The sequence below is a fragment of the Carya illinoinensis genome, chromosome 12, assembly GCF_018687715.1.
Source record: "Carya illinoinensis cultivar Pawnee chromosome 12, C.illinoinensisPawnee_v1, whole genome shotgun sequence".
NCBI lineage: Eukaryota > Viridiplantae > Streptophyta > Magnoliopsida > Fagales > Juglandaceae > Carya > Carya illinoinensis.
Genome location: NC_056763.1, coordinates 27,280,034 through 27,564,612, shown reverse-complemented (window position 1 = coordinate 27,564,612; position 284,579 = coordinate 27,280,034). Strand labels below are relative to the sequence as shown.

Below are 284,579 nucleotides of genomic sequence, written 5' to 3'. Positions count from 1 at the left end.
TATATTTTTGGTGAACTAGAGCATTTCACGTGACAAACTAATGTATAATTTTTTTAAGTTTACCTTGTCCACTAGTCCTTTCTTATGTTGTGGGGAGAGGGAGAAGTTCAGAGCATACGTATGAACAATCCTTATCAAAACAAGTGTACGTAAGAACAGTTTTGAGCATAAAATATCTTATGAAAAACCTTATGTTAAGTATGATTGCGTTATGTTGGGTTTTCTTACCGAGTCATCGACTCATTTGAGTTGTTTTATATTTTTAAACCACATCAGGTCAAAATATTTATGAAGGTAGAGCTGCAGGATGAGACTAAGTCTAGGAAGGCGTGACAGTGGCCTAGATCATGTATAGAGATTTTTAGTTATGACTTTTATGACACGAACTTTGAAAAATTTTAATAAATACTTCCTCGCACTCATTTACGATATCAATATTTTTATTAAAAAATGATTTTATTTATTATAATGAATCTTTGTATCTGGCGTAATTATAAGAAAATATTGTTTTAAGTCACAGTTCAGTAGTATCACTTCAGCTTCCGAAATTTTTTAAAAGTGACTTTATTATTAACAGTGAGGAACGGGATGTTTTAGTTGTACTTTATACAAAAGCAAGTCTAATCTGCCCATGTTGCCAAGTGGTACCTTCCTCCAAATTGTAGTGAATTCTTAGATTCCAACCCAAGTAGGGAGGGGGGGAAAAACAAAAAGACTTCTCTCCCTCCCCCACCTTTTCTATTCATCTTGTGCCTTTATCAGTGTACTAACCTTCGCACTGTTTTTTCCATTGGACCCGCACCACTTTTGCTGATGGAACTGCTGCTAGGAACACTATTAGTCCTTAGACATTAAATCTTCCACCTTCATCACCAGCATTCCATTGTCTCCTATAAGCACAACAATTCCACAGTTATTAAGCACTGCACTGAACCTACCTAGTCTTGTTGATTGGTAGTTTTTATACCTAGCCTTGCTTTTTTAATACTGTAGTTTAGAACATGAAAAAATCCAATATTCAATGACCAAGGTGCTAGGGCAATCAGCAATGTTAGGACTCAGGACCCTAAGATTGCCGTTGCCTTTGGCAACACTGTAATTCAGATAAAAAAAAGTCAGCTATTGTTTTGATGTAATTATCTATACATGCCATGCAATTATGTATGGTTTTATATGTTTCGAGATTGCTTTTCACATATGACATATCAATCATGGGGAGACTCCTAGATTAGGATTGTATTTTTTGATTTTGGTGTGTCCAGTTGCTCAAAATGGTACCATTTGCACCCGTAACACTGGCCCAACTCTCATCCCAGTTAGACGTCAAGAACGCTTTCCTTCACAGGTATCGGGCAATGCACCACTCTTTACCATACAAAGGCATCTCTTTGTATTGGACCGTGCCTCCTTGACTTGTTTGGCTCGCTTTGCTATGCAACAACACATGGTCTCTTGTTCCTCCATGACCTAGCTTCAATATCGTTGTATTGACAAAAGATAAGAATAACATAATTGTATATCATTTTTTTCCGTATGGGTCCATCGAATTTTATGAGTATGTAAGGATAAAAAGTTATTATATGTAATGGACATAGTAGAAAATAGGAACTTCCATTTCAAGGTTTCGAGTCCTTAAACCAAGACTATTTAACTTTTTGCTTTCATTTGTGAGATGGCTGCCGCATTCTCTCATGTCTATAAGAATAATTCTTTCATATACTGATATGTGAAAATTTAAACATCACACTACTAGGCTACCGTATCTACCCTACAAAATTCTTTTTCTTGTAGATAGTTCTGCTTTGCCTTGTTTTTTGGAATTTGTGGTTATGTTGCCAATGATCCATATTTTCACAATTCATAATGCCCAAGTGTCTCTGCTTGATTAACCTGTGACTTGTAGGTAATGTTAGGGAGGTCAAGTCATCTTATCTGCTTCTTGGCTTATGGTCTAAAGTAGAATCGCCAGGTCATAAGATGATGGCTAACCTTGACTTTAGTGATGAGAAAGCCTAAGAGCTTAAGCCTAAGTTAGAATCTGGATTTGTAGACTATTGGTAAATACATTTATTAGATTTTGATTACTACCATTGAGTATTGGTGAAATTTTTATTTTTCTGCAGTGCATCAATGATAACAGTCGTGCTTTCCTTTGAAGTTTCAAGTTTTGTTATGGATACATTAATTAGGACTTCACGAACAGCTTCCTTTTCAAGCATGCGTATGTAAGTTGTCCTCCTGATGGACACGATTCTAATTGAATGGTTGTTTCCAATGTCGCAATTGGTAAGATGCTGAGCTATGTGAGATGTTGATTAGACCATGTTGTGGAGCTCATATGCTACTTAGATTAGCATTATGACAGCCACCCATTTTCGTTTGTGATTTTTGCTTCCTTGGTTGCCAGAAGTGTCATTTCTAAATGGGCTTCCTCAAAGGAACTGATGAAACGTATTCATAAAAGAAAAAAGGAACTGATGAAACGTGTACGTGTGGGGTTATATGTTTTAGTCGGATCAATTCAATTAATTCTTTTTTCGTTTGTGTTTGATGGTAGAGGCATTCATATTACAGATATCTTTTCAAGTTATTCTCATACTTTGGCATAACTAACTGGTTCCACATTACTGTGATTTCCATCTACCTTGACGGTGTCTTCTTCACGGGCAAGTAATTGTGCCTTGCCCGCTTCTTCATCCCAGTCAATCCTTGTGACAAAGATCAACAGCAAAATCAAACAGGCAACCATCCCGACCAAGAACCCTATCAACAGCCCATCGAGTCCAAGTGCGGCCTTGAAGGCTAGAACCACACCTAGAGGCAGAGCCAAAAGGTAGAACCCACCAAGATTGGCATACATACCCAAACATGGCCTTGCTGTTCCACGGACAATTCCTCCACAGACTGCTAACGGGAAATTCACCACTTCCACCAAAGCCATTATCAACATCGTTTTCTTTACACCTCTTATGATTCCCTTATCATGGCTAAACAGGGGTCCCCATATTCCTTTGGCTGCGACCATCACTGAGCCACCTATGCAACCCGAGATGATGCTCACTGCCAGAGTCCAATATGCTGACCGATAAGCAGGGCCAGGTCGGTTTGCGCCAAGCTCATTTGACACACGTGTTGATGCACATGTGGCTAGTGATAGCATCATGGAGTAGAGCAGATAGTCGAAGTTCAGCACTATTGCCAACACTCCAACTGCCTGCTTGGCATTTGCTAGCCGTCCTGTGAGCAACATTAAAATCTCATAGCACCACCATTCAAGGCAGGTAGTGAGGCAGCATGGCCCGCAGAGCTTGAGCAACTTGAGGAAATCACTAATGCCTTGGTCCCACCACCCTCCATCCTTCCACCTTATATCCTTACTATTTTCCATCAGAAACACATACAAGGCAAGTAGAATCACCACCATAAGATCGGTGATCCAAAATGCCATTGAAACTCCTTCAAGACCTTTCGCTTTTGCAAGTAATATGTTGATGGGTACGTGAAAAGCTAACGCCAGGGCGGAGCTAAACATTATAGGAACCGTAATACCTTGTGAGCTCAAGTAGGCTTTGAGTGGACATAGGAATGAAGTGACTACCAAATCAGGGAGGAGATAGAGAAGATAGCTCTTTGCGACAATTGAAATGTCTTTTTGTTGGCCAAAATAGATAAGAATCTTGTCAACATTGAGCCACAAGAACGTAATAGGTAGTGTTGCGAGTAGCAACAAGAAGATTGACATGAGAAGGGTCTTGCGAAGCAGTTTAAAGTTTTTGGCTCCGAAAGCTTGACCACACATGGGTTCCATGGCACCACAGAGCCCGTTCAAGACAGAGAAACCGGTGACATTAGCAAATGTGAACCCAAGCGCTCCACCTGCCAATTTGAGCTCCCCAAGCCGGCCTAAAAATGCTGTTGTGAAAGCTTGTTTTGCAAACCATGCTAAATTCATGGCTATCAAGGGAAGAGCAATTCCCCTCTGCACTCGTAGCTCCAAAAGCATAACCTCTGCAAGGTTGGCAGGCCATTTTTTAGTTGGAGGTGGTGGGGATGAAGGTAGCTGAAAGATTTTCTCACTCGGGTACTTATCGTCCAATTTCGGGGATGCAGACATTATTGCTTGGCACGATGACTTGGTGGGTTTGCTACAGATATATATTTTCTTTCTGAAAGATGAGAATTTTGGCCTCTCCTTTTTTTGGGATAAGTTTAATTATATTTGAGTGCATGGGTTTCGTGAGAAGTTAGTTCTTCCAAAAGAGGAACCAGATTGATTGGCTTTTGTAACGGCCAATTAAGGAAGAGAGAGTCGTGGGTGGATTCTCGTAGTGCGTGATGAGAATGCAAGGTCCGGCCTGCCTAGGTCATATCATGCTTAAAATCCCCTCCTGAATCAGATCTTGTTAGATTTTGGGCACTCTGAAAATTCAGATCATGATATGTATCCTCAACGTTTGTAATGGGGTGAATTAAATAGATATTTGAATAAAAAAAAGGCAGCAAAATGTAAAAATATTCAATAGATTAATACCTCTAAGCAATCATATATACACGAACAATAAATATATATATACGAAATTTGGTCACGAGAAAAAAATCTTTTGAAAACTATTTAAAAGAACAATAACTTTAAGTTCTTAATTATTACCTATTAATCCACTCTAGAAAAAAATATTATAATTATCTTAGACACCCACAACACTTTGCATCAACGAGTAGCCCACACGATTTTTGCATCAACGGTAGCTCCAATCTTTTTTGTAGGACTTTCACAAATTAACCTCACAGGGCATTGTTTAATTGGTTAGGTAGTTTAGATGATATGAGATGTTTTGTTGAAAATTAAATAAAATATTATTATAATATTATTTTTATTTTAAAATTTGAAAAAGTTAAATTTTTTATTATATTTTGTATAAGAGTTTAAGAAAGTTGCATGTAATGATTATATGAATTGAGATAAAATGAGATAGTTTAATTTTGTGTAACCAAGCTAACTTATAAGACTCTAGTAGCACCACAAATGAACTTATCACTAGCACACCAATGATTTCCAGTAATTTTTTTAAAAAGAAATATTATATCTTCTATATATAAAAAGTGTGTATCAAACGAAATTTCTTGTTTTAATAGAAAATATTGTTTTACCGTTAATTTTATTCTTTCCGTTAAGGTTATTGTATATATGTATGCATAACACTATAATCAGGAATTTTAAAAAATATAATTACCATAATATCATTCATTAAGGTTATTGTACCATGTGGATAGAGAGAAAAAGTAGTTTGGCTTTAATGCTCAATAACTCTCTAAGAGAAATGATTTGTATAAGTCTAGAATAGACAAGTTTCGAGCAAGTTTTTGTAAAAAAGTTGATCATATCTTAAAAAAGTGTAAAAATTTATTTTTTATTCGTGAGACTCACATTTTTACAAAAGATTTGCACGTGACTTATGTATTTGAGGCTTGTTCTTACTCTTATCACTGTTTTCTTTCATATGAAGCAAGTATGGGTTTCTGAAATAATGCTCAAAGGCACTTAGAAAAACTGGTAGATCATGATTAAATAACCTCATGATGTCATAAAATGAGAGCTGAAATCGAAGTTAAATTGGGATTCAGAATCCCTCATGTTTAAATCAAAATCAGGACAAACTGATCAATATATTTAAAAAAACTTAATATTACTACAAAATTCCATTTTATCGATAAGACACTTGCAAAGAATGAATTCTCCAAAAACATGACATGAGTGGTACTAGATTTCCATACCACTAGTAGTATATGCGCAACTGCAACAGATATTATTTTTTTTCTGCTTTTGGTCCCTTGGACTATGATAGCACTAGCACAAAAATCCACGAAATTGCACAATTAAAATACTAGAAAACGATTCGATCGGTCTCCTACTTGGATCAATCATCATACATATCCATCGTTCTCTTCATTTATAATGATCAGTGCATGCACTTGGGTTTTCCACTTGTTCCCCATTTGTTAAACAATATTGGATCTCTCTCGCTCTCTCTCCTGCCCATATACATCTCTGGAGAGAGAGAGAGAGGGATTTGAGGGGTCAAGGTTGTGACACGTAGCACCTGACGTACTTGGACTTTAGCTTCAACTGATCTTTCGATGCTCAAAAATACAAGTGTTGAAACATATATCAACGTGATCTTTTGAGTGCACCTCTACGCTGATTCTTAGTGAATTCTTAGTCCCTCGTACGTGTTGTTCATGAAGTTACATGATATATATATATATATATATATATATTCTACGATGCGGTCACTTTAAATTTGGAGAGGAGGGAATTTTAGTGTAAATCCAATAGAACGCAATAATTAATATTCTAAATGCAACTTTCTTATGACTTCATAAGGAATGTATGCGAACAGATCATGTTAGAATATATGTGTGTGTGTGTGTGTGTCTATTTTAATGATCAGTTTAGTAACCTTAGTGAAAGTAGCTGGAAGGGCGACAGTACTCTTGGTACCACCAGAAAACTAGGTACAATCTTCGTCAATCATAGGCACTAAATGTCTAAATCAAAAGGAGAGAAGCACTAAGTTTCTTTTTCTTTTTTTTAAACATTCGAGTACTCTCCATCAATAAAAGATCAATGGACCGATCTGGGTAAAGTGGAAGTTGGCACTCGGTGACAAAGGTTGGGTGAGAGCAGATGAGTCCAAATACAGTGGAGGAGCTTTATCTTGTTAATCAATATCGAGTGGTCCACCCACCCAATCAATATCCACTTATGAAGAATTGTTGATTAGTATCATGAACAATTTATCAGTTTAAACTTTTGTCAGCATCATGACGCTTCCATGAAACGTGCATGCTTTGTTTCGCTAATCAAGCTGAAGTTCTAGAAGTGAGCCTGCATAGAACATGCCCCTCCACCATAAATATGCACTCGATCGTACTCCAAGCAGGAAGGCTTTCAGTCGTTTCAATCTTTCTTTCCTAACAAAAGTCATGATCTTCTGATCGGTAAAAGTTTCCTAGCATCGATCCCACCCACAAGTACTTTTCGAGTTTTTTTTTTGGCAAATACTTATTGATATTATAAAATATATTTAGTGGAATATCGTAGTGTTCCTCTTTACTTTGTCCGGCCAATAAAGATGGGTGCTTGCTGATGACAGTTAGACTGGATATCTTTCCATAGCAATCAGGCCAAAGTAAAAAACACTGAAACGTCTTCATTAGAATATTTAACACGACTCTCAAAACGAGGATTGGAACATATAAAAACGACATTTTGTAGTTTGTAATCTCATTTTCCCGCCCCTCTCCTTCCAATAATACGAGTCTAGCTTGCATATAAATCATTCATTGCAGACGACAGACTGGTAAGTTAACCTCCTTAATTGCTTTAAGATCTGCATGACTTTATGATTGGGTTGTTCATCTGCCCACAGATCAACCACTCAATTATGTCCACTCGATAATGCAGCTTGGTTAAACACATTACCAGCCATTCGTTCCAATATGGACTTAACCCACTATGGTTGGCCTAAAGAGTCAAACCGGGTGAAGTGATCCGGGCGTAGGTCCACTATAGACAAGGTAAGGTCAAACAAGCTGTTATTAGAGGCATTTTCCAAAACCAAAAGATACCCTTCTCACTTCCCTTGATACTTACATTCTACCTGTCGTCTGTGCATACCCGAAAGGTAAATTTTTTTAATCATAAAAATATTTTATAAAAATAAATTTGTAAATTGCCTAAGTTTAATTTATATGATACATTAAATTTATTTTTATTATAAAATAGATCGAACGGTATTATATCAAGCCACGTCAATTTATAATTTATTTTTATGGACCTATTTATAGTTATAGCAGTTATCTATCCAAAAAGGCTAATAATACTTGCAATTTAAATGCTTTAAAACTCAATATAAAATCTAATTTCCACTTAATATACATCCAATTGAATTTAGCAATGTAACGCTTTTATAATCCTTATGATCCACACTCCAACCGGGTAAATACCCGAATATGTGGAAACGATGAGGATATTCTTTTTTGTCAATACCAATTGAATAAATTAAGACTAAGATCTTGTTTGGTCGCATAGATAAGATGAAACGAAAAATTTGTAAATAATAATAAGATAATTTATGAATAGTAGTGAAATAGTTTAAGTTAAGATTTTTATAGAGTTTTGAGAAAGAATAGAGAAAAAGTTAAATAGAATGATTATAAAATTAAAAGAACATAAGAGTATAGTTTTTTAATATTAGTTTTGTTTTGTGATTTGAAAATTTGAATTATTTTTTATGTTTTGTTTAGAAATTTGGAAAAGTTATAATGATTAGATGAAAAAAATTAAAAACTTGAAATTAAAAAATGTTTATGTTTGCATAGTGTTTAGATGTTGAAATGAGATGAGATTAGGGGTGTATATCCAGCCCTGATCTTTTTCCAATCTAGTCTGGAACTTGAAAATCCTTGCGAATCTGGACAGTTATCCATCTAAATCTAGTTATTTAATCAGTTATCCGTAACTTTTTTTTAAAATATAATTTTTGTTTCAAAATGACGTTATTTTTGTACATGCAAAACTAACGCCACTTTGCATATACAAAAACTAGAGTTTAAAAAAAATGTAGAGTTAAAACTGGATACCATTACAATCCATACCCTCCCAGGTTGTAACCGATTTTACTCAGATAGGTATTTTGTTTTGTTTTAAAAATTTGGATACGGATTTGGATATTCTCTAAATCTGTATCTAGATGTACAACTCTTAATAAGATGATTTAAAAGGTTTGTAAAACCAAACTTGGCCTAAATATAATACATATGCGAATGAGAATGCCTAGTCGAATTAATATGATACTCGATCCTGGAGGATATTCATTACCATAAGAGACAAACACACGTGGATTGTGGACCTTGTGGCATAGGCACAAATCAAGCTATAAGCTTAATTTATTCTTTTGGGTAGGCACTTCGGGTTGGGCCTGCTTTTTACCATCATTTCCGTGTGCTGGGAGGGAAGTAATGACTCGAATGGGCCTTGGTTCTTTTGGAGCATATATAGTTTAATCCAGGCCCAGAGAGAGATCAAAGAGAGGATATCATGCATGCAGGGTTGGGCTATTTTTTTCCCCTCTTACTATGTCTTTCATTCTTCTCTCTTTTTTTAGAGGCAAATTTCTATATATAAGCTCAATATATGTGACCATATTGCTCATGATCTGATGTTTGTATTGAGTGTTGTAGGATTTATATAACCTATTTATCTCTTTTTAAATCAGACTATAAATATCATTATTTACAGAAGAATGTTTTGTCTTTAAACATGTATTTACCTCATAAAATGTTGGAAAAATTAACACACACTCACTCACACATACACTTAATTGGTACCGGAAGATAATAATTTTTCAATATACAGCGCAGATAACAAAAGGACTATAAAAGTTTCAAAAATTCTATGTGCTTTCACCTATACGTATTCTTTGAATACTCCACTAATATAATTGGTTGCGTCACTTTTTTTAATATAAAACAACTGCTTTGGCAATCACGATATCTAATTCTCTACAAACAAATACATATATTATTGTTTTCATTCTGATCTTAATATTGTTTTTGGTTCCTATGGATTGATCTCTAGTTAAAATATTAACAAATATCAAACCCTAGATGGCATGAATATGATGATCTTTTAAGCTAAATATTCATGTAAATATTATATTTTAAATATCACTAAAATTCCACTTTTAGTTGGGGACAAGGCATAAAAACATAAAAGTTCATTTTGAATACAATATTTATCCATTTTCAGCTTCTTCCCCTCAATAAATTAATCCCTCTAGCTATATAGTAATGATGCATACAAATATTAATGTCCCTAACAGGGAGCAACTTGGATTAAATCAAGTACCATAAATCATAATTAATGAAACATACTTTAGTTCTACAACTTTCAACAATGTTGTTTGTTCTTTATTATAAAATATCATACAAGTACCTACAGTTGTATAAGCTAGGCAACTCATGATCATTGATACATTAATATTGGATTCTAGGAGCTAGATTACCTCAAATTAACACCCATATTTTTTGTATGTATGTTCATTATATAATTAACATGTTGGGTTTTCGCCCAACCATCATTCTCTAGAAAGATCTGTTTACTAGCTAGCTAGCTAGGATGTGTGCAATTTAAATTTATTTTCTAAGGCGCCTAATGTGATCAGTTCCATATTTAGAATTCCACTTCGATGTAGATATCAGAAGGTGCTATGATTTGATCACCATACATCAAGGAGGAAAAAAAAAAAAAAAAAAGATTGATAAATGATATTTATAGTCTTAAAATATGTAAATATCGTGCATATATTCTTTTTGAAAAAAATAGTCAAATCTTGGACGCACATGAAAGATTAATTTTTTTAACGGTAGATCTACTTTTTTCTAAAAGAAATTTGTGTAGATCGACTCATACACATTAAAACTGTATCTAATATTACTAGAACAGATCATATATATGGTCATTATAATAATAACATAATGAGAAACAGCTAGGAGGACCTAGCTATAACGGAGTAAAAAGTAATGAGAAACAGATAATTAAATAATTAATCATATGGTCATTATAATAATAACATAATCCTGGCATGGCATGGCATGCATCTAACCTTCAATGTGAATTGGAAAACTTTCATACATACAATTAATGCATGCTGGAGACTTGATATATGGGATGATGCTTGTATATATATATATATATATATTTCATGCAATGACTTCCTGCAGAAAGATTCCAAATGATAAACTGCCAATTAGCCAGCCAGGCTAGATGGGTCATCTCCCGTTTTTGTCGTATCCTTAGTCTCTGAACAACAATTCAAATTAACTCTGCATTACATGAAATAATTAACTCACATGTGAAAGGATTTGGTCTTCTGATCCCTTTAATTTGGCTGATGCATGCTATGCTATGCGCGCAACTTACTGTACAGTACCGGAAATATAGGGCTGACGAGAAAGCTAGCAGACACATGATGCAACAACATTAACACAATGCCAGATTTAAGGTCCAATGTGCCTGCTTTCACATGGGTACTTGGATTTAATTATATTTTCCCGCCATATAACTTTCTCTGCTCATCATCCCGTCTTATTTTATTTAGCCCTAGTCCATGGACTTGCTAATTCATTCATTATGGATTGTTTATATATATATATATATATATGGAGATGGTGACGATCGAGTACTTGATTTGTTTATTGAAATTACATTAATTAGATTAAGATATGTGTTTTAAACTACTCTGATTAAATCATCAGTGGCTAGCTAGTATTGACGCTTTCCATGCTTTCTTTCATCCTTATCATCATCATTATCTAGAGATGCCTCTTTCAAGTTAAGAATCTGGCCGAGAAGAAGTACTCAACTACTCACGTTAATTTAAACAGTAATGTATTCAGTGAAATTTTAATGAGATGTAAACCAAACTCGTCGTTAATAATATTCAACGCACGCAAGTAATCTGCTCGATCATGTTGATCTTATGATTTCGAGGTCAGCCTTAATTAACCACGACTTTGAATCCAGTAAGGACGGCATAGCAATGCTTACAGGCCTTTTAGGAACCCGTGAACTCCTCGTAGCTAGTAGAATATAATTGGTGCTCGATCGGAAGTAGATCACTCTCATTAACTGATGTAAATGCAAATTCAATGGATCGTTTGGTTAATACAGTCTCAAAATGTATTGTAATCCATGTAAAAATAGATGACTTTTTACTACAGTAAATTAGAGTTGTGGGTCAAATGTAATAGTTACTCATGTAGCTATTCCAACGAGAGTGCACTTAGCTGCTTTAATTTACAACTATTTGAAAGCTAACAATTAGGTACGTTGTTTCTGGGAATTAACTTGAAAGTCTTAATTTATGGTACTGCATGCGATGCAGTTTGAAATAGTAGCAAAACATGACCAAAAGCCTTCATGCCCTAAAATTCAGGTCTTAATTAATTACAGGTCTTATAAATATAAGAGTTTTGTTATATATAAGTACAGTTGTGCATTAATCTGTGTATCAATATTAATTTATTCATATTTAAAATTTAAATTAATATTATTTTCAATAAAATTTACTTTTTGATCAATTATATCATATTAGTGTATAAATTAATATATAATTATACTTGCAATTATATTTTTTTTAAATATATATATTAATTGAAAAAAAGATGCGAATTAATGTTACTTCATAATTTATATATATGCTTAATGATTGCAAAACAATTACTTTGTGACCGGCAGGATATCTTTCCATTAATTTCCTTCTGATCAAAGGTCAATGAATTTTAATAATTTCAATGCTGTCTTGTTCTTTTCGAGACAAGATGATCTTGAAATGTGTGCAGGCTATAGCTTAATTCAAGACCTACGGTTTGACTTACCAATATAAATGTTAAGATTTGTGGCGTCCATATATAAGAAGATGAACAATATTATTAATTAATTGGACTGACAAAATTAAAAAAAAAAACAAAAAAAAAGAGTTATATTAACCGTCACTTTTATACACTTTTTATTCACATAAACTAGCCATACTGCAGCACCTAGGTTTTGATCATTACAGGAGAACAAGTACAGGGTTTTAGCTAGAATATGTAAACACATTACACACACCTTAATTCATTTAATCTAATTAGCCTGCAGGTACGTACACTAAAAATCTCAACATAATGTAAGTATGTATATAAGTACTAGCTAGCAAGCTGCTGAATTCCCTCTCTTTGGCTTGCTCTGTTACCTTAGAAGAGAAACAAGTTTTTACGACTAAAATTTTACAATAAAAATGATTATTTTCGACAAAATTGTGAAAAAAGTTATTTTAATTGCAAAATCTTAGTCACAAAAATTTATTTTTTCTTATAGTCCAATCTCTAACAAATAATAATCAGTACACATGCGCATGTGCACATTCTACAGTGTAATTTTACAAATTAGAAATTTATAAGTTAGTATAGATGATATATTTAATAAAATACATATATGACATAATTTAATTTGATAAAAAAAATTTATAATTTAAAATTTATTATTTAAATAATATAGATAATGTGTATGGTATGCATGCCGATTTGACATCTATAGAATAACACTTACAGATTTGAGATCTTTCAGTTTTTTTGAAAAAAGATATTCCAGTCAAAAGGCCGAGACGTTGAACATTGCGGGAGAAACTTCTGCATGCGTACTCGTGAGGGCGCTGCAATCGCCGAACATATGAACAAGTCACATATCAACATATAATTTTCAAACAATATTGTAGAATTTTATACACCATTTATCTTTATTACTAGATCAGCCTTATGTACTGTTTGTTTTTTTCTCAGTTTATTGATTTTCAGATATCGTAGTGGCTATATATCAATACAAAACACGTAACCACCTAATTCAACAAAGGGGAGTTCACATGATGATGTGATCTGCTGTCTTGTATAACTTAACTTCTCATGATGTTAATCGCGTTTATTTTTGTTAAACAAACGGTACTTAATTCAGTCCCGTTTGGATTTAGAGTTTAAGACATCAATTCAATCTTATTTTATCTAATTATAATTATAAATTTTTAAATAATTATTTTTTTAATTTTAAAATAATAATAATATTTTATTCAATTTTTAAATTTTATTAATGTAATTATTATGTATTTTTTATTAAAATAATAATAAATTTTTTTAAAAAAAAAATCCTATATATGAAGAGGTCACTGTATATATGCCAAGTGCCAACATCATGCGCGTGCGCTGAACCTAATTTTCAAATGTCCCATCATTTTGGAAAAATAACTAGATGGTGTGTCAACTGTCAAGGTAGAGGTTAACATTTTTTGCTTCTTTTAGGCCGAAGTCATGATTGAGTAGGGGATCGAAACAAGAGAAGTACTGTGTATTCTAAATTAATCCTTTGAATCCTAAGCTCATTACCAAAACAACACTCAAATAGAAGTGTGAGAATTTAGTTACGTTGCTTTCACAAAATTATCGATCGAGCATGCTATCGATATTTAGGGAAATTTTTTTTGAGATCAGCTTATAGATCAGAAATTAATTAATAAAAGCTTCTCTACTTTCCGACAGTAATAATTTCCCGACCTTTTCTAAATTCACTTTTATTATTGCAATCAAATCAAATTTATCATTCAGGATAATTAATTTTTTTTTAATTAACAAACATTGTATGAAAAATGTTTATTCACGACCAGTTGTTTACAACGTCAATAAATTAACAATTATGTTAATTAGGGATGAAAATTTGTGTTCGTATGTCGTGATAAGATTGTCAAGTCATGGACATTTGAATATATAAATCAACTCGAATATTGCATATTAAGATAAATGGATTAGACCTTTAAATTCTAATACAATCAATTTAAATAATGGATCATATCGGGTTATCCGTTTTAACTTTCTTAATAATTAATTAGAAATGAGCTAATATGAAACAAATTGAAATTGACACAACTCATTTCAATTTGTTTCATATAAATGACTTAAATTAATCTACATAAACCACTTAACTTGATTTACATAATTTTATATATAAATTAAGAATTAAAATCTATATTTATTAGTAACCACAATATCTAAAAAAATAATAATAAGACTACCTACTAATAAAAAAAAAATCAATATTTTCAGATTTTAACCTATAATAAAACCAATATTACAAATCCAACAATAACAAATATAAACATATATAGTCCAACATATTGAGAAATATCAACATAGTCCAACATTGTCTAGCATGTTGTAATATTAATATTTCAACTCAAAAATAATAAAATTATAATTTTGAAATAAAATTTAAATAGATTTTTATCGATTGATTAATTCAGGTTAAGTGAATTGAGTTATCTATTAGTAGTGTATTAAAGGGTCAACTTGTTTTGACCTGATTAAATTCATTTATTTCAAATTTAAATTCACTAATTTTTTATAAGATTCGTCTTAAATTCACTAGTCGTTTCACATATTTCTACTTACCCCTAAATTATGTTGCATTGAAAAGGGTACCCAAAAAATGGAATGCCTAATTTAACATAGAAGTGGACGTATCGCTTCCACGTCTTATTTGCCTTGATGGATGGGCTGTATATATATATGGGACTGGGTTCTTATGAGTTCTAAGCTGATATTACGAGCTATCTCCTTAAATTTAGGTTGAAGCTTGGGTACTAAGGAGATGTATGATCAGGAGTTGGGGCCCGCCATGGGAGAGACGACTGACAAAGAGCATCTTTTAATGCATGGATTTGCGCCCGGAGGTCATGCGAGAGCTTCTTTCTTTCGGTTTCAGTACTAAACTCTCCCGCGCTCGTGCGTGCAGTGGCTCTTTGTGTGTTTGTGTGTGCGTGTCAGCGCCACTCACGCCTCTTTTACTCTCACTCCCATGCATGCACGCCCCCGACACTCTGGATATATCCAGTCAAACCATGCCCACCACCAACCATACACCTTCCCCTGTATATGTATTTATGCTCTCTCTCTCTCTCTCTCTCTCGTGGTTTGGCTTATGGTTAAATCTGTAAGCTGCATTCAGTGTAATTAACTAATATTGAGAGAGGTTTTACGTACAATATTTGCCGGGCTCGAACTTAAATATTGATCAATCGAACTTTCCGGCTCCTAGTAAGCCTTCAGCTCTCAACTCAAACCATGCACATATTGCTTAAATTTTCTAGGCGTTCTGGAAATAAAATGGCTAGTCATGTTTATAATATGGTACAGAATAAATCTAAAATATGATCCAAGATTATTATTACAATAACTGATGATGGGCTCACCTCTTCATGATCATGAGTTGCACTGCATGGTTCCAGTAAGATCTAGGAAGAAATTAGAAGCTTTCTCAATCAGCAAGCATGTAATTTACAAGGTATGCTAAGATATCTTCACCTTCTTACGATTTGATCAGTTGACACATTAAAAAAAAGTGTCTTTGGTGGAAAAACCTTTAATAAGGACAATACCATACAGCTGATCGAATTAATTTGTTAAAATAAAACTTATTATAAACAATATACATATTTTTTCGCAGCAAACTAATAATAATAATAATAATAATAATAATTAATTAATTCCAATAACGACAGGATCATGGATGCTTTTTTAAATCACTGCCTTAACAACATACATGACTCGGGGCCGGGAACACGATAAATAATTGTGTACGCGTATATAAAGGCAACAGCTTTTAAGCTTACAGTTTTGGTAAACGCTGTTTTTTGGACTAATTCAAAGAATGCAATTTTGGCCTCTTATGACATGACCCATTGATCTGAGCCGTCGTGACCCATATTATATGCGTGTGTGTGTTGAATGTATCAAAATGAAAGGTATAACCGAGTAATTAGCAAAGTTGCCCTAGAGGCCAATGACAAACGAGAGTTTCCTCGTTCATGACTAAACAATAACAAAGGAAAACCATGAAGAATCGTGGAAAGTAAGGCGAATTTCAGTGGAATAGACCCGCAAAGAGCGGAGAAACAGACACGTGTAATGCATAGGAGAGCATTTGTGGACCTTATCTTTATAAAGGTTTAGACTTTAAGAGATAAAGATGGAATGTGTGGACCCAAGTGGTAGTACTGCATGTGGGTCATAGAAAATTGAAGCAAAACCCTCTGTCTCTATCTCTCTCTCTCGTGTTAATACATGGCAGTACTCAAATTTAATGTGTGCCAGTGATTGCTTCGGTTAAATTAACCAACGACCACTATGTTTATCATAGTGTTCTGCTACAGTAGTGCACGAAGACAACCAAGAGGGAAAAAAAAAAAAAAACTACATATTTCGATCCATTGTATTTTGCTTCTTCATTAATAAATCCTTGGTAAACTAAGTGATGACCAAGAACAATATATAAAGATCAGTGGTCCTGAGTTTGCATATAGTCAATGTTTTCACTTCTAAGATTATAAATTGCGAAAATCTCAGTACTGTTACAAACTTTGAAGACAATTACAACGCTTGCTCCAAACATGGTTATATGGTTCGCATATGGGATTTTTACGTAAGTAAATGATCTGAATGAGAAATAAAAAGAAAAGAAAAGAACATGGATACATGAAAAATTAAACAAAATTTGAATGGAAGCTAATTTAAAGTCTAATTCTTTTTATTTATTTTGAGAGAGAGAGAGATTTGATCAATGGGACTTGATGCTCCAAGATTTAGGACTAATTGAGATTAAGGCAAGGTGAAATGGTTTTAGAATTTAAAAAAATTAAATTAATTTAAAAATTTTAAAAAATTAAATTATTTATTATATTTTAATATGAAACACTTTTTAAATACAAACGTAACATAAAGAACCATGCCAAGTTTAGATAGCTTATAGCTAGCGCAGTTTCCACACATGACGCGTCAACGACCCACATACATAAGAGAAGAAAAAGAAAGTACAAAAAATAAAGAAAGAAATTAGAGAGAGAACGTGGAGCGTGGGTGAAACAAAGGGAAGAGGGAGATCAAAGAGAGATGTGGGGACCCATCCACCGCCATAAACAAGCAGTCTTACCGAAACCAAACCCATCTCTGATCTATTTTGTCAATCTAACCCTAACCCAACACCATCCCCTAGATCAAGAAGAGAACCACAAACTATCCTAATTCCCTTCCCTCTTCATCTCTCCCAAACTCTCAACAACAACGCCAGGGAAAGCTAGCTCCCCTAAAAGATGGCAGGTTCAGCTATGAATTCGGTGGATGACAACAAAGATCCACTCATTCTCTCCTTTATGTTAAGGCTCGTACTACTTAGTTCATTAAACTAGATAAAGGAAGAAGAAAGAAGGCAACAAAGCTAGAAAAGGGAAACATCTGAACGTCGTCTTATTATTTATTCCCTCTTCTGCTCCCACTTTCTTTCCTTAATTTCCTCTTGAATTTTAGAACCAATATTACTCCTTTGTCTTTCCATTTTTGTGCTTAGCTTCTGTCTTAGGAAGCTAGTGAGGATCTTCAGATAAGAATTGAAGCTACAAAGTCAAATATCGAATGGATCCAGTTACAGCGCATGGCCATTCTCTTCCCCCTCCTTTCCACACGAGAGATCTTCATCTACATCACCATCAACAGCAGCAATTTCACCACCAACTGCAAAATTCAGAAGATGAGCAAACAGGCAGCAGCGGCCTAAACCGGCCCACAAAACGAGAGCGTGATGAAAACAACAGCAGCAACAACATCAATATTAGTGAAGGCAACGAACTCGTTGTGGGTACCGGATCAGATGGAGAGATCACAAGGAGAGCCCGTGGAAGACCGGCCGGATCCAAGAACAAGCCAAAGCCACCGATCATCATCACCCGCGACAGCGCCAATGCTCTACGCACCCATGTAATGGAAATTAGTGATGGGTGTGATATTGTTGAGAGCGTTGCTACCTTTGCCAGGAGACGCCAGAGAGGTGTCTGCATAATGAGCGGGACTGGCACAGTGACTAATGTGACTCTCAGGCAGCCGGCCTCACCAGGTGCAATCGTGACTTTACACGGTCGGTTCGAGATCTTATCTCTAGCCGGCTCATTCTTACCACCACCAGCACCACCTGCGGCGACAGGCTTGACTATATATTTAGCAGGAGGACAAGGACAGGTGGTAGGAGGTAGTGTTGTCGGGACGCTAATTGCATCCGGACCGGTTGTGATCATGGCAGCCTCGTTTAGCAACGCTGCATATGAAAGGCTTCCTCTAGAGGAGGAGGAGACTCCGCTGCCAATGCAAGGGAATGCTATTGGGTCTCCAGATGCCGTTGCTCATCAGCAGCAGCAGCAACAACAACAGCAACAGCTTTTGGGAGATGCAAATGCCCCTCTTTTTCATGGCTTACCACCTAATCTTCTCAACTCCATTCAATTGCCAAATGAGGCATATTGGGCTACTGGCCGCCCTCCATACTGATCACAATATTATCATTGAAGGGCATACCAGGTTTTTCACTTTCACATTCATCAGCTCTTCTGCTTTCCCAAGACATGATCACCAACATTGTAGCTACGAAAGTTTGTTTGTTGAGCGTTGCAGGCTTTTACTACTGTTTCTTTTATTAATTAGTTTTCTTTTTCTTTTTCTGTCTCGCATTTGATGATCATTAGGTTATGTGTTTACATGTTGACATGAAGGACTGTAAATTCATGAATTCTTGGAGTGAGTTTGATGTTAGTGAAGTCGTAACAAACTGTTTCTTCCGTGTTGTAGTACTACTAGCTAGTACTACTAGAACCTAGAAGCACAAGAACACATGAGCAACCAGACAAAAATGGAAATAGCTAATAAGAATGAGACTTTGTCATTCAAGTGCTTTCTTGCAGCTCGCTTCAGTAATCATTGTTCCTTCACTGATTCAGTAGCCACTCAATTACAGAACTCCTTTCCGCTAGCTACTTAAAAGGTCCTTAAATTATTCACTTGTCGGACCATATATCTATATATATAAACCAATGCTCTAGGACTACTATTTTATGCAGCATTGAGGGAGAAAGGGAAACGTATTATAAGCAGTGGTAGCCTCCTTAAATCTTATTTCTGCTGGCTGTTAAGATGCTGATACGAATAAAGAACTCAAGGAGTGTTGATTGAACCAATTACTGTTTCAACAAAGGGGGCGACGACACAGCGCTCGCGCCAAGCTCATGATCAAGAGAAGGAATATATATTTGAGGTATGGGCTTAGAGCTTTCACATGAAAGTTTAATTTCTATATGTAGAGTTGTGATTAACGAGGGATTTACGATATATGGGGACATGAAAATATTTAGGGTGCTGATCAAGCTCCTTTTCGAGGCAAAATTACAACAGCAGCAACAGTACTTCAGTTAAACGGCAACGATAACCACGACGAGAATGTGCCCTCGAGCGTTATACTCTCTCTCTCTCTCTCTCTCTCTCTCTCTCGGGTTCAGGGAATAGGGGACTGGATAGGTACCCTTCGAAGTTCTAGCCAAGATTACTCGGAACCCAGTTCAGATTCTTTCTATTGAAATTCCTTTGCTTTTTCTCCAAAAGTAGCCTGGCCTACAGCCTTACAATTTTTTTTTTTTTTTTCAAAGATAATTTCATGATTAAAGAAATAAAAATAGGTGGGAAGTGAGTCTGATCGACATTCCAAAATAATGAATACAACTCAAAAACTAGAGCCTTGTAATAAAGAGGAGAATGATAACAAATAATTAATATACTTTAATGATTTATCGTCATGAAATAAGACGGTTATTGGAGCAATTCGTCTATCAAATTGCTTGCCTATCGCTGGAAGATTTTACAATAGAAATTTGTGGATTATAAAAGACTGGCTATGATTTTGAGGTGTTCTTTAAAGGAATTATTTCCACCATTTTTCATTTTTGAATAGGACAGATTGAGAAATACCAGCTAGCTTAATTAATCAATGAAGTGTAAAATTTGAGTTCGAACTTAGAATATCTACTCTGATATCTTGGAAATCATCACTTACCTTAACAGTTTAAATTGATGAGAAAATATATATATTGACAATATTGTCTTATTTATATTTATATGAAGAGTGTAAGCTCTTTTATGAACACAGGCAATATCTATCGCTATCGTCTTTGATCTTTCTCATGTTAAGTGAGAAAACATAACTTGCACGCAATCTAAGTCGCCATTTCTTTTGGGAGGCTTCAATGCATGGCTAGCTAGCTGCATGCATATGATTGACAAATTACAATAACGTTTTAATTATTTGCAGGAAATTAAGTAACTATCATTGTCATGTTTCAACCACATTGATCTAAGAATTATTGGACAAGTTTTAAGAAAGCATCAAGTAACAGGATCGACGAGAAATCATTCGTTCAAAAGCCTGCGAGAACATCATGCATTCTGCTGCATGTATTATTCATCATGTAGACGAAAGATACCAACAACACAACCATCCTTTCGTACGTACAATACAATACGACACGACAGCCCCAATGCCAACAGTACTACTCGCAGCCCTTTGCCTATTGAACGGGACGAGAGACTTTCAATCTTAGCGGTCTTGTGACTCTTGTGCATCAACAACTCAAGAAAGCAAAATGATTGAAAACACAAGAGAGAAGAAAGGGGAAGATCACGACAATTCTTCAATACCAGCAAAGAATATCGTTCTCAGAATTGAACCAGTTCCAGTTTCCCCCCAAGAGAACTGGTGGCTGAAGAATTATACAGTGGCATCTCATAGAAGCTAAAATATCAGATAACCAATGGAACAGTGGTAGATAGAATGTTGATGTTGACAAAAACAAGCATAACAGGAAAAATTAATATGAGCTACATGAATGGGTTTTTTTTTCATATCTTAATAGATACAAAAAGGTCATTTTTCTCTTTTCCCTTTTTAAGTTTTCCTAATTTATTTGATATACAAATCAGGATAGGCCTGCATGGGTGAAGATGCTAAAATGAGTTTATGGGATTAATGCAATGGGGTTGTCGTGTGTAATCAACTTCATAAGACTACAACCCAAGCATGCCCCACTTATAACAAGACTTCGGGAGAGATGGCAGACAGTATCAAACCTGACGCATTCTGCTTGTCTACCTTGAGAAAGATCAATCCTTCAAGCTGGGATCAGTTAATATGTACTTTGCTACATGCACACCTTCAACTGCTTCAATTATTTCAAGATTCTATCAATAATCTATCCTTAAACGTCTCATTTCTGCTAGGAAAGCAGAGCTGGAAGTTAATGTCCGATGTGCAAGAGTCCTTATGTCTTCCCGAGAACAGTCTCGCGAGATACGTACCAGCTCCCACAAGGCACCTCCACTAATCATGTCTTTCGCATTTGCTTCTGTAGTGTACGTAGTAATTCAAACCATCTCAGGAAACACTCTATGGGAACTCAAATCTTGTTAAAAGTCAATAGAAGGCAAACGTACCATGTTGGGCTAGATGACAGAGTGCAAGCTCAATATGACGCCTGATTGGTGAGGCCTCATTGTTAGCATTCTGCACAATCCATGGAAGTGCACCATCCTCAATCAGAAGAGACCTTCCGGTCTTAGTTCCTATACCATAAAGGAACGAGTTAAACCATAGAAAGCGGATGAATTAACTACAAACAGTTTATAAAAATAGCAGGTATTGTTTAAACCTTTTTTTTATTTTTTATAAGTAATTTAAACTTTCTACACAGATGAATTCATAAAAAGAGGAACAAGAAAACTTATGACTAATAAAGATGATCGTTCTTATGTATCACATAACAAGCAGATTGGCTATAAGAACATGAGGGCTCTTTACAAGATTTTCACCTTGCGTAGATGCTCTTGACTCGCATTTAGCAAAATTTGCTATCCCACGAGCAACTTGTGCAAGAACATCAGGATTTCTGCATCTGACCATTCCTAGCAATGCTTTGATACCTCCTTCACCCCTCAGTTTCATCTGTAACTTATCTGGAAGTAGGATATGATTGTTAATGCCAGTAAGTTACAAATGTAAAATGACTAGCCAAAATGAGCTTTTTATTGGATAATTGCTATTATCAAATCCTGAAGGAACAAATGCCCTTGCGTACATTCCACAAACCCATCATATACCTCACAGAAAGATGGCTCTACCATAGTTCGAACATGAAAAACCCAATTTGATTTTCATTCTCTTTTTATGAAAGTAATATAAATTTATTAGACTAGATATCCCAATTCCATCACGTAAGTGGTATACTAGAGAAGAACCTCAGGAGAATACCAAGATAGATGAACTTCATACACGACTATTCTAGTCAGACTGTTTGGCGGCTGCACTAGGCAAATAGACAACAACATAAACGAGATAACTTTTAACGGTTAGGCAAAGCTGACTCTCTAAATATCCAGCCCATCTTTGATGAGCATATTTAAGGGGAAAATACCAATTTTATCCATAACAATGAGAAGAAAGAGGAAACAAAAAAAAATTTGTACGCCCAAATTTGTTACAGAAAGCAGTCATCTTCTATATTTCTACTGATTTTCTTATGAATTTGTCTTTTCATCCAACCTTTTTTTTTTTTTTTGATAGGTAATCTTTTCATCCAACCTTAAGTGGTAAAAAAACTGATAGTACATAGAAGCACCGAAAGGCGCAGCCAGTACATAGAAAGTATACAAAAGGATCAACTAACCAGCAAGAAGAATAAAAGGAACAAAATTCTATGAATCTGTGTCATATTTCACCCACCAAATGTTGGACTAGGGAGTTATAACTTAATTCAATGCAAGTTTGAAGTTGTGAAATCTTGTACATCCTGTGGCACAAACAACTAACAAATTTTTCTAGAAATCAACATTGGAAGAGGTCAGATAGTTTACCATTCCCACAAAGATTTGCAATGGCTCCAGCAACCATCCGAAGGGTTTGAGGATCCTCAGCATTGGCTGCTGTCATTGACAACAAACTAATGCCCCTTTGATCCATGATAAGCTCCTGATTGGTTTCTGACAGGACACAAGGTTGCACATATAAGGAAAATTATAGCCAAAACAAATATTACCAGCCAAGAGTGGAAATATTTTATGATTAAATGTACTTAAAAAATTTACCATTCATTGCAAGATTGGCGATTGCGCCTGCTGCAACTCTATGTATTGTCTCATTTTCTGAGCTCCTAAGAAGCATCAGCAAGGAAGTAAGACCACCAGCTTCTACAATCTTCTCCTGATTTGTTTCTGCACATGAAAGGAATTAGGGAACGTTCGTATCATTGTTGACAAAGAATTGAGTTGAAAATTAGTGCTATTTAAGTCATAACCGTATGTACAGAGAAAGTTTGGTTCAATACAGAACAAAATCATATACAATATCAGACATATATCATGACAAGAAAGAAAAATATTCTACTTCAATTTCAGCGCAGCATCATAAACAAAGTCAAACATTTATCAAAAAAGCACCTTTAATTGTCTGAACTTTTGCCTTCCAAATAGATCCCAGAGAAAAATAAAACCCTAAACCTCCTTGTAACACCCAAGAGTAAGCAAGCTCTCATCCACCCTACACCTCCTATAACACTTGCAAATTCCAATAAGGAACCTGTTCTGAAGAACAGACCCTAAATTCATTAAAGAAGAAAGAAGAACTAGCCTAAATACAAATAAGAACCCAGTCGTCCCTCGCACCTTGGTCACCTATTGTAACACTTGTCTTCATTTTTTTATAGACAATCGAAGTTTTATTACTAAAAACAAAAGGCATATTCCAAGTATAAATACATTGCCTACTTATAAAAAAAACAAAAGTACACCAATATTATCTTCATAAGTGACTTCCATGAACAAATTTTATCTCCTTCTCAGTGAAATTTCTTCAATCTCTATTTTCCAATTTTACTCATAATGATATGCAGTAACATCATACAATATTTTATTACCTTCACTAGTTAAACTAAGTACTTGCATATTCTTTACATCAATTGTGTTATCAACCAGAATTCCACTGATATCCAAATTACACGAGGGCAAAAAAAAATGGCTTAAGCTTGACTCAAGCTCAAATCAACTTTTTAATTGTTACTTTGATTAAACTACCAACTGCACATGTGGCAGTGATATAAGACCATGGTGCAAGCATATTATGCTCCGCAAAATTAAAACAAGCTGGTAATAAAACAGTTAATAGTGCAGAAGGAAATGCAGACACCTTCAGCAGCAAGATTTGCAACCACTTTCACAGCGTGAATTTGCAAGTCAGCATCTTCTGATTCAAGCAATGACAAGATCTTTTGCAATCCCACTATTAAGAACATTGAACTCTATTAGGAAGAAACGCTAAGAAAGTAGACAGGGCGAACAATAAATCATCAGTATCACATAATAATAAATGTCAAAAAAGTCACTGGCTTCACCTTGTTCAAAGAGCTTGGCTATTGAGGCCTTTTCCCCATTTCCTGACTCTTGCTGCTGATGTTTAACTTGAGACAAGAGAGAATCTAGATCTCCAGAAACTTTACCAAATCCACCTCTATCGAGTCTTCTTCCTGTCTACAGATAATATATTAATTTAGAAATCAGATTTTAAATGCTATTCTAGTAGATGCAGAGGCGTACAATCAGATGAGAGAACAAAGAAAGAATTATGGGGACAGAATACCTCATCAGCTTCAAAACTTATTTGCAGCAGTTGACCATGTAGGATTGCTATTTCTGCTTCAAGTTTCTCTTTCTGACGTGCCTCATCTTCCAGCATCTCCCTAAGTTTTAAGATCTTCAAATTTTCTGATGTCTAGCATATTAAAATTATCGTTCTATGTGAGATTAAGATATCATATACTGGGGAAAGAGGGAGGCAGACGGAACATATAAAAATCTGAAAGAAGAATTGCTTAGCGAGACATAAAACATACCTCTGACCTTTTCCACTGAGCTACTTGACTTTTAAGACTATTGACTTCCTCTTCAGCAGCCTTCCGTAAAAGACTTTCTTTTTGAAGCAATTTTTTAAGCTCAGCAACTTCCTTGATTGTAGAGATCATGGGACTCTGTGAGTCAAATTGAAACAATGGAACATGCCAAGAGAAGGTTTCAAATGTGAGCCGCTTATGGTCGGAAGAAAAAATAAATAAAATGAGAGAGGGAGGGAGGAGGGAAAGGAACAAAATATCAAACTTATCATATTTTCCACTAACAGATTTAACACAATTTAAAGAGCACACAAAAATAGAAAAATTTCCATACATAGTCTAGGTTAACTTCCGTGTTTACGATAGGTTAAAAGAGTAAGCAACCTTGATAATACAGATAACATTCCGAAACCTTTGATATTAATGACTCCATTCTCCCAGTCATTACATAAACTGCATAATAATGATTTTTAGTTCTTACTGATGCAATGGATGATATAGCCAAGAAAGGAATCTTTCCCCCCAACACAAGTCGTGTCACACAAAGACACTCCGGCACTTAAGCTACTGCTCCCCTCAACCATTCCATACTGCTACCATACAAATCTTATCATCATATTATTTTATATGATGCTGAACTTGATGGGTCTGCATCACCCGCAAGGAAGTATACTAAAAAGTAAGCACATAATATAGTTGCTTGAGCAAACACTATCAATTTCATTATAGGGCTTTTGTTTCGCTTGATTAACAACTAGATTATACAAAGCACATATATTCAAAATTGTCAAGAGCCATCAGCCATGTAGTGTTTAATATTTGCTGTCAATTCAGATCAAATATCAATTCTGTTATTTTTCAAATTTTTGAACTTGAATTGAAGCCAAAATTATTTTCTTGGTCGTGGGAAAGGAAACTTTGGGTAAATTGCAGCTATTGAAAGGTGGCAACCGTAACGGACACAATAGCACAGTGCAGTCAGAACATCCAGTAAATTCTTTATTTTTTTGAGTATTTAAAAAGATAAAATGATATTTATGACAGAAAAAGATAGCTAAGATGTGTTACAAATGGCCTCTAATATTGGCCTTTGTGAAAATGATATTGAGCATTCAACATGCGTGAGCCATATGATATATGCCATGCATATACCTACAGTAGTACAATAATGATGACAAGATATGCAGTTTATAATAAAATTACCTCTATGTTAGACGTCAAAGCAGAGCCACCATCTTCGAGTCCAACGGGAACTTTTTCAATGCCATTCTTTTGCTGATTATTCACCAATTGCTCTTCAAGTTTCTTTATTGATTCCATATAGTGTTTTTGATATTTTAATCTATCCTTCTTCAGAAACAAAAAAACAAGTTGGATTAGCATGATAGTTTCTAAATGAAGTCTAAGTGGCATTATCCCAATTAATATGACAATGATATTTTATAAAAAAATATTGGTTCATAGTCAGGTGAGGTAGTGATTTTTATAACAGCCTTTTTCAAAGGTGGATTCCAGCTTAAGAAGCTTAAAGTTGCTTAAAATCAATTGTTCATCTTGCTCCAAGCTAAACACTTATATCAATGTCAAACAGCTTTCTTAAGGAGGGGATAGAATACAATGCACATGTAGAACATGGTCAAAACAATGCAACTTTTAAAGACATCAATTTGAGCATTATTGCTTTTTTCCTTTAGACAAACACCCATAGGTATCAATTATGATGCCTACAGTTATTGCACCATGCTTAAGACACAATCCAAGTTCCTATGGCAAGCTTTTGCATCACAAGTATATCGCATGGAGGAAAGAACATCTACTCCAATTTATATCACAAACAATATGTATATATTAGCATCATAAGCTATAATGTTATATAATTCTCTGTTTCTCTCTCTCTCACCCACACACGCTTGTGTATCCACAAACATATGCACGTGCAGATGTAAGCACATACTTGAAGTTATAGATGGATATGTAAACATAAGTGATTACCTCCAGTGCATCCGCATAGCTTCTTTCAACCTCAAAAATACTATTTTTTGCTTCTGTGGTTATTCGTTTGATTTCATCCTCAAATGATTTCTGCTGCCTCTCATGTTCAGCAATAAGCTTGTCTAATTGTACATCCAGCCTTCTAGATAGACCTTTGTAATCAAATTCCTCTTTTAGTTTCAACATATTTTCAACCTTCATCGCCTATGAAATAATGAAACATCAGCACCTTCAAAAACATTAAAAAAATTTAGAAGAAAAAAAACGCAAAATATTATGTAGTTTAAAGTCCCCCATGGCCATGAAAAATATTCATTGCTGCTGGGAATGACAGAGTTGAGATCCCAGCACACAAGAAAGATATTTTGAAGAATACAACCTGTGGGTGCTATAATGATGTCAAAACTGACTCGAAAGAGAAGTGGCAGACCACCAGCATGTGGATTAAAGTAACAAGTCAGAGATATTTCAGAATGTGAGAAAATAAGGCACTGATTTTGGAACCCACCCTCTGTCCAAACATTATGGTACTTGCCGTCTCTCCTCGATGACGTGGGGATGGACCAATAGTAACAACCAGTGAAGTTCTTGCTGTGCCTGTCAAAATCATTCAATGTCAGGTAACATACACAGCAATAACAAAATATGTACTGCAGAGGACTTCAAAGATAAACAAAAAATAAATAAATAAATAAAAATGGGCATTTGCATTGTATGAGGCACTGCCAAAGCCGGAATAATATGCCAAAAGAAAAGGGCTCCCTGAAATTGTATGTGCAATCATAGAAATAAAATCAAATTGTCTTTTGTTTAAAATCTCAGGCACTAAACAAGGTTTCTTAATATAATGATTATATATGAAGCTGGCGAAATAAGTGACTCAGAGGTCTACATCCCAGCATTTCTTACAACATTCTGAACGCCGAGAGTTAAGACACATCTCACCATATGATAAACTCGAGAGAGTAATTGGACTCAAACTCAAAACCCTCACATTCAGCTATTTGATTTATATAACTTAAGGAAACAGGTCCCAAAATCCCTGGGTCAAAATTGAGTTCAATCCAAAACACAAATGACAAAAAGAATTCACACATATGTGAAGCATACCTCCAAATGAATCCCTAAGCAGTCTTGTAAGCTTTGAATCACGAACAGGAACATGTACACTATTCTCTGCCAGTGCATTAATGCACTTTCCCAATGCACTCAAGGAGAGATTAATAGATTTAGCTTCCTCTAGTGTGTGTCCCTCACTTCCTGCCAAAGAAAATACTTTATATTAAAACAAAACTTCAACATGTGATGGATAGTTTAACAGCACTGATGCAAGCTCACAAAATGCTATTCAAATTCAGAAAGTTGGAACAACTCCCATAATAGTAGGGTTATTCTAGTGCTCCCAGTTCACCAATCATCACTACAAGTGAGAAATTTAAAATTCCGTAGTTCGAATAGATCACTAGGCATGTAGATGATTTTTATGAATGAAAAAGTGTAATTTCATTCAAGGTAATCCTCATATAAGATGATTCCATTATCAAGCTTTGGATAAGTACGAAAACTGTTGACAGGGGGTCGGGGCAGCCTCAATGGATATAAATACGGGCATTGCCTGTGTGCCTGTTGCATAGGTCTATTAAAACAGGGGTACGCCCATGCAATGCACAAAGTGCCACCTAAAGCTTCAGCCAAACTAAGAGAGGAAGAATCCAAGTTTGCAAGCCCAGTATCTCAAATGCTGGATTTGCTTAGCTGTCTTTGTTGACACATCAGCCGTTAGTGATTAACACCCCCAGCCTTGCAGCCACTGATTGAGTACACCCTAATGCCTACTGCCTCCATAGTTAGTGTGATTGAGATATAGCTACTACCCCAATGATGGCAGGTAACTTGCTACAGGAGAAACAATTAATTCTATCACGAACTTCTGCAATCATCTTCAGACCTCTGTAACAGAAAGCCCTCTATCTATTCTCCTCCCTCAGTCTATCCTTCTAGCTGGAGACTAGTATCCTTCTTTGACACAGACCTCTACATTATGGGAATCCAATCTTCATATTCAGAACCATCCTCAATAATCCTTGGGACCTCTGGGGCTTAAAACCTGCAATTTGTTCTTCTCCTCCCTCATCTTGTTTCACTTACATGGCTCAACTTCCTTCAAGGCATAGTGAATATTTTGCTCAAGTATTTTTCTAGAACACCTATGCTTATAGAACCACAGTAATAATGTTTGACCTGAACAAATATTTCATGCTCTTACTCTGTCAGCCTTCAAACAAGTCTGATTTTGACTACCAAAACAACACTAGAGGGTATGATAAAAACTATCTTTATTTCAGCGATGAATATTGTAACATAATCTAGAAAAAAAATTGAAATCAGTAAGGAAGATATTAACATGAATAAAGAGTAGGTACATAAACAAACAACAAAAGAAAAAGTACAAAGTCATTATGAGGGAAGAGCACTAATCAAGTCCTATAGTTATGCTCACACACCTGACTTGTCAATGCGCTCTGAACCAGCAAGATCAACCACGACTAACTTGCCCTTCCGAATAATGGCAGGCTTTAATGTCTTAATATGAGCATTGTTACCATTTTCACCTGAAAGAGCTGAATGTTTTCCCTTGACAGACCTCTCCACGTGTACCTGTCCCATTAGGGATATCTGTTAATTCTTTCTTATTGCCATTAATAAGCTCCAAGAAATTTCAAAAGCATAAGCATCACAAAGCAAGAAATATGCATTAATCCACCATCAGTATAGCATGACTACGAGAAGATTCTGCATTCAATTTCGTGTTTGCAGCAAAGCGATGAGATTCCCCTAAGCGTAGTAGTTCCACAAAACTCTGCTGGTTCCTGATTTCCACTATGTTAGCCCCAGGTAATGAAACATCGCCAGTTTTGGGGTCTTCCATGATAGAAATGTTATCATTAGCAGGATCAAGAAGGTCTTGAATACTCTCCATATAAAGCTGCATTTATGCATGGAACTGAACTGTTAAACGTGAACTTGGAACAGCATTGGCTGAAAGTTTAGTGTATGGTTCAGCATATGAGACAAATTTAAAATGATAACAACGTCATGTATCCATAAACCATCTAATAAAAGATTAAACAAACCTGCAGATATGAGACACAGATAGAATCGGTCTCCAAAGAAACATCTGCCAGAATATCCTCCATGGCACGCACCATTATTCCACGAGCAGCTGTATCTTCCTCTCCAAGACATCCAAGAGTATATGTTTTACCAGTACCAGTCTGCCCATATGCCATGATGGTCCCATTGTAACCATCCAGAACACTCTGGAAAAAACAAATTATAAAAAGGCATGTGAGTTGGAGAGAGTTCCATTTAAAAATGAAAGATAAAAAACCAAACATATTCAATTTATATGACAGAGATATAAAACCATTCACAGCTATGAGGCATGTGAAGGTGAAAACAATAAAATAAGCAGCAGTCCTTAACAAGCAGTTGGTGATTATCTGAGCCGGTTTCATATGCATAATTCAAATAAATGAATCATACTTTTAGATGAGATGAATAACAAACATAAAATGTAGGTATCAAAGAAAAGAAAAGAAATTTATTTTAATAAATAAAAATAAAACTCAACTTAAAATAATACCTTCAGGCACTTCTACTTGGACCATTTTACAAATTCAATGAAAATAAACGAGCTATATATTCACATTTTTATTGATGATTTAGAAGCCTACATGATCCAAGTTCTTTTCTTATTGTCTCTACAATATCTTGAATACCAAGTTTTTCAATTTTTTTTTCTCAGCTGGGCTTTTCCAAATTCGTAATATGCAGTATACTTTTCTCACAGGTATTGTAAACTAATTGATAGACCCATGTTTGAATCTTGAACAGCCGAGTGATATGATTAACTCTCCTTATTATACATTCCCAACAGAATACCAAGTAGAATGGCACAATCAAAGATTGATCCATGCATCACCATTTCTTCAATATACAAAACCATAATTGAAATGCATACAGTCCATCACATGTATGTACACCTCAACAACGGGCTTAGCCACGACTTCGTAAACACGCTTTTGTGATGCAAACTCAGTGAGCACTTCGTCAAACTCGTAAGTGTCCGAGTCCCAATTGTTTCGTCGAAGTTTTAACCTTTTCAGCTGAAATGGTTCACAGAAGGTACAAATTACTATGCTTTGAAAGATAATGTAAACAACTACAATTACATATCAGTATCAGTAGAAGAGTACCTCTGGCTGTACTTCTACACAATCAGCAAAATCAGCATCTGCCATCATTTCCTCTGCACTACGTGGTCGCAATCTCACAGCTACACGAACTCTTCCAGGAACTACTCTCAAATAGAAAAGCATAATGCACAAGTAAGATTTCCAATTTAAAGAATCTGTTGTTCCTGAATTTCGTTGGATAAGGAACTTTCTGATTAACAAAAACACGATGTTGCAGAAATTTATTGAAGAAAAAGTCTGCAAAGTCGCTACAGGTAAATAGCATCATAAAAAAGCATCAATCTGCTTTAGTTATCAGAACTAACCTGTCACTCAACTAACTTACTAGCTTTAAGAGGAATCTGAGGGTGTAAATAAGCTATGAAGGAGTCGTAAAATTTATTTTTAAAAAAACACCCAATAAGCTTGATGCCAAATCTTTACAAAATTTTTACGCCAGCCCATAAAAAATTAATTAACAACTTGAAAGAACTTCGGTTCAAAAGGAACATAACGGCTTATAAGTGTTAGGAACAATAAGAGAAAAAGTAACGTAAAAGTGGAATCAAACACACACAGTTCGGCAACATATCTATGCCCACGGAACTGTAGAAGATTTTGTTCAAATGATAATCAAATATACAGTACGGCAATTTAATACAATGTATAGTAAATGTCGGGTCGGATTAAGAGCCACATGACTTTTTCCTGGCTCTAACCCAAACCCCCACAGTGAAAATTCACAAAAAATCCTTATCAGGTCGGGTCGTCAAACCGAACCATCGTGGACACAACCGGGCTCCACACTTAGCAAAGCCCAACGATAAGGTAATCAACCTCCAAAAAAGTAATTACATGAGAATTCAATCACCTATAGTCCCAGTTGCTTGGTATATTGGAAGTACTTCTCTTCCTCGTAAGCACTAACCCGATGCAGTTTCGCTTACAATAGCAAAATTAGCTCAAAATGCAAAACCCGAAACAACAGTACCAACCATCGGAATATGACAAAATTCACATTCCTTAAATAGACAAGTCAACCCATACCAACCCAAAGAAGAAAATGGGTAAAACAAGATCTCATTAACCAAGTACAAGAATTTCAAATTCTGTGAAATTCTTGAACCAGCAAAGACAAAGAAAAACCACACAAGCTCACCTCCAGCATCGTCGCAGGCGGCTCCCGTGGAGGCACCAATAGAGCCGGTGCTGCTCCGGCGGGGCCCGGAAGACGAAAAAGGCTTGGGCTTGACGGAGGTCTTGGGGTTTGAATTCACAGAGAGAGGCCTATCCCCCTTAAGAGAGCCCCTGTATGTCCCATTTCTGTAACTACTACCGCCACCTGATGCGGCCATTATTAACAACAACTAGTGTAGCTTCAATGTGGTTCTTCCTGCTGAAACCGTTGTCAGAATGGCTTCTGCTTGCTTGTACAGGGGGGAAAAATGAAGCGCAAAAAGGCAAAATTTATTGGGAAAATGCAGAAGATGAGAGACACCCAGCAAGACCCGAGTGTGAAACTGAAGTTGGCAAAGGCAGTATTTAGTGCAACTGTGAAGTGGACCTAAATCGTGTAGGATGTGACTCAGAGAAACCCGGGATTTGCTTCGAGTTCTTTTCCTCACCTGAAGAGGAGAGGAAGAGAAACTGAGAAAGAGAGTATTTGACTTTTTTCTCCTTTCCATTTTGAGATGAAAGTACTTAGTGACCCTTGCAGATTTGAAAATCCGTTTACTTTCCTTTAGGGTAGAACTGGAAATTTGAGCCTCTTATGGTTTAAGGTCTACAGTAGCGAATGACGGGGTTTTATAAAGGCGCGTCGTGACACGTGAAGGGGCAAAACGAGAGTTAACATCTATCGATTGACGGATTTGCCCCTGACAACTTCACGACGATTGTAATTTTTTTTTGTTTTTGAATTAAACGATTGTGACTTTATATACTGCATTAGTTGATATAAATTAATATATAAATAATAAAAGAATGTTACACAACCTCCCAATCTCCACATACCATTTTTTTTTTAAATTTTTCAAATTTTAAATTTTTTTTAAATATTTTTTTAAGTTTATTCTTTTTAAATTAATTCAATTATTCTATCCATTATTCATATATTAAATATTTGATATAATAAAAAAATTAAAAAAAATGTGGTGTATAGAGATTGTGTGAATAGTAAGAACTTGAGTATAATTTTTCTAAATAATAATACTCTATGGGTTCTATTGAGATTTATTTGAATGAATGATAATAAGAATCTCGCTTTAAAATCCCGTTTAAGCATTTCTCTCAACTTTTTTTTTTAATTTTTTTCACACTTTTTTTTGTTTTTTTCATATCATTTTTTTAATAGTTTTAAATCTTTTAAAAAAAGAATAAAATTTACAATATTAATAAACAACATTTTCTTAATCACTATATAAAAATAAATAAATAAAAATTGGAGTGGGATAAATGAAGGGGATCCTCTATCATTTTCCCATTTGAATATAAATAAATTAAAAAATTAACTTTTTATAACTAATTTACAAAATAATGAATCTCATATTTGAAATGGATCGAAATTATTTATATTCCAAACACAACTACCTTAGTAACAGGAGGCGGGGCTTCGCTGTTTGCATTCAATTTCCAACTTCCGACCGCTGAATTTGTTGGCTAAACACTTGAACCTGTTCAAGGCATACTAGTGTAAGATTTTAACGGTGAGATCAGATAAAATGAGAGTGTTTTAAATAAAAGTTAAAAGTTAAATAAAATATTATTTATTAATATTATTATTATTTTAAAATTTAAAAAAAAAAGTTAAATTATTTATTATATTTTGTATGAAAATTTGAAATTGAAAACAATATAATTTACAATTTTCCTCCGTGGTAATAGTATCCTCCGGGAAAAGAAAAAAAAAAAAAAGTTTCTAGCTTGTTGAATATTAATTATTAAATCATTCCATGTTTAGGAAAACCGTCCATTGATCTGTATCTCATGATCAAAGCCAAGACATAATACAACGTAGAAGGGCGGCAGCCTTCTTGACTCGTTCAGAAAAGGCATTGAGACATAATACAACGTAGAAGGGCAGCAGCCTTGACTCGTTCAGAGAAGGCATTGAGATTAATTCCGACTGCTCCCTTCTCCACGCCGGCACCCCATGATAAACTATATCTAGAGAGAGAGAGAGAGACCCCTTCTCCACGCCGGCAACCCATGATAAACTATATCTAGAGAGAGAGAGAGAGAGAGAGAGAGAGACAGCTTTTTGCATAAAGAGGAACTTAAAGTGAACAGAGATGGAATCCACTGAATCTACACTATTACGGACAGCCAAATATTTGAATTTAAATATGGAGCGAAGGAGAGGCAGAACCTTTTCCAGCGAATATTTATCAGGTGAAGCCTGGAACATGGATGATGGAACAGGAAATTAGACATGAAAGAGATTATTACGAATTCGTCAAATTATATATATATTTACAGTGTTGAGATGAACAACATTTATATAAAAAAGGTTTACCTTTTAAAAAAAGTGAAAGATCAAAATTTATATATTATAAAATTGTATCTATCATTATTTTTCATTGATTATTAACATAATTCTGCGTCGATGATGACTAATCCATGCAGATATATATGGTTATATATTTCTTATTCGAATCAATCACGTAACAAAAGTATCTATCCAAGGCTTAGGGACAAAAAATACCCACTAAAGAAGAAATTAACTTCTATTTATAAGTATAATTTTCTTAATTAGAATCATGTCTTCTGACTATTAATAATTTTATTATGATAAATATTTCAATCATAAATTTTTTTATAAAAATAAATTTATAAATTTACTTGAATTATAATATTATTTTTGTTATAAAAATATTCTCCCACTCACTGTGCCTAAATATTTGTTAGCCAGCGGTTTAAATCAACTCAAATCCATCATTAATCTAACAAAATGAGAAGACAATACTAATTAACATAAAAGGAAATGTCAAAAGGGTCTTTTGAGAAGGAGATAAAAAGATTGTAGGATTGTTTAGATTTGGAAAGTATTTCATTTCATCATTATAATTTTTTATACAAAATATAATAAACAGTTTAATTTTTTCAAATAACAATTTAATTTTATAATAATAATATTTTATTCTAACTTTTAATTTTTATTTAAAACTATCACATATTATTTTATATAATTTTAATATGCCAACAACCTCGAGGAAAATGAGCCTGAATTTCTGAGTGCATGCATGCTTAATTTATATGGCTACATGGTCCAAACTCCAAAGGATGGGCTGGCATGATGTGAGTACCGATTGAGCGCTCAAATTTTCACATTACGAGACTGCATGCAATGTTCTTTACCTAAAGCATATTCTAGTTGATTATCCTTTTAGCTCTAAAGCCTGGCAGCTAGCCTGAGGCCATGAGAAAAAGGAGAGAGGATTCCTACGGGGGCTGCCTTTATTATCCTCATTATTTCTCCTCCTTTTAACTTTGTTCGACAAAGACCAATCAGTTTTTCAAGTTTCGAGTTCAGATCAGCAAGTTGCCATAGACTCATGGCTACCTACATGCATGCAGTACATGGCAATAGTACCTCAGCAACCACTACAAGAATAAAGCTTTTTTCCAAGCAATTAAAAGTTTGATGGAAATAAAATTGTTGCATTTGCAGCAATTTAAAGATTGATGCAAAGTTTTTTATATCAAAATTCGAAATTAGTCTTTTACAGCAATGTTTCACTTTTTACTACAGTTGCAGTTTGCTGCAATATTTAAAATATTTTTTCCGGCTCATTTTTTATTTGTAGCAACAAAATAATCGCTGCAATAAAAAGAAATACTTTTGCAGCTATGTAAATTTCGATGTAAAAAAAACTTTTTCTTATACAGCCTTTTTCCCACTTTTTTCTCTCCCCTCTCTCTTCCCCCCCCCCCCCCCATGGTGAGTCCGTGACTTTCTTTTTCGTTGATCTGCAAAAATTTCCCTATCTCGGCTTCTCGATCTCCCTCATCTTCTGCTGATTGATCTCGCAAGCATCTCCTCTCTGTATTAAACGCCGCCGTCGACCCACCAATGCCGTCCACCTCCTCAGTCGCTGGTCCCTCTCACGCGGCTTCTCTCTGTCCCAGGTAATCTCCCTCTCTCTTCACCCACAAACCCACAAATCTCTGCCTTCCTCCACGGCGCAGCTCTATCGCCACCCCCATGCTCCACCTCCAGCTACGACAGTTGCAGAGCCCCGATCCAAGCTCTCTGTTTCTATCCCCGTCGATCTACTCTCTCAACGACGAATCTCGCTCAAGCCGTGTGTACATGGCCCTGCGCTGCCTTCCTCCACAGTGCAGCTCCACCGCCTCCCCTTCAATGCCGCCCACAAACCCAGAAACCCATTTTTGCCCACAAACCCAGAAATCCATTTATTCTTAGTCGTTGAGAAAGGACAGAGTTCGCCGAACGAAATATAACTTGTGGTTGACGGGCTGCCGATGTGCAGTAGAACTTATAGCGAAATAAATTTAAAAAGTCGTTAAGAAACCTGATATATTGCAGCGGCTTCCCATCAGTATTGCAACGTTACTAATCGACCCAAGAACGGAACTGCAGCGATTACAAATGGTACTCCTCCACGGCAGTTGCAGCGGACATGCTCTATTTTTTGCATCAGTAGAAAACGATGGAAAACCTCAATTTTTCCAACGATTCACGTCCATAGCTGAGTTCCCTTAGTTGTAACGAAACTAAGGCGTCCAACGTGCGACCAACCCAGAATAGTTGGTACAGTCCGACTGCTGCGTTTTATAGGATGAATTTCGAATGATGCTATTGCTGAAATAGGACAGTTTTGTTATAGTGAACGCCATATAACTTGTCTCCTTCGCATAAACATGAACTGTATGTGAGCAGCGAATGATCATCGGGGTGTATATCTTGTTCACCAGATTGTCAGGACAACTTGAACTGGGGGAGTTGCGATCCAGCAGTAGGCCGTAGACCTTCTTTCTGCAAAGGTAGGTGTTACTCTTTTTCTTGTGTTGCCCACTTGGACATGATGGCAGGGGCCAGTCTCCAGCTACACCAGTACCATGCATGCATAATGCATTCGTGAATAGTGACTCATGGCACTTCGGATTCTTCATCGACCTTATCTTATGCCTATCAACGAAGATGCTTCATCACAGTACTCGAGCTGTAAACGCACGGCAGAAAACCTTTTAAAAAGTGAAGTATTTTGTCAAATACAATGTTTAAAACTTAATTAAGTTGCGTTTAGATGTTGAGTTCAAACTAAGATGAATTGGGTTAAATTCTTTATAAATAGTAATGAGTTGAATTGTGAAGTTATGTAGGGCTTATCTAAGATAAATTTATATATATTGAAATATTAAGATGAGTTTAGAGATATTTATAGAAAGTTAAAAAGAGTTGTGCGTTTTAAGTATAAAAAAGTGTTGAGTTGAAAAAAATTATGTGTCCTACGTGTAAAGAAATTTTGAGTTGATCATATGAGTTTAATAATTTAAGAATTTGATATTTAAATATTAAATATAATTTAAAATTAGATTGAATTGAATTAATCTTAATAACCCAACCTTAATACTGAAGTACAGGATTTACTTATCCAGAAAAAAAAAAAAAAAACATTTTTTTATTGAATAATGATACACTTACCACTATTTTACCACTTTTTTTAATTTTTAATTTTTTTTTAATTTTTCTTTTACTTAATGATTAATTAAGTAAGTGACTATCAATAAAATTATATAATTTTTAAATTTTTTTTAATGATTAGGGATGTTAAATAAAATTTAAAAAATAATAATAATAAAATAAATATATTATAAGTGGTAAAATAATGATAAAAGGGTGGTAAAACATTATCTTTTTTATTTGAATGAAATTTCTACGGAGTAGGTTGAAAGTAGCATTCAGTCCAACGACCTTCTCTCTCTCTCTTTTTTTTTATTTTTTACCCGACGGTACTTGTAAAGTCGGCTTTATGCTTATTTCTCATAGACAACTGCTACAAATTTACTGAACCGGCATTTGATTTCTAACGTAACGCTCGCTTCAACGACTTCGATCCTGAGATAGTTACGGATAATATGTGACCCGAGCCATAAGCTAACGGGAATATGGTATGAAATTAATAGATTTAGTTTTGACATTAACGATTTTGAATTTATATGATTTGTTAAGACATAATTTATAAACAAATTAATAACAAGTCAACACACTTAATATGAAATTAATCCGTGATGACCCGTTTATATTATTAGTCACAGTCACAATTTTCTTATTGTTAGATTTTAATATTAGTATTTTTTAATATGTTTATATTTTTATTATTAAAATTATAACTTTAAACCTATACTCATATTTATTAATATCAATATTGTAATATTAATTTTATTATAAGTTAAAATTTAAAAACTATTGATATTTTTTTGTTAGTGGGTAATCTAATTTTTTTTTTAGATCTTATAACTACATATAAATATAGATTTTAATTTTTTTTTAAGAAAATTATGTAAATGATGTCAAATAGGTTATACATATTAATTTGTTTCATTTATATAAAATGAATTGAAATAAATAATATTATTTAATAAATTAAAATGAATTAGATGGCATAACTCATTATTTAAATAATTCTAACATTAAGATACTTAACGGATGAGCTTGAATTGAGCCATATTGTGTCGATGATTTGATACGGCACAAACACCCTGCAAACAAATTGCCGCCCATAGTTCCTGCGACGAAAATTGCTGATAATAGAACGAAAATTGCCGCCCATGTGCTGTCAATGCTTCTTTCCTATGTACGTACTTCCGTGTAAAGTGGGATGTTCTATAACAAACAGAGCCTTGGAAAAGCAAGATGAAAGAAACAGGCAAAATTACCTGCATCTTTGGGCGCTAATACCCCCCAGTCTCACCTATTCATATACTGTAAAAAAAAATATAGTTGCAAGTATAATTATGTATTAATTTATACATTAATGTAATGTAATTGATCAAAAAGTAGATTTTATTAAAAATAGTGTTAGTTTAAATTTTAAGTATGAATAAATCAATATTGGTACACAGATTAGTATGCGACTGTACTTATATGTAGCAAAACTCATACTGTAAATATATATCGTGAATTCGTTATATCTGATATATTTATTTTACGATAAAAATAATTTTATAATTTAATATATTATATCAAATCAAATCATTTTATAATTTTATATTTATATAATCATTTTATATATAAATTATTTTTCTTTAGCAAATAAACAAGATGATACGAGGCGAAACAAAACTGCAGTTGGAGTACTGTTGCTATTGACTATTGAGAGACGCGTCTGCCACTTCTCACATGCATGATTCGTCCAAAATGATAGGCATATACTATTCTCTTGATTAATGACCACTCCTCATGTGTACCAGCATGCATTCTCTTAATTCTTGAATACAGTAGTGAGTTGAACAGTACAGTGCGTGAGGCTTGGGGAATGAGGAAAATGCTTTTTATGTTTAAGAAGATAGGAATGGACCTACCGTGTTGCCTATCCAATCTTATATCTGTTACTTCTGGGCAGGAGATACTTCCTACACGTAAACAATTAAACGTACTCTGATCTCCTCCAGCATTATACAAATTACATCTAGCTAGGCAACACCCTAGCGGGTAAGGCAAATATCTCACTTGATTAATTTTATTGGGTTACTTCTAATTCAAGCATGCCTGCATGCAGGGCAAGCCCAAAAAGAAACTGGCTAGGAGATGCTCTTTTCTTTTTCATTTTTCTTTTCTTTTTCTTTTTCTTTTTCTTTGTTTTTGAGAAAATAGGAATTGATTAGTGTCGAGTTCATTCATGCTAAAATAATGAGGAGAATTGGACAGGGTGCAATCAAAGAATTACTTCATTGGCTATTGCATGCAGTAGGCATAACATGAGGAGTCAAATAAGGGAGAAGTTATATGACATGACATTTCATAACAAGATGAATGTACATGTGTCTGCATATCAATGTTCAAGAAGTGCACTCCTCGCTGTTTCACCTCTCTATTGGGCGCACCCTGGAATAACTTTAGTTGGGCAATAGACAAGAAAGAAAGAACCAAGATGTCCTATTTCTTGAACAAATTAGACGTGCTGAATGATTTCTAAATGGATATCCTTATCAGTCTCAAAGATCTCCATCGATCCATTGAAAGTGCGATTTTAGTGCTCCATGGGATCAATAGAACGACATGGTAACATTCAAAAGCTTCCAATTAAGTACCAAGACATAAAATTAGAGAAGTGTTACCACCAAACGGAATTTTATAAAAATAAACTTACAAATTTACATGATTTCATATGATCTTTTAAAAATACTTTATGATATAAAGTATCACATCAAATTAAATAAATTTATAAATTTACTTTTATGAAATTTTTTTATCACTAAAATATTTCTCAAAACCAAATCCTGCTATGAAATAATAGAAGTTCATGACAAGCCACACCATCACTCACCATGTACGAAATCATCAATAGTAACAATGGTAGAGCAAGGGCATCCAAGAAAGACACAAAGATCAAAGTTGTATCACTACAACAAATAAGCCTATTACCGCCGAACACAAGTCGCCGCAAATAGTATACTTTTCGCCACAAAAGCTTATTTCCGGCTGAAATTAGCTGCCCCAAAGTGGCCAGAAATTTTGAGCCACTAAAGATTTTTTCCGGCTACAGGAGCGAATGACAGAAATATTTTTCTATTTTCGGCAACATTTAGTCGCCGGAAAAAGTATAAAAATGGCCGCAAAGACATCTGACTGCCTCTAATCATAAATTTTTTTAATACGATTTTTTCACTTTTTTTTTTAAATTATATTAGTTTTTATCCACTCTTATCAAATGATAAAATATGTCTTTTTCTTACAAGCACTCTAGAATTAATTGAAATTTAATGGATTTCATTCCCAACAAGTAAAATTTTTCTTGGCCAACAATAAATTTCTCAACAAAACAAACTCTGAATATCACAATAAAATAATGAGTTTGTTTATTATTTCTTCAACAACTCGAGATCAGTTTGGCATTGTTTCTTAATATCACACTCATTATTTCATTACAAAGAACATATAGATATATATATATATATATATATAAGTATTCAAGGGAAATCCAACTATTCCAAGAGCCAAGTGCCTAAGAAAAACACTCAAAGGAGTATTAAGTTATTTCTTCTTCCACCTCTTTAGAAGGGAGGGAAGGAGGCTCATACATGATAAAAGTCCTATAAGCTGAGATTACAGCGAGAACAATGAGACACCAAAGAGCCAGGTATGGAGAACTAAAGCTAGCTTCATTCTACTGCAAAACCTTCCGTAGGAACTACATGCTTCACTCCATGAGATTTCTGTCACCATTGTAAGCTAAGTACAGTATCTCCAACACTGCTGCCCCGGATGTGGCTATTAAGCAAGCTACAATCTGCACCAGAAAAATAATTGCAAAAGAAAATTGCTATTAGAACCTTTTTTGAAGGAAGATTTCAATGTTTATTTTTTCTTCAATCTGTATGGAATATTTTAAAATGCCAAAATTTATGTTACTCATTATTCACATACTACACACCTAAAGCAAAACAGAACATGTCGACAATGTTTATTATTAGTCCTCACTGCAACTTCAGGTAGTACTCCAACTTGACAATATAATGAATATCTACAATAAAGAAAAACTCCAATGCTATCTACTTTTAAACTTGCATAAAGATATTCTCTTCTGAAGTAAGACAAATTGACTATATATAATTACTGAAAAATTTGAACTTGTTACCAATAAGTTGGAAAGGATGTTTCTGGATCACCCCTCAGACTGAGTGGAGCTAATGGTTCTAACAATGACTGCACAGGATTAGCTTCAGGACAACTACTTGAGCCAATTGGTCATCTCATTGGAACAACTAAATCCCTGCAGCAAATGCAATGACAACTCTTCTGCAAAATAATTTATATTCATCAAGGTCATTATGAAAAAAAAAAAAAAAAAAAAACCAGAAACAAAGAAAACTAAGGTGTCCCAAAGCCTATGCCTCAAACTAAGGTCCAGCCATGTCTTTGAATGGGCCTCCCACACTGCAGGACATGTAAGAAATACCAAAACAAGTTACAAGAATTAAGAGATTATAATGAAAGGAAGCATTAACTAATCCATGTTAAACTAGAAAACAAAAGGTCCACACAAAATTCTGCTGTATTCAAAGTAGATGACTACCTTAATATTATAGAGCCTTGAAATTTAATAAGCAACTTAGGGAAACTGAACTCTTCTTCAGCAAATAATCCAGATACTTCGATTTTCTAATAATATTTTACCAAGCCTGATATCAAGGGTACAAGTCACACAAACATTTGGAGAAATACAACCTAATACAGTACACACTACCATTAAATATGAACTCTTTGATCAGCAATTGAAAAATAAACCCCAATCAAGAGGAAAGGAGAGGGGGCAGGGAGAAAAATTGTGGAAAAATATCATGAAACCGCTGTTTTCACTTCGTGTTAGTGACCTGTGCATATGGGCCAATCAGATTCCATGTCACCCCAATATTCCTAACCTATTGTCTTGTTCTAATGGTACTTGTATTTCTTTTTTCTTAATTATAAACCATGACTAATGAAAAACAAAGGGTAAAATGGTAGAATGAGTTCACAAAAAACCTCCCATTACCATCACTACCACTGCTAGAAATACTATAGGTAAGGCAAAAAATGAAGCGATAAGAACAGCAACAAAAAAGAGGACATCAACAAGACTTACGTTCAGGAGGATTGAAAGTTATCCACTTCCTGATCATCAACACCATTGCATAGATCACTATTGAACTTTTTCAATAATTATTTAATTTCCAATCACTTGAATGCAAATGTTCTTACCTCTTAGCACAGGACTTTAGTACCTGTTCTATTTGTCAGTGTACATGCACTAACAAAATCCCAAGTGAGAAAATGGTTAAAAAAGAGTCAAAGAAAAGGATACAACTTTAGACAGCAGAAAGCTTTAGTGAATTTAAAAGATCAACATATTGATGTAAAATGATCTAAAGATAAAGTCAGCAATGCTGCAGAAAGATGGAGTTTTTTTTATGAAACTCCATTTTTTGGTTGTTTGTTTGGTTGGCCTGTAGGAAAAGTCCAAGCCAGGTTCTAGGAAACTACAAACAGCAGAAAAACCAGGGGGATTGAAAACAGGAGGATTATAAAAAGGTTTATTAGCTAAATTTTTTTGGCATCAAAATTATAAAAAGGTATTTATGGCCAGATCTAGAGAAGTTAAAAACAGGGGGATTGAAATTCAGTATAGATATAAGCTAACCAGGCTTAGAAAAACCAAGTAATGAGTCCTAAAACTCTTTAATTATGATTCATTCTACTACAATATATAGAGCTAGCATTTCTCTCTTAGCATTAGAAGTAATTTCTTGTATTTTCTACAGAACTCAAATCCACCAATGGATCTGGGAGACATCGATCTTTTCCAGCTATTTATGGTCGTTCCTACAAAATTTTGAAGCCCGCAAACAGAGCAATGCTGAAAGTATTTGGTCTAGGTATGTAAGTATACAACAAGGAAAAAATCACAACAAAAGTAACTATTTCTATAGAAAAGTTCACAGAGTTTAATCTCGTGTTCTGCATCTACCCTTGGATTACAAAAAGATTTGTAATCGAACGAAAATCAGACTACTCAAAAACAAAGAAAAAGAATAAACATCTAAGATAAAAACTACACAAATCGGAAAGCTGTAAGCTCACATATAGAGAGAGAGAGAAAGAGAGAGTAACCTTGGCGAATCCGAGTGAGAGTTAGAGAGAGAGAGAGCATGACAGATAAAGTCAGAGAAACTGACCAGCGACGACAAGAAGACGGGCGGCGACGAGACTACGGCGTCGGTGTCAGCGCTTGGAAATCCCGTGAGAATCTTAAATCCCTAGAGAGACAGAGAGAGAGGGAGTGGCGAGAGTGACGGAAAGGGCAAAAATAAGGGTATTTAGAATAGTTACTACGGTGAGTAGAAGTCGCGGTAATAAGTCATTTAAATGCCAATTACGAAATTGTGGCAAACCTTTGTCGCTGTAACAAGTTATTAAAACGATCTACAATTACGGAACAGGTTATTTTTGGCAAAACTATTTCCGGCGACCAAAACTCGCGTGAAAAAGTGTTTAATTCCGGCTACATTTTCCAGTTAGCCAAAAAATCTCGACTGAAATGAAAATGTTATTTTTTTGTGGCGAAATTTGTCTTGTAGAAAATAAAAATAGTCCAATCTATTAATTTTTTTTGTAGTGTATAGGCAAGTGGGGTAATTAATCCCTCCTTCGAGAAGATCTCACGATCAAAAAGAAAAATGAAGAGTCGAACCTACTTCAATAATGGACACGTTAAAACCCTTCGGCTGAAAAAACCTATAAAGTACTTTAACCTATATCCACCTTTATAAAGAACATTTGTTCCGCAAGGTCACACATTTATACCAAAAGGCGTTAGGAGCACCTATCACTTCGTTACACAAAAACAGTATAAACAAGATGAATAATTCTATTGGAAAGACTTTGCTCCTCATATTATCTATGTGACATAATTTGATTTAAAGGATAAATTCTATCTTTAAAATATCAATACTTGGAACAAGATAACTGTTGCACCAATAAGATGTATGCAGAGATATAAATAGCATGAAAGACGGACACAGAAAAGAAGGTGAAGAATCTCAGCCAGTACAAAAGAAGAAAGCCAAACAAAATAAAGCAAAGTGCAAATAAACAATTCAATGATCCAACTTTATTAAGGAATCGTCCAACCCACCCACCCACCCACCACCAAAAGGCAAAAACACTACCGTTCAACCGCAACAAAGCAAACCACCTTCCCCACAAAGTACAAACCTCCTAAACAAATACAACTATCAACCCAATCAACCGAAAAACGAAAATACAATAAGGCGACCCACGATCAGATCAGAACAAGTATATGGATTTCAGATCCTATCCACCTTATCGGCCTTGATTACTGGATTAGCCTTGGCAATGGCGTCACGACCGCAGGTTTTGAAGTCGAACGTACAATCGTGCTTCTCCGGGTACCGGTGGAGCCCACAGAAGGTACTCTCGCACTTGCACCGAAACCCAGTCAAACCCACCTTCTTGTTACAGATAAGACACCGGCTCGCCACCTTTGGCGGCTGCGCTTCACGGTCAGCGGCAGCACTGAACACCGAAGACGACGAAGAGGGTCCCACGCCGAGGCTCTCCGTGGAAGAAGCAGAAGGTAGGACCAGGTGATCATTGTCTGGCCGCGTCGGCTTGGGGTTGAAGGATTTCTCCATAGCGACTTTCGCCGAAGCCTCTTGTTCCTCTTTTATCCGGTTATCTCTGTAGCACTTGGAGCAGAGATTCATGGTGGCCGCGTTGCCGAAGAAGCCGCAGTTGTTCACGCAGAGCTTCGGCTCCGAAGGCTGGTAGCTCGTCCCGTCATTCTGTTCAGAACCCATCTCTCTCTCCCTCGGTTCGACTGCCTTCAGATTAAGAACAAAAATTACACAAGAAAAGAATTAGGCACAAGGGCTCTGAAATTTTCTGAAATTCTGCGTTTGTTCGTCAAAGAGAGACGACGTTGCTGTTGATGTTGTGTGGGGTTCAATGGCTCTTGGGTGTTATATAGAGGTTTCGTTTGTCAAAAGTCCAAGTACCGCCGACTGGAGGTCATTAAACGAATTGACCACTATACCCCGACGAAAAAAGGCATGTGTTAGCTGGATCTTTCGAGAGATTTTCTCTTGCGAGTTTAGGTAATATTTTTGCCCCTCTTCTGTAGGGATTTATTCACAATAGGGTCATAAAAATTAAAAATACCGTGTTCCGTGTCCATTCAAAACTCGTGGGATTTTTGGAAAAGTCCACGTTAAAATCCGAGAAGACATAGTTGTCCTCAAGAGACTTGGTTTTGAAGTCCACGCAGTAGAGGGCAATTTCGGACAAAGCGGAGCGAGTTCACCGAGTGAGACGTGGCAGCAGCCGTAACTTAAGACGACTTGATCTGACTGTCCAAAATCATTCAATTTTGACGGGAGGAATCACGCGGCTACGATGAAGTACGCTACATAATAAATAGTTTCCGACATCGATGAACAACAACCAGAAATTTTGGTCGTCGATGAACACGAAGGAAACCCAAAGGATACATAGAAACAGGGTAAACTTTTAAAGTTCTTTTTATAAAAACAACTGGATCTGGTTCTTAATCGTACACATCGAGAGAGAAGGCGAGAGAGGCACTTCGAAAAATCAATTGAATTCAAAACTCGTACCTTGATTAGCTCCGATGATTTCTTTCTCCAAGTCTATCCCGTGCGCCGTCTCTTCGTATAGCAAGGAAATTGAATTCTGAGCAATACCAGGAACAAGAAGAGCGAGAGTATTCTGAGGAACAAGGAAATTGAAGGAGCCGAACGGCAGAAGGAAACCCCCTCTCTCTGCGGCCTGCGCTCTTTTTGCCTTTGCCTGGGACCGAACACTTTGTTAAACACGCCTGTTCCCGAGGCACAGCCACGGGGGAATGACAAAGCTGGTGGGACCCCATGGACCGGTTCGACTGCCTCGTAAGAGCATCCGCTTTGGCAAATGTTATGGTCCATGGGGCCCCGATTGCATACCAAAACAAGATTGCAAGTAAGAATTTTAGATTCGGTTTGGTAAATAAAAATTTTCATCTCAAATTTAAAATTTTCATATCATTATTATAATTTTTTCAAATCTTCATATAAAATATAATAAATAATTTAACTTTTTTTTAATTTTTTTAAATCTCAAAACAATAATAATATTAAAATATAATATTTTTATATTTTATCTTAAACTCAAAATTTTCATCTCACTTACCAAGTAGAACCTAATTTTAATCTTAAAATTTTATTTCATAATTATAATTTTTAAAATTTTTATATAAAATATAATAAATAATTTAATTTTTTTAATTTTAATATAAAATTAATATTAAAAAATTATATTATAACAATATTTTATTTATTACTATTCAAAATATTTCATCTCATATGAATTATATAACCAAACAGACCTGTACACTTCTATTCAAATTTTTGACTAACATCGCGTTCGACTGACTTAGTATAGCCTCAGTATAAAGTTAATGATCACCTCCTGATTAATCGAAGATGTTCTCTATACGCATTATCTATAACATGTATCAATAAGGTCGAGACTAATTATTGAGCTCATAGTTCAATCCCTAGCGTTTAAAATTTGGGTCCAGCATTGGCAATGGTCCAGTCTAACATTTAGCTAGAATCTTAATTTTTGGCTATAACATTAAGTTTTAGTTATATGAGTCTATATTGGACTAGTCATCTTAAAGTCTAAATAATAATATAATATTATATATTTTAATCATATTTGATAATTTTTTAAATATTTTACAAATACACCTCATATATCAATTAATAACTTTATTAAAAAAAATAAAATTATTATTTTTCAACTATTTTTGCCTTTAATCTAATTATTCAATAAATATATTTTGCCAATTATTCATTCAACAATCACATATACAAACATACCAACATTTATTCTATCCAACATTTACATTTAGAATTGTGGTTGTCTATCCAACATTTACATTTAGAATTGTGGTTGCTAACAAACATCTAATTTTATTGGTGCAGATATTTTACATGATCACCATCTAGTTTTATTTAGAAAATTGTAAAAAATGCCCTGCATTTCACCAATGAATACAAGCAAGCACGTAACATGTATAAAATATGTACATTATCCACATGGGAGCACAAACATGATGTTTGGTTTTAGGCCCAATATTTGCCGAGACCCATATCGATATCTCTCGCACAAAATGTAGCTTTCAAGTATTTGAGGTCTGCTTTTCATTTTTATCCTTGGCATTCCACCGTTCCCCTGCCCCCAAGTCCCCTTCCCCCCAGATTTGAGCTAAGTGAGCTCTCTCCAACGTCGCTGCTAGTTGCCATTGACGACATCTACAACGAGGTTGCTGCCAGCCCACATCTGCGCCGGGTATTTTATTGAACATACCCATATCTTTTCCCTCTCATCTCTCTCTCTAATTTTATTTCTTTCCTAGTCTTTTTCTTTCTCAGATTTTGTTTTGTTTTGTTTTTTATTTTTTTAATAAAAAGAAAGTGATTTTTGGAAGAGGGTGAATTTGCTTTGGATATATGTTTGCAAGTAGATATAGCAGCACGATGGAGAAGATTGAGAGAATGAGACTTGCAGGTTGAAGAAGAGAAGCGAATGATGGAGAATAAGAGAAATATGCTTTCGGGAGAAGAAAGAAACAAAGAGGAAATGTGGTGATTTCAGGCTGAAGGAAGAGAAAAAAACAAGGGAAACGCAAGTGTGAGAGTTGGTAAAATAATAAAATATAGATTTGGTCTCTGCACAGTAGCTATCCAAATATAGTGAGGGGCATGAATTTACTGTAGATGAAGTTTTAAACTTTTCACGTATAACTAGTCTGATACAGAGGAAAATAATCACAACATTCTAAATTTTGGACTTGGGCAATGGCGAGGCCATTATTAATGCTTTTAGCACATGGACTTATTCCTCCGAATTCCTAAATTTCCATTCTAGCTATATTTGTAATGAGCTACAGGTATAGATAATTGGTTAAGAAAAACATTATTGTTAAGTCATATTTTATATCCACCCGCTCCGAACTGCACTGAGTGCTTGTAAAAGGAGAGAAATGGGTGGTTGGATGTGTCCTTGACACTTTAATGCCACAGTCAAAATGCATTTTCACCTTAGAAAATATAGAAAGAACTAAGAGTTTATTCAGAGTGATCAATCCATCTCCTTTGCATGCTCCTCCTTATTTATACCAAAGTCTCCTTTAAGATATCTGGCTTTTTTGTCACTCTAATGATCACCTCATGTTTTGGACGACATGATGTCGTATTTAATGTGGCCATTCCTGTCAGAGGTTCAACCGGATACAAAAACTCCATTTCAATTATTTTCTCCCTATAAAAAATCTTAATGTAGCTCTGGGAAATTAATAAAAATATTTTTAATAAAAATATGCTTTGTTGCTTTGTGTTTTCATGTAAGTCAGATGTATTTTTTATGTTTTATGTAATTTTCAATTCGATTTGATTTGATGTATTTTGATTGTATAGGTTGCTGTTTTTGAAAAGTATAAAAAGGATAATGGAATTGATTCAATGGGTTTAAATATACATTAGAAAAATAGATGATAAATAAATAAAAATACTAATAATAATAATATTTTAATATTATATAAAGAATTATGGCTCCTTTGTATGGTTGATTTTGAATTCATTAGTCCAAAGGTGCTTTAATACATTAATAAGCCGACGAAGGAATATGTCCATAATGTCGTCATACAGTAGTGTAATAAGCCTGTGAGGTTCGAGCCGCCGCGTTATAATTTTTTATTCTAGTTTATTTGTTAAAAAATGTGCTAAGGAACGAAGAAGGGAAGGTCGGCCCGCCATCAAACTTCCTTCAAAATAGAATATTTATTATATTTAATTTTTTAAAATAATATTTACAGTTATAAATTCGCTTACTCATTTAAAAAATATATATAAATAATATAAAAAAATTAATTTATTAATAGTAGACCTCATTTTTTTTAAGAAAATTATACAGTGCTTACAAAATCTATAAATATATGAGTAATGCTATATACAGTTGTGGAGTGTGCAAATACCACGTAATTGCTTTGAAAATGAATGGAGTTCACGATTAAAAAAGTTAATTTTTTTCATGTAGATCTTGTATTAATTTACTTTTTTTAAAAATACTGCGCGATACTTGTACAACCACGACTGTAAATATCATTTGTCTAAATGTATTTATTATTATTATTTTATTTTTAATTTGAGGTTTGGGCTCTTCTCCAGGTTTGTCGTTGGGTCCAAATGAGTGCTTGGAACTGTGGGAGCAATAATAGGGTGTATCGACAAAATATAGATGGGAAAGCCCAAATTAACGGCCCAGACCAAAGGTGCCTAGAACTGAGGATGGGAAACTGATGATACCAACACAGGCCGAGGGCCCAACGTTCTGAGCTGAAGATCCTGATCATCCTATCCACTGAGATGCATCAATTATCCGTGAAATCAAAATATCAAATATTTAGAGTAAATTTAGATATTGTTCCGTGTGTGTTCTTTTTTTTTTTTTTTAAAGATAAATTACTAAAAAACAGTTTTTGATGTAGGTCTAAGATTTACTGATTTTTAAAAATATAAAAGCACGGGACTTACACACTCTAGATTGCATATATCATTTCTCAAATATTTAAATATTCGGTGGACTTCCCTCTAAAGAAAAAATGATTGATTCTGTGCCACCACATGAACATGATGACTATGATGTTGTAAATGTGTGTGCATAATAACGTAAACTCCACAACTACATATAATTATGTACAAGTTGAAAAATACATATACTTGTGATTTCAAAAATCAAAATCGCCATTATGTGGTGAATAGGATACAGCTTGATGATGAAGGAGCATACCAAAATCGATGGAATGCAATTGATTGCAGGCGGGGGCAACTTGCTCGTCGGATGGAGTCGATACGTAAATGCGATGGATGATGCGAACCTGGACCCATAATAATTCACATATGTATATACGCATAGCCATCATGATTGATGCATGTTATGTATGTCATAAGTTCTGTAATTTCGGGCAAAGCAGTTCGGAAACTTGGAGGGAGGAGAAGAATAAAGGGTTTCATTTTTTTTTTTAAAAAATTTATTGTTGGACTTTTTGTGATGATCCGATTTAATGATCCGACTCGATAAGAATTCGATACTATTTTTTTTGTTTAGATTTTCAATAAGACTTGGGTCATAAAACACAGGTTTGGGCTAATATTTGGATCTGATTTAGCATTCAACCGACACGACCCGCTAATGACAGTTTCACTATATATATATATATATATATTGTATTATTTCATCGGTCGTACCATTGCACTATGCATGTATTCAACTTTTATCTATATAAAATTTTTAATGGTTTCATGGATATACGAACATTGCCGAACTGTATAAACCTTGTGGTCATGTATGATTGATTTTGTTTTTGTTTTGCTTTTTCTCCAACTATTCTATTGCATCTAAAGTACGCAACCCCATGTTAAGCAGTCGTAGCAGTAGTAAAAGAAGATATATATGTATAAGCTGTGAAGGTCTGAGTGGTTCGTAGTGCTTCTGAAAATGGCTCTTCGATCGCCATTCAAAATAAATTCATTAAGTTCCAATTGCATGTATACATGACGAGTCCTTACAGTGAGGGAATTGCTTTAATTCTAGAGAAAAATGAAACTAGGTATGGTCTAGTACTGGTGCATGCCTTTCTAGAAACTTTCCCGACGTACCCTTGTTTTTGTTTTGAAAGATAAGAAAATCAAGGAAAGGTCATCAGCTAGATGCTTCTGAACTACGATCATGATGAAGAATTGGACACGGTCACACAATCATCACATTGTCATCATAACCATCTATCTGTAATCAAATGTAGGTGGGGATTATTAAAGGGGATATTGGTGTTTGCAGGTCCTCAATATATCATTTGACTCTTAGATATCTGTGTTCAAACTAAGTATAATGAGAGATATAAAGGGTGGAGCAAAGAAGGGTGGATCGAGCTAAGATGCCAACCTTCCCTTCTAATGGTCCACCAAGTCACAAAGCTTAAAATGAGTGAGGGAGAGAATATGGACATTCTCCTACAGCATTGCAATATGGGGCCCTAAGCTAAGGTGATAGCACTGAGCACATAGGAAAAGCCTACCCATCCATTTTTGCTGACCGTAACCAGGATGCCATTCCAAATGCACCATGACAACGCTAGACACTACAAGACATGCTTGATGCTTGAGTTTGAGAAAACAGAGAGCGATTTCCTAAAAAAAAAAAAAAGAGGGCGATTTGGGAGAGAGTGATAATTGTACCAAATGACGAACAGGAAATCAAAAGGCCTAGTCAAAAATAGCTGCCGCATGTATAGACAGACCTTCCCAAGGCATGCATTTCTACGTGACAGATAATAACTGCGTCGTAATAATACGACCGCGCGGTTTCGACTTTAAACCATCCCAACAAGAGTAGTTTATACGCTATTTCGGACACTCTCTTTGAAACCGTTAAGTCTGTAATCGAATTTTCTACATATCTACTCAGATCCTCTGTTTCATATGGACGTCTAAACCCCTTGCGTAGCCAAAACCTCTCCTGCTTCAAGGGATAGCTTTTTCCTCCTCATTTTTTGATACTGGGTTCTATGCCCTCTACAATCATGAATCCACTTGCTATCATTACCAGCAGAGAAATCTCTCTCTCTCTCTCTCTCTCTCTCTCTCTCTCTACATGCCAACCACACGGTACATACACAAAGGCGAACCCATGCATCTATATTTATATGAGCATGCAAACCATTCTTCTCTCAATTTCCACTCTCACCTCAACACCATAAATCTTATGCTCCTGCCAATTTTAATAGGAAGGCCGACAATAACCCAAGAAGATGTGTACCAACAACACTGAAAAGCTTCCATCTGGTCTGGTCCATTCTTTTGAAAGAAAACAACGATCGAAGCGATCTAAAGTACAAGTTCCCAGGCGAGTCAGGTATGTTGTATGTGTGTTTCATCACATAAAACCCATGTATCTCCTATGAGAAAACCCTTTTCTCTTTAATGTTTTGACGGCTCCCTTCTATTATGATCGTTAATATTTTAGATGGACGTAACGTGTGGATGTCTTTCAGCAGGAAAAAGTGCGAAGAAAAGGCAGAGAAAGATATGGAACTAAAGAACCTGAAGTTATTTTTGGAGAACCAAAGTTTAATTGAAGAGAATGAGAAGCTGAGGAAAAAGGCCAGTGTTCTTCACCAAGAGAACTTAGCCTTAATGTCCGAGTTTCAGAACAAATTCCCCGACTCGGACAGTTTCTTCGATTCTCTACCTTTGTTCTTCTTCACAAACACTAATAACAGAAGATGAGAGACATATTCTCTGTTTTTTAGTACAGAAGGAAATTAGTATTTTCCTGGGTTCATATCTTGTTTAAATTTGGTGAAATATTGTAAGATATGAAAGTTTGGACACTTTATATATGGCTATGTTCATGCGTTTCTACACAGAGAGAATGATAAAGTGGTACGGGTTGTCTCCGTTCAGACCAGACCGGCGACATGAACTTGTGTGAAAATCAACTTTTTGGGAATTCAAAATTTCAAATCATCCTAGTTTATGTGGAGAAAGAATAAAAAGAAAACTTAGTCGATGTAAATGGTATTCGCTTCCTTTCTTAATCATCTCGTTCGCTAATTTAGGTAATTGCACTCTGGGCATCGCATTTGGTGGATAAAAAAAGGATTTGCCTTTGGATTATGTGGCATTTGATCATTTTCGGCAGGTTTTAGCCGTCGAAGTACAGAAAGGGGAGCAACTGGGAACTTTGACTTACACTTTCGACGATGTGAACAAAGGTGGCATTTTCCGCCCACCATCTTGCGTATCTTGCATGTTCTTGTTTCAAGATCCAAGGGTTACAACTGTAAGGAAAGAATTCCAGACCCGCTTAGTCTTAAAGATAAAAATGATGCTTTGAACAATGAAAACTGCATATTGAACGGCGTTAACACGAAGGCATGGTTCCCGACCACAAACTTTTCATGTTATTGATATGTGCACGTCAATATCAACTGATCTGTGTCCACTTTGTTTCTCAAATAAACTGAACTAAGTATAGCTCTGCTTATGTCATATATAGTACCATGGCAGACGAGCGGAGCAAGTATTATTATATTGTATTAGGCAATTACTCCAGTTTAGGTTGCCGGGGTGAGTACTAAAACGAGTAGTAGGTGTTTACCAGATTCCGCTGTCCAGATATCAGATTGACCGACTTTAACCTGAATTGCTCCGGAGGCTCTCGTTGCCCCAGAAATTATTTTTGAGGGTTTTAATCAAGATTTATCGGGAGGAATATGGTGGTGAGGTAGTGCCGGAGCAGAGAATGGGAGCGACGGTAAGACAGTAACTGCGTGCAATTGAGGCCGGGGCCATCCGATCGCGAGATCGAGGAAATTTGTGGGAGTGGGCGAGCCTTCGTCTCCAATGTGAGGAAGAGGGTGCTTGTGGTACGAGAAATCATTAGTATGTTCAGAGTCGTATTAATTAATATTTTTAGTCGTGGTACTGACGCCTTGCACCATACCTCTTGGCTCTTGTAATTAGAAAAATATTAATATACAGTCGTAACTGTGTTTCATTTCTTACTATAATTTGATAAGAAAATATTTCGTCTTATTTTTTTTATCTTATTTATTATTTTAATTATTTTAAATTTTTATATAAAATATATTTTTTAAAATTTTAAAATAATAATAATATTAAAAAATAATATTTTATTTAATTTTCATTTAAAATAATTTTATTCCATCTGATTATTCAAACGTATTTTATAATTTTATTACTGAAAAAAATTAATATTTTACTTCAATCTCATATTTATCTTTTTTTAATAAAAAAGAAAAGGGGTGCGACACTGGTAAAGTACACAGTATCTAATATTATTCTAATATTATTTGTTTTTTATCACTTTGGGCCATAAAGGTGCATTGGGTTGGACTAGAAATGAGGGCCCAAAGGTGCATCAGACTGGATTTGACATCATCATAATCAGAAAAATTATAATGGAGAAAAATAATGGATACAACAGCTGATACAACAGGCGTCTAACTGAGTGTCCATGTCATCTATAATAGCGCAATGTTATATACAGTTATAAAATTATAAATACTGTATAATTACTTTGAAAAAGAGTAAGATCTATAATTAAAAAATTAATTTTTTTCATATGGATCTCATATTAATCTATTTTTTTCAAAACGATTGGACGTCACTTACACAACCACGATTGCAAATATCATTTTTCTCTATAATATATGTTTTTATTTTCCACTTCCTCTCCCTTCCCATTCCATTCCCCTTCTCTATCTTTCCTCCGAAATTTAATTTTTCGCTCTCTCCCACCATCTCCATCTAGCTTGCCGGCTTTGACCAGACAAAGACGAACTCCTCCACCTTACTCCCACACGAAAAGTTATGAGATATTTCAAGCGCAGACAAAGTTGCTTTGAGTGTTTTGGTTTGCCTTTTTTGACTGTGTACGTTTTTTTTTTCTTCTTAAATATATCGGCTGACGTATCTTGTCGGTCCTGTTCTTCATCTTCGTTGTCATCGGTTCATCTCTCTTTTAGATAATTAGAATAGCAACAAGTGGAGGCATGGCTTAAACATCCTGCCTTTGAGGGGAAAAAAGAAGAAGAAAACCCCAATGTATTTATGGGCGTTCTGTATTTTTCATCTGCAGCCTATTCAAGTGTGAAATCTACGATTATTTCTTAACCTGCAAAAGCAAGCAGGTTATACATAGTCACTTGTAAATGTGAAATCTGGCTACTCTAAACCCGAAGAGTAGGGGTTTTTTATTTTTTTATTTTTAATATATTGGTTGATTTATGCCAAGTCGGCCAATTGTATGTAGAAGGACTGTTATCATCAATATGGACCAACCATTTCTCTTTTATGTTTACACCAAAAGATTTAAAGCATATTCACCCGCGACCGGCTTGGATTAATGGTGTGTGTCCAAGAACACTTTTGTTGTGTCCAAGTGACGTGGCTTTTGCCAGCCTGAAATTAAGCAACAGTCCAAGCCCCCCCAAACCCAAGGCCTTTAAGTTGAAGCAAAGCCATGTGCACAAAATTGGCGTGCATAAAACTTTGTTCCAAGTTGTTGTCTCATTGTCTGGCCTCTGCCTCTGCCTCTGCCTCTGCCTCCTAAATCAAAATTGCTGAAATTGAGAAAAACACAGATAATATTGTCTCGTGTCAGAAGTTTTTACATGGAAAGAGGATTCGGATTCAGCGCGCCCTATCATCAAAATTCATGCTTGACATAATGGAACGTGCGGACTCAAAAAAAGAGAGACTTTAGCAGGTGAACAATGACATTCAAGGCGTTTCGTAGACCAGCCAAATTGAGGCAAATATGAACTAGGGCTGAAAGTCGAATGGTCCGGACCGGAAAAATCGACCGAACCGGTCATTTTTGGACCGGACCGAATGAGTCCCATTCGGTCCCGGTCCAATTTTTAAGGGACCGAAGGTATTCGGTCCGGTCCCGGTCTGGGGGTTTTTCACCCCGGACCGGACCGGACCGGACCGAATAGATTAAAAAAAAAATTATTATTTATATAATGGTTGAATTACTAATAGTCTAATACTAATACAATTATATAGTTATACTAATTATAAATTCATAATAACTAAATCATTGTAAGTCTATAACTATATTATATATATATTTAGTATCAATGTATTACTATATTCTTTAATATATAACTATTAACTATAATATATAGTACTAGTATAACCGATCAAAAAAAAATATAGTACTAGTATATATATTAATGTATTAACATATTATAAAAGTTATAGTATAAATTATAATATATCATATATTTGTAAATTTATAATAGTATTAGTATAGTTAACTTAATATGTAATATGTTAGCATTAAATCACTATAACTACATAGAATATTAGTAATAAGAGTATTACTATTATTTAATATAATATTACATATATTATCACTATCATTACATATATTTATTAGTTATAGTATTAGTACTAATAGACTAACAGTATTAGTTATTAATATTACATATAGTTACATATATAATTATCACTATTACTAATAGTAGTAGTGTATTACTAATATATATAATAGTATAGTATATGTATATATATTAAATATGTCACAATATAATTACATAAGTATTAAACAAAATGTCATTGAAAAAAAAAAAAAAACTCATAGGGTGGACCGAACGGACCGAACGGACCGGACCGGACCGAATGGGACCGGACCGGACCGAACCATATGAAGTTCGGTCCGATTCAGGGTAGAAAAACCTGGATCGAATAGGTTCGGTCCGGTCCGTAAAATCTCCTTGGACTGAACCTGAGACCGAATTGACCCCTAATATGAACAAAGGAAAGGAAGAAATTCTGACACGTTTAGACGGGTCAAACTGCTAAAGTATCGAACATCAATCAAATTACGTTACTTTTTGCCGTACTGTTTTTCTACCTAAACTCCAACGTGGTACAGCCGAATTCTGACAGAGAAGAACAATACAGTTTGTAACTTAGTTTAATTTTAAGCTAATTTTAATGTCTAAATATATAATTTTTAAATTATTAAATTTATTTTAATTTAAAATTTTTATATAGACAAGACTCATAATTTTTTTTAACTTAATATTTTTTTATATACAAAATTTACAATTATTTTAATTTTATATAAATATATATAAACTCATTTTAACATCTAAACTAATTTTAAATATATCTTATAAAACTTACTCTACCATCTCAACTTATTACTATTCACAAATAACTAATCTTAGTTCTACATTTAAACAAGACCTAATTATTTGCCATTTCTTAAAAGTATTTACATCTCATGTTATTTATAAATCATAATTTAATTTATAAAATTTAAAATTTATCTTTTAAATTAAATTATACTACCTAAATAACGTATGTACTAAAAGTTTTCAAATAAACTTATTAATATATCAGAAAAAATATTAGAGAATGGTCAAATTTAAACCCAAAATCGAGCTAAAAGTTAAAGATAATAAAAATTCTTCGACAAAGTTGGCTATTAGGGTCCTCTAGCTCAGATGAGCTTTTTGAATGATCTGTGATGGAACTCTATTTGAATACTCTTAACTAATCAATAAGGATTAAGAATAATATTTTAAAAAAATACTTTACTACATAAAAATAAATTTATAAAATAACGTAGCTTAATGTGCTATGTTATATTATAAAATTACTTTTATCATAAAATAGATATAATGAATCACATGAAACTACGTCAATTTATATATTTAGTTTTGAATAATTTATTTATATATGTAGCACTCCTCTTAAAAAAACAACAGATTCAGAATAAGAGAGCAATTATTACATATTTTTTCCTATAATAAAGAGAACTAAAAGTGACATAACAAGAAATAGAAATTGAAATGATGGTATGGATAAAGCTCAGTCAAATGAAAAGAGCATCTATAACTTCAATTAACTTGGGTTTTAATTGGATAGAATTTTTAATTACAATTTCAAACTCAAGATGTTCATGCAATTTGTTAACAAGCTTGCACGCTTACAATAAAAATCAAATGACCAATTACGTTCATTCATTTTCTATGACTAACTTTTATAAGCATACTTTGGAGCTCATGGCTAGGGGAGAGTATCGGTCGGTCCAAACTGGCAAAACCGACCGGATCGGCCATTTCAAATCGAACTGAGGGTAGGTACGGTAGGTCTCGGTTTGGTCTCAGTCCACAGATTTTTTATCCCGGACCGGACGGAATAAATAATATATATTTATATAAAATATATTTTATTATTTATATAATATTTATAATTGTATATAATTAATTATAATTTTTATCTAACCTAATAGGTTAATATTTATAATACTAATATGCTAGTATTACTATATTAGTAATAAGATTATTTAATTTAATATCTAATATGTTAGTATTAGTAATAAGATTATAAGAGATTAAGAGTATTGGTATTAGTTAACTTAATATCTAATATGCTAGTATTAGTAATAAGATTATAAGACTATAAGAGTATTACTCTTATTTAATAAATTAATATAATATTACATAGAGTATTAGTAAATGTGTTGGGTTTGAAAACAATGAAGATATATAGTAAATTAGTAATGCTAGTTATCAGTTTTTATTTTTATTTTTATACAATACTAGTTATTAGTTATTATCTATTAGTACTAGTGTATTATTAATTATAATAAATAAGTTAATAACTATTACTAATTCACTATATACTAATAGACTAATAGTATTAGTATTAATGTATTACTAATATATATAATATATATATTAATATATAATAGTATACCATATATATATTAAATATATCATAATATAATTATATAAATATTAAACAAAATATCATTGAATTAAAAAAGAAAAAAAAAAAAGGAAAGGGTGGACTGACCGGACCGGACCATCCCAATCCTTATAAAATTCGGTTCGGTTTAGAATGAAAAAATTTTAGACCGAATAAATACGATCCGGTTGACATAATCTCCCTGGACCGGACCGGATTCTCCCGCTATGCCATATCCTTGTCTTAGTCAATATTGGGAAGAAAACTTTTTACCATTCCTTCGAGAAAAGGGGGGAAAATGTGACGTATCTTCTGCATGACTAAATATTAAAGAATAATAAAGCAAACAACCAATGCTTCTCAAAGTCACGATCGAAACGGATAGAAAGAAAGTTGAATGCAACCACAGAAAGAAAAAGGCAAAGGTCCTCGTCAAACGGTACCGACAGACAAGAAGGCAAAGGCAATGGCTATTCTCTCTTTTTTTTACTTGTCCGTCTTTGTATCCCTAGTACTAGTAATAGATAGTGATGCTGGTGATTCTTGCAGCGCTGGCGTGGTTGGTGGGAGAGAATAAATGCTGGGTTTCGTAGAACTGAGCTACGAGAAAGAGAGAGAGACACAGAGTAAGACAGAGTTTCATGTTTGGTGCATATCATTGGTAAAAAAGAAGTCCTTGGCGTATGTGTAAGGGAGACAGAGAGAGAGAGAGAGTGAGCGAGAGAGAGAGAGGGATGAGCATGCACGTGGTTCAGCTTTGTTGGTTGCAACCTCTAAATACATGGATTTTTAAAAGCAGTTTGTATTAAATTTGGCTCACCCGTTTCCTTTCCGGCAACGACAGCAGTCACCATTTCCATTGCATTTCACTCCCATGCATGCTTGCCTGCCCTTCATTCCTTCTCTCTCTCTCTCTCTGCAAGCTCAGATTTTGGTGCTTGGATTCAGCCTCAGAAAGGAGAAAGACCAGATCTTTGTTATTCAGCCTTCACCGAAAGAACCCAGATTCCAGAAGCAAAAGGCTATAATATTAAAGGTACTTGAATTTTTTAATTTTTGCTTCAATAAGTGGGTTCAGAAATTGGGTACTGTTTCTCTTAAATTTCAGTGAGAATATTGTTATTTGGTGGTGATCGTGATGTTGTACTCGGTTACTAGAAAACCCTGATCTTATCTCAGCTGGATCACACTACTACAATGCCGACGGATAGACCCTTTTAATTACCTTCCGAGTTTTGGGAGCATGAGAAAACTCTATCAATTCCGTCTCTCACACGCTCTTTTGTGCTTTCTCTCTTGCTTTCTTGGAATCGTTTCAGTTTCACCAGTAACCGAGAAAGAGGTTTTGCTTCAATTCAAGGGGAACATCACCAATGACCCATACAATAGGTTAAGTTCATGGGTTTTGAGTGGGGATCCTTGCCAGGATTACAGGGGGGTGTTCTGTAACTCGGCTGGATTTGTAGAAAGAATTGTATTGTGGAACACTAGTCTTGTTGGGGTATTATCCCCGGCCTTATCGGGTTTAAAATCTTTGAGGATTTTGACATTGTTTGGGAATCAATTTTCGGGCATTATCCCTCAAGAATATGCTGACATTCAGACGTTGTGGAAGATCAACTTGAGTTCCAATGCGTTATTCGGGTCAATCCCGGAGTTTATTGGTGATTTACCAAGCATTCGGTTTCTGGATTTGTCAAGGAATGATTTTGCCGGGGAGGTACCATCAACATTATTCAAATATTGTTACAAAACCAAGTATGTTTCTATGTCCTATAACAAGCTTTCGGGATCGATTCCTGCATCAATATTGAACTGCATGAACCTTGAGGGGTTTGATTTCTCTTTCAATAATCTCAGTGATGGCATTCCTTCGGGAGTTTGTAGTATTCCATTGTTAAAGTACATGATTTTAAGTAGCAATAGGCTATCGGGAAGTGTTCAAGAACAGCTTTCAGCATGCCAGAGCTTGAAAATATTGGACCTTGGTAGCAATATGTTTTCCGGGCAGGCTCCATTTGGTATTCTCGGATCAAAAAATATTTCTTTATTTAATATATCCCATAATGGGTTTTATGGGGAGATTCCTGACATGACAACGTGCAGTGAGAGAATGGAATTTCTGGACGCTTCAGCGAATAATTTGGATGGGCAAATTCCGTTGAGCATTACAAAGTGTAGAAGTCTTAGAGTTTTGGACTTGGCATTTAACAAGCTGAATGGGAGTATCCCAGTAGAAATTGGAGGTATGGAGATGCTTTCTGTGATTAGATTAGGTAACAATTTGATGGGGGGGACCATTCCAAAGGAGTTTGGAAGCATTGAGCTGCTTCAGGTTCTGGATTTGCACAATCTGAACCTTGTTGGCAAAATTCCTGTTGAAATAAGCAAATGCGGGATTCTTCTTGTGCTGTGAGTTCAATTACCTTCTTAAATTATTCTGCATTCACATCAATCTGCTTTAATTTAAACCTGAAAAAATTTGTAATATGTTTATGCAGGGATGTTTCTGGTAATGCTTTAGAGGGAGAAATTCCTGATACCCTTTCCAGCATGACTAACCTAGAATTCCTTGACCTACATCAAAACCAACTCAACGGGAGAATCCCTCTAAGCCTTGGAAACATTACAAAAATCCAAGTTCTGGATCTGTCGCATAATTTACTTTCTGGGTCAATCCCTCCTCTTGGAAATCTGAAAATTTTAACTCATTTTAATGTATCCTACAACAACCTCTCGGGCACCATTCCTTCAGCTCTACGCGGTTTTGGTCCATATGCATTTTTTAACAATCCCCTGCTCTGTGGCCCCCCCCTGAACACATCTTGCTCAGCAAAGGTCAACGGATCAAGTTCTTCACCGAGGAAAACAAAGGTCATAAGTAATTCTGTCATTGTTGCAATTGTTGCTGCTGCATTGATCCTTACTGGGGTTTGTGTGGTATCCATCATGAGCATCAGGGCTCGCGGAAGGAAAAAAGTTGATGAACCAATGGTTGTTGAGAGCACACCGCTGGGTTCAACCGAGTCAAATGTAATAATTGGGAAGCTGGTTCTCTTTAGCAAAAGTTTGCCCTCTAAGTATGAAGATTGGGAGGCTGGCACCAAAGCTTTGCTTGACAAGGAGTGTCTGATTGGTGGTGGGTCAATCGGTACAGTCTACCGGACTAGTTTTGAAGGTGGGATCTCACTTGCGGTGAAGAAGCTTGACACTCTGGGAACGATCAGAAACCAAGACGAATTTGAGCAAGAAATTGGACAACTAGGCAACCTTCGTCACCCAAATCTAGTTGCGTTTCAGGGTTACTACTGGTCCTCGACGATGCAGTTGATTCTAACTGAATTTGTCCCAAACGGGAATCTGTATGATAACCTTCATGGGCTTAACTATGCAGGCACCAGTACTGCTGGGGGCAACACTGCATTGTATTGGTCTAGGAGGTTTCACATTGCTCTTGAAACGGCAAGAGCCCTAGCTTACCTTCACCATGATTGTAGACCTCCAATTCTTCATCTCAACATCAAATCGACTAACATACTCTTAGATGAGGAGTACCATGCTAAGATGTCAGATTATGGATTGGGAAAATTGCTTCCCATTTTGGATAACTATGGTTTAACTAAATTCCACACTGCAGTTGGGTATGTCGCGCCAGAATTGGCTCAATGTTTGAGACTGAGTGAGAAGTGTGATGTTTATAGCTTTGGGGTTATTCTTTTGGAGTTGGTTACAGGCAGAAAACCGGTGGAGAGTCCAAGCGCAAATGAGGTGGTCATTTTGTGTGAATATGTTAGGGGACTGTTGGAAAGTGGCTCGCCTTCAGATTGTTTTGATCGGAGTTTGCGTGGTTTCGCAGAGAATGAGCTTATTCAGGTACTGAAGTTGGGGCTCATCTGTACATCCGAGGTTCCTTCAAGGAGACCAAGCATGGCAGAGTGTGTCCAGGTTCTTGATTCTATCAGAAATGGATTGGGTCATTCTGATTAGGATATATTAAAGGGTTAAAAAATTGAATTAACAATTCATCTTTGGAGCAAAGATCAAAGCAAATACTATAGCTGCCAGCAGACAATAGGCATGGTATAGTTGTGAAGACGGCAGGGGAAGTTGCTCATTTGACAGATATAGGTAGAAAAATTGATTATTTTCTAAGTTGTTTCTGAGTTACCATCATCAATTTGTTTGTGACAGTTCTAATTTTTAGCAATAAAACCATTCGATTATTGTTACTCATTTGTTGATCAATACTGAATGAATCGAAATATTTTTCCCAGCTTATAATGTTCTCTTGAGAGCTGCTGCTAAAAAAGGGCATGGACCTTGTTTCTTGATGAACACAAAAACATTTCCTCATTTTCTTCGTTATTATTTGTATGAATTAATATATTGGCAATGTTCATTAGATCAAGAATATTTCCATGATTTGGTGTATAGACTCTGGTATTTCAAATACAAATAAAAAATAAAAGGAAGTATAGCAATAGCAGACTACTGGTTCAAGTGTTTAAACCTACTACCTGTTCAGGGCTGAAATCAATGAATTGTTGAGAGAAAATGTTCAAAGGTTTTAGGTAAAAGGCCTTATATAGAGCTTGGGCCCCAGAGGGGGGCTTTCTTTGAACTGTCCTAAAATTGAACTTAATTCTGTATCCATTTGTCACACCGTTGGACCATATCCATTTCTCGGCCCAGTGAAGCTTATGGTATTACCTTTCTTTTTACCGTTAATTCGTACATACGGACTTTTTTCCTTGCAATCGAATGGTTATAATCATATTGATTTATAATTATATTTTATCTCATTTTATTATCTAAACAATTTTTAAAAAGGATGAGAGGTGGAGGAGAGAGAATGATTTTTCTTCTTTTATAGTACTCCTGTGGATTTGGATCTTCTATAGTTTTATTTTTTATCCAACTCTTGGGTAAGCAGACTTCTCAATATTTATAAATGAATTTATCTAACAATATTAAAGTTTAATGAATAAAATAATGTTATATATAATTTTTTAGTGTATAAACTGAACTCTCTCTCAAAAATATGAGATCCATCGTTAAAAAAAATAAAATTTTTATATAAATCATAAATTTATCACCTTTTTACAAAAAAGTTTGCAAAATTTAGGCATATTAAAATTAGAAATTTCATTTTTTCTTAAGGGCTGATTTAGTTACACAAAATTAAATTATTTTACCTCATATAATAATTACAAATTTCTTAAACTCTTATACCAAATATTATAAACAATTCAACTTTTTTAAATTTTAAAATAAAAATTATATTATAAAATATTTTATTCAAGTTTCAACAAGATATCTCATCTCATCTTAACCGTTTAACTAAACAAGACACTAAATCTTAAAATTTAGTAAAAAACTCTTAGCGAAGGCTATATTATTAGGGTTGGTTCGGTTACGTGGGTGTGTTTGGGTGTTGAGGTATCCTCAATACTTCTCATTACTATTCATTATTTTATTATTATTTTTTTCCTACTTTTATTACTATTCCTTACTTTTTACCTATTTTTTATTACTATTTATTATTTTATTATTATTTTTCACATACTTTTTACTACTATTTACAACTCTCTTTAACACTTCTCAACACTCAAATACGTCCAAAATCAAACTATATCATCTCATCTCATATAATCGTTATAATTTTTTTAAATTTTCAAGTAAAATATAATAAATAATTCAATTTTTTAAAATTTTAAAACAAAATTAATATTAAAATAAGATATTCAATTTTTAACGAAACACCTAATTTCATCTTTAACATCGTAACTACACAAGCCTTATGTGTTTAGATGTTGAGAATACCTCAACACTTCTTCACATATTTTATTATTATATATTACTTTATTATTATTTATTACTTTTTACCTAATTTTTATTATTATTTAATATTTTATAATTATTTTTTACGTACTTTTTCATTATTATTTATAAGATACATCAAAACCCTAACCCAAGCTCACTAGTGTGCGTCGATGCAGACAACTTTGCTGGACCATATTAGATTATTGTGTCCTGTTTCTTGACTTTCTTCTCGGATTTTAGTAATTTTTCTCATATATATGCAGAGAATTGTTTTATTTTTTCTCTTGATACATGGCTACAAAAACGATGATGAAATTGCTTACGTTGTCAGCTTAATAAGTCAGGTGAGACAGAGAGGAATGCCGGGAATCCTATGTGAATCCAACCCCATTGAATGAACCTATCTGTCACGACAAAAGAATCACCATCCCATAGCCTCCAAAGTCCAAACCACATTTAATGCAAATTTGTCCGTTACCATTTTCTGATATCCCTAACCAAACAAGACAAAGTTTGAGTTTGAAAGCAGAAAGTTTACTCTTGTTCAATTCTGTCATAATTTTGAATATTTAAATTTTAAAAAATACTTATGAGTACTAAACTCCATCATTTACTCATTTAACTCTTTTACTATTTTGTTATTATTATTTAAAAGAATATAGGTGACTCCAAAGATCCAAGGAAAAGAAGATTTCAAGATTGTGCTTGCATTTTAGAATTTTGATGTCTATATTTTGGATCATTAATGAATAACAATAAGACTTTTTTTAAATCTTAATTTTTAATTTTTAATTTTTTTTTAAATAATATGAATAATGTATTCTACGTACTAATTTATAAATAAAAAAACTCTTCAAACATATTATTCAATAATTTTCTCCTTCCGAGTTCAAAAGGGTTGAGAATAATTAAGGGTGAGTTTGAGTGCTGAGAAGTGTTGATGAGAGTTATAAATAATAGTAAAAAATAGGTTAAAAATAATAATAAAGTAATGAATAGTAATAAAATATAGGTAAAAAGTAATTAATAGTAATAAAAATAAGTAAAAAGTAATAATAAAGTAATAAATAATAGTGAAAAGTGTTGAGGATACCTCAACACCTAAATACAGATTTGGCCTCGTTTGGTTACATAGATAAGATGAGATGAGATGAGATGAGATGTTTTAAATAATAATGAATAAAATATTGTTATAATATAATTTTATAATATTAATTTTGTATTTAGATTTGAAAAAGTAAAATTGTTTATTATATTTTTTATAAAAATTTAAAAAAATTATAATGATAAGTTGAGATAAGATGAGATAAATTTTTTTATTTTATGTAATCAATTCGGAAAGTCTCAAATTTCTCTCCCGATCGAGCTGTTCAAATGTAGGTAGGTCATTTGAATTTTAGTGATTGTTGTTAACCACTTATTAATTATTCAAGAATTTTCTGATTAAGAGTTATTTTATTTTTAAATTAATGAGTAGAGTATACTATTTAATTTTATATCATTTAAATAAGATACTAATCTATATTATAAATATAATTTTTACGTCCATAATTATATTCATTAAAAATAGCCATAAAGTACCATTTTAACCCTTTAGAGCTCGCCATTGCCCAATGCAAGTCTAAAATGGAGCACAAATCTGTAGAAAATCGTCTGCAATAACCTAGTTAAAACTTTGAAGTTTGACATAACTGCTACAGTTATTGTATCCCTTCCTTCAAACTTGGCGAGCGACTGTAGCCCAGCCAAATGTTATTTTATTATTTCCGCTCCCCCAAATGTCTCTTTCATCTCCCTCTATCTGCTCCACCTTTTTAATTTCTTTCATTTCTCTCTTTCTTTTATTTATTTCTTCTTCTTCTCTACGCCGAATTCAAATGAGATAGAAGTTGATTTCTAGAATATTATTTCGGCTCCCCCCAATTTATGTTTATTTCTACATTGAGGTAGAAGTCTATTTCCAATGATTCATATGAATATTTACCTATTCCGATAAAATTGAAAATGCTTGAATTTAATTTAATTGGTCAAATTATCTTTGTTTCAATCATGTAGATAAATCTAGAATTTCTATTGCAAGACTGGTGATGTAATTTTTTGTTTTGTACAATAACCTTTCATTTGTTCGAGTGAAAACCTGCCTGTAGCTATAGATCATTAGACCGCTTCTGTAGTTGTAAGACTAAAGTTATGGAACACATCGTTCTGTCATTGACCAATGACCTTTGTTTTTAGGAAAGAAAAACAGAGCATATGTGAGCTCCACATCGCTACACCGGTGCATGTGTGACCTCTATTTTTAAGAAAGAAAAACAGCCCGTTGCACAACTGGAGCCTAGCTACGTCGCTAAACCTCCACATCGCCTCAGAAGATGCCGTCGAGTACTAAACGTCAGCCCCACTAACGGTTGCGTCTCACAGTGAGGTTCTTCCCCTTGACACCATGCCCACTCTCTCATTTCTCTCTCTCCGTTCTTTCTCTCATCACTCTAACTGTCTCAGTTACTTGGCCATGCAGATTGATGGCAATTTCATCTAGCGCAGCTGACCTTCGTCTAGCCACTTGCGAGCCGCCCAGCTCAGTCGCATGTCAGTGTTTTCATTTTCATTTTTAGAGAAGCTCTACCGCTCAAATGGAGTATTATTTCGTGTGTTTGTATATTTAAAATTATTATTTAAATATGTAATATTATATTATTAGTTTTATTTCTAAATAACTAGTTGAACGTAGATTAACTTAGCTAAAAGTTTTGACTCTAACTAAAACTTGAAATTCTAGTTAAAATTTAGACTTGACAATAGCTAGACTATTACTAATAGTCTTATCCTCTTCTCATTTGAATATGCTGACACACGGGCCCTACCCTGGACCCAATCCATTTTATTTTCCTACCTACCTACCCAACGAATAGATCCGTTAGGGTCAGTCTTGCAATTATTTGAAAACCATAAGGGCAAATCCACGAGACGCCGAAATTTCAGACCTCTCGACAGGATGTCGCTACGCACAGAGCCCGACGAGATAACACTGCACTGCAACTGACCAACACAAGATTTAAAAAACCAATTCAAAAAAATAAAATAGAAAACTGAAAATCACAGCAATACCCATCACTCCAGTCCAAAATTCCGAATGCCCCAATATCCTTCCTGCGAAATCCCTGCCATTTCCCCCCAAGAAGACAGGGGTATATTCGACACTAAATTAAATAATATTTTTCCTCCGGATCCATTGATTCAAATTTTGGATGGATCCTATACACATCGGAACAACAAATAAAAAAAACATTAATAATACTCTTAATTTGAAATCTTATTACTTTTAATCACAATATTTATAATAAACAAAATAAATTCAAGATGGACCGGATTATAATTTATTAAAAATTTCATGTATAGTTTTTTCTATTTATTTATTTTATATATTTTATTAATATGATTAGTGATATTATTTTTTAATATAAAATAATTAATTTAACCAATTACATTATTAAAATATATAAAAAATATATAAAAATAACAATATATAACATAACTTATTCACAACATTTAAAATTGATAATTTTTATCAAAATCTATGAATCCAACAAAATTTAAATAAAAAATCAATGAATTAAGATTAAAAATCCAACCCATTTAATCAATACAGCACAACGTGAACGATTTTTTTTTTTTATCAAATGTATAAATTTATTAAAAATTTATGAAAAAATATATAAAATTTTATGTAAATGATTTATGTAGTGGGCTTTTCGTACGACCGTGCCCAAACTTTCACACCTGTATGTTTTTCTTTTTAGTTAAAAAATAGGATCAAAATCCTCAATGTCGCTTCAACAGTCTGAATCAGCTAAAATATCTAAAAAGCCCCTGGAAATTGCCGTTTCTTTGGAACTTTCTTCGGAGCCTTGAGTGCTGCAGCAGACGTAGCGATATCTGCGCCGTTCTCTGCTACTAAGCCCAGCGACGATTTCCAAAGTCGGGGGCGATTCGCCGGATCGGATCCGGACCTACGAAGGGAAGCTTCCTTGGAGAGAGAGAGAGAGAGAGAGAGAGAGAGAGAGTTCAGTGGAGAAGAGCTTTCAATGGTAGTCCCGTGAAAAGCCGAGTGTGGGAGATTCACGGGCTGGCATTGTAGAGAGGGAGAAAGATAAGGTTCTACAGAGAGTGAGATAGAGAAGAGGGCATGGAGGTTGAGCCATTCTTTGAGGTCCATGAAGTCGACCTCGACTACGAGTTTGACGCGGCAATGTGCTTCGATTTCACACGACCGGAGACTCAAGCGGAGACTCTTCAGGCCGAGCTCTGGTTCCAGTCCGCCCAAGAATATCCTCCTTCTCGTCAGTACCTCCAGGCTCCATAATCATCCCTATTTTTCTTTAAATCTTCCAACTTAATATATCATTTTTTTACATGCATTTTATATTTTGCGTGTGTGCGTGTATTCATACTTGCTTAGCTGATTTTCCAGCATCGTTAGCCCCAGTGTTCAATGCTCCTTACTTAAGCTTACTGTTTTAATTTCTTCTTTTATAAAATCAAAACTCTGCAATATGAGTGTTCATTTGGTAATATTTGCAGCCGAGATTTTTTAATTTTTGTTTCTGTTTCTCTTCCTCTTTTTTACTTATAAAAAAATTGTTTCTTTTCCTTTTACATGCTTTTTTTTTCAATATTTATTTGATTATAAAAAAACCTTCCATTTCTGCGAGTCATACGCTCATATACCTTTGTTTTCCTGGTCCAGCTTTTGTTGCAAAGTTAGAAATGAGAGAGGATATCCTAATGGAAAATGTTAATACGTCTCCAAAATCAAAGGACATGGAGAGTATTATGGACGCTGATGTTGGCGTGAGTCGAGATTTTTGTGCATTAGATACGAATAACAAAGGTATTGTTCTTGGCCATTATACTTCGTCGAACTGATTCTTTAATAATTATAATCTAATCCAAGTGCTAAAATTCCTATCAAGAAGACTATCGCCGCTGTTAATCTGGTCAATACTTTCATCATTCCAATATGTTCGCTATTGGCATAGACAGGCCCATTGCCACCTTTCGACCGTTATCAATCACTACCTCCAATGCCGGAGTAATATCCCTAGATACTAACTTCACCAGAAAGCCGCTACCACGTACAGCTGCTGCCTCTGATTCTGTCACTCCTCTGCTTCCACTGCTACTATTGTAGGTTGCACGTATAGGCATTCCGGTGGAATAATAGTTCGAACTTTAGTGGTGTGGTTTAAGTTGATTTAGTGGGATGATGGAAGTGCAAGATTCTATGATTTATAAGGCTTTCGATAAGCTCCTCTTTATCATGAGCTCTTTAGCCCTCACAAATTTTTAGCTATGCTGTTTAGTGTTTTTGGATGGTTCAAGGAAACATGATTCTGAAGACAGTCATCTTAATTGATTCACGTCTAGACTCTTGGCTTTATAATAATATGGTGTCTTACATGGTCCTCCAGATTGTGAAGGAATAGTCAGGGGTATCTTCACCAAATTACAGAGTAGCAATCTACAAAAAGTTACGAGCCAACAATTGGAATTAACCACAGGTGAACAGTTTTCTACCTTGTCAAATGATGCATGTGCATGAATGATCTTTCCAGAGGTTAAAGACTTATCATCACATTACAGTGGTTACTTGAATTCATAGAAACATCTAATTTTTAATGTCATTATTATAATTGAAGTTCTGTTGAGCACTGGGGTTATTTGCGGTCTGGAGCGTGTTTAGTTTCTTGATGTGGATTACTACAGTTAAAACCGAACACCTTTAACATATTAATTCCACATTTTAATTATTTTTCTCATGATTCCGTCTCAATAAAGCTACTCCAGTAAGAATTTGTGCTCGTGATGCTGTTTCTTGGCAGAAATGACATTTTACAATCACACATCCACTGACAAACTCAAAACTAAAATGAAGTCTACCGTCAAGCCTTCTCTCCCTAGGAGCTCAACCTTGATGAAACCTACAGCAAGTCAGTTGGCTAAACAAAATCGGCCTCTCCAAGTTGCTGTTTCCAGGTGATTTTCAGAAGTGCTGTGTCCTTTACTTATGTTGTCACTTGTGCTATTCATTTCATAATGAATAGATTTAGATTGACAGCTATGGACCGTATCCACTTTTAAAGTTGCTGATGATTGTTCATTGTTATAAGATGAATCTATTGCTGGGTTAATCCTGTAAGCACCTTAATATGTTCCCTCTCCCTTTTAACGTGCCTTGTGATTTGAATGCCCCCCAAATCTCTACGTTCCATGCCCTTGATTCCAACGCTGTGCTTTCTGAGAAGACATGGGAGGTCAATCAATTGACTTTTCATATATTAGTCATATTCTTTTTAACATTCCACCACCGTTTCGTTAGATTTCAGACACAACTGGTTCAACAGAGCGAGAGGAGCTTGCATATTTCTTCCGGGGTTGAAAGTCAAGCTTCCAAGAGGCAGAAGCTGGAGGGAGGTCACTTGGGAAAGGTACAGAACTTGTTTCAGTCTATGTCCTTGTCCCTTCGAATTGCTTATATTATCAAGAGCTTGCTGTGGAAGATGTACATGATGAGTTGCTAACCATATTGGAAATTTCAGTAATGTTATTAAGAGCTTCTTTTTTCATCGGTCGAAGTTTCTGTCTCACCATAACCAATATTGCATTAGTGCATGTGAAATACTCTTATATTTATGTTCATGGAAATTGATATATATGAGCCCTTTCAGAACCGTCCAAATGGTTTTTAGTGTTAGGGTGGCTGTGTTTCAGGCAGCTGCCTACATGGCCCAACTCTTTTGGTGGGCTAGGTCGTGCATTCTTGCTTCTAGTTACCGACTGGACTTCCAATTTGGGGCATGTGCCAAATTACTTTCTCATGTAGTTTACCGTCAAAAGGAATATCCCAGGCTCACTGTTTGTTCTGTGTGACAGGTTACTGAGTCAGACCAACAAAGCAGTCTGGTTCACAAGCTGCCTAAGAAGGTATATTACTCACATCTGATACTCGAGTTTGCTACTCGAATTAAACTTTGATTTATCTAGTACATGTTAACTAGCTGTCATTTTATGTAGTGGTTAACACCTGTCAATATTAGAATTTTATCCCAATCCCCAATTCGCAACAGTTTCATAAGTCTCTGTTTGTAATTTGCAATTTTTGGAAAATAAGGCCCTTGCTACTATTGTTTCATTAAACTGAATAAATGTTCCTCCTAAATTAATGGAGCACTTTGACCAATGGGAGCAAAGTTTGTGGGATTTTAGTTTTTTTGGGAAACGCAAATATGTTTTAAAGTTACAAACTCTAGGTGGAAATGTTTTGTTTTTAGATAGTTGTAAAATATTCTCACATTATGGTTGGATTAATAGTAGAAAAAAAAGTGTTGATTATTTGAAAGGTAGACTTGAAATAAAGCTGACGTTCAACTGGAGGATAGTATAATGGCATCTACATAGGGAGAATTTTTTTTTTTTTATCATCAACATGTCTGGGTGGGCTTGCAGGAAGAAACCGTTGATAAGAATTCTGCATATAGCACAATGAGGCTTACCATTCCAAGACAGCCCGAGCTTGAAACAGCACATAGGGCCCAAAGGATAAGGTTATTCCCTTATTGCTATTTTATCAAATCTTCCCCTATACTTTCTGCTGTATGACAGACTGCAGGGTAAAATAACTTTTTAACATTTCAGGCCCAAGGATAATACAAAATTGGAACAAGTGAAATCAGCTGCAAGAATATTCAAAGCACGCCCATTGAACAGAAAAGTTGGTACTTGAAATCTGTAAAGATGGAATTTGGTTTAAATTGCTTCGTTTTGCCTCCCTCCCTTGAAGTTTATGTTTGTGATGTGCAGATTCTTGAGGCCCCTTCATTGCCACTTCCAAAGAAGAGCACTCCAAAGTTACCAGAGTTTCAAGTAAGTGCTTTTATATATGCGTCCTGCTTGTTGCTGGAGTAGAACTACTTTTAGGTGCCAATTGTCATTGCAAACCAACATTTCCGTGCTTGATTTTGTGAACAAGTTTCTTGATTATTTGCAGTCTGATTTGTCTTTCCTATTGCTTCTCAGGAATTTCACCTGAAGACATTGGAGAGGGCTATGCAACACACATCTGCTCTTTCATCATCCTCAGTTAGATGCAATGATTCTGACAAGGTTGTCAGTAAATTTATCTGAAGAATTGACGTAACCTTACCCAAATTAAAATTTTTCATTGGTTCAACCCTTGAGCCCAAGAAATGAGAACTGGAACTATAATTGAGCCAGTGATGTACATGATTAACGTTATGCATTCTCATTTCTAGTTGGTGATTGCCAGTTTAATCATCCCTCTAAGTTTAAAGCTCTTCCTTTCCAGGGGTTGGACAAAGCTGGCACTTCTAGTTTTGCTGAAAACGTAAACAAGGAGTACAAAAGGTAATAGAATTCCACTTAAGAGAAAAATGAAATTCTCAAATTACATCTGACTGTGTATTCAACTGAGAGAAGAGTGATTACTTCAGATTGACTTCTACTTTGTTTAGACCAAGTACCATGGATGCTCCAAAGCAGAATGAATGTAATGTAATGCACCACTTCAAAGCTCGTCCTCTTAATAAGAAGGTAAGTTTTTTCAGTATGGATCATTAGGTTGAATGTTGTGCAAGCGATTTTTAGACTTATATCTTATACCAATGCAGATACTTTCAAGTAAAGGAGATATTGGTGTTTTCCGAAATAGCAAGCGACAAGCAACATTACCCATGGTAGTCTATGGATGTTTTTATATTTCCTAGACCTAGTATCAATTAGATTTCTTGCTGACTGAATTATTGGAGATGGTATGATGTTGTTACTTCCTATACAGGAATTCAATTTTCACACGGAGAAGAGAAGTAATAACAATCCACCAACAGAGCTTTTCAGTAAGGTAAACCTTGAAATAAATAAGTTGCATTCAGTATCCGCCTTTTCTTCATTTCAGAAGTTTGTTGTACACAACATTTGTGCAATGTTTTATTGTAGTGATGGATTCATCTCCTTTTTTCTATTGTCTCCTTTTTAAATGCTAGCTCTCCCTGGCATCTGGACTCCAGCCAAGTAATGGTTCTCAACCTAAATTGCCTCAGCCTAACTCTTTGTTCCTAAAGGTTATCCTCGCTATGGCAACTTTCTATTTTGACATGAATATACCTACTATTGATTTTTGTTTTCATCTATTTAGAACTGTATTGAGTTATTTATTTTTGAATTTTTGGTACAAGGGCTCAAAAGAAAACAGATCAAATCATTTTCAACTAGAACATGAGGTGAGCATGCCACTCTATTATTATTTTTGCTCGTTTATTTTATGTCTATAGGCAAACACCACTCATGCACCCATACAGAATTCTGTTACCGCACCCTCAGGCACTTTCTAATGGAGGAGATGCCATTTGGTCCAAAAGAGCATTTGCTTTTTGTTTTTGTTTCATTTCTTTCCCATTCCAGTGATAATAACCCTGCTGAAAAATGTGCCTGTAGATACTGCAGAAAGAAAAACCTTCAATTTTTGGTGGAAAGCAGTTTCAATGTGGAAGTGATGGGTGTATCTCTGAAGCTGGTGTGATGCGTCTGAGGTATGCCAATTGAATAAAGGACAGATGATGCTAGAATGTACTTCTCTCACTCATTGCCTTGAATTTTTTTAGATTCAGAATTGGATAACCTTGCTTTTAAATTGCCACAGGAGCTTGGGCATTCGCTGAGAGTAAAAAAGGGCAAAGTTTCAACAAGGCGTTCAGCATGGGAAGCAAATTTGAGGTTCTGCTGTTGAGAATGGAAGATTGACATTCATTCATACATAAAAATGTACTACACCTCAAAGATTCAAGCTCGCTTGCTGCATATGGAACCCATCGAAGTCTATAGTGATCTCACCTCTGAAGAAACTGATGACGTTCTCACAAGATTATGTTGAATTAGCCTTTCGCTTTTCATACCCTTCCTAGGTTTCAGTTCATAATCCAATAAATGTTAAAAGCCGGGGTGTTGTGTATAGGTATTAAAGCCACCTCACACCCAGATAGCATCTTCTACCTTTCTATGTAGCATCAACACATGTAATGACTAAAGTCAAGGAATATATGAAATACATTTTATGTTCCAGTGAAACGTATTGCTCATGCAGATGAATTGTTGCAGCTTCTTTTTGTACTTGCCATTTTGATCGATTACTGCAAAAACATGCTTGCATGGTTTGCTGCAACGAGATGTGTATATGTACCATCATGGTTCTGACTCTTGTTAAAGAAGTGCGAGCTCTTGACGACATAACATATGAGATTAGGGTAATCTTGCAAAGAAAAATGTAAATGTATATGAAATTATTACTTGTCGCTTAAAATCTACAGTAGTTCGAACTTAAGACCTGGTCTGGGATCCTGTGCAGCTGATGAGGAAAAGTATATGTTTATTATTTCGTACAGTCTTCCATTTGCTCGAATGTCTCATTCCAACTGTTGCACAGCTTATAAAGAGACAGACAGCAATTATCTTATTCCAAACTAATTTTCTGCATCAGCCCTTCGCTGAATCTACGTATAAGTAGGATGCTTGCTCATTTCGTAGTAAAGCTAAAATTCAAATCCTAGAAACTCCATGCGATGCCGGAATGGCGACTAGAGCTTCTGACCTTACTGTCAGTACTACACTTGAGAATCCTTGTCAGCTGAGTTGTGCTTGGTTAGAGCCTGCTTTGTCCATCGCTTAATATCATAGCCTCTTTTGAAGGGTTTCTTCTCTTTGACAAGTCGTCTCTTTGTGATGGCGATGGCGATGGCGAGATCATTGGGAAACAAAGTGCGCCAAACAAAGGCATGGAGGAGTGTAGAAATGAACAGCACAGACACCATTGCTGATGACATAAAAGAGAGGGTAAGCGCAAGGCCCTTGCTTATAACCGAAGGGACCTGCTCTGCGTACTTGATGGTTGCCACTGATGCAGTTGTCATGGGGAAGGTGTAAGACCACCATGCCACGGAAAACCTGCAAGGATTTAGGGAGACCATTAACAATAAGAGATTAATTTGTATTCTTAACCTAGGCCTAGAGTAGTTAGAGGAAAAAAGTTTCAGTTGTTGTCTAATAAATATTGTACGACCTAATTCACGTGTCTTTTATCTCTTTTATTTGAAGCAGGCAAGAACTTGAGAGAGCTTCAACAGTGAGTGAGTAGGAACTTGTCAAGTGATGAATTTATCAAGAAATAGCTTACCCAAAACCCGTGAAAAAGTTTATTCTTACAACCAGAGAGATATAAAGAAACAATGCAATGAAGTAGCACGTCCTTGACAACCCGTCAAACTCGTCATAGATTGTTTGCCAAGCAAGGCTTGCTGCAGATGGAGCGGCAATAAACATGGAGTAAACAGGGTGTAGTTCCTTGGGCAAGGCTTCACTGGTTGGCAATCTCTGGTACAAAGTCACAAACACCACAAGATAATGTGCAAATCCTACTGCCCACAAGAACTTGGCAGCCTCATTCCACCCAACTTTAGAAGCTAAGATAGCACCCACGAAGTTGCCAACCACTGAGAGATGAGAAGAGGGATTAGCCACCTTACAAAGACGTCTCTTCCCTCCAGAAAGCCACTGGCCATAGATCTTGAGCTCCAGGAAAAAATAGGGAGCCATGAAGGTGCACCATATTGCTGGGTTAAGGATTTTAGGGGCAAGCATAGGAGGTGCACCGATGGCCAGGAACATGCAGACTACCCAGGGGGCAAAGAAGAAGTTAACACGTACAGGGTGGAAGTACTCTCTTTTGACGGCTTCGAAGTAGAAGATGCATTTGAGTATGTACGTGATGGAGACAGAGATTAAGACTGCAACTGATAATAGCCAGAGGCCAAGGTTGATGTATGGGGTAATGTGGAGGAATCTTGTAGCAGGGCTTGTTGCCAGGGCACGCCAAAGGACTGCTTGGCTGCTAAGACCGAGACAGATACCAAAGCATCCGATCGGGAACCGGAGGAGGAATGGCCATTTCTCATTTTTGGGGAGGAGAATGTCCTCATAGTCCTGCACAAACGCAAATGTGAGTGGAAAAAATGAATATAAATGTAATGAAGAGCAGTATTTAAGGAAGAGAATTCCAAGAGATAGTAGAATCTACAGGTTAATCGCGTTCAAATGTGAATACCTTGACTTGATCTAGTTCAGGTCCCCTAAGAGCAGCGAAGTATCTTCCAACGGGAACACTTCTATTGACTGATTCATCAAGCCCAGAAGAGCCATCAGTCCTCTCGTGAGGCTCCATCTCCTTTTGATCTTTTCTTGATGGCAACAGAGAATTCTGCTTACTGAGACTTGCTTTCGTCTTGAACATGCTGAAGTCTCCTTTCCGGCCTTCCAAACCAAGCCTGTTGGCCGAATCAAATCCTCCGAAACTCCTTCCACTTCTTGGAAGAACACTTCTCTCATCTTTTTCCTTAGACTCCCTATTGAGTACTGAAAACCCCGTCTCCAGCGACACTTGCCTGTTTAAACTCCTAGGTGGTCTCCTTGTTTCTCTGACTTTGGTAAGCCTGTTTAGACGCTTGTCTGCTTTATCTGCCTTTCGGGTGGTTTTCTTCTCTTCTTCTTCGTCTTCTTCTTCTTCTGGCAAGTCTTCAGGGATATCTACAAAATGGGTCCCAAGAGAACCAGCGCCAGAAGTTGGCTTTCTATTCATTTTGCTGCTTCTTCCAAGACCTAGCAAATAAAATGCAAAACTGTCCAAAAGCCAGTACTCTTCATGCTTGGTTTCTTATAGACAGGAAATTTTTACAAGTTTTTTGTGTTCTCTATGAGTGGGAATGCTTCACGAGAAGTGGCAAAAGAAAGGGTATAACCTTAAAGGTCGTTGGTTTTTTGGTAGATGAAATGGGAGCCAATGCTTTTTTCCAGAAAAGTTTGAGTCTTTGGAGAGAGATCCCGTGAGAGGGATACACAAATTTTGTGGCTCTGGAGCTTAGTAGTTAGCATCGCATTAAAGCGTCAGACCAACTTGGAGAAAGATCGATCACTGGAAGAACCAAATGTTCCAACTTCCATGCATGCACGCAGCTTCAACGCTTCACGGATTATGCAGCGGAAACAGATGAAAAAAAGGCCAAGTAGACCTTGGAAACGGGGTAACTCCTTGATCAGTCATCGTTGCACAAGTCAAAAGTATCCTAACGACATTCAGCAAAAGAAAAAACAGTACCCTAAACGACCGTCATTCGTTAAGTCAAACATGATTCCACATGCCAAGTGTGATGCGTACGCGCGTACATGAATTTCATTTCTGCCACACGGCAAAATTAAGGAAATTAAATAGCATTCGCACAAAATCTATGTACAAAATTAATAACCAAATATTAATTATGATCAATATAGCCTGTAACTTTGTTGTCAATATTCTTAAAATCTATAATCCTTTAAATCAATTGTTTTTTAATTTTGTGCGTCATTTTCTCATGTATTAAACTACTATAAATTTCAAAACACCAAACCTAGGCGTCGCCATCCCCCTCTCATAAACAACCAAAAGCTCTAAATTTGACTTTCACCATAGGGGAGGAGGCCTCAGCTTTCCCCTTCTCCTTCCCTCTTTCTTCCATTCACTCATTTTGTTTATCAAATTTCTTTTTCTTACTTTTATTTTACTTTTTTTAAGACCAAAAAAGATAGATTTATAGTTTTACAACAACTCTCGAGAGACAAGCACAACACAAGTAGATTCATTAGTCGAAAATCGTTCGGAGGAAAGTGGTAGTTTTGCAAAAATCACTGCGCGTGGTTCTCATGCACCACCCACATCTGTGCATGGTCCTCATGCGCCATCCATTCGGACAACTCTCCTTGATACACGCACCAGATTACCGAACTCGCCACTACCAGATCTTTTAGATTTAACATTTGTAGCTAAAAGAGACAAGTGTGTTGCTTTCACGGACTGTTACAAATTTCAAATCCTACCAGAGTTGGTCCAAACTGTAATCCTTCTTTTTTCGAAACTACTTACTGCTTTACTTTTTGGTTTCCTTATTGTTAATTAAATTTAAAAAAGAAAAGTTTGTCTTTCGAACGTTTATCTATAGACATTGAATCATTTCTTTCTATGAAGGGTGATGTTGAGTCTGTTTAGGTAGAAAGTATTATCTCTTGGATGTTTGTCTGTAGAGAGTATAAGCAATAGTGAAGAAAATCAGTCACAAAATGATATAGTGTATTGGTGGAACTTCAAATGTATTATTTTGGTTTATGATGTCATGTTTGATGTAGTGACATCCCAAAATGTATCATGTCATAAATATAAGTTTATCTGATGAATTAATGATGACAATTTTCCTTTAAAAAAAATCTACCTTAAATTTCATCATTTAAAATACTATTATCATACGGGCTCGAGCGACTAGTTGGATCATAATGATTGATTGTTTTTGCAGAACTATTTACATATAATTTATAAAAAAAAATAATAAGACGATCACCCATTACGAAAAAATGTGTAGAGGAAAAGAATATATACCAAGACGCGTACGTGAACAGGTCACAAAAAATAATGTTTTGTCTTCATGGAACTGGTCACAAAAATGGCCGACGCGAACACTTTCAGATATTTGGAATTTTTTCAAACAAAAAATACGTACAGCTCAACCAATGATATAGAGGACAAAATCATTTTAATTTAATCCTAAAACAAGCAAACTCTTAGTACGTACGTCTCTGTTGGAACATGTTAATGTGCCATTCAGCAGCATTGCCGTCTACAGACGGCCAATACCAGAGATCATTCTGTAGCTTATAAATAGGCACATTTCGCAACGATCTTCAATAGGCAAGCAAGCAAGCACTTGACACTAGCAGTACACAAGTGACAAGGCCAACAAAAGAGATAGAATTATTACTCCATTTGAGAAAAAGAGAGCTTCGATCGGATAATTCTCATCAATGGCTGCTTCCAATTATCTGATGATCTTCATGATCCTCCCCATTGTAGCCATTCTTGTCCCTTCAAGTTTGGCCACGGAATTCGTGGTCGGGGATGACAAGGGTTGGACCATTAACTTTGATTACCAAGTTTGGGCTCAGGGAAAGGAGTTCCACGTCGGTGACAAACTTGGTAAATCTCCCCTAGCTCTATATATATGTATATATCTCAGATATTCTTTTCTATATACATATATATATATATATATATAAAATACGTAAATATTTTCTGTATATATTTTAGTCTCAATTAATATTGGTGATTGAAGAAATCTGACTTGTTGGTGCAGTTTTCAAGTACACAGAGAACTCCCACAATGTGCTTAAAGTTAATGGTACCGGCTTCCAAGATTGCGTTGCACCTGCTGGCACTGAAGCCTTGACAAGTGGAAACGATATTATAACTCTAGCAACCCCAGGAAGAAAATGGTACATCTGTAGTGTTTCCAAGCATTGTGAGGTTAGAAACCAGAATCTTTTCATAACAGTGTTGCCTCAGACATTATCTCCGGCATCTGCACCGTCTCCGACTTCATCTGCTTGGGGATGTTCAGCAACTGCATATCGTGGGTGGATCGTTGCTATTTTTGGCATCTTAATGATGGTCATGTTTTAATTAATGCATGCAATGCCAAATCATTCAACTCACAGTTACTATAGTCCTTAGAACTTTTGAAAGAGAGAAGCTAAACTCATTTCGACAAAAACTTTCTTTTTCAATAGTTCTTGTACGATTAAAGGGAAGCTCAGTTCTCTTAAAACTTATATGCCTACATATGAGGTCGTCTTCTTCTTCTTCTATTTGAGATAATATCAAATTAAAGTGACATATATAATAATTATGAAAATCAAATTAAGGTAATATCAAATTCAGTTTTTGATTTGATATTATCTTCAACATGCCCAGCATTCTAAATCTAGGGTAAAGACTGGTCTCCTCCCAAATTGATCCTTTCGTAACCAAAATGAGAGAGAAAAAAAAGTGTAAATGTAACAACCTAGCTAAGAAAAGTAATATATATTAGTCCTATTCATCTAATAATTTGTAGAATTTATATATACTAATTGTAATGATACTAAAATTAATTTATATATTAGTCAGCTATATATTTTTTTGTCATCTATATATATTTGTCAGCTACATATGATACTAAAATTTATATATTCTGTCATATTCTTTAATATATATATATACACACACAGTAAAAGGAACTTTGCTTTCATCGATCATTAGCGATTGCTCTTACACGACACATCTATGGCAATAATTTTCACATATATTTCGTGCTTAATTGACTTATTAGGGTCATGAGAGAGGCATTTTTTTTTTTAACGATGCTAGATACAGTTTTAAAATACGTGCACGTGCAAAGCCCGCTCATTATTTTTGAAAAAAAAAATAGTCATCATAAAAAAAAAAATTTTTTTTAATCTGGATTCTAAATTTATCTATTTTTTTTTTTAAAAATGAGTGCACATAATTTACACATTTGCATGTATTAGGATTAAAAATATCATTTCTCTTATTTATTTTATATTTTTAAGATGGATAGCCAAAGTTAGCATGTTAAAGTCTATAATATTCACCTGATCGACAAGCGTCTATGGACGGCAGTCCCCAATTAAGTAACAAAATCTTACAAATGAAGCGCCGGCTAATAAGGACGATGATGCCGAATATATTATGGCACATTAAGATCCGATGGTATTGTCGGGAGTGAGGGAGCTTCAAATCCTTCATGTTTCCATTGATGACCTTGAGCAGTACTTGTTGTCAAAGCTTGAAATTGGGTTCAGTTCAATCAGTTATGAATGAACGTGGGGTTCAAAGATTAAAGAACAGAATTTGAGAAAGGAAAGTAAGAGAGAGAGAGAGAGAGAGAGAGAGAGAGAGAGAGAGGTTCATTCTTCTAAAAAGACAATCGGCAGGATATAGCTTGAGTTTACTAATGTTGAAGCTTGAGCCTGACGTTGTTAAGTGCGTCAAACATAGCTGCGGAGAAGGAAACTCCATCAACTGGCAAAAATCAATAAAGTGAATCCTGGGACCTCAGCAATGGATTGAAAACATGTCCCCTTCCACCTTATATATTAAATTAAAAAATCCACAACCCTCAAGACACGTAGTTGCAGTAACGCCTTTTTCATTCACCAGTCCAGTCCATAACCATACACTTTCATTAATATTCGACGGCCAGGCCCACCAGTCCAATGGTCTTTTGGTAAGGACTGCAGACTTCAGAGGAATTTTTCTTACACCATGGCCTTCATCTTAAAAATATCAAAAATTTTATATATAATTATTTTTATGTATTTTTTAAAATATTTTATTAATATAAAATAATTATTTTAAATAATCGTATATAAATAATATATAAAAGTGATTATATGTAATAAAACTCTTAAAATATAATATAAATAATTAAATTTACTTCTTTTTAACTGTTTAAATTTTTAAAACAAATGATAATTTTATATAATATCAAAACAAAAATCATAAGAATGCTGACCCTACGCATTCTATTTTATTTAGCTAAATATATAACGTATTAGACTCATTGAAAAAAATTTCACACACATGTTTAGATCTTGTTTATTTTCACAGATAAGATGAGACAAGACGAGTTAAGATTAAAATTAAAAATTAAATGAAATATTGTTAAAATATATTTTTATATTAAAATTTTAAAAAATTAAATTGTTTATTTTTTTTTTTTATGTAAAAATTTTAAAAAATTATAATGATTAAACGATATAAATTGTGAAAATAAGATATAATGACAATCCCCGTGTCTAGACTAGTTCAGAATTGGAATCGACTAAACAGTCTTGTCATTGATTGACAAACATCATTCCTTGTTAGTTGTTTCAGTAGATCATGATCACGCATAATCTCCCTAAACTAAAGGTGAAATCGAAGACCGCTTGCTGACATGAAAAATAGAACATAGCCCACAAAGAAAGGGGAAGAAGATGAACAAAAACCGTAAGGATAGAGGTGATAACGTACTCAAATCATAGACACTGTCATTTACACTACTTATGGTGTACTAGTGCAGGTGATTACAGTTTATGTAGAGAAAAAAAAGAAAGAGTAACTCTCTTGTTCTGGTTTGAACGAGTTTAATCCACACATATCAAATGGGCTTCTTTTACTTCTTCAAATCACTACAATGAGTCTGTTTCTCACAATCATACAAGAACGAAAACCTTGAGTTTTTATGGATTTCTTTTTTCCAGCAATAAGGAATATTGAATTACGATATGATTTGTGAATCATCAGTTTGGCTCCCTCCTTGCCATCATCACTCCAGTCAAATACAAGAGCCAAGAAGCTTTAGCCATGACTCGAAGCTACCATGAAACTAATATTTATCTCTTGAATCCATTCCGTGGTAGGAAAGCTTTCATCAGAAGAGACCATTCGTTAACTGCACCATCAAAGCAACAGTCAAAAATCTGAAACTTTTACCAGAAGAGCTAGAAATCAATGAATTGAAAGATTCCTTGGGTTCGGTGCCAATTGAATATAGATAAAAATCATAAGATTTTGTCTAATAAATTATATTACTATCTCCTACCTCGAATGACATAAGATTGGGATCAGAGGAAGAAGCAATAGTTGCAAAACATTTGGTTGGGAGGTAACCGAAACTTCAATATCAGCAGAGTAAAATGGCAGAAATTCGAAAAACTTTGCTCCTTATCAATCCATATAATTGGTGTAGGCTGATTTGGTCGTTCATCAAAATCCAAGTTTTTCTTTTGTGCTTCAAAAATCAATTTTTAACAAAAATAACTGTCGTGTGTGTCCCGCAAAGAGCATCCATCATACTACAAATACAAAAGTGAAAAGCAATTAGATGCCATTTGATAATAAACCATCACTTTATTCTTATACTCTTCCATCAATCGAACTGGTTTTTTTGTAAAACTCAGAGGCGATTTAAGGTCCTAGATGATAACAAGGAAATTGTGAGAAATGCAAAACAAACAAACAAACAAAAACTTATCTACCAGTACCCACCAAAGAACCAAGGACAATAAAAACACAAATACATGCTAGTTATAGAAGAAATAGAATGTGTACCGATCAAAAAAAAAAAAAAGAGAAGAAATGGAATGGCGTAATGACAGCAAAAGGCGGAAGTATAACCAGAATAAAGTGACATGTATGGTTAGACACGGGAAAATATACAGAGAAAAGTTTCTTACTATTCTTCTCCTAAGATTACTACCCCTACCAACTATAGCCACATAAAATGAAAACATTGAGACAAATATTAGAAAGAAAAGAAAAGGCCCCGTTCTCATTTCTCTCCACCATCGTCGACAATTCAATTTCCAAGTTTCACTTCGATCATCTAATTTCTTCTTTTCTTCTTCCATTAAATAACAAAAATTGAAATGAAACACAAAAATCAGATAAACAATTGAAGAAAAGAAGAAGGAAATAAGCCGCACCCGTGTTTATGGCAAATCAAAAGTGAAAATCTTTCGATTTTCAGTTCTATGTTTTCACTATCAATGGGTGGTAACCTTGGAACGTTTCTTGGCCTCACTGTAGAGCCCCACGCCCATGATGGTAACGGCGAACCCCGTCATCCCCATTACCGTAACCGGGTTTCTAAATATCAAGACGGACACAACCGCCGCTACCGCCGCCTTGGCGTTCCCCAACACCTGGAGGGTCAGCGCGCTGGTGTATTTGGTCACCAAGAAATTTGTCAAGTTGACCAAATACGCCACCGTCGCATTCCCAATCAGCAAGAAGACTATGTAGGGGTCCCCTTTGGCCTTCTCGGCCGTAATCGCTGCCACATTGCCCTCGATGTAAAGCGTGAACGGTAAGAGAATCAGAGCGGCCATGGGGGCCATGTATAGGAGGAGGTTCATTGAATCGAGCTTTTCGGCCTCCGAGGTTAAGAGAATTCCCTGAACGACGGACTTCAATGCGCGTCCGGCGGTGGACCCCACGCAGACGAGGAATCCGAATAGGTGGAACAAGGGCTCGCTGTTGCTCGCCAAGACGATGCCGAATACGACGGGAAGGAGGGCGAGGTAGACCTCGGCAGACTCCTTATGGCAAATGATGACGAAGGCGAAAATGGCCGTGAAGAACGGCGTCGTGGCGCCAATGGCCTGGTTGAACGAGACAGGGAGGTAGCGGAGGGAAGTGTTGCCGCATACGACGGAGAAACAGAAGATGGCACTGAGGGCAAGGATCTTGAGGAACTGGCGCTTGGAGTGGATGTGCTGGAAGGGGACGAGCTCGAGGAAGTTAATGGCGGCGTAGCTGTAGGCGGTGCAGGAGAGCATGTGGAGCATGGTGAGGAAAATTGGGAAACGGAAGCCATAGAAGCTGAGGAGGTACTTGTTGAGAAGAAGAACGCCAATATTGGAGAGGTACCAGGAGGCGACGATGAGAGCAGTCAAAACGTTGGTAGAGAACGGGAAGTATGTGGAGGTAGTGTTATTGCGAACGTCGCCAGGCGGGGTGACCGGAACTTCAAGAAGTAGGTTGGTTGCGGCGGTGTCCAGCCTGGGGTTGCTCATGCGGCGCGTCGTCCATGTCTGTGCCTCCACCATTGCCAAAAAGCAGGAAACGGGCAACACCAAATCGGAAGCCCGTGAGAGCTAGCGCTGCTGCTTCCTCTGAACAAAGAAATTATATGTATTTGTTCCCGTTTCAGCGTTGAATTTCGAGGAAGAGAGGGGGAGAGAGAGAGAGAGAGAAGGAAAATGGTGGCTCAGGACTCAGAAGATCAGATCTGGAGGAGAGAGAAAGTGGGGATATTATCGAAAACGAGAAGGATGGAGGATTAGAGTGTATGCCTGTAAAACATGGAGGGTGGGGATTCAGATTTGAAGTGTAGGACTGGTGAGAGGCGTTGGATTATGTGGGGGCATGGAGGAATAGAAACGTCGTGATTAGATTCTCAGCGGGAGCTTAATGAGAGAAAGGGAGTCCGAGTGTCGGTACGTTATGATGTATTGGATGCTGTCCAAAAAATGAAGAAAGGGCTGGTTTTGATGGATATGAGATAAGAATCGATATAGTTTTAGATAAAAATAAAAATTAAATTAAATATTATTATAATATTATTTTTTAATATTATTATTATTTTAAAATTAAAAAAAATTGAATTGAAATTTATTAAAATTAAATTATTTATTATATTTTATATAAAAATTTAAAAAATTATAATAATTAGATGAGATAAAATAAGATAATTTTTTTTTTCAATAACATTATACGTCTTTGGTAAGCAATTATAAGAAAAAAATATTTTATAACTTATTTTACAATTATTTTATAATTTTTTTAAATAATTAAATTAAGAAAAGTTAATTTGGTTAAAAACTTAAAAGGTTATTGACTCAAAAAGGAGAAAACACATTGTAAATTATACCAAATGTTTTCTTGGGAAAGGCCGTTTTACTGTTATTTTTTTAATACTACACACCGTACTTAATTATTTTTGTAATTAAAATAATTCCGTTTATATATCATATATTTAATAAAAAAATAAAATAAAATAATTATATATGACGTGTGATGTAAAAATAATGAGTAATTTTTTTTATATAATTTTATAATATTTTTAATGAGGAGATTTGGGGTATGGTTGAGTGAGTATGACACAACAGTTGATTTGGTGGGGTTAATATTCTCTATCAATTTTTGTTTTAAATATTTAAATTTTTTTTATAGTTTAAAAGATAGATTAAAATGACTCGTTTTCTGATTTAAAAGTGTCGATTTGAAGTTAGATAAGTTAAAAGTGTCTTTGAGCCCAGACTCGCAATTTATATGATATGTTATAATTGAGAGTAACATTAGATATAATTAGGGGTTAAATTGGTCTGCCCGTTTGGAGGTGATGACTGAATTTTTTTGTCCAACATTTTTTTCGAATGCGAACTAGACCGAACATTCATAGAGACCGGTCTAGTCTAATTATTTTTTTAATTTTTTTTCTTCTTTTTTTTTCCAAATAAATTAATAAAAAGGTTTTATTTAAATTACTAAATTAAGATTAAATGAATTATTAATATAGATTATGTAACTAATTCATTAAAAAAATATCTTATATAGTTAATAATAATAAATTAAATGAAAATTATATCATTAATTTATATAATTACTATATATAAATAATATATTAAGTTATTAAAAATATATATAAGATTCGGTCTGGATAAGTGACGTACATTTTTTTAAAAAAATAGTGAAATATATTATTAAAAAATTAATATATTTTTATACGAGTCTCATATTTATTTATTTATTTAAAAATAATATACAATACTTAACTACTTTATAATTAAAAATATCATTTTTACGTACGCGTGATGATATTGATGTCTTAAAGACTTTATTGGTCAAGAGGAATGGCTTTATTAGAACTAGAACCGCTTTCACATTAAAGGGTTTATTGTTTCTTCTAGCCTTGTAGGAGAAGCTTTTGCCTTGGATTTGCTCCCACAGTTTGTGGTTTGCCCATCTTTATGGAAAAAGCTCAAAAGAAAAAGAAAAAGAAAACAAAATATATAATGTGAACAAAACAAAAGGCATAATAAGATCAGGACTGGCGTCGCCCGGGTTCGAACCGGAGACCTTCAGTGTGTTAGACTGACGTGATAACCAACTACACCACGACACCGTGCTGTGTGGAAAATCGCTTCTTTAATCTAAACTAGTTGTAAAAGAAAAGGACAGCCCACTCTCTCAATTGGCGAAAAAAGAGACACCCAACGCGGGTGAGTCGAGGATTTATGCAATCTTGGCCGACGTCTAAACTCTACTCCAACATCTAAGTTCTCAACGACCTTTTCCTCCCCCTTTTTAGAAAGAAATTCCCTCCCGGTCGACTCATCCCGGACGAAGCCCACAGAGAACTAGAAGTTCACCCAGTAATAGTATAATTTCAAAGTCATCGTAATAGAGGATTTCTCAACTTCTCAATGCTCAGTTTGATTCTATAAAGAGTCCACGCTTCTCCTCTAAGGGTGTTCTCTATCTGGGTGCATTATCTTTGGTGCCTTCTGTGTCTGAAAGCTCTAAAATAGTCTGCTAGGATATGCTCCGTAGGCTGTTGTGGGGGGAGTACCAGTTGATTGATTCATCAGAAGATCTTATTTCTTATATCCTTGCGGGGATGGGGTATGCTCTATCTTCTTCTGTGAATGTTCATTATGTTAAAATTTTAGATTCTCTATTCGGAATTTGGGGGAGAGAAGGTGGGCCTCATGGTAGTGTGTCTCATGGGCTCATGGTTCTGATTTGATTGAATGAGTGTTATCTGGTTTGATCAATGTCCGTTCTTTTGATAAAATTAATGTTTTTGCCCATGAAGCTTTAGAGACTTCAAAGGCAAACTATGTTCCGTTTGTTGCTGTCATGGCTGCGGCTGGAGCATTGAGAGCTCTCAATAAATCCACAATGAGTGGTCTGTGACTAGAGACTATTTCCAGACTAAGGATTTCTGCAGAGAATCGGATAGAATCTGTTCCAAGAAATATTATTTTTAGAAGTGGTGTTACTAATTTAGGTAATGATCTCACAAACAGTTTTCTACTGCAGTGTTTTTCATTAGCACTTGCTCGAAGTGGCTTGGTTTCTGCAAAGGCCCCTCTGCTTATATGCCTTGCATCTGCATTGTCGACTGAAATCTTTCCCTCAAGACGTTTATATACTAAATTGCTTGATTTCCCACATGCCAACTCAGTAAGACTGGGGCATGATGAGGTAAAAAAACATGTAGATAGTGTTCCTTTTAAGGAAGCAGGGGCCATGATTGGTGTTTTCTGCAATCTGTATGCTTCAGTAGATGTAGAAAGTAAATGTGTGGTGGAGAATCTTCTATGGGATTACTATCAAGATATCTACTGGGGACATAGGCGGGCAGCTTTCTTGCTTCGAGGTAGAGAGGATGAACTACTTCGGGATATGGAGAAAATTGCTGAATCTGCTTTCCTTATGGTTGTACTTTTTGCATTGACCGTCACAAAATACAAATTAAATTCAAAATTCAGCCAGGCAACACACAAGGACATATCAGTACGCATATTAGTTTCATTTTCTTGTCTAGAGTACTTCCGCCGCATTCTTTTACCAGAGTATATGGATACAATTTGAGGGGTTGTAGGGAGTGTTCAGGAGAATGAATCTGCTATAGTCTCTTTTGTGGAATCTATGCCTTCTTACACGGACTTGGCAAATGGACCAGGTATGGATTATACGCCATTTAAACTGTAGTTTTCATGTTTAACTTTATATCTGCCATTTCAAGGTCCCTAATGATCCCCACCCTCTTTTTGTCTCTCTCCCTTTACTTGGTATCCGTGCTAAGATTTGAATTGTTGTTTTGTAGATTTCTCCTCCTCTCAGAAGATGGAATATGTATGGTACAAGGATGGTGTGCAAACTGCTTGCATTTTGTTTTACCTACGTGTCATTCCAACTTGCATTGATAATGTGCCTATTTTTGTACTGAGGAAGGTGGTAGCTCCGACTATGTTTCTGTATCCTTGAAGTAAACAATCAAATTTTTTTAATGTGCCTATTTTTGTACTTAGGAAGGTGGTAGCTCCGACTATGTTTCTGTATCCTTGAAGTAAACAATCAAATTTTACGAGAACCTCAGCATTCTAGATCATGGTGAACATTTTACTTCCTTATCAAATGCAATTAGACATATGGGAAATCCAAATGGAAAAGTAGCTAGATCATCACATTCCATGTTTTCAGCATTCATATCTTCAGGGAAGGATTCTGATCAGGATGAAAGAGTATCATTAAAGGAGCAGCTTGCTTTCTATTACATGCAGAGATCTTTATTGGTAACAAAACCTACTGAAAGCATATCGTGAACTTGCCAGCAAAAGATTGGATAATAACTTTGATGTAATGTAGGGATAAACCGGCATCACTCCTTTTGAGGGTATGGCTTCAGGAGTTGCAGCCTTGGTTCATTATCTTCCTGCTGGAAGTCCAGCCATTTTGTTGCGTCCACAGTCTTGTGGAAAAAGCCAACACACAATGCGGTGACATCTTCTCTCAAGAGACTGTTATGGGGAAGAACTGGCATGGAGAGTCGGAGCCTTGCAAGAAAATTCTAGAGTTGCTTCTACGGCTTATCTCCCTTGTTGATATACAGGTTATATTTATTTAGTTAACGACACTTAAAACTCATTAACTTCTTGTGTCAATTCCCTCCATATCTTTCTACACTGTGAAAAGTCAGTCCCTTCAATTTTGTTTGTGTCCCCATTATTCTATATATTTCAGCTAAAGTTATCAATTGACTTAATATCTATTGAATGTGCTTGAGATAGAAGATGTAGAAAATAACTCCCAGCATCTTTTCTGAATTTCTGTTCTCCATGTTCTTGTATGTATAGTGATGAATTTTATTAAAAAGCACCTATCAAAAAGTAATAATTTATTCAAAAGTGCAAAAGACACAATTAAAGCGTGCAAGATGCGTACAAGAGACTCTTCTTTAGAAAGTTGAAAAGATACAAATATTGATATTGTTTGAGAGAAAAGACACTTATTTATTGTTTGCATTTACTTATTTGTCCAGGTGCTACCACACTTGATGAAGTTGTTGGCACAGCTGGTCGTCCAGCTATCCAAAGATGGCCAGAATATGGGTTCTCAATCAGCTATATTCACAGGTTGCAGAGTCTGGAGATGTCACACGCAATCATGGCTGCAGTCATTGTCTTACCTTTGTGATCAAGCTACAAGTAGAAGTGCCACCTACAAAGGGATGGAAAGAGTAAAATACGACTGCCGCACGGGGTACAGACTCATTAAGCCTGATTAGACTAAATGCATGACTCTGAGGCATTGACTTTGCACCTAATTGATTTCTTGTCCGCAGTCCTCTCTTACTCTGTGATCTAGTTACATGGGTCACACCTTGAAGTCTGTCACAGCACCTATTTGCTGCAGGAGCTGGTATAACATCAATGACACTGGAATTGGGAATGCCAGGCCGGCTACTCGAAAATCCTGGAATCATGACAGAAGTTCAACAAGCTGTCTAGAAAGTTGACTTTGATACTCTCAAGATTAATAGACGATTGCCCTTTGTCTTTTAGAACTTTAGCAAATGCAGATGAATGCGGTTATATTGTCTCAAACAATGCGCATAGGAAACAAGAGTGAGTCTTGATCCGAATTCTAAAAATGGGATGAAACAAGAGGGGCGTGACTTTGGTGTCAATTTGCAGCTGGCTCACCCCTATTTGCCATTCACATCCATTTAGTTCTTTGCGGACTAATGATCAAATACGCAGAAAAATGCCTTTTGAATGAAGTTTGTATTCTTTGTGACTATCAGATCTAAGTTTGTATCCGTTTTTAAGTTCAAGGTTCTATACTGTTTTGGCTCCTTGTAATCAATGAGACTTCAAGTCTTCAAATGTATGACGACTTCCCGTGCAGCAAATGCAGCTATGATACAGTATTGGAGTTGCCTTTCCCCGGAATCATAAAAAGCTCATTTCTGGCTCCATCATAAAAAGCTCGCTTGAATTCAATTTCTTCGGGGAAATGACATTGCGAGTCCATGTAATAATTTTCAGATGCGCGCATTTGACTGAAATGTTATTCTGGGTTCAACGATGAACTGTAGAAACTGCTTTGATTTTCTTAACTATCTGAAAGATATGAATTGGGATTCGGCTTGCCAGTCTGCATTTGGCGAACTTGGTGAAGAGCAGTGAAATTTGCAGTTATAGATTGTGTAAACGTCGTATACTCTTTTTGATAAAAAAGAGTAAATATAAGATCTACAGAAAAATTTAATATTTTTAATGGTACCCAACTCTTTTTCAAAAGTAGTATGCGATGCTTGCATAATCTATAATTGTGTACTTTTTTATATCCTATAATTACAGTAGCTTTGCTTTTTTTGTAAAAAAAAAAAAATGAAAATGAAGATATTTGATTGTGTAATTTAGAGGGTTGAAAAATATTATCTACTCCTGTATCAAAGTTTCACTTAATTTGACTCGCAACAAAAATGCATATAAAACTAAAAAATATTTCCAATATTCATCTATGCAAGTATGCATGCATCAGAATACAACCCACTACATATTATATTATTTGTTATTTATATTTTACATTACAAAATACTAAATTACAATATATGAATTATAAAATCAGTAAATCTAAAAGCAAGCAGAATGATATCAACTCATCACAGATTAAGATAAAGGAATGTGCATCTCATTGTTCTCTAACTCTTGGGCTCTACCATTATATATATCTAGAAGTAAAGAGGAAATTAAAAGAACATTAGTATCATAAAAGGGAGGCAAAGAGCATCCATAACAAGTTTTTTTTATAGGTAATAAGCATCTATTACAAGTTAACAACTCCTAAAACCCTCTGCAGAGTGGTCAAAAGTAATTCTAAAAAAATTTTGAGAAAGGAAACCAAAGCAACTTAATTAAACAACTGCATGTTCAAGGCATTAGAGAGACATGTGAAACTTAACTTTTCAACAATAAAAGAATTCTTAAATATCAAATTTTATATAATTAATCAGTGAAATAGATATTTGTTCAAATGGGACCAAACATTTGGCTGGATGGATGACTTCTATTCCTTAGAAAACCAACCGTAAAAACACAGCTCGGAAGTACACAATTGTCTAACCTCTACATATATATGGATGCTATGGCAAGCCGAATTGACTCTTTGGGGCTTTTATTCTTTAGAAAGAGACATTTATATTGTTTTGTTGACGTGGCTCCATTTCCATCACATAACTAAAGTCAATGTTTGTTTTAATTTACTAGTTTGGCTACGCTTAATTTTTCTGTGACTTCAAAATAAATAAAAAGAATAATGTTATATATATTTATAATTTTACCTATAAGATTTATTTTATCAATTTTTTTAAATTTAAATTTTAAATTTTTCATCCTATTAACAACTTATATGTTAATATGTATTTTTATATAAATAAAAATTATAAATTGTATTTTTTTTATATATAATATAAATAATTAGTAATTAGTTGTATTGTATTTAAGATGGATAAGATGAAGGATAAAGTTAGGGGAGGCCGGTTTAAAGTCAATGAAAAATAGATGTGGCCCAATCTCAGTAATAATTGCACCCTACCCTAATCCTTATTTTAAAAAAGAAACCTATGCGGATGGAATTTGAAAAGAGAATTGCTAAAGTATAAAGAGAATATTTAAAATAAATTTATAAATTGATATAATTTTATAAAATTTGTTAGATCTATTTAATAATAAAAGTAATTTTATAATTTAACGTATTACGTTAAGTTATATCAGTCTATAAATTTATTTTTATAAATATTTTTCATTCGAAAATATAGCAAATATTACTATCCTTGACTAGGGGAGTTATGTTCGGCTTAATTTTGGACGTATTGTTGAATTTAAGATTTTGGAATTATTAGAATCCAAACCGACAAGATTATGTAGAGGGCCAGAATTTTTTTTTGGATTTTTAGAGTTCTTATTTTTTTTTTTTTGGAAGTTTATTTTGGGTTTGTCAACAGCGAGATCGAAGAGGTTTCCTATTACTGGAAAATGTTTAGGACCAGGTGGAAGGTTTCTGGGAATTGCTTTGCTTCTTGTAAACATTCGGAAGGTTTGGATCGGTGTCCAGGCAAGGCAAAGATATATGATACTGCTCAAGAAATTCATGTTTGTCTATTGAAACTTGAAACTCCCAACGGAGAGATTCAAAGACGAAGATGACTTCTATTCCCTTGTAGACCAACAATAAAAACGCAGCCTTGGAAGTACGCACAACCCGATTTATTCTTATACATATCAATGCTAAGGCATGCCAAGTATCCTATGATTCTATCTACCACGTCTATTTCGCAATAGACACTTATATTGTTTTGTTGACATGTCTCGATTTTGCCGCAAAAATTAAAAAAATTATTGCAAAAGACCAATTTTAAAACTTTATTTTAAAAGTCTGCGGTGACAAAAAAATCATTAGAATTGATGACTTATTGTATCAATTTTATTTCCAACAATACTAAAATCGCCGCAAGTGACCATTTTCTTGTAATGTTTAATCAATAATACCGAGAAGTGGTCCAATATGTATTGTGAAATATATTTTAAACAACCTTATTGGGTATTTTTGTATATTACCTTATAAAAGTTACATCATTTTAGTAATATAAGGAGTGGATTCAAAATAAATAAAAAACAAAAAAATATTGCATGGTATCTAAATTATACCTATTGAAATTAAAATTCTAAAAAGCACATATCATGTATATATATGTAAGTATTACAGTCATAAAATGATTACATAAAAGTGAATCCATAAATTGACTTGATTTCATATGATGTATTAGATCTACTTTATAATAAAAATAATTTTACAATCTAAAATATTACATCAAACCACATTAATTTATAAATTTATTTTTATATAATCTTTAAGTATTTCTCATAAATATATATATATATATATATATATATACACACACACATATTATACATAATTAGCAAATAGTTGCAGTGTAATTATTGGTCTAACGATAGGGGAAGCCGGTTTAAAGTCAATAATAAGAGAAGTGGTCCAACATGTATTGTGAAATATGTTGTAAACAACCTTATAAGGTATGTTTGTATACTACCTTATAAAATTAACATTATTTTATCAAAATATTCTTATTTTACAATATGTATTATAAAATATGTTGTGTGGGTATCATTACTTGTAATAAAATAGTTGAAGTTAAGATTTTTGTTAGACTTTGAAAAATTTTATATGCATGACGCATGGCAGTACCTCACCTCGTCTCACCCCTAGAATTTTAAACCCAAATCTGATCACCACCGTCCACACTGGTGCCATAAGTAAGTCGCTCTACTCTTTTTTTTTCCTCTCTATCTCTTTCGCAAATCACCGTTGGCCTGTGGTGGTAATTAGCAATTTTCAAAACCCTGGCCGGTCTGGACAGTGAGAGAAAGACACAGAGATAGAGAGTTAGTGTGTGTGTGTTGGGCGTGAAGGTCACGGTTGGCCTGTGATGGTGACTAGTGATTTTCGAAACCTACTATTTGTGATTTTGGATGGTGTAGCTGGAACCGTGGGTGTGCATGGTCGGTAAACAATTAGCATTACTCTTTTTTAAGAGGGAGTGGTGTGCACCGATTAGTAAATTTAGTGTTTTTTATTTAAATAATATTAAAAAAACATAAAATACACCATTGGTGCACTTAATATTTCTTTTTCTTTTTTTTTTTAAGTCAATGTAGTTAAGTTACTAGTTTAGCTATGCTGTGAATTCAAAATAAATAGATAAATAAATAAATTGCATGGTATCTAAATTATACATATTGAAATTAAAAATTTAAAAGAGCACATGTCATATATATATATATATATATATTAAGTGTTATAGTCACAAAAAGATTACATAAAAATGAACTCACAAATTAACTTAACTTTGTGTGATCCGTTAGATCTACTTTATAGTAAAAATATCTTAACAATCTAATATACTATATCAATTTATAAACTTACATTTATATAACTTCTGTGGATAAAATATTTTTCATATGTATATATATATATATACACGTACATATTATACGTAATTAGCAAATAGTTGCAGTATAATTATTGGTTCAATGATCGGGGAGGCCGGTTTAAAGTCAATAATAACGAGATGCGGTCCAATTTCAATAATAATTGCACCCTAAGTTATCCTTAAATCATTCACATCCATTTAGTTCTTTGCGGGCTAATGATCAAATAAGTGCCTTTTGAATGAAGTTGGTATTCTTGGAGACTATCAATAGTTTCTCATAATTTTGTAAATGCGTGTAATGCTAGATCGGGTTCAACTTGGGTCCTATTACCTTTAGAACAGGAAATCTCCTGTTAAGTAAACCGACGTTGTGTAAAGGTTGTCAAATTGATGTTATGTTGATATATTCCTTTTTGGTATGAGAATGTGAAAAGTTTGGATACGCTGGCCACTAAACATATATATATATATATATATATATATGTATGTATATATTTATTATTTTTCTTAGCCGAACTCATTTGACATATACTCATAAAAATCATTTTTCCTTTCTAATAAATTACTTGCTCGCACAGAGAAGAATGAGGATGAAATTTTTAACGTATTCCTGTAAAATTACAAAATTATCTACCAATTTCTTTGAACAAATAGGTTAGATCTCAATTATTAAAATTATAAAATGAATCAAATACTTTAAAATAAATAATCAACTTTGTAAGATACAAGAATTGGTTATGAAGAGAAACCCTTTAAAGAGCTCTTTAAAAGTAAAACCCTACGGGACAACTAAACTCAGGAAAGTCAATTTTATTATTTGAAAAACCATTACAAGCAATCATCAATTACAAAACCTTTGCAATTCTACTCTCTTACTTGCATAGACAAATGACCCATTTGTCTTCTACCGCAGTACCAGCCAAAACCTCTGGCGATCTTCAAGTGTTGACTTCCCTTCTGGAACTCTAGAGGCTGAAATCCAATCGATGTTCATTCACACTCAAAGCATGATCACACTCAAGAAGAGATGAAAAACTTAATGAAAATTCTCAATTGAATTTTTTCTTATAAATGCTCAGAATATACTCTCTAAAATTTGTGGCTCAAACTCCTTACTGAGATACAAAACTGAATCCCTTTAAATAGAAAGTCTGGAAAGAGTTCTAGTCACAGTAGGACTATGCTGACGGGTAGAGACAGTCCCGAGAACGTTTCTTAACGGGTTGCTAACATTTCGCGATAACTCTTCACTGTAGTTTCTTATTTGTGTTCAGCTTCGGGTCTTGATAATTGCATACTCTTATGAATTCGAAAATCATGTAATTGACTTATCTAAACAACCTTATAAACTTCTAGATAAACTCAATGTTGTTAAAGACAAAGTCATATCTTATTTTACATTCATCTAAATTTAATTAAATAATGATAAAATAAACCTTATCATTTAATCATCTAATCCTAACCAATTTTTGCCTTTACAATCTCTCTCTTTGGCAGATTGATGACAAAACTAACTTGATGAATGTCTTGCATCTACAATCTTCTCCTTTGGCAGATCGATTACAAAACTAACTTGATGAATGTAGTGTGTACCTAAGACAAAAATAACTAGCAGACCAAGATCTTATGAAGAAAATCTTAATACAGTAATGAGAAGAAATGACATAGAACATTCCTTGAAACTAGTCTCAATAATAATCAAAGGTTAGATGTAATGTAAACCTACAAAAAAAGTGTTCTAGTCATCATCAATAACCATGTTCAATACTTAGTTCTCCCCCTCAATATTCTGCTACTCCCCCTTTTTATTTTCAGTAAATTCATTAAACTCCCTCTAAATTTCACAATATCAAAATATTCCAATTTGCTTTTCCAATACTCTCCCTTTTTATCACTAATCTGACAAGACACAAAATAGACTAAACATCACTTATGTTTGCCAAGATGAAGACACTAAAAAAGACGTGATGAATAACTCTCATGTATATCAAGTTTTCATGAATTAAATGCACATGATATATGAGTATAAATGTATGTTAAACAATGAGCAAATGATTGAGACAACTTGGTTGAGCCAAAAAAAAAAACACTTGGTGGACATTCCATGAAAACCGAATGACAAAGGCCAAGAACCCACTCAAAAATCGTCCTCAGTACATGCATAGAGTAGATATAACAAAAAAAAAAACCCATTTACGGGCAACTTAGCTCAACAAAACAGCCCAATGCTTCTTAAAATCAAAACCATCCACACATATTTCATCTATCCATACGCCGAACATGAAACTGGAAAAAGAAAAAAAATTAGTGAATTCAAGTATACTTACATTGATGATGGAAAATGAAGAGAGGAAAATGAACGGGATACCATGAAATGGATCTTGCGTGAAGGAGCAAGAGACCGTGAAAATAGGTATCGAGAAGTGCTTAGTTACAGGGGCTGGAAACAAATGAAAGATGCAGGAGATGGGTTTAAGTCTTTAAGGCTTGACTCTCCCGTGCACGTGATAGACCAAAATGTCCCATTGGGACTTATACAATTTGTTTCAAAATAAAAACACAATACACCATCTTGACTGAAAAAAAAAAATTATATTTATATTTTTGTATTTATTATATATGTATTTTTTAATATAAATATATAAATAAGCAATAGGACAAGTAACATGTCTAGATGCATCTTAATTCAAACATAATGTAACTCACAAAACAAATTTAATAGAATACACATTCTTATTTGCAACAATCACTATGGATGTTCACTCCTCATAAGATCATCAATGTCAAAGTTTATGTGAGTGTGTGAGTGAGTAAACTTATATAAGGTAGCAACTCTTTATTTTTTTAATATATTTTTATAATATTATCTACAAGTATTTTTTTCTTATGGATGCTTCCAAGAGATTGTCACTCACATCAAAAGTCAAACTTTATACTAGGGTCTAGATACATGAGCATCTCTTCCAAACACTAGTTTGCACAACCCCTATTTTTATGTCTATTTTTGTTGTTCATCTTTTTCTACAATGATTAGAACAACGATTATTTCTATAAGTACTTAAAGAGATAGATATGTGTAGGGTGTTAGTCTTTTTTCCATTTATTTAACACCGAATTTTTCTATATGGAACAATTCTTTGTGTTTGGCAAATGGAGAACTCTTTATAAATGTATTAGGTTCAACTAGTATTAGTCAATTTAAGACATGAACTCCCTCTATGATGAGTATATTAATAACCAATATAAATTTCAATAATAATATGCATACATACAAGTTCCTCACTGTGTATTGAAAATGAACTTTACCAAGATGACTCATAGGGTTAATATGCATAAAGTGAATTGCACAAAGGAGAGAGATGCATAGGCTCAAGAATTTACCATGTGAGAATACAAGTGCTTAAACTTTGACATATCAAGCATGCACTTTCTTTAAAAAAAAACTTTGAACCAGACCAGAAAATTTTTTTATATTATATATATTTTTTTATTTAGAACTGAAAAACAAAAATATAAAGCAAAACAGAAAAATGAAATGCATGTCCTAAACTAATACAATAATATAAAGAATGCAAGAACATGCAAGTAGTTCTATTAATTAATGTGACATGACATCTTTTTTGACCACCCACTTTGCTTTAAATTTTGGCTCATTCTTTTTATCAACATCATTTTGTATGATATTTTCTTTTTTTTTTTAAAGTAAAAATTTGCTGGTTCATCAATTTTAAGACTTAAAAAATTGATTTGTTGACTTATATTACAAACTTGATTCTCTAAATTATTTCATTTCTTTTTTGGATTTCTTTCACATCTATTTTTCTTCATTTTATTCAAGTTAAAGCAATTTGGCCTTATATGGCCAACAACACCACAATAATGATAAGTAAGAATAAATTTACCATGCAAATTTTTTGAATAAACTGGCTTAGATTCAGCATAATTTCGAAAACTCTTACCTTGACTTCCTTTAACAAAAACAATACCTTTGAAAGTTGTGGTAGCGGATGATGAGACCAGTTTTTATTTCTCCTTTAAAGTCATGTACCCTAGGCCAGTTCTATCACTACTCATCTTTTGAACATTCAATATCTCTTTTAATTTTTGTGTTGTTGTTTTTTCTTGAACCTTTTCTAATTCTTTTTCTAGTGCAATTTTTTGATTCCTTAATCTTGCTATTTCAATATCAGAAATTTTTGATACCTCAGACAGGTTATTTTTTTCACTCTCTATATTAGTGAATTTTTTGTACAACTTCTTTTTGAGTTTCTTTAATTTGACCACTTCTTCACACACATCATTGTAAGCTTCCTGTAAACTCAGTTCTTGATCAGTATCAATAAGTAATACATCCGAATCATTGTAATCACAACTACTTTCAGATTTTGTTAGTGTAATTTCAAGAAAATTATTCATAATAGTACAGAAAGCCATAAAATATTTTTCACTATCAAAAAATGAGTTTGAACTTTCAGAATCTGAACTATCATTAAGTGTGACATTCAACGTTTTTCCTTTATTTTTTTTAAAATTTGGACACTCAATTCTTATATGACCATACCCAGAACATTTATGACACTGTAACTTATCATTTTTCTCAGTTTTTTCTTTCTTCCAATTTCAGATTCGTTTTTCTTAACAAAAATATTTTTTTCTCGTTTTTGTTTACCACTCTCCTTTTTATTAAACATAAATTTTTTGAATTTTTTCGCAAGCAAAGTAATCTCCTCATCATTTAGACTTTCTTCATCAGAAAAATCCTCATAATTTTCTTCTATAATTTTTAAGGCAATTTACATTTTCTTGCTTGATGAAGCGGAGATTCAAACATTTGTAAAGAACTTACCAGTTTTTCTACCCTTATTACATCGAGATCTTTACTTTCTTCAATGGCGATAACTTTATGTCAAAATCTTTTAGGTAAGGACCTTAGGATCTTCCTCATGATCCTTGAATCCTCCACTTTCTTGCCAAAATTAAATATGAAATTCACAATATCATTAAGTTTAGCATAAAAATCATTAAAATTTTCGTCTTCCAACATCTTAATCTCTTCAAATTTTGAGGTTAGCATCTGCAATTTCAAATTTTTTACTAGTCTTGTGCCTTCATGTGTAACCTTCAAAATATCCCAAATTTCTTTAGTAATCTCACACATGGAAATTCTTTTAAATTTTTCGGGGGATACCGCCATGAAAATGGCGTTAAGTCCTTTGCTATTCAAATTGCAATTACTGATTTTATCTTTTGTCCAAGCATCTATAGATGACTCGGATTTAGTTCATCCTCGTTCAACTGAATGCCATACACGTTCATTCAAAGACTTGAGAAAAGCCCTCATACGAACTTTTCAATAAACATAGTTTTTCCCATCAAAGTATGGTAGAACGTATAATGATATCGACATGATTTACAAGGGCACGAATTACACTCGAATGAGTGAATCACGCTCTGATACCAATTGAAATTCCTAACATCCCCTTGTAAAATTACAAAATTGTTTACCAATTTCCTTGAAAAAATAGGTTAGATCTCAATTATCAAGAATATAAAACGAATTAAATACTTTAAAATAAATAATCAACTTTATAAGACACAACGATTGATTACGAAAGGAAACCCTTTAAAGAACTCTTTGAAGGTAAAATCCTACGGGGCAGCCAAACCCAGGAAAGTCAATCTTATTATTTGAAAAACAATTACAAGCAATCATCAATTACAAAATCTTTGCAATTCTACTCTCTTACTTGCCTAGACAAAAAACCTGTTTGTTTTCTATTGCAGTAGCAGTAAGAACCTCTGGCGATCTTCAAGTATTGACTTCCCTTTTAGAACTTCAGAGGTTGAAATTCAATCGATATTCATTCACACTCAAAGTATGTTCATTCACACTCAAAGTATGATCACAATCAAGAAAAGATGAAAAACTCAATGAAAATTCTCAGGAAAATTTCTCTCATAAATGCTCAGAATATACTCTCTAAAATTCGTGGCTCAAATTCCTTACTGAGATACAAAACTGAATCCATTTAAATAGAAATTCTGGAAAGAGTTCTAGTCACAGTAGGACTATACTGACGGGTAGAAACAATCACGAGAACGTTTCCTGACGGGTTGCTGATATTTCGCTATAACTCTTCATTGTAGTTTCTTATCTGTGTTCAGTTTCAGGTTTTGATAATTGCAGACTCTTATGAATTCGAAAATCCTCTAACTGACTTATCTAAACAACCTTATTAACTTCTAGATAAGCTCAATGTTGTTAAAGATAAAGTTATCTCTTATTTTATATTCATCCAAATTTAATCAAATAATGATAAGATAAAACTTATCATTTAGTCATCTAATCTTAGCCAATTTTTGTCTTGACAGAGGAGCAAAAACTTGAAACATTGGAACACTAACAAGAACCAATGTCATGTATATATCTCCATATTTTTTCCATACACTGGCCACTATGACTGAATAGATATCTCATATTTTTCTTATATGCCGGCCACCAAAACTCATTTGGAACATTGGCAAGAACTAACTGCAAAATTGTAGATTGATAAATGTGAAGTGAGATATCTGGTGTTATTTGTAATCTGGTGTTATTTATGAAATAGTCTATTGCTTTTGTGAATCTAGTTGAAACTGTAGGACAAGTGTTTTTAAAAAGTACTCTTAAAATGTGAAGCGAGATATCTTATTCTAGTTTGTGATATAATGTTGATAGATGACATGTTACTCTCAAAGGTGTAATTAATAGTTATATTTATCAAGTTTGGCTTTTGAGAATGCAGTTCATAAACAGTACATATGTAAAACTTGTGCATCAATGCACAAATACTCGATATTTTTGCCAATATGCAAAAAATAGCCTCAAAACTACTTCTTTGTATCATTGAACCAAGCATAACCATATATTGTAAACATATTTCTGGGAGGAAATAATATGGTGAAACATAACTTAATTTTGGAAGAAGTCCCAGATACTCGTGTCTTGAACATTTATACTTGCATGAGAATATGATTTACTCATAGTATCATGTAATATTCCAAATTAGATTCCACAAAGTTGTAATTATTCAATGAAGATGAAGATAATATTGTTAGTTTGGGTAACATAAAAAATTACGCAATACTAACAAAATAAAATAAAATAATGTTGGTTTTCTTAAGGGTACCTGGTATAGTAATGAAGGATAAATATTGAGATTTGTAGAATCAGGTATATAAGAATCTTATTTCATTTACTCATGATCAGTTACATAATAAAATTTCATTTACTCGTAAAATCACCTCGAATGAAAATAGAAAAAGAGAAGTGCGATGATTAATACCTGGTATGGATGACATGGAAACAATGGATTGGAACTATCAACTCCACTAACTTGCATAGATAAAGTTATACTCTGATCAAATTTCATGTTTACAATCACTAAATTAAGATTATATGATAAAGGACAAATATAAATTTAAAGTACTTGTAAATGTTTATTTTCATGCTGAGGTTGGCCGTTCTTACTTTTTATTTTATTTTATTTTATTTTTCTTTTAGCATAAAGGGTACACTGATTTTCTTGTGAGGGACGGTGGCTGCTAATTTTTTTCTTCTTGTGAGGCAACTTTTGTATCAACGTCTTCCTTTATAACCCTACTTTTTTTTAAGACCCTTAACACTGGTTGTAATGTCCTCTAATGAATGTTGTTGAGAATCTTCAATTTGGCAAATATCATATTTTTTTCTGAATATATCTTCAATCTTTCCACTCAACTCATTATAATTTCCCAATATTAACATGTATGCTTCTTCACATTCAGCTGCCCAACTAATAAGCTTGACATTCAAGGGGCACAAAGACTTATATCGAGTTGTGACTTCCAAATTAGAGTTTGTTATGATACCATATCCATTGAAGTCTTGCACACACTCAATTTTTGCTTCTTTTGTCCATCTCTTAAGGATGTATTTTTCTAGAAGTACTTTAATATCCATAATATTAAGAAATTTTAAAGCATGACTACACAAAATCCCACACCTTTCAAACTTCCTACAACTGCATGAAACATTGTTTTCCAATGAATTCCATATGACTCTACGATCTTTAGGCTTCCCATGTATTGAGACTACATATTCATGAGACGAATCTCTTTCACTACGCTCTTTAACAAAAGCTCCTTGAAACTCTTCATATTGCTTTTGAAATTTCAAAAATAATTGAGAAGTGTATGCATTCGCTGCTTGCATCAACATAGGTGATGCAATCTTAACTTTTGGTAACTTTTGCCTCAAGTTGTACTTTGCTTGCAACTCTTTGTAGCATTTAGCATTGACTAACCTTTCAAAATGTGTGAAGAATTTTACAATATCATAATCTGACTATAAATAATCATTTAGATCAGAGTTCAAACTTTCACTTAATTGTGTGGAAGTCATTCTTGCAAAAAATGACATCTTCACATCTGCTTTTGCCCATTTTTCTTTCAATTCAAACAAATGTTGTAGCCAAGAATTGTCACATACATTGTAATATGAAGCATAGAATCCCAAGCAGTGAATAACACTTCTTCATCTTCATAAATTTTAAAACATGCACTAAGGTCAATTCTAAAGCCACTCTCACTTCTTAATAAATGACCAACATGTTTCATAGCATTTTGCATTAAATGCCACTTACACAGCCGATGATAGGTACTTGGCATTACCATTGAGATGGCTTTTTTCATTGTTGGATCTTGATCAGTAAATATTGTCTTTGGTTTCTTTCCTGACATTGCTTCAAAGAAAGTTCCAAACAACCATTTAAATGACTCTATGGTCTTGTCATAAAGAAGTGCGGCACCAAATATAGCAGTCTCTCTGTGATAATTAAACCCAACAAACATTGTAAGTGGTCGATATTCCTTGTTAGTCCTATATGTCATATCGAAAGAAACTACATGATCACCAAATAAATTATAATCAACAATCATTTGGGCATTTGCCCAAAAAATATTTGTTATCTGCTTTGCAGCATCTAATTGTACAACATTATAAAAGGAAGGATTCTATCGTTTTTGCTTTTGGATGTATCTTAACTGAAATTCCCAAGGTACTCCTGTAAAACCACAAAATTGTCTACCAATTTTCTTGAACAATAAGTTAGATCTCAATTATCAAGATTATGAAACAAATCAAATAATTTAAAATAAATAATCAAACTTGCAAGACACAACGATTGGTTACGAAGAGAAACCCTTTAAAGAACTCTTTAAAAGTAAAACCCTACAGGGCAGCCAAACCTAGGAAAGTCAATCTTATTATTTGAAGAACAATTACAAGAAATTATCAATTATAAAACCTTTGCAATTCGACTCTCTTACTTGCCTAGACAAATGACCCGTTTGTCTTCTACTGCAGTAGCAGCCAGAACTTCTGGCGATTTTCAAATGTTGACTTTCCTTCTGGAACTCCAGAGGCTGAAATCCAATCGATGTTCCTTCACACTCAAAGCACGATCACACTCAAAAAGATATGAAAAACCCCATGAAAATTCTCAAGTGAATTTTCTCTCATAAACACTCAGAATTTCCTCTGTAAAATTCGTGGCTTGAAGTCCTTGAAGAAATATAAAACCGAATCCCTTTAAATAGAAGGTCTGAAAAGAGTTCTAGTTGCAGTAGGACTCTGCTGACTGTTAGCAACAGATGCGAAAATGCATCTCGACAGACTGCTAATATTTCGTGATAACTTCTTCTGATATAGACTAAACTCTGTTTAGATTTCTTCTGGATAAGTACAATGCTATCAGAACTCGATTTTGACTTCAGGGACTTATCTAAACAACTCCTAACACTTCTAGATAGACTCAACATTGTTTAGATATAAATCAATACTTATTTTACATTCATCCAAATTTAATCAAATAATGATAAAATAAATCTTATCATTCATCCAAATTTAATCAAATAATGATAAGATAAATCTTATCATTTAGTCATCTAATCCTAGCAAAATTTTTCCCTTTACAATCTCCCCCTTTGGCGGATTGGTGACAAAACCAACTTGATGAATGTCTTGTATATACAATCTTCCCTTTGGTTGATAGGTCACAAAACCAACTTGATGAATTTAGTGTGTACCTAAAACAAAAACAACTAGCATACCAAGATCTCGTGAAAAATATCTTAATACAGTAATGATAAGAAATAACATAGAACATTTTTTGAAACTAGTCTCAATAATAATCAAAGGTTAGATGTAATGTAAACCTACAAAAAAAAAGTGTTCTAGTCATCACCAATAACCATGTTTAATACTTAGTTCTCCCCCTCAATATTCTACTGCTCCTCCTCAATATTTTCAGCAAATTCATTAAACTCCCATTTACTCAAACTCCCCCTAAATTTCACAATATCAAGATATTCCAATTTGTTTATCTCTCCCTTTTTGTCACTAATCTGACAAGACACAAAATAGAATAAATATTACTTATGTGAGCTAAGATGAAGATACTAAGAAAGACATGATGAACAACTCACATGTGTCTCAATTTTTCATGGATTAAATGCACATGATGTATGAGCATAAATATATGTTTAAACAATGAGCAAATGATTGAGACAACTTGGTTGAGACAAAAAACAAACACTTAGTGGGCATTCCATGAAAATCGAATGACAAAGGTTAAGGACCCACTCAAAAACCGTCCTCAATACATGCAAACAAAATGCTCAACTGAGCAACCATAGTGATTTCAACGCAACCCAATCACATATAATGAATAGCCCCTCATAAATCGGCTGAAATATACATCAACCCTAGAAATTTCAGAAGTCCGAAAATCACATTAGCCTTACCTTGATTAGGATGCAAAGATGAGTAGAACTGGATGATCTTCAGAATTCCAAAAGTCTAACTAGTGATATGAGTGAATCAAGGATTTGGTTGGGTCTCAAAAGAGGAGGAAATGTGTGAGTGAGCTGGATGCCGTACAAAATAAGAGAGAAAGGGGGGTGGGAGGTCGGCGCATGTATGAGACACAAGAAAGAAAAAAACATAAGGCATATAAGTGCCATGTGCCTAGGCACGTGCCCGAAGAAAAAGAGTCCCAATGGGACTACTGCAACATCAGCATATGTGACCAAAAATACAGATTTAGGCTCATATCACAAACAAACCAAAAAAAACTTTATATTTTTATTTTTGTATTTATTTTATAGAAACCAAAATAAACAGAGATTAGAAAAAAAATAACAAAAAAAGATAATTTTTTTATATAAAGCAATAGGGCAAGTAACATGCTTAAATGCATCTTAGTTCAAACATAGTGTAACTTACAAAACAAATTCAATAAAGTACACCTTTTTATTTGCAACAATCACTATGGATGTTCATTCCTCATAAGATCATCAATGTCAAAGTTCATGTGAGTGTGTGAGTGAGTATACTTATGACATAGCATTTTTATGAACTCCTTTCTTCAATATATTCTTTTGATACCTTTATTCTTGAAAGATTGCTTCTTATAGATGCTCACAAGAGTTTGTTGCTTCACCTTAAAAGTCAAACTTTATGCTAGGGCCTAGATATATAAGCATCTCCTCCAAATACTAGTTTGCACAATCCTTTTTTTTATGTCCATTTTTGTTGCTTATCTTTTTCCACAATGATTAGAGCAACGATTCTTTATATAAGAACTTAAGGAGATAGATCCGTGTAGGGTGTTTGTCTTTTTTCGCAATAAATTAACATCGACTTTTTCTATATGGATCAACTCTTTGTATTTGGCAAGAGGAAAGATCTTTATTGATGTACTAAATTCAACTAGTATTAGTCAATTCAAGGTATGAACTCTCTTTTTGATGAGCATCTCATTAAAAGATGTGAACTTTAATTATAAAAGACATACATATAAGTTTCTCACTGTGCATTGAAAATGAACTTTGCTAAGATAATTTATAGAGTTAGTATGCACAAAGTGAATCGCACAAAATAGAAAGATGCATAGGTTCAAAAATTTATTATGTGAGAACACAAATGCTCAAACTTTGACATATCAAGTATGCATTTTCCTTAAAGAAAAGTTTTGAACCAAACCATAATTTTTTTATATTATATTTTTCTTATTTAAAACTGAAAAACAGAAACATAAAACAAAACAGAAAAATAAAATGCATGTCCTACGCTAATGTAATAATATAAAGGATGCAAGAACATGCAAATAGTCCTATCAATTAATGTAACATGACATCTTTTTTAACCACCCATTTTACTTTAAATTTTGGCCTATTCTTTTCATCAACACTACTTTGTATGATTTTTTCTTTATTTTGAAAGTAAAAATCTGCTAGTTCACCAAGTTTGAGATTTAAAAAGTTTATTTGTTGATTCATATCGCAAACTTGATTCTCTAGACTATTTCTTTTTCTTTTCGGATTTCTTTCACATCCATTTTTCTTCACTTTATTTAAGTTAAAGCAATTTGGCCTTATATGACCAATAACACCACAATAATGACAAGTAGGAATAAACTTACCTTTGGACTTACCTTGGTTGGGTTTCTTTGTCATTGATCTATCATGTGAGGCTCTTAGAACATGAGTTATAGACACGACCTTCTTTGGAATTTCCTCATCTTGACTTCCTTTAACAAAAATGATATCTTTTGATGAGGTGACAGTGGATGATGAGTCTTTAAGTTTCATACCTTGGGAAGTCATATACTCCAAACCCGTGCGATCACAACTAGATTTTTGAATACTCAACATCTCTTCTAATTTTTGTGTTGCTGTTTTTTCTTGAACCTTTTCCAACTCTTTTTCTAATGCAATTTTTTGATCCCTTAATCTTGCTATTTCAATATCAGAAATTTTGAATGCCTCAAACAAATTATTTTTCTCACTCTCCATATTAGTGAATTTTTTGTACAGCTTCTTGTTGAGTTTCTTTAATTTGATCACTTCTTCACACACATCATTATAAGCTTTTTATAAACTCAACTCATGATCATCCACAACTAGAGCAACCTTCGAATTGCTATTGTCATCATCACTTTCAAATTTTGTTAGCTCAATATCAGAAAAATCATTAACAACAGTATAAAAAACCACAAAAGTATTGTCATAATCAGATGATGAACTTGAAATTTCAGATTCTGAACTATCACTAAGTGTAACATTAAATGCTTTTCCTTTACTTTTCTTGAAATTTGGACATTCAATTCTTATATGACCATAACCAGAACATTCATGACATTTTACTTTATCAGATTTTTCTTTATTCAATTTTTCAAAATAATTTTTCTTTACAGAAAATTCTCTATCTCTTTTTTTCTTTCCACTATACTTTTTATTAAATATGAATTTTCTAAATTTTCTTACTATAAGATCTATATCCTCATTGTTAAGATTTTCTTCATCAGAAAAATCATCTTGATTTTCTTCTATAGTTTTTAAGGCAATAGACTTACCTTTTATTGCTTGAGGAAGCGAAGATTCATACGTTTGTAAAGAACCTACCAATTCTTCTACCCTTATTACATCAAGATCTTTACTTCCTTCAATAGCGGTAACTTTGGGTCGAAATCTTTCAGGTAAAGACCTTAGAATCTTCCTCACGATCCTTGAATCCTCCACCTTCTCGCCGAGATTAAACCTGGAATTCACAATATCATTCAGTTTAGCATAAAAATTATTAAAATTTTCGTCTTCCAATATCTTAATCTTTTCAAATTTTGAGGTTAGCATTTGCAATTTTAAATTTTTTACTATTCTTGTGCCTTCATGTGTAACCTCCAAAATATTCCAAGCTTCTTTAGCAATCTCACACATGGAGATTCTTTTAAATTTTTCGGAGGATACCGCCATGAAAATAGCGTTAAGTCCTTTGCTATTCAAATTGCAATTGCTAATTTCATCTTTTGTCCAAGCATCTATAGATGTCTCAGCTTTAGTCCATCCTTGTTCAACTAAATGCCATACACGTTCATCTAAAGACTTGAGAAAAACCCTCGTACGAACTTTTCAATAAGCATAGTTTTTCCCATCGAAGTATGGTGGAATGCGTAATGACGTTGACATGATCTACAAGGGCATGGATCACACTCGAATGAGTGAACCACGCTCTGATGCCAATTGAAATTCCCAACGTACCCCTGTAAAACCACGAAATTGTCTACCAATTTCCTTGAACAAATAAGTTAGATCTCAATTATCAAGATTATGAAACAAATCAAATACTTTAAAATAAATAATCAAACTTGCAAGACACAACGATTGGTTACGAAAGGAAACCCTTTAAAGAACTCTTTAAAGGTAAAACCCTACAGGACAGCCAAACCTAGGAAAGTCAATCTTATTATTTGAAGAACAATTACAAGAAATAATCAATTACAAAACCTTTACAATTCGACTCTCTTACTTGCCTAGACAAACAACCCGTTTGTCTTCTACCGCAGTAGCAACCAGAACCTCTGGCGATTTTCAAATGTTGACTTCCCTTCTAGAACTCCAGAGACTGAAATCCAATCGATATTCCTTCACACTCAAAGCATGATCACACTTAAGAAGATATGAAAAACCCCATAAAAATTCTCAAGTGAATTTTCTCTCATAAACACTCAGAATCTCCTCTGTAAAATTCGTGACTTGAAGTCCTTGAAAAAATGCAAAACCGAATCCCTTTAAATAGAAGGTCTGAAAAGAGTTCTAGTTGCAGTAGGACTCTGCTGACGGTTAGCAACAGACGCGAAAACGCATCCCGACGGACTGCTAACATCTCGTGTTAACTTCTTCTGATATAGACTAAACTCTGTTCATATTTCTTCTGGATAAGTGCAATGCTATCAGAACTCGATTTTGACTTCAGGGACTTATCTAAATAACTCCTAACACTTCTAGATAGACTCAACATTGTTTAGATATAAATCAATACTTATTTTACATTCATCCAAATTTAATCAAATAATGATAAGATAAATCTTATCATTCATCTAAATTTAATCAAATAATGATAAGATAAATCTTATCATTTAGTCATCTAATCCTAGCCAATTTTTGCCTTTACAATAATAAACTCTCTTGTTACTCAGATGACTAACACAAGAGGAGGTGAATTGGGTTATATTTAAAAAATTAATAATTATAAATCAAATACACAATATAAAATATAAATAAAATATAAAGTAGCAGTAAATATAAAGTGAGAGGGTAAGAGAGAAGCAAACTCAGTATGTTAACGAGGTTTAGCCTCACTGCCTACGTCCTTACCTCAAGCTACCCCTTGAGAATCTTCAAATTTACTATTCAACATCTTTTAGGTGGAGATAGAAACTTATTACACTTTTGAACAATACCGCTACAAAGAATCCGTGTAGAATACCCTCTACACTTAGTGATTCAACTATTCCCTGTGTAGAACACTTTCTACACGCACAAGGATTATACATACCCTTTTACTGATACAAGAGTTGATAGTTAACTTTAATGTGAACTTGTTCCCTTCTTACTCATGTTTGGTTTCTTGATGTGCTTGATTCTATTGTATAGACAACTTGAGTTTGAGACTCCTTTATTCTTTGAATTCATTTGTTATCATCAAAATCTATGTGTAGATATATAATTACACGAATTTTGAAACCTTGGGTTCAACATCCCTACCTCGCCATATTTTAGCTCTCTTTGTCGTTTGTTATGAAGATAATTCTTCTGATCTTGCTTGGTGTAACCGAGAGCATCTTTTCCACCAACTTGCCTACCCATGAACTCATAGGAATCCTTCAATTTTATACCACTATCATCTGCCAAATCAATTTCCAATGCTTGTGCTTTTGAATCTTTTGGAATATGGAGATCGCATCATGTGAGCACATTTTGGAATATGGAGAGCATGATTATGATTGAGCTCAATACTATGTATGTAATATTTTTGTTTTTCTTTATCATGTTGAATTATCATATGTCCTTTGCAGCCTGTCCTTGTTTCAACTCGCTCATATCTTTTTTGTCCATCTCTCTCGCATTGGGCTCGAAGTCCCTCTTTGCAACACACAAATTTTCTTGAAGTCACCAAGCCATCAACTTTTCTTTTATCATACCACTCTCTTCGAATACTAAATCCATAGTTCCTTCCATGCTCATTATAGAAGTATGCCTCTTGTTCAGAATCAAACTCAAGTCCAAGCTTTGGTGTATGATCTATAACCAAAGTTTGATCATTATTCTTGATTATCTCTTCCATATATATTACGGTCTTTGAAAAATCACATTAAGCACCTAAACTTTTAGATTCATATCAAGTACTTGTCAAAAGAAAATTTAAAAGCAATTGAAAACAACAAAAACTCTGTTTACACGTTAGGAAGACATATTAGTAAACACAAACTACAGAAATATAGTCGGAAAAAAAAAAAGCAAGCACAAGCGATAAGAAAACCAAATAATGGCTTTGTCGTAGAGATTGGAAGATCAAATTGGATTTAAGGAAATAATATACAAAGAAAAAATGGAAGAACCTTTAGGAGATCAACTCAAATATAAGGAAAACAAATAAAATGAAAAGACTTTGAATAGAGAAAAAAGTAGAGTTACATTTATAAATAAAAGAGTGAAAAGTGCATAACAAATGAGATTTATATTTACCAATATTTCAAGTTGTTGCTACTTGTTTTTCTCCATGCGAGCAAGTAGTTTATTAGAAAGGAAAAATGATTTTTATGAGTATATGTCAAACGAGCTGTTCGGCTAAGAAAAATAATAAATATATAAGTTTAGTGGCTGTATCCAAACTTTTCACATTCTCGCGCCAAAAAGGAATATATCAACACAACATCAATTTGCCAACCTCTACATGGCGTCAATTTACTTAACATGAGATTTCTTATTTTAAAAGTAACATAACCCAAGTCGAACTCGGCTAGATATAATTATAGAGTGCGCAAGTATCGCGTATTTATTTTGAAAAAAAAAGAGTAGAGTTCATTATTAAAAAAATAATTTTTTCACGTGAGTCACATATTTACTCATTTTTTCAAAAGGACTACGTAGTGCTTACACATTCAATAAATGTAAATATCATTTTTCTTTGTGAATAGTAATAAAATAATTTGAGTTAAGATTTTTATTAGATTTTGAAAAATGAGATAGAGAAATTTGAATAGAAACATTATAAAAGTAAAATATAGAGAAATTTGAATAAAAATATTATAAAAGTAAAATATTATTTGAATATAATTTTTTAATATAATTTTTATTTTTAAGTTTAAAAAAGTTATATTATTTTTATATTTTATTTTAAAGTTTGTAAAATTAGAATAATTAGATAATAATTAAATGAACGAGATAAAAATTTAAAATTTAAAAATACTTTTTGTGAAAAATAATATGCCTGCAGTAGTTTACACAATACTTATACAATTGTCCTAAGTGGCATTTTTTTTTTTTTTTAACACAAGGCGTGGACTGAACTTGTAAAAGGTGGGAAAAGAGTTTTAAATCCATGCCACACAGCAGTAACTCATCTCGTCAAAAAAGTCTATTTACAGCCATGAAGGGGGAAGGCCTAGTGCACGCCAGCTAAGGTGGCAAAATGTGATGACATCGTTATTTGAAATTAGAAAAAATGGTGCATTTTCTAACGTTGGGTCCTCTTCATATTTCTTTCTCCTCTCCTCATGATCAGCATTTGCCATATTTCCTCTCTTCCTCTTCCGCTCGAAGAAACATTTCTCTGGCTGTTTTAATCCTTTTTTTTATTTTGAAAACATTTCATCTGTTTCGTGAAAAGACTTGTTGTATGTTTTCTTCTTGTTTTATATTTCATTTTTTTCCCTAGTCCATGTGTTCATTGATGAGAGTTTTGATACCATGTATATTTTTGTATTTGAGCTTAAATATTGCATATTTTATATATTTAAAACTAATATATTTTAATTACTTCATGACATTATTATTAGTTTTAAATTAAAAAATAATTAATAAGTATAAATTCAAGTTGTGATTTAAATTAATTAATATTATAATTTATATTTATTTTTATAACTTATGATTTAATTGAGTAATATTTTTTTATATGCGTAATATATTTATGATATTTTTTATTTTTTTTTATTGTGTGTTATTTTCAAACTTTTAAATAAATAATATTCTTGTGGTGAGTTGCTTCCGTGGGAGTTTCAATGCTGTGAAGAAATAAAAATAAGTCAAAATGAATGGCGAGAAGATACACAAATCATGGAAATTAAGGGTAAATATTGAGTAGAAAATTGATGAGCACATGGCTACATTACGTAAATACCTTTTTTTTATTTAAAGCTCTTGAGAAATGAAGCACATGTGGACAAAAAAAGAAAAAAAAAAAAACATTAAATGATTTATGTGGAAAGTATGGAAGGAACATACAGATGTGCTTTATGCTTGGCTTTTCGGCAGGACCCAAAGCAAAAATACTCATTGGTTAATAAAAGCTTGTAATGCACGACCAGCTACAGACAAAAAAAACTAAAGGAGCACGCGAATCCTTGAAACATGGAACGCTGGACTGAGAAAATGAAGGCCTCGAGCGTGATGCTACAGATATGGAAAAGGAAGTGAGGTGCAGGTGCCTACTTTCAACACATTTTTCAACGGCCTTCTCAGTGCAAGTTGCAGCACTTTTGCTGGGACAGACGGCTATAAAAAGAACGGAAGTAGGGTCTCAAGGGAATTTTTTTTTTTTTGAATAAAATTAGTTTCAAAATAAAGTGATATCACTATAGCGATCTCTCGTACCTCCTCTTCCTATAACTTCCTTTCTAACTCTTATTAATTTTAATTTATTTATTTAATTTATGTCATTTATTATTCTTACATTTTATTAAGATTAAAGTTAAAATTTAATAATTTAGATATTATTTTTAATTAATAATAAAATTTATATTGTGAATTTGATCGATTAAATAATTTTATTATCAGAAATATTGACTATCTATATATTTTTCTTGATCCATTATGATTTTCAGATATATTGAATACTTGAAGAATCTCTGTAGTATAAATAGATTTATAAATATTTTAATCATCAATTGTTTATGCTTAATCTTTAGTGATTAATTTTCTTGACCTTAAATGTCAAATCTTCTAATTGAACTGAATCATTATTCTAGTTTAGTTGAAGTAGATTGATTGGAAACAATATTTAAAATTATTATACAGATCCTCGAAATCTTAGTCGTTTCTTGAAATCGAAGTCATTTTTCATATATCTTTATTTTATCATTTTAGTTATATTATACTACTTTTAAAATCTTCATCTCAGTAATTTTATCTTCTATTTATTGTACATACCATCACTTTTATTTTATCTTTATAAATATTTTTACCATTGTATAAATTTGATTTTAAGCGCACATTTCTTGAAGAGATAATTTAATAATTTTATTCATCGTTATTACGTGATATCCTCGTGTACTTTAGATAACTTTTATGCTGCTTGTTTTGAAGCGAGTCATTTTGCATAGAAATCTAGCTCATATTTTGAATTTCTCGAAGCCTGAAATTTTAAGAGGGTTGGAACCTGAAACTAATTTTCATTTTTTTCCTGAGTTTTCTATACAGCCAACATAATATCAACTAGAAATTTCTACAGTAAACATTGCGTTACTTAGGATATAATTTATTTTGATTGATTGGTTTTTATTGACAAAAGATCAAAAAGAAATCACATGGAGCAGTGACATATATTCAAGTTGAAGAAAGAAGCCCCAAGAAGAAAAATCAGGAAAACAAATCCAAGAGTAATTAATAGGCATGAAAACAGGGTAAAACCAGTAAGAGAAGAAGAAGAATATTCGAAAAGAAAAAGTAGAAGAAAAATTTCAGATTGGAAAAAAAAAAAAAAGAAGAAAAATTTCAGAGCTGCAAACGGACCTTTTGCTTCTATAGTTGTTTTGGGGGATACGGTTTGGAAAGAAAATGAGCGAGAAACGAAGTCCTGTCCAAAACTCAGCTTTTTCGAAGTCAACGAAGATGAAAACCAGACTGAACGAATAGTCTTCCCTTTTCTTCTTCCTCTATTTTGCCTTTTTTGAAAAAAAAAAATAAAAATTAAGTGTTAGCGTAATGTGTTGCCACGTCATAGGGGTGCACGTACAAGCACAATTTTTGCCTGTACGTAGCAGAACTGGTGGTCAAAACGGTGGACGTGACCGGTCTAGACGGTGAGAGAGACAGAGAAAGAGAGAGTGTGTTGGGTGTGATGGTCACCGTTGGCCTGTGATGGTGACCAGTGATTGTCAAAATCTACTATTTGTGGGTTTGGACGGTGTGTCCAAAGCGGTGGATGTGCATGGCCAGTGTGGATGGTGGTTGCCAAAACGAGAGGCCGAGAGCACCTTGACACTGGCTTTCTATGCGAATGAGAGGGGTTCGGGAAGAAAGGGTGAGCTGCTCTATATATTAGGACTGTTGTGTGTAGTGTAGTGCAAATGGCAGTGGGGGTATCACTTCTCTTCGGTGTTTGGGTGATATTTTAGAAGAAAATTATAAGAATTTATTATCTCATCTCGTTACAAATGAACCTGTTAAGTTCAAGGTTCCCAACAACAAACTTGGGTAAATTTACGTGTTTTGTTCGTCAATTTTCTTTTTGCCATAGTGGAGGAAACCTTCCAATGCCTTGCCGCTACCCTTGCGAGTGAGTGGGTTTTATTTATCAATATATTGAAGCAGCCAAATTCACATCGGAGTATAAACTTATCAAATAAATCACACAAAACATTGTTCCCAAATAAGTTTATTGGATAGAGGGGACAATTCACGCTTCATGGCAATACTTCTAAACATTGTTCCCGAATAAGTTTATTTGATAGAGGGGACAATTGACGCTTCATGGCAATACTTCTAAGCTTCAACCAAGTAAATTCTTAAACCAATTTTAGATTGGAATAGGAACGACTCTCACTGGATTACCAATCTGATATGTTAACCCAAACTTACCTTCCATACTAATATCCTCAATTTTAACCCCGTCTTCAAGCTTCCAATCAAAGTTGTGGATGAGTGAACCCAACATCAAGTTCAACATTCGCATCGCCAATGGCATCCCAGGACATATTCTTCTTCCTCCACCAAACGGTATAAGCTCAAAATGCCTTCCTTTAACATCAATTTCTGATCCCAAGAACCTCTCCGGCATAAATGAGTTTGCATTTTCCCATATGCTTGGATCTCGACCTATACCCCACGCATTCACTAGCACTCGAGCACCCTTCGGGATAACGTAGCCATCGACTTCCACATCTGCTTCGGCTTTCCTGGGTATCAAGAAAGGAAGTGCTGGGTGCAACCGGAATGTTTCTTTGATAACTGCTTGCAAGTAGGGTAACCGAGTAATATCCGATTCCTCTACTGGGTTCCCCCTGCCAATTACCTGCTCCAACTCTGCTTTGGCTTTTGATACCACGTCTGGATGGTGGAGTAGCTCTGCCATTGCCCATTCTAGTGTAGCTGAAGTTGTATCAGTGCCCCCGACGAATAGGTTCTAACCCAAAAACAAAAAAGTTAAGATTATTTTTGTACATCAGAAACTGCCATCAAAATCGAAGTAAACAAATGATTCCGAGAGGAGAAGAAGCCCAAGAAGAACAGAGTTAAGAGTAGTTACCAGGAACAAACTTTTCATCTTAGCTTTGTCCATTTCCTCACCGTTCTCTTCACTAATGTTGAGAAGGGTATCTAACATGTCCTTGTTCGTGATATAGCCAGACACTTTTCTCAACTGCAGACGTTCGCTAATCATGCGGTCAAAGATGTCCATTAGCTTACCCAAGTGAACCGCCATGCGATGCCTTGCGCCTTGAGGATCGATCTTCTTAAGTAGAGGAAAAAGATCTACCAAGTTTGGTTTTCCTGCCACAGTAGTGATATCTCGCGCGGTCTCCTTGAATTCCCTAGCCGTGTCAGAATTCGGATCGGCCCAATCCACCGAAAAAATCGTGTTCGACAACAGACTAAGCGCAGTCTTGGAAGCTGCTCTGCCAATATCTACCGCCTCACCGATTAAACTGCTTTGACGAATTTCTGAGAGGAGCGCTTGCACTCTGTCGTACCGGATAGCTTGGTTGGAATCAAGAATTTTGTTGGCGAACAGTTTGCCATTACATATCTTACGAAGATTTCTCCACTGGGCTGAAATGGGCATCCAGGGCAAGCCGTGCTCGTCGTGTTTGTGGACTCGGAGCGCGTCTGGGACGGTTCGGTTGGACAGGAGTTGGTCGTGTGTTTGAAGAACTTGTTTAGCCGTGTGCTCTGAAGAAATTATCACTGTGGTTACTTGGCCTAGCTTTAAGCTCATTATGGGGCCATAAATCTGGGCAAGCTCGACGATGGAGTTGTAGGGTTTGTTAACAGCGAGATCGAAGAGGTTTCCGATTACTGGAAAAGGTTTAGGACCTGGTGGAAGCTTTCTGGGAATTGCTTTGCTTCTTGCAAACATTCGGAAGGTTTGGATAAGGGTCCAGGCGAGGCAAAGATATATGATACTGCTCAAGAAATCCATCTTCGTCTATTGAAACTCCCAACAGAGAGATCAGAAAACGTAGACCAACAGTAAAAACACAGTTTGGAAGGGTCAATGTTACATTACGCGAAGATGGATAACAGCTTCTGTTCTTGATCAGTTTCCCAGAATAGGAAAAATGATATTTTAAAGTCAATAATAGAGGAGTTAGTGGGTGTGTCACGTAAATATAAAATAAGGGAAGGCCGGTTCAAAGTCATTGCTTTAGGAAGGAAACACACGTGGAGCTCTGTAATGTTTTGTATTTTTTTAAAGGAAAGGAGCTCTGTAATGTTTTGTATTTTTTTTAAAGGAAAGGAGCTCTGTAATGTTGGATACATAATAGCAGCCTGACTTGTTCCCACTGCCATTCACCTCCCAATGGACGACTTGTCTTGAAAATTTAGATGCATTGTATAAATTATGCATTATGAAAAAGTAGCTCTCAGCATTTTCAGTCTAATGTTCATAAACTTCTCAAGTTAAAAAAAAAAAATTCCTTCAAATAAGAACATCTTATTCCACGACAACACCTCAAGTACAAACATATCAAAAGAAAAAAAATTGTCTTTACATAGCTTGGTTTGTTTGTTCTTGAGATTTGAGATATTAGTTTAGACTAAAACAAGTACATTCTTCAACCATTCAGACTGGAATAGGGATAGCTTTCACTGGATGAGCAATCAGTAAAGTTAAGCCAAACTTATCTTCCATGTTCATATCCTCTTTTTCAAACCCATCTTCAAGCTTCCAATCGAAGGCGTGGATAAGCGAACCTAACATCAAGTGCAGCATTCGTATTGCCAATGGCAAACCAGGACATATTCTTCTTCCCCCACCAAACGGTATAAGCTCAAAGTTCCGCCCTCTAACATCAATTTCTGACCCAAAGAAGCTCTCTGGCATAAATGAATCTGCATTTTCCCATAAACTTGGGTCTCGTCCTATAGCCCATGCATTCACCAGCACCTGTGCATTCTTTGGGATAATATAGCCGTTGATTTCCACATCTGCTTCGGCTTTCCTTGGCGGTAAAAAAGGAACCGCTGGGTGCAACCAGAATGTTTCTTTGATTATTGCTTGCAAGTACGGCAGCCGGATGATATTCGATTCCTCTACTGGGTTGCCTTTGCCAATTACCTGTTCCAATTCTGCTTTGGCTTTTGACAAAATTGCTGGGTTGTGGAGTAGCTCCACCATTGCCCATTCTAGTGTGGCTGAAGTTGTATCAGTGCCGGCAACAAATAGGTCCTAATTTGGAAAATAAAACAGTTAGAATAGTCTTTGAACATCACAACCATATTCATCAACGCCCAAGAAGAACATAAGACTAAATAGTTACCAGGAACAAACTTTGTATCTTAGTTCTGTCTATCTCTTCGATGTTCTCTTCACTGATGTTGAGAAGGGTATCTAACATGTCATTATTGGTGATATAACCAGGCATTTTTCTCAACTGCAAACGTTGGCTAATCATGCAGTCAAACGTTGGCTAATCCATACTCTTGTGTGGAGTCATTCGAGTACTCCACAATCCACTGACAAAGTGCAGTTCAAGAACAAAGATAAAGAGTAAAAAAGAAGCAAAATAGAATTTAAGCACATCGCTGAATTTGAGCGACCGACAACATAAAAGAAGAATGCACGAGATGAAGGCTGGAGGGCTTGACCAGACTGTGCCCAACAAATAAATAAGAATTTTCTCGCTAGTGAGAATGAATGCATTGTTTTGTCAACAAATTTGATTTGCTTTTGCAATCGATCCTTTTTTTTTTTGACAGAAAATCGATCCTAGACTTATCAAATACGGACAAGAGTCACGAGACATGACAGGAACGACTGTGTGTGTGGCCTCACAGCAAAGAGAATTAAATCCTGATATATCTTGTATGATTGTTTTATTGTTCACATTCTCCTCTCTACTAGTTGCCAGTTGGCCTTACAAAAATCTCAATACGTTACAATCAATTGACGTTAAAGTAGCTAGTGGATTTTCTCTAGTCTTTCATTCTAACACAGCTACAAAAGAGACTTGGGGTGAATACAAGACAGATTTGGCTACCCTCTCGATGCCCTTGTGCGTGGCACTCTGTGTTGTTTTTTTAACTTTCCTACCATCGTTTCTCCTACTTTCAAGCTTGCGAAAATTCTTGATGCATCCTTAAAATTGTAGAGTCATGCCATAGCTTTCATTCCCAAACCTCTATTGATTTATAGACACAGAGAGAGAGAGAGAGAGAGAGAGAGAGAGAGAGAGAGAGAGAGAGAGAGAGAGAGAGAGAGAGAGCCAATGTTGAATCAATATATGTACAAGTTGGCAACCAGCCCCCAGTCAGTCCCGTTATGAGATTTTATGTTATGGTACGATTTTATACAACATAACAACATATCGAGTCCCAATTTGGGGAAAGAACAGATAACTTCACTGGTCATTGCCTTGCAGGAAATGGCGAAACTCCTGAAAACAGCAACACCTTCCGAAGAGAGAGAGAAGCGATTATTTCTGATATGAGCAATGAGTCCTCTTACGTGAGCAACACCGGTCAGCTTTAGAGCTTGAATTCCTACACAACATTTCACCAAGTAAAACAAATGGTGATTTGAGATATTGAAGCCCCGGTTTTCTGAAATAAACTTACAAATTTTCATCATGCTTTTTGCTTCTTGATGACTCCTGCATTTTCCCAGACGGTCCAGCAACCTATCAAACAGTAACTCGGTTTAGGATTGTTCCCACCTGTCCCGCTTGACTAGATTCTAATTATTTTCAAAACTATAGAATTGAGTCAAGAGATAGGTCCAGTTGGAGCAGCTCCGGTGACTGCTATTTAGGCTCTGCTCACATCATCATTCAGAACATCCAACTGGTGGCCCCTGGATAACTCTTGGTTTAGAATCAGATGGTGGATGAATCACTACTGCAATGATATTTATCCACAATAACTATAAACTCTCTAGAATGATAAAAACAGAACTGCATAAGTTACGAACAGGACACTTTAAATATCCAAAAAAGGTATGAGAGACAATGTGCGGAGGTCCATATTATAAATCATGCTTAATAGAAATGTCACCACATGGAAGGTATATAGTAGTCTTAAAATAATGATATGAGCAACCAATTAGAAATAAAAGATGGAATATGTATCGTACAAGGATGGTGTGCAAACTGCTTGCATATTGTTTTACGTACGTGTCATTCCAACTTGCATTGAACCTGTGCCTATTTTTGTAAGGAAAGTGGTAGCTCCGACTATGTTTCTGTATCCATGAAGTAAACAATCAAATTTTACGAGAACCTCAGCATTCTAGATCATGGTGAACATTTTACTTCCTTATCAAAGATTGCCAGAATATGGTTCTCAACGAGCCATATTTACAGGTTGCACGACTCTGAGGCAGTGACTTTGCACCTAATTGATTTCTTGTCCGCAGTCCTCTCTTACTCTGTGATCTAGTTACATGGGTCACACCTTGAAGTCTGTCACAACACCTATTTGCTGCAGGAACTGGTATAACATCAATGACACTGGAATTGGGAATGCCAGGGCTACTCAAAAATCCTGGAATCATGAAACAAGTTCAACAAGCTGTCTAGAAAGTTGAGTTAGATATTCTCAGGATTAATAGGAGATTGCCCTTTGTCTTTTAGAACTTTAGCAAATGCAGATGAATGCGGTTATATACTCTCAAACAATGCGCATGGGAAAATCCTAACTCTTTTGTTCCCAATGGGTTTATGTCAGGGGTTGGATTTTCATTCTTTTGAGTTGGTTCCATTTAGCGCGGGCCAGTGATTCTGCCCGGGTTTCCCATTTGCCATCTGAACACCACTCGATTCGCTTAATGCCGGTTTTACTGTTCACTCCTGTGATTGGAGGCCCGTACTTGGATGAAACAAGAGTGAGTCTTGATCCGAATTCTAAAAATGGGATGAAACAAGAGGGGCGTAACTTTGGTGTCAATTTGCAGTTGGCTCACCCCTATTTGCCATTCACATCCATTTAGTTCTTTGCGGACTAATGATCAGATAAGCAGAAAAGTGCCTTTTGAATGAAGTATGTATTCTTGGTGACTATCAGATATAAGTTTGTAATCGCTTTTAAGTTCAAGGTTCTATACTGTTTTGGCTCCTTGTAATCAATGAGACTTCAAGTCTTCAAATGTATGACGACTTACCGTGCAGAAAATGCAGCTACGATTTTCTTAACCATAGTCTATATGAAAGATATGAATTGGGACCAGGCTTGCCAGTCTGCATTTGTTGAACTTGGTAAATAGAAATGAAATTTACAATAATAGATTGCACAATTGCCTACACTTTTTTTGAAAAAAATAAATAAATATGGGATTTATATAATAAATTAATTTTTTTTAATGGTACCTAACTCTTTTTTAAAAGTAGTGTGCAACGCTTGCACAATCTATAATTGTAGATAGCATCATGCTCTCAATGCTCCCAAATTCCCAATAATAAACTTTTTGGGTAAATTTACCTATTTAGTACTTCAATTTTACACTTCAATTTTCGTTTTGCCATGCATTATCACTTATTTCAAATTAAACCTCTTTAAAAACTCGTCGTGTGTCCAATTTACACCTCAATTCCACCGGTGCATATGGCGTTGAATTCAAATGCCACATTATATAACATAATTTTAAAACATTAAATTTAAAGAAGAAGAAATTTAAAAATTTACATATATATATATATAATAAGAAAATTGGTAGAGAAACCTTCCAATGCCTTGCCACCACCCCTTGCGATGCCCGCACAAGGAGGGAAGGAGATTTATTTATTAATATATTCAGGCAGCCAACTTCACGTTGGAGTATAAACATATCAAATATTCCATTTGTTGGATAGAGGGGACAATTCACACTTCATGGCAATACTTCTTAAACAAATTTTAAATTGGAATAGGGTCAGCTCTCACTGGATTGCCAATATGATGTGTTATCCCAAACTTACCTTCCATACTAATATCCTCAATTTTAACCCCGTCTTCAAGCTTCCAATCAAAGTTGTGGATAAGTGAACCTAACATCAATTGCAACATTCGCATTGCCAATGGCATCCCAGGACATATTCTTCTTCCTCCACCAAACGGTATAAGCTCAAAATTCCTTCCTTTAACATCAATTTCTGATCCCAAGAACCTCTCCGGCATAAATGAGTTTGCATTTTCCCATGTGCTTGGATCTCGACCTATAGCCCATGCACTCACTAGCACTTGAGCACCCTTTGGGATAATGTAGCCATCGATTTCCACATCTGCTTCGGCTTTCCTGGGTAGCAAGAAAGGAAGTGGTGGGTGCAACCGGAATGTTTCTTTGATTATTGCTTGCAAGTAAGGTAACCGGGTAACATCCGATTCCTCTACTGGGTTTCCCTTGCCAATTACCTGCTCCAACTCTACTTTCGCTTTCGATAGCACGTCTGGACTGTGGAGTAGCTCTGCCATTGCCCATTCTAGTGTAGTTGAAGTTGTATCAGTGCCCCCGACGAATAGGTCCTAATCCAAAAACAAAAAGGTTAGGATTATTTTTTTTACATCAGAAACTGCCATCAAAATCGAAGTGAACAAATGATTCCAAGATGGGAAAAAGTCCAAGAAGAACAGAGTAACAGTAGTTACCATGAACAAACTTTCCATCTTATGTTTGTCCAGTACTTCGCTGTTCTCTTCACTACTGTTGAGAAGGACATCTAACATGTCATTATTCGTGATATAACCAGACACTTTTCTCAACTGCAGACGTTCGCTAATCATTCGGTCAAAGATGTCTGTTAGCTTACCAAAGTGAACCGCCAGGAGATGCCTTATGCCTTGGGGATCGATCTTCCTAAGCAAAGGAAAAAGATCTGCCAAGTTTGGTTTTCCTGCCACGGTAGAGATATTTCGCGTGGTCTCCTTGAACTCCCTAGCCGTATCAGAATTCGGATCAGCCAAATCCACCGAAAAAATCGTGTTCGACAACAGACAAAGTGCAGTCTTGGAAGCCGCTGTGCCAATATCTACCGCCTCACCGATTAAACTGCTTTGACGAATTTCTGCGAGGAGCGCTTGCACTTTGTCGTACCGGATAGCTTGGTTGGCATCGAGTATTTTGTTGGCGAACAGTTTGCCATTACATATCTTACGAAGACTTCTCCACTGGGTCGAAATGGGCATCCAGGGCAAGCCGTACTCGTCATGTTTGTGGACTCGGAGCGCGTCTGGGACGGTTCGGTTGGACAATAGTTGGTCGTGTGTTTGAAGAACTTGTTTAGCCGTGTGCACTGAAGAAATGATCACTGTGGTTACTTGGCCTAGCTTTAAACTCATTATGGGGCCATAAATCTGGGCAAGCTCGATAATGGAGTTGTAGGGTTTGACAGCAGCGAGATCGAAGAGGTTTCCTATTACCGGAAAAGGTTTGGGACCAGGTGGAAGCTTTCTGGGAATTGCTTTGCTTCTTGTAAACATTAGGAAGGTTTGGATCAGGGTCCAGGCGAGGCAAATATATAAGATACTGCTCAAGAAATCCATGTTTGTCTATGGAAACTCCAGTGGAGAGATCCTATAACGAAGATGACTTCTATTCCAAGAGCATCCTCGGTTTCCATCCTCATTCCTATAATTTAACTCAAAATTATATTTTTTCAAATTTATCCATAAATTTTATTCATCTTCTAAAAACCTCCTACATTCCATTCCCCATCCCTATCTCTATTCTATTAAATAATATTTCTCTATTCTTTTTTTATTACTTTTTTCTCTCTCTTCCATTTACAATCCTAACTACTAACTCTTTTGTCTTATTATCTTTTTTTCAAATATCACTTTCAACTAAATTTTTATATGATTTTGACTACCCAATACAATATTTTTTCAAATCATTAATCGTATTATAAAAATAGTAAATTTTATTAATAAATTAATGCATTTTCTAATGTGATGGAAAATTTATTTAGAAGAGATGATTTATCAATTAAAGATTAATGAGGATCCGTAGTCACGTATTGATGATATAATTTTTTAAATTGGTTGTAACGGTAATATTACCTGTCTTTTCTCCAACGGTCATATTTTTTGTCTTTTTTACAGAGGTAATATTTTTTTATCATTTTTCCAACGGTAATATTTTTTATCTTTTTTCTAACAGTAACTTTTCTTGTCTTCTCTCAAACGGTAATATTTTTTGTTTGTAGTGTAACGGTAACTTTTTCCTCTATAAATTAGCATATTGCTAACATTCACATTCTCACAAACTCAAGTCTCATTTCATTTATAGAACAGAGATTCTATTGTATAGAATCTCCCACTCCCTTCATCGAATGGCTCGTACATTCTTTCGTAAATTATTGACATACGTATCTTCTGAAGATGATAGCGATGTTCATACTGAGGAGATCGATAGACAGTCATCGAGGAAACGTGACAATAGGCACCCACGTAGGTTTATTCGGCGTGATCATTCCCAGGGGCACGAGCGCCTATTTCGTGATTAGTTCACAGAGAATCCAATATATCCCCCGAATCTATTTCGAAGGAGATTTCCGATGAGCCGTCCCCTATTTCTTCGTATTCTAAATGAGGTAGAGTCTTATGAGCCGTATTTCGTCTAGAGAAGAGATAATGCCGGACGACTCGGTTTATCTTCTATGCAAAAAATAACCGCAGCACTTAGAATGCTAGCGTATGGGGTAACTAGAGATTTTATGGATGAATACATACGTATTGGTGAAAGCACCGCAATGGAGAGCCTAAAAAAATTTACTGAGACAATAGTAACTGTTTTTTCAGATGAATATTTGCGGTCTCCAAATGTTAATGATATAGCCCGATTGCTGTTGGTTGGTGAACAGCGAGAATTCCCAGGAATGCTCGGAAGCATTGATTGCATGCATTGGAAGTGAAAAAATTGTCCCGCAGCCTGGAAAGGTATGTACTTTGGCCACATCCGTGAACCAACTATTATTTTAGAAACAGTTGCTTCATATGATCTTTGGATATGGCATGCAGTTTTCAGTATGCCCAGTTCATATAACGACATTAATGTGCTAGAGAGATCTTTTATTTTTACGGAACTTGCCCAAGGGCGTGCTCCTGCAGTCAATTACACTATCAATGGCAACGACTACACTATGGGGTATTACCTTGCGGACGGTATTTATCCCAAGTGGCGAACTTTTGTGAAGACAATTCCATCACCACCAGGGAACAAGAAGAAAAATTTTGTGAAAGCACAAGAATCTACAAGAAAAGATGTCGAGCGCGCATTCGAGGTACTTCAACAACGATTTGCTATCATTCATGAACCTTCCCGAATGTTCAAAGTGAAGGACCTAACAAATATTATGAAAGCATGTGTTATTTTACATAATATGATCATTGAAGACGAATGTGATGATAGTGAGAGTCTGAACATTGAGTATGATCAACTTGATGATGATCTCCCAGAATTGTCACGCAATCATACAATTGAGCTTACGGACTTCATCCAGCGTCATCATCATATTAGAGATAGCTCGGCACATCATCAGATCCAAGAAGATCTAATTGAACATCAGTGGTTATTATATTCCCAACATTAGCCCTGTCGCATTCAGACTATGACCGAGTTTCCATAGTGTTATTTGAATTTATGTTTGAGTTAGTTTGCTTTGCATTTGTATTTCCTTCATGTTATTTAAGATTTATGTTTGACTTAATTTGCTTTGCATCTGTATTTCCTTTGTGTTATTTATTTTTATATTTAAATTGATTTACTTTGCATATGTATTTTCTTCGTGTCATTAGTGACTATGTTAATGGTAAAAGTCGATCTTGGATTGCCTTTTCTTGAGGGACAATATTATAGTTTTTTATGATGATTCAAATTTTATTTTTAATCAAATTTAAAATTATAATAACATATTACTTGCATGATCAACTTGAGGGACAATAAAACAACTTGAAAAATACATAGCAGGGTTCTTTTATACATCTATCAAAAGTTTGCAAAATTATAAATACAACTGAAAATGTCACTATTATCAAAAAAATGTTCAATCTTTAGAAGTATTGCGTCTGGATATGATTTCCCTCTGGAGTTGCTGGAAATATAACCGCTGCATTTCTGGCATGACACTCACATCCATCATCATAATACGCTGATCTGATTCCTTCTTCGCAAGCTCTACTTTCTCAGCCTCCAACCTCAGTCTTTCGTCCTCTTGACGGATTCTATTTTGCTCTTTTTCAGCTTCAATTCTCATCTTCTCGACCTCTAACCTCAGTCGTTCATCCTCAAGGTGTAATTTTTGTTCCTCTTTTTCCTTGTCATACTCCATCTTCTCGGCTTTCATAAAATAAAACTCTTTCTCCTGAGCGCGTGACTCCTCCAAAAGAGTATACTTCATCTTCCTGAGTTGGAAATTTTCCTCTGCTTGCCTGCCTTGGGCCTTTCGTTTTCCTTTCTCCGCTTTTCTTCCAATTGGTCGGTCCAATTCGATCACTTCATTCTCCATGACATTATCCACCTCCATATAAAAAACAGAATCAACTGTAGCGCCAGAACATCGAGTTGGGGTCGGGGATGGCGACATCGTCTTCCTTCGCTTTGGATCATCCTTTGTCGCTCGCCAAATCCACTTAGGTTGGTCCTTCAACAGGTGCCAACAATGCTCAAATTGGAATGAGCATTTCTCTAGCGCTTGATACATAACCTTGGCCTTTTCAAACTTGCATGGAAAAAAAAAATTAATGTTAAACCAATGTAAGAGACAACAATTTTTAGAGTAAAAGAGACAAGGATTTGGAAATTCTACCTTATCTTGGTCGGTCATGCCACTTTGATTTAACTTTCAACTTGGGTTAGTTTCGCACAAAACTTTTTGTCGCCTTTTGGATAACTGACCACCGATGAATTAAAGATTTTATTGTCCGCTCATGGCTGGTTTCTTTAAATTGTTGGAAGTATTCAGAAATTTTTTCCCAAAGTTGAGCATGTTTTTGATCTGTTCCCTGAACGGCATCAAGGCTACAATTTAGCCATGTGGAGACAAGTAACTTGTCTTCTTCAGGAGTGAAATTCGCACCCCGCACTGATTTCCTATTGCCGATAGGCTCGTTAGGGGGTAGGGGTGGAGAGTCATCGAGGGTTAATGGAGATGTTCCACTTTGCCCACCATAAGTGGGGTCGAGTTGAGGATTTTGACTAGGGAGATTGGTGAAGTACATGTGTCCAGGGTTTTGGGAATCCATCTCTAAAAAAATAGGGAAAAAGTCGATCAAATTTCCATCACTGTGAAGTTTGGGGTTCATTCGGGGCTCAGGAACCGAATGGTGATATTATGGAAATTTGGCCACCCACTCATGGTGGTAACGACCGGTTGCCAAGACTTGTTGGCCTTCCGGGTTACCTAACCATTGAGGAGATGGCCATAAATATCCCTAATCCTCACATGCGGTTGTCATCATCACAGCCGAGGGGGTTTAATTTACACATTACACATCTATCGCAACAGAATACAAACAACAACAAACAGCATGCAAATCACAAAACACAAAATAAGAGCATTCACATCCGATTCCCCATATTGAATAAGACAATAAATATGGCTCAGAATGGTGTAAATAATGACAACATGCGTAATCAAGGAGTCCAACATCGAATGGCTGCAAAACCTCACCCGAACCCCGATTGCAGTTTATGGAGAGTACCACAAACTGCAACTTGGCCTATTCGAGTAACGATTACCCCACCATATCGATGGGGCCCCAATTACATATAAAAATAACCTCATCATCACAACCTAATTATATTCCCCCTCCCCCGAATGACACGAAACACTGCAAATGACCAAACAACAACGAAGAAATTACTCAATGACCAACAAAAAAATATATTCATAGTCTGTGTTCTACATGAAAGAGAATACCACATGAAAGAGAATACAAAAAAACTTGGCGTAATCCGGTCAGAAAATACATGTATTTTTTATTATAGCTCACAATCTCTATTGAATAATCAATAATGCATTTGAATATGGAATTGAATATCATAGACTCCAAAAGATGAAGCAGCAAACAGAAGAATAACTGAATTGGATATACATGATTTCCCTCTACAGATTATATATTTAAAACAAAAGAAACCCAAGTGAACTACAATATGTTTTGGAAATTTTTTATGCAACCAAAAAGTACAAAAGAAACCAAGAACTAGATTTGAAACCAAATCTGATGCATGAAACCAATAAGACCAAAAGAAACCAAGAACTAATAATGAAACACTATCATCAAATTAACTCAACCCAAGAAGTACAAATGAAACCAAGATTTATGAATAATAATCTGAAATATTATATGAAACCAAGAAACCAAGAACTACAAAAGATTCCTTCATCAAATTCATGAAACCAAGAACTAGTAATGAAACACTATCATCAAATTAACTCAACCCAAGAAGTACAAATGAAACCAAGATTTACAAATAATAATCTGAAATATTTCATTGAACCATGAACTAACCAAGAAACCAAGAACTACAAAAGATTCCTCCATCAAATTCATGAAACCAAGAACTACAAAGAAACCAAGAACAATTGTTTCTGAAACCAAGAACAATTTAATGAAACCAAGAACAATTCCATGAAACCAAGACCTACAAAAGAAACCAATGTTACAAAAAAAAAAAAACAGAAACAAGATCTACAATGAAAAGCAACCAAATTCGGTGTAATTAAACCAATCTTCAACCAAAGGTCCAGAATAGTCAAAAAATAAAATGTTCAGCCGAGGTTTAGTTTACATAATCAACTGCTGACAATCGGCCAACAGATGCATAATATGTTCGATCATCACAGATTCAAGAAAGGTATGGCACACATCTAAGCATTTACAAAGTGAAGAGATTACTGGAAAAAAGCCAACAGAAAGCACCAAACTTCACGTTCCCCTTCCATTGAGCATAATCACAGAACATCACAGAACCACAAACAAACAGTGATTCCAACTATCAAATAGAGCCATGCCGATATAATCACAGAGAAGAAAAATACCAACGAAATCACAACGAAAAAAGAAGATAGCCAAGCATAATCACAACCCCACCCGAAGATAGCCAAGCATAATCACAATCCCAGGTAATAGATAAAATTGCAGTTAAAGATATCAAAATGCTCCAAATAAACTCAACAAAATTAGTTTCCAAAAAATTCCCAAATTCGAAACCGGAGGTCCCCTGCATATCTAGGGTTTTTTTCCAACCCAAAGCCCTTTGAAATTATGTCCTAATTTATCCAAAAACAGCCTCAAAAAAGAACCTACCACTGCTGAAAACAGAGTCTTGAGATTTATGAAAATGAAACCAAAATTTCACAACTTCATTTTCGGGTAGGGCTGAGGATTGTAGAATCAAATATCATTCAAAGTCAAAAAAATCTGGAATGGGCATACCGGCGTGATGCGAGATTCAGGGAAGTCGGAGAGATGAAGGGCAGCCAACCGTCGCAAGGTAGAAGATGCGGGATGTCGAAGGAGAGAGGGAACCGAAATCACATTTGGGGATATACAGTGAGTCCCCATATATGGGGACCTACTGTAGCAACCGGAAAGTTTATTCCCATTTTGGGGAACCGGATGGAGGAAGATTTTAGCTCAAATCCTAAATTTTTTCCCAAAATATAAAGATGTAGAAGGGATGGAGAACCGGATGCCAGTGCTCTTAGAAAACCAACCGTAAAAACACAGCTTGGAAGTACACACAGTCGTCTAACCTCTATAATGCTACGGCAAGCCAAATTGACTTTTTGGAACTTTTATTCTTTTGAAAAAGACATTTATATTGTTTTGTTGACGTGGCTCCATTTCCATCACATAACTAAAGTCAATGTTTGTTTTAAGGGCTTTGCTAGATGCAGTCGGCAAATACAATCGACGTGCAGTCGGCTGTACGAAATAAATAAAATAAAATTATAAATTTTTTTTTATGGGAGACCTACATGAATAAAAAAAAGTTATAAAAATAATTTTTTTTTATGTAGGTCCTATATTAATTCACTTTTTTCTCCACGACTGCACACCGACTGCATTTGTCGACTGCAAAAAGCATTTCTCTTGTTTTAATTTACTAGTTTGGCTACGCTTAATTTTTTTGCGAATTCAAAAATAAATAAAAAGAATAATGTTATATATATTTATAATTTTACCTATAAGATCTATTTTACCAATTTTTTTAAATTTAAATTTTAAATTTTGTAGTTTTCAACCTATTAATAACTTATATGTAAATATGTATTTTTACATAAATAAAAATTATAAATTTTATTTTCTTATATATAATATAAATAATTAGTAAGTAATTGCAGTGTATTTAAGATGGATAAGATGAAGGATACAGTTGGGGGTGGCCGGTTTGAAGTCAATGGAGAATAGATGTGGCCCAATTTCAGTAATAATTGCAACCTACTGTTGCTGAGAAAAAATAAATAATAAATAAAATAAAATTCCACCCTACTCTAATCCTTGATAATATTTTAAAAAAGAAACTTATGGAGGAAATTTGAAAAGGTAATTACATAAATAGATTATATAAAATAAATTTATAAATTGATATAATTTTATAAAATTTATTAGATTTATTTTATAATAAATATAATTTTATAATTTAATGTACCACATCAATCTATATTAATTTATAAATTTATTTTTATATAATTATTTTGTAATTAAAGTTTTTTCCATTTGTAAATATAGCAAATACTACTACCCTTGACTAAGTTATGTATGGTTTAATTTTAGACGAATTGTTGAATTGCTTTGCTTCTTGCAAACATTCGGAAGGTTTGGATCAGTGTCCAAGCGAGGCTAAAGTATATGATACTACTCAAAAAATCCGTGTTTATCTATTGAAACTTGAAACTCCCAACAGAGAGATCCGAGGACGAAGATGACTTCTATTCCCTTGTAGACCAACAATAAAAACACAGCCTTGTAAATAATTTGTAGGTTTGGACAGTGTGGCAAATTGTGGGTATGGACAGTGTGGCCAGAATGGTGGGCATGGCCGGTTTAGACGGTGAGCGAAAGACAAAGAGAGTGTGTGTATGTGTTGGGTGTGAAGGTCTCCGTTGGCCTGTGATGGGACCGGTCATTTTCAAAACCTACTATTTGTGATTTTGGATGGTGTAGCTGGTGGGTGTGCATGGCTGGTGTGGATGGTGGTTGCCGAAACAAATAGCATTACTCTTTTTTAAGAGGGATCGATTTGCACCGATTAATGCATTTTGTGTTTTTTTATTTAAATAATATTAAAAAACATAAAATACACCATTGATGCACTTAATATATCTTTTCTTTTTAATTCAATGTTTTTAAGTTACTAGTTTAGCTAGGATAAACGATGACCTTAGCTCCTCTAGAGAGAGAAGCTCCCACCTCTCTCTAGAAAACCAAACAGAAAACCTCCTCAGAGGGAGGGGGGAGCCGGCCCCTCCCTCCCTCCCCTCTCCTTTTCATGTTTTTTCATGTGTTGTTGGTTTCTTTTTCATCTTTGTTTTCTGCTGTTCTAGTTTTAGGATGTGTTTGTTTCGGCTTTTGAATAAAATGGGTGCCGGGTGCTTGTCTCCATAGCTACGGGGCCGCCCCCTTGCTGCCCAACAAGGAAATCTCCCCCCGAGTGAAATCCAGAGGCGTCGGGGACGTAGAAGAGACGTGGCTGCCTAACAAAGCCAGCGTTAGCAACCCCATCACGCGACGGAGCTTGCTGCTCTGTTTTGGTACGTGCGGTAATGGGCTGTCCGAAGGTCTTCGGTAACGAATGGCTGTCCTGTTACGGGGATCTTCCGGTGGTCTTTCAGCATGATGGGTTGAAGGCGATCGGCGAGGGAGAAGGCAAACGGCGAGGGAGCGGGAGAAGTGGATTGAGCCGAGGGCTGCTCTGGTTTTGGGACAAGCAGGGGGTTGTGGGTCTGAGCCGAGGACGGTGGGCTTGGGCAGGGGCGAGACGGCGTCCATGGGAGTGGCAGAGCCGAGGTGGGTGGTCCTGGGTAGGCGTTTGCTGCTCTGGGCTGCTCTGGTTTGCTGCTTTCGTTCGGTGGCCGTGATGTTTTCTCATGTAGTGGTTGGCTCATGAGCGGAGGGGATATCAGTGTTAGTGGGTGGCGGCGGCAGAAGGAAGAGATGGAACCCTAATCGGGTTGGGCCCCCACGTACACATATGATGGGCTTTTGGCTTAGGCTGGGTCTTTTGTTTTTACAGCCCACCAGTTTTTTTGTTTTGTTTTTTTCGTATTAGTTTGTTTTAGTTTTATAAATAAAAAATAAATATGTTTAGTGTCCCACTCCTCTTTTGGAGGAATGTGGGTTTTTGTCCTACTCCTCTTTTGGAGGAAGGTAGGTGATAGTACTCTTCCTCCTTGAGAGGAGTGAGTGTGGTAGTACTCCTCTTCTTTTGAGAGGATGGAGCGTGGGTATACCTTATTTCTTTGGAAGTAAGGTCGTTTTAGTTCTGTTTTAACAGAGCGCTTTCTCTTTTGACTGCTGTCAGGAGAGAAGGTATAGAAGTTTAGACAATGTCTGTCACAAAGAGATTTGTTGACAGGGGAGCCCCTAACAGTTGAGTAGTTTGGCTGATAATCTGGTTTTTCCTGTATTGATTAGTCACAGATGTAACTTCAGTTTCAGTGAATGAAATTTAGTCTATTATCAAAAAAAAAAAAAAAAAAAAGTTACTAGTTTAGCTATGCTGTGAATTCAAAATAAAAAATAAGTAAATAAATTGCATGGTGTCTAAATTATATTGAAATTAAAAATTTAAAAGAGCAAATGTCATATATGTATATATATATATTTAAGTGTTATAGCCACAAAAAAAATTATATAAAAATGAACTCACAAATTAACTTAACTTTGTGTGATTCGTTAAATATATTTTATAGTAAAAATATCTTAACAATTTAATATATTACATTAAATTATATCAATTTATAAACTTACATTTATATAATCTTATGTGGATAAAATATTTTACACACATATATATATATATACACATACGCGTACATATTATATATAATTAGCAAATAGTTGCAGAATAATTATTGGTTCAATGATAGGGGAGGCCGGTTTAAAGTCAATGATTACTAGATGCGGTCCAATTTCAATAGTAATTGCACCCTACGCTATCCTTAAATCATTCAAATCCATTTAGTTCTTTTGCGGACGATTGATCAAATAAGTAGAAGTGCCTTTTGAATGAAGTTGGTATTCTTGGAGACTATTGATAGTTTGTCGAAGTTTTGTAAATGAGCAACGCTAGATATAATTATGAAGTACACAAGTGTCTCATACTTATTTTGAAAAAAAAAATCGAGTTCATTATTAAAAAAATAATTTTTTCACGTGAGTCACATATCTACTCATTTTTTCAAGAAGATTGTGCAATACTTGCACACTCAATGATTATAAATATTATTTTTCTTTATGAATAATAGTAAAATAATTTGAGTTAAGATTTTTATTAAATTTTAAAAAATGAGAGAGAGAAATTTGAATTGTTGAACTTAAGATTTCAAGTTTTGTATAAATATATATCCATACATGAATTTTTATGATAACAAATGAATTCAAAGAATAAAAAAGTTTCAAACTCAAGTTATCTAAACAATTGAGTCAAGTACATCAAGAAAACAAGCATGAGCAAGAAGAGAATAAATTTACATTAAAGTTCTAGAATAATGTTGTAAATCTCTTAAAAATTTGAAATTAAAATTAAGGCTCAAAATTAATATTTTATCATAAAACATTAAAATATATTTTCTACATGTGCATGAATTTTTTGAAAATTAAATTTAAAAATTTTAAAAGATGATTGATTGTCATCTGTCACATGTTCATACCTTGGTTAAAGGGTTGAACTTTGAAAATATTAAAGATGATTGATTGTCATCTGTCACATGTGCATATTTTATTTGAATATTTTCAAAAGAGATTGATACTTTTTTTGTCATATACAAAAAATAAAAAAATTAGGTTTGAAAAATTTGAAAAGTAAAATGTATTCCTTTTGTCATATGCAAAAAGTAAAAGATTATGTTTGATTTTTTTGAAAAGTAAAGTGTGCTCCTTTTGTAATATGCCAAAAGTAAAAGATTAGGTTTGAAGTTTTTGAAAAATGAATGATGTTGTCTTTGATAATTAAAAAAGAAGAACATTTTATTTGAATTTTTGAAAAAGTGAATGATGTTGTCTTTGACATGTGAATTTTTTTAAATTTGAATATGAAGTCTCATATGCCTATAAATAGATCATTTGAGAGTTTCACACTCATAACATCCAAAGCATACAACATTCATTCAAAACTTTCATTCTCTCTTCTCTAAGCATTGAGCCTTAATTCTTATTTATTTTGAGAGATATAGTTTGCGCTGTATTGTTCTTATTTCACTCATTGATGAGTGTTTTCTGATAACCTACCCACTATCAGCTCTTGTATCAGTAAAATGGTGTGTATAAATCTTGTGCGTGTAGAAAGTGTTCTACACAGGGAATAGTTGAATCACCACGTGTAAGGTGATTGCAAGTGTAGAGGGTGTTCTACACGGATCCTTTGTAACGATGTTGTTCAAAGGTGTAATAGATTTCTATCTTCACCTGAACGAGGTTGAATAGTGAATTTGAGAATCCTCAAGAGGTAGCTTGAGGTGAAGACGTAGGCAGTGGGGCCGAACCTCATTAACATACTGAGTTTACTTATCTCTTACCCTTACTCTTTATATTTATTACTATTTCGTATTTTGTTTATATTTTATATTGTATATTTGATTTATAATTGTTATTTTTTTTAATACAACTCAATTCACCCTCCCTCTTGTGTTAGTCATCTGAGCAACATGAATAAAAAAATTATAAAAGTAAAACATTATTTGAATATAATTTTTTAATATAATTTTTATTTTTAAGTTAAAAAAAATTGTATTGATTTTTGTTTTTGCTTTAAAGTTTGTAAAATTAGAATAATTGGATAATAATTAAATGAACATGATAAAAATTTAATATTCGAAAATAATTTTTGTTGAAAAATAACATGCCTGCAGTAGTTTACACAAAACCTACACAATTGTCCTAAGTGGCATTTGTTTTTTTTTTTTTTTTTTTTTTTTTTTTTTTTTTTTTTTTATTTTATGACACAAGGCATGGCCTAAACTTGTAAAATGTGGGATAAGAGTTTTATACCCATACCACACGATAGTAACTCACCTAGTCGAAAAAGTCTATTTGCAGGCATGAAGGGGGAAGGCCCCGTGCACGCCAGCTAAGGGGGCAAAATGCGACGATGTTGTTTGAAATTAGAAAAAACAGTGCGCTTTCGAACTTTGGGTCCTCTATCATATTTCTTTCTCCTCTCCTCAAGATCGGTATTTGCCGTATTTCCTTTCTTCCTCCGCTCAATGAAATGTTTCTCTAGCCCTTTTGATCTTTTTTTATTTTGAAAACGATTCATTTGCTTCATGAAAAGACTTGTTGCATGTTTTCTTCTTGTTTTAGATTTAATTTTTTCCCTTGCTCTATGTGTTCATTGACAGGAGTTTTGATACCATGTATATTTGGCATCGAAATCCAGCTCACTTTTTTTTTTAGTTTCTCAAAGCCGGAAATCTTAGAGTATACTTGTTGGAACTTAGAACTAATTTTCATTTTTTTCCTGAGTTTTCTCGACTATCAAATATAGTATTAACCAGAAATTTCTACTGTAAACATTGCGCTACTTAAGATATAATTTATTTTGACTAGTTGGTTTTTATCAGGGGTGGGCAGCGGGGCCCCGGAACCCGCTGCCCCGCCCCGTTCGCCCCGCTCCCGCATAGGGCGAGGCGGGCGCCTCGCACCGTTAGGGCCGGGGCGGGGCCCCCCGGCCCGTATGGCCACCCCCAGCGGAGGCGGGGAACGGAAACGGAAACGGACTCCCCCCGGTCCGTATTTCCCCCGCCCCGCACCGTTTACATATATATAATATAATATATTATATATTATATATATAATAACCATATACTTAAATGAAACGGCGACGTTTTGTAGTTGACAAAACGGCGCCGTTTCATTTCAGGGGTTTTATTATTAACCCACTAAATGAAACGGCACCGTTTTGTCCACCACAAAACGGTGCCGTTTCAGGGGTTTTATTATTAACCCTACCCGCCCCCCCCCCCCCCCCCCCGGGGATCCCCTCCCCTCCCCTCCCCTCCCGAGTCCCGAGTCCCCTTCGGCCTTCCCCGTTCGCACGAAACCCACTCCCCGTTCCCTCCTCCCTCTCGCAACCACTCCGTCCGCCGCACGCCGTATTCCATCCTCCCTCTCTCTCGCACGACGTCGGACGCACGCTGCACGGTAAATTTTCTCCTCCTCTTTTGATTTTCTCCATCCTCCCTCTCTCTCGCACGACGCACGACGCCGGATACACGCCGCACGGTAAATTTTCTCCTCCTCTTTTGATTTTCTCCGTCCTCCCTCTCTCTCGCACGACGCCGGACGCACTCCGCACGCCGCACGCTGCACGACTCATCTCCTCTGTAAATTTTCTCCCCAAGGCCCAGGAGGGGGGGTGCGGGGGGGCGGACGGATTGCCCCCCCACCCCGTAACCCGTCATGCGGGACGGGGTACCCCGTCCCCGCACACCGGGGGCGGGGGAGGGGGGAGATTTTCCCCATCCGCCCCATGCAGGGGCAGGGGGCGGGGGGGGGGGGGGTCTACCCCGCACCGTATGGTGCGGGTAGCACCCCTAGTTTTTATTGACAAAAGATCAAAAAGAAATCACATGGAGCAATGGTATATATTCAAGCTGAAGAGAGAAGCCCCCAAGAAGAAAAACCTGAAAAACAAATCCGAAAGTAATTAATAGCATGAAAACTAGGTAAAAGCAGTAAGAGAAGAAGAAGAAAACCCAAAAAGAAAAAGTAGAAAAAAAATTTCGGAGCAATCATATGCAAAGTTGCCAACAAACCTTTTCCTTCTGAAACTGTTTTGGGGGATACGATTTGGAAAGAAAATGGGCGAGATTATACAAAGTAAACTCATAAATTGATAAAGTTTTATAAAATCCGTTAGATTTATTTTATAATAAAAGTAACTTTATAAATTTGACGTATCAGATCAAAGCACATCAGTTTATAAATTTAATTTTATATAATTATTTTATAGTTAAAGTATTTTACATATGACAATATAGCAAATACTACTACCCTTGACTAGGGGAGTTATGTTCGGTTTAATTTTGGACGTACTGTTGAATTTAAGATTTTGGAATTATGAGAATCCAAAGCAACAAGATTATCTAGGCCGGAGACAGAATTTTTTTTGGTTTTTCAAGTTTTTATTTTTTCGAGTTTTTTTTGGGTTTGTCAACAGTGAGATCGAAGATGTCGTTTCCTATTACTGGAAAAGGTTTAGGAACAAGTGGAAAGTTTATGGCAATTGCTTTGCTTTTTGTAAACATTCGGAAGGTTTGGATCAGTGTCCAGGCAAAGGTATATGATACTGCTCAAGAAATCCATGTTTGTCTATTAAAACTTGAAACTCCCAACGGAGAGATTCGAGGACGAAGATGACTTCTATTCCCTTGTAGACCAACAACAAAAACACAGGCTTGGAAGTACGCACAACCCTAATCTAACCGATTTATTCTTATACATATCAATGCTAAGGCATGCCAAGTCTCCTATGATTCTATCTACCGCGTTAATTTTGCAATAAACATTTATATTGTTTTGTCGACATGTCTTTATTTTGTCGCAAAAATTAAAAAAAATTGCTTTAAAAGACCAATTTTAAAACTTCATCTTAAAAGTGTGCAGCGATATAAAAATCGCTAGAATTGATGACTTATTGTATCGATTTTATTTTCAACAATACTAAAATCGCCTCAAACGACCATTTTCTTGTAATGTTTAAAGTCAATGACAACGAGAAGTGGTCAAATATATATTGTGAAATATGTTTTAAACAACCTTATTAGATATTTTTGTATACTACCTTATAAAAGTAATATTATTTTACCAAAATAAGGAGTGGATTCAAAATAAATAAAAAAACAAAAAATTGCAAGATAAAATTATACATATTAAAATTAAAATTCTAAAAAGCACATATCATACATATTAAAATTATAAGAATTTTTTTTCTCGTCGCGTTACCCAAATGAACCTCTTATTCCCAACAACAAACTTGGGTAAATTTACGTGTTTAGTTCGTCAATTTTCTTTTTGCCATGGTAGAGGAAACCTTCCAATGCCTTGCCACTACACCTTGCGAGGGAGTGGGTTTTATTTATCAATATAAATTCACATCGGAGTAAAAACTTATCAAATAAATCATACAAAACATTGTTCCCAAATAAGTTTATTGGATAGAGGGGACAATTCACACTTCATGGCAATACTTCTAAACTTCAACCAAGTAAATTCTTAAACCAATTTTAGATTGGAATAGGAACAACTCTCACTGGATTACCAATCTGATATGTTAACCCAAACTTACCTTCCATACCAATATCCTCAATTTTAACCCCGTCTTCAAGCTTCCAATCAAAGTTGTGGATGAGTGAACCCAACATCAAGTTCAACATTCGCATCGCCAATGGCATCCCAGGACATATTCTTCTTCCTCCACCAAACGGTATAAGCTCAAAATGCCTTCCTTTAACATCAATTTCTGATCCCAAGAACCTCTCCGGCATAAATGAGTTTGCATTTTCCCATATGCTTGGATCTCGACCTATAGCCCACGCATTCACTAGCACTTGAGCACCCTTCGGGATAACGTAGCCATCGACTTCCACATCTGCTTCGGCTTTCCTGGGTAGCAAGAAAGGAAGTGGTGGGTGCAACCGGAATGTTTCTTTGATTACTGCTTGCAAGTAGGGTAACCGAGTAATATCCGATTCCTCTACTGGGTTCCCCCTGCCAATTACCTGCTCCAACTCTGCTTTGGCTTTTGATACCACGTCTGGATTGTGGAGTAGCTCTGCCATTGCCCATTCTAGTGTAGCTGAAGTTGTATCAGTGCCCCCGACGAATAGGTCCTAACCCAAAAACAATAAAGTTAAGATTATTTTTTGTACATCAGAAACTGCCATCACAATCGAAGTAAACAAATGATTCCGAGGGGGGAAGAAGTCCAAGAAGAACAGAGTTAGAGTAGTTACCACGAACAAACTTTTCATCTTAGCTTTGTCCAGTTCGTCATTGTTCTCTTCACTAATGTTGAGAAGGGTATCTAACATGTCCTTGTTCGTGATATAGCCAGACACTTTTCTCAACTGCAGACGTTCGCTAATCACGCGGTCAAAGATGTCCATTACCTTACCAAAGTGAACCGCCATGCGATGCCTTACGCCTTGGGGATCGATCTTCTTAAGTAGAGGAAAAAGATCTACCAAGTTTGGTTTTCCTGCCACAGTAGTGATATCTCGCGCGGTCTCCTTGAATTCCCTAGCCGTGTCAGAATTCGGATCGGCCAAATCCACCGAAAAAATCGTGCTCGACAACAGACTAAGCGCAGTCTTGGAAGCTACTCTGCCAATATCTACCGCCTCACCGATTAAACTGCTTTGACGAGTTTCTGAGAGGAGCGCTTGCACTTTGTCGTAACGGATAGCTTGGTTGGCATCAAGAATTTTGTTGGCGAACAGTTTGCCATTATATATCTTACGACGATTTCTCCACTGGGCTGAAATGGGCATCCAGGGCAAGCCGTACTCGTCATGTTTATGGACTCGGAGCGCGTCCGGGACGGGTCGGTTGGACAGGAGTTGATCGTGTGTTTGAAGAACCTGTTTAGCCGTGTGCTCTGAAGAAATTATAACTGTGGTTACTTGGCCTAGCTTTAAGCTCATTATGGGGCCATAAATCTGGGCAAGCTCAACGATGGAGTTGTAGGGTTTGCCAAAAGCGAGATCGAAGAGGTTTCCGATTACCGGAAAAGGTTTAGGACCTGGTGGAAGCTTTCTAAGAATTGCTTTGCTTCTTGTAAACATTCGGAAGGTTTGAATAAGGGTCCAGGCGAGGCAAAGAGATATGATACTGCTCAAGAAATCCATCTTCGTCTATTGAAACTCCCAACGGAGAGATCAGAAAACGACAATGACTTCTATTCCTTCGTAGACCAACAGTAAAAACACAGCTTGAAAGGGTCAATGCTACGGCATGCGAAGATGGATAACAGCTCCTGTTCTTCAGTTTTCCAGAATATGATTTTTTAAAGAAAAATATACTTGGAAGCATACGCTAATCAATATATTAACATGATGTCATTAGTTAAAAAATAAATTTTAACACAACTGTACATGTAACAAAACTCATTTTTTAAAGTCAATAATAGAGGAGCTAGTGTGTGTCGCCGGTTCAAAGTCATTGCTTTATAAAGAAGCTCTGTTACGTTGGATACATAATAGGAGCCTAAAATAGCAGCCCTACTGGGTCCCACTGCCATTCACCTCCCAATGGACGACGACTTGTCTTCAAAATTTAGATGCATTGTATCAACTATGCATTACGAAAAAGTAGCTTTCTGTTGTAAAATAACATTGTAAAATTGTATGATCACCTTGAGCTAGCCATTAAATGCACAGTATATAGTATCAGCATAGTACTGCATAGTACTATATAGTAACTGACCGACATAGTACAGTGCACATAGTACCAGCATAGTACTGTATAGTAACTGACATAGTTCCTTTTGTACGCCTATATATATCGTTGAATTCCTTATATATCGTTGAATTCCTTAAGAAATTCATAAGTTTCATAACTTCTCTGAGTTCTATCTCTCTCTCTCCTTTTAGAAAGTTTTATAATAAATCTATCTCTCTCTTTCCTTTTCGATAGTTCTATAACACGTTATCAGCACGAGAGTTCTGACGATCTTGAAGCTAATAGTCCTCTACTTCAAGTAAGTCTTTCAATATATTTTTTATAGTTTTCAAAATGAATATGAAATATTAAACATACTTATGTTCCTGATTTATATATGTAGAAAATGTCAAATCTTACAAAATTGGAATTCGTTGCTCTTGACATTTCTGGGAAAAATTATTTATCTTGGATCCTTGATGCTGAGATCCATCTGGATGCAATGAACCTGGGAGATACAATTAAAGAAGGAAATCAAGGGTCCCTGCAGGACCGTGCTAAGGCAATGATTTTCCTTCGGCACCATCTTCATGAAGAATTAAAAACTGAGTATCTAACGGTGAAAAATCCACTTATTTTGTGGAATGATTTAAGGGAGAGATATGAACACCAGAAAACTGTAATCCTCCCAAAAGCTCGTCATGATTGGATGCACCTGAGGTTACAAGACTTCAAGAGTGTTAGTGAGTATAACTCTGCACTCTTTAAAATTAGCTCGCTATTGAAATTATATGGTGAAAAAGTCACTGATGATGACTTGTTAGAGAAGACATATACTATTTTTCATGCTTCGAATGTGCTCCTGCAGCAGCAGTATCGAGAGCGAAAGTTCAAGAAATATTCTGAACTTATATCTTGTCTTCTATTAGCTGAGCAAAATAATGAGCTTTTATTAAGAAATCACCAGTCACGTCCTACTGGTTCTATATCATTCCCTGAAGTGAATGGTACTAGATTTACATCATTCCCAGTAGCGAATGGTGCATCTTTTCAAAGAAAAAGAGGGCGTGGACGTGGTAAGAAAAACTATAGAAGTGGAGGTCCTAGAAGTGACCACACTAAAAGGGAAAATAATAGATATACACCGTACCACCAGAAGTGGTTCAACTCAGAAAAGGGCAAAGGTCCTCAAAATAAATTTGTAAAGAAATATGAAGATGAATGTCATAGATGTGGTATGACTGGACATTGGTCACGTACCTGTCGTACAGCTAAACACTTGGTTGACTTATACTAATCTTCCATAAAAGAAAAAACAAAGAAATTTGAAACAAATTTTGCTGAACCATCATATGCTTTAAATTCTATAGATGGAGAAGATATTACAAGTCTTGATGTTTCTGATTTCTTTGAGGATTCTAGTGGTAGAGTTGATCATGGAAGTGTTCCTTTTTAATTAATGTATTTCCTTTATATTATTGTAAAATATTTTTATTCTGTAATGTTTTTTTTTTAGTAATGAAAGTTTTATATATTTTGTAGAATTATGAGTCTTATTGATGAACTTTCTATCTCCGAGATTAATAATAAAGATGTATGTCTGGCTGACAGTGCTACAACTCACACAATTCTTAAGGATAAAAAATATTTTCAAAATCTAACATTGAGTAAAGCCTATGTTCATACCATCTCCGGTTCATCGAATCTAATTGAAGGCTCCGGAAGAGCTTATATTGTGTTGCCTAATGGCACCAAATTTTGCATTAATGATGCTCTATTTTCTTCACAATCCAGAAGAAATTTATTAAGTTTTAAAGATATACGTCGTAATGGTTGTCATATTGAAACCATTAACGAAGACGATAAAGAGCATCTTCTCATTACTAAAATAATTTCGAGCCAGAAGCTCGTATTAGAAAAACTGTCTGCCCTCTCATCTGGATTGTATTATACAAAAATGAGAACAATTGAATCACATGTTGTAATGCACCAGAAGTGCATTGATCCCAAAATATTTATGACTTGGCATGATCGCCTTGGACATCCGGGATCAATAATGATGAGACGAATAATTGATAATTCGTATGGGCATCCCCTAAAGAATCAGAAGATTATCTTACCCAATGAATATCCATGCTCTGCATGTTCTCAAGGTAAATTGATTATCAAACCATCTATCTCAAAGGTTGGTTTTGAATCTCCATCTTTTTTACAAATGATTCATGGAGATATATGTGGGCCTATTCAACCATCAAGTGAACCGTTCAGATATTTTATGGTTTTAATTGATGCATCAAGTCGATGGTCACATGTTTGTCTACTTTCCACTAGAAATGCTGCATTTGCTAAACTTCTTGCACAAATAATTAAGCTACGAGCACAATTCCCTGACTATCCAATTAAAACTATTCGATTGGATAATGCAGGAGAATTTACATCTCAAGTTTTTGATAATTATTGCATGTCAATAGGAATAGATGTTGAACATCCAGTTGCCCACACACATACTCAAAATGGTTTAGCTGAATCATTGATTAAAAGACTTCAGCTAATCGCTAGACCTTTACTCATGAAATCAAATCTTCCTATTTCTGCTTGTGGACATGCTATAATTCATGCAGCATCATTAATTCGAGTTAGGCCATCAGCATATCACAAATATTCACCATTACAGCTTGCATTTGGTCAGCAACCAAATATTTTTCATCTTCGTATTTTTGGATGTACTGTATATGTTCCAATTGCACCTCCACAACGTACAAAGATGGGCCCTCAACGTAGACTTGGGATATATGTTGAGTTTGATTCTCCATCTATTATCAGATACCTTGAGCCTCTTACAGGGGATATGTTTAAGGCACGTTTTGAGGATTGTCATTTTGACGAATCCATTTTTCCAACATTGGGTAATGAGAAGTCGGTGCCTGAAGCACGACAGGAAATTACTTGGGAAAATAAAGCTCTTTCCCAATTTGATCCTCGTACAAAAGAATGTAATCTAGAGGTTCAAAAGATTATTCATTTGCAAAGTGTTGCAAACCAATTACCGGATGTATTTACTGACACTAAAGGTGTGGTAAAATCATATATTTCTGCTGTTAATGTTCCAGCAAGGATTGCAGTCCCTGAAGGACAAATTGCCAAAATAGCAATAGGCGAATCTAAGATACGCCTGAAGCGTGGACGGCCTATTGGTGCTAAGGACAAAATTCCTCGGAAGAGGAAAATACAAAATGAATTTGGTACTCCTGAAGAGTCCATACCAACACAGGCCATAAGAGTAATTGATGCTCCTGAAGAGAGTAAATCTCCTGAGAAAGAACCTCCTGAAGAGGTATTTCATGAAATGTCTTCCCTTGAAGAGGGACAGGTACCTGAAAATAACGAGATCTCGATACATTTCATGAGTACAGGAGAAATTTTGAATAGAAATAAAACTGTTGTCGACAACATATTTTCATATAAAATGGCTCTTGACATTACCAGAAGTAATGAAGAAATTGAGCCAAGAACTGTCGAAGAATGTCGACGTAGAGATGACTGGCCAAAATGGAAATCAGCTATTGAAGCTGAATTAAACTCGCTAGCAAAGCGAGAGGTCTTTGGACCAATTATACAAACACCAAAGGGTGTAATGCTCGTTGGATATAAATGGGTATTTATACGTAAACGTAATGAAAGCAATGAAATTGTGCGATATAAAGCACGACTTGTTGCACAAGGTTTCCTGCAGAAACCAGGGATTGATTATGAGGAAACATACTCTCCTGTTATGGATGCAATCACATTCAGATATTTGATCAGTTTGGCAGTTATAAAAAGATTGAATATGCAATTGATGGATGTGGTCACTGCATATTTATATGGATCATTAGATCATGACATATATATGAAAATCCCTGAAGGATATAAAATGCCTGAAGCTTCTAATCTGAGTACATCCAGAAGTATGTATTCTATTAAGTTTCAAAGATCTTTATATGGGTTAAAACAATCCGGACGCATGTGGTATAAACGCCTTAGCGAATATCTATTGAAAGAAGGATTTGAGAATAATCCAATATGCCCATGTGTTTTTATTAAGAAATCAGACTCCAGATTTGTTATTATTGCGGTTTATGTTGATGATCTAAACCTTATTGGAACTCCTGAAGAGATCAGAAGAACCGCTACATATTTAAAGAATGAATTTGAAATGAAAGATCTTGGCAAAACGAAATTTTGTCTCGGCCTGCAGCTCGAGCATTTGCCAAATGGAATTCTCATTCATCAGTCAAATTATACAGAGAGAGTCTTGAAACACTTTTACATGGACAAAGCTCATCCCCTGAGTACTCCAATGGTTGTTCGATCACTTGATGTGCAGAATGATCCATTTCGTCCTTGTGAAGACAATGAAGAAATTCTTGGTTCTGAAATACCTTATCTCAGTGCAATTGGAGCTCTGATGTATCTTGCAAATTGCACTCGGCCTGATATTGCATTTTCAGTTAATTTACTTGCAAGATATAGTTCCGCACCAACTCGAAGACATTGGAATGGCATTAAACATATCCTTCGATACCTTCGAGATACGGTTGATATGGGATTATTTTATCAATATGGTTCAAGTCCACAATTAGTTGGATATGCAGATACAGGTTATCTTTCAGATCCACACAGAGGTAGATCTCAGACTGGATATGTATTTACTTATGGAAATTCTGCTATATCATGGAGATCTGTCAAACAAACACTATCTGCTACATCTTCAAATCACTCAGAGATAATTGCAATTCATGAAACAAGTCGAGAATGCATTTGGCTAAGATCAATGATCCAACATATTCAAGAAAAGTGTGGTCTTCCAGTGATTAATGATAGTCCAACAATTTTATACGAAGATAATGCTGCTTGTATTGCTCAAATTAGAGGAGGATATATCAAAGGTGATATAACCAAACATATTTCACCTAAATTCTTTTATACTCATGAACTTCAAGAAAAAGGTGAAATTAAAGTCAAGCAGATACGATCAAGTGATAATCTGGCAGATTTATTCACAAAAGCATTACCAACTGCAACATTTAAGAAGATTGTGCAGAACATTGGAATGCTGAGACTTGAAGACCTTTTATCATGCACTTTTCAGGGGGAGTAATGTCTTGAAGACTTATGCTAATTGTACTCTTTTTCCTTCGCTAAGGTTTTATCCCACTCGGTTTTCCTTCGCAAGGTTTTAATGAGGCAATCTTAAAGTATGTTACGGTACACATGAATATTGTACTCTTTTTCCTTCGCCATTGGTTTTTTCCCACAGGGTTTTTCCTTGGCAAGGTTTTAACGAGGCATATTCATTATATGTGGTCATCCAAAGGGGGAGTGTTGTAAAATAAGATTGTAAAATTGTATGACCACCTTGAGCTAGCCGTCAAATGCACAATGCATAGTGCCAGCATAGTACTGCATAGTAACTGGCATAGTAAATGACCGACATAGCACAGTGCGCATAGTGTCAGCATAGTACTGTATAGTAACTGGCATAGTAAATGACCGACATAGCACAGTGCGCATAGTGTCAGCATAGTACTGCATAGTAACTGGCCGACATAGCACAATACGCATAGTGCCAGCATAGTACTGCATAGTAACTAGCATAGTTCCCTTTGTACGCCTATATATATCGTTGAATTCCTTAAGAAATTCATAAATTTCATAACTTTTCTGAGTTCTATCTCTCTCTCTCTCATTTTAGAAAGTTTTATAATAAATCTATCTCTCTCTTTCCTTTTCGATAGTTCTATAACACTTTCAGCATTTTCAGTCTACTTTTCATAAACTTCTCAAGTAAAAAGAAAAAAAATAAATAAATCCTCCAAATAGGAACATCTTACTCCACGATGGGAAATGCTTCTATGATCACAAATTTTTTATTTATTTCTGATTTTAAGTATATTGATATATTTTTTTATCTTTTAAAAATGTTTAAATATATTAAAAAAATGTGAAAAAAAAAACAAGAAAAAAATGCATCGCCCTTCCACGATAACACGTCAAGTACAAACATATCAAAAGAAAAAAAATTGTCTTTACATAGCTTGGTTTGTTTGTTCTTGAGAGTTGAGATATTATTTTAGACTTATAAAACAAGTAAATTCTTCAACCATTCAGACTAGAATAGGGACAGCTTTCACCGGATAAGCAATCTGTAAAGTTAAGCCAAACTTATCTTCCATGTTCATATCCTCTTTTTCAAACCCATCTTCAAGCTTCCAATCGAAGGCGTGGATAAGCGAACCTAACATCAAGTGCAGCATTCGTATTGCCAATGGCAAACCAGGACATATTCTTCTTCCCCCACCAAACGGTATAAGCTCAAAGTTCCGCCCTCCAACATCAATTTCTGACCCAAAGAACCTCTCTGGCATAAATGAATCTGCATTTTCCCATAAACTTGGGTCTCGTCCTATAGCCCATGCATTCACCAGCACCTGTGCATTCTTTGGGATAATATAGCCGTTGATTTCCACATCTGCTTCGGCCTTCCTTGGCAGTAAAAAAGGAACTGCTGGGTGCAACCGGAATGTTTCTTTGATTATTGATTGCAAGTACGGCAGCCGGATGATATCCGATTCCTCTACTGGGTTGCTTTTGCCAATTACCTGTTCCAATTCTGCTTTGGCTTTTGACAAAGTTTCTGGGTTGTGGAGTAGCTCTACCATTGCCCATTCTAGTGTGGCTGAAGTTGTATCAGTGCCGGCAACAAATAGGTCCTAATTTGGAAAATAAAACAGTTAGAATAGTCTCTGAACATCACAACCATATTCATCAACGCCCAAGAAGAACATAGACTAAAATAGTTACCAGGAACAAACTTCGTATCTTAGTTCTGTCCATCTCGTCGTTGTTCTCTTCACTGATGTTGAGAAGGGTATCTAACATGTCATTATTGGTGATATAACCAGGCATTTTTCTCAACTGCAACCTTTGGCTGATCATGCGGTCAAAGAGTTCTATTAGCTTCCCAAAATGAGCTGTCAAGCGCTGCGTTATGCCTTGGGGGTCGATCTTCTTGAGCATGGGAAAATAATCTGCCAAGTTTGGTTTCCCTGCTTCAATCATGATATTCCGGGTAATCTCCTTGAACTCTCTAGCAGTTTCAGAATTCGGGTCGGCTAAATCTACTGAGAAAACGGTGTTCGATAACAGATTAAGCACAGTCTTGAAAGCCGCCCCGCCGATATCTACTACCTCGCCGGTTATACTGCTCTGACGTATTTCGGCGAGGAGCGCTTGCACTTTCTTATAGCGGATATCTTGGTTGGCATCGAGTATCTTGTTGGAGAATAGATGGTTGTTACACAGCTTACGAAGGCTTCTCCACTGGGTCGAAATGGGCATCCAGGGCATGCCGTACTCGTTATGGTTGTGGGCTCGGAGCGCGTCCGGGACGGTTCGGTTGGACAGGAGTTGGTCGTGTGTTTGGAGGACTTGTTTAGCCGTGTGCGCTGAAGAGATGATTACGGTGGTTAGTTGGCCAAGCTTTAGGCTTATTATGGGGCCATGAGTCTGGGCAAGCTTGGAGAGGGATTTGTGCGGTTTATCGCCGAGATCAAATAAGTTTCCAATGACCGGAAAAGGTTTGGGACCTGGAGGAAGCTTTTTGGGAATCGCTTTGCTTCTTTGAAATATGCGGAAGGCTTGGATTAAGGTCCAGGAAAGGCAGAGATAGATGATTCCGATTAAGAAATCCATACTCTTGTGTGGAGTCACTCGAGTACTCCACAATCCACGGACAAAGTGCAGTTCAAGAACAAAGATAAAGAGTAAAAAAGAAGCAAAATAGAATTTAAGCACATCGCTAAATTTGAGCAAACGACAACATAGAAGAAGAATGCGCGAGATGAAGGCTGGAGGGCTTGACCAGACTCTGCCCAACAAATAAATAAGAATTTTCTATTCTTTTTTTCGCTTTTGCAATCTATCCTTTTTTTCTTTTTTTTGTGTGACAGACAATCGATCCTAGACTTATCAAATACGGACAAGAGTCACGAGGCATGACAGGAACGACTTTGTTTGTGGCCTCACAGCAAACAGAGTTAAATCCTGATATATCTTGTATGATTGTTTTATTGTTCACATTCTCCTCTCTACTAGTTGCCAGTTGGCCTTACAAAAATCTCAATACGTTACAATAAATTGATGTTAAAGTAGCTAGTGGATTTTCTGTAGTCTTTCATTCTAACACAGCTGCAAAAGAGACTTGGGGTGAATACAAGACAGATTTGGCTACCCTCCCGAAGCCCTTGTGTGTGGCACTTTGTGTTGTTTTTTTAACTTTCCTACCATCGTTTCTCCTACTTTCAAACTTGCGAAAATTCTTGATGCATCCTTAAAATTGTACAATCATGCCATAGCTTTCATTCCCAAACCTCTATTGATTTATAGAGAGAGAGAGAGAGAGAGAGAGAGCCAATGTTGAATCAATATATGTACAAGTTGGCAACCAGCCCTCAGTAAGTCCCGTTATGAGATTTTATGTTATGGTAAGATTTTATACAACATAACAGCATATCGAGTCCCAATTTGGGGAAAGAACAAATAACTTCACTGGTCATTGCCTTGCAGGAATTGGCGAAACTCCTTGAAACAGCAACACCTTCCGGAGAGAGAAAGAAGCGATTATTTCTGAGATGAACGAGTCCTCATACGTGAGCAACACCGGTCAGCTTTGCTTCTTGTAAACATTCGGAAGATTTGGATCAAGATCCAGACGAGGCAAATATATATGATACTGTTCAAGAAATCCATGTTTGTCTATGGAAACTCCAGTGGAGAGGTCCAATAACGAAGACGACTTCTATTACCTGGTAAACCAACCGGCAAGCCAGATTTGGTAAATAGTTTTGCTACGTATAAATATAGTCGTACACTAATCTATATATCAATACTGATTTATTCGTACTTAAAATTTAAATTAATATTATTTTTAATAAAATTTATTTTTTAATTAATCACATCATATTAATATATAATTTAATATATAATTATACTTATAATTATATTTTTCCGATAATAAAACACAGGTCGGAAGTAGATTACTCACAGTTGTCTGACCTCTGTATATAGAAAAATGCTACGGCAAGCCAGATTTGACTTTTGGGGCTTTTATTATTTTGAAAAAAACATTTATATTGTTTTGTTGACGTGGCTCCATTTCCATCACACAACTAAAGTCAATGTTTGTTTTAATTTACTAGTATGGCTACGCTTAATTTTTCTGTGAATTCAAAATAAATAAAAAGAATAATATTATATATATTTATAATTTTACCTATAAGATTCATTTTATCAATTTTTTAAATTTTATAGTTTTCAACCTATTAATAACTTATATGTTAATATGTATTTTTATGTAAATAAAAATTATAAATTGTATTTTCTTATATATAATATAAATAATTAGTAATTAGTTGCAGTGTATTTAAGATGGGTAAGATGAAGGATAGACTTAGGTGAGACCGGTTTAAAGTCATTGAAAAATAGATGTGGCCCAATTTTAGTAATAATTACACCCTACTCATGCTGAGGAAAATTTAAAAAAAAAAAAAATTTTTGCACCCTACTCTAATCCTTGATAATAATTAATAACAACGATTGAACGTCTATCTCTCTCTCTAAAACCTCTCCCTTCTCTCTAAACAACAACAAACGTTATCGGCTAGAGGGGGTGGGAGCTTCGGCTCCCTCCCTCCTCCCTCCATCTCCCCGCCTCCCTCCCCCTCCACCTTCTGGTTTTGTTTTTTTCTTTTTTGTTTTCTGGCTGTATAAGGGAGAATCACAGATCTGGAAGAATCCGGCGACCACCGACCAAGACGCGCACCTCCATGGAGTAGCCCAGCCACCGATCTTCAAGACCACCGAATCCGGTGCCAATCGGAGTGGAGAGTGGCCTGCACGCGCGGGTTAAAGTTTTCCGTTGTTTCGGCGCGTGGTGCTCACGCGCCACCGGGAATCCCTCTGCCGATGCCACGAGCGGCGTTTCTGGGACTTGTGAGTCGGGGACTTCCAAGACTAGCCGTTGGTTCTCTCATAGAGTGGCGCGTGTGTTGCACGCGCTACAGTACCTACATATTACACTGGTTTTCCGTGTACAGTGTTTTCTATGTAGTTTCTTTTTATTGTCTTTTGTTTTCAATAAAAAAAAAAATCCAAAAAATTAGTCCCCCCTCCGCTTGGCGGTATTTGGTGGGGTTGGTACCCTATATCCCGCGTAGTCGGGTATAGGGATTTGGTAACTCTATCTTAGATAGAGTTGTGCTATCTCTTAGACTTAGGTCTTTAGAGATTAGCAGTCTGGACTAGACTATGTCAACCACTTTAGTGTGTTGGGAAGCTATCAACCATTGTAACTGACTTGATGTTTAAGTCAAATTTGTAAGTCCTCTTAAATGAATGGATGTGATATGTTATTCAAAAAAAAAAAATAATCCTTGATAATATTTCAAAAAAGAAACCTACTCGGAGGGAAGTTAAAAAGAAAACTACACAAAGAATTTATATAAAATAAATTTATAAATTGATATGATTTTATAAAATCTATTAGATTTATTTTATAATAAAAGTAACTTTACAATTTGACGTACCACATCAATCCTTATCAATTTATAAATTTACTTTTATATAATTATTTTGTAGTTAAAGTATTTTTCATTTGTAAATATAGCAAATACTACTACCCTTGACTAGGGGAGTTATGTTCGGTTTAATTTTGAATGTATTGTTGAATTGCTTTGCTTCTTCTAAACATTCGAAAGGTTTGGATCAGTGTCCATGCGAGGCTAAGGCGTATGATACTACTCAAGAAATCTATGTTTGTCTATTGAAACTTGAAACTCCCAACGGAGAGGTCCGAGGATGAAGATGACTTCTATTCCCTTGTAGACCAACAATAAAAACACAACCTTGTAAATAATTTGTGGGTTTGGACAATGTGACCAGAATGTTGGGCATGACCGGTTTAGACGGTGAGAGAAAGACAGAGAGTATGTGTGTGTGTGTGTTCGGTGTGAAGGTCTCCGTTGGCCTGTGATGGTGACTGGTGATTTTCGAAACCTACTATTTGTGATTTTGGATGGATTAGCTGGTGGGTGTGCATGGCTGGTGTGGATGGTGGTTGCCGAAACAAATAGCATTACTCTTTTTTAATAGGGATGGGTGTGCACCGATTAATGCATTTAGTGTTTTTTATTTAAATAATATTAAAAAACATAAAATACACCATTGATGCACTTAATATATCTTTTCTTTTCAAGTCAATGTTTTTAAGTTACTAGTTTAGCTATGCTGTGAATTCAAAATAAAAAATAAGTAAATAAATTGCATGGTGTCTAAATTATACGTATTGAAATTAAAAATTTAAAAGAGCAAATGTCATATATATATATATATATATATATATTTAAGTGTTATAGCCACAAAAAAAATTATATAAAAATAAACTCACAAATTGACTTAATTTTGTATGATCCGTTAAATATACTTTATAGTAAAAATAACTTAACAATCTAATATATTACATTAAATTAAATTAATTTATAAACTTACATTTATATAATCTTATGTGGATAAAATATTTTTCACACACACATGTATATATAGACACACACGTACATATTATATATAATTAGCAAATAGTTGCAGTATAATTATTGGTTCAAGTATAATTATTGGTTCAATGATAGGGGAGGCCGGTTTAAAGTCAATGATAACTAGATGCGGTCCAATTTCAATAATAATTGCACCCTACGCTATCCTTAAATCATTCACATCCATTTAGTTCTTTGCGGACGATTGATCAAATAAGTAGAAGTGCCTTTTGAATGAGGAAAAATATAGTTGTAAGAAATATAATTGTGTACTAATCTGTATATTAATATGATGTAATTAGTTAAAAAGTAAATTTTATTAAAAACAGTGTTAATTTAAAATTTAAGTATGAATGAATCAGTATTGGTACACAGATTAGTACGCGAATGTGCTTGTATATAGCAAAACTCTTTGAATGAAGTTGGTATTCTTGGAGACTATCAATAGTTTGTCGAAGTTTTGTAAATAAATAATGTTAGATATAATTATGAAGTACACAAGTGTCGCGTATTTATTTTGAAAAAAAAAAATAGAGTTCATTATTAAAAAAATAATTTTTTCATGTGAATCACATATCTACTCACTTTTTCAAAAAGACTATGCAGTGTTTGCAAGTTCAATGACTATAAATATTATTTTTCTTTATGAATAATAATAAAATAATTTGAATTAATATTTTTATTAAATTTTAAAAAATGAGAGAGGGAAATTTGAATAAAAACATTATAAAAGTAAAACATTATTTGAATATAATTTTTTAATATAATTTTTATTTTTAAGTTTAAAAAAATTATATTGATTTTTGTATTTTGTTTTAAAGTTTGTAAAATCAGAATAATTGGATAATAATTAAATGAACAAGATAAAATTTAAAATTCGAAAATAATTTTTGTTGAAAATAACATGCCTGCAGTAGTTTACACAAGACTTACACAACTGTCCTAAGTGGCATTTGTTTTTTTTTGTTTTTTTTTTGACACAAGGAGTGGCCTGAACTTTCAAAAGGCAGGATAAGAGTTTTATACCCATGCCACACGGCAGTAACTCACCTCATCGAAAAAGTCTATTTGCAGGCATGAAGGGGGAAGGTCCTGTGCACGCCAGCTGAGGTGGCAAAATGACCTCAGCTAAATGCGACGACGTTGTTGTTTAAAATTAGAAAAAACAATGCGCTTTCTTACATTGGTCCTCTATTAAATTTCTTTCTCCTCTCTTCAAGATTGGCATTTGCCGCATTTTCTTTCTTCCTCCGCTCGATAAAATGTTTCTCTAGCCCTTTTGATCATTTTTTATTTTGAAAACGATTCATCTGCTTCATGAAAAGACTTGTTTTATTTTTTCTTCTTGTTTTAGATTTCATTTTTTTCCTTGCTCTATGTGTTCATTAACGAGAGTTTTGATACCATGTATATTTTGCATCGAAATCTAGCTCACTTTTTTCTGAGTTTCTCGAAGCCGGAAATCTTAGAGTGTATCTGTTGGAACTTGGAACTAATTTTCATTTTTTTCCTGAGTTTTCTCGACAGCCAAACATAGTATCAACCAAAAATTTTTAGTGTGAACATTGCGCTACTTAGGATATAATTTATTATGACTAGTTGGTTTTTATTGACAAAAGATCAAAAAGAAATTAAATGGAGCAATGGTATATATTCAAGCTAAAGAAAGAAGCCCCAAGAAGAAAAACCCGAAAAACAAATCTAGAAGTAATTAATAGTATGAAAACTGGATAAAAGCAGTAAGAGGAGAAGAAGAAAACTCAAAAAGAAAAAGTAGAAGAAAAATTTCAAAGCAGTTGTATGCAAAGTGGTAAACAAACCTTTTCCTTCTAAAGCTGTTTTGGGGGATACGATTTGGAAAGAAAATGGGCGAGATTATACAAAGTTAACTCATAAATTGATATAGTTTTATAAAACCCGTTAGATCTATTTTATAATAAAAGTAATTTTATAAATTTGACGTACTAGATCAATCTTCATCAGTTTATAAATTTAATTTTATATAATTATTTTGTGGTTAAAGTATTTTATATTGACCGAAGATGTACTGTTGAATTTTGTAAATACTACTACCCTTAACTAGGGGAGTTATGTTCAGTTTAATTTTGAATGTACTGTTGAATTTAAGATTTTGGAATTATGAGAATCCAAACCAACAAGATTATCTAGGCCAAAGCCAGAATTTTTTTTGGGGTTTTCAAGTTTTTTTTTTTTTTTGAATTTTTTTGGGTTTGTCAACAGCGAGATCGAAGATGTCGTTTCCTATTAGTGGAAAAGATTTAGGAACAGGTAGAAAGTTTCTAGGAATTGCTTTGCTTCTTGTAAACATTCGAAAGGTTTGGATCAGTGTCCAGGCAAAGGTATATGATACTGCTCAAGAAATCCATGTTTGTATATTGAAACTTGAAACTCCCAATGGAGAGATCTGAGGACGAAGATGACTTCTATTCCCTTGTAGACCAACAATAAAAACACAGCCTTGGAAGTACGCACAACCCTAATCTAACCGATTTATTCTTATACATATCAATGCTAAGGCATGCCAAGTATCCTATGATTCTATCTACCACGTTTATTTTGCAATAAACATTTATATTGTTTGTCCACATGTCTCCATTTTGTTGCAAAAATTGAAAAAATTGATGCAAAAGACCAATTTTAAAACTTCATCTTAAAAGTGTGTGGCGACATAATTAAAATCGCTAGAATTGATGACTTATTGCATCGATTTTATTTCCAACAATACTAAAATCACCGCAAATGACCATTTTCTTGTAATGTTTAAAGTCAATGATAACAAGAAGTGGTCCAATATATATTGTGAAATATGTTTTAAACAACCTTATTAGATATTTTTTGTATACTACCTTATAAAAATAATATCATTTTACAAAAATAAAAAGTGGATTAAAAAAAAAAACAAAAAACAAAAAAATTGCAAGGTAAAATTATACATATTAAAATTAAAATTCTAAAAAGCACGTATCATACATATTAAAATTATAAGAATTTATTATCTCATCTCGTTACCCAAATGAACCTCTTAAGTTCAAGGTTCCCAACAACAAACTTGGATAAATTTACGTGTTTAGTTCGTCAATTTTCTATTTGCCATAGTAGAGGAAACCTTCCAATGCCATGCCACTACCCATTGCGAGGGAGTGGGTTTTAATTATCAATATAAATTCACATCGGAGTATAAACTTATCAAATAAATCATACAAAACATTGTTCCCAAATAAGTTTATTGGATAGAGGGGACAATTCACACTTCATGGCAATACTTCTAAACTTCAACCAAGTAAATTCTTAAACCAATTTTAGATCGGAATAGGAACAACTCTCACTGGATTACCAATCTGATATGTTAACCCAAACTTACCTTCCATACTAATATCCTCAATTTTAACCCCGTCTTCAAGCTTCCAATCAAAATTTTGGATAAGTGAACCTAACATCAAGTTCAACATTCGCATCGCCAATGGCATCCCGGGACATATTCTTCTTCCTCCACCAAACGGTATAAGCTCAAAATGCCTTCCTTTAACATCAATTTCTGATCCCAAGAACCTCTCCGGCATAAATGAGTTTGCATTTTCCCATATGCTTGGATCTCGACCTATACCCCACGCATTCACTAGCACTTGAGCACCCTTCGGGATAACGTAGCCATCGACTTCCACATCTGCTTCGGCTTTCCTGGGTATCAGGAAAGGAAATGCTGGGTGCAACCGGAATGTTTCTTTGATTACTGCTTGCAAGTAGGGTAACCGAGTAATATCCGATTCCTCTACTGGGTTCCCCCTGCCAATTACCTGCTCCAACTCTGCTTTGGCTTTTGATACCACGTCTGGATTGTGGAGTAGCTCTGCCATTGCCCATTCTAGTGTAGCTGAAGTTGTATCAGTGCCCCCGACGAATAGGTCCTAACCCAAAAACAAAAAAGTTAAGATTATTTTTTGTACATCAGAAACTGCCATCAAAATCGAAGTAAACAAATGATTCCGAGGGGGGAAGAAGTCCAAGAAGAACAGAGTTAGAGTAGTTACCACGAACAAACTTTTCATCTTAGCTTTGTCCAGTTCCTCACTGTTCTCTTCGCTAATGTTGAGAAGGGTATCTAACATGTCCTTGTTCGTGATATAGCCAGACACTTTTCTCAACTGCAGACGTTCGCTAATCATGCGGTCAAAGATGTCCATTAGCTTACCAAAGTGAACCGCCATGCGACGCCTTACGCCTTGGGGATCGATCTTCTTAAGTAGAGGAAAAAGATCTACCAAGTTTGGTTTTCCTGCCACAGTAGTAATATCTCGCGCAGTCTCCTTGAATTCCCTAGCCGTGTCAGAATTCGGATCGGCCAAATCCACCGAAAAAATCGAGTTCGACAACAGACTAAGCGCTGTCTTGGAAGCTGCTCTGCCAATATCTACCGCCTCACCGACTAAACTGCTTTGACGAGTTTCTGAGAGGAGCGCTTGCACTTTGTCGTACCGGATAGATTGGTTGGCATCGAGAATTTTGTTGGCGAACAGTTTGCCACTACATATCTTACGAAGATTTCTCCACTGGGCAGAAATGGGCATCCAGGGCAAGCCGTACTCGTCATGTTTGTGGACTCGGAGCGCGTCCGGGACGGTTCGGTTGGACAGGAGTTGGTCGTGTGTTTGAAGAACTTGTTTAGCCGTGTGCTCTGAAGAAATTATCACTGTGGTTACTTGGCCTAGCTTTAAGCTCATTATGGGGCCATAAATCTGGGCAAGCTCGACGATGGAGTTGTAGGGTTTGTCAACAGCGAGATCGAAGAGGTTTCCGATTACCGGAAAAGGTTTAGGACCTGGTGGAAGCTTTCTAGTAATTGCTTTGCTTCTTGTAAACATTCGGAAGGTTTGGATAAGGGTCCAGGCGAGGCAAAGATATATGATACTGCTCAAGAAATCCATCGTCGTCTATTGAAACTCCCAACGGAGAGATCAGAAAACGAAGATGACTTCTATTCCTTCGTAGACCAACAGTAAAAACACAGTTTAGAAAGGTCAATGCTACAATATGCGAAGATGGATAACAGCTTCTGTTCACTTTCCCAGAATAGGATAAATGATTTTTTAAAGTCAATAATAGAGGAGCTAGTTGTGTGTGTCACGTAAGTGTAAAATAAGGGAAGGCCTGTTCAAAGTCATTGCTTTAGGAAGGAAATGCACGTGGAGCTCTGTAATAGTGTAATGTTTTGTTTTTTTTTCAAGGAAAGAAGCTCTGTAACGTTGGATACATAATAGCAGCCTAAATAGGGAAGTAATTCGATAATTCAGAAAGGACTACTGCCCCTGACTTGGTCCCACTGCCGTTCACCTCCCAATGGACGACTTGTATTCAAAATTTAGATGCATTGTATAAACTATGCATTATGAAAATGTAGCTTGCAGCATTTTTAGTCTAATTTTCATAAGCTTCTTAAGTAAAAAAAAAAAAAAATCCTCAAGATAAGAACATCTTATTCCACGATAACACCTCAAGTACAAAACAAATCAAAAGGAAAAAAAAAAATTGTCTTTACATAGCTTGGTTTGTTTGATCTTGAGAGTTGAGATATTATTTTAGACTAAAACAAGTAACTTCTTCAACCATTCGGACTGGAATAGGGACAGCTTTCACTGGATGAGCAATCTGTAAAGTTAAGCCAAACTTATCTTCCATGTTCATATCCTCTGTTTCAACCCCATCTTCAAGCTTCCAATCGCCTTGAGCAATCTGTAAAGTTAAGCCAAACTTATCTTCCATGTTCATATCCTCTGTTTCAACCCCATCTTCAAGCTTCCAATCGCCTTGAGCAATCTGTAAAGTTAAGCCAAACTTATCTTCCATGTTCATATCCTCTTTTTCAACCCCATCTTCAAGCTTCCAATCGAAGGCGTGGATTGTTAAATATTTTAATATGAATATTAATAATTGGATCTTGATTTTCTTTAATCCCTAATAATAAAATAATAATAATAAATACGTACCTTTTTATATCTATTTGATAGAGAATCTAACCTGACTTATAAGAGAATGATCATCCTAACAACTTTACATCTAAGTGTTTCTCGGTAGTTAGAGGCACAATAATATTGTAGGTAAGAACCTTTTAACTCCTCAGTGCTATTTATAGATTTCTCAGCATCAAGAAATCTTAGAGTTTGTATCTGACTATAATTAGAGATATAGAGTTTTAATCTTATCTTTTAAGAGTTTTCTTATTCCATTATCACTCATCTTTTAACTGATAAGAGTTGAGCTATTTCAAATTATATTAAGATGGGTGTGTGATACATAGAGTTTAAATAAAACCCTTATATTCTCCCACTTAGCCCATACGCCCATAAAGTAATATTTTCCGTTCATGGATTTATTATAGGAAATTAACCATACTGCGCAAATTCATTTCTTGAAACTTTCATAGCTCAAAGTACATTACATAAGTTCTGTAATATCAATGTCAAATCAACTACCGATGCGAGTCATGGCGGTCCTATGTTATATAATCAACAATTCCCTTTCATGTACTACAACACCAGTAACCAATTTTACATGATTTTTAATTAGAATAATTAAGGCTAATACCGTGATACCTTGGGTTCCAATTCATGTCTGTTGCAGACATTATCTTATCATCATTCTTCCAAACTATTCAATGTACAAATAAGTGGAAAGACAAGAAAACATAAACAAAACAACCATAATAGATATCATTAAGTGTCCAAAATAAAATAAAACATCTACAAGCTCAATAACATGTTTACATCATAAGACCCATTCTGTCAACATGCTATTTAAACTGCTTCGTTACTAGACCCTTCGTTAAAGGGTCTGCTATCATAAGCGTAGTACTAATATGTTCTATGGACACTGTTTGTTTCTATACTTCCTCCTTGACACTTAGGTATTTGAAATTTTATTAAATACTCATCATTCGAAGCCAAAAAAAAACTCTAAGGAATTCTTGTCATATATTCTTATCAGTTTGACTATAAGTCGACAATTCCAAATCTTAAGATAAATTTCCTCAGTTAGATACTATAAACTGTGGCCTCAAAACATACCACAAACTCAGTTCCTATTACACAAGAAGCAGTCAAATATTTGCCTCATACTTTTCCATAAATAACTCTACTAGATAGCAAAATCTATAACTATAACTGTATTTTTCATCATTAGAGTAATCCCATAAAATAGGGCCTGAATATCTAGTTATCTTAAGAATATCAGTTCTTCTTAAGACAATAATATAATCTTTAATTTCTTGCAAATAACATTGTATTCTTTTCATAGCTTTTGGGTCAAGTGTACTTGGGTTACTTTAGCAACAACCAAGGATGTTAACGATAAACCGATGTTCAGCTATATACAAATTTGTGCAACCACCAAGTTCCTTATAACCATCTTATACAAATTTCTTTAACGACCTAATCAATTCGAGAACACTGTACATTTATTTTTAAAGTATCCATTTACCATAAATTTTTCATGCAAAATTTTTCCAATCTTTATGCAACTATACTAAGACAATCCTAACAGCCATCGTCTTGATATTAAATTCAATCTTAATTACGAATGATGCTTCATTCATAAATTTCATTTAGAGATATAACTTTAATGTTATACTACTAACGATGACTCATACTTGCCAAAAAGTCATATACATGCATGACCAAAATGTAAATATACTCCCACGGGTATATACATTAATAATAAATATTTTTCTTAATCTCAAAACAGTATTGGTTTTATCAAATTTCAAACACCAATTTTTAAAAAACTGTTACCTCTTCTAAGTAATCCTTTTATTCATTTCTTGTAGAATTTAGACTTTTACTTTACAATTATTTTCGCATTCATTTTATCTAACTCTAGACTATAATGAGTTACTAATGTCATAGTGATCCTCAATGAGTTCTTTCAGATTTAATAGAAAAAATCTCTAATCAATGCTCATTTCTGAATGAAATCCTTAATTACAAGTCTAATTTTATATCGTTTAACATTGTCCTTGAAGTCAAGATTTTGTCTCCAAAACCCATTTCCATTCGACTTTTCATACATTTCAAACAATTTAGACAAAATTGCAGACTTTACAGTGATCCATGGATTTCAATCACTCTTTTATGCATTAATCTTTTATAGAATCACTTATTTCTATAATTTGTGAAAACATATATAAACTTTTATTTACTTCTACATCATATTCAAATTTTGAAGATACACCACATAACTTAACCAAATAGCAAATCAAGAAGATTGCATAAAATTACCTATTCTAATGTCTCTATGGCCAATTCTTCAGTGGTGTTTATCTGATGAGGTGAATAATCATTTGTTTGTTGTTACATATTATCATTAAGATAATCATTAAAAAAATACAAGAATTTTCAAAAGTACGAGAATACACTTCACTACAATCACATCTTGTTTCCATACTCCCACTAATTTTGACAACCATAAGAAATTTGATATTTCAATTTTCTCAAAATTCAAACCATAAGTAGAAACAATACAGCCTAGATCATTTGAATCTCCTTTAAGTAATCACTAATAATAATGTACACAATAACAATTCAACAATATTTCATTTGGGTTATAAATTATTATTTTAATTTGACTACCCATACATGAATATGCCTTAAAACAATTCATACATTAAAAAATAAATCATTAAGGCTAAAAACACAATATAAATTCTAAAGTATTATGATATAAGTTCTAAACCATTATAGCCCAACTCTTAATATTTTTCATGACACTATTTCAATCTAATTCAATGATTTTCACGTTTCTATCTAACTGCAATTCCTCCCCATGAGAAGTATTACAAGAATTACCAATGGTTTGAGACTTCTCATGTAACAGTTAGATACATTCATATCATGAAAATCATCTATAAAAATAATGAAATACTTATATCAAATATTATAGGAAAAAAGATTACATGTGTCTATATGCATTATCTTAAGAAAATCTCCATTTCTTGTGGCATCTTTTATTGATATGTTTGATTTATTTTGTTTTTATACAAATCAACACACATCCTGAGATTAGAAAACCTAAATACGAAAAATATTTTATTTACTAATCTCTTTAACTTTTCTTGAATATATTCTCCAAACTTTTATGCCACAAATTATATTTCAAATTCTATGTCATAAATTGTAAAAATTTTCATAAATCATTTTTCCCTTTGGCTCCTGTACATACCTCATGAGTGAAAAAACTTCTAACAAAAACATTATTACGAAGGCATGACCAATAAAATTTTATTGGAAGGAAAAAAGGAACCACATAAATGTCATTTTGAAACAAATTGAAATTTGAACATTTTTACTCGAGTTCAACAACTAAAATAAGTATCAACATTTATAGAGTGAAACTTATACAAACAAAATAAAACTTTTGCACTCGAGTTTAACCTAAAAAGTATGTATAAACATGTGTAAGATATGATTCGAAACAAACTTATTTGATTTACCCTTTCCTTCAAATCATGTCTTATGCTTAGGGCACATAAACCTCCATGTGTCACTATTTCTTTCAAATTTCAATTGACACAATTCTTATATTTTCATCATAATCATTTCCTCTATGTCCCAAAAGATACAAATGATTTTTCATACAAATTAGCAAAATAAATTTGTATCTAGCTAACAACCATGCTACTAAATTTTTCATATCTGATTATTTTAATGAAATAATAATGCCTTTAAAGTAAACCATTATGTACAAAAAATTCATATAGTTTAATATGTAAGTAGTTAAATATTGTACTTTTCTGACCTTTATCATTATTCTCAATGATAATTGATGTTAAACTTAAAAAACTCTTAATGTAAATTTGATATGCTCATGTTTTTCTATATTAAAATCCATTCTATACATGAAACTTTTAATGATATTCATATACTTAATGCAAGAAAAACATTTTGACCACTTTAATGCTTTGAGTTCGACACTCATAAACAATAATCAGAATTTAAATAATTATGGATAAACTAATAGTGTCATCAAGACCCTCCTTTGGGAGTAGATCTTAATACACAAAATGTTCACACCAATATTAAATTTTGTGGATGAACTAAGTGTATCATCAGAATTCTCATTTGGGAGTAAACTCTGACATATAAATTGTTCCCTCTAACTTTTTTTTTTTATGGATAAACTAGTAGTGTTATCAAAACCCTCCTTTGGGAGTAGATCTTGATACACAAAGTGTAACAGCCCGCTAGAAATTCAATTGTGAAATTTCTATTAACTTTAGGAACCTCGTGAAAATCCCATAAGTTTTCACGAATCCATTAATCGTATAGGTTTTTGTCTAACTACATAGTTAGTGTTATTATTTACTATGGTATCAGAAGTGTATTTTTGATTATTGGAGATAGTTAGAAGTGTCAAAATGTATTATGGTTTGTGCCATTAGACTCGGAGGGTTATTTAAAGTCTTATGGCGCAATAACATTTTTTCATATTTTCGGACAAAACTTCTGTTCAAAACTGTAGATATTATTGGATAAAAAGAAATATCTTGAGGTAATTTTCATGAATATTATTGGGTAAAAATATTTTGAATTGATTTTTATAGATATTATTAGATAAAAATATCTTAAGTTGATTTTTTGTAGATACTATTGGATAGAATATTATGAGATAATCTTTTATAGATATTTTGGGTAGGAGAAAACTACACTCAACTCTCAACTCCAGCCTCATCTCTTCCATATCTCATCCATAAGTATCTCTAGCCACCTCTCCCCACGAAATTATTTCCATTTATACTTTCCATTAAAAGAATATCAAACACTCTCTCTCGGACAGCTTTTAGGAGTTTTTTTGCACGCCCATTTCGAAGCTTTTGTAAGTATTTTATCATAAAGTCTCATTCATATAAGTTGTTCCTTTTTTAGTCTAGTTTACATGGATATCTTATTTGCCCCATTTGAATATCATTTGGTCAGTCAAATATTGTGTAAACTATAGAAAGATCATTCTGGGAGATAAACTGGAGAATATGTTATAGTTTGGAGTTTTTGACCAAGCTAATGGATAGATATTGGTCCGAAATTTTTATGGAGTATTGTTAACATGTATATGTGACTATTGGTTGAGGATTTTTGCATGATTAAAGGTTTTGATGAAAGATTTTCTTAGATTTAGAAACTTAGAAACTGGAAGAAGAAAAACAGTTTCTATTTTGAGAAAGTTTAACTCTTTGGTGGTCTAAACCTATTCTAATGACTTTAATAATTTTATTGGAGGATCCTAAGTATCTTATATACATGTTATATTATTATTTTGAAGGTATTTGATGTTAGTTTCAAAGATATGAAATTTTATGCAAAGAGATATTCAAATAAGCCAAAGTGTGGATATTCTTGGCTAAATTTATGTTTTGGTTAATTTCTAACCATGTGATCTTGAATTAGAAGCTTATATATGTTTTAGGACATCTTTTTAAACCATGTGATGGTTTGGTTTGAAGATCATATATTTATAAGTCATAGATCAAGAGATTTATCAAAACTAGTTGAGGAAAAAGTTTATGTTTTTGGACTAAGTGTAAAATCAAAAACTCCAAATGTTATTTTGTGATTTTGGTGACTTTAGTTTGATGATTTAAAGCATGGTTGATGTTAGGATGATATTATGAATATGTTAGAAGTAAGATTTGTTTTTTGAAATTCTTGGAGATGTTTTGATTTAAGGTCAAAACTTGTGATTTAAGTGCTTGGATCCTTTTACAAAAAAGTTTGGTGTTAATTATTAGCTTTTTCTAAATGGATTTTTTAAGTATGATTTTGAACTTAGGATTGGAAGATGTTTGTTGCAAAATTTTGGTTTAAGCATTAGTTTTGAAATTGGAAGGAATTGCAACAAAAATCAAGGGAAATGGCCTATGGATGTTTCGGCCATAGTGTGTTCTTTATAGTTGTGTTTTGTTTTAAATTTTTCTGAGTTGATATTTAAGTTTAGGACAAAATTTACATGAGGAATGTAAATTTTGAAAACTTTTGGAGTTAGTATGCAAAATCCTTAAGTTATGGGTAAAACGGTCATTTTCCCATATGTAGAGAGTAAAATGAAAATTTTACTCTTTAAGTTAGTATTTTCCATATTTCAAATTATTAGTGATTTAGTTCTAACTTTTAGAATCACTAATTACAGTTCCTCGTGATTCCACTTGAAGTTTTATAAGAAACGCAGAGATCGAGGTAAGTTAGCTTTTAACTTACTAGCAGTCTACTGTGTATGTGTGCTAAGTAAAGGAACTACAATGTATGTATGTATGTTATCATATATGTCATGACATGCCAAGTTATCACGTAATTGTCTATTATACAGAATTTATTCTGTCATCAATTTTTATCTGTTAGATAATATATTCTGTCATGTATTACTGTACATTACAAGTATGTCATGTTAAATATGTTGTCTATTATATGTTATGCCATGTTACGAAATGTTTCTATCTCAAGTTGGTCATGTATTTCAAATTATGTTCAAATCACGTTATGTTACGTCAGGGCTCCAGTCCTTTCGTTTTCCAGTCACGTTTCATCTTGAATACATTCAATTTGTGTAGAATACATGGGGCCACAACAACTGTGGAGTATGTATTTTTCATGTTAAATCAAGTTTGTGTAGAATACATGGGGCCACAACAACTGTGGAGTATGTATTTATACGTAGAATACATAGGGTCACAACAACTGTGGAGTATGTATTTTTCATGTTAAGTCAAGTTTGTGTAGAATACATGGGGCCACAACAACTGTGGAGTATGTATTTACACGTAGAATACATGGGGCCACAACAACTGTGGAGTATGTATTTTTCATGTTAAGTCAAGTTTGTGTAGAATACATGGGGCCACAACAACTGTGGAGTATGTATTTTTCATGTTAAGTCAAGTTTCAGATCAAGTTCATGTCAAGTCAAGTTCAATTCATGTTTCAATTTAAGTTATGTCAATTATGCTATGTTGTACGCCAAGTTATGCTTTAATTACTTATGAATTTGATTATGCATTTATACTTTTACTGTCATGCATGCATCATTAGCTTGTGTGGAAGTTTTTTGTTAACTTACTGAGATTTGTAATCAAATCTCACTTTGGTAGTCCCAACTACCATTCCCCCCGAATGGTAGATCTTGTTACAGGACCTGAAGGAGAATCAGGAGCTGATCAACTAGACACAGTTGACTAAGCGATGGTGCGACGTCAATGTTAATATAGTAGTTAATGTAAATTACTACTTGTACAATGGAGTTGCATCTTTAGTATTTTTTGGATCATAACCATTTTGGACTAGTGTTGTGATCTACTCAATGGGTCTTTATGTATGAAGTATGTTTTAAGCATTTGGGATATTTTCAATTTGGTGCATAGTATTGCTAAAGAAAAAAATTATCCGCTGCGAATATTGCATAATGTTAGATGCATGTTAGGAACATTGCATCTTATATGTCATGAACGGGGGCAGGTAACCTTGTGTTGCATGTCTCGACGCTTCAAATGTCCGTCCGATCCCAAACGGAATTTGGGGGCGTCACACAAAGTGTTCACTCCAACCTTAATTTGATAGATGAATTAGTAGTGTCATCAAGATTCTCCTTTGGGACTAGATCTTAACATACAAAATTGTCCACTTTATCATATCCACCTTACTATGGAATTTAATAATTGTTCACCAAAATTTAAAAGAAAAAATCTTGTACCTTTGGGCAACCAAGTTTTTCTTTAATTTTGATGTAAATCATTTGTCCATATTGGATAAACAATTATGTATAGCATGATAATAAGAGCCAATTCATACATATACATAAGATTTATGTATGTAATAATAACATGCACATGACATTTAATAAAATTTAATATATGTATTTAACAATAATAACATGCATATAACATTTAATAAAATTTAATATATGTATTTAACAATAATAACATGCATATAAATTTAGCAATAATTTACATACATGTATATAACAATAATAACATGTAGCATATAAATTTAGCAATAATTTACATACATGTATATAACAATAATAACATGTATATAGGATTGAATAAAATTTTCATACATGTACATAATAATATGTATTTAATAAAATTTTCATACATGTAGATGACAATAATAACATGTATATAACAATAATTTAAATAAGAACTATAAAATTAAACAATTTATACATGTATTTAACAATGAGGACATGCACATAAACGAAAATAAAATTTCAGATTTTTTTTAAATAATATTTTAATCTGACCGGTCCGAGTCTAAATCGGACCCATTCAGCAAACCAAACCGAGACCCAAGTCAACTGAATGTGTTGACTTGGGTCGGATCTACTGTACAAGCTTGTTTCCTTCCTTTTTTGTTCTTTTATTGGGCTTGGCCACATCAGTGGCCCATAGGCCTGTTGCTTTCTTGGTCTTGGACTGGGCTAAACCCAGTCAGCCCACAGAAAAATCTGTTTCAGAATATATATTTATCAAAATGGGTTGGACTGGGCCAAAGCCCACGGCCCAAGTCCAAACCCTTTTGACTATAACATGAAAACCTGAAGGAAAACTCTTCTTCCTTGGGAAAGAGCCAGCGCCGCACCAAGTAATTGCTTCTTCCTCAGATTTCAGATGATGGCAACGCCGCATCACTGCAGCAGTTTAAAAAAAAAAAAAAACTTTTGCCCACAACGGTGGACGTTGCCAACGAGGAGAAGACAGCATGGTGTCCCACCCTCCTCCCTCTGCCAAGGTCCACCTCCATTCAACCCTTTCCTTTTTTTTCTTTTTAATGAACTGAATGATGCGGCCACTGGGCTTTGAAGCCCTCTGTGCCGCCGTCACAGTGGCGTCGTGAAGGAGGTTCTCGGCCTCCTTCCGGCGCAAAACACTAATCCTTTTTTTTTTTTTTTTTTTTTTTTGGGAAACCGAACGCTGCATCCATTTTATTTTTATTTTTATAGACACCCTCAATATTCTTTCTCCATCGCAACACAGTGTAAAACCATATAACACAGTAGAGAAAATATGAATTAACATTCAATAAAAGCATATTCAAAATACAACAAGGGAGAAGAAATCGATATATTCAAAACCGAAATACATTAAGCAATGCCAGTGTATCAATACGGGGTTCTTTTATTAAAACACACAGTTGATGCTTCAAAACATCAATATAATTTTACGTGTCAGATCAAAAGGTAATAATTTTATTTTTTTTTTTAAAGCAAAAGGTAATAATTTTAATCTTTCGCAATATTACAGTACACGAAAGCATATATATTCACTATATATTTTATCAAAATCATAAAAAATCTATAACTTAAATTTCTGATACCACATGTTAAATATTTTAACATGAACATTAATAATTAGATCTTCGATATTTTATGATCCATAATAATAAAATAATAATAATAAATACGTATATTTCTTTATCTGTTTGATAGAGAATTTGACCTGACTATGAGAGAATGATCATCCTAGCAACTTTACCTCTAAGTATCTCCCGATGGTTAGAGGCATAATAATATTATAGGTGAAAACCATTTAACCTCTCGGTACTATTTATAAATTTCTGACCATCAAAAAATCTTAAAGTTTGTGTCTGACTATAATTAGAGATATAGAGTTTTAATTTTATCTTTTAAGAGTTTTCTTATTCTATTATCACTCATCTTTTAACTTATAAGAATTGACCTATTTCAAATTATATTAAAATATCTATGTGGAACATAGAGTTTAAATAAAACTCTTATATGAATAAGCGAACCTAACATCAAGTGGAGCATTCGTATTGCCAATGGCAAACCAGGACATAATCTTCTTCCCCCACCAAACGGTATAAGCTCAAAGTTCCGCCCTCTAACATCAATTTCTGACCCAAAGAACCTCTCTGGCATAAATGAATCTGTATTTTCCCATGTACTTGGGTCTCGTCCTATAGCCCATGCATTCACCAGCACCTATGCATTCTTTGGGATAATATAGCCGTTGATTTCCACTTCTGCTTCGGCCTTCAAGAACAAAGATAAAGAGTAAAAAAGAAGCAAAATAGAATTTGAGCACATCGCTGAATTTGAGCAAACGACAACATAGAAGAAGAATGCACGAGATGAAGGCTGGAGGGCTTGACCAGACTCTGCCCAACAAATAAATAAGAATTTTCTCGCGAGTGAGAATGAATGCATTGTTTTGTCAACAAAGTTGATTTGCTTCTGCAATTGATCCTAGACTTATCACATACGGACAAGAGTCACGAGACATGACAGGAACGACTTTGTTTGTGGCCTCACAGCAAAGAGAATTAAATCCTGATATATCTTGTATGACTATTTTATTGTTCTCATTCTCCTCTCTACTAGTTGCCAGTTGGCCTTACAAAAATCTCAATACGTTACAATAAATTGATGTTAAAGTAGCTAGTGGATTTTCTGTAGTCTTTCATTCTAACACAGCTGCAAAAGAGACTTGGGGTGAATACAAGACAGATTTGGCTACCCTCCCGAAGCCCTTGTGCGTGGCACTTTGTGTTGTTTTTTAACTTTCCTACCATCGTTTCTCCTACTTTCAAACTTACGAAAATTCCTGATGCATCCTTAAAATTGTACAAGAGAAAAAGGCTTGGGGCCGGATGGGTTTAAAAGATATTTTCACACCAACCAATGGTAATGTGCCACGTAAGCACTCCAAGAAAACACATGCTGAACCCGTGTCCACCCGATCCTCCTCTTTTCCTCCGAATCTCTCTCCCTCCCCCACCTCCATCATCTGCACGCAAGCTTCTCAGTTCTGAAAAAAACCCGCTGTCTCCACCCGATTATACCCACTGACCAATACCAATTCTTCTGTAAATGGATCGATCAAAGAAACCCAAAAAACTAATCATTCTCTTTGTTTATTTACTAGAACTACTGTGGCTCACACCAAATATCCCCATATGGTAGTCAGTCTGAAACAACTGAACAACAAACAGATAAAACCAAATACCAACAATACAAATTTAAAAAAAAAAAAAAAACGCAGATCTTGACAACAACTCAATTCGCTTACAGGATTTGGTCGTCTTGTCCTTTAGAATCTTCTTCTTGTTTTTATTATTCACTTTGTTCCTTTCATTTTCATCTACAGACGTGTGTTCTCAAAGTGAACATACATTATGATGAGTGTAAGCAGCAAGTGAAGAAACTCCTTCAAAGAATTGAAGGTGCTGCTTTGTTTTCATCTTCTCAGTTTTTTATTACATGTACTTGTCTTCCTCTTAATGTTTACTCAGTGTGTCCTGCATTGCCTGCTCAATGCACATATATCTTCCTTCTGTGTACAGTTCTAGTTTGGTTGCCCAGAAATGATGGACGATAAATTATGAAATGGAATATCAGGGGTCTTGAAGCCTTGAAGAACCAACAGAAATTTCCTGCTTTCTGAAGGAGATGATGACTATTCTGTTGACAAGGAAGCGGATGATGAAGAGGATGAGCTGCGCTTTATTAGGGAGATAGCTAACGACCTTGGTCTTCTTAGGCAGCAAGCAATTGATGCAAATAATGGCAGCAAGCAATTGATGCAAATAATGCAAAGAAGGGTGTTGGATCATTGGGGCTGCTTCCAACAATGGGAAAATTAACAATGTTGTAAATGGGAATGCTGGAAATGAGAAGCTTGCGTGCAGATGATGGGGTGGGGCTCAGCATGTGTTTTCCTGAAGTGCCTACGTGGCACATTATTATTGGCTGGTGCGAAAAACTTCTTTTAAACCCATCCGGCCCCAAGCTTTTCTCATTGTACAATCATGCCATAGCTTTCATTCCCAAACCTCTCTTGATTTATACACACACAGAGAGAGCCAATGTTGAATTAATATATGTACAAGTTGGCAACCAGCCCCCAGTAAGTCCCGTTATGAGATTTTATGTTATGGTACGATTTTATACAACATAACAACATGTCGAGTCCCAATTTGGGGAAAGAACAAATAACTTCACTGGTCATTGCCTTGCAGGAAATGGCGAAACTCCTGAAAACAGCAACACCTTCCGGAGAGAGAGAAGCGATTATTTCTGAGATGAACAATGAGTCCTCTTACGTGAGCAACACCGGTCAGCTTTAGAGCTTGAATTTCTGCACAACATTTCACCAAGTAAAACAAATGTTGATTTGAGATATTGAAGCCTCGGTTTTCAGAAATAAACTTACAAATTTTCATCATGCTTTTTGCTTCTTGATGACTCCTGAATTTTCCCAGACGGTCCAGCAACCTGTCAGACAGTAGTAATCACTCGGTTTAGGATTGTTCCCACCTGTCCCGCTTGACTAGATTCTAATTATTTTCAAAACAATAGCATTGAGTCAAGAGATAGGTCCGGTTGGAGCAGCTCCGGTGACTGCTATTTAAGCTCTGCTCACATCATCATTCAGAACATCCAACTGATGGATCCCAAGATAGCTCTTGGTTTAAAATCAGATGGTGGATGAATCACTACTGCACTGATATTTATCCACAATAACCATAAACTCTCTAGAATGATAAAAACGGAACTGCATAAGTTACGAACAGGACACTTTAATTATCCAAAAAAGGTATGAGAGACGATGTGCGTAGGTCCATATTATAAATTATGCTCAATAGAAATGTCACCACATGGAAGGTATATAGTAGTCTTAAAATAATGATATGAGCAACTAATTAGAAATAAAAGGAGATAAAAATCTGTAAAATGTAGTAAGATAACCGTACTGACAGGGAGGCATAACTGTTTGCTGCTTCTGGTATGCTCCAGATATTCTTCATAAGACTGCAATCAGAAACCACGAAATGCAGTTTATCAGGAACCGAAAAGTTTCAATCCTAAGCCATCATGAGATTTTTCTCAACAACCATGTAAATCGAACTAAAAAAAGACACCAAGGGTGAAGCTTCCATTGGCGGATAATTCACAAAGCAGGCATTAGATAAAGAATGCAAAACCTAAAATTTACTGGGATTCAATATCAAAATAGGCGCGCGCGCGCACACACACACACACAGAGATTAGTGATCTCAATTAGAATAGAGAAACTAAGCTAGAACACTAATACCATTTCAAGGAAATCATCCTCTGTCAGAGTACTAGCATGCGGGCTTTCTGCTGACAAACCCCAACTATCAAAACGAGGAGACATATCCATTTCCACTCGTAAATTGGTAAAGTCTCCATTAATGTGGGAACGTTTCATCCTTTCAACTTTTGATGCACCAGTAGTCATAGGCGGATTTTTAGAAAAGGTAACCCCTGCAGAACTCTGGTTTCCTAAATGAATTCTATTTGCTTCAACCTGATGTGGATACAGCAGTGAAGGATAAAGGATGGGTGTTCTGGACCATGACATATGCATTTGAGGCACATTGTAGTCTTCATCCCCTAAAGAACATGGAGACTCTACACAAAGCCTTTTCGAAGGAAGATCGTTCCTGTAAAAACTGCTCCAGCATAATGCAATAATAACCAATAAGTAATCAGCTTGGAATATGACAAAAGTTTTTTGTTCTCCACAAAAAAAAAAAAAAAAAAAAAAAAAAAAAAAAAAAGCAAGCTTAGGCATTGCTCTTTTATAAAAAGCACGTTGACCACTCAGCTTCTTAAGAGACATACCTACTCTGCGAGTCATCCACATCACTCTTCGCATCAAGGAGCTCGCATAGAGCTTCTCCAATATCTGGAGATAACTCCTGAAGAATACATGACTCAAAGTCAAAAACCACAAAACAAAACAAAAAAAATAAAAAATAAAAACAAAACAAAAATAAAAGAAAAAAGCACTTGATATAAAAAGGACACCTGGCAATCCCGGCTAATTTTGACGGGTTTGTAGTCATTCAGTGGGTTCTTGAGATGAAAAGTCTTTTGAAAAGGTAAGTCATTTAAACACAGCCACTTGACCTTAAAGCTGCGCCCCCAGGGATTGCTTTTGCCATTTCCTTGACTCCAAACATTGTCCCGCCTCCAACCAACAGAAGACATCATTTGGGCGTACCCTTGGAAGAAGCCACTCATGTTTACACTAAATATAAGAATTACTTTACCAGAGTTCTGCAAGACAACCATATGCATCTCTCTATAAAGCATCAATAGATGAGAAAGCAGTACATGAAAGCAAACTAGAAGGGATCTTACATGGAAGGCTTCTTCAAGAATAGGTTCATTCATGACTTGAGTAGCCCAAATTCCTTTCTCAATTGAGAGTTCGATGTTGTGATGGTTCAAACTCTTAATGATGAAATATCTCGTATTGTACAATCTACCCTTTTTGTTAGTTGTTGAAATCCCAAGTAGATCACAAGAGTTCCCTGCTTTCTCCGCCCTTGATGGGGGGTAGCTGCCCTCATTACCTTTGTAACTAAAGCTCTCTGACAAGAAAATTTCAGATTATTCCTATGTCAAATATTCAGAATTCAATGAGTTTTATATATATTTATATATAAGTAAGAAGAATTTATTAATCCACATAATTAGGCTGGATTGAATAAGAAGAATATTTCCCCAATTAATGGCTGATAAGAAGAATTTTTCAACGAGTTATATGGCTGGATTGAATATTTTAGGATATTTCCCCAATTAAGATGTTTAATTGACAAGCATCCACTGTTCATCAACTAAGGATTTTAAATCCCAATGAAGAGGCAGAAAATCTAACATTTATATATGGTGGTAGGTTATGATGGAGTGTAGTTTTTGGATAGAAGCTAAGCAGCTAGTGATTAGAAGTAAAGGGGGGAATCGTTTTTGTATTGTTAAGAAGTGTAGAAAGTTCACAAAGGCCTTATCCCTCAGTGGAGATGTGGTGGTTTGGATGGTTAATGCAGTTGAGGGATGCTTGAAGTTCTCGGGCAATAGGGCTCCTTATCAGACTAGTAGGGAGGGAAACAAAGTTTTCCTTGTCCAGCTTTGTCAAAATAAGTATGGTAGATATGTGAAAATGGTTGAGCTGGCCACTGGTAAGAGGAAGGGAATCATTGTTATTCCTGAAGGAAGGAATGGAAATGGATGGAATTGTTTTCTGAGAAAGGCAAGAGAGCTTGCCGGTTCATGTTCCTCTGTTTTTGTCTCTAAAAACAGATATGCTCTTTTAATGGTGTCACAAAAGAGGTGAGGAACGCCAAAGCTTCCTCTTCCCATGGAGCTTCTTATTTGTCAGCTTTGATGGAATTGGCAAGATAATCCAGGCCCTAGTATCTTGCTTGGGAAAGACTCCTTCAGGAAAGATTTGCCAGGGTTGATTTGTAGGAACAAGAAGGATGGTTCGAAGGAGGTGAACAGTCGAAACCTTTCGGATGATGAGGTTGACGTTTGCCATCCCACGATGTTGAAGAAATTGGGAGAAGTTGAAGGGTCTTTATGGCACATTCGGGCAGAGCTTATTGGTTGGAAGGGTAAACTGAATTCAACGTTAAAGACTTTAGATGAGGGACTGGGCCTTATAATGGGCCTGGGTCATATTTCTAATAGTAGTATTGAGAATTCAGCTGAGAAGAAGGGTGGTTTGCCTGGTATGGCTATTGTCGTAAATAAAGGAGTTGGGCTTACCAGTAGCACATCACAGAAGCCTGTTTCATGTGAGTTACATCTCAGTGGGTCGAAAGGAGCTTTGTCTCAGCCCAACCCCACGGAGGCACCGACGACAGGTTTGTCTTCATAGAATGGATCGACGACAATGGGCAAATCTTCTGGGCGCAGTCCGATGACAAGAACTGCTACGGTTAACTCGGAGAATGAAAATGCAAATAATAGGAAGGATCAGCCCAAGCATGTGGATGCTTCGAACCAGTCTCTGTCTTCACAGAAGAGGTCAACGCGTGTGATCAACCTCCCAGTAGCAACCCGTCGGCGTGTCTGCCACCGAATGATGCAACGGAGGTTTGTGGTGCTTTTGTGGACTCTACTGGGTCAAGATTTAATGTTCATGTTGGGAATAAGGTTCCAAGGAATGTTGATGAGGTTGAAGATGAAGGTGGTGAAGGGCTAAGGGGGGGATGAGATGCCTACTTCTGAGGTTCCTTGTACTCAGATTAATTTTCTCCTGAATTACAAATGGTGACTGGTGGAGATGAAGGTTCTAAATCTTGTGAATCTGGTGAGTTGTTTGAATCAAATGAAGATCTTGATCCTATTCCTTTGTGCTCTATTAATCCAAGCATTGAACGGCCAAGTAATTCTTCTAACTGGGTGTTGAGGAAGGTGAAAGAAATCAGAAACTGTGTTGGTATTTCCTGAGACGGATTTGAGGAACAGTTTAGAGCCCTTCTTATTGCCATTGAGGCTGGTCAACCCGCTTTGGCCAGATCAGCTTCTAAGAAGGAGAGGAAGTTGAAAAGATTGGAGTGCAATATTAATTACAAATCCAAGGAAGGAAGTGTCTGCAGAGACAAATCTATGGTTTCTCATGAAGCCCAAAATCATTTCGTGGAATGTTCGGGGACTAAACGACTTTAGAAAGCATCACCAAGTGAAAAATATGGTTTGTCAATGGAAGGCTGATTTTATTTGTTTTCAAGAAACTAAACTGAAGATAGTTAACCAATCGGTTGTTAATAGTCTATGGAATTGTCACTGCGTGGGCTGGGTAGAATTAGTTTTCTTTAGGAGCTTCGGGCAGCCTTATTGTAATGTGGGATAAAAAGGCTGTGGAAATATTAGATTGTTGTGTGGGTGAATTATTGGTGGCATGTCATTTTAAGAATGTGGATGATGGAGTAGAATAGGCTTTTGCTGGTGTTTATTGGCCAAATTCGATTCTGGAACAAGTATTTTATGGGATGAAATGGCTGGAATATGTAGCTGGTGGGATCTTCCTTGGTGTATAGGAGGGGATTTTAACACTACTCGTTTTCCTTGTGAGCGAGTTGGTGATTCTCTAATTACTAGAGCCATGTCTGAGTTTGATCTCATTTCAGAATTGCAGCTGGTTGATTTACCTATGGTGGGAGGGGATTTTACGTGGTCAAATGGGATAGCATGGTCACGGTTGCATAGATTTTTGGTTTCAGCTTCTTGGGAAGCTTTATTTCCAGAGTTGAGTCAGAAAAGAATGCAGAGAATTGTTTCTGATTACTTCCCTATCATGCTGGATTGTTGGAGTATTTTTAGGGGAAAGAGTAATTTTGAATTTGAAAACATGTGGTTAGAGGATGAGGGTTTCATTGAAAACTTGAAAGGGTAAGGAGTTGGTGGGCTTCATATCATTTTTCTGGTACACCAACCTTCGTTTTGGCTGGTAAACTTAAGGCATTAAAACAGGATCTGACAAGATGGAATGTGGAGGTTCTTGGCAATGTTAATAATAAAAGAAAACTGCTTATGGATCAGCTGCACTCACTGGAGGAAAAGGAGATGAAGGGAGAAATTTCAGATGAGGAAAAGGAGATGATGAAAAGGGTGAGGGCAGAAATTGATAAATTTACTCTTATGGAGGAAATTTCATGACGGCAAAAATCAGGAATTCTTTGGTTGAAGGAAGGGGACAGATGTACGAAAATCTTTCATAAAATGACTAATTCTCACCATAGATTCAATGCTATTGAGATTCTTCATGTAGGAGATAATGTTTGAACTGAAAATGGGGAGATTGGAGATCATTTTGTGAATTATTATGGGAAGCTTTTTCGGGAAGAATTTTCATGGAGACCCAAGTTAGATGGGTTGGCTTTTGAGTCCATTGATCAATTTAGTTCAGATTGGTTAGAGAGAAATTTTGAGGAAGAGGAAGTGCTTGACGTGGTGAGAGGCATGACTAAGGATAAGGCACCCGGTCCGGATGATTTTTCCATGGCGTTTTTTCAAGCTTGTTGGGATATAGTGAAGGAAGACATTATGAAAGTATTTGGAGAATTCTATTCTTTCTTAAAATTTGAAAAGAGTATCAATACTACTGTCATTGCCCTCATTCCGACAAAGGCGGATGCTGTAGATATGATAGATTTCGCCCTATTAGCTTGGTGAATGGGGTGTATAAGATTATTTCTAAGGTGCTTGCAAACCATATAAGTGTGGTTATGGACAGGATTATATTGAAGACTCAAAATGCCTTTGTGAGAGGAAGACAAATCCCATAAGTAGGTTGGAAACGTTCTTTTGATCAAGGTAAAAGGGCAAAGTGGTAACGAAGATGTGGAATGAGATTTTTGCAAGGGTAGGCATTGCTTGGGTGATGCCTATGCATGTGATGGACTTCTTGGCTTGCTGGCAAGGTATTGAGGGGAGTAGAGTCAGTGCAGCAGTGTGGACAATGATCCCCTTGCGTTTATTTTGGTGCCTATGGTTGGAGAGGAATGGAAGGTGTTTTGAAGATTGTGAACGCTCTATGGGGGGACTTAGGAAGTTTTTCTATAGTACTTTAAGTTTTTGGATGAAGAATCTTGTAAGGGATGGGAACTTTTGTAATGGTCTGTTTTTGTAGTGTTCTGTTTCAGTAGTGTTCTGTTTCAGCTTGCATTTAGGTGTATTCTCTTGTATACTTCCTATGTACTTGGGCTATGCCTATTTACTTGGGGTAAAATTCTCTTATTAACTTTAAAAAGAAAAACCCTAACATTTATCAAAAGATTGACATGCAAACTGGAGTAAGATACTAATGACTCTATTTAAGTAAACAGAACATACATAATTACAATGCAGTGCACCAAAACTTGTGTTACACATTTAGTTGAAAATAGAGTAACTAGCATCAATTATCTTTTTTTTTTTTAAAGTAACTTTCATCAATTTTACCTGGGTCATCCGAATTTCCCATATCTTGTTTCCATTCAGTCACTGATGAATCAACTACAGATGCATTTTCTTTTGCAGTATCAGAAGACATCCCCAACAACCTAATGTAGGAGATGGCAAGAAAATAGAAATATTATTGCATGAAAATAATATAGGGCATCAGAAATCTATAGAATAGTTTTGCTAAATGCCCAAGGAAAACTACTGAGAAAAAAAAAGACAGGCAATACCAAGTATGGGTAAAAGTTTGTTCACAAGAATAAATGAGAATGACTGGAAGCCTCAAGTATGTACCCACTGCAAAGTCTTTGGACACACCAATGCCCAATGTCCTCTGCTTAAATCAAGCTCAAATCCAGCTGACAATGATTCTAAAGGTGATGGCTCAGATGAATGGGTGGAGGTCAGGCCCAAGAAAAAAGGGCATAAGAAATGCCAACTAACCTTCCAAATCAAGTAGGAACCATGACTGCCAGTACAGTATATAATGCATGCTATAAACTTATGAACCAACTACCAGGATTTTCACCTCTACCGTGACAAAGGCGAACATTTTATGGCAACCAAGAAATAACTCAACAATATGGTTATACACCTGATATGTTGGTGTAGCTTTTTGGCAGCAAAACATGAAACGGAAACCCCCTGCCTGGTCATTTTTCACTAAACCCTTGACTTTCATAATCCATTGTTATCATTTATTGATTTGAGGGACTCTGCAAGTGCCTAACGGATCAATCTTTAGAGAGTACACATTATCCGATATCACTACAATATGCCCTTTCTTCCGTATCCTCTATAACAAAGAAATCAACTATACCAATTACCACTTCCTTTCCCCCGAGCATCAAAAAACACGTCTCATACAATAATATTATGAAGATCAGACCCACCCACTCACGAAATATAGGATTTTGGTCAATCATGAGCAGTTTGACTTGCTTAATAAACATCAAGCCAATACTACGAAAAAAACACTTCACATTTAAGCTCCCACTAGTTCCGAGTAAGTTTCATCCATTGCATTCAGTTTGTCTCCTGTATACGGAAGGCAATATTGTAAAAGCCGCAAGAATTGAAAGAAGCAGTTGCATTGAATCAGCCTCAATCAACTCACATATAACAGTTAACAATAAATCAAGCTTAAGTAAGTTAATCTTTTCCACTATCCCAACATTTTCTCTTCAACCAAACAGAGCTTATAGGACAAATTACTTTTTTATTAGGTGAGCATAAAATACAAGTTACACACTGTCATACAAGCAAAAAAACGAAGGAAAAAAGATTGAAAGTGAAACCAAAATTCGGAAGAGAAGTAAAAGCATACCCTCTTTAGAGAGAGATCGAGCGAGCGAGCGAGTGAAAGAAAGGAGAAGAAGCAAAGTCGTTCGCGAACGATAAGTTCCTGCAACTTCCGTTAAGCCCTAACTAATTTTCTCTTCCTCTTTTCTCTCTCTCCAAATTATTATTATTATTATTATTATTTTAAATATACCTACCCACCTCACCCTCCATAATTACAAAAAATTATTTTTAAATATACATATCCATTTAAAAAAAATTAAGTTTTTAATAATAGATCAAATTATTATATAATATTTATGCACTTTACAGTTATATATAGATTTACTCTTTCCATTTATTCAAGTCTTGAGATGTTATATAATATTGGATTAACATATCGCCATAATTTTGAATGGATACTTAACGACCAAATCATTTCCTAACAAACAAAACCTAAAAATAAAAAAGTTTAAACCATGTGTTTTTTTTTTTCCAATCTTAGCCATAGTCCAGGGCTGTGTTTGGCTGTTTAACTTATCTCAGATGATTTAAGTTCATATGTCAATAGTAATATTTTATAATTCCAATTCAAATGTGTTTAAATATATAAAATGGGTTAAGATGTGTAATCTTTTATCAGAAGATAAAAAAGTAATTAGTCTCATCAATAATTTTTTCATGTTTGCATCGAAGTTCTTTAGATGAAAATAATTAGAGTTCTACCAAATTGAACAGTTTGAATTATGTTTATAGTCTATAAAGGAACTAATGTTAGTTAAAACTTTAAGGTATACAATCTCTGCTTATTCATTTTAAAAAATAGTACGAGTCACCTCACCAAAAAAAAATTGAACTTTTTATATGAATCTCAAGATTTACCTATTTCTTTTTTAAAAGGATGGGCAAAAACTTACGTACCTAAAACTGTATAAATAATTTCCAAGTCATTTCTAAGTAATGTGATCTATTAAAAGTATGTTTAAGATATTTTGTTTTTATAAAGAAAATTGATATTTGTAATTCGAGAGTGTACAGGTCTTGCACACTCAATTTTAAAAAAAAAAAAACTAAACATAAAATCTATATTAAAAAAATCATTTTTTTAATGACAAATCCTACTTTAAAACAAAATACTACATCTACTGTTACTCTTTCATAAAAACATGTTTTTTTGTAATTTAGAAGCTTTAAAAACTAATATTAATTCTTTGTTCAAATTAAAGACATAAGAGCATTCACATATGTTTTCCTAAACACCAGTTATTTCTATATTTTGGAGAAGAATTATGAGGAAATCTCAAAAATCCCCTCACATCTAGATTCCTAAATGAAGGATTTTATATAGGGTTGCTACAGTGGTTTCGCGTATTTGGGTAATCATTGTACATCCCAATCGAACCATTTGTTCCTTTCCTGTTGTTGGTCTCGTGTGAAATGTCTCTCGAGTCTCGATTACCCTCTCGATTGCTCTCGTTCGTATCAACCCTCTCTCACACCGTTTATCACCATATTCAGAGGCCCCTCTTTATCAATCAGATTTCATGTAAGTCTCTGTCATTCCTCTCTCGCACAAATATACCTCTTGTTTCGGTTTCTTCCACGTCTAAAATCTATCTCTCTCTTATACAAACCAACCATACCCAAATCCTGAAATGCAATTACTTTCATTTGAGACATTGCACAATTTCAACTTATTTGAACACTCAAAAAAAAAAAAAAAAAAAAAAACCTACATTGTGAACTGCTTGAGTTTGAATTTAGATCTTAATTTTTCTTCACGGCAATCATTCAAGGTGTGATAGCGTTAGTTTGGACAAATTTCATCAAATGCATTATTTTGGTTTAAGCAAATTGTTTGTACCTTTGAATCCATTCATGCACTATTTGTTGGTGATTCGAATTTTGTGTTGGTTTGCATTTTTAACCATTTTTTAGTTTCCCTTTGTTTTCATTATGTTTGGTTGCCTATACTTAATGAATTTTGTGTCGGTTTGCATTGATAACCATAATGTTATAGTGTTGGCTTTGCATTGTTATATTGTTAATCGTAATGTTACTGCGTTGGTTTGAATTTTAACCATTTTGAAATTGTTAAATTTTGTGTGTTGGTTTGAATTTTGTGTTTGTTTGCATAATGCTGCTGTGTGTGTTGGTTTGAATTTTGTGTTGATTTGCATTAGAGAAATTGTAAACCATGTTGTTACGGTTTTGGTTTACATTGTTAACCATTTTTTATATTGTTTTCATTTTGTGATAATAACAAAGTTGAGTGAGAACACAATAAATTTGTAACATACTTCATGGCATGATAACCCAAACGGCAATCACAAAGGTAATTGATTGTTGCAGCTCTTTGAGCATGTTACTTTTTCTTATGTGTTACCATTCATTTCCTAAGCCACTTTGTATGAGTTAATGGCTTGGGTATGTTTAAGGGCTTTACAAAAAAAAGTTGAGTGTCGACAATGGAAATGCTCACTATTTGTCTACAAACTTCAAGCAAAACAAAAGACAACACTACCCAATGTCTGGGTCAAATAGTAGCACGAGCAATATCTAATATTCATCAAACTATCGTCAAAATGAATACTCAGTATATTATTATGGTATTAAAGCAAGTCGAAGAACTGCTCATACAGAGGAAAATGAGGGGAGCTGATTTTTGTTGTTGCCAAAACTAGAAGGTAATTTTGCATTTGTTGGTGGCCTTATTTGCTGAATTGTTGTGGTATTATTGTGCTTACAGATTTTAATACTTGTGAATTGTGCAGGCTAAATAGACCTGCAGGTTTTTCTGTTGGTATAATTCAAAAATACCAACATATGATCAAAAGATAATTAACTGATTAAAAACTAAACTTCATAAGATATAATCCTCAGTGGACATCCAAACCAATAAACATTGACTAGAAATTGATTTAGAGAGACGAAAGAGAAAATTAGAGAAAACTAATTTGATTATTTTAATTTTGATGTCTTGGACATTTATTTTGGCAATTTATTATGAAAATTTCTAAGCAATTTTATGGCGATATGTACTAAATTTTTTGCGTCTATTGTATGGGCATTTTCAATAATTGTAATTATAATATAATTTTATTATTCGCACATTAAATTTGTGTTTTATAGCTAGTGTGAATAGGCAATAGTAATACTTGTACGTAGAATTGATAAAATATGATGGATGCATTGCCTCTTTTCAATTTTGTATTTCAGTTATTGAGAATGAATATGTAGTTTATCAAATATGTAATTTTTCTTAACGTGTGAAAAAAGCATATTTATCTATTTGTTTTCTTCGGGACGTGCCTAAAGCTTAGATTATTTCAATCATCGTTAGATCTAGCAGGAAAATGATAATCTTATTTTTTATTTATCCGTTACAAATAAAATATCATTAAAAAAGTGAATATTTATTATTTGTAAAATTATAATATTAAAAATACTCTTATGACTCGTATTGAGATAAAAAAAAAAAAATTAGTTTCGTGTTTAAAATTATGTCAAAGTTGATGTTGCTCAATATAAGATAAAAACAAAAGAGTGAATAGTGAAGATTATAAATAAAAGTGAGATAAAAAAATAATAAAAAAGAATAGGAAAATATTATTTTAATAAAAATAAAAAAATTATAGGAAATTAGAAGTAGAAAATTTTTAATATTTTAGGAAAATTTAATATAAAATTTAAAGAATGATATATTTTAACTAAAATTAGGAAATTTTATATAGAATGTTATGTGAATGGAACAAAGGAACTGTTTTTGTTCACCTCTACTGTGTCTGTGTCGCACTGGTTCCTAATTCCAATGTCTGCTATTGAAAACGTCAACATCCCAAGTGGGAACGAAGAAGAAGCAGACCGCCGGCCTCTCGTGCTGGTACACCGCCTCCCCAGGTTCGCTCTCCCGTTCGACATGCGGACAACCTTCCGCCTTCTCGACCCAATTGCCTCCGCTGCCGATGAGCCGCATCAGGACTTCCTCTCCCGCCACGCCCCGTCCATCCGCGCCCTTATCACCGTGGGCCCCACCCCAGTCAACGCCGACCTTCTCGATCTACTTCCTTCCCTTCGTCTCGTGGTGGGATCCAGCGCCGGCGTCGACCACATCGACCTTAATGAGTGCCGCCGCCGCGGCATTGCCGTCACAAACGCCGGCTCCGCATTCTCCGAGGACGTAGCAGACTACGCTGTCGCACTGTTGCTTGATGTCTTTCGTCGAATCTCGGCCGCTGACCGGTTTGTTCGGTCCGGGTCGTGGCCTCGAAAGCCAGAGTACCCGCTTGGCTTTAAGGTATTTAACTTTATTCTGTGTAGTTTTTTTTTTCCTCTTCTGATTGATGAATACAAAACCGAAAACCGAAAAATGAGAATCTCAAGTTTAGCATGAAGGACTTTTATTGAGAGTAGAAATTGAAGGATGCTCTCAAACTTGTCAAAACGAATTGCGTAAGTATATCCCGTATCAGGTTGAACGCTTTGTGAGTCAATTCGATATGGGAAAAATAGGAAACGCAAAGCTGTTATGATGTTGGTTGACCTGGTTCGTTGACCCTCAGTGGAAATTTTGTAGAAACCACAACCGTGATAAGAAAAAAATGAGAAAGTACCTAATTCTAGGAAGTGAGTTGACCTTAATTTCCCAGTACTTTGTGGTTTTTGCATTATGGTTAGACGGGAAAGATTGGATAGTAAACGCAAGCGAATATGACTCCTTGCTAAAAATTTGCTAAATCTGGTCGTTTTCTTTTTCATTGACACCGGGTATCCGAGAACAAAGTTTTGACTAATCCCGGGGTGCATATGCACAAGGAGTTTCTCGCTTACACCTTGGGTAATTCAAGGGGAAGTTCTCCCTTCCAAGGGTCTCTAAAATTTGTTTGCATCTAAGAAGATTTGAACCTTAGATCTGGAGGTAGGATACCACCAAGACCAATGCCTTTACCACTTGAACGTTAACCTAGAAAGTGTTGTAATCGGGGAAATGGACATCCTAGAGTTGAGACCATGCAGAACCTATGAACAGATAGGATAAGAGGCAAAACAGGTCTCAGTCTTGGTCGTTTCAGGAGGATATATAGTATTGAATGGGTGACTCTGCATTGCTTAGTGTAGGAGGATCGGTGTTTTGAATGGCTACAAATCTAGGTATTAATTGGCTAAATACTGATATATTACAACTATAAAATAAATTATAATGCAAAATACAAAATGAATCATTATAGTGATTTTTTTTTACTTGAATTTCAAAATTTTCACAATCACCCTTCATTTCGAACCGGGTTGTGAAAAGATTTGTTAAAAATATTATGCGTGTATCATTACCCAATTGGATTGAAACTTGAAAGCATCCGTATGTGGTTCTTATGTGTGTAACTTAGGATAAAAGAAGATTATACTTAAATCCCCCAAATTATAAACCTTTTACAATGTAACTTCGAAGCTATCAATTTTTGGTGCTTGGCACCCGCAACTCAAAACTTTATGGGTTAAATACACTTTTCACCCCTAAATTACCAGGTGCTTTATATTTTGCAATGCAGACTATCAAGATTGACATATTACACCCATCAAATATTGCCAACTGTCAAATAGCAGCCTCCATTAAGATCCAACCATCAAGATTGTGCCATGTTGACCTCCCCCCCCCCCCCCCCCCCCCCCAACACACAACAAAAAAACCAGATGTTTTGGCTGTCAAATTTAGACGAAGAGTGCTAGTTGTCAGTAATAAGACTACACTGCTATGCGAACCAAAACAGAGAAATTGTGAAGGCAGTCCAGTATCAGACTTGGACAAATCTCAAGTAAAAGATGGCCACCTGTCCAAGGCTCTAGAAGAATCCGTAGTAACAAACTGATTAATATCATCAACTGTGCAATCAGTTGTATTATCAAATTCTGTTATGAGAAATTATGTATAAAAAGGATGGGTACTATCGTGCAAATGTATGAAAGGAAATACATGAAAGAGAAATGAAAAGAGATTCTGTTATTCTCTCTAGTTTTGTGTCGAGCACTTAACGTGCTACTCTGTTTTTGTTCAGCATCAATTCTCTTTGATTCTTTATGGTATCAGAGCTATTACAAGACTAACGTCTAGCTCTCATCAATTCTCTAGTTTTGGCAGTTTGAGATGAAAAATGTGGAACATTTGGTAGCTTGATCCTGAGAGATAGCTCAGTTGGTCAGGCCTTGAGTTTGTTCCCCAATGGTCATCAGTTCGAATTCCCTTAGGGCCAATGAAGGTTTACCTGGCCGTTAACTTCAAGGTTTCTTGAGATTAGTTGAGGTGCGCGCAAGTTAGCCCGGACACTCACGGATATATAAAAAGAAAAAAGAAAAACATCTAGTAGCTTAGGGGTGACATTTTATTCAAACCAACCTTTAGAATTTGGAAAAGAGATACCCCATAGATGATTCAGAGGTATCAATGTGTTAAATCGCTAATTTTCTCTTTGATATTATCTAATTTCATTTTGATCTAAGCTTGTAGTTAAGTGTTTTCTCTTATATACTTAATATGTACTTGGGTTATACCTATTTACTTGATCTAATAAAACTTCTTTATTACTTATAAAAAAAAAAAAAAAACAGAAAAGAGAGCAGTATAAAATTTAATGTGCTTAATGGTATGCTCCATTGCTCTATTTCTATATAATTCCTTTGTTGCTTTTTAGGAATTATTTAGGAGATTTCAGGATTTCCTGTTCACTTCTGTCCGCATCATCTGATTGTCACTTGTTATATTGACTGGCTATGATTGCAGTTAGGGGGGAAAAGAGTCGGTATTGTGGGGCTAGGAAGTATCGGGTCTGAAGTTGCAAAAAGGCTAGTGGCATTCGGCTGCAGGATCGCCTACAACTCAAGGAACAAAAAGCCATCTGCACCTTATACTTACCATGCCAATGTCTGTGACCTCGCTGTTAATAGTGATGTTATTGTTGTCTGTTGTGCACTAACAAAAGAAACACACCATATAATCAACAAAGATGTTATGACGGCTTTGGGAAAGGGAGGGGTTATAATTAATGTTGGACGAGGTGCTCTTGTCGATGAGAAGGAACTGGTGCAATATTTGACCCGTGGGGAGATTGGTGGTGCAGGTCTTGATGTGTTTGAGAAAGAGCCTGATGTTCCTAAAGAGCTATTTACGCTGGATAATGTGGTCTTGTCCCCACATCGTGCTGTCCTGACCCCAGAATCATTTGAAGCAGTGCGCGAGGTGATGACAGCCAACTTGAATGCTTTCTTTTCAGATAAACCTTTGCTCTCGCCTGTGCAATATGAATAAAGTAGCATTCACAGATGGATGGGTTGACGGAAGGCTCCCAACAATAAAAGGTCAATTTCAATAACTTTTTGAACATTGATCTGTTCTTAAAACCTTAAGAGGCAAAAATTTGTGCCAAACTCTTTCTGCAGTTCCTGTATATAACATTATTATGCAAGTTTGGGTTGGCTCTTTGATAGAAATATGTTGCACAATAAGATGAAACTAGTCTCTATCTGGGTTGATTCATGGGAAAAATCTGTTAATTTCCAATTCTATTATAATTTATATTTTGTTTATGACCTGCTTGTGATGTTGTTTGAACATGGTCTTCTTTAATTATTAATTTTTATGAATCACATGTACGTGAAAGAATAAAATGTTTTTCACCTTTAAATGGATGGCATGACTTAGAAAGGAAAGAAATAAGACGAAGACGAGCTAGTAAGATTGGGGCAACAATATCCTAGGAGTAGATCCTTGAAGAGGATTTTTGTTCGAGGATGTCCCTTTGAAGTAATCTGTAATCCTCGAGGAAGGACCCCCATAGAAGACAACCTTTACAGCATATTTCTCTGCAACCTATCGTCCAACCCAATCCGTGTTTGAACCATTTAAAAAAAAAAAAAAAAAAAATCTTGAGCCATGGTCGAAGGACTCGAAAGTAGGGCTGAGCAGAAATCCGAAAATCCGGCTCCGCTCCGACTCCGACAAGTCGGAGTCGGAGTCGGAGTTTTTTTCCCCCTGGAAGTCGGAGTCGGAGTCGGAGTCGGAGGTAGAGGTGTCCCGACTCCGATCCGATCCGACTCCGACTCCGACACACCGACTCCGACTTACAATCCGACTCCGACTCCGACTTCCAATCCGACTCCGACTTCGACTCCGACTCCGACTCCGATATTGTACATATTTTATAAAAATATTTGTTATCAATATATTAACATCTAATAAATAATAATCTATAAACATTATAATGAATAATATAAGTTAATATAGTTACTATAAGTTAATTTACATTACTAATTTACTATAAGTTAGTAAGTTACTATAAGTTAATATAGTTATTAGTTACACTATAAGTTACTAATTACTATACCTTATATAGTTAATTTACATTACTAATTTACTATAAGTTACTATAAGTTAATATAGTTATTATATAAGTTACCATACCTTATATAGTTAATTTACATTACTAATTTACTATAAGTTACTATATAAGTTACTATACCTTATATAGTTAATTTACATTACTAATTTACTATAAGTTACTATATAAGTTACTATAGCTTATTTTATATTTTACATTACTAGTTTACTATAAGTCAATATATAATATATAGTTATATATATACTATATATATTAAGGGCTTGTATAGTATATAGTTACTATACTATGTATAGTAATTAACTATACTTATATAATATATATAGTTATACTTATATAATATAATATATATATAGTTATATATTAACTTACTAATTAACTATACTTATATAATATATATAGTTATACTTATATAATATAATATATATAGTTATATATTAGCTTAGTAATTAACTATACTTATATAATATATTGGAGGAGTACTTATATACTATAATATATATAGTTATATATTAACTTACTAATTAACTATATTTATATAATATATTGGAGGAGTACTTATATAATATAATATATATAGTTATATATTAACTTACTAATTAACTATATTTATATAATATATATAGTTATACTTATATACTATAATATATATAGTTATATATTAACTTACTAATTAACTATACTTATATAATATATATAGTTATACTTATATACTATAATATATATAGTTATTCATTAACTTACTAATTAACTATACTTATATAATATATATAGTTATACTTATATAATATAATATATATAGTTATATATTAACTTAGTAATTAACTATACTTATATAATATATTGGAGGAGTACTTATATACTATAATATATATAGTTATATATTAACTTACTAATTAACTATATTTATATAAGATATTGGAGGAGTACTTATATAATATAATATATATAGTTATATATTAACTTACTAATTAACTATATTTATATAATATATATAGTTATACTTATATACTATAATATATATAGTTATATATTAACTTACTAATTAACTATACTTATATAATATATATAGTTATACTTATATACTATAATATATATAGTTATATATTAGCTTACTAATTAACTATATTTATATAATATATAATAGTATACTATTAGTTAATATATATTAAATTAATATCACAATATAATTACATAATTATTAAATATATTCCCTTGGATATAACAACAATAAAAAAAATTTGTCAAATTTCTAATATATAACTCTCTAAGTTAGTAATAATTAATAAAGTAATAATTAACTAGTGATTTTTTTAGTGAGTTAATTAAATAATACACATTAAATTGTTACTTAATTTTATTTTTACTAACTTAAAATATATTTTTACTCACTTATTATTTATTAATTTATTTTTATTGTTTAGAAGTAGAATTTAGAAGTAGAAAGTCTTAAACGGCGCCGTTATTGGAAACTGGGTTGCGTGAAACGGCGCCGTTTCACGCAACCCTTTATTTTTTTTCAGATTTCTGTCACTGAAACGGCGCCGTTTGGGGTGAAAATAGCCCCAAACGGCGCCGTTTCAGTGTTTGCTATTAGGTCTTTTTGCCCCCCCCCCTTTCTCTTCTTCCCCCCCGATCCCTTCGAATCCCCCTGCGCCGAATGCGAATGCAGCGAATTCTTCTCTGCCTCTCTCACCTCTCATCTCAGATTCTCTCTCCCCCCCGATTCCCTCCCCTCCCCGATTCTCTGCCTCTCTCACCTCTCACCTCTCATCCCGATCTCTCTCACCTCTCATCTCAAAACCTTATTATTAGGTTTCCCGGCCCCCCCCCTCTTCCCCCCCTCTTCTCTCCCCTCCCCCTGCGCCGAATCACTCTCTCTCACTCTTTGATTTCTCTTTTCTGTTATGGATTTGGTTTTGGTTTTGATTTGTATTTTCGTTTTTTGGTTTTGATTCCCTCCCCTCCCCCTGCGCCGATTGCCGAATCCGTCGTTTGGGTTTGTTTTTTGAGGATTTCTCACCGACTCCGTCCCGACTCCGCTCCGACAAGTCGGAGCCGGAGCCGGAGCCAGAGCCGGAGCGGAGTCTAACACCTTCGGAGGCGGAGTCGGAGGCCAGATTCGGCCTCCGATAAAATCGGAGTCGGAGTCGGATGGCTCCAATACCGACTCCGATTCGTCGGTGCTCAGCCCTACTCGAAAGTCGAAACTGTTTATTTGAATAATCTCTATGGCAGCATTTGGTTGGTGAAATTATCTCATATGATTTAAGTTAATATATGAATAGTGATATTTTGTGATTCTCATTGAAATGTATTTAAATGTATAAAATGAGTTAAAATATGTGTTTGAATGTATAAAATAGTTTGAAATATATAATTTTTTATAAAAAGTTTAAAAAATAATAAATTTTATTAAATAATTAATTTAAAATGAATTGAGACGTGACACTAGAAATAGCCTAGGTCTATTCCCAGGTACGATGTTTCGTGTTTGCATTAAGATTTGTCTGAAATTTGCTGAAATTATTGAGAAGTTCTTTAGATGATTATTTTCAAAGTTTTGTGAAAACTAATTAGATATCTACCGATTGAACAGTTTGAAATATGTTTATAGTCTATTAAAAAAAAAAAAATCTAGTTAAGAGTTATGGACAATTTCTACGTATTCTTTTTTAAAAAAAAATGTGAGTCACCTAATCATAAAAGATTTGAGTTTTAATATGAATATCAAGATTTATTTATTAACTTTTAAAAAGGATGCACGAAACTTCCGGGACCTAAAATTGTTGTCTTTTACAAGTGTTGAAGCCACTGGCAATGGAATAGCCAATGGGCATTTGCAAGTGACTGCACATTATCTATGAGCAACAGACATGATTGGCATTGGATATCCCATTGGACCCAGGTTCATCGGTGCACCAGGAACGATGACTCCAGGTACAGGGGCTCTAATACCATATGCCATATGTGAGATTCACAGTAGTGTTTTTTTTTTTTTTTTTAAATAGCAATGAATAGTTAGAGGACTTAAAATGGATTTTGTAAAATATAAATTTATGTAAAAAATAAAGGAAGATGGCTAAAATTTTTTTCCGTTAGATCATGTAGAGGTTACAATTCATTTCTTTAAACATTTTATTATTATTTATCTCTCATTTCATCTTCTTTCTTTTTTATCTTTATTTCATTTTAACCATTTTATCACTTTTGCACAGGCCCCATATTCTTATTTTTCACCTACTCTCTAACACTCTGTTTATAGCCCCTTAAACTTTTATGTATTCAAAATTTTTGATATTGTTAATAATAAAAGCATGTATTTTTTGAAAATATTTTTAAGAATTATCGATAGTGGATATTCTTTTAATATACTTTGTCAATATTTTCATTATATAATTTTTTTTTATTTTTTTATTTTATCTTTTGAATTCATTTATATTTTGATTTAGCGTATAAATCTGGATTAATTTAAAATAGAACATAATTATATGATATTATATATAAGGAGATATTGTAAATATAAAAAAATATGAAGATATCATTGACAGTTAGAGAAAATATTTAAAATGAATAAAAAAGATTAAAAAGTATAATATTTAAATGATATGAAAAAAATAGATAAACTGATATATGATATATTGTAAAAGTTAATATGTAAAATAAAAAAAATAGATTTTGGTAGTGTATTTTAAAAGATAGGATACATAAACCATTAAGAGTGCTATTAGTCTTTAGATATAGAGACCATCGTAAATGTAATGTAGCTCAAAGTCTGTGATTTTAGACTTCATTTGGTTATATAGTTCAAATAAAATGATATTTTTGAATAGTAATAAGATTTTTGAGTTAAGATAAGATGAAACAATTTATAAATTTGTGTATATTTAGATAGTAGAATGAGATAAGATAGTTTTGATTTTTTGGGAGAGGATAAAAGGTAGGTCTCACCAACTATTAAAAATTATTTAATAGTTATTGAGTAATAGTTATGAATACATTAATAAAAAAGTAATATTTATGAATAATTTAAAAAAATAACATAAATAAATTTAAATTCTAAAATATATTTTGAAATTATTGACCAAAATTATTCTATAATCTAAAAAAATAAAATTTATCTTTTAAAATATATTATTCTAAGTATGACTTATTAACTTTTTTATATATAGAAAATTCGAAATTTTTTATTATTATTATTATAAATTAGAATAATTTTGATTATTACAATGGATAAGTATACGTATTAAAAAAAAAGAAGAAGATAAGTATACGTATTAAAAGCGGTGGGGGTGGCGTTGGTTTCGCCTGGGAAGCGGTGGGGTTGGGCGGAGGGGAAGGGCATGAATTGATAATGTTATAAATAAAAAATAAAAAATAAAAAAAGGAGGACGAGGGGCTCAGTGAAGGCCGTGTTTTCACTATCATCACTGTTATGTGTCAGATACAATAGAACTCTGTTCTGTACAGGTCAGATGAGATTGTATCTCATGGCTAACCAAACCGGTGTTTACCGAATCTAATACTGTGATTCTAAGTGGAAAACATTCAAATTCGGAAGAGAATCTGAATTTAACGAGAACGATGCCAGTGATCTAAAAACGATAAGAAGGGAACTGTTTTTGTTCGCCTCTACTGTGTCGCACTGCTCCCTGGTTCCAATGTCTGCTCGTGAAAACGTCAACATCCCAAGTGGGAACGAAGAAGAAGCAGACCACCGGCCTCTCGTGCTGGTACACCGCCTCCCCAGGTTCGTTCTCCCGTTCGACATGCGGACAACCTTCCGCCTTCTCGACCCAATCTCCTCCGCTGCCGATGAGCCGCCTCAGGACTTCCTCTCCCGCCACGCCCCGTCCATCCGCGCCCTTATCACCGTGGGCCCCGCCCCAGTCAACGCTGACCTTCTCGACCTACTTCCTTCCGTTCGTCTCGTGGTGGGATCCAGCGCCGGCGTCGACCACATCGACCTTAATGAGTGCCGCCGCCGCGGCATTGCCGTCACAAACGCCGGCTCCGCATTCTCCGAGGACGTAGCAGACTACGCTGTCGCACTGTTGCTTGATGTCTTTCGTCGAATCTCGGCCGCTGATCGGTTTGTTCGGTCTGGGTCGTGGCCTCGAAAGCCAGAGTACCCGCTTGGCTTTAAGGTATATAACTTTATTCTGTGTAGTTTTTTTTTTTTTTTCCTCTTCTGATTGATGACTACAAAACCGAAAACCGAAAAATGAAAATCTCAAGTTTAGCATGAAGGACTTTTATTGATAGAGTAGAAATTGAAGGATGCTCTCAAACTTGTCAAAACGCATTGCGTAAGTATATCCTGTATCAGGTTGAACGCTTTGTGAGTCAATTCGATATGGGAAAAATAGGAAACGCAAAGTTGTTATGATGTTGGTTGACCTGGTTCGTTGACCCTCCGTGGAAATTTTGTAGAAACCACAACCGTGATAAGAATTTTTTTTTTTTTTAATAAATAAACAATTTTATTGATCAAAGAAAGCCTGAAATACAACCCTACTGCCCCACTTAGGTAGGCACACTAGAGGCAAGAAAGTCTTGAAGGGCCATGCCATTAAAATCCACAACAATGGCCTATCTACAAAGATTTCTAAAAAATAAGAGTTTAAGCTCCTCCAGCGATCTTTCTTGGTCTTCAAAAGTCCGATCATTTCGCTCCCGCCACAAACACCATATAATGCAAATAGGGATCATCTTCTACAGAGCTTTGATCTGTTGTCTACCTCTTATACTTGGCCAACTAGCCAACGCTATTTTCACGGTTTTAGGCATCACCCAGGCCATCCCCAAACGGGTAAAGACCTCATTCCATAGCACTCTTGCTAAGTCACAGTGCAATAGAAGATGATCTACCGACTCTCCCCCACCTTTACACATGCAACACCAATATGCAATGATGATCCTTCTTTTCCTTAGATTGTCGGTGGTGAGGATTTTCATAACATCCTTCCACCCTGCCAAACGCCGCTCTATTTTCTCAATCACAGTATCCCATAGCGAGGGAGCCCCTCGAGGCACTCCCCAGTGGGAGTCTCAAGTAAGTCATAGGGAAAGAAGTTGTCTTACAGCCCAAAATTCTTGCCAACTGGCGAATATTAGAAACTGTCCCAATGGGCACCAATTCAGATTTTTCCAGATTTACCTTCAAACCGGAGACAACCTCAAAGCAAAAGAGTAAGGCCTTTAGAACTTGCACCTGACTTTGGTCCGCTTCGCACATGATCAATGTATCATCTGCAAACAATAAGTGAGAAATATTAAGAATACCTCTATCCGGGGTTCCGATCGGGAAACCTTCTATAGAACCATTCACAACTAGTGCCGATAGCATCCTGCTGAGAGCCTCCATGACTAAGACGAACAACAATGGTGCAACGGGTCCCCTTGTCTCAATCCACGTGAGCTCTGGAAGAAGCCCACTAAGGCCCCATTTATCAGCACCGAAAATTTTGCCGAGGATATGCACCACCGGATCCAGGCCCTCCACCGCTCCCCAAAGCCACACCTCCTAAGTAAATGAAGGAGGAAATCCCAATTGACATGGTCATATGCCTTTTCCATGTCAAGTTTGCATATGATTCCTGTTTTCTTAGCTTTCAGTTGACTATCAAGGCATTTATTAGCAATTAAGACCGCATCTAGGATTTGTCTTCCCTTAACAAATGCATTTTGAGGTTGCGTCACAATCTGCCCCAGCACCTCGCTCAATCTATTCGCAAGTACCTTGGAGATTATCTTGTACACCCCATTCACTAGACTAATAGGACGAAAATCCTTGATCTCTGTCGCCCCTACCTTCTTAGGAATCAAAGCAAGGAATGTATTATTAAGACTTTTTTCAAACTTTCCAGCCCTGAAAAACTCCTGGAAGACCTTCATTAGATCATCCTTAATAACTTCCCAACAGTCTTAAAAAAATCCCATTGAGAAGCCATCTGGTCCTGCTGCCTTGTCCCTAGCCATTTTCCTCACGACTTCATGTACCTCTCGCTCATCGAAATCCCTTTCCAAACGAGACACGTCGCTCAAATCAATGGTGTCAAAATCCAACCCATTTAGTGGAGGCCGCCATCCCACCTGTTCCTCTAATAAGTTCTCATAGAATTCCTAAACATGATTATGGATAACTTGCTCATCTCTACACTCCACACCATCCACTTTTAGCGTCTCAATATTATTATTTCTCCTGTGCGAGTTGGCAATTCTGTGGAAGAAACTCGTGCTGCGATCCCCTTCCCTCAACCACAACGCCCTGGATTTTTGACGCCAGGACATCTCTTCTAGTAAGATCAACCTCTCAACTTCTGCCACCAGCTCAACCTTCCTCTCTAGCTGTTCTTGAGTGAGTTGTTGTAACTCTTGTAGTCGCTCGATCTCTTGAATTTCTAGTAACTTTATTTTCTTGTTTTCCCCTACGTTGCCAAAAGACTCCAAGTTCCAAGATTTGAGATCTCTTTTGAGAGCTTTCAATTTTGCCACAAAAATAAAGTTGGGAGTACCTTGGAACTGGTAAAAAGACCACCACTGTTTAACCCTTTCCACAAAACCTTCTGACTTTAGCCACATATTCTCAAATTTAAACGGCCGCCGACCCTTGTGAATTCCTCAACAATCAAGCAAAATAGGCCAGTGATCCGACCCAATGCGGGGCATGCGCTTCTACCAGACCTCTGGGAAATGACTTTCCCACTTCGGTGAAATTAGGAACCGGTCTAATCGAGACCATGTCTGATTATTAGACCAAGTAGCGGAGCCCCCTGCTAGCGGCAAATCCACCAAGTTCAATTCAAATATGCACTCTGAGAACGCCTCCATTGCTGGCCGTACTCTTCTAATTCCTGAGGTTTCACTAGGGAATCTCACAACGTTGAAATCTCCCCCTATACACCAAGGGAGGTCCCACCAACTATGAATCCTAGCAAGCTCGTCCCATAACAAACTTCTGTCCGTGTCTAAGTTGGGACCATAAACACCTGCAAAAGCCCACAAAAAGTTTTCGGCAACGCTCTTAAACGAGCTTGCCACCGTGTAATTGCCTATAAAATCCTCGACCCTTTCCACCACGTCTATTCCACATCACCACAATCCCTCCCGACGCCCCATTAGAGGCCAAGAAAGCCCAATCTACGTGTACCCCACTCCATAAACTACCCACAATTCCCCTATCCATAAATTTCAACTTGGTTTCTAACAGACATACGATGTCCGCCTTCCATTCCGAATCATGTTTCTAATCCGCAGACACTTGTCAACAACGTTAAGCTCACGGACATTCCATGACACTATTTTTGGCTTCATTGGGAAAATGCTTGCCCCTTCCCCTTCACTCTTACCCTACTAGCGCTACCCTCCGTGTTCATTGACCACGTCAATCTCTTGAGTTCCCGGTGTTTATTCGATTCTCCCTTATTTTTTTGTTTGTGCCCCGCTTCGATTGCTGTAAATAAGGCTAAGAATTGCTCCTCATATCCATCGCATTCGATCCCTACCAATTTCTGGATTTCTTTTACCTTTTGGAAAACCCAATCAGAAACATTGGGTTGAGGTGGAAAACAGAAATTCAAAGGAGTGGGCTCCTCCATTCTGCTCAGTTGAGTTTCGTGGCCCTCCCCTTCCAATGAGATGTCTTCCAAGCCCACCTTACCACCCACTTCAAATGCAACCAGATCCATCTCAGCCGAATGCCTCAGGTCACCCAACCCTTCCACCTCCCCTTCCTCCACCTCAGTGTTACGAAAAGGTTGAACAGAGAGATCCAAACCACCTTCCTCCTCTTCTTCTGTCGAAATCGGCGTCGTCTAACCTCCACACTGCGTGGAAAGACCATCCAAAGTTACCGGTGTGAAGAAACTCAGATTCGGGCCTGGGTACTGTACACCCATGGCCGCCGGCATGTCGCCGGAGTTACCCACTCTCTCTGTCGGCATCATCTGACCTCCACACTGCGTGGAAAGGCCATCCAAAGTTACCGGTGTGAAGAAACTCAGATTCCGCCGGCACGTCGCCGGAGTTGCCCACTCTCTCTGTCGGCGTCGTCTGTGGGTTCACCGGTACCCAGTCTGTCGCCGGGGAGCAAGGCACAATCTCGGGAGATACCAAGACGTCGTCGCTGAGTATCGGGTCCAAACATTGGTTTGCTGGGTGCGTGGACGGGCTAGGTACAAAGCTTAAGGGTGGACTGGACTGGGATGGCTCAGGCCCAGGCCCAGTACTCACGAGTCCCCCTGAAGAATCGATAGAGGCTGGCTTGGGCCAAGCCTTGCCCATAGCCTTATTTGGATGAGGTTGGTGTCCAACTTGCAGCCCAACAAAAGCCTGAAGCCTAGCTTCCACTACCCCTTCCCTTATATCTTCCTCCACACTCCCCCCTTTATCCTTCCTGAGCCTGATGAAAATTCTCAGCTCCTTCATCACCTTCTGCATTTTCCTTATTTGGCCCTGCAACTCCAACAGATGCCTGCTGCTCACCCACATCTCTTGCCCGACCATTGGCCTGCCATTTCCTGGACCCCGTACAGGTTGAGGGGCTCGAAGCACCACCTCGTCAGCGTTGTTTACGCCTGGCCTGATCACACCATGGCTTGGTCTCACCGCCGTGAGAGCCTCCATGTACGAACGGTTGGAAGGATTTCCTTCCCCTGCCCTTCCATTCATCTGAGCCCCTGAAAATTTTCGAGCCAGTTCCCCTAACTGGGTCATATCCACCGCGAGCTCCTTGAGGTGTCTCTAGCCCCAACCACCTACACCTTCAGGGAAACAGAGTACACACTTTCTTCCTACCTGCCCATACTCTGCAATCGACAGGAATCTCCCTCGGTTGTAAGCACAACGTTGGGCTACAAAGCTTCTGTATCCCTCCCTTACCACCGAATATACTTTCTTTCTCCCCCCTCTCAAACATTCCTCCAGAGTTCTCACAAACCACAACACCTCATATTTGTCCTTCCAGCCCTGTTCAGTGATGCGTATATTAACTCCCTCTTTCGTAAGCATGATTCTTTTAGACTCTACTATTATCTCTCTAGACAAAGCCATTCGTTCCACCGTAGTAGCTACGACGTCGTCGACGTTAGACTGTTAACGATCACCGGAGTTCTACATGTGTACGGAGAGCTTTTTGCATCCCATACCCAACAGTTTATCCAATTAAAAAAAAGAATGCCAGAACCTTAGTAACCGACAAAAGTAAGAGATAGTGAGTTGACCTTAATTTCCCAGTACTCTGTGGTTTTTGACATTATGGTTAGACGGGAAAGATTGGACAGTAAACGCAAGCGAATATGACTCCTTGCTAAAAATTTGCTAAATCTGGTCGTTTTCTTTTTCATTGACACCGGGTATCTGAGAACAAAGTTTTGACTAATCCCAGGGTGCATATGCACAAGGAGTTTCTCGCTTACACCTTGGGTAATTCAAGGGGAAGTTCTCCCTTCCAATGGTCTCTAAAATTTGTTTGCATCCAAGAGGATTTGAACCTTAGATCTGGAGGTAGCATACCACCAAGACCAATGCCTTTACCACTTGAACATTAACCTAGAAAGTGTTGTAATCGGGGAAATGGACATCCTAGAGTTGAGACCATGCAGAACCTATGAACAGATAGGATAAGAGGCAAAACAGGTCTCAATCTTGGTCGTTTCAGGAGGATATATAGTATTGAATGGGTGACTCTGCATTGCTTAGTGTAGGAGGATCGGTGTTTTGAATGGCTACAAATCTAGGTATTAATTGGCTAAATACTGATATATTACAACTATAAAATGAATTATAATACAAAATGTAAAATGAATCATTATAGTGACTTTTTTTTACTTGAATTTCAAATTTTTCACAATCACCCTTCATTTCAAACAGGATTGTGAAAAGAGTTGTTAAAAATATTATGCGTGTATCATTACCCAATTGGATTGAAACCTGAAAGCATCCGTATGTGGTTCTTATGTGTGTAACTTAGGATAAAAGAAGATTATACTTAAATCCCCCAAATTATAAACCTTTTACAATGTAACTTCGAAGCTATCAATTTTTGGTGCTTGACACCCGCAACTCAAAACTTTATGGGTTAAATACACTTTTCACCCCTAAATTACCTGGTGTTTTATATTTTGCAATGCAGACTATCAAGATTGACATATTACACCCATCAAATATTGCCAACTGTCAAATAGCAGCCTCCATTAAGATCTGACCATCAAGATTGTGCCATGTTGACCCCGCCCCCCCCCCCCCCCCCTCTCCCCAAAAACAATGTTTTGGCTGTCAAATTTAGACGAAGAGTGCTAGTTGTCAGGTACACTGTATCAGTTTTGGCAGTTTGAGATGAAAAATGTGGAACGTCTAGTAGCTTAATCCTGAGGGATAACTCAGTTGGTCAGGCCTTGAGTTTGCTCCCCAATGGTCACCAATTCGAGCCCTCAGGGCCACTGAAGGTTTACCTGGCCGTTGACTTCAGGGTCTCGTGGGATTAGTCGAGGTGCGCGCAAGTTAGCCCGGGCACCCACGGATATATAAAAAGAAAAACATCTGGTAGCTTAGGGGTGAAATTTTATTCAAACCAACCTTTAGAATTTGGAAAAGAGCTACCCCATAGATGATTCAGAGGTATCAATGTGCCCAAATCGCTAATTTTCTCTTTGATATTATCTAATTGCATTTTGATCTAAGCTTGTAGTTAAGTGTTTTCTCTTATATACTTAATATGTACTTGGATTACACCTATTTACTTGATCTAATAAAACTTCTTTGTTACTTATAAATAAATAAATAAACAGAAAAGAGAGCACTATAAAATTTAATGTGCTTAATGGTATGTTCCATTGCTCTATTTCTATATAATTCCTTTGTTGCTTCTTAGGAATTATTTAGGAGATTTCAGGATTCCCTGTTCACTTCTATCCGCATCATCTGATTGTCACTTGTTATATTGACTGGCTATGATTGCAGTTAGGGGGGAAAAGAGTCGGTATTGTGGGGCTAGGAAGTATCGGATCTGAAGTTGCAAAAAGGCTAGTGGCATTCGGCTGCAGGATCGCCTACAACTCAAGGAACAAAAAGCCATCTGCACCTTATACTTACCATGCCAATGTCTGTGACCTCGCTGTTAATAGTGATGTTATTGTTGTCTGTTGTGCACTGACAAAAGAAACACACCATATAATCAACAAAGATGTTATGACGGGTTTGGGAAAGGGTGGGGTTATAATTAATGTTGGACGAGGTGCTCTTATTGATGAGAAGGAACTGGTACAATATTTGACCCGAGGGGAGATTGGTGGTGCAGGTCTTGATTTGTTTGAGAAAGAGCCTGATGTTCCTAAAGAGCTATTTACACTAGATAATGTGGTCTTGTCTCCACATCGTGCCGGCCTGACCACAGAATCATTTGAAGCAGTGCGCGAGGTGATCACAGCCAACTTGAATGCTTTCTTTTCAAATAAACCTTTGCTCTCGCCTGTGCAGTATGAATGAAGTAGCATTCACAGATGGATGGATTGACGGAAGGCTCCCAACAATCAAAGAAGGTCAATTTCAATAACGTTTTGAACATTGATCTGTCCTTAAAACCTTAAGAGGCAAAAATTTGTGCCAAACTCTTTCTGCAGTTCCTGTATATAACATTATTATGCAAGTTTGGGTTGGCTCTTCGAAAAAATATGTTGCACAATAAGATGAAACTAGTCCCTATCTGGACTGATGTATGGGCAAAATCTGTTAATTTCCAATTCTATTCTATTATAATTTACATTTTGTTTATGACCTGCTTGTGATGTTGTTTGAACATGGTCTTCTTTAATTATTAATTTTTATAAATCACATATACGTGAAAGAGTGGAAGAGGATTTTTGTTCGAGGTTGTCCCTTTCAAGGAGCCCGGATGTAATCCGCGAGGAAGGCCCCCATAGAAGACAACCTTTACAGCATATTTCTCTGCAACCTATCGTCCAACCCAGTCCGTCCAATCAAAAACGAAAGAAAGGTTTGTAGGACCCACCCAACCCCGTGAACCATCACGTGTCCACTACAGAGGACATCCTATAGATTTCCCCCACAAATGAAGTGATGACGTGGCAGATATTGTCCCTTCCAAGCCAGAATTTTCAGAAACCGAGTGACAAAGAAGCAGTTTCATTTCCTTCCACAAATTCCCACGTTGCCTTATCTCTTGAATTGTTTCCCCGACTCCCCGTCTTTTCTTTCCCTGCAAACTCACCCCCGCGATACAAACTAATATAATCCCAAATGCGTCAACTTTCACTCGCACCTGAGAACCATTTCAATTTTCACACAAACCCTGCATCACAGCTCCTCCGTACCCACCATCGTTATCATCATCTTCACCACCACCCTTCAACTTCTAATGGCTACCGAGTTAGCCATTACTTTATCTTCCCCACGTTTGCACCCCCCCCCTGTTAGAAGACCCTTGTCTCCTATTTCTTCATCGGTTTCTTCGTTGTCTTCCTCTACAAGGTTTCAGTCGGTTGTGTTCAATAGAAGGCACATATGTTTTCGGCGCCGATGTTTGGTGCTACCCACCAAGGCTACTGCTGATCAACAAGGTTCGTATGGTTTCAAGTACCAGTGCTTCTGGAATTATAGTGAGTGAAAAAGTGGATGAAATATGTTGATTAGTATTATTAATTGCGTGTAGTTGTGGAAATTGATGGAGAAATAAATAGTTGACGTTGAGGGTTATGCAGCTATGCTTGTTAGTTAATGGCTTTAGATACATGACGGTTAAGGTAGAAGGGTTCTTCTTCTTTATCTTTTCGCTTGCTTTCAATTGAGAAAATCTATGCCGCTCACTCTTTTTGTTCCTCTCTTAATTTTCCAGACCAGGTTGAAGGTGCCCAAGGGGGTGAGGTTGTCGACGGCAAAATCCTGCCAGATGGTAGCATTGACAAAAAAGAGAAAAAGTCAGTTGGTGAACTTGAACAAGATTTTCTGCAAGCACTGCAAGTATGTGTACAGAATCTTTAAACTTTCTTTTTCTAGTGTTTTGCTCTCCGATACATATTAATGAGACAAATATTACTGTTTCTGCTTCATGCTCAAATCGATATGTTTACACCTGGCTGTAATTATCACGATCGGCGATTTCCATTTTGTTGCTGTAATTCCTGAAACATGCATGCTTGTTTCTGTAATTTTCTACAGGCATTCTATTATGAGGGAAAAGCTATTATGTCAAATGAGGAATTTGATAATCTCAAGGAAGAATTGATGTGGGAAGGAAGCAGCGTTGTCATGCTAAGTATGGACTGGTCTTTATAAAAGGAGCATCAAATTATTCAACAAGTATCTCTGATGCTAAACTTTTGATGACTTTCTGGGTTAATTTCACAATCCAGGTTCAGACGAACAGAAGTTTCTTGAAGCTTCGATGGCTTATGTAGCTGGGAAACCAATTCTGAATGATGAAGAGTTTGATCAATTGAAGTTGCGGCTAAAGGTTTGTGCTTGTCTGTTCCTTTGTTAATTGTCATGTCGACCTCAATGAGTAGTAGTGCAGATACAGATACAGAATGTTGTGTCAGGGAACCAAATTCTAGACTTACTTTCTAGGTATGTTTTCATAATTTATTTAACAAAAAGCAGAGGTAAATCCTAACTTTGGGGTCTGAACAGTATTCATAGTCTGAATGGTCTTTAATCATAGTCATAATGGTTAATTTTCAGACTGAAGGCAGTGAAATTGTTGTTGAAGGTCCACGATGCAGTCTCCGAAGTAGAAAGGTAAATGCTGCTCTATATATGTTTCTGATTGAGCTCTTGTATTCCCAGGACTCTCTCTTCTTTTTCATTTTGAACGAGTGCATAGTGCATGCCTCCTCAACTTGGGAATTGCATGGGAGAGTTTAGTCTTTAATGTTTTTTTTCAAGTGGATCTCACTTTTTTTTAAAGAACTTGCACATGCTTGCATATTCTAAACTTTTATTTAGTGTTACTCTTTGTAAAATACTAAAGCAGATCATGAATTAATTTGTACTGACTGACTTTCAAACAATAGGTTTACAGTGACCTGTCAGTTGACTATTTGAAGATGCTTCTGTTGAACGTTCCAGCGACTGTTGTTGCATTAGGATTGTAAGTGGCACATTTTTTTTAAGTAATTTATGTTTGAATTCATTCATGTGATTATAACCATCTCACAGTTGTTTTGAGATCAGTTTCTATAATTCTCTGCTCTCTCTGATGCACCAAAAGTACATCTAATAGCTAAAAATAATGCAGTGTTCTTGCTGTTCATATTGTTTAAATCTGCAAAAGATGATGTACCCGTGTAATACAGAGGTCCTTTCTTTTTTTATTTCAAAGTCAAATGGCACTTTATATATTTATCTACATCATATTCTTAATGGCCTTAAATGATCAAACGGGAAAGGCCCATAGATTCTGATCTTACAGTTGCTTGCTTGTCATGATGTCAGGTGCCTTTTTTCTAAAGAAAAAAATGATTAATTTGGTTTATTTTTTGGGTGTGTCCTACCAGATTTTTCTTTCTCGATGATATCACCGGATTTGAGATTACATATCTACTGGAGGTAAGTAGTTGATGCTGCCTTTTTCTTCTCGTGTCTATATGAATCTTTGGAGTCTTTAAGATCAATGGACGCGGTCTGTTGTAGCATTTCACGGGTTTTTTTTTAGCCGTTTACCGCACTGCTGACACATGGGGTTTGTGGAATGATGAATTGCAGCTCCCCGAGCCATTCAGTTTCATTTTCACGTGGTTTGCTGCTGTGCCCCTCATAGTTTGGCTAGCTCTATCACTCACAAATGCGATTGTCAAAGACTTTTTGATCTTGAAGGTAAAATATGATTTAAATATCTGTTGGCATCTCTTCCAAGTTGACAGAAAAACCAATTAAACAGAGTGTTGACATCTCTTCATTTATAGGGCGCATGTCCAAATTGTGGTACGGAGAATGGCTCCTTCTTTGGGACCATCCTTTCAATTTCTAGTGGTGGTTCTACCAACACTATCAAATGCTCAAAGTACGTACACAGATCTTTATTCACTGCATGCATTAACTGACTAATGTTATGTGTTTTTTACATTTATGAGGGAGGAGGCTCATATGACATGCTTTTAACTGTTAAAACTAAGTTCAATTTTCCACAGCTGTGAAACTGCATTGGTATATGACTCAAAGACACGCTTAATTACGTTGCCAGAAGGAAGTAACGCTTGACTGGAGGTACACACCGTCTACCCACTGAATCTAATATATATATATATATACAAACATATATGTATATATAATACTCGGACATTAATATGACAAATCTGAAGCTACTCTTGCAGGACATATCCAGTTCAAGTGATCCGTGATGCGCCAGTTACTAACTTGAGAAGTTGAAGACAAAAGGTGTCGCGTCTGTATATACCAACGGTGTGGAGAGCCAAACATTGTGAATGCCAAAATTTTGATGCAACATCCTATCCAGTAAAATAATCGTGAATGCCAAAATCTTACATCAGCTTCTCCTCCTTTGTATAAGTGGAGGCACGCTGTCACAAGTACTCAAGTTTCTCCATCTTACGTATTCATTCCTAATATATATCATGACTTCATAGGATAAAGTCCTAAAATTCATATTTCTAAAGGCTACTTGCCCCCCCCCCCCCCCCCCCCCCCTTCTTCTCTCTCTCTCTCTCTCTCTCTCTCTCTCTCTCTCACACACACACACACACACACACACACACCAAGCAAAAGCTGTATTCACAAAGATTGTGCTGGAGCTGTAACCATGTCCCAAAGTTTTGAGTGTTAAATAGCTGCCCGCCATAAATACTTGAAATAAGTACTAATAAAACACCGTTTTGGCAGTTGGACAACTATATATGATTAAAAAATATTATAGATTGACCACATTCTTAACAGACATTGTGGCAGGAGAGGATCAGTCAAATCGTCTGCAGATACATAAACTTCTTGCAAAACCCACAAGGCATCCAGGTAAAGTTAAAGCATTTAAAAGCTTGGAACACATTCTGTGACAGGAGATAAATAAAACTAATGCATAACAGCACCTCTCAAGTTAGTCAAGCATAAGATGCCACCTTAGAACAACTCCATAGACACTTCATCCAATAACAACCTTTTCCCCTACAAGATTGCCACATCCAAGTAATCTCCAATCTACAGCCCAGAAAAAAAGAGTCAACTCATCCATAAAAATATATTCAATGCATAATTGTATATGGATACATCTATTTTATTTTACCTGGAAGCTAAGTTCACCCAATGACTTGCTGTCCTCCACCCGTCTGCTGTTTCCATAAGAATGTGTCATCCCCACCTACTTATCAATAAAGGAAAAAGAAAGTGTAATGCCCACCTTCAGACCCAAGATATGTAAGTTTGCAATTTAAATATAAAAACTGCAATAAATCTTCTTTGCGTGGGTTCATGCTACATCTATGCCAATGTATTGATTATGGTCAACGGCTTGATTGCACCTCACTTTTACCTGATTTCCCACTACAACTAGACCGACATTTAAAAAAAAAAAGCACTAGAAGGGTATTATGTCTGCCCAAAGATTTGATACCTCCGTGCAGTGGGATACTCAATATCTCGCAAATAAAGGTGATTGCAAATTTTAGAAGAATTAATTACGCCTTAAAAGGTTTATGGTAGCTCACCAGAAAGTGTTACAGGGTCATACTAGCATCCTTATTTTTAATAAGTGGGTCATACTAGCATCCTAAGACCTTCAAAGGATTAATAATTGAACAAAATATCAGTAGTTAAGAACCCAGGGCCTATTATTAGTGATCAAATTAACATAAGCAGATGATGCAGCAGTTCTACTGTAATTGCAGAACAAATATATGTATGACCAGCTAAACGAAAATTGTGTGTACCGTTCTCAACACAAAACGACCACGTTGATCAGGATATACAAAAGCAAAAGACAGTTTGGCATTTCTTCTCCTAGCCTCAGGAGCAACCTCTTTAACCTGACAAAGAACTAAAATCATCTACAGGACAAATGAGCATCTAATTTTATGAAAGATAAGAGGGTTGGATTGGGGGTACAACATACAAGATCAGTTAATTCACGGAGTGTTGCATCTTTCCAGGTATAAATTTGAACCTCATCTTTGGGTTCCTTGCCTCTCACTGCAAAATCTTCCTCATTATGATGACCTCCAATCTGCAGAAAGTTAAAACCAAACTAATTAGAAAAACTTTCCAAACAAAAAGAATATATGTAAAACTAATAACATCAGCCAATTAGATGCAACACACACACACACACACACACACACAATAAAATCAGAGGCTGTCAAGTGAAAGGGGCGTGGCCAGAAAAGAGAACATACAAGAGATACACAAACCACAACAGCAATACCTCTGTGGACCTATAGCATATAACACAAATATAAAACACATGTACCGCGTCGATGAGCCTAGAAATGATCACATATTGATCACCCAAATTTCATTGATAGATTTGGATACCAGTCCAACTAGTTCATGCAGATTCACATGCTACAATAGAAGTGAAAGAAAGCACTAACTATGCCAAGGGTGCAAAGGCAGAGCGTGCAGCCATCCTAAAGGTGTATAAAATTGGTTGTGAACAACAAGAAAATAAGAGGAATATAAATGGTTCAAATGCTAAAGCTCAGCACGCAAAGACTCTTGCAGTCAAAGTTGTCCACACAAACGTTCCAGCATCCTTGTTTATAGGTGAAAAAAGACTAAATTCAACACATTTTCGCACGGTTAGCACTCTAGTTGACTAAACCTCAAACGCAAGCCAGAAATCTCGAACATACTGTCAGTGAGCAAGTAACCAGAAACTTTTGCGAGTACAAGCACACCTCGTTATTTGTTTTTCCGGAGAAGGATACTGTTTTCCACAAACGAAAATCGGGTTCATACATTCTAATACGCAAACTGTTATTATTATATTTTTTCTCTGGACACTGGCAAAAGTGAATACTTTGGTAAAGTTTTCTTCTAAATCTCAGCTCTTGGCTTTTTCTAAGCATAATAGAACAATGTATACTTATACGGGAAATATCAAAATTCCTTGGTGAATGAAATAGGAGCATACCTTAGTGAAAACTCGAAGCAACAGCGGGCAAGTCTGCATTTTTTTTTTCATGCCAGAAAAGAAATAAATACAAATTTTATAAAAAGGAATTAATAACTTCAGAATGTCACAGGTGAAATCAAAATTATTATCTTCTGCGGTTAAAAAAACCCTAGAGGAAGCCCGACAGAGAAGGGGAGTGAGAGAAAAGGAGACCTTTTCACGATCGACGGGTTCGAAGCGAGGGCGAGTAGGTAGTGGTGGTGGAGCCCTGGACTGAAGAGGAGGAGGAGGTGGCGGCTGGAGTGGTCTGTTGGAAGAAGAGGGTCTAGTCTGGGATGGTTGGGCGGCTGCAGCCATTTTCGCGTCTCTGCTTCTCTTGTCCATGACCTTTCAATTGACCCGGACTTCTCTTTTGGGTTCGGATCTACTCCTACCCAAATCCTTGTTTCTTGCATATATATTATCTATTATTCACGTAAACGACACGCTTCCTTGGGCCAAATGGGCTTATCAGTGTTGGGCTTTTTCCGCGGGCTTCAATGGGCCATGCAGTATAATTGATTTCATAATATAATAATTAGATAAAAAGAAACGTTTTTTATTATCCACACATCGCACATCAGATGATTTATCATTTTTTATTATTTTATTTAAATATATATTCACATATTAATAAGTGAGTGCTTAAATAAAATAACAAAAATAACAAATGTGTGTTGTAGGAAATAATAAGGAAAATTTCTCATTACACCATCGAAGCATCAAAACCATTACTTTCCTTCCAAATCAACCAACAGAAAATTATATTTTACAAAAAAAAAGAAAGACAGATCATGTTCCCAAGCAGGAGAAAAAAATAAAATAAAATGGGTTCATGCTTGCACGTCCCCAAGCTTGAACCAAAATTATCGTTTATATACGTACGTTGCGGTGCGAGCTGGGAGTATAAAAATCATAAATGTATGAGACAGATCGTGATCATATCCTATCTTCCTTCCAACAGTTGAAGATTAATATCTTCTTTATATTTTTTTGTATATTTCTTGCATTATAAAACAGTGCCTATTTATAAGCGTATGCTATACAAAGTCTAGAATCTTCTAATGTGAGAAAGGTGCAATTTGTTACAAGAGTTTGTTATACAAAGATGCAGTACAGAGGACGCGTGAACATGTGTTTGTTGATTTACGTAATTGCGTCTGGTGCTGTAGTGGTGCGGTGACTGTGCTGTCCTTAACATCTTCCCTCAAGTCAAGCTGCACATTATGTAAACGTAGACTTGAAGATAGCTGCTGGAAGCGTGTTGCTAAGAGAGGTTTGGTAAGTACGTCGGCAAGTTGGTCCTTGCTAGAAATGAAGGCCACTTGCAGTGACTTGTTGAGGACTCGATTTCGGACAAAGTGAAAATCGATTTCGACGTGCTTTGTCCATGCATGAAAGACCGGGTTAGAGGAAAGGTAGGTGGCACCCAAATTGTCAAAGTAGAGTAGAGGAACGCTGGTATGTTTTACGCCAATGTCCCTGCACAGGTGCTGCAACCAGATGACTTCTGCAGTCGCATTGGCAACTGCTTTAAACTCGGCTTCTGTGGATGATCTGGCGATAGTGGCCTGCTTCTTTGAAGACCAACTGACCAAATTGTTGCCGAGGAAAATGGAAAACCCACTGGTAGATTTTCTATCGTCAGGGCGACTTGCCCAATCGGTATCGAAAAAGGCAGTGATGTTGAACGAGGAGGAAGGAGAGAGTTGAAGGCCAAGAGTGGACGTGTGTTTAAGGTATCAGAGGATATGCTTAACTGCTGCCTAGTGAGGTAGGCGAGGGGCATGCATGAATTGGCAGACCTTGTTTACAGCGAAAGCGAGATCGGGCCGTGTGAAAGATAAGTACTGCAAGGAGCCAACGGTGCTTCGGTATAGAGTGGGATCTTCAAATAAATTTCCTGTAAATGCACTCAATTTATCAGAGGTGGCCATTGGCGTTTTTACAGGTTTTGCTAAGTGCATGTTGGTCTTGTAAAGCAAGTCATTGATATACTTCTGCTGGGTGAGAAGTAGGCCTTCAGAGTTGAACGTTGCTTCAATTCCCAGAAAGAATTTCAAGTTGCCGAGGTCGGTGATTGGGAACTCAATGCGTAGTGCCGCAACAAGATCAGAGATACACTTGGTAGAGGACCCTGTGATCAGGAGGTCATCTACATAGACCAAGACAAACAGTGTAGAAGAAGCAACCTCTCGGACAAATAAAGAAGAATCGGCTGCAGAAATTGTAAAACCGAGGTCCACGAGGTGACTGCTTAATTTTGAGTACCAAGCCCGTGGGGATTGTCGAAGGCCATAAATGGCTTTGTGTAACCTGCATACATGAGATGTAAATTGTGGATTAGTGAATCCAGGGGGCTGAGACATGAAAACAGTTTCTTGAAGTGGGCCATGTAGAAACGCATTCTGCACGTTGAATTGCCGTATAGGCCAGTGTTTTGAGATTGCCAAAGCAAGTACTAGACGAATTGTCGTGGCTTTAACGACTGGGCTGAAGGTTTCTTCAAAATCGATGCCGGGTTGTTAAAGATATCCTTTTGCGACCAGTCGAGCCTTTCGCCGTTCAATGGAGCCGTCAGCGAACCGTTTGGTTCGGAAAACCCATTTGCAGGTTACTGTATTGGTGGCATGAGAAGCAGGGACGAGAGACCACGTCTGGTTTGCTAGAAGTGCGTTAAATTCACTTGTCATTGCTTCACGCCATTCTTGGTGTTTCTGTGCAACTGTAAAGCAAGATGGAGTTTCAGGAACAGAGTTCATGGCAGAGACATGTGCACGGGGAGGAGGCCATTTGATAGTGCCATCTGTGAACTGTCGAGGTCGAGATGTATTGGTACGTGATCTAGTTAACATTGAGTGTGCATGCTACTGAGTATCAGGCAAAGAGGAGCTCGGTAACGATTGCACTGGAGAGGGAGAGGAAGACGAAGGAGTTGGCGACGGTGGCAACGGAGATGGAGAGTTAGAAATAGGCGAGGAAGATGGTGGCGAGCCCAGAATAGAGGTAAGCAGTGGTGGTGGGGAAATGGATTTTGGAAAAGTTGGTAGAGCAACATGCGTGGTAAAAGGAGCAGAGTTGGGTTTTTGATTATGGGCAAAGGGAAACCTTGACTCATTAAACTTAACATCCTTGGAGATGTATACTCGGCCCAACTTAAGATTATAGCATATAAAGCCTTTGTGACAGGAACTAAGACCAAGGAAAACACATGGGACTGATTGAAAAGCAAATTTATTTGCATTGTATGCCGAGGTTAAAGGCCAACATTCAGCACCAAAGACACGTAGACCAGTGTAATCAGGTTGAGTTTTATATAAAAGAAAGTGAGGAGAAGAATTATTGAGAGAGGATGAAGGTAATAGATTAATTAGATACACGGCATGGGTGAAGGCATAATTCCAAAACGTGAGTGGAAGGAAGGCATGAGCTAGAAGCGCTAATCCGGTGTCGACGATGTGACGATGTTTTCTCTCAACGACACCGTTTTGAGTGTGTGTATGTGGGCATGTAACTCGATGTTTAATGCCGCATGAAGCTAAAAACTCAGAAAATGGTCTAAACTCGCCCCCCCAGTCCGACTGAAATTGTTTTATTTTGGTGTGAAATTGAAGTTCGACATGGGCTTTAAATTTGACAAACATATCAAAAGCTTGAGACTTAGTTTTAAGAGGAAACAACCATGTGTATCGGGAAAAGTCATCAACAAAGCTAATGTAAAACTTAAAGCCATCATGGGATACATGTGGGGAAGGACCCCATAAATCTGAGAAAATAAGTTGAAAAGGTGCTGTGGAGCGATGTATCCGTGTGTGAGCTGGGACTCGATGAGATTTCGCCATTGCACATGCATCACAGAACGCAGGTACTAGAGAAGGATCATATGGGAGGTGATGTTGACTGAGTATTGATTTAACAAGCTTGATGGATGGATGGCCAAGTCGAGAATGCCAAAGAGGAACTGAAAGTGAACTGGTCTGAGCTGATGGAGGCGAGAACGGAAAGGAGTAGAGACCGTTACTTGTTGTTCCTTGAAGGAGGATTGTCCCCGAGTTGCAGTCCTTAATGAGAAAAGAATCAGAGAAAAATTCAAGTGAGACATTATTATCTAGACAGAGTTGCCGAACTGAAATTAAATTTTTCTGAAATGAAGGAACACAGAGTATTTTGTTGAGAAGGAATTGAGAAGTAGAGGAAGGAAGGGATGCAGAACCAGTGTGAGATATGGGTATAGGAGACCCATCGCCAACATGCAGTTGTTCATCGCCATGATACTCAGAAGCATGTAAATTCAAGTTTGCTAAATCACTGGTGATGTGATTTGTAGCTGCAGTATCCGAATACCAGCTTGTATCGGGAGAATAGCTGGAAGAAAAATGTGCTGCAGCTGGTTGTGAGGCTGTGCAAGCTTGAATGAGTCGTTGAAAACAGCTGGGGGCAGAGTGACCATGTCGGTTGCACACCTGACAGATCACAGAATTATTAGTGGATGCAGAAAAAGTGCTCCCAGTGTTACCTCGTCCTTGTTGAGAGTAGAAACAGCCAGTCCCTCTTCCACGAGAATTACTTCTATTTCCACAGTAACCTCGGCCTCTTGGAGCATTTTGGGATTTTGCAGTGAAATTAGCTGAAGTTTCTCCTTGAAAAACTTGAGTGTCCGAGTGGCGAAGCATGCGAGCTTCATGAGCTAAGAGATGGCCGAGTAGTTCTTCAGGTGATATAGGGTCAATTCGGGTAGTGATTGATGATACCATGGAATCATAGTCACTTCCAAGACCAGCAAGCAGGTATGGTATGAAATCAGAGGGCTGTAGTGGTCAGCTTGCAGCTGCCAAGGTATCAGCTAGAGTTTTGGCTCTGCGAAAATAAGTGGAAATGGAATCAGAACCCTTTTTGAGGGAGGCTAGTTGATACTGAGTTTGTAGGACCCGAGCTTGAGAAACAGATGAAAAAGAGGACTCCAGCGAGAGCCACACGGCTCGAGCAGTGTTGCAACCAACTACTTGGGCAATAAGAGTTTCTGAGAGGGATGAAATGAGTACAGACATGACCATTTGGTCATATTCAAGCCATGAGTCATGGGCTGGGTTTAGGGTAGAATCGGAGAGTATGGGTTTTGGAGGAGGGCAGGAACCATCTACATATTTGTAGAGATGCTGCCCACGAAGATACGGGACTAGTTGTGCCTTCCATAAGAGGTAGTTTTCTGGGGTGAGCTTTACTGAGATAACATGGGACACATTTGGATAGGGAAGAACAGGAGAGGAGGAAGGAGAAGCAGCCATGGACGTTGGTCCTATGGTGCTCTGATACCAAGTTGAAGATTAATATCTTCCTTATATTTTTCTGTATATTTCTTGCATTATAAAACAGTGCCTATTTATAGGCGTATGCTATACAAAGTCTAGAATCTTCTAATGTGAGAAAGGTGCAATTTGTTACAAGAGTTTGTTATACAGAGATGCAGTACAGAGGACACGTGAACACGTGTTTGCTGATTTACGTAATTGCACTGGACGTCTGGTGCTGTAGTGGTGCGGTGACTGTTGTCACGGACTTAGAATTTCTTCACTCGACCCGTGCGGCCTTAGGAGGCTTTCTCTCCCACAAAGCTCCTAAGTAAGCCTTCTAAAGGACTCAAGACAATAGAGAACAAACTAGAGAGAGAAGATAGAGAGAGATGCTCTAGAGAAATTGTTTCTCTTATTGCTTGGTGATTTACACAAATGAGAGCCCCTCTATTTATAGGAAACTCTTGGTACAAAGAATGGTTAGGATTGTGACACTTGTCATCAATCCAAGGGTAAAGAACTTTCTAGATTCCTACTCTAGAATTGTCTATAACACCCTTTCTAGAACACTACTCTAAATTGTCTATATCGCCCCTTCTAGATGACTCTACACAATTCCACAAGATTACAAAAGACTTGGAGGCTTCTAGAAGGTTAGGAAATTCTCTAAAAAAACCCTAGGTGGTGACATTCTCCCCCACCAAGCTTCGCGACGTCCTCGACGCGGTGTCCTCATGGAACCTTCGGATGTGATCTTCAAATTGCCACAATGACTCCTTTGGTTCCCAAGTTGTCTCACTTTCGGGCAATCCCTTCCACTTGATCAAGTATTCTTGGCGTGGCATATGACTCTTTCGCCTGATGACACGGTCCGCCAAGATTTTTTCTACTTCTTTGTCGAAAGTGGTAGTTATGCCCAATGGTGCACGCTTGGACTCTCTTCGTGTTGGCTCCTCTTCATCGTCATGGTAAGGCTTCAAGCAGCTGACATGGAATACTGGATGAAGTTTGAACTTGGAGGGTAAGTCCAGCTTGTAGGAGACCTTCCCTATTTTCTTGATGATGGGGAATGGTCCCTCATAACGTCGTACAAGCCCCTTATGTAGCTTTCTTGTGAACTTGTGTTGGCTCGACAAGATCTTTACTAACACCAAGTCGCCTATACGATATTCAGCGTGCCTTCTCTTCTGATCAGCCCACTTCTTCATCTTCTTAGTTGCTTTGTCTAAGTAGGAACGGGTCACATCCAATTGTTCGTTCCAAGACCTAGCAACCTTGAAGGCTGTCGGACAATTCCCCGCGTAGCTTGTCTCCAATGACTGGGGAGTAAGTGGCTGCTGTCCCATTACAATCTCAAATGGGCTCTTGTTTGTGGACTCGCTCCTTTGTAAATTGTAGGAGAATTGAGCGACATCCAATAACTTGGCCCAATCGGATTGGTTGGCACTCACAAAGTGCCTCAAGTACAACTCCAACAAGGCATTCACCCTCTCGGTTTGCCCATCTGTCTGAGGGTGAAAGCTGGTAGAGAAATGTAGGGCAGACCCCATAAGCTTGAATAGTCCTGACCAGAACTTTCCTGTGAAGCGAGGGTCTCGATCACTAATAATGCTCCGTGGTAAGCCCCAATACTTAACCACATGCTTGAAGAATAATTTTGCAGTTTTTTCAGCTGAGCAATCTTTAGGAGCTGCGATGAAGGTGACATACTTGGAGAATCGATCCACCACCACAATGAGGGTACCGCAACCCTCGGATTTAGGTAGAGCCACTATAAAATCCATGCTCACACTTTCCCATGGGTGAGAAGGAGTGGGTAGTGGTTCTAGCAATCCTGCAGGACTTTGATTCTCCACCTTGTCTTGTTGACACACAAGACAAGTCTTCACGTAGAGTTCCACCTCATCTCTCAATTGAGGCCAATAGTAGGAAGCTTCCAGCAAAGCTCGAGTACGTCATTGGCCCGGGTGTCCAGCCCATAAGGAATCATGGCATTCCTTGATAAGGTTCCTCCGTAGGTTTCCCCACTTTGGAACATAGATTCGCCGCCTGATGGTGTAGAGAAGACCGTCCTCTACCCAGAATCTCTTGGTTTTCCCTTCCTTAGCCATGTTCACCAAGTTCTTGGCTAAGAGATCATGCTCCATGCCTTCACGGATTACCTCAAGTAGCTCCCCTTGAGCTTGAGTGATAGCAGCAAGTTCACCCTTCCTACTTAGTGCATCAGCAACGAGGTTGGCCTTGCCCGGTTTGTACTCCAAGACAAAGTCAAATTCTGCCAAGAAGTCTTGCCACCTAACTTGTTTTGGGCTTAGTTTCTTCTGACTCTGGAAGTAACTAGTGGCAATGTTATCTGTCTTGACTACAAAATGAGAGCCGAGTAGATAGTGTCGCCAAACTCTGAGGCAATGGATGATGGCCGTCATCTCCTTCTCTTGCACAGTGTATCGCCTCTCAATCTCATTGAGTTTGCAACTCTCATATGCAATAGGATGTCCCTCTTGCATAAGAACTCCCCCTATGGCAAAATCCGATGCATCTGATTGTACCTCAAAAGGCTTGGTACAATCTGGTAAGGCCATGACTGGTTTCTCCGTGATGGCTGTCTTCAGATCATCAAAGGCTTCCTGACACCTTGATGACCACTCCCAGGCCCTGTTCTTCTTGAGCAAGTCGGTGAGGGGGGATGCTCTTCTGGAGTATCCCTTTATAAATCTCCTATAATAGTTGATAAGCCCAAGGAAGGATCGGAGCTCGGTAACCTTAGTGGGAGGCTCCCACTTCTTGATTGCCTCAATTTTCCCCTCCTCCATGCTGAGTATTCCCCCTTGGATTTTGTGACCAAGGAAATGGACTTCGTTTAGAGCGAATGAGCACTTCTCCTTCTTGACATAGAGTTGGTTTTCCCTTAAGACACGGAAAACAACTCTTAGATGCTCCACATGTTCTTCAATGGTAGAACTATAGATGACAATATCATCTAGATAGACTACCACAAACTGATCAAGATAGGGATGAAAGATTTTGTTCATGAGCGTGCAGAAGGTAGCTGGAGCATTTGTGAGGCCAAAGGGCATCACTAGGAACTCGTATGCCCCATAGCGAGTTACACAAGTTGTTTTGGCTTCGTCTCCTTCCGCAATCCTTACTTGATAATATCCCGATCTTAGATCAAGCTTGGAGAAGTACTTTGCATTGCCTAGTTGATCAAATAAATCAGCAATCAAAGGAATAGGGTACTTGTTTTTTATGGTTACCTTGTTTAGAGCTCGGTAGTCGATGCACAGCCGCAACAACCCATCATGTTTCTTTTGGAACAACACAGGTGCCCCATATGGTGCCTTGGAGGGTTGGATGAATCCGGCATCAAATAGCTCCTTAAGTTGCCTCCTTAGTTCTTCAAGCTCTGGAGGTGACATACGATAAGGTGCTTTGGCGGGTGGTTTGGCGCCGGGTTCCATCTCGATCTGATGATCCACCTCTCTCCTAGGTGGTAGTTGCTTGGGCAACTCTGGCGGCATGACATCCTCATAGTCCCTGAGGACCCTTTGGATTTCTTTGGGTGGAGGGGAGGAAATCTTCACTTCACCTTCCTCCATAGAAGCCAAGTATGACACCTCGCCCTTCTTCCATCCCTTCTTGAATTGCATGGCGGATAGAAGTTGGGTGGTGTTTGGCTTGGACACGGTGGGTATCATGCATGGACTGCCCTCCAAGATACACACCGAGTTGTAGTGGGGAAGAGACACTACATTGAATTGTCTCAAGAATTCCATCCCCAACACGATATCGAAATCATCCATAGGAGCGACGGAGAAATCCACCGTGCCTCTCCAAGTGCCAAGTTGTAGCTCCACCCCGTGAGCTACGCCATCAAGGGGTTTGGCCTCAGAATTCACAGTCTTTAGCCATCCTTGACCCTTCTTAAGAGGAATCCCTAGCCGTGTGGCCTCTTCCTTCTTAATGAAGTTATGAGAAGCTCCTGAGTCGACCATGGCGTGACTCTTCTTCCCATTAACGAACACCTCTACAAACATCAAAGACCCATCCTTGGTGGTTAGCTTCGTGCTTGCCTTGAGAGAGTTGAGAAGTTGTAGACACCCCAGGTGCGACTTCTCTTGAACTTCCTTCTCCTCCAAAATAGCGTTGAGGGCCTTCCTCTTGGGACAATCTCTAGCCCAATGTGGGCCGTTACAAAGGAAACAAGCATCCTTTGGCTTCTTGTCCTTAGAGTAGTCCTTCTTGCCCTCTTTTGATGTTGAAGGCTTGTCACCTCGATTTTTATGTTGTGGAGGCTTGAACCCCTTCGCTCCCCCACCCTTAGTGTGATTATCCTTTGAAGACTTGGGTTTTGAAGAGTTGTCACTCTTATGGTACTCAAATTCTTCTAAGGTCTCTGTCACGGTCAGGGCGGTGGAGATGTCGTTGACTCCACGACGCTTGAGTTCTTGAGCCACCCAAGATTTGAGACCGTCGATGAAGTTGAAGAGGAGATCTTCTTCACTCATGTTTGTAATTTGAAGCATGAGGGCAGAAAATTCTTCAACATAGTTGCGGATAGAAGAAGTGTGCTTCAACTCCTTCATTCTCTTCCGCGCATGAATAGCCACATTCTCGGGATAGAATTGCCTCTTGAGTTCACGCTTGAACTCTTCCCAAGAATCAATGGAGCAAGTACCCTTCTCTATCTCACCATGCTTACGACGCCACCAAGTACCAGCAAGATTAGTAAGATAGAGGGAAGCAGTACGTACCTTGACACACTCGTCTTGCATGTTCAAAGCTTCAAAGTAGCGCTCCATGTGCCACATGTAGTTGTCAAGTTCTTTGGCATCCCGCTTGCCATCGAACTCTTTTGGTTTGGGGGTATCCACCCTTGGTGTCGCCATCATCCCAGCTCCGACGACGCCCCCATTGGCCACTGCACACTTGCATATAGCCCAATCCGCCTTGGTCTCCTCCAGACCGGCGCGGCATTCCTCCATTTGTCCTTGGAGTTTTGTTAGCTCCCCCAAGACCCGGTCTTGGAAAGCAACGTTCTCAACACGTTGTGCTTCGATGGTAGGGTGGATGGTGCTCAGAATGGACTCCTTGAGCGATTCGGATTGTCCCTCCAATCCTAGCTCCTCCAAACCTTGCTCCATGATGTCAAGTCGGTCCCTGACATCCACTACAGCCACCTCCATCCTGGTCACCGTGTTGTCAAGGGTGCTTACCTCCCTATGAGACTGATCCCATTCCTCAATCTTGGCCAATATCTTGGCCATGGCCCTCTCGATCCCATCGAGACGAGACTCCATAGATGAGCTTGAGTCCTTCGACCTCTTGCTCTTTCTTGTCTCCTGGACCTCCATGGTGATCTCACTTGGATCCGCCATCCTAACCTGGATAGCTCTGATACCAACTGTCACGGACTTAGAATTTCTTCACTCGACCCGTGCGGCCTTAGGAGGCTTTCTCTCCCACAAAGCTCCTAAGTAAGCCTTCTAAAGGACTCAAGACAATAGAGAACAAACTAGAGAGAGAAGATAGAGAGAGATGCTCTAGAGAACTTGTTTCTCTTATTGCTTGGTGATTTACACAAATGAGAGCCCCTCTATTTATAGGGAACTCTTGGTACAAAGAATGGTTAGGATTGTGACACTTGTCATCAATCCAAGGGTAAAGAACTTTCTAGATTCCTACTCTAGAATTGTCTATAACACCCTTTCTAGAACACTACTCTAAATTGTCTATATCGCCCCTTCTAGATGACTCTACACAATTCCACAAGATTACAAAAGACTTGGAGGCTTCTAGAAGGTTAGGAAATTCTCTAAAAAAACCCTAGGTGGTGACACTGTGCTGTCCTTAACACCAACAAATAGGAAATTAGCTCTTGAATAGTAAAGAATGTACTTGAAGTTCGAAGACTTTTTGTCTTCGTGAGGATCACGAAGGGCAACATCTCATGTTCTCCAGTAATGCATGGTTGTTAATGTTGGACATTATATAAGTTAGTATATGTGCAAGACAACATCTGCAATCTGCATTGTTGAAGTCAGTCGTCACAGAAGCTCTCGATTAATATCTAGGCTCTCATTAAATTGAAACGTATATATGATACATGGCTGCGACTTCCCAGCTTCAATCATGGAACTTTAGCTTCCTGTTAATGGCATCCATACTATTAATGATCAGTTGCAAGTTAACGTCTGCTGTCTTTCAACCCAGTCCATGGCAGCTCGCCCATGCAACCTTTTATGGTGACGAGACAGCCTCCGAGACCATGGGTACGTACGTACATAAAGTTGTTCGCATCATGATTAGCTAGCTAGCTTTTATGAAAAAAGATTTTGGGTTTTTGACCGTAATGGCGGGCGTTTTTGTGAAATTAGTAGGGCTGTCGTCGGCAATTAACATGCAAATGTTAATGTTCCATTTATGCATGGTTCACGTACAGGAGGAGCGTGTGGATATGGAAACTTGTTTGCCAACGGTTACGGAACAGACACAGCAGCCTTGAGCCCAACCCTGTTCAACAATGGGTACGCATGCGGGAGTTGTTATCAGATAAAGTGCTTTCAATCCCCGTGGTGCTTTACAGGGGACATCGCATTCACCAGAGTGACGGCTACAAACCTTTGCCCACCAAATTGGTCTCAGGACTCCAATGCTGGTGGGTGGTGCAACCCACCTCGAACCCACTTTGACATGTCCAAGCCTGCTTTCATGAAGATTGCCCAGTGGAAGGCTGGCATTATTCCAATAATGTACCGCAGGTGAGACTTAAAATCTCGTAGAATTTGTCACTTCCAAAACGGTTGTATCAGCAGGAAAAAAAAAAAAAAAAAAAAGATCTGATCAGGAAACATTAAATTCTTTCATTGATCCATGTATATATTTATATGATTCTCGTAGGGTACCATGCGCAAGGAGCGATGGGCTTCGATTCAGTTTCCAAGGAAATGGGTACTGGTTGCTGGTGTATGTGATGAACGTGGGAGGTGGGGGAGACATTTCCCAGATGTGGGTGAAAGGGAGCAAAACAGGGTGGATAAGCATGAGCCATAACTGGGGAGCATCGTACCAGGCATTTGCTACGCTGGGAGGCCAATCTCTTTCTTTCATGATTACCTCCTACACAACCAAGGAGACTATCTATGCATGGGACGTCGCTCCTTCTAATTGGAATCAAGGATTGACTTATGAGGCAAATGTCAACTTACGTTGATGTGTTCCAATATACATCAACAAAGCAATATACAATTTTTTTGGGGAAAATGGTGACAATAGATGATGCATGTCTATTTAATAATTAGGAAGAGCGACATGCACCATCTTTTCATTTCCATAATTTTTTTAATTTTCCTGAGCAAATGCTTTTAACTTTCCAGTTTCCAAAAGACAAAGGTAATTATTGTAAAAGTTTTACTTGGGTACTTGATATTGTTTGAAGAGCTATTTCACTTTAAGAACATGGAATTTTCTAATGATTGCTAGCTTGTGCACAAATTTCTAACTTGGAGATTATATATGTTGTGTTTGGATGGAGGGATTTGGATTTTAAAGACCCATTATATATTAATACTTAAATTTGAATTTTACACCAAAATATTATCTTTTTTTAATATAAATATATATATATATAAGTTGAATGCATGACTCAATCCTCGTGAGGCTCACGATCGAATTCTCTTGTAATTAGAAGTGTATCCATCATGTAAGATGGCACGAACAGGTCAATACTCAAATAGGCATTGCACAGAGCTCCACCAAGACTAGATGAACGCAACATTATGGCTTCTTCGCTTCAATCACGGTGCTTTGGCTCCTTCTAATTTACTGGCAATCATCATCATGAGGCTTCCGACCAATCGCATGCAGGCAGGTTGCGCATGCATGCCACCTTTTATGGCGACGAAACTGCCTGCGAGACTATGCATGGGTACTCATTCCACGCTATTAATTATATATATATTTGGCTATCATCTTGTTTCGAGAAGAAAGAACGTATGCAAGTTTCAATACATTCATAGGGTGAAAAACCACAGCTAGTAGTAGCCTAGTCCCAGCCAGTCTTGACAAAAAGTAAGTGTGTTGGACCTGAAATGCATTCGAATCTTACCAGTTGGAAAGCAAGGACTTTCCATGGCAAAAAACTAATACAGAGTTCTCCCAAAGTGCAGAATCTGCAGTAGTACATTGATATATGATCATATGCCTAGTTGAAATATGATATGGGGAGAAAAGTTTGGACTTAGAAAATGGATTATACCTATAGCCTTCTAGCTTAGTAGTACCTCTCAAGAACTAGAAGGATAACTAGGATTTAATTGCTCATAAATGTAAGATTTGAGAGATTAAGACCTTTTTTCTGTCACTTGAATAATGGAAGAAATAAGTGTGTGATCCATTAATTTTGGGTAGTTGCTCGGTTATTCTAGGATGTGAAATTGACCTATAAGACAAATGTCTACTTCCATTATTAATATACAAGCTTTTGATCTCCAATGACTCTTTGTTAGTCACCAATGAGTCTTCAGCTGCTGCCATGAGAGTAGATGTTCATGCCACGAGAAGTATTACTGCTGCTTGTTACTTTTATCAATGATACTCAGTGCCAACATTTTCTGTTGGTACAATTTCTCTGTGTCAAAACTTTATTGTACTCAAATACTTGACAGGGTTAAAAGGTTTGAGGACAGAGTTTACCTGATTTCCTGCACAGAATCAAGTACAAGCTGATCCTAAACTCAACTAAATTTTTCTGAAAAGAAGAAGGTAAAGCGTTGTGTCATTTTATTCCTGAACTTTTTATGGAATATGTCATTGTTTCATCAAACAGACTTTCTCTATTTGTTCTTAGTGCAAAAACAACAAAAAAATAAAAATAAAAATATCCCATATGCCTAAGTAGACGACTTCTTCAGCTATATTAACCTTATGAAGTGATGAAGGTCAAAACTAGCTAGTGCAATCCGTGAGGTGCCAATGACATGAAAGCATGTGGAGCTCAATACAAATTGAGGCTTAAGGCGGAATTAGACTTAGTCATTCATAATTATAATATAATAAAATATAAATTATTATATGAAATATTTTTAAATTTTTTAATAAAATGAGATTTTATTTTAAATCTTTAAATAAATTTTTTTTGAATTTATATTAAATACTACAACTTAAAATAAGGCTTCAATGCAAATTTAGCACCTCAATTTAGTGAGATCGATTTTAAAAAATTATTTAAAATATAAATAATTCATTATATTAAATATTAAATTTAATATTATGAGTCCTTGCACATATTGAAAAATAAAAAAGTTATTTAAAATTTTATATAATGAAATAGTTTTTATTCTTTGTCAAAAAAAAATTAAGAAAAAAATATCTCATTTTTTATCTTGGACGTCTTACATAGAGTGGGGGTAAGGCAATGGCCTAACCGGCCCTACATGAAATCAAAATGGCCAAAAAGCACAGAATTCCTCTCGTGAGCCTTCAATTCACGTTAATGAAAACAAGGGAATTGAGGGTGTATTGGGTATAAAAATCCAAACATTTTTTTTTAATTACTTCTCAGGTGACCCCATTTGAATATTTGGGTCCATAAAAGGGAACAAAAATGGAATGTAATGGTTAGCTAAGATGATAGCCACAACGTTGTTTGAGTGGCAGACATGTTATCAAACACAATTAAGAGCATTGGAACCCCTAGGTGAACAATGCCCTCATTTCTTACCCTAAGCACGCCAGTCCCCTTTTTCATTTCCTTTTTGCCATGAAGTATCATCATCAGCAGCAGCAGCAGCCCATGCTCCCAAATCATATCTCCCATCCTTTGTCATATGACCCTAGTACCTTTGCCAACCTTTGCCAACCAAAGATTTTCATTCTGATTATGCTGCTGTCTAACTGTTCATGATCTCTTCCTTTTTTTTTTCTTTTTCTTTTTGTAAGAACAATTCATGATCCAATTTACTAGTTCTTCATAACCCCACCTCCTCTAAAACAACTGGCAGTCCTTTTATCAGGAACTTTCACTGCCATCAAACGTATATTCTGTCCTGCACTTAACATGATAGAAGCAATATAAGAACTTTCTTCTTCTTTTTTGCTTCCTTACTCTTTTATCCATCAAAGCTTTTCGGCTATATAAATTGCTGCAAACAGTCCAAACCTTCCTGTTTGCAGCCTCAGACCTGTTATATCTACAGCAAAAGCATCTAGATATGGTTATCACATTTTTCAAGCTCTTCCTTTAATGTGCCAGTGCCAGAAAAATCAGGAAAAACCATACTACTATATTTCCAAGCCCCAGAATATCAGGACAAACCATACAAGATAACACTTCCACCCAACATCTTCTGAACCAAGTTCATATTATCAAATGGGCTCCCTCTTCTCTCTCACATTGATAATTCTGTCATGGGCATCATCAACGTCAATAAAGGCTGAAGCGCAAGGAATTGGTTCAGATCATCTTCTCGATCTATACATTCGAGACTATACGTTTAAGGCCCACGACCAACACTTGATCAAGACTGGAATATTGCACACTGTACTTTTACCAGCAAACTTCTCCGGCATCAGGGTCGACATGTTGAGACTCAGGTGTGGCAGTCTACGAAGATATGGTGCACAGATTAGGGAATTTCATCTAGATGTTGGAGTGACTGTGCATCCATGTGTGGAGAGAGTCATGGTGGTTACACAAAATTTGGGGTATAATTGGTCTTCCATATTCTATGCTAACTATGACATATCTGGGTACCAACTTGTTTCCCCTATTTTAGGTCTTCTAGCATATAATGCTGGATCCAACATGAATTTTAGCAACCCTTATGAGCTTGGAATTCTTGCAGAAGAAAAGCCCATCACAGTAGATTTCAGCAATACTACGAAGTTAACCAACATGCAGGGAAATAGACCATATTGTGCTAGTTTTGAAAGTGATGGCAAAGTCACACTAGCAAATCAGGCATCACCATATGTTTGTGTAGCAAAGAGGCATGGCCATTTTGGACTGGTCATTGAGATGGCGCCGGAGCAGTTGAGCAAAAAGATTAGCCGGTGGAAATTGGTGGTCGGAAGTTCAGTAGGAGCTGCATTGGGTGCATTTCTTTTGGGTTTGCTTCTGGTGGCATTGCTTGTTAAGGTGAAGAAGAAATCAAGAATGGAAGAGATGGAGAGAAGGGCCTATGAAGAAGAAGCTTTGCAAGTTTCGATGGTAGGACATGTCAGAGCTCCTACTGCAGCTGTTACTCGAACGTTGCCTATAATTGAGCATGAGTATGTACCTTCTCCTCAAGAAATTGCTCATTTTTGTTTGTGATTATTCTTTTTGTAACATCTGCTGATGAACAAAAATGTACGTTTTATTAGATAAAAAGAAATTTAACCATATGCTTGTAGATTCCTCATATTGAAAGAGGAACAAATCTTATTCTAATCCCTGATGATTGATTAAATATTCTTTTTTTTTTTTTCAAAAATTTTATATGTATGTCAATTTTACGTACTTATTTACACATTCCACTAATATGATAGGTTACATCATTTTTTTAATATAAAATAAATATATTAACCAATCATATTAATATAGAGTGCACATAAATGACAATATGTAATAGATTAGATTTTTTTTTTTCCCTTCAACTTAATAAGTTGCAATTGGGATCAATGCATAACAAAGACGGATAAGTAGTTTTTACAATATTCAAGTAAAGATGAATTGGGTCAAAATCACCCTCCCAAGTAGCCATTTCACCTTTGGACGAGTCACAACAAATTTCATATTGGAGACACAAAATTCTTGCTCCAAGACTTTGAAAGCTAGATGACAATCAAATTAAATACATCATTCTCAGAATCAATGTACGCTTTTTATTACGCAATTGGCAGATTCAAACAACTTGTATGAAAGCATTTCCCTGATAAAAATAACACAATGATACTGGAGTTTCACAGCAAGAATATTGATCCACCAGTATAATATTGTATTTTAATTTCAGATTCTAAAAGTGCGTATTACTGTTTGGTTTTAATGAAGATTACTACTTGCCAGATGGGAAAAATAAAAAATAAAAAAATGAAGGAAAATACTTCCTTATATATTGTTACTTTATACGCAAAAGCAAAGTCACATGTCATGCTTGAGCACAAAGTCTCTCACTTTTCCATTCTTTATGGTGCACAAAGCAATAATGGTCGCAGATGCTTGAAGATGAAGATGTCATTAGCCTGCATCATTGAGGTTGGAACAAATTGTTTTAGCATCCTATGGCGCAGCTATATATATTGATATACAAATTGAAAATTTAGTAGACGATAATCCAAATGAGATCTAGATCATTCCCTGGAGTTCTCATCTCTCTTCTCAACTCTAGGACCTAAAGTCATAAATCCAAGACGTAATACTTTCAAGTAATGGAACTGCCACACTCTCTTTCAAAAAAATTAGGTCTATTATTAAAAATAATTTTTTTTTTTTTTTTTATATAGGTCTTAGATTTATTTATTTTTTAAAAAAGAAAAATATTAAGATGCGGTTTGAATAATGAGTTGAGATTAAAATTAAAAGTAGAATAAAATATTATTTTTTAAATATATTATTATTTTATAATTTGAAACTGTTAAATTATTATATTTTATATAAAAATTAAAAAAAATTGTAATGATGAGATGAGATAAGATGAGACGAGACACTTTTTGAATCTAAACTGAACTTAAATGAATTTTAAAAAAAACCTATAAAATAGTATGCAAAACTTATATATTTTATAATTACAAATATCATTTTTCAGGACGACACTCTCAAGATTTTATTAAGTCCTCGCTTGTGACACGTATCACATTAACTGGACATGACAAACACCATCATAAATAATTTTAAACATAATTCGATTGGTCTTCTTTCAATGGGACTAGTTTTCAAAAATTTGGCTGTGGATGAATTTCAGCATGTTCAATTTTGGATCAATTGTTTTGAATTAAATTGGGCCAACTCCCTTTTTGTACTTCGTAGAATCGGAACCGACCTCCCTGATACAAATGTTTTTTTTTTTTTTTTTTTTTTTTTTAAGAAAAGAATAGCATCGTAATTTTATTGATAACTCTTATTTATAATAAAAGAATACTGTGATTACATCCAGATACCTGAAAGTTACACAACTTTGATACAATATAATTACACTCAAACAAAGAAATACCGTAGTAGTTTGTTCTTGATTATTGGGCAACAAATTTATAAAATTAAATTTATAAATTAATATGATTTCATATCATACGTTTGATCTATTTTATAATAAAAGAAGTATTTTTATAATTTAACAAACTATATCAAATTATATCAATTTATAATTTATTTTTATTATATCTTTTTGTGGTAAAAGTACCTCTTCATTTCAAAACATGTCGTGCTTACTACATAGAGCTTTGGATTAATGAAAATCAATTGCTATTTATTTTATTTTATTATTAAATATTATTAGAGTTTGGAATGTATTCATTGCTTTGGGATTGCTATCTTATTTTGCAAGTGCCATTGGGATTTAATTTCTTACTTTTTAATTTCTTATTAGACTTTAATTTCCTAACAACTATTTAAGCTTAATTTTGTATTGACTGGGATAATTTTGGTGAATATTAGATTTATAGGAATTAAATCAGCAGCTTATAATTTAGTCTCGATATAAAATCGAAAATCAAGCTAAAAGATAAAGTCAGGAATATATAAGACAAGTTGACTCAGGTTCAAAGAGACATAATTATCTAAAAGAAAAAGACTTCACAAAATAAATTTAACTCAATCATTCTAAAAAAATAGACCTTTATATAAGGAGCAAGTATCCCACAAATCTAACAAGCTCTTAACACCAAATATCTCTACAGAAGCTCCATACGCCCAAACTCCACCACACATAACGACTCCAAATTATCTCTTTTAAATTCTTACATTGTATTATGATATGTGTGAGCTATTGAGAGATTGTAAAATCATCTATTATAATAGATTTTGCTTCAAAATAACACATAAACATATACTTTTATGTCAAATCATATAAATTTTTATTTCTTTTTATATTTATTTTTATTTATTTAGTTATAATGTATTTTATGTATGAATACAAAGAACGTCGTATCGAAGCTTGAATTATCATCATGAGCTAGTGATTATTCTTTTCTCTCTTCCGATTTGTTGTGCAAATGAAGACATTAACAATCTTAACCATATATTAAAAAAACATTAAAAAGTCAAGTGGTTTTAATCCAATGCCTCTTTGCCATCCACCATCATTTTTATTTTATTTTTATGATTAAAAATTATTTATTATATTTACATCATTTTTAAAAGAGAAATGATATTTGCAGTCGTAATTATGCAAGTAGCATGCAGTCACTTTAAAAAATATAAATTAATATGGGACTCACATGAAAAAAAACTAACTTTTTAATTATGGACCCCACTCTTTTTTAAAGCAATTGCGTAGCGTTTGTAATTCCACGATTGTATGTAACATTGCTCTTTTTAAAAACAAACTTAACACACAATTATACTTAAAATAATAATAATAATAACCTAGTACGAGTGAACTACAGTTCAAAAAAATTGTTTATAGATTTCTAGAAAGAGTTTTGTCCATTAATTATGTATAAATTAGTATACAATTATATTTATAATTATATTTTTTCTTCCAGAATATCTACAGTGTTTCTCAAAAACAAAAAAATAAACACAGGGCCCAAGCATGTATTTTTAATTTATTTTATTACACGTGCTCGAAATTATTGAGACTCACGGAGTGGTCTACGAAGGTTTCCCGGGAAAGATAACCGCAACTTGTGAAGAAGGAAAACCTCTCTTCTCCGACTGTCTTCTCTACGTTCAAATCTCCGTTCATCCCCGTTTTCTCAAACAACTCTCTTATCTGAGATAAACTCGCAACTTTTCCTCACTGAAACACGCAAAAAAGGGTTTGTTTATTTCCCTCACAAAAAGGATTTATTTTTTTTTTTTTCCTTCTGTTTTTTATGGAAGATCCCGCGATTCAAAGATTTCCCAGTCAACCTGCTCCCGGAACCCCAACTCCGTCTTCTTCATCTTCGCAGCTGAATCTAGCTCCGACTATGTCCGACGAGGACTCAGCCCGTTCGCGCTATATCGAACGCCTGATCAACGCCAACCACCACCCATCGCCGTCGAGGACGATCTACTCCGATAGGTTTATTCCCACCAGAACGGGCTCCAACTTCGGGCTCTTCCACCTCCCAGCGCCGCGACAGTCCAGCTCTTCGGAGGGCCGCGAGGATAGCTCCACCAGCGTCTATTCTACGCTCCTACGCACGGTTCTCTTCGGCCCTGAATCTGGCGTCGTCTCGCCGGTTACGCCCGAGAAGAGGAGCGACTGGATGAACCCCCCCAGCCGGAATATCTTCCGTTACAAGACGGATACCTGCCAGGCTTTGCATTCCCTTTTTCCATTTGGGTCTGACGATGCAATGCCCGGGGTTAATCATAGCCCGGTAAAGGCTCCAAGGAAGATCCCACGGTCGCCGTATAAGGTGAATTACCGGGGTTGGTTGATTTGGGTGGAATTGGATTTGGATTTTGTTAATCGGGTTTGTCGTGTTTATGTGCATAACTGTTTTTTGTAGGTTTTAGATGCGCCAGCTTTGCAAGATGACTTTTATCTAAATCTGGTGGATTGGTCTACGCATAACGTCTTGGCGGTGGGATTGGGAAACTGTGTTTACTTGTGGAATGCTTGTAGTAGCAAGGTGACTTTTTTGCTCTGTTCTTAAAATTTTGTTATGTTTTTAATTTCGCTATATCATGAATAACTTGCCTCCTAGGCCATTATATCTGCCGAGATTTCACAGGTTTGAAATTTATGTCTTTGTTGATACTATTTTGATGCTGCACGCAGGTAACCAAGTTATGTGACTTGGGAGTCGACGACAGTGTCTGTTCGGTAGGGTGGGCTCAGCGCGGTACACACCTTGCTGTTGGTACCAGCAATGGAAAAGTTCAGGTTAGAGGCATTATGAATATTGATTATTTATTGCATTCAATCTCATATATGTTTATTGATTGATTAAACAACGGGTGATTCCCCCTTTTTTTCATTTGGGAAGACAGTATATAGGAGGGTTTATATATGAAACCATGAGGAGAGGACATGATGAATTCTTATGATTAAAAGATTTTTTTTAAGTGAACCTGAAAACCACAAACAATTACATCTGCAATTGTTGATTAGATGGTATTTGGTTAGATCATTAATGAAAAGCTTGTGGGGAGTTATGGTACAACTTGCTAGTGGTATCCTTTAAATTGATTAGCTGGTACCAGCATGGCCAGGCCAGCCAGCCAGCCAGCCCTGCACAGGGCGGCTTGGGCGTGCTCTTATGTGGTTCTGAAAAGTGGGGGTTATTCATACAATGCATTGTGTTCATTCCCCCACTGGTCAATTAAACTCTTCCTACTTGTTTTTGAGATTTTTGGCATAATATGTGCTACCTAGCATATTTAGCTAATGTGTTTGACAACATCCTATGTAGATTTGGGATGCATCTCGGTGTAAAAGGGTAAGAACTATGGAGGGTCATCGACTACGTGTCGGGGCCTTAGCTTGGAGTTCAGCTCTTTTGTCTTCTGGTGGCCGGGACAAGAGTATTTTTCAACGAGATATACGTGCTCAGGAAGATTTTGTTAGTAAACTCTCTGGACACAAGTCAGAGGTCAGATTCCCATACATCGTGTTCTACTTAATTTGATTTCTTTCTGAATCGACCTTCTCCTTCCCCTGCTGGCAGGGCTTTTTTCAGCACCTTCATCCTGCTTTCAGATGCATCTTCTTTAGTTTTTATGAATGCAAGAAATCGCTATATGTATATGCTGCTGTTTCTGCCATCTTCTTCATTGCCTTTGTCTGTTGAATTTTCATTTATATTTAAGATCTTTTTCCCATCCTGAGTGTTAATTTTGTGCGTTTTAGGTTTGTGGACTAAAGTGGTCTTATGATAATCGTGAATTAGCATCTGGAGGCAATGATAACAGAGTATGTGATGACATTTCATTTTATTTTCTGATTAATTGCACTTCATAGTTATTTGTTCATTCCTCTTTGCATTCTTGGCTGATAGTTTGTTGCACATGTGTAGCTTTTTGTTTGGAATCAAAATTCAACTCAGCCCGTGCTGAAATACTGTGAGCATACAGCAGCAGTTAAAGCTATTGCATGGTCTCCCCATGTTAATGGACTTCTTGCATCAGGGGGAGGAACTGCAGACCGATGCATTCGTTTCTGGAATACAACCACAAACTCACACTTGAGTTGCATGGACACTGGAAGTCAGGTAATCTGCTTGCCAGTTTATTTTTTGACTTCAATGATTTCCTTTTAGTGGTTCTGGCATACTCATGGATTAGGTAAACCTTCCTTTTCATTGTCTTTCCACTTTCTTGTCGCAATGACAAAGCATAGAAAGATGATATTTTCAAGTGTTTGTAAAGTTATAACATTTAACAATATCAGCTCTTTAATATGGGGCTGAAATATGTGGTACCATTACATCGAAAGATTCATTTTCCATGGAAGGTTGAATATATGGGGTTCAAATTTAGACTCCAGTGTTAGAGATAATTATTAGTTTTGGAAAATTCTACGTACCATGCTCTCATCCCATTTTCACCCACTATGATGAGGTGACATTGCCCATCAACCTTGAGTTATTCTTTAAAGTAAATAAAGGATGATCCAAGGGTGATAAAAATGTCCCATTTTACATAGTGGGAAGAAGGTGGAATGGGAGTGTTGGTATATATAGCATTACTCATTAGTTTTTGCATTTGAAATGCTGGTAGTACAAGGAGAACATTCCTGGTATTTTTTCAGTTGGACTAGTTGAACTATACGTGGGGCCTGAACTGAGTTTACTTTGTGTTAAAATAGGATACTAACTCCAACGGATTGGCCCAAGTGGTGAAGGTCTTGGTCTTGGGGTATCACTTGTAAAAATATATAACAGATTTGATGAAAGGCCAGAATAATCATTATGATTGTATTGATCTCTATATAAAGAAGTTTACAGATAATGTTTGTTACAATGAGTTATCTATTTACATGATAAGCTCTACGAGTAAGATAAATACAGCCTACAATCTGTTAACATAAAGATAATAAGTCAAAATAAAACTGAAGATAAGCTTCTAATCATAATCTGGAAAAATCCTGTGATGAACTAGATTCCGGAGTTATCTTAACAGCCCCTCTCAAACTCATGGGAAGTAGGGTGATCATGAGTTTGTCTTTCAGAAACAGAAATCAAGCAGATGTTAGTCCTTTAGTGAAGATGTCTGCACATTGATTAGATGTGGAAATGTTCTGGGGCTCAATATCCTTATGCAGAATTCTCTCTAATGAAGTGGTAGTCGATTTCTATATGCTTTGTCCTTGCATGAAACATGGGATTGGAAACAAGTGAAATAGCTCCTAAGTTGTCAAACCAGAGCACTGGTGGAGAAGAGAGTGGTAGCTGAAGCTCTTTGAATAGCATTCTTAACTAATATAATTCTACTGTGGCAATGGCCATTGAACGGTATTATGACTCAGTACTTGACCTGGCAACAACTGGTTGCTTCTTAGACTGCCAAGAGATCAAGCAATTGCCAAGAAAAACCCCAAAACCACTTGTAGACCTTTGGTCAATATGATCCCTAGCCCAATCTGAATCACAATAGGCTTGGAAAGTCAAAGAACCAGGAGTAAACCAAAGGCCATGATCTACTGTCCCTTTCAAGTATCTGAGAACCCTTTTGGCTGCAGTGAAATGGGCTGTTGTGGGGCAGTGCAGAAACTGGCAGAATTGATTCACAGTAAAGGCAATGTCAGGCCTAGTAAGTGTGCGATATTGTAATGACCCTACAATATGTCTGTAAAGAGAGATATCCTCAAGGGGATCACCATCAAATTTTGTCAACTGTTTGCCTGAGGTACAAGGTGCTGAATAAGGTTTGGCTTCAACCATAACAACCCGATGGAGAAGGTCTACAATGTACTTGGATTGATTGAGGTGAAGACCTTGATCAGTCCTGTGTACATGTATACCTAAGAAATATGAGAGGTCCCCAAGATCTTTCTGGTTGAATTCAATCTGCAATTGCTGAAAAAGCTGATTAATATGAGTCAAATTGGTGCCTGTGACAATAATGTCATCGACATAAAGCAGTACAAATAAATGAACTTGTGGTTTGTGCAACATGAAGAGAGAGGTGTCCACCAGAGAAGCTGTGAACCCGACAGCTAGCAAGGCTTGAGACAGCCTATGAAACCAGGCTCTTGGAGCCTGTTTGAGGCCATAGAGGGCTTTGTGAAGTCTGCACACATAATTTGGATAATTGGAGTCCACAAAACCTTTTGGTTGTTCCATGTACACTTCCTCAGAAAGTTGTCCATGCAAGAAGGCATTTGAAACATCCAGTTGTTTAAGCGGCCACTTGAACTGAAGAGCTACTGCCAAGAGAAGTCTTATAGTTGTTGGCTTGATAACAAGGCTGTAAGTTTCTGTAAAATCAATACCATCTCTTTGCTTAAATCCTTTGGCAACTAGCCTTGCTTTGTACCTGTCGATGGTCCCATCAGGTTTAGTTTTCAGTCTATAGATCCATTTGTTGCTAATGATATTTCTGTTGGGTGGTCTTGGATAGAGAGACCAAGTTTTGTTCTCCAGTAAGGCATTGAATTCACTCTTCATAGCAGCCATCCAAAGGGAATTGGAAGAAGCCTGAAGAAAGGTAGTGGGCTCACTGGGTAATGAAACTGCAGTAAGGGATTTTAATGGGTGCTTGGTTGAATAATATAATTGAAAATAAGTCTTTGGGTTTGAGATTGCCAATTTGGGACCTAGCAACTATACGGGATGATGGTTGTTCGGGAGGTAGGATTTGGCTTAGAGAGGTGGTATTTGTGGATGGTAGAGTTTGTGATGTAGGGTGAGATTGTTGACCAGGTAGTTCAGGAAGTGTATTGATCTATGAAGTGCTCTCTGGTGAATTACTTGAAGAAGGTATATGTATTGCATGAGAATTTTGAGAAGAAATGCTATCATTTATAGTAACACCAAAGAATCAACAATAGAATTATCAATAGGAAGTTGAGAGTCATTGACAAGAAATATACCTGGAGGAGGATGGTTACTGACCGAAGATCCAGAAATGGTCTTGTCCAGTGAAGGAAACAGAAGTTCATCAAATATCACATGTCTTGAGATGAATATCTTTTTGGAGATAGGATCAAGGCATCTGTATCCTTTGTGACTGGAGTTGTAGCCAAGGAAAATGCATTGCTTGCTGCGAAATTCAAGTTTATGCTTGGTATATGACCTATGATAAGGGTAACATGTACAAGCAAAAGCTCTCAAGTGAGTGTAATCAACTCTAAGGTTAAACAGTTTGGTATATGGGATTGAAAACTTAATGGATGAAGAGGGTAACCTGTTTATTAGATACACAACAGTTTGACAGGCTTCAGCCCAGTAACTTGTAGGAAGTTTGGATTGATCTAAGAGGGTGAGACTTGTTTTTATAATGTGTCTATGTTTTCTCACGGCAATGCCATTTTGTTGAGGTGTATGTGGACATGAGATCTTATGATGAATTCCATGAGAAGACAGAAACTCAGTGAATTGATGAGATAAGTATTCCCCTCCTCCATCAGTTTGAAGTTGGCGAATCTTAATGGAAAGTTGGTTCTCAATGAGACATTTAAACTTAGCAAAACATATAAAGAGGTCTGATTTCAATTTCAAAGGAAACAACCATGTATATCTAGAGTAGTCATCCACAAATACAACATAATACTTGAATCCATTTATTGACATGATTGGTGAGGTCCAAATATCACTATGAACTAACTCTAAAGGTGAGTTGGTTACATGAGTTGACATTGAAAAGGGCAAATGCCTACTTTTGCTCATTTGGCAAGAATTACATAATGTGGATTCTTTATTGGTTCGGGACACAAGTAAATGATGTGTTGTGGTTATTCTCTGGAAAAGTTGGTCATGAGGATGGCCTAGTCTTTTATGCCAAATTGCTGAGGTAGTTCGAGCTCCAACAAAGGCTATAGGGCTTCTCTCTTTATTCATGAAGACTTGCTGCTTCAACTTCACTGGATATAGACCATTTTCACTGGGTCCCTGCAGTAGGATCTCCCCTATTACATTGTCCTTGACAAGAAAATAAGTATCTGTTAGTTTAAACCAACGGTCATTACCTTGACAGAATTTTTGTATGGAAAGTAGGTTGGTTGAAGCATTTCAGCAATGGAGAATATTTTTAAGATGAAGCAAGGAGTTTCTGGTTTTAAAAGAAGAGGTGCCTATATGAGTTATGTTGAGTCCACTACCATTTCCAATAGCAACTTGATCATTTGCTTTATAAGGCTGCTGCATGGTGAGATTCTCCAATGAAGCTGAGATATGACTATTGGCTCCATTGTTAGCCAGCCATTCTTCCTCCTCTTGAATTGCATTGGTTTGGGCAACCATTGCAGCTAATTCCTTAGGTGGATGTCTGCCTTGAAAGGCATAATCCATTCGATGAAAACAATCTAAAGCTTGGTGACCATTCCTGCCACAGATTGACAAGGGGATCGATTAGAGGATTTCTGGTCTGTGTAAGTGGGAGTGCTTTTACCTTGATTTGAATGACCTCCAGTATGATAGTTCCTTTTGAATGCCTTTTGTGCACTAGAGTTCCTGAAGGAAGTGCCTTGATTTCCACTAGATTTCTTCTTTTGAGTTGAGAGCCTTGAGTATAAAAGGCAACAGAGTTGCTTTTGTCTGAGTCTACAGCTTGGTGTTCCAAGAGTTGTTTATAACTGAGCAATTCTGATTGAAATTCCTCAATAGATAAAGATCTATCTCGTGTGGCAAATGAGATAGTAGTGACAAGAGGAGTATATTGTGGGTTAAGGCCTCCCACAATATAGGAGATGAGATCATAATTTCCACTGGCTTTCCAACTAGAGCCAGTTGATCAGCAAGAGTCTTGGCTGCATGAAGAAAATCAGAGCAGCTCTTGTTACCTTGCCGTTGGTTTTGCAGCTGGCGATGTAGGTGATTAATCCGAGACCTTGAGGGTGAGGCAAACCTGTTGGCCAGTGCAGTCCACACCTGATGTGAGGTGTTGAGACCATAGATAGTAGATATCACTTTCTCAGAAAGTGTGGAGATAATCCAGCTTAGTATATATTGATCCTTTCGCTCCCAGGTTATATATGCAGGGTTAACAGTTGGATCCTTTTTATCTGAGGTTGATGGTATGTATTTTCGGGGACAAGGTTCTGAGCTATCTACAATGCTCAAGAAACCATTGGTGCGCAAGATGGGAAGAAACTGACAAACCCATATCAGATAGTTATTGTCATCAAGTTTGGTTGAAACAAGATGAGCAATATTTGGAATTGAAAATGAGTTTGCGAAGCAGTTGATGATTCGGCCATGGATGGGTGGTATGAACCTAGGGGCTCTGATGCCATGTAAAAATATAGAACAAATTTGATGAAAGGCCAGAATAATCATTCTGATTGTATTGATCTCTATATAAAGAAGTTTACAGATAATGTTTGTTACAATGAGTTATCTATTTACATGATAAGCTCTACGAGTAAGATAAATACAACCTAAAATCTGTTAAGATAAAGATAACAAGTCAAAATAAAACTGAAGATAAGCTTCTAATCATAATCTGGAAGAATCCTGTGATGAACTAGATTCCGCAGTTATCTTAACATCACTCCCCTTAAGATCCAAGGTTCAATTTATTCATCAAAAAAAAAGATCCAAGGTTCAACATCATGGGTGCAAACAATCCTTTGGGGCCACACCTCCTTATGAAAAGCCAGCGATTTAACTAGTTCCGTGTAGGAAAACCTCCAAGGGTGCGGTGCACAGAACTGGGTTTACTCTACAGGGGTGGGTGAGTCCGAAGGGCCCTGCCTTTGAGAGATTCCCTGACATAAAAAGAGGATACTAGCTTAATATTAGATCCTTCATAGATGATCCACTGCTTTTATTATTATCATTATTATTTCTTGAAGTAGTTATTTTGCTTCCAATCAAAATCCATCGTCACGTGATGAGACCTATACACCCCCACCCCCCGGCGCAGCTCACACTTCTGTGACCTATATGTGTTAATTATGCATCTGTACTAGTCAAATACTCACTCTTCTCAGTCCTAAATGAAAATTTGCTAAAAAAATCCTACTGAAGAGCTATAGATATAGCCAACAAGGCTTGTTTGGAAAAAGTTTTCATCCGAAAATTTTCATCTCATCTCATCTCATCTCATCTCATCTAATCTCATCCTATCTTATTCCTAAACATCACTCAAACACAAATACTTTTAAACTAATCATTACAACTTTTCCAAATTTTCAAACAAAAAATAAAAAACAATTCAACTTTTTCAAATCCCCAAACAAAAATAATATATTCTAACAATATTTTGACTTCATAATATTTTTTATTTAACTTTTTCTCTCTCCTTTCCCAAAACTCAAAAAATAATCAACTCATTTTTCTCTCTCCCATCTTACTACTATTCACAAACCATCTTACTACTATTCACAAAATTCTCATCTCATCTCATTCCCTTAACATCATCTCAAAATTCTCATCTCATGTCATCTTTCTTCAAAGTTGCATCTAGATATATTGGACTTGTTAGTTTGGAACTATTGATGAGTAAATACAATAATGATTTATGTTTATCATGGAATTGAGGAGATCTCTCTCTCTCTCTCTCTCTCTCTCTCTGGAGATGTACTGATCTCCACTGTGCATGTGGCAGGTATGCAATCTTGTTTGGTCCAAGAATGTCAATGAACTTGTCAGCACCCATGGATACTCCCAAAATCAGATAATAGTTTGGAGATATCCTGCCATGTCAAAGGTAGAAAGTTTATCTGCTGTGATGCCAGTATATCTTTTCGGTTATTTTTTTTATTAATTTTTTTCTTCTCATGTAGTTGGCAACTCTTACGGGCCATACATATCGAGTTCTCTATCTTGCCATCTCACCTGACGGACAGGTAGTTTGTCCTTTGTTTTTTTAATAATAATTGGGATTTTGTGTTAACAAATAGGCCAGATATGTAATTTTATTTCCCATTTTTCTGCTCGCCCTTAACTGCAATAACCCTTGTTGTTTCAGACCATTGTCACAGGAGCTGGAGATGAAACACTTAGGTTTTGGAATGTGTTCCCCTCCGCTAAATCACAGGTAAATGATCCATTAGATGAGTCTGAAATTTTTGGTGGATTTGATGCTTTCATTTAGGTCCTAAGTCTGGTCTCCCTCCAGTTCAATTGCTGTTGATATTGATATCCTTCACCTTAAGAACTGTTTCTCAACTCCAGCAGTTATCCCCTCCTGTACAGTTTTACTGCTTGTAGTACACATCCTTTGGAGAGGTACAACAATTATTTACTGAGGTAAAAGTGTGGACAAGTGTTTTGTATTTAGTTTTGCTTTTTCAGTGGAAAATGGCCAGTTCACCTTCATGCAGTACCTAACTAAATACATGCATGGAGCACATACATACAGCAAACATCCCTGGTCACATCTGGTTGTTTCATGCTTCTTTCCCTGCACCTTTTGTACCTTCAACTCTATTGAGGACTGGAGAAGCATCAATGGGCAAAGAACTGTATCCATATAACTGATCATAACCTAAGCTCTGCATCTATTTCCAGTTTGGCACCTTGGTAATAATATCTGGATCAAGTAGCTTGCAGTAGTGAAGATAAAAACAACTCATATGAATGTAAATGTTAATGCAGAACACAGACAGCGAGATTGGAGCATCATTTCTGGGAAGAACTACAATTCGATAATCATCGCCGACATTTGGCTTAAGGGAAATAATTCGATTGTTTATACCATGTATTGACATCTCTGTCAATGGGGAATACGACAGATTATTATTCCTCGGGTTCAAAATTTATTTTGTGCTAAGAGAGACTCAAGTTGGTCTGCTTGACCCAACCCACATTATGCAGAGAATTTGCAAGGACCTAACCATGCTAGGATGGGAGTTGGAAGTGATGGAACATCCCTGGTTTCTTGCAATCTAGTGACTTTGGACTTCTTTTTCACACGAGCAGTTCTTTTTTTTTTCTTTTTTTTTTCTTTTTTTTTTTTCCTGGAGGAGGTGTTAAACAATTATTTTAACAGCTCCGTTGTATATTTGAAGAGGAAGAATACTAGCATGGTCTGACCATGGCATGCTTCTGTAATATATGTAAATGACTATCATTTTCTTTCTCATTATGTCTCCATGACACAGAGAGCAGAGTGGGTGGTTTTTTCTATTGAAAATATGTCCATTGCCCATTCGGTCAGCATGTCTCATAAGTCTCCATTTCTAACACAATTAATTATCTTGGTCAGAATTCAGGGAAAGCTAGAACGTTTCTACGCCGTTTTTAGGGATAAAAATCTGAGCGGTTCTAATGTTTGCAGTTGCCCATTCAGGTCTGTGGTTAAATAATAGTTTGCTCTGTGCTCACCGCAAGACTCCATGTTGTTAAGGCATTTGGGGCAATGTAAATTTACATGTTTCCTCGTGACAGAAAGGTCTTCAATCCACAAACTGAATATTTTCTCGACTAAAAGGGTTTCTGTTTTCTCAGTACGAGCATTTGGTGGCCGAGATCCGTCTCAAAAGGCTGCCCTGCAGGGAGATTATACCCCCCAAACGGTCTGCCATGACAATGGCATAGAGATTTTGCATAGTAAAAGACGCTGAACATTTATATTCATATACATAAAGATATATATTTACACAAACAGAGACTTGGTAAACCAGAACGGACATGGATTTCCTACAACCTTTCCCCTTAAATATTTTCTATAATCAGTAAAGAGACAGACATAAACAATATTATCTACCAACACGGTAGCCGAACCAGGAACTTTTATGAGTGGCCAAATTTTCTATTATGCGACACTTTTTATAGAAAATAAAATAAAAAATTATAAAATTATAACTATGTATAAAATTAGATCTCAATAATTTCCTGCATATATATAGAAATAAAATTCTAAAAAACACAACTTAATATATATTTCAAATTTCTAACGATAACATTTCATAAAATAATATTAATCCATTATTATTTTTGTAATGAAATATTTAAAATTTATTTTCTTCATAGAAACTACCAAGTGATCTTTTAGAAAGTCATTTTTCACTCTAGTATGTAAGCTAATTTATCAAACTTTATGTAAAATCTAGATATTCTCTTGTCGCATTACGCATATAATACTATAATTGAGATCGTAAATAATTTCTTTTTAACTAAATGAAGTCTAGAGAATAAAACCTCTCAACTATTTTTCATGTAAAATCATATCAACCTTAAATGATTTTTCTTATACTTTTACTTTGGGTTCCATATTAAGAATTATAATATTGTATAACAAAAATATTTGAGATCCATATTTATAAGTTTATTATTTTTCCTAAATTTAGTTTTAATTTAATTTTGGTGAAGACAAATATTTGAAAATATATAAAAATTATATAAAATTTCGGAATTATAAGAAAAAAAATTGGAGAAAGGCATTTTTAGATATATTAAAATTTTAAAATACGTATGGGAATTGTAAATTTTTTTAGGGAGTGCCATGCACCTCCTTAGTCATATCGTAGATCCGCCATTGTACTAATAATATTTAATATTTGAAAAATATTTTAATCACAAAAAAATTAAATAAAAGTAAACTCACAAAATGATATGTCTTGATATGATACGTCAGATTGTAAAGTTATTTCTATTATAAAATAAATCTAATAAATTTCAAGAAATCACATCAGTTTATGATTTTATTTTATATAATTTCTTTATATCTATAACAGTTATCTTAATATTTTGAGCATATGTAATGTCAAATCTTTCTTTTGAGTAATTAAAAATCTCTGGCACGGATCATTGTAAAGAATCCCATATGCACTAAGACTTGAAAAGAATGCATCATGGCACAGGACCACCGCCCCTCAAATGGACAAACAAATCGCACTCGATCGTTACCACAGTCACCGAATTTGCATCCCAAAATCGGAAGCCGGTGAGAGACCCACCAAGAAAAATGATGGGGGAAAGGGACGAATTCATTTGGATAAAAATGACTGCTCAGTGCTCACATTTGAGTCACGTTTTTAATTTTTGAATGAGTAGTCCTTTTGGCTTCCGAAGGATAAAACAAAAGGAAAAGTTGAGACGATCATATTTGAAGGAGACTCACAAAGCATTCACAAGTACGGGTATAATCGGTCCAGTTTTGGATAAAATTTAGAATCGAATCAGTATGCATCGGTTTTACATTTTTCAAAACTAATTATGCACCGGTTAATCTCATAAACCGATATTTTGGTTTTACCTATTTCAAGTCCGGTTCGATCTGGTTTTTCAATTTTAATGCACTATATTATTATATAATATAGTATATTATAATATATAATACTATAATGATAAATAGTATTAGTATAACTATTAATACAATAAAGAAAATGACATAAGATTTTAAAATTTAATATTATATTAATTAATAATTTTTCATATAATACAAAACTATTTTATATATAGTTATATATTATATACAATATAAAAAATTAAAATATATAAACAGGTCCGGTCTGGTTTTAAAAAAAGAAAAATATAAACTGGACCGATTTTGACCGGTTTTAAGAAAAATAAAACTGGTACCGGACCAAACTAAACTTGGGACCGGACCAATCCCACCAACTTGATCCGGTGGTGGGATTGGTCCGGTCCGATCCGGTTTATCGGTTTTTTTTTTTACACCCTTATTCACAAGGCATTCCATTAGCTCTCTATAGAGTCGATTGCAAATCTCACCCATCGTCAACACTAGTGTGAACTCCACAGTGCATAACTTGGCAAAATGGATCGCATCCTCTCCATGAATATGAAGCACTACCTTTATTTGGCACCCCCTACCCCCTTTCATAGCGGTAAATATCCCTTTTTTTGTAATATTTACTAATATTTATAAATAATACATCTTGCTTAAGAAAAGAAAAAAAGTGAGCAGTCCTTTTTCTTAATTGTAAATTAGTCTGTAATACTTGTACCCTCACTATAGGGTTGTAATCAATCCAAATTGAATTGATCTTTTGGATTATTGAATTGAGCCGGACTCAAATAGCTTGAGCTAGAGCTAAATCTGGAGGCTTACTGAACCAAGCCAAGCTCAAGCTAATCAAACGTGAGTTCAAGCCGAGTTGAGTTATTTATTAATTTTTTCTCATGCTCTTTAGCTTGAAAAGAATGCATCATATGCCTACAAGACCGCTACCTCTCAAAAAGGACAAACAAGTCGCACTGGATTTAGAGTGTAACCGGTCCGGTTCGGTTCAGTTTTGGACAAAATTTAGGACCGAACCAGTATGTACCTTGTTTTGCATTTTTCAAAACCGATTACGCATCGGTTATCTTCCTAAACCAATACTGCAGTTTTACCGGTTTCCGATCCCCTTTTTCAGTTTTATATACTATATTATATATTATAATATATAATATAGTATATAATACTATAGTGATAATAAATTGTAGTATATTATAATTATATTATAAACTATAATGATATATTATAGTATATTATAATATATAGTGATATAGTATTAGTATAACTATTAATATGCACTATATAATATTAGTATTATTAATACAATAAAAAAAATGGTAAAATTTAATATTATATTAATTAGTAATTTATCATATAATACAAAACTATTTTATATATAGTTATATATTATATATAAATATTATATATAATATAAAAAATTAAAATATATATAAACCTGTCTGGTCCAGTTTTAGAAAAAGATTTTATCGGAACCGGGCATATTTTGACCCATTTAAAAATAAAATAAAATGAGTACTGGACTGAATCAAACTCGAGACCAAACCGATTCTACTAGTTTGGTCTAGTCCGGTCCAATTTATCGATTTTTTTTTACACCCCTAACTGGATTATTACCACAAGCACCAAATTCGCGTCCCCAATCATAAGTCGGTGAGATCCAACAAGAAAAATGACTGAGAAAGGGACGAATTCATAAGGAAGAAAAAAAGGACTGCTCACATTTGAGTCGCTTTTGAAATTTTTGAATGAAAAAGTCTACTTACAACCGACCTGAGAAACCCCCCCGTAACCGGCTCCTACGTGGCACGTTTCAAAACGGCGTCGTCACTGTTTTAACTCAAATTCAAACTTGCCTCGTCACTCTGTTACTGTGTTTCAAAAACTCTCTACTTTCTCTTCCTTCCAAGACCCTCCCCTCTTCCTCATTCCCATCGTCTTCCACAGAAAGGCAGAAGCAGCCTTCCATCCCAGTCGAAAATCATTCCCAGTTGAAGAAAGAACCCACAAACCCACGTTTCAGTTTCGTACCGAAGAACCACTGACGCACAAACCCACGAACAAGCCTCGAACCCAAGAGCCAGAAACCCAATTTCAACCCAAATCGACAAACTAGAGCCACGAAATCCAGTTCTGAAATCCCGCTTTCCCACAGAGCACCGATTAAAATAACCCTAACCCTAACCTCAAAAAATCGAGTTAGTTTTCTCCTTTTTATGTCTTTTCGTTTTGGTTTCCAACATTTCCCACTCTCAGATCTGGAATCAACCCGAGCACGCCTGCATTTCGTCTGGTAAATGATCTCAAACCCCTTTGTTCAGTATGGTCGTTTACGTTTACGAACATGTGTCACTATCCACATATACTCATAGATTCGTAATGCAATTGAGTGGATTTATAGACTTCTTCCATTTTTTTTGGTCTTCTAGGTTCTTCTTCTTCTTCTTCTTCTTCTCTCTCTCTCTCTCTCTCTCTCTCTCTCTCTCTCTCTCTCTCTCTCTCTCTCTCTCTCTCTCTCTCTCTCTCTCTCTCTCCAGTTTGGTCCCGATTTAATGCTTATTTTGTGATTTTTTTTTGGGTCTTCTTCCCCTCCGGATTACCAAAGTAAGCAAGAAATTTCTTTTTTTTTCTTTGAAATATGGAGGCGCGTGAACTTGGAGGTCAATGTTTGGTGGGTATTGGGTTAATTGCACAAATAAATGTTGGGTTGGTCACATATCTGAGCACTTTTGAGCTTCTGGGTGGGCGTGTGTCGAAGGGAATTTGATAATGGAGCATGTGATTGCTGGGAAGTTTAAGCTGGGGGGAAAGATTGGGAATGGGTCCTTTGGGGAGCTCTATCTAGGTATTTCATTCAATGCTTTTCCATTATTATTGTTTTTATTTTATTTTATTTTTTCATTGTTATTTGATGACTATTTTATTTTGCCGTTCTGTTTCAAAATTCTAACTTTTTTTTTTTTTCCTTGTGGTGGTAGCCATTAATGTACAAACTGGAGAGGAGGTGGCTGTTAAGCTGGTATGTGATATATGTTCTTGGATAGGAGTATTGGATCATGATGCTTGGTTGGGATTATTTGCTTGTTTAGTTTTAGCAATGACATTTAAGGTGACAGTGATTTTCAATAATTAATTATGTTTAACAATTTACTTTTTTGTATGTCAAATTTTTCTTTTTGATTGTGTATCAGCAGGTTATGATTTTGTTTTCCTGCCTTGATTCCTTATATTGCTTTGTTTTTTTTTTTTTAGTTTTTTTTTATGGGTAGTAGACAATTAGAACATGTATGACTTGCATTATATCTTGATTATTGTTTTTAATTTTCTTTATGACAACAGAATTAGGAAACTAAATGTGTAATGGTCAATAGACTTTTAAAAAAAAAGTAATGGTCAATAGAGAGGTGGTTCTTTCTTGGGTACGGCAAATAAATAACAGAGCAAAAGGCATAACCGGATCACTTTTAAGTCATGTTGAAATAAAGTGGGTTGGTACTATAGATCATGGACTCCTAAATAAGCTGTGATGAGTAAGCATTTGCCCCAGTGATATCATAAACAGAAAAATGCTGGCATTAAAACCGTGAACCCCCCAAACCCCCAGCTTAAGGATGTACTTTATTTTGGTTTGTTTCACTTAATTTTCAGGGTATCCTTGTCCTTAGTTTTTTTATTTTTGATTTTGTAAAACTTTTGTTGAGAGAGCTTACATGTTATCCTTTTTGTCTTCCTTGTGCTGATTGACTATCCCAAAATTTTAGGAATATGTGAAGACCAAGCATCAATAACCTGTTACGGAAGGAGAAAGATCTCAAGAAGATGGTCGAGCTTCTTGAAAAGAGTGAGATTGACCTTCGTAAGATAGTGGATCAGTTCGAGAAGGAGTTGGGGCGTCACGCACAAGAAACTGAAATAAGGCGTTTACAATGAATGTATTGGGGTTTTGCATTAGTAGTATTATGTTTTTGTATTGGATTTTGGCTCTTGTATTGAACTCCAGACTTGATGTATGAATTTTTGTACATCCTTATTCGTGTTTTGTTAGATTTCATGGAATATTGTGATGGGAATGTTGCAGTTTTGATAGAATTGCTTGATTTTTATTGTGTTTTGTAGGCAAGTGTAAAAATGATTTTGAAAGTTTGATGCAACTAATCTAAAAACTTAATAAATTTTTCCTGCAAGTTTATTGTTTATTTTGCTTTGAAGGGCCTGAATTCAGAGATTAATTTCATCCTGTTTTATTGGATGGGCAAGCTGTGATGAGATTGAATTGTGCCAAGACATTTGGTTTATTTTACTTCCAGATGCTCACTTTTAATGGCCAAAGAGTGGCCAAAAAATGCGCTCACTTGGGTTATGATCCTAATGGCCAGAGTGGGAGAAAAATGCACATAACCATTACATCCTGGATAGTCACATACATCAAAGCCAAGTAATTCCCCATGTAATCATTTACAGTGTCCTGGAGTGGTTTCTTCACGCTATATGAACCTTAAGACATAAATTCTAAGACTGCTATAATTCTACATACATCAGAATACAGGTCATATACATAGCCATAATTCTTGAAAGTTTTGATCCATATTTTGATCCTCAAAACTGCTTGTAACTCCCAGCTGAACAAGGCTTTGGAAATACAAGTCCTCAAAACTGCTTGTAACTCCCAGAATGATAGCATTGGTTTCCATAATTCCTGTCAAGCCAAAGTCAAATTAGACTGTTGTTCCAAGTGATAAATATTTCCGACAAATTGAATATTTCCAAAACTTTTAATTATTTCCAGTTCAATCCTCCTCCAATCAATAGCATTCATATATACCTACATGGAGCGGGATATGGCAGAAAAGCCAGTGACCACATAGGCACTGATTCATAGTAACTGTGTGCCAAAGTTGGGATTTTTGGACAAGTTGATGGTATGTCCTAAAATGTTATTGGATAAGTTATTGATGTATTTTGAAAATAAATATCAACTAATCTCGAATATAATTTTATTGATATATTAAATAAAATAACATACCGTGGATGGAATATTTGAGCTAGATGGTCTTAGCATGGATGGCTGTTCTTTTCCTTTTTCCAGGCTGAGAGGGAGACAACTAGAAATAGTAGCAACATCACCAATAGAAAAATTAGTGGCTGCAATGTCGATTACCATAAAAACTGAACTAACAACTCTCTTTCTTTCCCCTTTCACTCTCTCTTGCTGTCATTTTGGGTTACCATAAAAGCTTCCTATTGGGTTTACCAAATGCTCTCTCTTTCTCTTAAATTGCAACCACAGAATGATGGGTCAGGGTTTACTTGTACATGTGATAACACTATCTTACCAAGCTATTTCATCTTGAATTCTGTTAATCCTAATCACGTCAACTAATGTATCGTATTTTAACTAGTTTTTCAGTTGAAGTAATTGATTTAAGTAGTTTTATCTATTAGAACAGTTCATAGTTGTATTGAAAACAAAAAGAAATACTGAAAACTGCTTGAAATAAAGAAGCACACATGTTAATTAGCATATTCCACAGAAAAAAATGAAAATAAAAGAAAAATATTCTTGTATAGCCTGTTCTCTTTATCAGCATTTTGAGACAATTAGCAAGATTTCATTTTGAGAACAGCATAAAAGCCAATACGAAAAATAGTCACTTCTTTTTTTTCAAAATAAATTGTTTTTTTCTTGTTTTTTTTCAAAACAAATTGGATTAAGAGGCGAAGACCATCTTTTGAAATTCTTTAATTCTTATTCCAACGAACCTCTTCATTTCTTGTCCTTTCACTTTGGCATTTTAATGACAAGATTCACAATATCTTGTCTATTGTTTTTATCATTCTTTCCTCTTCTTTTAAAAAAATTAGTTTTTTTCTTTAGGTACAATGCTTTAGAAGCAATTTTAGATGTTTTCTCTGTTTCCTTTTTGGGTGTTCCATTTAGCTAATCTCACGTAATTTTTTTTGTGTGCCGTTCGATCATAAAATGTGGGAACCCACTGCTAGTTATAAGAAATTTTGTATCTCTTCAAGTTTTTTTTATCAAATTTTAATTATCTAAGTGGGATAATAGTGCAGATTTCAAGCTCTGATTTTTACCAACAATAACAACAGAAAATCAAGTCCAAAAGAAGAGAAAAAAAAATTACTCAAACTGTGGCAGTGAAAGTGAGTGAACCTTGGAGATCTGAAAATCTGAAAAAAAAAATCTGCTTCCACCCCACGTCGACGACAACAGCTCAACTCTAGAATGCGTGATGAATGGCGAACACAACAACCCACGGCTGCGACCACAAATGGGAAAGAATCAAGCTTGCAAAAATGGGTCTAGGTGTTGGGTAACAGTGTAGCGCCAGAGCTTTTGTTCCATTTCCCTCCACTCTTACGTTTTATTTCAATTCGGGCTTTTTTTTTTTTTTTTTTAAATCAGCTGACGTGGAAATGCCATATCAGCCGGTTTCGCACCGGTTTCAAAACTACGGTTGAGTAGTCCTTGCGGCTTCCTAAGGGCAAAACAAAAAGTTCAAACGGAGCGTATTTGGAAGAGACTCACAAAACATTCGTAAGGCTTTATGTAAACCCTCTTTAGAGTCAAGATGGAAAATCGCATCCATCATCAACACAATCTTAGCCATTCTGAAAGCAAACCTAACTGAAACATCTCTCGAGCTGAAAGCACCCAAGTCGATCTTTTAGATTATTGAGTTGAGTTGGACTCAAATAACTCGAGCTGATGCTAGAGCTTGGAGGGAGGCGAGGCGAGGTTGAGTTGTTCAAACATGAGCTCAAGCCAAGTTTAGTTATTTATTGATCTTTGCCCGTGCTCTTTATCAAGCTCGAGCCGAGTCAAATTATTATATGAGTTTTGCTTGTACTCTTTTATTTAATTTTTATTTATTTTTGAATAAATTAAATAATTAAAAAATACCAAATGACAAAAAAAATTATTAAATTTAATGATGTTTCTGCAACTAATATATAAACGTGATATTGAATTATAACATTCAAACATTTTACAGCCCTACCCTACTCATAGCTATTTTCATTTTCACTCTCACTCATTCGTGGTGGTTCTTCTGACCATGTGAGCAAGCTCATCGGTGGAAAGCAACATTCGCAATTTTCTTGGCATGGTTGGGGCAAGCTCTTGTTGCTTCGTGGGGTTGCCTGCATCTTGTCCTTCTGCACGCCACAGGTTGGTGCCTCAGCCTCCTTGATCGGGCCCCAGCATTCCACCTTGTTGAATTCTGAAACGTTTGAGTGGAAGTAAACCCAAATCAAAGACTCCTGTAATTCCGGGTAGTGCTTGAACAAATTACCGTCTCCATGGAAAAAGGCCTCCAGAACCTGTTCATGCAAACCTTGCATTACGACATTGATTTAACAAAATTAGAAGAGATTACTGTTTCATGGTTAAAGGTCTTAACAAGAACTTTACCACAGGGAGTTCCTTGCTGAAAATGAAGTACCTAAGCCTAGCACACAAATCCAAGAGAAAATGACCTCCACTTATATGACAGTGAACATGAAGAGACATCTTTCCCTTCACTTTCTTCCACTCTGCCACCACTTCATCTCTTTGTAATCTGTTGTACCATCCTTGCAACTGAAATTTTAAATCGAAATTTCCCCATTTTTTTAGTTTTTAAGACATTATTGCATGATAAATAAATGTAAAAGAACATGTTAGCAACAATTTCTTAATTCTATTTACTCTCTGTAATCCCCTGCTTTCCTCTGTTTTCTTTTTATTTTTTCCTTCTTGCAGAATTTTGTACTCCTTTCTCAAACTTTGCTTTAAGCAACAGATACACAATTCCCTGCCCATGATCTCCTTCACTCACTCTCATGACTAGATGACCCTGTTTCCTTGCGTTCCTTACCCACCACTACTGACCGACAGTGTGATCCAAACCATAATATTAATAACAATAACACTACAAGATTTATACACAAACGATGAAAAGGGAACGTATAATCTATGCATGCATGCACACCGTGTCAGAGATTAGAGATCAGAATTACTTGAGAGTTATTTATTGTCTGCGAGATGGCCAAAGTGAGCTTAGAAGTTATATCACTATGCGTAAGCGTGTAGGTCCTTGGAAGGTTCCCCGGGTGCATTCTTTCATCCACTCCCAAAAACAGTACCTTCAGCTTCGATGCTTCAAAGATGGCCGGTCCAAACAATCTTGCTACCTGAGCCAATCAAACCCAAAATATTAATGATACAGATTGCCGGACCAAAACTAGTAGAACCCCTACATTTTTCAGTTAAAAAATTCCCAAAAATACCAGAAAAATTAAAACGAAAAAAGAAGGAAAAAGATCATTACAGGAACAATAGACAGGTTCTTCTTCTTGGTTCGCTTTCCATAAGGAAAGAGAGAGATTTGTTGCTCAAAGAGAGAAGGCTGCTTTAGCTTTGATGAGAGAGGAGGAAGGGCAGTCAAAGCACCCATCTTTCCCTACTGAGTATGAGACCGGCTTAGACCAGTCTATGTAGCAGTTCCAGTCCTTGAGGACACCCAAATCCTGACAGTACTAATTATCTCTACGAACTCTGAACTATATATCAGTCCCAAGGCTTTTCCTTTTGGGTTGTTCTGCTTTACGAATCTTTTGCTTTGGGTTCATGCTTTGCTTGTTAGATCAGCGTCTTAAAACCCGGAAGATTTTGGTCCCTTCCAGGAAAAGTGAGGATTTTTACATGCCCCTCCCCTCAGGCTTCTCACTTTGCTGTACTTTCATTTTCATTATTGCTATTATTATTATGAGCCCATCACCTTGTCTTCCTTAAGCTGCAGTGCACGTTGAAAACATATTATTATGAGCCTGTCACTTTACTTGTACGATATTTCTTTGTGATGCAGCAATTTTACACCAAATATCACACTTAATTTTTTATTTTATTTTTACTAAATTAAAGAAATTCTTCTCTACATTATCTATATGTGGCTTAGAAATATAGCACCTTTTTCTTTAAAATTGAAAGAAGACCGACGCCTTATCGTTAGGTTGATAGGGTGACCGAAGAGGACGATAATAAATGATGTATTATTTTAGCTAGCTGCTCCATTTTTAATTCAAGAATATGGACACAATTAGTAAAATAGTACCCCTATAACCTGTTTGTGGTGGGGATCCGAAAGAGATACATATACAGTTTTGGTCATTTCATACGTACATGCATGCATACAGTACTCTTGCACAACTAAACAAGCAACACGACTTAATTAATATTATTATTAATTATATGGTTAAACTCCTTTCGTCCGACGTTTATTATAATCACAGATACGCCTTTAATTAATGTTGTATCTCTCTATATATATATATATATGGGTAGTGACCACTTTTTTTTTTTTTAATTAATTATCTTTTGGGTGGTCCTATGAACAATTCTGTTTCCACGTCCAAACCCCTTGCGTGGAGAACGTCTTGCTGTTTCCTTGACTGGTGGTTTGGGTCATGTACTCTTGGCTGCATCCCACACTGCATACCATCATTGATAATGTTAGATTTCGGAATTTGTACTCTTGGCTGCATCCCACACTGCATATCATAATTGATAATGTTAGATTTCGGAATTTGTCTGTGAGTATTGGTGCAAGAACTGCATGCATGCAGCCAGAGAGATGCCCCATAATAGGAGGAAAAAAAATAATCACCTTCTGACGTAACTTTGCATTCTCTTCCCGTCCGCATCTCTCCTTTGGATCATCGATAAAAGGAAATTACACATATTAGTGGCAAATTACGCATACAAAACACAAACACTAGTAATTTCATGCCTTTACCTCTTTCCTGAGCTGCTCCACCTGCTCCCTAAATAATTGATTCTGAGTACACATGAGGCAAGATATCAAGTGCGTTACACTCTTAGTATTTAATTAAAATTAATGGCCTAGGCACAACACTTATTGCCAACCTAATACCATTTATTGCATGGTGTGGCATATATAGATCTAGCATAAAAAATGTATTTATGGTTTTATTTCTTTTATTATTATTATTTTTTTTGATAACTTAAATGAGTTTCATAATAAAAATAGGCTCATAAGTAGCAAAATTCATAAATATTGTTCATGATATTTTTAGAATTGGATTTACGTACGTACCTTTCTTGCACTAATTTTACAAAGGCTTCTCATCAACTGGTTCTCTAACTCTTGCAGCTCGTCAACTGAACATGATTCTAAACCTTCTCCCACGAGTCTTCTACATTAACATTCAAATGATTTCAACGAATTGTAAGCAGATTGTAGTACTACAAGCTGGACCTAATTACTTATAATTTATTGCTAATTCTCAAACTAATTAGCCTCGAATTACCGTTTGGATACTTCAATAATCTCGAGTTTCTTTGCCAAGCTAACGCTGTCGTCTTCCTTGATCAAATGCTGCTATGCATGTACAACCAAAGACTAGATCAATTTAATAACCTAATTGTAAATCATCATCTGCACATGAAATTGCAATTCAAGAGGAAAAATGCCACCCTTCATGTATATATAGGATTTATATATTGCGTTGAAAGAAAAATGATACTCCCATAGTTATGGAATGCCCAAACCTGCAAATTTTCTTGAGATTTGCCGGTGAGTCCTAGTTCGTCCTTGGTTCTTTTCTGATACCGCTCTATTGTCTTGCTTACACTGAAGCACATTCAGTTCACGAGAAGATTACAATGCATAAGAAAGAATAGAAAGAAAAAAAAAATGCATTTGAAGACCTTTCATCAGTACACATGATACGTACACTTCATATTGGCTACCTTGAAACAAGCTACGAGGGAATGACAATCAAGTCCAGTGGTTATATATTAGCTAAAAAAACTTCTTATTCTATGACTTAGACCCCATTTGGTTAATGAAATTATTTCATCTCATCTTATCATTATAATTTTTTTCAAATTCATACACAAAATATAATAAACAATTCAACTTTTTCAAATTTCAAAATAATAATAATATTAAAAAAATAATATTCTAACAATATTTTATTTAACTGATCTCATTTTAACTCACTATATAAACAGCACCTTAATCTCATAAACATTGCATCTATCGTGTCGTATTTCTAATCATCATGTACACCATCAACAAGGGAATCATGAGTACTTTTGACTTATTCTTAACTGCCAAGTATCTAATCATGACATGGTCGACTCTTCATTTGACAATTAACTAAGATTCTTACTAATTAAGCCTCTCTATCATAGAAATGACAGTCATTGTCTTCAACAATAATTCAGTGTAATTTCATGATAACTGAGGCGAATGACTGATATATAACTAACTACGGGTCATGAGCATGGTTAAAAGGGTGATTCATGCTCAAATTAGTATTGTGGCGATTTAAAATTTAAGAACCGGTGTTGTATAGCTGGTCTTAAGAACCATCCGTTTTCAACTTTATATTGACGTGATTTGATATAGTATATATATTAGACTTAAATTATAAAGTAAATCAACGTATCATATGAAACCATGTCAGTTTGTAAAGTTACTTTTATAGAATTTTTTTGTGACTGTAACGCTTTATTTAGTTAAGCAAGTTTGAAATGAGATCAAATATTTAAACATGAAGATTAATTAGCAAGATTAATTCACGGCCATGCACTAGGGATCGATTAAGTCAAAACAACTACATGAACGGTAATTAGAATAGAAAGCTATACTTCTTAATAAAGAATCAAGATACAATCAAAGCAATCGATCATGAACTTTGCATGAATGTTTGATATTTAAGAACGGAGACCCAAAAAGGAAGCAAATTAATTGAGGAAATATGTAGACAATAAACCATAACAACTTCTCATGAACAAGCAGTACTACTACTACATTATTTGCAGGCTCGATCAAGAATGAAAGTGCCTATATACATATTTCCCAATCACGATACAAGAAGTGATTAAAACCACTCTGATCGATAGCCAAAAACATTAAAATATGATAATTTCACACCAATAGGAGTGATTTTTTGTGATATAAGACCGGGTCAAAGAACATTATATGATAGGTCTGTTTTTGGGTGAATTGACGAAATTAATTATGGTTGAGAAAATAAAAGAAGAGAAGGCAGAGATAACTATATAATAGATCAAATTGTCCTCAGATTAATCAAGAAGTCCAATAATGGCAATTAATGTTTATCGAAATTTATTTCGAGTCTCCAAGTTTAACAACACTCAAATATACATAGAATAACTCTATTCAAAGGCTATTACACATATGCACTTACACATCGTAGTGACATAATTTGATTTAAAAGATAAATTTTAAAATTTAAATCTTACAAATAAAATTATATTATGTAAATAATAAGTAATGTACATACTTTTGAATAGCATTTCTCATATATATATACACACACGTTACTTTAATAAAATCTCTAGCAAATTAGTTGGTGATACCCACAACCAACTCCTACCACACTCATAAACGAAGTCTAGTTGGACCCGATTGACCACTAACATATATAATTCACCAACTTGCCATGTGCAAGTACGACTCCATAACCAAAGGACCATAAGATAGCAAAAGTGATACCTAAAGCTAGCACCTATCACATTTAAATACAACTCTTGATCAAGACTAGCTGCAAAAGTGATGCCTACGGCTAACACCTATCTCACTCAACTAAGACATCTAGTATGACCATCAGAGACCCAACAAAACACAGCCCAAACACAAAACCCCTTCAAGTCAATTTGGAAGTTGAAAATACACGAGAGACACAAATTACTAATATGGAAGCTGCAATTGAACATTCTCCCGATAAAGACAAGAGTGAATGAAGTTATCTCAGGATCATTTTCAGATGAATGTCCACTATGCAATCAAGGGGAGGAATCATCACTCAATCTCTTTGTCAAATACCCTATTGTGAGGATATTATGGAGTCAAAGCTCATGACCCCTAAATCTTGAAAATTTGTCGATTCACTCAATCACAGATTGGATTAAAATGATTATCCAACCAAAGGAATAATTAGGCCTTCACAACACAGAGATTCACCATTTTCAACTCTTTGTAGTCATAACTTTAGACTTCATCTGGAAGTAACAAAATGACATTGTGAATAATCAACTCATTTTCTCAATGGAGGCAGCCAAAACTCAACTAAGCTGAATATACCTCAACTATCAAGAAGCTTGGAATGGAAAGCAAAAAAAGGAGTTTGAAAAATGGCAAACACCACTCAAAAACTTTCTAAGCTACTCTTTTGATGCTGCAGTCAGAGATAATTTTTCTACTATTTCTATAGTATGCAGGGATCACTCTGGTAAAGTCTTAAAAATATAGATAAAAAAAATCACTTCAAAGAATCCTCTTGTGGCAAAAGCAATGACAACTCTCCTTGCTCCAAAAATGGCTGAAGCATGCCCCACCCCCATGTAATCTTTGAAGGAGACTCCCAACAAGTAATCTCAGCAATAGAATACTCATCTTCTTATCCAAATTGGCAAATCAATCCTATCATAAGTGACATCCAACACTTACTCGCTCTTCATGAACATTGGGATTTAGCCAAAATACATCTAACTGCAAATTGATGTGTGCACACTGTAGCGCAATGGATAGCAACCAATCTTGTTTTTAGAAGCATACCTATAAATAGTTATTTTCGTTACTTTCTATTTGATCCCCCTTGAACTTTGTACTTTCTTATATATATAATATATCAAGCTTGATTTAAAATTAAAAACAAAAAAAAAAAAACAAAAACAAAAACAAAAAAAAAAAAAACTTCTAGTTTGACCGATTGGCCACCAACATAAATAACGTACGTCCGACTACGTTTCCATGCAAGACTCTGTAGTTTCCGTGCAAGATCGATCGTAACATCATGGTGCCGTATATACGTGAGCTTGCTCATTTTCTAGATATTTATTGATTTTTAGTGGAGCAAATTGCATTAGTTTCCCATTAAATTGCAAATCGATCTAGATCTTCTCTCTTTATGATCAATAGTGCATTTCAACGACAAAAGAAGCATGAAATAGTAGTTTGAGATACGAATAGTAAGAAGTTAATTCATGTTAGCCTGTTTGGCCATCAAACCCATATCAACCTATCTCAAACCAATCAACTCACTATTTTTTCAACTTTTCATAAACATATATCAATCTATTTTATACATTCAAATACATATCTCAAGTTCTCAACTTGCTTCTTATATATATTTAAATACATATCAATGAGACTCACAAAATACTACTATTTACATATTAATTTGGATCATCAAAGATCACTTCAGCAACCAAACACATCCTTAACAATCTCTTAATAATAATTTAATGATTTCGTACACATCTCGAGGTTTGAAAGAAATTAATGGTAGAGGAATCGTTCTGTACAGAAGCTTAATTCTCTGAGTTTTGGTTATGTCTATGCGAAATGAAGCAGATTATTAATTGCCAACATTAATTCAAACTAGAACATTGAACACCAACAGAAGATTAACTTAAACATATACGTAGAATGTCGCAGAAAGTGGTCGAATACTTATCAAAGATGATGAATTTAAATGTATAGAAGGGATGACTACATGTTAATTAATCACTATACATGATAGTGAAAACAGGGAATAGAACATCTTTTTCAGAAGTCAGAAGTTGTATTCCCACTTCAGAAAAAAGAACCATTTCCCTGTTACGTCATAATTTAATTAAAAATGATATGTATAGTTATTTTTAAGTAATTTTTTATGTACTTTATTAATGTGATTGGTTACGTATTTCTTTTAATATAAAATAATTATTTTAATTAATCACATTAATAAAATAAGTAAAAAATATATAAAAATTACTGTATATATCATAAATCTAACTTAATACAGACAAGGAAGTGTTTTATTTTGTGGATAATTAGGTACAAGGGTAGTGTTTACATTGTTCAACGGAAGATTTCATGAATCGTCGGAAAATAAAGGACTCTTGAAGGGTTACCAAAACGAAAATGATTATCAAAACGTAGCTATTTTTAACAGAGCCGTAGCTCTCTCATCAAGTAATAATAATAAATAATTATCGTTTCCAGGTGCGTCAGTACATGAAGATCTCTGAAGAAAGATCATGAAATATCCTCGGACCATGGAATGAGTTAGCGAAAATTTCTGTTTGAAAGATCATTAAACAGCTAAACCATTGCAGTGAACAAAAACAGCAGACAGTAGTGTACTAGCTATCTTACTCCAAAAATAAAAATAAAAAGAAAGATTACAAACACATAAGACACGTTTGATATGTAGAGAGCCTGTGGCTCACTGGCTCATCAATGGCTCAAGATGATGAACTTCTAGATCCATGGGTTTAGAACGTTAATGATGAAGATGAACGGAAATAAAATAGGGTTGTTCTTGCAAATAATAATGTTTAACATACCCGGAGCTTGAAAACTCGTAGAGCTTTTCACTTTGAGAGAAAACTATCAGTGCAACTTCGGCATCGCATAGAACAGATAGCTCAAAGGCCTTCTTAAGCAGCCCATTTCTTCGCTTTGAAAAGGTTACTTGCCTGCTTGCTGCATTTTCTATGCGCTTCATCTGAGTTTTCCCCCTCACCATTTCCGGCACCTCCAGGCCAAGAATTAAATAGGAAAAGAGGAATTCCGATTTCCGGGATAACCCCAGAAAAGAAAAGGTTGTAGGTTGTATGGAAAACTGAACTGAAACTAATAGACAGTGGATCTAAAATCAAAGATTACAAGCTACTATGTAAGACCCAGATACGGTTTCCAAAAATAGAATAGGGTTGAGGAAATCTAGGCAAGAATAGTAGTAAAAAAAAGAAAGAACAATAATAACATCCCTGTAAGATCTCAAGGAGCCAAGAAGGAGGACAAAATCTCAGAAACCCTAGGTCGAAAAATTTCAGAGAAAAATAACCCACGAGACTGACTGACTGATTTGATTACTATAACTGTCTTTCATTTTGAACTAGAAATTAACCTGCTAGAACCCTAGAATACTTATAAATAATTAAAGAAAGATCGACTAGAAAAATGAAAGAACCTGATCTCTTTCTTTTTATGGCAAAACACAAGGGAAGAAAAAAATAGAAACCTCCCAAAAAGAGAACAGAAATGCTATTGCTCCCGAGAGTTGGGTCCCGTCCCGACAATTTTTTATTTTTTTTACTTAACTATTAAAGGAAGTGTTTTAAAGTAATATTGTGAATTTTTCTTTTAAATATTTACGTATTTAAAAGAAATGAATGAAAAATTTTAAAAATAATTTCTGTTCTTTCTCGGGACGAGCTCAAAAACAGGGATATATGTCAAAACCTGTAAAAACTTTCTTTCGGAGGCATGAAAATCGTGGTGCCTTTCCCGTATGTTGGCGCAACGCAACGTGGACAGAGAACGTCCACTTCTCCATCCGGTGAACGTTCCAGAGGAAGAGAGGCTTCGGAGGTGAACGAAAGTGAGCATTCCTGTCGGTTGCCAGTTACTACCGGACAAATTGGGACCCCGAAGTTGCAGGGATGTTTGGATGGAGCACTTGCTTTTGAGCGTGTGGCATCCGCAAAACGTTCCTCGTGGATAAAAAGAAGTGGTTTATCCGTACAAGATCGTGGTAGCCTCCGTACAAGGAGATATAGCAATAAACCAATCACGAGTTGCCAACTCATTATATGTCGGTATCGTCACGTGGCTACCACTCCAATCAATACCATGAAAAGTCCTGTAAAACTTTTTTTAAAGAGATAAAATTATTTTAAAAATAATTTAAAGATCTATCAACAGATGAAATTATTATCATATGTATAAATTTTTAATTTTATTTTTTTAAATCAAATTATATTACATAAATATGAAAATAAATATATGATTCACATCAATTTATAAATAAAATTTTTCATATTAAAATAATCACAATAGTGGATCTGCCATCTCTTCAAAATTCTAATTAATTGGTGGCAAGCCCTCCATTGAACTTTGGATGGGAGAGGAAAATTCCTCTTCACCGTTGAGAGTGCTGGGGCCACTTGGAGACTAGTGCTAGTCATTCCACTACTTAGTGCTTAGACTAAATTCTGTCTGAATCTTCTCACACCTAAGCAGCTGTAAACATGATTTATAAAATGCTTTTCCTGATATGGTTAAAAAGAGTGTCTGCTAGCTATTATATAAAGACACTTGTGAGGTGGGTCTGGCTCTTGCAATGTCTAAAGACCATCTTGACTATTTGGAATTGGATTGATCATCACTCGATGTGGAAGATGAGCATCCCTGTTTAGATAAAAGACAACTTTTTATCCTTTTAAAGGATAAAAGATCTGATGAAGATTGGAGAATGGCCACCAGCTCAACATGGCAAACAGTAGGACCAAGAGTAGTTTCGGTAGTACTGGTGACTCATTGAGTTCTGACCACATTTTGGACACCAGATAATGGTCCCCATTACTTTTTTTTTTTTTTTCTAAGCAGTAAATATTTTATAAATAAATTACGAGACTACAATAATATAAGATTTTGTGAGATGAGTCTCCAATAATTTTTTCAAAATAAACAAAAGCAGCAAGAAAATAAAAATAAAAACGAGTTATTTCGCCAAAAAGTTGCCTCCAACCTAATCCCACACGGGGATGTCGTTTTAAAGCGGTTTTAATAGAGTTTGAGAAATAGACTATAAACTTACAACTAGAAGTCGTAGTTGAGAGTGGTGCGCTGCATTTCGCTGATCTGGTCTAACTGTAGAAGACTATCACGATCACATTGTCTTGATCATAGGTTAGGAAAAACGCTAACATAGGATAGTAACTTGAGTCTACGCCGAGTTGCTGGCGAGACAACACCGTCAATGGCAGCGCGTGTAGAACACATGCCACCTTAGGAGGAGAGCGAACAAGCTTATCCGAAATATCAATGGCCAGTGAAGTCAAAGGGACTGCGCGTGGCCTTATAAGCCACTCCAGGACACGGCTGTGGGTATTAAACGAGCACAGCAGTGGTCGTGCGTGTATCAAACATGTCATACAAAATCACAGTTTTCTGCTGCGAGCATGAAGATCGGCGGCTGTAGAGGCGGCACGTGTGTGAAAGAGGATGCTAGGAAGCAGCAGATTGGCGAGAGATGGTGCTACGGAGTGGAAACAAAACGATAAATTACGAGAAAACAAAAGGGACAAACGGAAAACTATATGAACAGAGCCACTAGGGCTAGCTAGGAGAGGAGTTGGTCAGAGCAATGTGTTGAATACCGTACCGGTCAAAGCACTGGAACGAAATATTTCGATACCGATGCCATTTCGTGTACCGTTTCAGGATAGTCGATATATAAATAAATTATATATATATTAATTATATTCTAAAATAATAATCTATACATGAATAAATTATACATAAATACACATATATATAAATTATAAATAGTTTAGTCTGAATTGAGAGTCAAAAAATGAGCTTGTAGTTTGAATAAATGAAAAAAAAAATAAGGGCCGAAATACTAGTCAGTACAGGTATGATTGATATTTAGACCAGTACAAAATAGATATAATTTCTGTACCAAACCAGTGGCCAATATGGCATGTACCAGCTGGTACGGTACGAAATTAAAAACAGTGGGTTAGAGCCAAAGCTCCAAACCCCTTCCGCCCAGTAATGGGTAGAAAATCCTACCAACTATGGAGAGGCAATGGTACAGAGAGAAAAAAATGGTCTGCAACGGACGAGTTTTTATTAAAAAATCATAACTTCCAATACTTTTTTATTTATTTTGTAGTAATGTTAAGTATAATTTTAAGTAAGTTTTGCACACTTGAATATACTATTAAAAAAGTTTTTTTTTTTTTTTTTTTTTTATATGAGTCTCAATTTTTTAAAAGGGATTGTGAAATGCTTACTAATCCTAAAACATAATCCATTTAACTTAAAATGCTCTCTCTTTCCATCTAACCCACGGCATGAACGTACTCTCGCATTAGATAAATGCTATAACCATATAAAAATAATTTTATAAATTAATATGATTTCATATAATTTTTTGATTTATTTTATAATAAAAATAACTATACACGTATTATATAGTTATTGATAAATCAAATTAAGTTAAGTTTAGATAGTGAGGTGATTTTAGATATTTTGTAAATAATAAAATAAATAAATATTAAAATATTAAATAATAATAATAAATAGTGAAATATTAGTCAAATAAAATTTAAATCTCATTAATTTATGAAATTATTTTTATATAATTTATTTATAATTAGAGTATTTCTAATCTTAAGGTGAGACCAGGGTCCCTCGAACATAATAATAAAAGGATAAAAAGAAAAAGTAAAAGCAAAAGGTGTAAAGTAAAGCTAGGGATTATTGCCGGATAGAGGGGTGGGGACCAGATATTGTGAAAGTATAAGAGCTTAATTACGTTGGACCTTTCAGCCAAAATGGCTTTGAGCCTGACTACCCTAATGTCTACTCTTTATGGGAAATTGGGAATGGTTGAATACTTGAATATTCCCACAGGTCCTGGGCATCCATTTCTCAAGTGAATATTCTTTACCTAATGTCCAGCCCATGGATGGAAGTATAGAATATATCGCCATGTTGTCCATGGATGGACGGATTAAATTGAAAAAATCTCTTAAATTTGGACTAAAATTTGGATTTCTTGAAGTTGGATATTAAAATAGAAAAGAGGTTGCGCATAAATTAAACTCTACAATATTTATAATTATCATAATGAATTATTTAGACAACATTAAATGTTCAATAAATATTATTGAGATCATTTCATATGTTTATTTCACTCGTTTTCAATTTTAACCTTTATTAATCTAAAATTTGATCAAGAATTTTCGAATATTTCTATATTGACATTTGGCTATTAAAACGGAGGAAATGCAAGATTAGAGAAATGGGAACACGTCCTACCCGTGATGCCCCGATCCCATACACCTTTCGTGAATAACTCTTGGAGATGTTCTAACAATGGGCGTTCTTTGGGAATGACCAATTATACTAATTATTATAAAAAAAAATTTGTAAAATTATTTTTATGTATTTTTTATACACTCCACTCATATGATTTGTTGAGTCAATTTTTTAAATATAAAATAACTGTTTTAACAAATCACTTTAATAGAATATATAAGAAGTATGTAAAAATTATTGTATATAACAAAACACTAATTATTAATATGTTCATATTTTGTAATCATAAAAGTATTCATTTTTATGTCTCGTGTGTTTATTTAATATCATTCAATAAATATATATTAGACAACGAGTAATGTTACTCTACCTCTTAATTTATATCACTCTTTTTATCTATTGATGTGACATTGTGATGTAGTTCCACGAGATCCACCAACAGATCTCGAAATCTATTGATAAAGGAGAGAGAGAGACAAAGAGAAAGACTCATCGATCGGTTCGGCGATTTTCTACAGGGTCGAATCGAGACCGAGTAGATTGAAATCGATTTTAATAATTTTCTACCGCCGATTGACTTGTTCTTCTCTGGTGGCTACCAATTCAGATAGTCGGTTTCCGTTAGTTGAGGTCGGTTTGACGGTTTTCTGTACACCCCTAGCGATAATAACAATTAAAAGCATTTGGATAAGAAAAATACTAAAGTCACAGGTAACAGGTACCGATTATTATTTTTTATTTAATGATCAATAAATTATTTATTTAATGATGTGATTTTTTTAATACTTAAGGGGACTACAAAAATGCATGAAAAATAAAAGATAAAAAAAATGAAAAGAAATTATACTTATTAAGATCCATTGTTGGGATCTAGAATCAAGAGCTGTAGCACTGTCGCTTTTGACATGTACAATGCTAGAGTGCACATCTAAATATATACATTAGTACAAATGAGTTTTTTTAAAATATTTTTGTAAACATTATTAATCATTACAAAAACAAAATAAAAATAGAAATTTAATAATAGTAATTTATTTAACCATTAAAAAAATAAAAAATAAAAAGTTATGAGTGAGCATTGTAGGCATGAGTAATGTTATATACAGTCATGTAGTGCATAAGTACCGTGCAGTCACTTTAAAACAAAGTGGAGTCCATTATTAATAAATTAATTAATTTTCATATGAGTCTCATATTTATTCTTTTTTCAAAGTGATTATAAGGCGCTTATGTACTCACAATTGCAACTATCGTTTCTCTTATAAGCATATTTAGGCTCAATTTGGATGCCTGTATGAGATACAAACTATCTCATATGAGCTGTACTTCATCTTTTATTAACCTATCCAAACGGTAAAATACAAAATTTTATCTCATTTCTAATTTTTCAACCATTGCTACAGTATTGCTACAGTAAATATACAATACCATTACAATTGATTTGTTATATTACAAATTTATTGGTAGAAAGGAAATGTTTAAAAAGAATAAAAAATATTATTTAAATGATATGAAAAAATAGATAAATTAATGCATGATATATTGTAAAAGTCAATATATAAAATAGAAAAACTAAAATTTAGTAATGTGTTTTAAATAATAAGATAAAGTAACTATTGTATTTAAAAGTCTCACTAGTATTTAAAATATTTATATTTTATCTCATTTGAACAACTTAACCAAACGCTACTTTAGAATCCTACTATCATTTTCTTTTTTAGTAGTGTTAGTCTATTGTCGAGTAATAAAAGGTTAATTTACTGGACAATAGACTAACACTACTAAAAAAGAAAACTCAACTATCATTTGTTTATATCTTAACCTTTTCATACCTTAAATTATTTTCTACCTTAACAAATAAATTTATTTGTTTATTTTTATTATTTTTCTTTTCATACCTTAACCTTTTTATATATTTAAATATTTTTAAAAAATCTTATACAGAAATATACCAATGTATTAACATTTACTTTTTCTTAATCTTCTTAATCGTTAAGTAAAAAAAATTAAATGTATGAATGTTCTATGTAAAGGGCATGCTAATATTTTCCTTCTTTTAGATATACTGTTCCTGCTTGCCTCTTCTCTCTCTCTCTCTCTCTCTCTCTAGACCAATTTTTTTGCGCCTGTCTAGTCTACAAACGGGAAGTTAGAAACCCCGAGTGCCTGAGCGCCCGTCGCTAAAATCTCTGGTGGAAATGGCGTCGTCGTCGCCTTCGCCTTCCTCCGAAGAAACACAGCAGCGGCAGGAACAGCAAGTGAAGGAGTGCGTGCACAAGACCAAGTTCATTCAATTCTTGGGACGCACCACCCCAATCGTCCTCCAAAACGACAATGGCCCCTGTCCTCTTCTTGCCATTTGTACTTTCATCTGTCTCGCTCTCCCACTAGTTTTTTTTCCTAGTATTCTCTCCTTTTTATTTCCTTGGCTGGTTTGGTTTTGTGAAACTGGAGAAAGAATGTTTGGTTTGATTATAGAGGAAGTCGAGAATTTCGTGGCAATCGTAGGGGAATGGTATGCGCTAGGGGTATTAGGTATTGTCTGAATTGGAAAATTTGGATGTAGATTTTCCTCCCGCTTTCCTACGATTTCTTGTCGACTAAACGTGAAAGGAGATGATTGATTGGATACTCAATTAATTTTATACTTGATGTTTCTTGTTGAATATTCTGCGCCAAGAATCAAGATCTATCGTTTTAAGTATCATGCCTTGATCCACTTTCCGAGTAAAGATCGAGCTATTAGGTTTGTTTTTTATTTTTAGGGTTTGTTGACGATTCATTTTTCTTCATTATTGTCCATGTCGTTGCTCAGTAATGAACCTAGAGGAAGAGGACTGAGATTTCGGGACTTCTGTTGGATGTTCTGCTTCCCAGGATGAAGACGGATTCTTGTTGGATATTTTGCGCCAAGAATCAAGATTTATCTTTATAATTATCATACCTTGATTCACTTTCCTAGTAACGATCGTGATATTAGGGTTTTTAGAGGGTTTCTGTTTTTTCTACCGCCCACACACTCGTTGTGACGCTTCTTTTTTCTTCTCTATTGTCCATTAGGTTGCTAAGTAAATTAAATTAGCCGCGAGCTCAAATGACTGGCATGTAATCCGATTGGCTGAAAAATTTAGATAGTGAATTAAGTTGAGATAAGATGATAAATTGAGATGAAAATCAAACAAAGTATTAATTACTTATCAAAAAAGTAAATTAAATTAACAGAAGAGAACCAAAATATTGAGTCTTCTGTTAGATGTTCCGCTTTCCAGGAAAGTTAAAAATTACTTTACATTAGTCCATTAGTTGTATTAGGTATTGTTAGAGGTGAGGTGTCTTCCGTTGGGGGCATCTTTCAAGGCTAAGGATATTTGGGACAGACTGGTTGAAAAGATTGGCAGGTTGGTAGCGGCTATACTTATCAAAACGGGTAGAATTACTCTTATCAAAAGTACTCTTTCCAACCTTCCGACTTATTATCTTTCTTTATTCCCATTGCCTGCAGGATTGGCAAACTGGGTTGAGAAGTTATTTCGTGCATTTATGTGGGGTGGAGTAGGAGAGGAGAATAAATTTCATATTGTGAGCTGGAATAGAGTTTGCTTTCCTATTGCAAATGGAGGTTTGGGTTCAAAAGTTGAGTAGTTTTTTTATCAGTGAAAAGGATTAATAAGATATGAAAGTTGAGTAGTTTTAATAAGGCTTTGTTGGGGAAGTGGTTGTGGAGGTATCAATTGGAAGAGGAGTCGTTGTGGAGGTTATTGATCGGAAATATGCGAGTGATTGGGGGGTTGGCGTTCTAAGGGGCTTAGGGGGGCTTATGGTGTGAGTCTTTGGAAATTCATTATAAAGGGGTGGGAGGATTTCGTAAACATGTTAATTTTGTTGTTGGAGAGGGTTCAAGGATCCATTTTTGGTTTGATGTTTGGTGTGGTGAGTGTGCTCTTTTTAGAGTGCACTCGGCTATTTTTCGCATGGTAAATCAGCATGCATCCGTTTCAGATTTGTAGATCCATTCTAATGGAGGCTTGCAGTGGGATGTTTGTTGTATTATAGCTTTTCAGGATTGGGAACTTGATGAGGATGCGGATTTTTTCAGCTTCTTGTATTCTCTGGGTATTGGAGGTAATGAGAGGGACATAATGTTATGGAAGCATATGGGGAGTAAAAAGTTTTCGGTTTGGTCATATTATAAGGTTTGACTGTCCAGCATTGCACTTCTTTTCCGTGGAAGCGTATTTGGAGGTCTCACATGCTGCCCAAAGTCGCTTTTTTATATGGACAATATTGCTTGGGAAAATTTTGATGATTGATAATTTGAGGAAGCGTGGCTTGGTCTTTATGGAGTGGTGTTTCACGTGTGTAAGAAACATGGTGAATCAGTGGATCATATGGTGAATCAGTGGATCATATGGTGATATGGATCATTTACTTCTACATTGTGAGGTGGCTAAGGCTTTGTGTGGCTAGCATCCCATGAGAGTATTCTGACTATTGATAAATTGAGAAGACGTGGCCTCTACCTAACGGATTGGTGTTTTATGTGCAAACACAACGGTGAGACAACGGATCATCTTCTCCTCCATTGTGAAGCTGTCACAGATCTATGGGATGACATCTTTACAAGACTAGGCTTGGCATGGGTAATGCCTAGAAAGGTGATTGATCTTTTGGCTTGTTGGAGAGTAATCCGGGGTAAGGGCCAGATCGCAGATATTTGGAAAATGGTGCCTCTTTGCCTAATGCGGTGCACATGGAACGAAAGGAACAATCGCTGTTTTGAGCGCAAGGAGCGATCTCCAGGAGGCTTTAGGGATTTCTTTTATCACACTTTAGTTCTATGGGCATCCTCTATTTTAATGAATGGCACTTCTTTCACTGAACTTTACGCTGCTCTTAGCCTGTAGCAAGGCTCTCTGTATACCCCCTGTGTACTTGGGCCTTGCCCTTTTCCTGTTCTAATATATCTGTTTTTACTTATCAAAAAAAAAAAAAGAGAGGTGGCTTAGGCTTTGTGGGATGATGTTTTTTGTAGAGCTGGGCTAGCTTGGGTAATGCCTATGAAAGTAGTCGATTTACTTGCGTGTTGGAATGGGCTTCATAGATGTCCTCAAGTGGCTACTGCATGGAAGATGGTCCTTTGTGTCTTATGTGGTGTATTAGGTGGGAAAGGAACGAGCGGTGCTTTAATAATAAGGAGCATACTGTAGAGGAAATCTGGAAATTTTGTGTTCTTTACTTCAATGGTTTTCCGCCATTGTACTTAATGGAGGGTCTGCTAGTGAATTTTTGTTTTTGTTTTCTGTTTCTAGAATGTAATTAGGTGTTTTTTTTTTGTATACTTCCTGTGTACATAGGCTTCGCCTATTTCATTCTATGAATACAAGTGTCTTTCTTACTTATCAAAAAAAAAAAAAAAAAAAAAGGAGGTGAGGTTTATGCATTGGGAATAATAGATTTGAGGTTTAACTCCTTTTCCCGTTTTAACTCTTTCGAGTGAACAAAACAGAGGGCCAGTCTGTAATTTGGGAATGATTACTTCTCAAATTCCCTAGCCTGTTTATTTATCTATTTGCGGTTATAATCGAAAAATCCTCTTGGCTTTTGCTTCTCTCTGTGACTCTCATTTTTACTATTTTCCTTCTCCAATAATCTGTAAGTTTGATGGGAAATATTGACAAAATAAATGAAATTGAATCTCTTGGTGATAGTTTATTTATTTTTATTTATATTTGGCCTCAATAGTTATCTGAATTCTGTGCAATTCTATCATTTCATTAGCATCCTCTAAGGTTTCATTAATCATAATTAGTTTTACAATTTTTATTTCAGGATAAAAAATGGCGGAAGTAATGTTCATTGAAGTTAAACTGCTCTTTTTGTATTCAATAAAATTATTATTAAACATCTTCAGTTTTCAATATTTAGCGTATTTGCTTCTTCCACCACTCTGTTTTGCTCATTTTCCTTTTCCCAATTTATTTATTTATTTATCTGAGGGAGTTATAGGAGCAGACTTGGAGTTGAAACGTCTATTTTACCATTTGAGAAATCTGAATTGATAGAACCCTTGAGCTCTAAACTTTCTTTCCCCCTTCCTCCCCCCTTTTTAAAATTTTTGTGGTTTCTTGGAAACTGTACAAGGGCCAACGAAATTCCATAATTGTATAATTTTCTGTCAAAATATTGAGGCGAAAATTCAAAATGTGATTTTTTCCATTATCACCTAATGCTGTTTCAGTCTGTATTTGTATTTGAAATAATTTGCTAGTGTGAGTCACCTGGTTCTGTTTTTATGCAAAGTTGATTGGGAATAATCTTTCCACATGATGCTTGTCCAGATGATATTATTTTTCGTGTAATTTAAAAACCTCCTGTACTTAATTGTTGCGCTTATCTTCTTGGGTATTTCTTCTTAGTATTTACTGCCAAGTAGGTGGTTTACTCTCAGGGCTGCTGCAGGTAATGTTCTTTTGCTAAGGAATAACTTGAATTTGAGTTTGGACACTGTGGAAGTATCACAGGAAAAATTGCTTTCATTAGTTGCGGAAAGATTAATTGATTCCAACAGTAATTTCAATGTAAGATCACTATCTCTGTCACTAATAAGCCGGCCATTTGCTGGTGTACCTAAATGAACTGTTTTTCTTTTCATGTTGCAGAATAAGGATGCAGGCTATGTTGAAAATCAACAACAGAACATTGCTGATGCAATCGATCTGCTTCCTCGACTTGCAACTGGCATTGATGTGAACATCAAATTTAGGAGGTTTGAGTCTTTTTATTCTTTTGTAGATCATTTATTGTTGTTTTCCTTACAGTCTTGACCATAGGTTTTGTAATACCTGCAGAATAGATGATTTTGAGTTTACTCCGGAGTGTGCCATTTTTGACCTACTGGATATTCCACTATATCATGGCTGGATAGTTGATCCACAGGTTCACACCTTTCTGGCATCATACATACCATTTTTTACTATTTAGCATGGTTTCTACAGAGACGTGTTCGGATTGCTCTTATGATGGAATAATACTGATGTTTCTTCTACCCTTACTTATATATATATAAAAAATACTGATGTTTCTTCTACTCAATGGGGCTTGATGATTTGCAATAGGATTCCTACAATTTGCCATGCCCTATATATCTAGTTTGTCCTTCTAACGTATCAAAAATATGTGTAGTTTGTTGTTCTACAGAATATTTAACTTGCAAACCTCTCATTGGTCATTTTTTGTGCTCTTATCAAGAATTTGGATGGTCATGCTTTACCTTAATGTTTTCTGTTGTCATCTCGCTCTCTCTCTCTCTCTCTGATAAGTAATTGAGAAGTTTATTGAAGAACCCAAAAGACAATAGTGTAATGCCCCAAGGGAAAGCCTGAGCTACTACTCCAAAAAGACTAATCAATGGCACAATGGGAGCCTCATTGGAACCATTATGAGGAGCAAGAACTTTTCCATCCCAAGCAATGTGGGATCCATCATCCCATACACCACCTACATGCATCAGTCAGTACTCAGTACAGGGTATCACACAAAGCCCAACTACATGAGACGTATTCAAGAGAAAATCTACCTAGTGGTTACCTATATATATATATATAAAAGAAAATCTATCTAGTGGTTCTCATAGGTTTCATCAGTCCCTGGTGTTTAATGGTCTCGTGAACATAATATTTTGCCTTCTATCGGAATAGATTGGGTCACTTGTCCAATGGTGGATCTCCTAACATGTTGGAAAGATCTTTTTTGGGGATAGATTGGGTTATGCCTTCTCCAATGGTGGATCTCCTAACATATTGAAAAGAACAGTTTGTTCATCAATCTACATTGTGTGGAACTTGAACTCACCGTGCATATGTGGTGTATTTCCCTAACCTTCCTTAAAGTTGGTGTTTCTCCTATGTATATCCCCAGTGTACTTGGGTTTCATCCCTAGCTCTTTTTCAATAGAAGTGGTATTGTTAATTATAAAAAACAATGTTGTGTATTTGGAGAAAGAGAGAAATGAACTTGGTTTCAAAGATTATGAGAATTTGATGTTAGACCTCAAGACATTCCTTCTCAAAACCTTGTGTCATTGGATTGTGGCAGAGAATAGTGCTGCCTTTTCTATTTATACTTTTCAAGATGTCCTAGATCTTCTTTTTTTTTTTTGCTTGTTAGGTATTTCTATTATATACCCCAAAACATTATCTTATCCAAAAAAAGCTTCCATATTTTTCAGGATAGTGATACTTCTCTTGCTATTGGGTCAAAGTCCTACAATGCGCTCACAGGAGAGCTTGTAGCCCTTGAAACGCACAATATGGAGGCGATATCTAAGATCAACCTTGAAGAGGATTGCGTTGATTTTGCTGCTGCAACAACTGCAACTTTAGGAGTTCCTTCTCCATGCCTTTCAAAAGCTACATCTTTTAATGATTCTCCATGTCCGGTCACTGATTACCAGAAAGCAAGAAAAGGAGACCTTGAAGAAGAAGCAGAGCTTTTGAGAGCATTGAAGCAGACTGAGGCTGAAATGCCAACTTCAGTGGGTGATAGTCTTCTAGACAATATTAATGGAGGGACTCAAACTGTCAGGTCATATGAAAGTGTGTGCCTCAAGGATGTTATGCCCGTAGATGAATTGGAGAAGTGTGCTGGCGTTAAAGACAACAATTTCCCTAAACTGGAACTGTCTGCATTTGATGACTGCAATGCCAGAAGCAATGGCAATGATCTTATTTCTTTACAAAATAATACAAGGCAAGCAGCTACTTCATCCTTAAGGACTGATGTGGGAGTCCACCTTGATCGGTCAGCTTTTGTGGAATCTGAAGAAAGTACCCTCCACACCGATGTGTTCGAGAATAATGGTGTTGACACGTTGCTCCAAAGTGGAACTGCTTCCCTTTCTCCTGGAAGAGAAGCTGCATCTTTTGATGAGAGTGATATGGGTATTTCTAGAGGCGGTGAAGTTAGGAAGCAATCCACTTTTACAACCAATGTTCATGAGTCTGCGGATAAACTAGGTGGTGGTTGCACCGAAGAATTATCATGCCTATCTTCACCAAGTGCCAATTCAGATTTACCTATTGGCAGAATTCAGCACATTGATGCTGCCCAAGCTTTGAGTTCGAGTGTTGATGGCAGTGAGCCCATATATGAAGGAGAGGAATGTATATTGGAATCAAGAAATGCAGTTCTTGAGGACCGGGAGCCTGTGTATGAAGGTGAGATGGTTCTTAAAAGCACCATAGATGACTGCAGTCCGAGGTCCAAAGATGAAATCACTCCACAACAAGGTCAGTGGTGTATCAAAGAAGTTGATATGTGATGTGTGTGAAATGTCTATTTCTATTAATGCCAGTTAATATGATCTCGAATTTATGTAAACAAAAGACTCTTTTGCATTTGATTGGCTTTAGGTGAGCTTATCAGGAGTTTTTTGAAAAACAATGCGAGTCAGTTGACCATTAATGGGTATGTTGATTTACTGTTTTCCTTTAACTCCTAGTTTCTTTTTACCTATCAATTAACTCCTAGTTTCTTTTTTAATCCATGGGTTTTGCCATGTTGGATGCTGCAAAGTTCACTACATGATTCTATTTTATGCTTTTGCAGCCTTTTCTGCTTACGTGATGGTCTTAAAGAACGTGAACTTTGTGTTTTTTTCCGTAATAATCACTTCAGTGCCATGTTTAAGGTCAGTAAGAGCCTTGCGGCTCTTCTTTTATAAGGGATCAGTAATTATGCTTTTGAACTTCTGGTTGCATATTTTTAATGGTGAAAATTTAAAGAAAACATATGTAGTTTTATAAGTTTCAGGTTCAACAGCTCCTTAGCATCAAAACTTAGATGATACCCAAATCTCTCTTCTCATTGCAGCTTGATGGTGAACTTTATCTTCTAGCTACAGACCAAGGTTACATAAATCAGCCTGATTTGGTGTGGGAAAAACTAAACGAGGTAAACTGCTTACTCTGTGATCTTTTTCTGGCTTAGTGGGCCAAATTATGAATTTTTGTCAAGTTTTCAACGTTTAGTAATTACTTTAATACTCAGATCCTCGTCAAAACCTGATCCTCGTCAAAACCTGATTGATGTGCTGATTCTTGAGTAATACTTCTTTATAGAGTCACAATGTCAATGTGTTGTAATTTCATCTCAAGTAGTTTTTTTTTTTTTTTCCTTTCTTTCTTTTTTTCTTGAAATGGGTTTGATGCAGGGCTATGCTTCTTTCCAGGGTTGGAAGGTGCTATAGTTATGTATTATGTAAATCTTTTCATGTAAGTTTTTCGTAGTGCCATGCAAAGACTGAAGAAGCTTTTGAAATCCTATATGTGCGATTTGTTTTCTTTCTGGATTCTAAATGGGGAAGATGCTTGCAAAATGATTACCAAGGTGTTGTTAATATTAGGACAGTTTGATTTATATTGAATTTTGATGTCCTAATTATAACTCCTCCCATGCTTTTCATTTCAGGTCAATGGGAATACCTTGTTCATGACGGGTAATTTTAAGGAATTTAATGTGGAAAGTCGTTCAAATGACACTTGGGATGAACATAATGCTTTGACCAGCACTGCTGTATGTATTTCTGTTTTCTGGACCTACATGAGTTGTGAGCTCGACAGCAGTTCTTTCCATGATACTAATTTGAATTCATTACGTCAGGACTTTCTTGCCACCATCAATAGCTCTGCACAAGCGGATATGGATGCTAAGTAATTATCTTGACTTTGTTACTGGTGCCTACTTGATTTATTTATTTCTTACTTGAAAACAGATGAAACGCATGACCTCTAGATCCATTCATTTTTTTATGAGTGATCAGACTTCATTAAAAGGCGCAATCTTAGTATACAGGTAGTATATGAGAAATAAACTTATGTAGGAGAAAAAGGTACAAGAAAATCATAAAACTTAAAGATCCATTCATATTTGGATCACAGTCTGTGGCTTTATGACTTGTGCAATATTGTGTTAATTACGGTTTCGGTATGAGATAATGAAATGCCTGATATAATTGAATATAATCAGAAAATTGTGAAAATCAATCTTGTTTTACTTTCTAGACATTAGAAGTTCAGTATTGTTTCAGCATTCTTTATTCTTTCCTTTAATACCTTTGAGTTTGCTGGCGGAGTTGCAATTTGTAGTTAAAATATTCATACTTTGTTATGGCAGTTCTGATCTGCAGTTGGCAATTGCTCTGCAACAACAAGAGTTTGAGCAACAACCACAACGACAAAATTTGCAGCAACCATCCGGTGTTGGTGGAAGTTCAAGGCTGATCACCGGTCCCCAGGTAGAGTTTCTTGTTTCAACCAAAGTTGTGATGACCTTCATGTTTTTTAATCGTACTGTAGATGATTATAATTTCTTGAATTTGTTTAATGGAACTTCTTATTCTTCTGATTCCTCATATAAATGCAGTGGGTAAATATTTTTTGAAGATGTTTTAGAAAAATTCATTTTGATAGTCTTGTAGTTTCTTTTGCTGAATAAACATTTTAGGGAAATCCTATTTATAATTTTTTAACTATCATCTTTTTATCATCCCTCAATATGGGATTGAGAAATTATTTATTATTTATTTGCCAATAATCATTTGATATGATGTCAGGAGATGGTGAAAGGATAATAGTCATAACCCATGCATTTTATTTCAGCTGTTAATCTTTACTATGAGATTAGGTTCTCTATATACGGTTGAGAATTTGCTTGTAACTCTGAGTGGAAGATAAGAAACAAACCTTTTGAAATTTTACTTCATTTCGCATAAAAATGGCATGTTTCTGCCGTAGTATCTTTCATTTTAATTTTTGTTTGCCTTGACTATCCTCTGCAATTAAGCAGAGCGTGACTTCTAGCCCTCTACAAAGATTTTACCTCATGATTGCAAGGAAAATATATGGATTTCTTGAACCAATGGGCATTTGGCAGGTGGCAAGAAACAATGGCCGGAATCCGTACTCGTCTCCTTCCCCCAAGCCTGAAGCAAAATCAAAAGAAAAGTGTACGGTAATGTGAGATTTGCCATTTGCTGTCAATGGTGTGTGGGCCCCTTTGTATTCAATGGAATTACTCAAACCTTATTTACCGTACACATGGTTTTAGACAGTTTTGTGCTGTAAATAGTGCAAGTATATAGTAGCGCATGCCAGGGTAGGCCCACCAATCTTAACCCCCCTTCCCCCCCTCCCCCCCTTTTTTTTAGTTAATCCTGAAATAATAGGCTGATTAAGATCGTCTTCTCTCGACCACCTCGAAGAAGATTGAAGATAATGGGTAGGTCCTTTTTTGTGATAGCCTTGGTTGTTGGAGATATTTGTGTTGGGTGGAAAGGTAGTGGCATGGAGGAGGAGGAGGAGGACCACCTTAGGCCACGTTCAACCCCACAAGTTTGTCTGTATAAAACCTTTTGTATCATTGGTGTTTCCATTCAAATATAATGTTTTTATATATTGATTGCAAAATATCATCTGCTTTACCCTTTTTTTTTTTTAAAGTTTTATGCTATTGAATCAAATCTCCTTGGGTGGTTGGTTCACTTCCTTGCATTCGAACCTTTCATGGCTTGGTGCCCTTGGAGCAACAGTTCCTTTCCCTCGTGACCAACAGTCCTTTTTGGCCGTGGCCAGGCGCTTCCCCCCCCCCCCCCCCCCCTTCCCTCCTCTTCCCTCTCTCTCTCTCTCTCTCTCTCTCTCTCTCTCTCTCTCTCTCGTCTAATGACGAAGAATGCTACCGGTTTTGCTACGTGTCGGAATCCAGTTTGTCTGTGTCAATTAAAAAGCCTTGGGTCTACCATTGCAGGCGGCTTAATAGTTATCCACCTAATCAACATTTGTTCCACGTAGGTAGGACCTACGACCATGAGCCGAAAGGACGGTCTACCGACAACCAACCCACCATTATTGTTGTTGTATTCTCTGATGTTGTATTTTTGTCTTTGCCTTATTATCCATCGCAATTATTTTAATGAATTAGACGAATATGCATGCTTAAAGATAAAAAGGAAGAAAATTCTTGTCGTTGTCAAATTGATTGATTCAAAATCACCCATATTAATTATTCGGTGTTGTAAAAAATATGGGTATTATATTCAAAGAATTCGTCGGAATAGAATATAATAAATATAAGAAAAACCTGTTTTGTGATTAAGAGCAAGACAAGGTCAGGATTGTGGGGCCTGGTGAGAGCGTGGACTCTGGATCATGACTCATCTCCAAGTTTCTCGTGGTGGGAGCGTGGGACCAGTCTCTTGTTTTTAGGGGGCCGAGAAAACCACAAAGCGACAGCTGTCAGTTGACCCCGCCATCAACAACTTTGGAAGGTCACTTGAATCCTTGGCCTTGGCGGGCACACCGTTGGCTTTTGCACCACGCCATCACCGGAAACCAACCCCCCCCCCCCCCCTCTCTCTCTCTCTCTCTCTCTCTCTCTCTCTCTCTCTCATGTGTACATAAAGTGCGTGCTTTTGCATGTTTTTAGCTTCTTTCCTACAGTACTTATATTTGGTGCCCAAAACGAAATGAGAAAAATAAAAGAAAGAAGAAGAAGAACAAAACAAAAGTAAAATGTGCTTAAAGTGCCTTGTTTGTATGCTGACAATTAACTTTGAACCCCAGTCATATTCATGGTTTTTGGTGAGGCCAGCTAGACATTTGATCGATATGATAAGGGATCCAAACTTATTTTTTACTGTAATAGGTTAGACCGGAATTTGTTTATTCATTAATCTCGGTCCTTAGGTTTAATTAATTTTACCAAATGCGTCTTATTAGTCAATCTGACACGTTATTAACGGATTATTGAATAATATCCCAAAAATTGCATCGGGTCACATTTTCTTTTTTCTTACAACACACTCCATGTCGAGTTTATAAACCTAGCTAGCTAGTACTTAGATCGACGACTGAGCTTTCATTATTTCTTAATTAATAATTTGTTTTTAGAATCGTTGAGAGGATAGATATTACTCCTCATCTTCCCTAAATTTAAACCAACATATATGATATAGTTGTATAATGATGACGTTAATATATACTTTTGTCATTCTATGTAAATGATTTTGCATGTTGTTTTATATCATACATATCAGTAAAATGAAGGTGGATCGACTAAACATATATATTAACTAAACCCTTATTCCTAGCTATGATTACTTGCAAGCAAATTCGAAATTTTCTTAAGTTTTTATATGAAGAACTGATTTTGTTTAATTTGTATTTTTGTAGTAGATCATCATGTGATGAGAATCAAGTAGGTCTCTGACTCTCTCTATATAAATTATCTTATTTATTGAAAAAATTCATGAACTTAACTCATCTCATAAAACCAGTTCAACAAAAAATGTCTGCTCATTGCTTATAAACATGCCTAACTAAGACATTGTCAACAAGCAATGCTAGATTTATTCCTTAACATTTACAAATCAGTGTAAGTATGTGCTTATTAAATTATAAACTACAGAATCTCAATATTACAAATATAAAAATGTATTTATTTATTTATTTATTATATGTATATATCACTTAACCAACGTGCATATATATATGTATGTATGTGTTACTCATATATATGATGAAAATAGAATAAGTCTGTGGAGTATATCATTACTCATATATCTCTCTCACTCCACGAGGTTAATTAACTAAGATAAAATGAAATAATATATTTAATATGATTTGCTCATGAACAATAATGGCGAATATAACCTACTCATTTAATTTCCTTCACGAATCCCTTCATGGAAATGATTACACAAATTTACCAGAAATATTGAGTTGGGACATTGCTTTGGAGCTATAATATGGCATGCATGCACGTAGTTGGTGGGTTGTCATTTGTATTTGAAGTCTGAACCAAATCAATAAGTGATAATATATAATTAATTAGTTTCCGCAAAAACCCAAATTTAGATCATCATCAGCTACCCTGAAATCTCAAAGCATAATATACACCAGCCAATTAGGAGGTGGAACAGTGACATCTCAACTTATAATACTAATAAATAAAGATCGTGGCTTTAATTCTTTTATCATTAATGCAAAAATTAAAATAAATTAATGAAGATTCGATTATATATCATTCTAATTATAAATTATTTCATTAGCAACCCATTTAGTTGGGGAAAACTCAAAACTTATTCTACTAAAATAGTAATAAATAAATAAAAAAGCTTTTTTTTGGTACAATCGATATATGATTATTGAAAATTTCCACTTATACAAAAAAAATACATAAAAATAAATTTATAAAATTATGATGTGGCTTAATTTACGTGATGCGTTAGATCTACTTTACATTAAAAATAACTTTACAATCTGATATATTGTATCAAGACACATCAGTTTATAGATTGACTTTTATGTAATCCGATTTTGAATAAAGTATTTCTCATAATCATTAGCTGGTATGTTTTTAATTTGTATATATTTAAGCTTCATTAATCATTGAAAGGGGGTGCTCGATCGATGTATGATGGTATTGTGGAGTGCCCCAAACGATTGCTAATTTGAACACTAATTTTCAAACCTTTTATGAGTAAATGATGGAGATAGCATACGAAGAACAATATTAAATTCAGATAATATTTTGGCTTCATCTTTGTATACCCAATCTAATTCTTTCCTTTAAATACAAACCTAACAGCCACTTGCGAAAGGTTATCTTAAATTAAAAGCTAAAGGAAAATCCCAACAAATTCAGAGGGGAAAAAGAAAAGAAAAGGAAGAACGAAAAAGCCAATCAAATTGTCACACCACAGAAGTAGCTTTATATCCCGTGTTCCTTTTTATCTGTCCCTCGATTCCAGTCCCAGTTCTTCCGTAGAATTATGATTCTCTAGCCATCTCTCTCATCAGTTTCATGGATTTGATTCTCTCGGACGTGGTGCAGGAATTTTCAAAGTCCGATGTACGGCCTCTTTCGAACGATCTCTTACACCATTAACGATAAAATCTTATAACTGTCCGGAACACAAACAGACAAACACCAGAACAATTTATCGTCTACTTTCAAGTTCCACTGCAAAAGGGTCTCTTTCGTGGTACGTCCTCAGACCTCGAACACCCCCTTCTTTCTCCTCTATATAATTCTCCCCCCTTTCAAACCTCGTTTGTTTTCTATCGCCCGTTTGAACGCTCTCTCTTGATCTATCTCTTCGATTCTCATAGAAGCGCCTCGTTTAGTGTTATGGATATAGAAATGCAAGCACCGAGCCTGGGAATGATTGGTGGTGGAAGTACTGGTGGTTTTAGCGGTGAATTGGCAGTTTCCGGCGAGCACCAACGCCAATTCAAGGCGGAGATAGCCACTCACCCACTTTATGAGGAGCTTCTGTCGGCCCATGTGGCGTGCCTCCGTGTCGCCACGCCAATCGATCAGTTACCATTGATCGACGCGCAGCTAGATCAGTCTCACCATCTTCTGCGGTCGTATGCCTCGCAGCGTACCCATTCCCTCTCTCCCCATGAACGTCAAGAGCTCGACAACTTCTTGGTACGTAAGATGGTCTCTGACTTATAACACTAATTAGATTCGGCTTTGATCTCGATCTTCTTGAATATTTGTAATATCTTCTTGATTGTTTTAAGGTTTAACCTCATGAGGGTTTTGATCATTTTGTGGGTTTTGTTACAGGCACAATATTTGTTAGTTTTGTGCAACTTCAAAGAACAGCTTCAACAACATGTCCGAGTCCACGCCGTTGAGGCTGTCGTGGCTTGCCGTGAAATTGAAAATACCTTGCAAGCCCTCACTGGTATCCTCCTTTTATCCACCTCAATGCAAATTTCTTGTTACTATTATTATTCGTTCTCAATTTCTATCATTTGCAAAAATCTTAAGCTACAATTCAATAGATACAACATGCCATCAAAGAGGCACCACTTCGTTTTGACGTTTTTGTCATGTAATGAAGATGATAATGCATGCTTTGTTTTCTGTCTTCGCTTTTGATGCATAATATTTTATATTCAGTTTCGGTAGGTAGAAAGATAAGAGACTATACGTGCTTGGGGTTCTAGCAAGTTTGGAAGGCCGAGCTGGAGGAAGTGGGTGCTGTAGGACCTACCCTCATGCCAGAAAGAAAATATCTATAACCTACGGTTGGAATAAAAGAAAGTTAGTTTGGTGAGGAAGGTACTCCCACCACCACCACCAAACGATAACATAAGGTTGATTCGAGAATATTTGGTTCCTAGAAAGAATTCTTTAGGCGTTTTAAAGATCATGCATATTGATATCCATCAACTTAATTTGGTCCGTCCATCGCTCAAGACTTTGCAATTTGAAGGTCGTAGTAATTCATGGAATCCATCTTTTGCCGTTAGATTTGCGCATATTTTTTTTCCAAGTACGATGGATATATTACCGTGAGCATTCGAATTATATATCATGACTTCTTGACCGAGAATTTGGAGCAATTCGTTCGGTCTGGGCATAAGGACGCATTATTAATTAATACAGCTCTATCATACTGATCTCTATCTGGGAATATTATGGGCTAGCTATGAAAAAAGATCAGTTTAATATTGCATCTTATTGATCAGTATCTTTCACGAGATCGTCATGTAGACATTGATTAAGCTCTTCTAGTCTTGTTTTGATCTATTATATCGTGCTATCGAGAGGTTAACATTTCCAAGCAAAATCTCTTAATTAGAACTTGCAAAATTGCTTTTGTTCAACTACGGATCGATCATATGATGCTCAGAATTTTTTCATTTTTTGCATGGTGGTGGCAGATGGTGTTATATATACACACACACATACAACTACTTGATAATGAGTGTTGCATGCATGACACCATCCATCTACAAGACCCTTGTAATAAATTAATACTGACCATGATTATCCTGATCATCTAGTACGTACTATTTATGATACAGCTAGCTAGCGGAGTGTAGGGTAAAATATGATTGAAAGCAAGAAGCTAGCTAGGCACCCGTTAATATATGTGATCGAAATTTTTAATAGAAATACCGATTAATATTCCATTCTAGCCAATTTAAAAGTAAGTCAACCATGATTAATATTTGAACTTAATCTCAAAATGAAATTCTTAATTGGCTTTCTGCTATATTTTACCTTTGCCAATTAAGGCAGTACTTAATTAGTTTTTCTAGCTTTGGTTGTTGAAATACTTGAATATATTTGGTATTCTTCTGTCGAGAGAGAAGCTAGTGATCTATGGAAATTTGGAAAAAGGAATTAACCCTTCTAATTGCTTTGAATAAGAAATAGTTCTTGTGGTATATATGTGGTTTGGTTGTGGATTTTTTGTCTAGATCAATGGTGACTTCCAGGAAAGTTATATATATATAGATGATCTTCGGAGGCCTTTTTACTGCTATATATGCTTCTAAATGCCATGAGTACACCTCGAGTACCCAAATCAAATAACATAACTGGTCTCAGCTCACAATTCAAATTGTTTGTGGCCAAATGTTCACGGTCAATTTCCAGCTTGCACATTAATTAAGCTAGCTGGCTCTATAAATCAAAATTTCAAATTTAAGGGATAAAAAAATTGAATTCTGCTATATACAATTATTTTTATTTGTCATTTATATACTCTATTGATGTGATTAATTAAAATAATAATTTTATATTAAAAAGTGATACAGTCAATTAATATTAGTGAAATGTGTAAGAAGTATGTAAAAAAAAACTGCAGTTTTTGTAAAAAAAAATTCATCGTCACACTGCAAATATGAATCAAGTGTGTTACAGTATATATAATTATATATAAATAGTTTGTAACCAATGAATTAACTAGTTCTTAAGAAAACTCTTAATCAAGGTCATCAGCCAAAACTTGGATTGAGTTTATTATAAGTGAGGAAAAGAAAAGGCGGATCACCTGCAAATGTGTATATATATATATATATGCTGCTAGCTGAAAACTATATTGGTTCTTGGGCCACCAAAGAGCTGTGAGAAGGAAGTTGTTTATCGTTAATGGACAAAAAATTAATAGATGAAAAGGAACTCGTGTCTCTCTTAAAATTGTTTTACATTATTTTAGAGTTAATTTGATCAATTGATCAGCTAGCTAGCGGTGTGTAACATAATTAATTTCCAGGGGTGAGTCTGGATGAAGGAACGGGTGGAACAATGTCAGATGATGAGGATGATCTGCAGATCATGGATTTCGCTTTAGATCAATCTGGTGCTGATGGGCATGACATGTTGGGATTTGGTCCGCTGCTTCCGACAGAATCTGAAAGGTCACTGATGGAGAGAGTCAGGCAGGAATTAAAGATTGAACTGAAGCAGGTGGATCATATTCGATCTTGATCGATCAGTGTAGTTGGACACGTTTTTTATAAAGATTACTATTCTTTCATGAAAAGACATGCATGCATGAGCTCATTGATAAAAGCAAAAGAATGCATGCATACATGACCATTTCACCTTTGGTACTCTTTCCATGCATGCAGGGAGGGTAAATCGAATTACATGAATATGTATTGTTTTGCAGGGTTTTAAGTCAAGAATTGAAGATGTAAGGGAGGAGATACTGAGAAAAAGAAGGGCAGGAAAATTACCTGGGGACACAACAAGTGTATTGAAGAATTGGTGGCAGGAACACTCAAAATGGCCTTACCCTACTGTAAGCAAGCGCGCAACCGATCTCATCATGATCTCATTCATTTACGATTCTCATAATCAACAATGACATTAATTTTCATGATATTCCTACTTGTTTGGTTTCCCGTCAAGCATTTCATTTTGCTCCTCATATAAAATCCAGATCACGTCTTGATCATTAATCTGTTTACTGCCTAACGACAACATGAATATTAGATAATGGGTAACATAAATGAGTGCTGATCACTTTAAAGAACATGTTTCACACATTATGCACTGTTCACTTGTGAGCGCTATTTTTTTTAACATGAAAGATGAACGAAAAATGTTATAAACACAATTAGCCATCATGCACGACTCCTTAACTCTCTATCTCTAAATCTAAGTAAATCTTACAATTACCTGGATATGGAGGATTGATACGTACGTACTTTCATATATAATTTATAAATTTCTGTCAAGAACAAGTAGCTAGCTAGCTAGCTAAGTACGTAATATTTTTCAGGAAGATGACAAAGCAAAACTTGTAGAGGAGACAGGCTTGCAGCTGAAGCAAATCAATAATTGGTTCATCAATCAAAGAAAGCGCAACTGGCACAGCAACTCTCAGTCGGTGACCTCTTTGAAGTCCAAGCGCAAAAGGTAGACAAATCTTTGAAGTTCAAGAGGACCGACCAACTTAATTTCTTTATGTCGATAAACAGTACTACGTATAATGTTGTTGACCAGGCCGGGTGGTAAATACTCAAGCTGACTCTGGCAGTCCTTGGAAGCTAGCCATGAAGGCAACTTTCTTGGATAGTTTGTAAAATTCGAAATCAAGCACAGAATTATGTAGTAGATTAATGTGCATTAAAAGACATGGCTAACATGTGATGAGGACGTACGTTGTATGATTCTTGCAAATATTTTTCCATACTTTTTCTTTTACTGTATAGGTAATTATTAAATAGATGAGAAAAATTTTAAACACAAATAGATTACACAAAATTAAACTCATAGACTGATGTGATTTTATATATAGTATATTAGATTATAAAATTATTTTTATTATAAAGTAGATCTAATAGATCTTATGAAATCACATTAGTTTGTGATTTATTTTTGTGTATTAATCCATTTGTTTATGTTGCAGATCTAAATAGATATATTTGAGCCAAATTAAGTTTTTGTCTAAATTTGATGCATGATTTCGAGTGAAAGAGAGATAACAAAGTAGACTCGATAATATTTATTTTTCATTTAATACTATCCAAAATATTAATACGACCAACAAGAAGTACTATAAAACCCACTTCATGTGTCCCTCTTTCTCACATTTGAGTCCTACAAGAACTTCAAGGGATCTTTTTCCAGAAATCCCATACCCATAGAAGTGCTAATTACGATTTTGTTTAAAGCCTACTGACAAGTTTAAACTTGATTAATGCTAAAAATAATCATAAAATGCGCAAATACGGTATAATTTTTTGAAAAAATTTGATTAAAAAATTATTTTTTTATATGAATAGTATATTTACTACCTCTTTTAAAAGGATTGTGCGGCTTTTGCATACTCTACGAATACAAATATCATTTTTCTTTATGTGAGATTTAGATAGTGAGATAAGATAAAATTAAAAGTTGAATAAAATATTATTAGAGTATTATTTTTTTATATTATTATTATTTAAAAATTTAAAAATTTTGAATTATTTATTATATTTTATATGATAATTTAGTTATATTTAGAAAAACTCTAAATTCAAACGGAGCCTTAAACTTACAACTATTTTATAGCATATTTAATATTTTTATATAATCAAGCAATTATAATTGCATCCTTTTATTAAAACTGAGGATACATATTTAATAAATTATTACTTTAATTTTCCACAAAAAGAAATTCTCTAAAATAAATTTTAAGTATAATTAAAGATAATAAAATTTAAGAGAAAAATGAGTTCACTCCTACGTGTTCACGTAAGAAACCAGCGGTGCCCCCGACACTGAGGGACCGTTCACTATATATCTATAGTGATAATATAAGCGAGAATCCGCGATGTACAGTGTTAGGAACAGTAAATATTTTTTCCTCCCTTTTTTTTTTTTTTTTTGCTCCAACATTTTTTTTCCCATTTTACCCTTCACTTTATTTGGCAATTACGGTAGTTTACGTTTTAGTTGTATTCCACCGACAGCTGTTTTTGTCATTTTAACTTCCCACCGACAGATTTCTTTTTCTCTTTTTTTTTTCCGATTTTGCCCTTATTTTTATTATTTGCTTCGTTGTCCTCAGTGTCGTTTTGCTTTGCCGGTTTGGTTATATTGTATTTTTACAGTTATTTCTGATCTCTTCATCTGATAAATTGAATTGAACTGCAGTTTAAATATTCAAATTTCTTTCATTTCATTTCGTTGTGGCTCTCTACTGCGTTCTACACTCTGTCAGCAATTGAATTGTAGGTACGTTTTTATTGTTTTCCTCAGTATATTGCAAAAATTAACTGTCTTGTATGAATGAATGAATTTGTTACATTATGTAATTAGATGATATGTATATGTATTACAACAAAAAAAAAAAAATCGAAAGAAAAAAACTATGTTTGCATATTTACATCTTTATTTACAGAGAGTACACCGAACAAAAAAATTTAACGCATCATATACAAATTCAATCTTCTGAAATTTCATCTTCTGCTTTGTTGTTGTGTGCTGAGAATAGGAAAACAAAACTGCAGTTAATCAAAAAAACAAAACCCAGTTCCTAAATTTTTGAAAAAAAAAACTATCGGATTGAAGAATTTCACTCAACATGTAAAGTATATGTATAGTGATAATATACATCAATACACCAAAAAATTGCACAAATGAAAAAAATTTCACCTTCCGGCGTGGCCGTGCGCTCCCACGAGTGGCCATTTGCTGCGGATGTGAGCGGCGATGTGAGGGACACCCAACAAACAATAGATTCAACCGAGAAACCCACAGATCCAAATAACAAACCAAAAATTTCGATCAGATAAAAAAATTAAAAAAAAAAAAAACCGAAAAACCAAATAAGTGAAAAACCAAATAGTTGTTGTACAGATCTCAAAATTTCAAACTTCAAACAACAAAATTGGAGACAATAAGAACAAGATAAAACGAGACAAAAACAAGAACAAAACACGACAAAAAAAATCAAACAAAAACAAATATGTTCAGATCTAAAAGGAAAAAAAGAAATGAAAAATCGTAAAAAATAATGTTCATCTGAAAGTATGAAAAAACAACAAAAAATATACCAAATAAACAGTTTTAGATTATACTCTAAAGAACAATCTAGATCTAAACGCACAAAAAAAAAAAAAAGAACCCAAATAAACGGAATAGATGAGTGATGCAAACGAAACTCCAAAACATTAAAAGAAGAACAAAATACAAACATAAATCAAACAAGAAGATGAAAGCTGTGAGAGAGAGAGGAAACGGAAGATGAAATGCCCGAGAGAGAAAGAGAAAGAGAGAGAGGGAGAGAGAGAGAGAGATGAAAGGAGGCGGCCAAAGTGTTAGGATTAGGTTTAGAGATGATTATATAGGGCTTTGTAGGTTAGAGCCAAATTACTTTTATGCCCATTTCTATATATATATTTACATAGATATATATCTAGCTATAGACGGACCTTTCAATTATATATATAAATATTTATATATTTATAATCATTTAAACTTTATATTATATTTATTTACTTTTAATTATTTACACTTTTAATCTTACTCATATTTAATATAAATTTAAATAATGATTTTAAAAATAATTTAAATAGTTATGGAAATATAAAAAATTTAATTATATAAATATTATCATACTCACAAAAAAATTATTTAAATTTTTGTTTAAAATATTCACTAGAGAATATTCACTAAAAAAATACAAAAATATTATTTTAATATAATAAAGAAATCGTAAAGATTGACATATTGGATTTTTGTTAGATTTTTGTTTTTTTTTCCATTACTTACACAGTTTATATATTAGTATAAAATTAATTTTGAATATTATTTTTTTATTAATATTTTTTTCTAATCATGTAAACTTTTTATTATATTTATTTACTTCCAATTATCTACACTTTTTATCATAATTATATTTATTATCTTTTTAAATAATAATTTTAAAAATAATTATGGAAATATAAAAATTTAATTATAAAAGTATTATCATACACAATAAAAATGATTGAATTTTTTGTTTAAAATATTCAATAAAGTAACATTTCAAAACATACAAAAATATATTGAGTTGTTAAAATTCTAAATACAACTAAGATAATAATAAAAAAAAATAGAAAATTATTATTTTAATAGATTAGATAAACAAACTAAGATAATAAAAAAAACGAATAGAAAAATATTATTTTAATATATTAGATAAACAATAGCAAATCAAATGTTATAGGTTTTTAAAAACTAAGTAAAATTTGAAAAACAAATTTAGAAAATCTCATTTTTAACTAAATTATAAACAAGTTTATGGGAATTTTAATGTTAATGTCCTTATAAAATTACTTTTTCCGTATTTTCTCAAATTTGTCTATTTTGCTTTCTATTAGATTTTGGTTTTTTTTTTTTTTTTTCGTTTACACCATTTATAGATTAGTATAAGATTAATTTTAAATATTATTTTCATATTAATATTTCCTTCTAATCATTTAACCTTTTTATTATATTTATTTACTTCAAATTATCTACAGTTTTTATTATACTCATATTCATTATAATTTTAAAAATATTTTAAATAATTATGGAAATATAAAAAATTTATAATATCTAATTTTTTGTTTAAAATATTCACTAAAGTAACAATTTAAAAGATAAGAAACAATATTGAGTTCTTAAATTTATAAATAGAGGTAAAAAATTAATAATAAAACAATAATAGAGTAAAATAAATAAAGAATAAGCAATTGAATCTTAGAGGTTTTAAAAAAATAAGTTAAATTTAAAAAAAAAATTAGAAAATGTCATATTTTTCTAAATTAAAGATAATTTT

General features: G+C 35.5%; 27 protein-coding genes, 7 long non-coding RNA genes and 1 other non-coding gene across 73 annotated transcripts in view; 19 read left to right on the top strand and 16 right to left on the bottom strand.

Moving 5' to 3' along the window:
• LOC122289703 overlaps window positions 1-1,637 on the top strand; it is a 2,856-nt gene extending 1,219 nt beyond the window's left edge. Inside the window, exon 2 of the long non-coding RNA XR_006236218.1 lies at window positions 1,263-1,637. This is a non-coding gene — a long non-coding RNA (uncharacterized LOC122289703). The remainder of the gene's footprint in view (window positions 1-1,262) is intronic.
• An 883-nt stretch (window positions 1,638-2,520) lies between these two features.
• On the bottom strand, window positions 2,521-4,463 carry LOC122289702 (protein DETOXIFICATION 56-like). The gene has a single exon (XM_043096916.1). It carries the CDS (start codon window positions 4,112-4,114, stop codon window positions 2,594-2,596), a length of 1,521 nt encoding a protein of 506 aa, XP_042952850.1. The 5' UTR covers window positions 4,115-4,463; the 3' UTR covers window positions 2,521-2,593.
• A 12,996-nt stretch (window positions 4,464-17,459) lies between these two features.
• LOC122289003 (AT-hook motif nuclear-localized protein 24-like) lies at window positions 17,460-19,234 on the top strand. Its single transcript, XM_043095868.1, has one exon. The coding sequence runs from the start codon at window positions 18,052-18,054 to the stop codon at window positions 18,955-18,957; it is 906 nt and encodes a 301-aa protein (XP_042951802.1). The 5' UTR covers window positions 17,460-18,051; the 3' UTR covers window positions 18,958-19,234.
• Window positions 19,235-21,235: 2,001 nt separating this feature from the next.
• LOC122290414 (kinesin-like protein KIN-UA) lies at window positions 21,236-33,269 on the bottom strand. Its single transcript, XM_043098077.1, has 19 exons — window positions 32,775-33,269; window positions 31,637-31,737; window positions 31,424-31,546; window positions 30,512-30,697; window positions 30,142-30,363; window positions 29,882-30,035; window positions 28,488-28,637; window positions 27,886-27,974; window positions 27,378-27,581; window positions 26,589-26,735; window positions 25,389-25,523; window positions 25,136-25,267; window positions 24,891-25,026; window positions 24,686-24,778; window positions 23,590-23,715; window positions 23,359-23,484; window positions 22,318-22,461; window positions 21,943-22,071; window positions 21,236-21,854 (listed from the first exon to the last, which is right to left on the bottom strand). The coding sequence occupies exons 1-19, from the start codon at window positions 32,968-32,970 to the stop codon at window positions 21,694-21,696; spliced, it is 2,754 nt and encodes a 917-aa protein (XP_042954011.1). The 5' UTR covers window positions 32,971-33,269; the 3' UTR covers window positions 21,236-21,693.
• A 9,995-nt stretch (window positions 33,270-43,264) lies between these two features.
• LOC122290148 (zinc finger A20 and AN1 domain-containing stress-associated protein 1) lies at window positions 43,265-47,124 on the bottom strand. Its single transcript, XM_043097710.1, has 2 exons — window positions 46,976-47,124; window positions 43,265-46,183 (listed from the first exon to the last, which is right to left on the bottom strand). Exon 2 carries the CDS (start codon window positions 46,157-46,159, stop codon window positions 45,647-45,649), a length of 513 nt encoding a protein of 170 aa, XP_042953644.1. The 5' UTR covers window positions 46,160-46,183; window positions 46,976-47,124; the 3' UTR covers window positions 43,265-45,646.
• A 77-nt stretch (window positions 47,125-47,201) lies between these two features.
• On the top strand, window positions 47,202-49,266 carry LOC122290150. Its single transcript, XR_006236307.1, has 2 exons — window positions 47,202-47,336; window positions 48,347-49,266. It is a non-coding gene; the product is annotated as an uncharacterized LOC122290150 (long non-coding RNA).
• Window positions 49,267-52,951: 3,685 nt separating this feature from the next.
• LOC122290193 (protein LITTLE ZIPPER 1-like) lies at window positions 52,952-53,844 on the top strand. 2 transcript variants are annotated; one of them, XM_043097769.1, is made up of 2 exons: window positions 52,952-53,333; window positions 53,476-53,844. In XM_043097769.1, the coding sequence occupies exons 1-2, from the start codon at window positions 53,230-53,232 to the stop codon at window positions 53,705-53,707; spliced, it is 336 nt and encodes a 111-aa protein (XP_042953703.1). In that variant the 5' UTR covers window positions 52,952-53,229; the 3' UTR covers window positions 53,708-53,844. The 2 variants fall into 2 exon arrangements, with proteins under 2 accessions (XP_042953703.1, XP_042953702.1); XM_043097768.1 differs by having other exon boundaries at window positions 52,966-53,333; window positions 53,473-53,844.
• Window positions 53,845-60,121: 6,277 nt separating this feature from the next.
• Window positions 60,122-63,949, top strand: LOC122290447 (probable LRR receptor-like serine/threonine-protein kinase At1g12460). Its single transcript, XM_043098131.1, has 2 exons — window positions 60,122-62,128; window positions 62,218-63,949. Exons 1-2 carry the CDS (start codon window positions 60,960-60,962, stop codon window positions 63,701-63,703), a joined length of 2,655 nt encoding a protein of 884 aa, XP_042954065.1. The 5' UTR covers window positions 60,122-60,959; the 3' UTR covers window positions 63,704-63,949.
• A 5,432-nt stretch (window positions 63,950-69,381) lies between these two features.
• Window positions 69,382-75,679, top strand: LOC122290172 (protein TPX2-like). Of its 6 annotated transcripts, none has more exons than XM_043097747.1 (18): window positions 69,382-69,879; window positions 70,287-70,430; window positions 71,011-71,100; window positions 71,422-71,575; window positions 71,919-72,027; window positions 72,473-72,523; window positions 73,046-73,143; window positions 73,235-73,310; window positions 73,400-73,462; window positions 73,616-73,705; window positions 73,905-73,963; window positions 74,050-74,149; window positions 74,227-74,292; window positions 74,394-74,456; window positions 74,599-74,676; window positions 74,791-74,835; window positions 75,059-75,144; window positions 75,255-75,679. In XM_043097747.1, exons 1-18 carry the CDS (start codon window positions 69,726-69,728, stop codon window positions 75,271-75,273), a joined length of 1,545 nt encoding a protein of 514 aa, XP_042953681.1. In that variant the 5' UTR covers window positions 69,382-69,725; the 3' UTR covers window positions 75,274-75,679. The 6 variants fall into 6 exon arrangements, with proteins under 6 accessions (XP_042953681.1, XP_042953680.1, XP_042953679.1 ...); XM_043097746.1 differs by having other exon boundaries at window positions 75,050-75,181; XM_043097745.1 differs by having other exon boundaries at window positions 69,384-69,879; window positions 73,616-73,702; window positions 75,050-75,144.
• A 195-nt stretch (window positions 75,680-75,874) lies between these two features.
• On the bottom strand, window positions 75,875-78,383 carry LOC122290171 (guard cell S-type anion channel SLAC1). The gene is made up of 3 exons (XM_043097743.1): window positions 77,709-78,383; window positions 76,782-77,587; window positions 75,875-76,552 (listed from the first exon to the last, which is right to left on the bottom strand). Exons 1-3 carry the CDS (start codon window positions 78,237-78,239, stop codon window positions 76,213-76,215), a joined length of 1,677 nt encoding a protein of 558 aa, XP_042953677.1. The 5' UTR covers window positions 78,240-78,383; the 3' UTR covers window positions 75,875-76,212.
• Window positions 78,384-80,485: 2,102 nt separating this feature from the next.
• On the top strand, window positions 80,486-81,140 carry LOC122289202 (blue copper protein 1b-like). Its single transcript, XM_043096180.1, has 2 exons — window positions 80,486-80,657; window positions 80,815-81,140. The coding sequence occupies exons 1-2, from the start codon at window positions 80,486-80,488 to the stop codon at window positions 81,138-81,140; spliced, it is 498 nt and encodes a 165-aa protein (XP_042952114.1).
• A 2,391-nt stretch (window positions 81,141-83,531) lies between these two features.
• On the bottom strand, window positions 83,532-86,477 carry LOC122290147 (probable sugar phosphate/phosphate translocator At1g12500). 2 transcript variants are annotated; one of them, XM_043097709.1, is made up of 3 exons: window positions 84,989-86,477; window positions 84,106-84,358; window positions 83,532-83,955 (listed from the first exon to the last, which is right to left on the bottom strand). In XM_043097709.1, exon 1 carries the CDS (start codon window positions 86,111-86,113, stop codon window positions 85,049-85,051), a length of 1,065 nt encoding a protein of 354 aa, XP_042953643.1. In that variant the 5' UTR covers window positions 86,114-86,477; the 3' UTR covers window positions 83,532-83,955; window positions 84,106-84,358; window positions 84,989-85,048. The 2 variants fall into 2 exon arrangements, with proteins under 2 accessions (XP_042953643.1, XP_042953642.1); XM_043097708.1 differs by lacking the exon at window positions 84,106-84,358 and having other exon boundaries at window positions 84,989-86,476.
• Window positions 86,478-88,117: 1,640 nt separating this feature from the next.
• On the bottom strand, window positions 88,118-88,191 carry TRNAV-AAC. Its single transcript has one exon. It is a non-coding gene; the product is annotated as a tRNA-Val (tRNA).
• An 86-nt stretch (window positions 88,192-88,277) lies between these two features.
• LOC122289578 lies at window positions 88,278-94,249 on the top strand. 5 transcript variants are annotated; one of them, XR_006236188.1, is made up of 5 exons: window positions 88,279-89,757; window positions 89,902-90,133; window positions 90,223-90,370; window positions 90,444-90,687; window positions 91,117-92,222. It is a non-coding gene; the product is annotated as an uncharacterized LOC122289578 (long non-coding RNA). The 5 variants fall into 5 exon arrangements; XR_006236187.1 differs by adding an exon at window positions 94,100-94,249 and having other exon boundaries at window positions 88,280-89,757; window positions 89,902-90,370; window positions 91,117-92,012; XR_006236189.1 differs by having other exon boundaries at window positions 88,280-89,757; window positions 89,902-90,370; window positions 91,117-91,337; window positions 91,420-92,222.
• Window positions 94,250-116,811: 22,562 nt separating this feature from the next.
• On the bottom strand, window positions 116,812-118,746 carry LOC122289574 (geraniol 8-hydroxylase-like). Its single transcript, XM_043096708.1, has 2 exons — window positions 117,698-118,746; window positions 116,812-117,574 (listed from the first exon to the last, which is right to left on the bottom strand). Exons 1-2 carry the CDS (start codon window positions 118,589-118,591, stop codon window positions 116,969-116,971), a joined length of 1,500 nt encoding a protein of 499 aa, XP_042952642.1. The 5' UTR covers window positions 118,592-118,746; the 3' UTR covers window positions 116,812-116,968.
• A 351-nt stretch (window positions 118,747-119,097) lies between these two features.
• Window positions 119,098-125,150, bottom strand: LOC122289577 (geraniol 8-hydroxylase-like). Its single transcript, XM_043096717.1, has 3 exons — window positions 124,231-125,150; window positions 123,633-124,107; window positions 119,098-119,367 (listed from the first exon to the last, which is right to left on the bottom strand). Exons 1-3 carry the CDS (start codon window positions 125,122-125,124, stop codon window positions 119,237-119,239), a joined length of 1,500 nt encoding a protein of 499 aa, XP_042952651.1. The 5' UTR covers window positions 125,125-125,150; the 3' UTR covers window positions 119,098-119,236.
• LOC122289576 (YTH domain-containing protein 1-like) lies at window positions 121,231-180,070 on the bottom strand. Of its 6 annotated transcripts, none has more exons than XM_043096712.1 (10): window positions 179,917-180,055; window positions 179,483-179,627; window positions 178,590-178,690; window positions 174,000-174,232; window positions 173,664-173,915; window positions 173,478-173,554; window positions 172,924-173,305; window positions 172,587-172,640; window positions 172,042-172,103; window positions 171,648-171,966 (listed from the first exon to the last, which is right to left on the bottom strand). In XM_043096712.1, the coding sequence occupies exons 3-10, from the start codon at window positions 178,678-178,680 to the stop codon at window positions 171,900-171,902; spliced, it is 1,218 nt and encodes a 405-aa protein (XP_042952646.1). In that variant the 5' UTR covers window positions 178,681-178,690; window positions 179,483-179,627; window positions 179,917-180,055; the 3' UTR covers window positions 171,648-171,899. The 6 variants fall into 6 exon arrangements, with proteins under 6 accessions (XP_042952650.1, XP_042952646.1, XP_042952647.1 ...); XM_043096713.1 differs by having other exon boundaries at window positions 179,491-179,627; XM_043096715.1 differs by lacking the exon at window positions 179,483-179,627 and having other exon boundaries at window positions 172,583-172,640; window positions 179,917-180,070.
• LOC122289572 (geraniol 8-hydroxylase-like) lies at window positions 139,905-142,123 on the bottom strand. Its single transcript, XM_043096706.1, has 2 exons — window positions 140,763-142,123; window positions 139,905-140,639 (listed from the first exon to the last, which is right to left on the bottom strand). The coding sequence occupies exons 1-2, from the start codon at window positions 141,654-141,656 to the stop codon at window positions 140,034-140,036; spliced, it is 1,500 nt and encodes a 499-aa protein (XP_042952640.1). The 5' UTR covers window positions 141,657-142,123; the 3' UTR covers window positions 139,905-140,033.
• LOC122289575 (geraniol 8-hydroxylase-like) lies at window positions 148,206-150,071 on the bottom strand. Its single transcript, XM_043096710.1, has 2 exons — window positions 149,032-150,071; window positions 148,206-148,940 (listed from the first exon to the last, which is right to left on the bottom strand). Exons 1-2 carry the CDS (start codon window positions 149,920-149,922, stop codon window positions 148,335-148,337), a joined length of 1,497 nt encoding a protein of 498 aa, XP_042952644.1. The 5' UTR covers window positions 149,923-150,071; the 3' UTR covers window positions 148,206-148,334.
• LOC122289579 lies at window positions 150,452-152,619 on the top strand. Its single transcript, XR_006236190.1, has 2 exons — window positions 150,452-150,713; window positions 150,796-152,619. It is a non-coding gene; the product is annotated as an uncharacterized LOC122289579 (long non-coding RNA).
• LOC122289573 (geraniol 8-hydroxylase-like) lies at window positions 157,010-159,012 on the bottom strand. The gene is made up of 2 exons (XM_043096707.1): window positions 157,865-159,012; window positions 157,010-157,741 (listed from the first exon to the last, which is right to left on the bottom strand). The coding sequence occupies exons 1-2, from the start codon at window positions 158,756-158,758 to the stop codon at window positions 157,136-157,138; spliced, it is 1,500 nt and encodes a 499-aa protein (XP_042952641.1). The 5' UTR covers window positions 158,759-159,012; the 3' UTR covers window positions 157,010-157,135.
• On the top strand, window positions 169,305-172,053 carry LOC122289580. Its single transcript, XR_006236191.1, has 2 exons — window positions 169,305-171,052; window positions 171,173-172,053. It is a non-coding gene; the product is annotated as an uncharacterized LOC122289580 (long non-coding RNA).
• A 3,536-nt stretch (window positions 180,071-183,606) lies between the features above and the next one.
• On the top strand, window positions 183,607-187,454 carry LOC122290461 (glyoxylate/hydroxypyruvate reductase HPR3-like). Its single transcript, XM_043098189.1, has 2 exons — window positions 183,607-184,167; window positions 186,643-187,454. Exons 1-2 carry the CDS (start codon window positions 183,682-183,684, stop codon window positions 187,165-187,167), a joined length of 1,011 nt encoding a protein of 336 aa, XP_042954123.1. The 5' UTR covers window positions 183,607-183,681; the 3' UTR covers window positions 187,168-187,454.
• Window positions 187,455-192,639: 5,185 nt separating this feature from the next.
• On the top strand, window positions 192,640-201,025 carry LOC122289637 (glyoxylate/hydroxypyruvate reductase HPR3-like). Its single transcript, XM_043096809.1, has 2 exons — window positions 192,640-193,401; window positions 200,216-201,025. The coding sequence occupies exons 1-2, from the start codon at window positions 192,916-192,918 to the stop codon at window positions 200,738-200,740; spliced, it is 1,011 nt and encodes a 336-aa protein (XP_042952743.1). The 5' UTR covers window positions 192,640-192,915; the 3' UTR covers window positions 200,741-201,025.
• A 347-nt stretch (window positions 201,026-201,372) lies between these two features.
• Window positions 201,373-204,884, top strand: LOC122289635 (PGR5-like protein 1A, chloroplastic). Of its 6 annotated transcripts, none has more exons than XM_043096805.1 (11): window positions 201,374-201,870; window positions 202,107-202,231; window positions 202,430-202,526; window positions 202,624-202,724; window positions 202,952-203,008; window positions 203,284-203,360; window positions 203,767-203,818; window positions 203,903-204,085; window positions 204,175-204,272; window positions 204,400-204,475; window positions 204,571-204,884. In XM_043096805.1, the coding sequence occupies exons 1-10, from the start codon at window positions 201,630-201,632 to the stop codon at window positions 204,467-204,469; spliced, it is 1,101 nt and encodes a 366-aa protein (XP_042952739.1). In that variant the 5' UTR covers window positions 201,374-201,629; the 3' UTR covers window positions 204,470-204,475; window positions 204,571-204,884. The 6 variants fall into 6 exon arrangements, 5 of the variants coding, with proteins under 5 accessions (XP_042952739.1, XP_042952738.1, XP_042952740.1 ...); XM_043096804.1 differs by having other exon boundaries at window positions 201,378-201,870; window positions 204,583-204,884; XM_043096806.1 differs by having other exon boundaries at window positions 201,388-201,831; window positions 204,583-204,884.
• A 237-nt stretch (window positions 204,885-205,121) lies between these two features.
• LOC122289638 (histone deacetylase complex subunit SAP18-like) lies at window positions 205,122-207,776 on the bottom strand. Its single transcript, XM_043096810.1, has 6 exons — window positions 207,546-207,776; window positions 207,351-207,383; window positions 206,331-206,441; window positions 206,149-206,244; window positions 205,506-205,580; window positions 205,122-205,420 (listed from the first exon to the last, which is right to left on the bottom strand). Exons 1-6 carry the CDS (start codon window positions 207,714-207,716, stop codon window positions 205,388-205,390), a joined length of 519 nt encoding a protein of 172 aa, XP_042952744.1. The 5' UTR covers window positions 207,717-207,776; the 3' UTR covers window positions 205,122-205,387.
• A 10,992-nt stretch (window positions 207,777-218,768) lies between these two features.
• LOC122288836 (expansin-A7-like) lies at window positions 218,769-219,875 on the top strand. Its single transcript, XM_043095629.1, has 3 exons — window positions 218,769-218,934; window positions 219,105-219,423; window positions 219,563-219,875. The coding sequence occupies exons 1-3, from the start codon at window positions 218,769-218,771 to the stop codon at window positions 219,873-219,875; spliced, it is 798 nt and encodes a 265-aa protein (XP_042951563.1).
• A 2,676-nt stretch (window positions 219,876-222,551) lies between these two features.
• On the top strand, window positions 222,552-224,091 carry LOC122290238. The gene has a single exon (XM_043097836.1). It carries the CDS (start codon window positions 223,032-223,034, stop codon window positions 223,974-223,976), a length of 945 nt encoding a protein of 314 aa, XP_042953770.1. The 5' UTR covers window positions 222,552-223,031; the 3' UTR covers window positions 223,977-224,091.
• Window positions 224,092-227,416: 3,325 nt separating this feature from the next.
• On the top strand, window positions 227,417-237,980 carry LOC122289974 (protein FIZZY-RELATED 2-like). Of its 8 annotated transcripts, none has more exons than XM_043097458.1 (11): window positions 227,417-228,205; window positions 228,299-228,421; window positions 228,571-228,675; window positions 229,205-229,384; window positions 229,642-229,704; window positions 229,808-230,002; window positions 236,502-236,603; window positions 236,680-236,742; window positions 236,865-236,933; window positions 237,074-237,145; window positions 237,494-237,980. In XM_043097458.1, exons 1-10 carry the CDS (start codon window positions 227,675-227,677, stop codon window positions 237,104-237,106), a joined length of 1,464 nt encoding a protein of 487 aa, XP_042953392.1. In that variant the 5' UTR covers window positions 227,417-227,674; the 3' UTR covers window positions 237,107-237,145; window positions 237,494-237,980. The 8 variants fall into 8 exon arrangements, 6 of the variants coding, with proteins under 6 accessions (XP_042953392.1, XP_042953390.1, XP_042953391.1 ...); XM_043097456.1 differs by having other exon boundaries at window positions 237,071-237,145; XR_006236275.1 differs by having other exon boundaries at window positions 236,865-237,145.
• Window positions 237,981-241,856: 3,876 nt separating this feature from the next.
• On the top strand, window positions 241,857-244,152 carry LOC122289454. The gene is made up of 3 exons (XR_006236162.1): window positions 241,857-242,946; window positions 243,080-243,120; window positions 243,863-244,152. It is a non-coding gene; the product is annotated as an uncharacterized LOC122289454 (long non-coding RNA).
• Window positions 244,153-247,027: 2,875 nt separating this feature from the next.
• Window positions 247,028-248,987, bottom strand: LOC122290255 (protein STAY-GREEN, chloroplastic-like). Its single transcript, XM_043097864.1, has 4 exons — window positions 248,432-248,987; window positions 248,121-248,294; window positions 247,534-247,701; window positions 247,028-247,442 (listed from the first exon to the last, which is right to left on the bottom strand). The coding sequence occupies exons 1-4, from the start codon at window positions 248,555-248,557 to the stop codon at window positions 247,122-247,124; spliced, it is 789 nt and encodes a 262-aa protein (XP_042953798.1). The 5' UTR covers window positions 248,558-248,987; the 3' UTR covers window positions 247,028-247,121.
• Window positions 248,988-249,199: 212 nt separating this feature from the next.
• Window positions 249,200-256,551, bottom strand: LOC122290256 (agamous-like MADS-box protein AGL19). Of its 7 annotated transcripts, none has more exons than XM_043097871.1 (7): window positions 255,487-256,551; window positions 250,672-250,753; window positions 250,431-250,501; window positions 250,217-250,316; window positions 249,896-249,937; window positions 249,767-249,805; window positions 249,200-249,590 (listed from the first exon to the last, which is right to left on the bottom strand). In XM_043097871.1, exons 1-7 carry the CDS (start codon window positions 255,666-255,668, stop codon window positions 249,471-249,473), a joined length of 636 nt encoding a protein of 211 aa, XP_042953805.1. In that variant the 5' UTR covers window positions 255,669-256,551; the 3' UTR covers window positions 249,200-249,470. The 7 variants fall into 7 exon arrangements, with proteins under 7 accessions (XP_042953805.1, XP_042953804.1, XP_042953802.1 ...); XM_043097870.1 differs by having other exon boundaries at window positions 249,311-249,590; window positions 249,767-249,808; window positions 255,487-256,529; XM_043097868.1 differs by having other exon boundaries at window positions 249,311-249,650; window positions 255,487-256,528.
• A 5,479-nt stretch (window positions 256,552-262,030) lies between these two features.
• LOC122289169 (ubiquitin carboxyl-terminal hydrolase MINDY-1-like) lies at window positions 262,031-272,442 on the top strand. 4 transcript variants are annotated; one of them, XM_043096126.1, is made up of 12 exons: window positions 262,032-262,339; window positions 266,438-266,556; window positions 266,638-266,744; window positions 266,827-266,914; window positions 268,206-269,265; window positions 269,389-269,443; window positions 269,585-269,666; window positions 269,849-269,929; window positions 270,446-270,550; window positions 270,638-270,687; window positions 271,151-271,271; window positions 271,823-272,442. In XM_043096126.1, exons 1-12 carry the CDS (start codon window positions 262,177-262,179, stop codon window positions 271,994-271,996), a joined length of 2,205 nt encoding a protein of 734 aa, XP_042952060.1. In that variant the 5' UTR covers window positions 262,032-262,176; the 3' UTR covers window positions 271,997-272,442. The 4 variants fall into 4 exon arrangements, with proteins under 4 accessions (XP_042952063.1, XP_042952060.1, XP_042952061.1 ...); XM_043096127.1 differs by having other exon boundaries at window positions 262,033-262,339; window positions 271,910-272,442; XM_043096128.1 differs by lacking the exon at window positions 266,438-266,556 and having other exon boundaries at window positions 262,170-262,339.
• Window positions 272,443-275,637: 3,195 nt separating this feature from the next.
• LOC122290438 (homeobox protein HD1-like) lies at window positions 275,638-280,515 on the top strand. Of its 2 annotated transcripts, none has more exons than XM_043098118.1 (6): window positions 275,638-276,017; window positions 276,160-276,469; window positions 276,611-276,731; window positions 279,057-279,250; window positions 279,456-279,587; window positions 280,071-280,515. In XM_043098118.1, the coding sequence occupies exons 2-6, from the start codon at window positions 276,164-276,166 to the stop codon at window positions 280,209-280,211; spliced, it is 894 nt and encodes a 297-aa protein (XP_042954052.1). In that variant the 5' UTR covers window positions 275,638-276,017; window positions 276,160-276,163; the 3' UTR covers window positions 280,212-280,515. The 2 variants fall into 2 exon arrangements, with proteins under 2 accessions (XP_042954052.1, XP_042954053.1); XM_043098119.1 differs by having other exon boundaries at window positions 276,145-276,469.
• Window positions 280,516-281,992: 1,477 nt separating this feature from the next.
• Window positions 281,993-283,156, bottom strand: LOC122290322. The gene is made up of 2 exons (XR_006236355.1): window positions 282,431-283,156; window positions 281,993-282,259 (listed from the first exon to the last, which is right to left on the bottom strand). It is a non-coding gene; the product is annotated as an uncharacterized LOC122290322 (long non-coding RNA).
• Between the last annotated feature and the right edge of the window lie 1,423 nt (window positions 283,157-284,579).

Bases quoted from the DNA above. Each gene is read 5' to 3' on its own strand.
- LOC122289702 (XM_043096916.1), bottom strand. From the start codon at position 4,114: ATGTCTGCATCCCCGAAATTGGACGATAAGTACCCGAGTGAGAAAATC.
- LOC122289003 (XM_043095868.1), top strand. From the start codon at position 18,052: ATGGATCCAGTTACAGCGCATGGCCATTCTCTTCCCCCTCCTTTCCAC.
- LOC122290414 (XM_043098077.1), bottom strand. From the start codon at position 32,970: ATGGCCGCATCAGGTGGCGGTAGTAGTTACAGAAATGGGACATACAGG. The intron at 27,975-28,487 runs GTATGCTTCACA...TGATTTTGACAG, and splicing joins GCTTAGGGATTCATTTGGAG to GCACAGCAAGAACTTCACTG. The intron at 22,072-22,317 runs GTGAAAATCTTG...TTTATGGTATAG, and splicing joins GTCAAGAGCATCTACGCAAG to GAACTAAGACCGGAAGGTCT.
- LOC122290148 (XM_043097710.1), bottom strand. From the start codon at position 46,159: ATGGGTTCTGAACAGAATGACGGGACGAGCTACCAGCCTTCGGAGCCG.
- LOC122290193 (XM_043097768.1), top strand. From the start codon at position 53,230: ATGTGTACCAACAACACTGAAAAGCTTCCATCTGGTCTGGTCCATTCT. The intron at 53,334-53,472 runs GTATGTTGTATG...GATGTCTTTCAG, and splicing joins CAAGTTCCCAGGCGAGTCAG to CAGGAAAAAGTGCGAAGAAA.
- LOC122290447 (XM_043098131.1), top strand. From the start codon at position 60,960: ATGAGAAAACTCTATCAATTCCGTCTCTCACACGCTCTTTTGTGCTTT. The intron at 62,129-62,217 runs GTGAGTTCAATT...ATGTTTATGCAG, and splicing joins TGCGGGATTCTTCTTGTGCT to GGATGTTTCTGGTAATGCTT.
- LOC122290172 (XM_043097744.1), top strand. From the start codon at position 69,726: ATGGAGGTTGAGCCATTCTTTGAGGTCCATGAAGTCGACCTCGACTAC. The intron at 73,964-74,049 runs GTAATAGAATTC...TGATTACTTCAG, and splicing joins GTAAACAAGGAGTACAAAAG to ATTGACTTCTACTTTGTTTA. The intron at 74,293-74,393 runs GTAGTCTATGGA...CTTCCTATACAG, and splicing joins GACAAGCAACATTACCCATG to GAATTCAATTTTCACACGGA.
- LOC122290171 (XM_043097743.1), bottom strand. From the start codon at position 78,239: ATGAATAGAAAGCCAACTTCTGGCGCTGGTTCTCTTGGGACCCATTTT. The intron at 77,588-77,708 runs GTATTCACATTT...GCGTTTGTGCAG, and splicing joins CTGAACTAGATCAAGTCAAG to GACTATGAGGACATTCTCCT. The intron at 76,553-76,781 runs GTAAGCTATTTC...AAATCCTTGCAG, and splicing joins AACTTTTTCACGGGTTTTGG to GTTTTCCGTGGCATGGTGGT.
- LOC122289202 (XM_043096180.1), top strand. From the start codon at position 80,486: ATGGCTGCTTCCAATTATCTGATGATCTTCATGATCCTCCCCATTGTA. The intron at 80,658-80,814 runs GTAAATCTCCCC...TTGTTGGTGCAG, and splicing joins CCACGTCGGTGACAAACTTG to TTTTCAAGTACACAGAGAAC.
- LOC122290147 (XM_043097709.1), bottom strand. From the start codon at position 86,113: ATGGTGGAGGCACAGACATGGACGACGCGCCGCATGAGCAACCCCAGG.
- LOC122289574 (XM_043096708.1), bottom strand. From the start codon at position 118,591: ATGGATTTCTTGAGCAGTATCATATATCTTTGCCTCGCCTGGACCCTT. The intron at 117,575-117,697 runs GTAACTACTCTT...TTTTTGGGTTAG, and splicing joins AGATGAAAAGTTTGTTCCTG to AACCTATTCGTCGGGGGCAC.
- LOC122289577 (XM_043096717.1), bottom strand. From the start codon at position 125,124: ATGGATTTCTTGAGCAGTATCTTATATATTTGCCTCGCCTGGACCCTG. The intron at 124,108-124,230 runs GTAACTACTGTT...TTTTTGGATTAG, and splicing joins AGATGGAAAGTTTGTTCATG to GACCTATTCGTCGGGGGCAC. The intron at 119,368-123,632 runs GTTCACTTATCC...ACTTGATGTTAG, and splicing joins AATGTTGCAATTGATGTTAG to GTTCGCTTATCCACGCCTTC.
- LOC122289572 (XM_043096706.1), bottom strand. From the start codon at position 141,656: ATGGATTTCTTGAGCAGTATCATATCTCTTTGCCTCGCCTGGACCCTT. The intron at 140,640-140,762 runs GTAACTACTCTA...TTTTTGGGTTAG, and splicing joins AGATGAAAAGTTTGTTCGTG to GACCTATTCGTCGGGGGCAC.
- LOC122289575 (XM_043096710.1), bottom strand. From the start codon at position 149,922: ATGGATTTCTTAATCGGAATCATCTATCTCTGCCTTTCCTGGACCTTA. The intron at 148,941-149,031 runs GTAACTATTTTA...TTTCCAAATTAG, and splicing joins AGATACGAAGTTTGTTCCTG to GACCTATTTGTTGCCGGCAC.
- LOC122289573 (XM_043096707.1), bottom strand. From the start codon at position 158,758: ATGGATTTCTTGAGCAGTATCATATATCTTTGCCTCGCCTGGACCCTT. The intron at 157,742-157,864 runs GTAACTACTCTA...TTTTTGGGTTAG, and splicing joins AGATGAAAAGTTTGTTCGTG to GACCTATTCGTCGGGGGCAC.
- LOC122289576 (XM_043096711.1), bottom strand. From the start codon at position 178,680: ATGTCTTCTGATACTGCAAAAGAAAATGCATCTGTAGTTGATTCATCA. The intron at 173,916-173,999 runs GTAAGATCCCTT...GTTGTCTTGCAG, and splicing joins TTCTTGAAGAAGCCTTCCAT to AACTCTGGTAAAGTAATTCT. The intron at 172,641-172,923 runs GTATTAGTGTTC...TTCTGATTGCAG, and splicing joins AGGATGATTTCCTTGAAATG to TCTTATGAAGAATATCTGGA.
- LOC122290461 (XM_043098189.1), top strand. From the start codon at position 183,682: ATGTCTGCTATTGAAAACGTCAACATCCCAAGTGGGAACGAAGAAGAA. The intron at 184,168-186,642 runs GTATTTAACTTT...CTATGATTGCAG, and splicing joins AGTACCCGCTTGGCTTTAAG to TTAGGGGGGAAAAGAGTCGG.
- LOC122289637 (XM_043096809.1), top strand. From the start codon at position 192,916: ATGTCTGCTCGTGAAAACGTCAACATCCCAAGTGGGAACGAAGAAGAA. The intron at 193,402-200,215 runs GTATATAACTTT...CTATGATTGCAG, and splicing joins AGTACCCGCTTGGCTTTAAG to TTAGGGGGGAAAAGAGTCGG.
- LOC122289635 (XM_043096805.1), top strand. From the start codon at position 201,630: ATGGCTACCGAGTTAGCCATTACTTTATCTTCCCCACGTTTGCACCCC. The intron at 201,871-202,106 runs GTGAGTGAAAAA...TTAATTTTCCAG, and splicing joins CCAGTGCTTCTGGAATTATA to ACCAGGTTGAAGGTGCCCAA. The intron at 202,527-202,623 runs GTATGGACTGGT...TTCACAATCCAG, and splicing joins AAGCAGCGTTGTCATGCTAA to GTTCAGACGAACAGAAGTTT.
- LOC122289638 (XM_043096810.1), bottom strand. From the start codon at position 207,716: ATGGACAAGAGAAGCAGAGACGCGAAAATGGCTGCAGCCGCCCAACCA. The intron at 207,384-207,545 runs GTCTCCTTTTCT...AAAAAAATGCAG, and splicing joins AACCCGTCGATCGTGAAAAG to ACTTGCCCGCTGTTGCTTCG. The intron at 206,442-207,350 runs GTATGCTCCTAT...AACTTTCTGCAG, and splicing joins TGCTTCGAGTTTTCACTAAG to ATTGGAGGTCATCATAATGA.
- LOC122288836 (XM_043095629.1), top strand. From the start codon at position 218,769: ATGGCTGCGACTTCCCAGCTTCAATCATGGAACTTTAGCTTCCTGTTA. The intron at 218,935-219,104 runs GTACGTACGTAC...GTTCACGTACAG, and splicing joins GACAGCCTCCGAGACCATGG to GAGGAGCGTGTGGATATGGA. The intron at 219,424-219,562 runs GTGAGACTTAAA...TGATTCTCGTAG, and splicing joins ATTCCAATAATGTACCGCAG to GGTACCATGCGCAAGGAGCG.
- LOC122290238 (XM_043097836.1), top strand. From the start codon at position 223,032: ATGGGCTCCCTCTTCTCTCTCACATTGATAATTCTGTCATGGGCATCA.
- LOC122289974 (XM_043097452.1), top strand. From the start codon at position 227,675: ATGGAAGATCCCGCGATTCAAAGATTTCCCAGTCAACCTGCTCCCGGA. The intron at 228,422-228,570 runs GTGACTTTTTTG...TGCTGCACGCAG, and splicing joins GGAATGCTTGTAGTAGCAAG to GTAACCAAGTTATGTGACTT. The intron at 236,604-236,679 runs GTAGAAAGTTTA...CTTCTCATGTAG, and splicing joins GATATCCTGCCATGTCAAAG to TTGGCAACTCTTACGGGCCA.
- LOC122290255 (XM_043097864.1), bottom strand. From the start codon at position 248,557: ATGGGTGCTTTGACTGCCCTTCCTCCTCTCTCATCAAAGCTAAAGCAG. The intron at 248,295-248,431 runs GTAATGATCTTT...TGATTGGCTCAG, and splicing joins AGAACCTGTCTATTGTTCCT to GTAGCAAGATTGTTTGGACC. The intron at 247,702-248,120 runs GTAATTCTGATC...TTAAAATTTCAG, and splicing joins AGACAATAAATAACTCTCAA to TTGCAAGGATGGTACAACAG.
- LOC122290256 (XM_043097865.1), bottom strand. From the start codon at position 255,668: ATGGTGAGGGGGAAAACTCAGATGAAGCGCATAGAAAATGCAGCAAGC. The intron at 250,754-255,486 runs GTATGTTAAACA...AATGTGCTTCAG, and splicing joins TACGAGTTTTCAAGCTCCGG to TGTAAGCAAGACAATAGAGC. The intron at 249,938-250,216 runs GTACGTACGTAA...ATGTGTACTCAG, and splicing joins GTAAAATTAGTGCAAGAAAG to AATCAATTATTTAGGGAGCA.
- LOC122289169 (XM_043096126.1), top strand. From the start codon at position 262,177: ATGGCGTCGTCGTCGCCTTCGCCTTCCTCCGAAGAAACACAGCAGCGG. The intron at 269,930-270,445 runs GTAAACTGCTTA...TTTTCATTTCAG, and splicing joins TGTGGGAAAAACTAAACGAG to GTCAATGGGAATACCTTGTT. The intron at 271,272-271,822 runs GTAGAGTTTCTT...GCAATTAAGCAG, and splicing joins GGCTGATCACCGGTCCCCAG to AGCGTGACTTCTAGCCCTCT.
- LOC122290438 (XM_043098118.1), top strand. From the start codon at position 276,164: ATGGATATAGAAATGCAAGCACCGAGCCTGGGAATGATTGGTGGTGGA. The intron at 276,470-276,610 runs GTACGTAAGATG...GTTTTGTTACAG, and splicing joins AAGAGCTCGACAACTTCTTG to GCACAATATTTGTTAGTTTT. The intron at 279,588-280,070 runs GTAAGCAAGCGC...AATATTTTTCAG, and splicing joins CAAAATGGCCTTACCCTACT to GAAGATGACAAAGCAAAACT.